The sequence below is a fragment of the Lissotriton helveticus genome, chromosome 9, assembly GCF_964261635.1.
Source record: "Lissotriton helveticus chromosome 9, aLisHel1.1, whole genome shotgun sequence".
Lineage (NCBI taxonomy): Eukaryota > Metazoa > Chordata > Amphibia > Caudata > Salamandridae > Lissotriton > Lissotriton helveticus.
The window spans coordinates 905,777,593-906,065,950 of NC_136070.1; positions in this window are offsets into that span (position 1 = coordinate 905,777,593).

Consider the following 288,358-nt stretch of genomic DNA (forward strand, 5'->3'; position numbering starts at 1 on the left):
GGGAAGACCGGGCAGAGAGAGCACAGGGACAGCGAGGGGAACAGAGGGAAGAAAAAGGGGCATGGACCACGTACAGGCAGTGGGGGAAGACAGACAACAGCAGTCACAGACACAACAATGAAAATACAGGCAATACAATAAAAGCAATAAAGCGGAGGAAGAACAAACCTGCCTTCAGCCTACCACTGGCCACCAGGGATGAGGCGCAGGTGGTAGCCTGCGGGTGGTGGAGGGCCTCGAACTTCCTCAGCAGCGGCAGCTGGGGCAGGGACACACCGGCGGTGCTGTGCGGAGGGGGAGCGGCCTACCTGGTGGGGTCAAGGATCGCCACCTACCATGCTCCCCTAAGAGAATCACACCCTGTTTGCATCTCATCTCATATCATTTCACCTGCTGGGCTGCTCTCATAATGGAACTCGCAGGCACACACACCTACAACGTCATTTACCCCTCCAACTTCACAAAAAAATCAGCCAAACAATTCAAGCACAATTTATTAAAACTGCACCCTGAAACTCTCTTTGCCGACATACAACAGGATTACAACCACTGATTTCATTCTCCACACAAAGCGAAGATCCCAATGGAGGAAAGCTTTCCTAACCTCACTCTCGATCTCTTCCTTGAGGAAAACAGCACTTGGTATTGTTTTATGTATTTCCCCCTCCCAGCTCTTCCATGCGACAGCAACTGTCACCATATACAATAACGGAATTATCCTCATTCAAGCCACCGACCGCAATCTTAATCTCTTGGACAACATCTTCAGCATCATTAAAAATCTAGTGCCTAAACCCCAATTGGTTACCCAATCTTCTCCTAGTGCCAGCACACATTTGGAAACATCTCCCGACCTGACTGGCAGCCTCGCCCTTCAACCACCCTGTCCACTACCGACATCGCAGTCCTACGATACTTCCACACCATTTACCCCTCCCCCCAATTCACCACACTTCACCTCACCAAAACTACCCAGCACGCCTGACATCCCTCTACCACCCTGTCCACTCCCGACATCGGAGCCCTACGACACTTCCACCCAATTTATCCCTCCTGCCAATGCACCACACCTCACCGCACCAAAACCACCCAGCACACCTGACATCCTCACCCCTCGTCCACCCTGTCCATTTCTGGAATCAGATTCTTACGGCACCTCCACTCAGACTATCCCTCCCAACAACACACCTCACACCACTTCAAAAATCCCACACATTCTACCTCCCAGCACGGTCGATACAGCATATGTCCCTCCAATGGATACTGAACCCCTTCAGCACAAGATCATAGCTACCCTTCCCCTAACATCATCATCTCTCCCCATAATGCTACTCCTTACAAGTATATAACCCATCACAGCCACCCCCTCGAAGGTCATTGGCTGTCACATAAACTAACACCACATTACCTCATTGATAACACATTACCCTCTGAGCACCCCCAGCTCCCAACTACCCCTCGCACACCCACACAATAACCAGCCACCCACTCAATTCAGCCATCTACATCCTCAACGCATCCACCCTCTTGCACAACACTACCGCCAACTCTATTCATACCTGCACCTGTACAGCCATCCACATACACAACACAGCCTCCAACCCCACTCATAACTGCACCCCACCTTAGACTAGAGGAAATAATGTCTGCTCTTCAACAAATCAAAAAGGAACTCCAATCTTTTAAGGAGGTGATGTCGAGACAATCATGGAGTAATATTTCCTCAAGAACTTTTAACTCGAACGAGCGCCCGTACCACATAACTCACACCCCTAAACCCAATCCACCCAGCTGGAAAACAGTTCCCCACCACAATACATTTTCTCGCCCAATGCAAAGCATCAATCCGTTCTCTGAGAGCGATCTTCTATCTCTTCTACATTCCTACGAACCCTCCCCCATGAATTGCCTAACTTCTACTCAGATGACCATACCTACTATCCCCCTCAATCCATTCAGGTCCGTGACACATAACAATATAGGGTTCATCGATAACAACCTTAGAAGAGTCCCTCTCATCCAGGACCCCTCCTTCTCCCTCATCACACCCCGTCTTAAATGCACACTACTAAATTGTAGATCTGCTCCAGACTTGCAGCGGATATAGCTGACCTCATCATCTCACAGGATCTGGACCTGCTAATTTTAAGCGAAATCTTGCTAACGGAATCCTCCACCCCACTTATTGACATTCTAGTGCCCCCTAACTACGCCATCATCAGATTGGACAGAATCGATAAGATAGGGGGAGGTATAGCCTGTATATATCGTTGCAACATCACTGTAAACAGAGCCATATCCCCGGTTTTCCCCTCTTGCGAATACATTTGCCTAGACATTAGCAGCAACAGCAAACCAGTTTGCTCACTTCACATCATCTATCATGCACCAGGTGACAACCTCATCTTCACCGAACACCTCATGGATATGATTTCAACTAACAACGGGTGGCAAAGTACCCAAATATTCCTTGGCGATTTCAATCTCCATTTGAATGACAACAACGACGCAGTGGTCAACAGTCTCAAAAACGTCCTTGATGATCTAGCCCTCACCCAAACTTGCAATAGCCCTACACATAATAAAAGCTCAACCTTGGATCTAATAATCTTCAAAAGTGAAGTCATTCAGTTGGAGTCGATACAACCCTGCGACTGGTCGGACCATCATATTATCACCTTCTTCATCAAGGAAACAGTAAAATTCAACTCGGTTCAGTCCACAAAACCAAAGATTTGGAAAAGAAACTTGAAAGGACTCAACCCCAACACATTACCTTCCTCAAACTACAACCTTCTTCGGCCACTTGCTGGCACCTCACACGTCCATGATCTCACCAACCACTACCTCAACTCAATGACCTCGATAATTAATGAGGCAGCCCCCCTTCAACTAAAGAGAGTTTCCACTAAAGATTCTAAGCCCTGGTACAATGGCCCACTTAATGAGGATAGACGGTCTCTCAGAACTTTTGAAAGCAACTGGAGATCAGTCCCGTCTTCTAATCACCTCAAGCTATTAAGGAAAAAGAGAAATGCCTATTACAAAAAGATCAAGCGCACTAAAGCAGACTTCTCCAGCCACCAACTAGACCAAGCTAGAAACCGTCCCAAAAAACTTTTCGAGTTAATCAAAACTCAATCTAAGGACGCACCTCAACGGCTGCAAGACGCAGCCTGACTGCAACCCAACTGTGAAGAATTCTCTGCCTTCTTTAATCAGAAGAATGACAAAATTGAGAAGGATCTCCTAAATTATCTATCATTATACTCTGTTCCGCATTCGCAAACCTCCCCTTCACTACCAGCCACGCCACAACAAATCCTCTCAAAGCTTGACCTTAAGAATGACGCAGCCTGGTCATCCTTTGATACCTAAACTGAAGAGGCTTTAGGCAAGATTCTCAATTCCCTGAAGCCTTCCAACCACCTCACCGATCCGCTCCCTGCAAACGCTGTTAAAGACTTAACCCCTTGGCTTCTACCTCTATGGACCAAAATCATTAACAGTTCACTGCAACAAGGCTGCATCCCTGACTCTCTCAAAGTCGGACAGGTTTCACCCATTCTAAAGAAACCAACAGCTGACCCCACGGACCTTAACAACTATTGTCCTATATCCAGTATTCCTACCTTGGCCAGTTTACTTGAAAAATGTGTACACCACCAACTGACTAAACATATTGATCACTTTGACCTTCTTAACAATCACCAATCAGGCTTCAGAGCAGGTAACAGCACAGAATCAGCTATGACACACATTATTGACGTTGCGCTACAAATCCTTGACTAGAACGGATCATCCCTACTCATCCTACTAGACCTATCTTCAGCCTTTGATACGGTCAAACACGAGAATCTGCTAGATCTTTTCAAACTTAGAATGGGTCTATCAGGATCAGTGTTAAACTGGTATACCTCTTTTCTCCATAACCGAACACAAAAATTCAAAGTCAACAACACTGTTTCCAAACCAGAACCAGTAAGGCTGGGAGTCCCGCAAGGGTCCTCATTATCCCCGACATTGTTTAACCTGTTCATGAAGCCACTCACCGGAATTCTACAGGCGTCTAATGAACAATATCATGTGTACGCTGATGATACACAACTTTATCTTAAGATCAACACCCTAGAAGACATTAAACAGCTTAACACTACACTCATGAACACCCAGACATGGATGTCAGAAAACCATCTCAAACTGAAAGCTCTGGAAACCGAATTCCTCCTTATAGCTCCACCCGCCAAAGTCCCCATTATGCAAGACTTGATCCAACATCTTACTGCACTCAACGTTCAACCTACCATTGTGGACTCTGCGAAATCTTTGGGAATAACTCTGGACAGCAATCTCACTATGCAGAAACACATTAGCAACGCTAAAAAGGGAGCAAACTTCCAGATAAACACACTGAACCTTCCTGACAGTCAATGACTTCAAGTTGGCTGTACAAGCTCTAGTTATCCCTTGTGTGCAATATATGGAAGTGCCTCTTTATGTGGCCTTTATGTGGCTACGACATCCCCCCTTAGAGCCTCAATAAACTCCGCAGCAAGTCTCACCACTGGCTCGAAAAGAAGTTCCCACATTTCTCCAGACTTAAAATCCTTGAATTGGTTCCCTCTTGAAGCAATAATTCATCTAAAAATAGCGTGCATGACGCATAAGGCCTTACATCACAATGCACCCAGATACCTCGCACAGAAACTGACAATCTCTGATGGGTCAAGGTCCTCAAGGAGAACAGACAACCTACTACTGAAACCTCAAAGAATCAACAAGAAGAAAACATATAAGGGAACCTTCTCAGGGATGGCGCCCAGGATTTGGAATACACTTCCCCCAGAAATCAGATTGAATCCTTTTACTGTCTCTTTCAAAAAGGAAGTAAAAGCGATTCTCATGGCAAAATTCACCTGATTACAGACTAAGTAAATCGTGAGATCAATACATATATCAATACTTACTAGTATTCCATTTTTTTAAGGGTCCAACTAAACATCCTAGTCACTTTATTCTGCCCTTGACTTGATTCAATCGAGATGGTCCTGTTATGTACTCTACGGTTTTACCTTTGTGCACAAACTGTTATGCCATGCTTGATCTTTCCTTCACTTAATTTTCTGTATAATTTGTTATGCTATTCTTGATTTACCCTCATTTATTGTTATGTATACTTAGCACTGCTCACTGTAAAGCGCTCTGATATCCTCAAGGATCTTGTCCGCGCTCTAGAAAACCTTCAAAATAAAATAAAATAAATAAATATATTAATTTTCTGGTTCTTTACTTGTTTGAGGAAATGCATAATGGTTTATGTTTATGCACATAGGTTTTTCTTTAGGTTGTGATTTTGAATGTTGGCTTGTGATTGGGAAAAGAAACTCTCAGGTTATTATGATTTTTTTAAGGCATAGGGTGTTATCCTTTTCTTTTCCTCAATGTGGAACTATGGTGGCTTTGGAACCTTCACTTTTTACATAAATCATTGGTATGATCTTGGTTCTACTCTCACTTTTATTTTCACAGATATCTTCCTTTTCACTACTGGGGGAGGATATAACTTGGTTTTACCCACGGGTGTTAGCCTGTGTGTTTCTATTTCTACGCTTTTGATTACTGTAGTAATTGCGCATATCTTTTTGGGTTTATAGCCCTGAAGAAGTCATTTGTGCGGAACTCAGCACGACGAAACACGTGTTGGACATTATACTTCATCAAGCTGTGGATATGTTATCAATAAAACCATCGAATTCTAGATTGAAACTACAAGAGTTTAACATAATTATTGGACTGTGAAATATTTCTTACTTGTGGTCAAGGTGGACCTTTTTGCCTTTGAAAAAGGCTCTGAAATGGGGACGCCAAAGCCCTTTCCTGCACGGCATGGACTGTGCAGTCCATACCATGAAGCAAAGGGGTGCATGCACACAGGAGGCACATCATGTGCCCTATGCCTGCACCCAAGGGTCCAGAGGCAATAGGTGGCCCTGTATAGCCCCCTCTGTTTCCTCAGCACCAGAATCTCATGGTATGAACACTGCCATGAAATCCTGGCAGTAAGGGAAAGTCGTAATATGCTTGACGGTGCAACAGCAGCACTGCCAGTAAATTGCCTGCCTCCGACCGTCGCGCCACGGCTAGGGATCGCGGTTCCTTGGCTGTTTCAGTGGTCCCATGGAGGTCCGACCACCGTAGTTGTAATACGGTGCTCGGACCACAGGTGCGGCGGTCCCTGACCGCCACCACACCTCCACCACGGGTTCGGCAGTCCCACAGACCAGCAAACTCATAATGAGGCCCTAAGACAGAAACTCTGGATAGTGTATAAAAGTTTAACTTATGTTTAGTAGAAAAATACCCAGAAATCATCAAAATATGTGAAGGCAATATGCCAGGTCATTTGGAGCAAAGCAATGCTAAAATCCATATATTTTGGTGCTGCATTCACACACCTTTTCACAATTCAAGTGAAAGGAAGAAGGAGCAAATGACATACAGAAACCAACAGATAGGCACATGTGAGCATGTGCCAGGCAACTCTCTTGGAAAAATGCAACAAGACCTCAAAAACCTGTTACAATTTTATCGAGCAAAAGCTTGATTCTACTATTTTCTGCAATCCTTGTTTTATTCTGCCAGCTTCAGAACAAGACTTCGCTTTCTAGAACTGTTAAGTTAAAATGTACACAACACAGGATAACAAAATAACAATTTTGGAAAAGCACATGTACATGTGCAACAATGCTAAAGTATAAGTTAGCTTCAAGCAGGTAGAAAAGATAAATCACAGTGGATTAATAAACAATATAAAAGCACAAATTAAGTCACATGTATGGATGTATGTTCTCACAGTGTATAAGCAATTATTAAGACATTATATTGATTCATGTTCTCAAAAGTATTCAGTAAAAGGCAGCGTGCAAAGTACAGATGACAAGAGCATACCGTAGGTCAACCTGGTGCAGCAGGAGCGCAACTTGACCCAAACTCTGGGGGCTAGTACTAAACAGTGGTGGTGGGGCTACTATTTTGCCCGCATTGACGGCTCAGACAGTATTAGAATACACAGTCGGAAGGCCAATAAGTCCTTTAGATGTGCAAACACATGGAAAGGCTTATATCCCTGCCTGTTCTTTCATGCTTTAGCACATTAAAGCCACATCTTTTATATTCTCCAGTGCAATCCCCTGATACACTGAGCACTGCGGGAGCTCTGAGTGACTGCCAGACCTGCAAGTTTCAGATGTCTGCAAGATGGTTGGTGCCAAGCGAGTCCTGTGCATGTCTGATGGACAGAAACTAAAGCACTGTAGGGTTACGGGAAAAGTGTATTTTCTGATTAAAAGTAGCAAGGACTGCATAATGACATGCTTCCAGGGAACAAGAAGATGAGGGCGGGCGAATCTCGTAATGTGCCTGAAAAAGTGCGATCATAAACACTAGGAAGTAGTCTTGAGGTATGAAAAATAAACAGGGATAAAGAATACAGTGGCGGCTGGTAGGGAACGGGCGTGACGGGGTCAGGGTGTTTGAAAAACACTTACGTTTTAAAAGCTTGCCTTCTCTTCATCGCATTGCCACTCTTCTTGGGGAGGTCTGAACCAGGAAGCACACAGGCCTCCCATAGCCAGTCTTTGTGATTGGCTTCCTATAGCCAATCACAATGCTGTAATGCAGCGTTGTGATTGGTCTGAGCACCGTGGATTACAGCCTGGTGGGGAAGATGCAAAGTGTGCATGACTGGTTGACCGGCCCAAGACGACCGGCAAAGCAGTCATGCGCACTTGGAGCGCACAAACCACTCCTACCCCTGTGACCCCAGTCCCGCCCCACCCCACCCTACCCAGCCCCGGTTCAAAGAAAGATAAAAAGATAATAACAAGGCTTTTTAAATTGAATTTTATTTTTTTTCTGCTGTGCGAGCAGTGGGGTGTCGTTCCTCCGCCTTAGAGGAGGAGACGCCCCTGAAAGAAATTCGTTGAAGGCTTCTATCTGGCTGTCACAAAATGAGGGGGGAACTCACCAACAACTCACAACCACAGCTCCTTCCTTATGTAATAGAACTTTCAAAAAAGCTCCAAATATTTGATTTTACAACTTTTTGTGAACACTCATATTCTGTTGATGTTTTAACATGGTATTGGCTGCATTCCTCAAGTTTGTCTAGTGAGTAGACCAAATGAAAATTGTTTTGTTATTTATACAATATACATGGATAGCACCTAATTGAGTTGTCTCTTGTTCAAGGGTCATGTTTATCTATTTGCATATACACAATGGTTTACAGTTAAATACATACAAAGCATGCATAATGGGTAACTGTAATCTGGTCCAACACTATCATTGAGGGGTTCTGATGATTTAGTTGGCACTGTAGTTTATAAATTTCACCAGAAGCCCGAGATGACAATGACAAGGTACCCATTATATATTTTCTATATTACAAGCTATTTTATTTAAAGTATATGGGCATTTTCATGGAATTAAAATGCTGAGGTTTTGTTATTCTATCACAAATCCATTCTTCACAGCCTCACTGGTTTTATGCTTTAATCCCCCATTAACTCACGTTTGGGTTTCCCTGCATCAACCAAGCCAGGGCAGTGAATATATAAAATTCAAACTCCTTCAGTATCTGAAGTAGTATACTTTTGTTGTTCAACGTGAAACATAATTACGAAATGGACTAGATCACCTTTTACAATTCTAAAACATAGCTGTCAAGTGGATCTGTCACATGTGCAACACCTTCACTCCAACACAGTACTTAGTTTGCTAAAAACAAATGTGCACTGGAGACCAAAATGTTTCTTTGATCATTGGTATCAGCTCCATCCACAGCCAGCACCAGCACTGCCCAGTGGCACAGTGAAAGGCAGAGCAAAAAGAATTGGTGAAATGTACTGTAAAGTTTGCTTTAGTCAATGTAGTCACCTCCTCCTGCTTCCACGCCCTCAAAATGCTCAATTAAATATTCAAATCTCTCCCAGTCAACACAAATCCTCATCATCAGCGAGCTAGAGTACATCAGCTTAGTTGCATCTGTGCTGGAGTTCAGCTCTACCTGCAGAGGAGTGAGTTCAACTCTGCATGATAATGATGTCTGTTTGTTGTCTAAGTACTCAGACCATACAAAACCTAGTGGCGAGACTCACACTTGGGCTTTTCCCCAAGTCCACATCACCCCACCCTTCAAAGGCCTCCACTGGCTCCCCATTCACCAACCCACACTCTTTAAACTGCTCACACACACAAATACAAAGTCCTAAACAACCTCTTTCACACCTACCGTAATAGCCCCCTCATCCATAACAGACTCACCGGACACCTCTGCTCAGCCAGACTCTTGCTCGCACACATCGCCCACATACAAAGAACCAGAGTTGGCTATTGTGCTTTCGCCTACCTTGTGCACAAAACATGGACCGACCTGCCACTACGAATTTGAGCTGCCTTCTCAGTACTTGAGCTCCATAAAAAACTGAAAACATGGCTCTTTGCTTGTACAAGGCCCAGTAACAGCCAGCAAAACCCCTGCCTTCTCAGCAACAGGTGGTATCTGGGGAGAGCTGTGCACTTCACAAATACCCTTAACATAACAAAGTTTGCTGTAGTATCATTGCTGTGATGTTGTTCATATGTCTCTCACTCTGGTGTCTCCTGTTTCCCACTCAGTCTCTGTTAATATCCATCTCAGTCACACTCGCCTCTCATTTCTTTCTCAACTTTCTATCCATATTCTCACACATGCTAAATTCTCTTTCACTACTATCTACCGTGTCTCTCTATCTCTCTCTCTCTTCAGTTGCTTCTGTCAATTCCTTCTCTCCCACTGTCATCCCCACTCCTATCCTCTCCTCTCCTCCTCACTCCCTATCAGAAACAGGGCATGTAGAAGATTAACCCGGGGAGAGATATGTGATACGCCCACAGAATATTAGCTGGTCCTGGTTTCTGAGGGGCATATTTACAAGGGCTAGCATTGTTGCAGCATAATTGTTTTTGATGCAGTGGTGGAACAATCAGTGCTCCACACTGCTCCATATTTAAAAACTGACACATTGGGCCCAATACGTCAGTTTGTAGAGACCTGCGTCACATTATGCCTGCGCCAGGTATAATGTATACAGGGTACGTGTTCCCATGTTAAAAGCCACGTAGAACTGACACAGTGAAATTCACAAATTTTCACTGTGTCACTCTATGACTTGACTGCATCAAAATCCCTACGCCTTCTCAAACCAGACATAAGGATTGATGCAGGGCTTTCAACATGGGACTCGCCTCTGTGTTCTGACACATTGCTGATGTTGCGTCAGTCTTACGATTAAATCCAGCAATGTGTCACTTGAGTGGCAAAAGATGCGTCAGAATTTCAGATGCATCCATGAAACCTTGCAACATGCATGGAGTACTGTATTGCAAATATAGCTCATCCATGGTGTCATTAGGGCCGTTGCAGAAGGTGCCAGAAATCTGATGCATCAATACGGACGCGTCTGTTCTTGTAAATAGGACCCTAAGGACCTACAGAACCTTCCTATGAACTTGTTCCCCTTGATCTCTGTTTGCACAGTGGCTCAGTACTGTCTGCAATGTAGCTCCGAAGCATACTTGGAAGAGCTCAACTCTGTCTGCCTAGGGTGCCGCACTATGTATGCCAGACCTCAGCTCTAGCTCAATGAAAGAAATTACCAATGGGGGTACATAGTGTCTGCTCTATCTGGGAATCGGTTCTGCACTATGTATGGATGGACTTGCTGCATCTGTGCTTGAGCTCAGCTTTAGCTGCAGAGAAGATGGTTTGGTTTTATTGTGGCAGAACTCCCCTGTCTTTGTGGGCACAAGGACCTACTCTCTCTCTGTGCAAGAACTCGTTTATCTATACTACTATAGTAAAGGAAGAACTTTCAGCCTTTGAGGCGGGTAAACTGGGGAACCACAGCGCCAATCCACACACCCGATACACCGTTGGAATTGTCAGGGTGTGTAGATGGTTATAGGCAATATAATTTTTTTTTTAAAAACGTTGTTTAAAAAATTTACAGTAAAAAAAAGTAGTCCCTCCGAAGTAGCGCCGGCCACGACGTGCGTGCTCACGTCATGAGCGCGGGGAGGAGCGCCGTCCAGGAGCGCGACGAGGAGCGACGGACATGGCGCAGGGGAGGAGCGGTGACGTGAGGAGCAGCGGACAGGCCAGCAGCGGACAGGCTGGAGGAGCGGCGGCTGAGGTAAGGGAGCGGCGGACATGGCACGGGGGAGCAGCGCTGACGTGAGGAGCAGCGGACAGGCCAGCGGCGGTGCAAGCAGCGGACAGGCGGGAGGAGCGGTGGCTGAGGTAAGGGGACCCAGGTCGGGGCAGAGGGGACCCATGTCGGGGCAGGCGGGGGTCGGGGCAGGTGGGGGTTGGGGCAGGCGGGGGATGGGCCGGGTGGGGGCCGGGCTGCTGGACAATGTCGGGGCGGGCGGGGGTCGGGGAAGCCTGTTGCTCCCGGACAACGTCGGGACGGGCTGCTAGTGTATTATAAGTCTTCAGCTTATCTCCGAAGGTACAACCCTCTTCCTCTCCTTAATAAAATATGCAACGAAATATGCTTCTTGATGCCTAACAAAATTCACCCCTTTGAATGGCACTTTGGGCTACAAAAGCTTGGGCACATGGTGCTATGTTCGACAGTTGCACTGCTGATCTCTATTTACCTTGTCATCTTGTCCCACTCAATGGCACACCCTTTCCTTTTCAGAGTATGCTTTGTTGTGAACGTCTGCTTGATGTTCATTGCTTGTCTGTCACCTTGATATGTGCCTTCCGGCTACATTTGTACTGAAGAAATTTAGAACAGCAAGGAAGAGTAGGCTGACACAAGGAAACAATGGTAAATATGAAACAAGACAAATGTGAAATGTTTGGGGTGGGAAGGGGCAGGTTGAGAAAAATTAAAAGGGTGATTAAAAAGGGAACAGGAGAAAAGGCAGGGACATTTGGAGAGACTGACAAGACAAGAGGGACATAGGGCAAAATGAACAGTGCTCATGTCCATGTGACTGCCTATGTACAATGCAATTGAAGTAAACATGTACTGTGGAAGATGGGAAGGAAAGAGTGGGCCTTAACAAAAATAATAGTTGAATTTGAACTCTTCTCTCTGAGCACCAAGTTTGAGCTTTAAAACAGATAGGCTCTGAAAAAAGGGGAGTCAGGTGGACCATGTCTCTGAAGTAGGTGTGTTGTTAATCTATAGGTCTACACTCACAGGTTTAGATCTTTTGAAATGTGATGTGTCTAGGATATGAAGAAGGCACTGTTCTACCTTTGGCTTAATGTTTTCCAAACCACCAAATACTCCTTACAGAAATGGGAAGGATGATCAAGGGATAGAATACATGAGAGCAGAGCAGGCTTGGAAACACCATGCTGCTGTGACAGAAAACTTTTCAGTGAGAAGTGGCAGGTGCTGTCTATCCACAGTGTCATACTGATCTGCATCGTCAGTCTCATATATGTGCGCCCACCATACACAAAAGGCAAGAGGCACACAAGGACCTCGCTTAGGAAACAATGGCATTGTGTGCCCCTGCTGTGGTGCACATGTCCAGCTGTGCCAACTGAGTGAAAGAGCAAGTTTGAGGCAGATGAGCACAGTGAGGTGCTGCACTGCACTGCACTGATGCATGTGTATGGCCTATTAGAGTAACTATCGGCCAGATTCATCAAAGTAAAATCGGCTCGCAAAGGGCCAGATTCTGAGAATCCGGCCCTTTGCGAGCGCTATTTTTGTATTTGGGATTCATCATCTCAAATGCAAAAATCGCAATTACAGAACTCGCTAAATTGCGAAGAATCGCATTTAAGGAATCTCAATTAGAGATTCCTTAAATGCTATTCATCAACCTTTTTAAAATTGCGAATTCGCAATATGGGGCCGCTATTTACCGCGATGTGTAACTTCGTGGTAAATAGCGAAAACTTAGAAAAATGCACTTTAGTGCATTTTTCTAAGTTGTATGTTACACACACACATGTCCTTTGGACATGTGTGTGCGCAACACCTGTGTACATTTGCATTTCAGGGGTGCTAAAGGGTGTCCTTTGGACACCCTGGCACCCTTGAAATAGCTTCCTTATTTGCGATTAGCTAATTGCTAATCGCAAATAAGGAATGACTCCCCATTCATTCCTAAAGGAATGGGGAAGCCATTCCTTATTTGCGATTAGCAATTAGCTAATCGCAAATAAGGAAGCAGTAGAAATCGCAAAATTAATTGCGATTTCTACATGCATTCCGTTTTGCGAGTCTTTAATAGCGATTCCTTAATAATCGCTATTAAGGACTCGCAAGAGAGGACAATGATGAATCTGGGGGCATGTGACATGACATCATTGTGAAACCATCACCTTGTGTCAATCAGAAGCTCCATCTTTCGGTCTTCTGCGCACAGTCCCTCCCCAGTGCATTTTTTAAAATTTGCAGCATTCATGAAAACACAAGTTTTGCATTTTCATGAACAATGCCAGTCTACACGTCAGGACTCGGGCTCCTGATTACAGAAGGGGAAGGAGGGGCCTGGGGCATGATCCAGCTACCAAGTGCTCCTTCAAAATAAAACACTCCGTAGATGGATGACTGCATTGCACATGTGAGGGGCGTAGTTCAACTACTGTCCCTTCATGCAGGCACAATGCCTGTGGCAGCACAGTATATCTGCTAAAATGGGGCTGTGAGGTTGTACATCAGTGTATTTCTGAAAGCCAATGAAAAGCCATACAGTGCAGCAGGGGCAGGATCCAAAGCACTGTGCAAGATTCATTTAGGCCTGTACTTCCAGTCATATAAAGAACCTGGGAGAGGTATTGAGGTGGGTCTTCCTCTTTTCAATCCTGTCCATCTGGCTCCTTGTTGGGAATCATGTCTTTCTGGTTCCAATGGCCAGCACTAGATTTCTGCTTTGCTGCTGCCATAGACCCACCACGTTGCCAGTTAAATAAGCCAGTTAAGTCAAACAAAAATGTTCATTCTCTATGTAATTGGGTATGTGTTTGTGGGTGATTGAACGTGAATGGGATTGAGTGAAAGTGTGTCTATGTGTTTGAGAGTGTCAATGAGAGTGAAAGTGAGAACTGGAGTTTGGGAGTGTGTATGAATAGGTGAAAGTGAATACGAGGGAGTGAGTAAAGAGTATGAGTGTGTCAGAATGAGTGATTGATTTGAGGTTGAGAGAGGGACGGGAAGCGAGTTGTGGCTGCAGCTATCGATGGTGCAGCAGGTGCAGTTGCACCAGAGCCCAAAGTTAGTGAGTGTGTGCAATTGTGTTAGTAAGTGAGCATGTGAATCAGTGAGTGAGTATGTTTGTGTGTGAGTAACAGGGAGTGAGTATGAGTGGGAATAAGCAGGTGAGAGAATGTGAGTTAGAGTGAGTGAGGAGAAAGAGACTTAGGCCCAGATTATCAAAACTTTTACGCAGAGCAGCACCCAAAATTACTGTGTCACATGAGAGAGAGAGAGCAGGATAGTGTCATATCTATAAAGTTATGGCACTATCCTACTGTCTCACTGAAAGGGCAGGACTGGGAACCCAAAGCAACCCTGGCAAATGTTGTCAGACTAGCCTCCATAGGGTGCAAATTTGGGAATAAATGGCAACAATGGTGCATTCTATAACACATTTTTTATTATATTTTCAATTGTATTTGTTTCTAAAGCATAGTAAATGATGACCTTACAGTGCACCAGGATACTGCAATCTTAATTGGAGCTCTTCAATGTTCCTTTCACCATAACCCCCTAACAGTGCCTCTCATCTCTCCAGAGCCCCTCTCTCACATGTATTTCATTTGTTTTATAGCGGCTCTCTTACCAGTGTATGGTGTTGGAGGACTTCACATCACACACACATACAAAGAAAATGAATCATATGTGTGTAAATCAGTGTATAGAAAATATTACATAAGACAAAGTGGACCACAAGGTGTAGGATTCACACGTCATCCATACTGGTAGGCATGTTTTAATAGTGCTTGGTCTCGGGAAGCATAAACTCAGGATTCAGAAAGTAACACAGTAGTTAGTGTTGACTTTACTGATACATTTATTTTTACCCAAGCAAATTTTAGCAAAATTCAGGTAATTGAACAATGAGAAAACACATAGCTTTCTTACCTGTATCATGCAGTTTTGCATGCAGCTCCTTGATGGCATTTCATAGCTCACTGTGCTGAATTATGATTGTAACTTATGAACTGCACAGTAACAAAAGGATCTCTGTGACAAAAGCAGTTTCTCACTGAGCATTCATTGCACATAATATACTGTTCTGTGACCTGCATACTCTTTGCAGCAGGCATATTAGCCCCCTGTGCTACCTAAGGTGAGTCAAAACTGCCACTTGACAAAATTCCGATTTCTCTCCAGTAGGTACTTTAATCACCGGAGTTATCTTGGCACTCATATTGTTGCCTGAAAACTGTTGGATATAAAAGGAACTCTGCAGTGCTTTTAAAGCTGCTGCACTGCTACAAAACTGGCCTCCAAGTAACAAAAGTGCCGCCTACCCCCCTTCCAGCCTCCCGGGGAAATGCCCAACGCCTGATATGGCCAGTCTGGCCCTGCTCTCTAGCGCTTATGCGCAATTAGGCTGCTGAGCACCACACACACACCCTTGTGCCATGGTGCAAAGGTGTCTGTGTGAGTCTTGCATAGGTTTTGTACTGGGCGCCCTTCGATTACAAAATACTATGCTTTGACTTATTTTTAAAAAAAATCCTACTTTGGATGTGTGCCATAGAGTGCAAAATGGGAAAAGTTAGGAGAAATAAAAGCATTTCTCCTTTTTGTCACCTGCTTTCACGTGGCGTTTATTATATTTTTGGTATAAAACACTGTCTACTATTGTTACTAGATAGGGTTTTGTGTAAAAAATCATGGGTTTTTGCATGGGAATGCCAATATACCACCCATGGAATGCCCCCTTGATGCAGAGTAACACAAAGCAGCACTTTGCGTATCTTTCAGGCAATTTTCCAGTGGAAAACAGGTTTTGCACTGGAAAGTACATCAAAAAAACATTTCACACAGGTCTGCGTCACTTTTGTGATGCAAACTCAGTGCAAAATTTGTGTTAATCTGGGTCTCAATGTGAGATGGAGTGAGTATTAATGAGGCACATTTTGAAAAAAAAATGGGGTGAACATATGAACGTATTACAGCCAACCATTTTTTAAGATCACCAGGTGCCACTGACATTAACACTAACTGACAAGGTGTGGCCTAACGGACGGAATGGCTAACTTAGGAACTGGGGAAAGATGTTTGAATCCCAGCGTCAACTCAACAGCCTGTGATCCTTGGCAAATTACTTAACGCAGTCCAGCCCTATTTTCCCAACATAATTTTCCAAGGTCTGATGTTTTTTTTATAATCAGTATTTGGCATTTTTAGAACCAGACTGCCCTCCCCCTGCAAATGAAAGATGCTATTGGCAGAAAAGTCTGAACTGCCCAATGGTCACTGCATTTAAAAAAACAAAAAACTATTTCTTCCCTTCTTACCATTTACTTAGCGCTTATTACCCCTCATGAGTAGTAAGCACTATATAAATGTAATTGCAAGTCAAGATAATTTGTGATTTCTGTATTGTTTGCTTGGAAGCATAGATGCTATATATTGTTTTTGAAGTGCATGCAGGTGCGGTCTCGCATACCAGAGTTAATGGGCAAGCATTGTCTACCTTTAAAACAATCGTAATCAGTAAAACACACTGCCTTGCACAATTAGAACTCCGCTGTGGGGTTTTTGTCCTGGATGATGTGAATCACTTGTGACACCTATCTCCTTCTTTAGGGCTCTGCAGCAGCAAGATAAGATGAAGGTGTCTGTCAGAGTGTCGGAGAAAAGAAAATGTTTATTCCTACTCTCTCTTCTCCAGCCATATTTTGCCCTGACTTCCTCTGTGACAGGCACCAACACAGCTCCAGCCTGGCTAAGGCACACGAGGGGGTTGGGGGCTGAAGCCCTTTCAGCCTAACGGGTGTTGTGCGCCTGACCTGGTGTGCAATACAAGGGCATTACGCGAGAGAAGTAGAGTTAGGAGAGGCTTATCAGAGACAAATAAAGTGTAGTGGGTTATATACAGGCTGTCAGGTCATCTCAGTGTTTTAAGTGGGCAGGGATTAAACAAGTTGTATATGTAGATATATGCTAGAGATTATTGTTTTAGACCTGTCGCAACTGAGCGAAGGATGGACCTTTCCTTATGCTAAATGTTAATGAGTTCCAAATTGCATTCACAAAGGGGGCTCATTTCAGTGTACCCGATTTCATGAATTTTGGTAGGTTTCGACGTACAGATTCTCTGCCTCTTAGAGTTTTAGATCTGTCAGTCAGAGTGAATGTTGAATATGATGCAGTCTTGTATGTGATTCACACTGTATTATGAGTACTCCAAGCCTCCACAGGCAGTGAATCTCATGAGAAGGAAATATGTATGATATGGTCAAATGTCCATTTGCCAGTGATCAGTTGGGCAGAGGCATGAAGCACAACTTTCAGAAGGAAACCTGGCTGAACCCTGCACCGGCATCTGACATCTCTACAGCCATCCCTCCTGGATGCAAAACCTCCAGGCAAGACAGACTTCACAAGCTCAAAGACGGAATCGCCACCATCCACAAGAACGCCGTCAGTTACACCACCTCCATGGACATGTCATCCTCCAGCATAGAAAACCTGTTGTTCAAGCTTAACATAGCAGTCAACGTCACCCTAAGAGGCACTCTCATCTACAGGCCACCAGGTCGCATACCAACTTCATAGGCACTATCACGAACTTCATGAAACTAATCACCCTCAAAGCTAGCAATTACACCCTACTCAAAGAACTGAACTTCCATCTAGAAGACCACACTGACCCCAACTCAAAAGCACTCATCAAAGACCCTGGAAGGCTGGGCCTCATTCAGCGAGTAAAGGGTCCTACCCCCTTCACTGAACCCTTCCTGGATTTTATTTTCACCACCTTCAACAACATCAGAGTCAACAAGCTCACACCAGTCTCCTGGACAGACAAAGCCTTCATCAAGTTCATCACCCCCGACCCAATGCACATGCACCACCACCTGACTAGCCAGCCAAACTATCAAGAATGTCAATAATTGCATCACCTTCTGTGGCAACATCCTGACCCCCTGAAACACAGCAATACAACAAGACCAAAAGACAGGATAGTTAGTACATGAAAAAACTATGGCATCCTGCATGTTGGCATTATGCAGGATTGTGTTGTCTTTCTTTTCTATTGGTGAATGATACACTACTATGGTGCATAGTTGTTGTGATCGCCTAGGCCCGGTTGTACTACAGAAGATTTGTCCTGCTCATCTACAATAAATACTTCAACCACACTATGAAACACCACTGACAATAATGGAAGCATAAATTGAGAATGAGCCAGGGCAATATAGACAGGAGCATGTTTGAATGCTCTCTGAGACGCTACCACCAAATGAAACAGACCACCAACATGCCACTCGGGTGCACCATATCGATTCCAGCACCAACAGAAGCAAAGCAAGCTTTTTGAAGGATTTCACCCCACCAGCGGCCACCTCTAACTCAATCGAAGCCTCGAAGCACCTCTGCAACAGTCTCTCTCAATTCTTCAGCAACAAAATCACCACAATTTATAGCAACTTCAACCCACAACTAGACCCAACAGACCTTGCCAAATGCCTTCCAATCATACCCAAAGGGCTAATCCCAACCCCATGCCCATCATCATCCTAGAAGACACCACTGCTACCATGAAATCCATCCACTCAGGGGCCCCTTCAAACCCCTGCCCCACCACGCCTATTCCAGAAGACTGTAACCCATCAGCGTCACGCTCACACCTATTCTGAATATTTACACCTCTTCTGAAAACTTCCCAGATGCTTGGAAACCTGCAGCTGTTCTCCCATTGCTGAAGAAACCATCCTCTAGCCAACTACAGACTGATCTCCCTTCTACCATTCTTGGCCACAGTCTTAGAGAAACTCATCCACAAACACCTCACTGAATACCTCACTGACTACCTTTTAGTCTGGTTTCAGATCCAACCACAGCAATGAAACTGCTACCAATGCCTCCATGAATGACATCTGCATGACTCTGGGCAGGGGAAACATCCTCCTGTACTTCTCCGTAGCCATTTGGCATAGTCTCCCACCCCATCCTCATCCAACACCTACACCACACCGGAATCCAAGACATGCACTCTGATGGATCTGCTTCTTCCTGACTCAGTCAGCCTGTCACTGTACATCTCGGACGCCTATGACCTCATCTTGTCATGACTCTTTGGAAACACTCAGGACTTTCCTCTCATTCCATTGATTTATGAGGCATTTAGACCTCCATAGCCAGCACCTGGAGAAGGCGATTTACAAGGTAATTGACTAGGAAAACACAGAATCAGGTCAAATACCATTCATGTGAAGAAACGCCCTGAAGTCTATATACATATTGAATAATTGTTGCCTGGGGAAGGGAGAAATGTTTAGGATCAGCCTCGGTTCAGCAGCGGAAGTCTGCTCACATCATCTACCAAGGACACACTCAGATAACCTCGCTAGAGCAGACGTCTCTGTGGCCATCGGACCAACAGCAGTATAAAAGGTAGGCCCGGGCGGCAAATTCCGTTCCGCTGGTGGTATTTGCTGATATTTGGGTAATTTCGTGTTCCGCGGAGAACGCATAATTGCCCAAAATTGTGCATTCCGTGACTTCGCGACAATTTTAGCTTTTTCGCGTTCTCGAAATGTGTGTTTGCGAGATATTTCCCCCCGAGCATGCAAACAGCTATTGCGAACAGGAAAAAAGCATTGCGAACAGGCAATTCCGCGTGTTCGCGGAATTTGTGCGTGTTCGTGGAGATTTTTTACAGTTTCGCTGAGATTTGCGTAACGCGATTACGCAAATTCCGCCCACCCCCTAATAAAAGGCCATGCCTTACTGCCCTTGGCAGAACGCATCGGCACAACTCATCCTGGACATCCCCCGACACAGCCACATCTCCTCCCACCTGAGAGACCTGCACTGGGTCCCCGTAAACAAGAGGATCACGTTCAGGCTCCTTACCCACGCACACAAAGCTCTCCACGACATGGGCCCCGAATACCTCAACAACCACCTCAAGTTCTACACACCTACCCGCCAGCTCCGCTCCGCCAGCCTCGCCCTCCCCACCGTCCCACGGATCTGCAGAACCACCACCGGAGGAAGATCCTTCTCCTACCTGGCTGCCAAGACGTGGAACTCCCTCCCCACCCACCTACGTCTGACCCAGGACCATCTCTCCTTCAGGAAGCAACTCAAGACCTGGCTATTCGAGCAGTAGCAGCACCTCCCCCCCCCCCACACACACACACAGCGCCTTGAGACCCTCACGGGTGTGTAGCGTGCTCTATAAATGTTCTTGATTGATTGATTGATTGATTGGCAATCAAAGCCTACGGGGAATAGTTCTCTGCTCAACAATCCAGCACAGCTTACTTGCAATCTGCCAGCACCCTTCAGGATCTTGAGATCTGCACAGTTTGTTGCGGTTTCCTTCAGGATTTCTCCAGACCAGGCGAAATCTGGAAGATAAAAAGAAAAGGAAAATATATAAGATAAGGAAAGAGTCCTAGCATATTGATGAAATAAGGCACCATGTTTGTGTTCGAGGTCTACAAGAGCCTCTCCACATTTAGTGAAAAGGACGGGGCAAGCACAGAAAGAACCTTTACTTGCCAGACTCGATTTGCAAGATGAAATTTAAACCAGCTCTGAAAGTACCATCAATGCCCAAACATTCTTAAAGGATGACTAATAAGGTGTTGTGATCAAATGCATCAAATCTAAGGAGAGGTCAAGTAGTACAAAGAGATAATTGTTTATCTTGATAGAAGATATGGAGGAAGTCAACCACTATCTTGAGAAGTCTGCTTTTAGCAATGTGGCCTGCCTGAAGGCTGATTGGTAGGTTCCTTTAAGATGGTGGTTGTAAACATGTTTGTTACAATGTGTGCAACTGCACATTTTTCAAGCAGTTTGATAGAAAAGGGAGTAGTAACCAGTCTAAAGTTTTCGACTTTTCATGAGGTTTGCTCCTTCCTCATTTAGGAAGGGTCCTACATATTCAGTTTTAAGAGAAGGTACATAGACCTGCTGGGTGGAGGCGTTTCTGCAGTTTAACCATATTGGTGAGAAGGCTTTCATGAGGTATTTAACCTTGCGAACAGGGATAGAGTCGAAAGTGGTCAAAGGAGATTTGAATTTTCATGGAGCAAATACTTGTGCTGGCTCATTTGTGGTAGGAGATCTGGTTTCACGTGGTCAATGATAGACCTTTTTTGTGTGTACTAAGTTTGAAGTGTTGAGTGAGTTGGTTGGCAGTGAGAACGGTTTGTTGTAGAGTAGTTATTTTTCCCCCCATTGTTCCAGGGAATGTTGAAATCACTGAGGATGATGTGATCAAGAGGAGAGAGCAACTGATCAGTAATTCGTGAATTCTATGAGGTCATTTGCAAATGTTGTTCTATTTCTTAGAGAGTGCCATAGGGGACTCTATCCCTTCAAGAATGAAACTAAACAATCAGTCTAACAGCATCAAAATAAACAGCAGGTCACATATTGCAGGTTAGAGCTAGCAGTCAAACAGTTCTAAATCTTAGCCCAACTATTCTCACCTAGAATAGTGATCTACAGTTCTCTTCATCAAGGCATGAGGAGACTCCCTTCACATAAGTAACACTTGTCTTTCCATGTACCATGTATAATTGTGTATCCCTTGGCAACCATGTGTGCCATGAGTGAATACCACATGGGGAATATTCCTGTGAATTTCACAGAGGGGATTTCCGCTCGCATGGGGCAGAGCTGTGGTGTCTCCAGATTGAGAATGAGGATTTAAGAGCAATTTGGCATAGGCATGTGTCTGTCTATTGTTGAGGTACACTCAGAAGGTCCAGTTTCTCGGCTTGGCTCCACTGCGTAAACAGGTGGCTGTTGAGTTGCTGATGCTGTGGATATAACTTCCTGAATCTGACGTAGTTGATAGTTGCTTGAGTGAGACGCAAAGCTAGATTCTTCTTCTTCTTGAGGAGGCCTCCATATTGTACAGTAAGTAGCTGATCATTGGGCATGCTACATGATTCTGGTTTGTTAAATTCGACTGGTTGTCCCATGCACGGAAGTTGGTCCCATTTAACACCTTGACGTGGTGTGGAATTTGCATAAGGGACAAATTCCATGCTGACGAAAATAAAAAATTGGAAGTCTCATTGATACCTATAGTATGGCTGGGCAGTTTTTAGATCTGCCCCTGTAGGTACCACCTGCACTTGATAAACCTGGGCTTGCCAAAGCAAACGGAAGTTTCTCAAATATAAGAAAACTTCCACTCACCTGACAGTAGATCTTTTTTTGTTGTTGATTAAAACATTTAAATTGCACTGTATATAGTCAGGATTTCTCTGGTGCCTGTCTAATGATTCTGCGCAGAGTTATCAATTACATTTAATTCATTTGGGAATATTGCTTTTTTTGGTGGTACTCTAAAGGAAGTTCAGCTTCATGAGGTCGAGAGGAAGACTATTTCAGAATCACGTGCTCAGGTTGTCCAGGCACTAATAATAATAATAATAGGGAGTCTTGTAAAGCGCTTGGTGACGCACAACGGCGTGTCCCCGCGCTAGGAGAGGTGCGAGAGTTAGCAAAGGAGAGTACTTGAGCGTGGGGCAGCTACCGGACGTACAAGAATGTCTTTAGCTTCGCTCTAAAGATGGACTCTGAGGGTTCCAGACGCAGCGTGGTGGGGAGTTTGTTCCAGCTCGATGCTGCCAGATACCTAAAAGATCTGCCGCCCATCCGAGCTTTGAACACTTTGGGAATGGACAGGCGCCCTGAGCCAGAAGATCTTAGGGAGCGGGAGGGTTCATATCGTGTCAGCAGGCCTTGCAGAGGCCGAGGTGCCCTGCCATTGACAATACGATGGCAGGTGCAAAGCGCTTTAAATTCCACCCTACTTCTCACCGGAAGCCAGTGCAGGGCTTGGAGCGCGGCTTTAGACGCTGATCTTCTGGGCAGTCTAAGAACCAGGCGGGCTGCGGCATTTTGCAAGACCTGCAGGCGACTCAGATTCTTCTCCAGAGTCCCTAGGTAGAGTAGGTTGCTGTAGTCCATTTTGGACGTTACAAGTGCATGCACTAGTGTTTGGTGGGCTTTGATGGGAAGGAGCTCCAGAACCTTCCTGAGACTCTTAAGTATCCCAAAGCAAGTGCCAACCACTCGGTTAACCTGGGGACCGAAGGTCAAGCTGGTATCAAACCAAACACCCAAATTCCTCGCCTCCTGGCAGGGAATTGGTGCCGGACCCAGGCAGGGTGGCCACCACGCCGACGTCCAGGCCGCTTGGTCTCCACCCACCACCAGCACCTCAGTCTTGCCTCCGTTGAGCTTGAGGCAGTTAGCGGACATCCAGGCAGCGAGATCTTGCATGCATGCTCTGAAGTTGTCCGCTGCAAGACTGGGTGCGCGTGATAGGGAGATGACCAACTGCGTGTCGTCGGCGTATGACACCAAGCGCAGACCGTGGCTCTCCACTATGGTGGCCACCGGGGCAACGTACAGATTAAAAAGGGTAGGACTGAGCTCCATGGATGATAGTTGGGAAGTGACATGGGTGCAGAGAAAGAGAACAGAGGAACAAAGGGAGCGCGCTGTCTTATACTGGAGTATAAGCTGGTACGGCTGTCTCTCACGATAAATAAACTCAAGGATAAGACAAATACATATAAAGGATGCTCAAGCTGAAACAGGAAGGCAGTAGAACCCATGCCATGTTGTTGTGATTTCTTTATCTCCTGAAACCTGGAGTTGAAACGAATACCCACAGATGTTTCTTTGTAATTCCTAAATATTGACAGTTAGCATAGCCTGAGTGTGGGATATCAAATGAAATCGTCACTTTGGCCCCAAATATTAGTTGGATGGAGCAGAGTTCTTGAGAGGACTCTTGTTGCACACAACTATAACCGCACAGGTGTTCCTACATCCAACTTTGCAGAAACACTGGGCCCAGTTTTCCAGCCTATAAAATGAAATGACTCAGTGGCGTAGGCGTAGCTAGACCTTCGACAGTGGCGGCCCCTGTGCGTATGAAAGAGCGGGGGAGTGCTGGGGAGTCCTGTGACGACCGCCAGGTTAGAGTCCACCGCCCCTAAAACTTGTGTCGCCCAGGACGGATCACCCCCCCTTGCTGCGCCACTGCCCTGGCCTTCATGGCATTGAGGAGCACGATCCATTCTTCGCACCAGCCTACAGCCTCTGCTGTGCCTTGACGCTCTCCCAAAACCGTGCTTCCCACCGCTAGCCCCTCACCAGCTCCCCCCTGCTTCGACTAGCAACTTCACAAGACCACATGATGGATGGAAGCACCTCTGTCCCTGGAGTGGGTATATTGCATGCTAGTAACTCCAGGTCCTCATGTTATTCTCCTTTCTCTGGACAAATAATACTCATGGTAGCCTGATTTATGTGCATAAGGTTACTGGCCGTAGACATAAATTATGGCCCTATGGTATCCCTGCATATCAATCCAGCCTACCTTATAATTGAAGGCCTAACAGTTGGAGGTTGGAAAAGATGACATTGAAACTTTAGCCTATCTAGAGACTGAAAGAAGTGTGTGAACTGTGGTTTTCTTGAATGGAGGAAGTTAAAACTTCATGAGTGAGAATGTGTAGATTTTGTTTACCTTTTGAGCAGACCATATATTCCTTATTTAACACAAATGTCCCACAACGCCTGATATCGCCAGTGACACCAAGGTAAATGTGCACAAAGAACCTGGTGTTCCTCCCACTAAGGAGTACAGAGCAAACCCAGGAGCATAATTAGTGGGAGAGTGTTAGGAATGTTTCAGGATGGCTCCATACTGGCTCCATATCAGTTTGTAGAGTCCACATCATAGCTAACAACATTATGCTGTAACAATATGTTTTTGCATCAGTTTGTGAAAGATACAGCATGGTTCTCGTCCTGTCCTGTCTTCTATCAGGTCTAGAATTCTGGATCACTTTCCTCTCAAAGGTAAGTTTGCACATGTAGATCTACTTCTACACCTAGGTGTAAATCTTCACATTTTTTGCTATTCACCATTTCCGAGTGCAGATTTACACCTAGATGAAGACGTATAGGTCTCCGTTCCCTTAAATCAGGGGGTGGAGCCTCTTACAACCCATTATACAAAAGTAGTGTTACTATCAACAACTTTCCTGCTGTTTGTGGAGCACTATGCCACCGGAGTGGAATTCTATGTATAGAAAAAAATATGAAAAATTATGAAATGTATTATTTTTAAACAAAAATTATGACAAATATTTCAGTGTAAAAAATAAATATAAATTAATTTAACATAATTAGTATTAACCTAGAACTAATAAAATGAAAAGTAACATCACAATGAAGCCTAAAATCAAATTTCCATAAATATAAATATAATATTAATAATCAATTATATTTGTAAATATTATTTTTAAGCAATAATTTAATAATGAAATAAACCATCCTATTTAACATTTTGTTTTTCGTTAATGTGTGATAAACCGGTTAAGTTTTTGATTAATTGTATACTTTTTATATTTTTAAAAATAAGTTCGAAAGTTGAAATGATAGTTTGACATTTAAGTGCATCATTGGATTTATTAAAAATAAAATAAATAAACAACTATACCCCAATTTTTATCATGAATTAATTTAAAATGAATTCCTGTGGGGATTTAGTTTAATTCCCTGCCTCGATGAATTTCCATGGGAGTGCGTTGCAGTACCTGTGTGGCGCTTACATTTAAGTCTGTTTAAATCTTATAGGGATGTGGTATACTTAAAAGTGTATGCTCTTTTGTTTGTGTGTGATTTGTGTTACCATGCCTCTTCATAAACCGCTGCTTGATGTCTAATTTTGTTGTAATTATTCCCCATTTCTCAACCTCTTCACTTAGTGCTTTTCACATTTACTAATAAAATATATGCCTATGTGTGTGAAGATCTCCACAACAGGGGCTGAGATCACATAGAAAAGAATAGGAGAGGAGGAGGTGGCGATCTCCAGCCAGCAGTAGGTTTGTGAATTGAAAGTGAATAGTACTACTTTACGTACTACTTTACGTACTACTTTACGTACTCCAGAATGCAATTTGTCAATCTGGCTCAAAATCTCTACTCCAGTCTAAATGTAATCTTGCTATCCAACCACCGTGGATAAAAACATTTCCACAGAGCCCTTTAGCTATAATAGATGCATTTTGGTCTTTGCAGGAAGGAATAGGCCTGTACATACCCTGTGAAGTGATCTGTGACGTGAAGATGTTTTAATACCTCGGCTGTCCGAGTAAAGTGACAGAAAGTTCATTCAAATTAAATCCACTGATCCAGTATCCTGAACATACGTTTTCCTACTGAATTCATCGACCAGCTCTTTCTGGCTATGGAATGTACACAGTTATACCACTGTTTCTCTTCATCTGTGGTTAGACAGGCCATGACAACCATCTTTGGATAGTTGTATTGTGCTAGCCACCATCAGGCAATGATTTCACTACCAACTCATATTGATTTGGGGCAGCACTCAATATTCGAGGGCGTGAAATGGCAGATATTAAAGGGCATATTTACAAGGGGATTGTGCCACCGCAGTGTCACTTTTCAGGACGCTTCGGTGGCGCAATGCCCTACTCCATATTTACAAAGCAGCGTTAAGCCACGTATAGCATGGTTTAACGCTGCTTTGTAAATATCTTACCTTTTCATGCAGGTATCTGTGAGAAAGGGGTGTGCCATGGGTGTTGCTGTGGGCATTCCACCGCAACAACCATTGCATTTTGAAGCTGCCCCAGAATTACAAGGATGGGCAATTCTGTGGCAGCGACAAAACCTAACGCCACTGAAAAGCAGGCGTTAGATTGGCGCAATGAGGAGAAATACCTTTGTCTCCTCGTTTTTGCTCTTTCTACGTGTGCTGCAACAATAATTCCTGTAATGGATGCACCCTTGCAACATGGTGCAAGGGTGACTGTGTTGACACTAGGCAGTCTTCAGTGACAGTACATCATAAACATTAGTGGTAAGGCCAACGACAACACCTTGTAGAGGACACTGAGGCAAGGTAACCCCATTTTGGGACACAATAGGCTAGAAATGACAACAAAGCAATTTAAAACTGAGCAGATGGACGAATGGACAACCATGCAGACAAAGCAATTGGGTAACCCCTGACTCTACACAGTAAAGCTCCTGCAGCCCTACATGACGGATGTATGACATTACAACGCATGCTTTTACATCGCATGCCTTTACAACGCTGTTTTCACAACGCATGCCTTTACAACGCATAGCGCTTTGGGGCGCTGGATAGTGAATAGTTTAATTTACTATTCCAACTCCAGTCCCCGTGGATAGTAGGGAAGGTGTTGGATAGTAAATTAAACCTATTCCTTATCCTAGAGCGCCCCCCAGCGCAATGCGTTGTAATGGTTTGCGTTGTAAAAGTTGCGTTGTAAAGGCACTGCGTGGTAAAAGTTGCGTTGTAAAGGATGTTTCCCCTACATGACATGCCATGCCGCCCGTCTCTAATTTCTGGGGTTCTTACTTGTCTTCTTGGATGGAAAATTGGTATCTAAGTTCCACCTGGTTCCCAATGATAATCAAGAATGAATTAGTAAAGTAATATAATACTTTTAAAGTGCACCACTACTACAAGAGTGTCATGGTGCTAAGGCAAAAGGAAAGGAGATATCCTCCATCTTATGAATTGAACAAATGAGTTTTGAGTTGCTTCTGGAATCATGGAACCTTCAAAGTAATTGTGTGCAGCGCTCTGTTGCAGTGAATTACTAAGAATCTACAAACTTGCCCTCATGGTCCAAGGCACACTCTGGCCTGCACTCTTGGGGGGAGGCAAGTGTGAAGCTCTGCTGCTTAACAAAACAGGCCCCCAGCACTACTGCTTTTGTTACTGGGCCGATATGCTGCAAAACCAGCCCCCAATAACAAAACTGGACCCCAGCGCTTCAAAACTGGCCCCCACCCTTTCAGCCTCCCAGGCAGACGCCCGATGCCCGCTACAGCCAGTCTGGCCATGGGGGTTAAGAATATGAGTGGCGAGTCTCTCATTTGTGGGCTCGGCAGCACGTCATTCATGTCATGCCATGCTCCTACATTGACCTCATAATTGTGCATTGATGTCCTCTGCATTAGACTTCCTGAGCTTGGATGTCTTGAGCACCTCCCTTCCTTCTTATATTCTTTTTCATTAGGACCTACAAAAATGTAAGTACATTCAAAACCATTTATCACTAATGCTGCATCCCAAGCCCAAGATATTGCTAGGCCCAGACATGCAAACAGTATTGAAACACCTATGGGCCCTTTCCTTGAGTGGTCATTAATGTAATTTCATCATAAAGTAGGCCTTGGAGATAGCTGACTTTACCACAAACCATGATATTAACATGATTACTGTAACAGTATCCTCTTTTACTTTTTATTATTTATTTATTTAGCATATTTAGCATTGTATATATCATGCTCCTGCACTTAAGAGGAAATAGAGGGATGCATTGCGTTTGAACAACAGATACACACGTTTGCACCCCAGGAACCGAGGCATGAGAAGGTTCAGATGAGGAAAAGATAACTAAAGTCAAGCTTCTCCCTCAAACGAAGTAAAACCACACAAGATGTGGCTCATAAATGTAATTTGAAGGACATGAAAGGAAGTTTGGCCCTTACAAAGGCAAAAGGTGATGCTGTAGAAATAACGGGGCATATTAGCATAGCAACAAATAGCGATAATTATCGCTAAATGCGCTTAGCGCATTTTTGTTTATCGCCGCCTATCGCCAGAATATATCACATGCTATTAGCAACGTTTATCTCTAAAGCAATAAAATATCCGGCGATAGCGGCTCAATGCGTGAATATTGCTGGAAATCCAGCGATATTCAGGCATTATCGCTAATGGGGACTTAAGCTGAATATCCACCTCCCATTGGATGTTCAGGTTAAGTCATGGTCTGAGCAGGCGTTAGGTTCTGGCGATATTCGCGCTTAGCGCGATTTTTTAATCGCTTCGCCTGCCTTGCTAATTGGCGATAGCTGTGTTAGCGACTGCTTTCAGTCGCTAACAGGTTGGGTACGCCCACTTTGCATGTCATTAGCGATAAATATTGCTGACATGCAAAGCGGGCCCCAAACCTGTAGCTATCGCCTATAAGCTGTCGCTAACTGCGGCTTTCGCGGGAAAAAATCCTGCTAAAGCGGCGATAGTGCCCTTGCTAATATGCCTCAATGTTATTATTCCCAATTGCCCACCAGAAGTGCCAATTACATTGGTCAAGTATTCAGGTTTTCACAAGTGCAGGGCCTTGTAGGTTAGTCATCAATGTTACATGTCCCTCTTGCCTCAACTGGCAACCAATGTAGGCTGTAAATGTTTAGAGTGACATGGTAGAACGTTGTTGTTGAAGAGGTGTGTATAGCTGCATAGTACTACATGTCCTTGAGTGGGGTAGCACAGCAATAAAGCTGTTGTCGACGATCTCTGGTGAAAAGAGTGTGGGCAGCCATTTTTAGAGGGGAGTCAACAGTTGCCTAAATGTTTGGGTGTAATTAAAGTGAGAATTTGAATCTTTCACACCTTAATTTATGTGTGTCACTAATGAAAGCCCCAAGTCATGTTCAAAAACCTAAAGACGGCACTTTCAGAGCGCACAGGGATTCATGAAAACAATCCTATTGCTTTAAGTTCATTAAAGAGCATTGGGTCAAATGTGTTCTTTTGTTTTGGGTAATATCAAAGAACTATGGTTTTCATCGAATTGGATATCAAAAAGATGGCAACCATCTGTGGTAGCAGCAGCAGATGAGATTGTTGTCAATAGAGAAGGTTTTCAAATAGATTTGAATGTCATCCACATATTGGTGATAAGACATCTGACCCCTGACAATATCGAAGGTACATATCCGATACTTCATATATTTTTGTCATATTTCCTGGAATGCAGTAGAATGATTACTATAAACTGCTATAAACTGTGGGTATTGATTGCTATTACTTTAGTCTTTATATCAAACTACCTGAGGGCAATTCATCAAAATGATTTATAGGCCCTTATTGAGAATAAAGAGGTATTACCTTTACTGCATTCTAATAAGAATAAGTCCCAGGGGTGTGGCTGAAGCACCCAAGGTGGCAGAACCATCTCAGCGACGCTCCTCCGAACTCCTCCGTCATCCACTGCCTTCTGGCGAGCTGGGTCCACTACAACCGGCTGCAATTGGGCCCCAGACTCCCTGGACTGCCCATACTGCCGCGGGAGGTCTACTTTCTCTGCAATCACAACCATTGTGACAGTAAGCAGCGATGCGCTGCCCGTTTTCAACTGCAAGGTGGTGGCTGCCTGTGGGCACTGAGACTGGGCTGATTTCGGCATGAGCGGCTAGCAGGGGGCACACACGGCCGGTGGTGTCAAGAAAGTGGGTACTCTTGGAGGCTTGACAGGCCATACCACTTTTCTTGAACAACTTTGTGTAACACCTGGTAGGACCTTAGACTCCTGCGTGGCCTGCTAAATGTGGGCACAACTCGCGGCCCGTGTGCTGATTCTGAGGTCGCTGGCTCGCTCTTCTCTTGTTACCGCACCTTCATCTTGACGCCTGTATAGCAGCCTGGAAACTGAACCGGGACATCTGTGGGGAGGTGGAGTCCCCGAGGACCCATGCACTCAACAGGGGTGTGAACTCCTCCCTGACCTCCCATCCAACCCGGAGGTCTGTGTGATCCGCATCTACCATCCTGAAAATACTGGAGGCCCTTTCACCTGCCTTTGTCCTTCTGCTTTACCTTAACTGATATCCGTTGAGGAGCGCTTGAGCGACCCTCTACTATCAAGCTGCTGCTACATCAGCGACCTTTGTCCTCCCCATTGGAGCTCTGCTGTAGCTACTAGACCCCCTCCAGCTGTTGCCTCCACAGGAGCCATAATGCAAGTGGGATGGGGTGCTGTTCCCTGCTGTCCCCTCCCAACTCCATTTGTCATAATCATCAACGGAGCATGGGTATGTCAGTAGGACACCAATACATCTGTCTCATTCTTGTCATCCTCACATTGCCAGAGGGACAGCCATGCACTGTTGCCAGTCTATAACTTTTATGTGAGCTGCAAAATCAGTAGGGGTCACATTTTCTTCTTGTTCTTCTTGTCCACGCATTATTATTTGTCAGTCTGTCACTATTCTTCTGTCTGCCTATCCATTTAGTTTTGGCTTTCAGGTTACCTTTCTGTGCATTTATCTATCAGTTTAGTTATCTTTTCAATTGTGCTGCTGTTGGCTACAGTTTTGCTGTCTAATTGACTAGAAATATCTGTATCCCAGTGGACTACTTGGAAAAAAACTGTAATTTGTAGAATGAGGGGCCACAGAAATGTATCTGTGTGTATGAGCCCCAGATAATTTTTGTTATGTTCACTTTTTTCCAAAGCATTGTAGAGCTTCTCATTATCAGGGCCACTGGAAGTATGCGAATCAGCGGCCTCTGTGATTTTCGCGTAATTATAGATTGGCTGCATTTGCCACATAATCCATCATATGCTGCGTAAACTATAAATTTTAACAAAATAAATGTTGTTTCTAGCTCAAACGTATCAAAAGTTACAAAACATATTGCAACTTGGGTTCCTGCATACCGGGAGGTTTTCTGCAAATGTTGACTGGTCATCTTTCTGTTGCTTATTGCTGCATTTGGGTGTTGATTTGGTAAAAATAAGGTGAACTCTTTTCCAAGACACTTTTACCAGGTGTAAAAATGACAAAATAAGGAAGTAGTACTATCACAGAATGTACCACATTATGCTGAATAATTTGCCTTTTCTTGCCACATAATTAAGTCAACCCTACTGTGTAATTTGGTCCTCTTCTGCCACATTATTCCAGTGGCCCTGCTCATAACGCAGAATTTGCTATCTTCTAATAGTGGATTTTCCAAAAGGTGGAATATTTGAGGAGGGGACATTTATTACAGATTTGCTCCCAACCCATGTGGGTGGAGTTCCTGCGTATGTGTTCACCAACACCCAGTCCTTGACCAAGCCTTTATTTCAAGTGCCTCACTTTTTCAGTAGTAACTAATTCTCTTGATGTGACAGCACTGACTTGGGGAAAAGTGGTCTCTTCCCTCAAACACATGAAGGCACGCAAGTGAAAGCCAACAGAATCCAAGATAAGAAGGGCAAGGTGCAGCTACGTAACCTGGAAGAAAGAAGAGGGGACAGCAGTTGTGGCCAGCATGGCTCGCTGGTGGGGGGGTAGTGGATCACACGAGGGGGTCCGATTAAGGGAGGGAGCTTACAAAAACAAGTTTTTAATAGCTTACCTTTCTGCTGGGTCCCGTGTCTCTGGTCCTGCTTCTGCTCTCCTGCTTCCGGCTTCAGGAACAGGAAGCAGGCAGCCAGGCTCCCTCCCCTAAGCCAATCATAACGCTGCAATACAGCGTTATGATTGGACTGATCAACGGGATACGGGTCTCAGCCAGGGGCTCCATGCAGGCTGTAATGCAGCCTGTATCAAGAAGGAGAAAGTGCGCATGACTGGTTTGGGCGGCCCGAGAGGGCCGACCAAACAGTCATTGCGCACTTAGGAGTAGGCAAACCACTCCTCCCCTGCCCTGCTCCGAGAGCAGAGCCACCCCGCTCACCCGCCCGCCTGCAAAGGAAACATAAAATGATATTAACTTAAAGTTACTATCATTTAATATTTCCTTTACTTTCCACTGCTTGAAAGCAGTAGGGCAACGCTCATCTACCCTAGCGGAGGAGCCGCCACTTTAGATGAGAGATGTCCTCGAGGGGTTTGGACACAGAGTTTAACAAGCATTTACAATGCAACGGTTTCGCCTTTGCCAAAGTTAGAGCTATTGGCATTGTAAATGACAATATTTTTATTTATGTGTTGGTTTTGAAAACAGATAAATAAATGGCATTGTCATTTACATTGCCAACAGCTTAATCTCTTGCAAATGTAAGACCTATTGTACCCTACTGGATTTCACTGAAGAAATTCAGAGTCTGGTCTGCAGGTGTCACGTGACAGATGCCCAATTGACAGCTGAGGGGGTTAAATCGTGCTGGGGTGGCACATTAAGGCAACGCTTGCTGAAAGCACTACACTACCCTACTGGAGTGTCAGTCTTTTTGGACATGGTCCACTCACTCATCTTGAAACAGGAAGCTCGCCACCAGTTCCACAAAAAATACCGTCATTAAATCTTTCCTTTTTAAGGGTTGGACATTTCAGTTGGCGTCTGCTCTCAGTCACGCTCGTCTTGTCGCCCATTGTCAATCACGCGCCTCTCTGTGCCTGGCTGTCAAGTGCCGGCGCCATCCTAGTGCGCATCTTCAGTCAGCCACGGTGTGCTAGCCAACCGAACTGCATTATGGGATGGCATGGTGGGTTAAAGAACCTGTTTTACAAACATGTGTCCGTGCTTGTGAGGAGGTAGTGCACCTGTTGAGGGAGAGAGAGTGTGTTTGCATATGTGCGTGCATGCATGTGTGTGTGTGAATAAGCACTTCCAAGATTTAGTGGGACTAGAGTTTTTATCTACAAATCATTGTTTTCAGCTGTGTTCTAATGGAATCAAAGCAACACTACACCCCCCATAATGCATAGTGTGATCACATAAAAGTACAGAACTGGAAAGAGTGTCCATAATGACCAGCAAGACCCTAAGAAGGATGTGCTTCAGTCTCCAGTGCCACGGGCGAGTGGAAACACACACTGTGCTGGTGGAGAAGTAGAAGAAGTACAAGTGCCCATAGAAGAGAAGTAGAGGGGATGCACTCTCCATTCCCTATGCACTCTCCACTCCCTATGCACTCTCCACTCTCCACTCCGTATGCACTATCCACTCCCTATGCACTCTCCACTCCCTACGCACTATCCACTCTCCACTCCCTACGCACTCTCCACTCTCCACTCCCTACGCACTCTCCACTCTCCACTCCCTACGCACTCTCCACTCTCCACTCTCCACTCCCTACGCACTCTCCACTCTCCACTCCCTACGCACTCTCCACTCTCCACTCCCTACGCACTCTCCACTCCCTATGCACTCTCCACTCCCTATGCACTCTCCACTCCCTATGCACTCTCCACTCCCTATGCACTCTCCACTCCCTAGGCACTCTCCACTCCCTAGGCACTCTCCACTCCCTATGCACTCTCCACTCCCTATGCACTCTCCACTCCCTATGCACTCTTCACTCCCTATGCACTCTCCACTCTCCACTCCCTCTGCTCTCCCTATGCACTCTCCACTCCCTATGCACTCTCCACTCCCTATGCACTCTCCACTCTCCACTCCCTCTCCACTCTCTCTGCACTCCCTATGCACTCTCCACTACCTATGCACTCTCCACTCCCTATGCACTCTCCACTCCCTATGCACTCTCCACTCTCCACTCCCTATGCACTCTCCACTCTGCACTCCCTATGCACTCTGCACTCCCTATGCACTCTCCACTCTCCACTCCCTATGCACTCTCCACTCCCTATGCACTCTCCACTCTCCACTCCCTATGCACTCTCCACTCCCTATGCACTCTCCACTCCCTATGCACTCTCCACTCTCCACTCCCTATGCACTCTCCACTCTGCACTCCCTATGCACTCTGCACTCCCTATGCACTCTCCACTCTCCACTCCCTATGCACTCTCCACTCCCTATGCACTCTCCACTCTCCACTCCCTATGCACTCTCCACTCTCCACTCCCTATGCACTATCCACTCTCCACTCCCTATGCACTCTCCACTCCCTATGCACTCTCCACTCCCTATGCACTCTCCACTCCCTATGCACTCTCCACTCCCTATGCACTCTCCACTCCCTATGCACTCTCCACTCTCCACTCCCTATGCACTCTCCACTCTCCACTCCCTATGCACTCTCCACTCTCCACTCCCTATGCACTCTCCACTCCCTATGCACTCTCCACTCCCTATGCACTCTCCACTCCCTATGCACTCTCCACTCCCTATGCACTCTGCACTCCCTATGCACTCTCCACTCTGCACTCCCTATGCACTCTCCACTCGCCACTCCCTATGCACTCTCCACTCTCCACTCCCTATGCACTCTCCACTCTCCACTCCCTATGCACTCTCCACTCCCTATGCACTCTCCACTCCCTATGCACTCTCCACTCCCTATGCACTCTCCACTCTCCACTTCCTATGCACTCTCCACTCTCCACTCCCTATGCACTCTCCACTCTGCACTCCCTATGCACTCTCCACTCCCTATGCACTCTCCACTCTGCACTCCCTATGCACTCTCCACTCCCTATGCACTCTCCACTCTGCACTCCCTATGCACTCTCCACTCTGCACTCCCTATGCACTCTCCACTCCCTATGCACTCTCCACTCTGCACTCCCTATGCACTCTCCACTCTGCACTCCCTATGCACTCTCCACTCTGCACTCCCTATGCACTCTCCACTCTGCACTCCCTATGCACTCTCCACTCCCTATGCACTCTCCACTCCCTATGCACTCTCCACTCCCTATGCACTCTCCACTCCCTATGCACTCTCCACTCCCTATGCACTCTCCACTCCCTATGCACTCTCCACTCCCTATGCACTCCCCACTCCCTATGCACTCCCCACTCCCTATGCACTCTCCACTCCCTATGCACCCTCCACTCCCTATGCACTCTCCACTCCCTATGCACTCCCTATGCACTCTCCACTCCCTATGCACTCTCCACTCCCTATGCACTCTCCACTCCCTATGCACTCTCCACTCCCTATGCACTCTCCACTCTGCACTCCCTATGCACTCTCCACTCCCTATGCACTCTCCACTCCCTATGCACTCTCCACTCTCCACTCCCTATGCACTCTCCGCTCTGCACTCCCTATGCACTCTCCACTCTGCACTCCCTATGCACTCTCCACTCCCTATGCACTCTCCACTCCCTATGCACTCTCCACTCCCTATGCACTCTCCACTCCCTATGCACTCTCCACTCCCTATGCACTCTCCACTCCCTATGCACTCCCCACTCCCTATGCACTCTCCACTCCCTATGCACTCTCCACTCCCTATGCACTCTCCACTCCCTATGCACTCCCTATGCACTCTCCACTCCCTATGCACTCTCCACTCCCTATGCACTCTGCACTCTCCACTCCCTATGAACTCTGCACTCTCCACTCCCTATGCACTCTGCACTCTCCACTCCCTATGCACTCTGCACTCTCCACTCCCTATGCACTCTGCACTCTCCACTCCCTATGCACTCTGCACTCTCCACTCCCTATGCACTCTCCACTCCCTATGCACTCTGCACTCTCCACTCCCTATGCACTCTGCACTCTCCACTCCCTATGCACTCTCCACTCCCCACTCTGCACTCCCTATGCACTCTGCAGTCCCTATGCACTCTCCACTCCCTATGCACTCTCCACTCCCTATGCACTCTCCACTCCCTATGCACTCTGCACTCTCCACTCCCTATGCACTCTGCACTCTCCACTCCCTATGCACTCTGCACTCTCCACTCCCTATGCACTCTGCACTCTCCACTCCCTATGCACTCTGCACTCCCCACTCCCTATGCACTCTGCACTCTCCACTCCCTATGCACTCTTCACTCCCTATGCACTCTTCACTCTCTATGCACTCTTCACTCCCTATGCACTCTTCACTCCCTATGCACTCTTCACTCCCTATGCACTCTTCACTCCCTATGCACTCTCCACTTCCTATGCACTCTGCACTCTCCACTCCCTATGCACTCTGCACTCTCCACTCCCTATGCACTCTGCACTCTCCACTTCCTATGCACTCTGCACTCTCCACTCCCTATGCACTCTCCACTCCGTATGCACTCTCCACTCTCCACTCCCTATGCACTCTCCACTTTCCACTCCCTATGCACTCTCCACTCTCCACTCCCTATGCACTCTCCACTCCCTATGCACTCTCCACTCCCTATGCACTCTCCACTCCCTATGCACTCTCCACTCCCTATGCAATCTCCACTCCCTATGCACTCTGCACTCTCCACTCCCTATGCACTCTCCACTCCCTATGCACTCTCCACTCCCTATGCACTCTGCACTCTCCACTCCCTATGCACTCTCCACTCCCTATGCACTCTCCACTCCCTATGCACTCTCCACTCCCTATGCACTCTCCACTCCCTATGCACTCTCCACTCCCTATGCACTCTGCACTCCCTATGCACTCTGCACTCTCCACTCCCTATGCACTCTGCACTCTCCACTCCCTATGCACTCTGCACTCTCCACTCCCTATGCACTCTCCACTCCCTATGCACTCTCCACTCCCTATGCACTCTGCACTCTCCACTCCCTATGCACTCTCCACTCCCTATGCACTCTGCACTCTCCACTCCCTATGCACTCTCCACTCCCTATGCACTCTGCACTCTCCACTCCCTATGCACTCTGCACTCTCCACTCCCTATGCACTCTGCACTCTCCACTCCCTATGCACTCTGCACTCTCCACTCTCCACTCCCTATGCACTCTCCACTCCCTATGCACTCTCCACTCCCTATGCACTCTCCACTCCCTATGCACTCTCCACTCCCTATGCACTCTCCACTCTCCACTCCACTCCCTATGCACTCTCTACTCTCCACTCCACTCCCTATGCACTCTGCACTCCCTATGCACTCTTCACTCTCCACTCCCTATGCACTCTTCACTCCCTATGCACTCTTCACTCTCTATGCACTCTTCACTCCCTATGCACTCTTCACTCCCTATGCACTCTTCACTCCCTATGCACTCTTCACTCCCTATGCACTCTGCACTCCCTATGCACTCTGCACTCTCCACCCCCTATGCACTCTCCACTCTCCACTCCCTATGCACTCTCCACTCTGCACTCCCTATGCACTCCCTATGCACTCTCCACTCTCTATGCACTCTCCACTCTGCACTCCCTATGCACTCTGCACTCCCCACTCTGCACTCCCTATGCACTCTGCACTCCCTATGCACTCTGCACTCCCTATGCACTCTCCACTCCCTATGCACTCTCCACTCCCTATTCACTCTCCACTCCCTATGCACTCTCCACTCTCCACTCCCTATGCACTCTCCACTCTGCACTCTCCATGCACTCTGCACTCCCTATGCACTCTCTATGCACTCTCCACTCTGCACTCTCCATGCACTCTGCACTCCCTATGCACTCTCTATGCACTCCCTATGCACTCTCCACTCCCTATGCACTCTCCACTCCCTATGCACTCTCCACTCTCCACTCCCTATGCACTCTCCACTCCCTATGCACTCTCCACTCCCTATCCACACTGCACTCCCTATCCACCCTGCACTCCCTATCCACCCTGCACTCCCTATCCACTCTGCACTCCCTATCCACTCTGCACTCCCTATCCACTCTGCACTCCCTACCCATTTGCTGTTAATCACCTTTGCAGCACGTACTTTATGGCCTCTTATGCTCTTCAGCGCTTTGCAGTGCGGTTAGGATATGAAGCGCTATATAAATTCAACTGTAATGCATTACGAAAAATGCCAAACCATGAAAAAACTCCCTGTTGCAAATCTTATGAGCAGTTTTACAAGTGTCTCATGAGGGGCACGAGATGCTTAGCCCATACGAGTCTATTTAGGCCGTTTGGGTACTGGACACCCGCAGTTTTAAGGACATTATTAAAACGGACTGTAAAGTCGAACTGAAAGAATGAAGTTATGCATGCTGCAACAAAGGGGATCAGCCGAGCAATTTCACATCAGACAAACCACTGCGGAGTCCTCACTACAAATAAAGGGGCAAAAACTACTTTTAGCGCCCATGCACTTGATGAACAGCCAGATCGTGGCCTGTGTCTTCATCATGTATTTTTAACCAACGTACACTTACACTGAATTCACGTGCTCCACCACTAAAAAACAAGCACTCACCTGGGCTTCCTCGCATTGAATGACCAAAACAAACACAGAAGGAAAAAAAACGAAACTCCGCCCACTGCCGCGATGACGACATCGCAGAGGCGGAGAGGGAAAAAATCGCGGGAACGCCCCCGAATCTGGTCCGGCCTTGACGGACAGATCCGGCTCCCAATGGCTAGCCTCCATTTATGGAGCTAGCTAATGGGAGGTGGGGGACGTTCCGATAGCCAATATGGTAAACAAAAGATTTCACCTGCGCGAACTGCTTGCGCAGATCGCCAGGTCGAAACCTAAAAATTAGGAGCCAGCCGCTGGGAGGCCCCTGGAATGAATAGGCAACCTTTGGGAATTGAACATCACTAGACCATTCAGGGAGACGAGGTGTTGTGGAGTACAATAAAAAAAACGCACAAGGGGAAAAGATTTAGTGACTGAGGAGGTAATGATAGGTTTAAACATAACTCTTGGAGCCCTGACACAAGCCCTGAGATAAAACGAGTGTGTGATTTGAACAGTCACACATTGTTATGGACTAGCATATCCAACGTTAACGTCATTTCCCCCGTGTTTCCTGATCAAATAGTATAAGCCGTGACGACGTGCGTGGTAACTATAAAAGGGCCTGATGGGACTCGCGCCAGGCAGACAAGTTACACTGGTGTTTGCTTTCGTGTTCATTTCATTCAGACCCGAAACTGCACGTGCCGGATCCTTGCACCATCACAGCCATCAAAGCGCGAGAGGGTTCCAGAACCTTACCCTGTAATGCATCATTCTGCTAACCCAGGATTCTCGGTTTGCAGGCTCTGATACTAAAAGGCTCTTTTTTCCCTCTTCTGCGCGTGCCGGATCCGAAGCCTCCATTACGGAGTGGGAAGAAGAATGCGTTTGGAGCCGAATCCCGGCCTAGCTGAAAGCAGCAGCTCACCGGCAGGAAAGGAGCCCCGTAGGAGACCCCACTCCATCACTGTCAGCCCCAGCTCTTTGCCCAGTAAACTGATACCTCAGCAAGCCAGGAAATTAATTCCCATTCATTTTTAATGAAAGTGCTGAGGTCGGAGAAGCCCTCCGGAGTTACCTCGCGCTCACCCCTGCTGTTTACTGGAAGAGGAGCCCCTTGGCGAAAAGGCCATTTGTATTTTGTCCATTTGTAGTACTTAGGCCTCCGGGTACCCAAGCCATGCTCAAACGGGTTGCGAGTTGTGTAGGTTTGATCAGGTACAGGGTTTTTTACAAGAAACATCGAGAAAACGTTTTTTTCTGCTGCAGTCCTAGGGGCTATGCCTCTGATCGCGATTTTGAATTTCTGTTGTTTTGTCTCAAAGGGGAGAATCAAGTTCCATAAAAAGTTATCTTTCTTAGAATAGAATATTCGAAGGCGCCTCACTGCCACATCTTATTTGTAAAATGAGCGATTATAGAGCATTTAATTTACCTCAATATTCCTAGAGGGTATTAAAAGCACGTGCTGGGTGCCATTACAAGTTCCTTTCAGTTGCTTTGTGGGTAATTGGTGACGTGAACAGAGTGAGAGTCAGAGAGGCTGGCCCTTGCTTTACACCGGAGAGTGCCAGGAGGTGGTGGCAGGTGAGGCTTTGCCATCCCCTCTTCCCACTTTGGGTGTATCAGGTTAGATGTTGAACGTTATTGATTGTTAGGTTGTGTTAAACGACAAATCCACTCCTTCAGACAGGTTGAAGCAAGGGGCTTCCATGAAGAAGATTGTACATTTTGAGAGGAAGTACTGATAACAGCATTTCATAAAGATAGGATGATGGGGAAATACTGGCACCCTCCCAGGAGCACATGAATAAAACCCACCAGACATAGCCGGTTTGCTCAGAAACAGAGTGAAATGTATTTACTAGTACCAAAAGCATGCATCATTGCTAATTAGCAAGGAAGAAGTCAGAGCTGCCACCTTAGGGGCTCTCAGACCGCTTCTTCCTAGAGTGACAAGTTTCTAGGTGTTATATACAGTTTGAAATGCCATGTCAGCGGAACTAGAATAAGGCACCAAGCCAAATATGGCTAACATGGATGTGCAATGTCTGTACCATGCGAATTATAAACAGCCATGTATGGGTAGACCAGAAAGGCTGGCTCTGCACTGTGTAAGCAACTTGCACAACCAGATTAAGAAATATCATGTAGTCAGGACAAGCAAGGTGACCTCTAAAGGGGGTACAGAATAGCTTGTTGAAGCTTGTCCAGTCAAGGTCAGATAGGAAGCCCTTTTGAGCTCCAGGCCTCATGTTAATGTGATCTATCTAAGCATGATATCTTTTGAAGTGCATACACATGAATTTGTATGGCTATTCATATATATTTTGCAACATAGGACATTATTAAAGGAGACCTCACTTCCCGTATATAAGTATATGCATGCCTACACCAAGCACGTGCCACCTTCTTTTGCATGCTGCATCAGTCCAAGCCCCTCACCTAAGCCCACCAATCCCCAGCAGCACCAGCAATCTGATCCACCGGCTCTGCTGATGGGCTGTTTCAGACCCTGACTATGGCCACCTCCAAGCTCTTGGGATGAGCCTCTTACACACACTTATTGTCCCATCCGCCCTTTCATTCTTCTAAGCTCTCATGCTCATCTTGAACCTAAACTCTGTACCACTGAGCCCACCCTCTTGACCTAGAATACCCCTAGACACGAACACGCAGGAAAAATGAGCCTGAACACACAAGCTCTTTCTAACCATCTTCTTGACAATCATGAACGTATCAAAATCGAATTCCATCTAGCTTGCTGATATGAAAACCTACTAGTTCCAATCCTCCTGTCATGCTACTGTGCACTTGCTGCTACAATTCCCCCGTCACACAAATGCCCTCATCCACATGGTCATGTCAACTCTTCAGTTTGTGTGCGTTTTCAAGTTCTATCCCACCAAGTATGTCCTGGAACTTGTCCAGGAAGATTAAGGGATTATTTTAGAGTCTGGTGGATGAGATACTCTGTCACAAATGTGAATTACAAGTGCATTATATCCTGCGTCACTTGTAATACGGTGGATGCAATATCTGACACATTTGTGATGGAGTACCCATCTCCAAAGCTCTAAATCAGTGCCCCAAGACTTGATAAACTTATGCCACTGTACCTCTTCATACTCCATTCACTTGTAGACTGGTTTGATACGTTAAATGACCCTCAAAGAGGAACTTCACACTTTCTGCCCCTTCACCCTCCTCTACTTCCCACCCACATCCCTGGATCATTTCCATTATCTGCACCTTTTAAACCATTACGCAGAACTACCACCACAGACAGATAGCTCAATCACTTCAAAATACCCGATGACTAATACCTAGTAAAACAGCACCTCTCAGTACTCATTAAAGCCACTGAACAGTTTACATCAAAGTACTGCATAGACTTCATTCTATCCCTTTATGTGCAACCTTACCTCTCTTCAGCTTTCACAATTCTTAGAAAATCCACTGTCACAACCAACAATTTCACTTCCTAATTTTCCACAAAAGCCGGATTTATCCATTACACCAATGCCACACTCCTACTACTTGAATTCCTCACACTTACTCACCAGTACTTCAGCCACCCATCTTCTCAGGCCACCTCCCCATCTTCCTGATGGAGGTATTGCCATCCTTCAGTCTGCCACCGCAACCGTTCCGCCCTAATCCTTTCACCTCCACAAATCATTAAACCCCTGTTCTCTCAAAAATGGAATTGCCTGCTTTGCTCATCTTTTTAACCAATTGTTACATTCCAACACCTACCTCAAATGTTTTCAGGCACCAGTTGTGATCTTTCCAAAAACATCATTGTAGAACCGGCCCCTCCATCCAACTAACCAGTTCCCCTCCACCCTTCCTCAACAAAACACCTAATTATCAACTAACATATTATAAGCTGTTCAACCACAACCTATCCAATTTCCTGAACATAGGGTTTTATAGAATTCACTCACACAATACTATTTTTAATGAGCATCCAAATTTTATCAACACTGATCCCTTTATGTCTTCTGTCATACTGATTGAAGTTTCAGTATCCATCGTCTTGTTACAACACACTAAACTCTTCCACCGTTTGCGCCCTAATTTCATCGGCACCTCCTCCTATTTATCGGAACACTCTGCGTGCAGCCTAGTGTGCTCCAAGCACTACCTAACCCACTTTCAGGGGGGTCTTGCCAGTTTGAGCCCTCTGCTTCTTTCTCCCCTCATACTACTCAACAACTATTGAAGAAAATATCTCAGCTTGTGGATTGTCTTTCCTCTGATCTGTAGACAACATCCAAATCATCTTCACCATCCCCACCTCTCCTTTGTGTCAATTGAGTGTGAACCAGGAGTCCTGGTGCTTATACATGCTGACTACAATGTCAGAAAGTTAAGATAGTGAAAACAAATGAGTTTTAAGTCCTCTGAATACATAAAGCAGAACATTGGTCGAGCAAAGAGTCAGCGGAAAAGCGTTCTAAGATTTAATGGTCATATGTGAGAAGGGTCTGTCCCCCCTTCTCACTTGCTGGATCTCAGGGACTAGCGGGGAGTGGACCAATGCTGAGTGCTAAGGTCCTGCAGGATGATAATGAGTGAAGAGAACCTCGATATACTGAGGAGAAGGATGGTGAATGGCCCGATGACAAAGGCACAGGAATCTATAGTCGTAACTTGTGTAAAGGCAGCCAAGGGAGGGCCTTGAAGTGACTTCAAGCACACAAACGTTTGCTCAGACCTAGAATTCTGAATGATCAGAAGGATAAAGAGTCAGAATATCGAGTAGGAAATGTCAACCTGCACTAATGTTGAGTGCAAAATATCGAGATACATAAATATCAACTGCAAGAATATCGTGGTCAAGAATATTGAGTTCCGGGTAAGAAGTATCGTTTTCTAAAATATTGAAGTCATTAATATCATTTGCAAAAATATAGTTGTAAAAAATATAGTTTTTTTGGTTAGTGTTATGTATTTTACTTTGTATTTTAAATGTATGTGCTCTATTTCTTTGTCTAAGTATTGCATTTGTTTTGTAATATGTGTTACATTTTTAAAAGTTATTACATTTATTTTAATTACATTTTGTGTTTTAGTTCCGAAGCGGGTTGTGGGTTCATGGGGCAATAGGGTGGGAAGTAATTTAATTATAATACATTTAATATTATTATTTTTTAATTATTTTTTTGGGAGATTTTATAGTGTAAATTGTGGGAATTAATATACAAATAATTAATTAATAATTGGTTGATATTTTATATTGATTAATTAATTGGTAAATATGTTAATTGTGTCTATTTTTAGGAGCGGGATGTGGGTTTATAGGGGAATAGGGTGGGAAGTAATGTAATGATAATTAACTTATTAATATTTGTTATTAATTAATATTTCTTTCATATTTTATATTGTTGATTGTGGGAATTATTTATTCGTAATTATTTATTAATTGGTTGTTAATTAATATGAATTAATTGGTAATTATGGTAATTGTGTCATTTTCTTAGGAGCGGGTTGTGGGTTGATAGGGGAGTAGGGTGGGAAGTAATTTAATTATAATTAATTTATTAATATTGTGTAATTAGTCTTTATGTAATTTGTATTTTATATTGTTAATTGTGGGGATTAATTTACTATTAATTATTATTAGTTAATTGATAATTTTGTTAATTGTGTTATTTTTTTAGGAGCATGTCGTGGGTTGTTGTGGGAGTAGGGTGAGAAGTAATTTCATTGTAATATATTTATTAATATTTTTTACATAATATTTAATTAATTTTATTTTATAGTTTTAATTGTGTGAATAATTTTGTATAATTATTACTATTTTGCTTCTTAATTGTTAATAATTAACCTATTGTTAATTATTTATGTTAATTGTGTCATGTTTTAGGAAATTGGTGGTGGCATTTATAGGGGAATATGGTGGGAGGTAATTTATTTCTAATTAATTAATTATTTGTTAATTCATCCAAATTAATTAATTAATATTTAAATGTGCTAATTGTGTAATAATTTTGATATGTGAGTTGTGGGGTTTATAGTGGCAAATGGGAAGTAATAAAACTAAATAATTATTTGTTGTTAATTGTCATTAATTTATTATTGAAAAATTAGTTATGGAAATTGTGTAAATAGTTTTATGTGTGTGTTTTGGTGTGTATTGGGGTAGAGGGTGGAAAGTAATTTTGTTTAAATTAATTAATCATTACTTGCTCATTAATTTATCATTTATTAATTGATAAATATTCTTGGTAATTGTTTAGTTTTTATTTTGTTGGGGGATTTAGGTTCAATAGCTGTAACATTTGGTTTGTACATTCATTTTTAAATTTTTAAATGTACTTAAAAATTCATAAATTTGTTTAATTGATAATTGTGTTAATTATGGAGGTACACTTTCTTGTTTAATTTAGATGTGTGTTGTAAATTGTGTGGTGTTCTAGGGTAGGAAAATAAATATTACATTTATGTCAATTTTATTTGTTGGATTAAGATTAATTTCTATTGCAAAATATTTATTTGTTTATAAATTGTTTTTTAAATTAAAAAATATATATTTTTATGTTAAATTGAGATATTTGCTCCATCAAAATATTTTTATATGTTTTGTTAATTTTTTATATTTTTATAAATGTTTTTTTTGTTTTTCATTACATTTTGTATTGTAGTTGATATTTTGTTTGTTTTTAAATTTGAATTTCGATCTGTCGGAATACTAATTTATACCCCAACGTTATCCAACACTTTCCCTACTGTTGCACTTGCTGGAGTGGGAATAGTAATTTGTACCCCTCCGCTATCCAACACTTTACATACTGTTGCACTCTCTGGAGTGGGAATAGTAATTGTATCCCCTTTGCTATCCAACATTTTCCTTACAGTGGCACTCACTGGAGTGGGAGTATTGAATTATTCCCCTCTACTATCCAACACTTTCCCTACTGTTGTACTCGCTGGAGTGGGAATAGTAATTTTTATCACTCCGCGATCCAACACTTTCCCTACTGTTGCACTTGCTGGAGAGGGAATAGTGAAGTATTTCCCTCCGCTATCCAGCACTTTCCCTATTGTTGCACTCACTGGAGTGGGAATAGTCATTTTTACTCCTATGCTATCCAACACTTTCCCTACTGTTGCACTCGCTGGAGTGGGAATAGTAATTTTTCTCTCCGCTATCCAACACTTTCCCTACTGTTGCACTTGCTGGAATGGGAATAGTAATTTTTTACCCTTCGCTATCCAACACTTTCCCTACTGTTGCATTTGTTGGAGCGGGAATAGTAAATGAATCCCCTCCGATATCCAATACTTTCCCTACTGTTGCACTTATTGGAGCAGGAATAGAAAATTAACCCCCTCCGCTATCCAATACTTTCCCTACTGTTGTATTTGCTGGAGTGGGAATAGTATTTTTTTACCCTCTGCTATCCAACACTTTCTCTACTGTTGCACTTGTTGGAGTGGGAATAGTAAACTATTCCACTGCTCTATCCAGCACTTTCCCTACTGTTGCACTCGTTGGAGTGTGAATAGTAAATTATTCTTCTCCGCTTTCCAACACTTTCCCTACTGTTGCACTTGCTGGAGTGGGAATAGTAAATGATTCCCCTCCTCTATCCAGCACTTCCCCTACTGTTGCACTCGTTGGAGTGTAAATAGTAAAATATTCTTCTGCGCTTTCCAACACTTTCCCTACTGTTGCACTCGCTGGAGTTGGAATAGTAATTTTTACCCCTCCGCTATCCAACACTTTCCCTACTGTAGCACTTGCTGGAGTGGGAATAGTAATTTTATTCCCTCCGCTATCTGACACTTTCCCTACTTTTGCATTTGCTGGAGTTAGAAAAGTAATTTTTACCGCTCCGCTCTCCAACACTTTTTCTTCTTTTGCACTCAATGAAGTGAAAATGTAGGTTTAAAAAATATTAAATATTTTAATGTATAACATTTATTTTTATGTATTGATTTTTATGTTACATGTGTATGTATATATTTATTTATTTATAATTTTTAATATATATAACATTTAAAAATTAATTAAAATTATTATTTATTAATTGTTTTAAGTAAATATATCTGTATTACTTTTTATGTTTGTATGTTTATTTTTTTATTAAATGTATTTATTATATTTGTTAACATTTACAAATACATTTAAATAATGTTTTTTAAGTTACATTTATTACTTAATATATTTTACATGATTTTTTTATATATATAAAAATAACAATATTTTCCTCATTGATATTTTTGGCAACGATATTTATTTCTCGATATTGTTGTGCTTACCATTATGAAGATAGGAAGTCGTATTATTGACAAAGATATTTATGTCCCGATATTTTTGTAAATCGATATTGCGGCCGTCGATATTCTGTCAGTGATCCAATCAGAAGATGCGGCATGACATGACAGATAAGTGCTTCAGACCATGAGTTAGAGTTGTCCAGCCGAGGTAGAATTAGGGCCTGGAGCACTGTTTCCGGAAAAACGAGGAGTAAAGCACAGCAGAACTTTTCATAGAATGTTCAACAGAAGGTGGCTGGTAGATGTCAGCTTAGTTAAATAATCCTTAAAAGAAACATGTGAATCAAAAATTATACCTTGATTGCGGGCTGATGAGACAGAGATAAGGGCAGGGCCAAGCTCACTGGGCCACTAGTCCAGGCCAGAGGCAAAATAATTGCTATAGTTATCAAACCTCTTTTAGAGATACATTGAAGTGCAGAAATGTAGCATCTAACCATGTACACAGCATGCATGGTGTCTTTAAATTGAGTTTGAAAACAGATCTTGTCTCCATCACGACTCGATACGTTCAATAGCACCTGTGTAGGACAAATAATGAATCAAAGCAGACAATGTAGCAATTTAAGGATTGAAAAGGGTGTAATTCAGGGGAGTTTCTTCAAAGTTATGTGGACATTGGTGCCAAAGTTCATAAGATTGGAAGGCAACTGGAGCATGAAACTGAAAATGTGTAGGGGATGGGGAGGTGGGAGGGGGGGCGATAGGAAGTTCAGAGACAAAGATTTGCTGAGTAAGCAAAAGTTACAACAATTTGAAATGTACAGTGGGTAAAACTTGAGGGATTTATTTGGCCTGTTATACAGAATAATGCAGCCACATCATGTACACTGAAATCGTGTAATGGCATAATAAATAGGCTTACTATGGAACACCAATGCCCATCATCTAAGACTAGAAGGAAACATTTTCTTGAAATTCTGAAGAGGGTTGAAGTCGTTTTGAAATTGACATATGGGTAGGTGGCACACTACATTTCTACGCAACCTAATTAAACCAGTATACTCTCACCAGGGTACACTAGTGCCTTGTCACATGAAAAAGACTAGCTTGCATCCTGTGCCAAGCCATTTTTCTGCTCTTTGAGATTCATGGTTGTCTCCACCAATCCATTACCATTTTGCTGTCTCTTCTAGCATCTAAGGAAGATTTGTTTTCGTCACCATGTAACTCTTAATTTGCTGCCATTTAAATGTTGTTTGTATGTCAGAATATCATAGTCAGAAATATTGTCTGATATATTTATTGTGTCCTAAATATCATTTACAACACTATCATCCCACGGGGCATAGAATTTCTATTATTAAGACCAATGGGGCATTCATTATAATAACAATGGGGCTTATTTACAAGCCCTGCTCTGTGTCACTTTTAACATGGGAAAAAGTCATGTGCTGCTGGCACAATGGGCTTGAAAACAACTCCCAATGTTTCTGACACAAAATTAATGCCAGCTGATATTATGAGTATGTACCACTGCTCCTGTTTAGCCCTACACCTGTTGCATTCTGGCCTGATCCATAACCACAACACCTTCCTTGCAATTGGAGATCTGGAATCACCATACATTTCGATATTGGTGTTGTACCAGCTCTATGCCCGTATTACTCCTCTCTAAAAAAATTCTCCAATATTAATTCCAGCTGTAGGTAGAACGTTGCAAAGAATAATAAATTAAAAGAAATGTCCGGTTGCCATGACAGCGTACATCAATGGTCCACAAGTTAAGTGCTCTATTGCAATAGAATCCCTGATCAAATATTTTTATTTTTTTTAACTAGCACCGCCACTGTACCCGAAATGTTTCACTGCCAGATGTGCCACACATATGCATCTATGCTGGAGCGATAGGTCAATGATTTGAACATTCGCCGCTCGAGCAGGCCGTGAACGGTAAGCGACAGGTCATGAGTTTGAATTCTGGCAAAAATGACCTAGCTCCTATCCTCCCGAATAGTAGTAAATGATAAATGTAACAATATGCTGTTTGCAGGAGTGCTAATGAAATGGCTCCCACAGTGTTGCCACCATACACGTGTTCTGTGTTTTCCAGCACGAGCATGTCGTTTCTCACCCATTCATCTCTCCTGTTCTGCAGGATTAGCACTGCCCAAATGGACACATGTAAATAGGCGGAACACTCTTAAGTCAATGACAAATGAAGGTGAATGTGGTGTTGGGTGACATCAGATGAAAATCAAATAGCCCAGGTGGGGGATAGGCCCAGCCGTTCTCTGCCAATCTGAGTTATGGCTGGGCCTCCCTTTGGTCTCACAGCAGTGGGATGACTGCATGCTGCAGCTATGCTCCTCCTGCCTTTAAGTGGTACAATATGTTACAGAACCTTAGCTGAAATCTATTATCTTGGGGCTGGATGGGGGTGGAGAACAGAGTTGAACATATAGTGGTAAAATTGTGTGGCAGAGCGGGATTGGAGCTTGGCTTGCCTTCATACCACATAATACCTCATTAAATACCATTAGTTGAGGCCTTGATAGATTGGTGACAAATGGCAAAGGACTGAAAAGTAGAAGCTGCTATAAAAACAGTGAACATTGTCTTAAAACAGTTTTTGGTGCCTGTGTTTCATTGGGGGCAGCAACACAAGCGAGGTCGCACAAGGTCGTAAGGAACATTAAAATTGGCGCTCGAACATTTTGCAATTTTTTAGTCTGAAAAAGCGCGGGTTAAGGTCACCAGACTCGAGGCATCACGGGCCATAAGGGCTAGTAAAAGCTGTATTTAAATGATCTGTTTACTAAGTGTGCAACCATCTGGTGTAAATATCACGTTTTCACCATTTATGACCCACAACTGGGTGCATAAAGCCCTCTCTAATGGGTTGCTCCCCTGCTGCTCCTGTGTGTGAACCCAGAACATTTACCGCCACTCTCCTTCCCCTAGGTAACTTCCTTCACGCCTGGACACTCCCTATGCCTATATATTCAATGTGGTTCAAAACATATGACACAGGTAATCCAAAAGTGGTTGATATTGACGGGCCACACAACCTCTATTTGCACACCCATTTCCCTTATACACAGGTGAAGGCACGGGAAACGTCCTTTAGAACAAAGCCGGAATGCCTGCCTTCACAGTGCTTGCAATAGAACAAACCCGTCTTTAGTATGCATTCATTCAGCACGGAAGTCGTTAGAAGGACTTGCCTTAGGGGGGCGTACTGGTGGAATGGTGTTGGATTTAACCTGTTTGGTCCATCCGACGTCACAGTGGGTGTGTGCGGAGGATGGCCGCGGGACATCCGAAACACGCCCACTCAATAAATCACCCGCACCGTGGCAAAATTTGCACCGCGGTCAACGGGTTAAAGTTTAACACCTTCCCTACTGTTGCGCAGACTGGAGTTGGAATCGTAAATTAACCTATTCCAAAATACAGCACCACCTACGGCAAGTTGTTAGAACGACTTGCGTGCTGAACGAATGTATACTAGAGACGCATTTGTTCTAAAGATGGCGCTGTGAAGGTACAGTGTGATTCCGGCTTGTGGAATGCCGTCACACTTTCGAAGGCACAGGTACACACTTGTTGCAACACAGTTTGAGCAGCCTCTGGCATACATGCAAGGCAATAACATTGCCCACTTAGGAAATACTGCACTCACACACATTCATATAATAGCATCTAACACATATGCGTCCTTTCAGTCTATTTCCCTTTAGATTCCCTCATAGGTGAAGCAACAAATCACAATAGGAGCAAAACTTTGGTCCTAACACACATCAAATCACTACCTATAAAGACAATGACAGCCACCAACTCTTCCATCCATGAACACCGAGGAGTAGTGTCCTACCTGGCAGCAATGCACTATAGTGCTTCACCTGGATTGTGAAGCGCTACATAAATGTAACCACAGTACAATATATTGCTACTTAATTCATACTGTAAATGGTTTCTGTTTGTTCATCACAGTTTTGAATTGCTTTCTTGAATGATATATGATAATAAAGCTAACCTTACAAATAGTGGCCATTGCGAATGTTTGCCATATTAAGTGGGAACCTGTCCCTGAGCCCTATCACATGTGCAGTCAGTGCAGCAATGTTCTCATTACCTAAAGCAAAGTAAGACCTTTCATTTAGTCGCCTGAAATCCTTAGAGGAAGGTGACGAGGAAAATTAACTACATTCTAGAAGTGAACAGTATATAAATAACAACCATTTAGTCACAGAGGGAAGACACTCTTTATTCCAAGGGATAATACGCCAATAAATTGAGTTCTTTGCCCATGGACTCTTAATATCAACTTAACAAAAGATGTGCTCAAAATCGTTGTTTGAAGGGACGTTTGAGGGGACAAGAAGGTTTACATTTGGAGCACATTCGCACAGAATTTAAATACAGGCTGCTATTAGAGATTAATATAATGTTAGGTATTTACTATCTGTTCACATTTGTAATCTTCCCCTGGGTTAACGTTCTATGGTATATAACTGTGGTTTTCTATCACTTCCCAGAACAAAGTGGGGGATCATTTGTATCATACCTTACCCTGCTGAGTCTCTGGGAGGTCTGAGGCAGTCATCCACCCTGACCCATCCTTTTGAACTATGCCCACAGGAGGGTTGGTCTAAGGACTACCATTGGCCTTTTCATGGTTTCATTGTCACATTCATCCAGCCCACCATCTCTTTAATGCAAGGAAGAGAAACATCTGTGTGTTCGCTGCCACGGTTCAATGGAGGTAGAAAGAGGTCACACTTGATATATTCTGCATTCTGATTGGAAGGGTTGGGGTCCAACCCAAACTAGCTCACTGGCTTACATGGCTGGAAACTCGAAATTACATGTAGGTCGACATTTTTGAAGTTGTAAGGACCCGAGGAATCTAAACACTCTGTTGCCCCCTTCCCTTCCTTTAACTCTAGCCACCCCTGGACCCTAAAACCAATTAACTCCCTTTACCTCTACCTACACCAGAACCCTAAAGAGTCTTTACCTCACTGTACTTCAACCCTCCCCTGAACTCTTAAACATCCTTACCTCCCTGTACCTATTATCTATCCCTGAACCCTAAAACTCCCTTACTTCCCTTTACATCTTCCCACCCCTGAATCCCAAAAAACACCTTACCTTTACCCATCCCAGAACCCTAAAAAAAACCTTACTGCTCTTCCCCTCTACACAATCTTTTTTTTTTCTTTCAGAATTTTTTTTTATTTAGAAGTTTTTCCAATACAGTACAGTAGTAATGCAGGGGGGGGGGGATGTTTTCAGCGGGGGGGGGGGGGTTCTTGGTATTCCCTGGTTCCATGTTTGCCCCGAGTATACACAGTTGAGCGGCTGATTTCCCCCTGGAGAGGGTGAAAGAAAAAGAAAAAAGAGAAAGGCGGAGAGGGGGGGGGGTTCACTTAGTCTAGGCCACTCTACACACTCTTTGACCATAAAAAAAAACTCCCTCCACCTCTACCTACCCCTAAACAATCCTTACTTCTCTTCACCTCTACCAACCACCGAATCCTAAAAAACAATATTTCCATTTGCCTCTACCAACCTGTAAACCATAAAAACGACTTACCTCCCTTTACCTCTACCGGCCTTAAACCATAAAAAAAAAAACTTACCTTCCTTTACCTCTGCCCAACCCACAACCCTAAAAAACTTACCTTACCTTATTCCTAGATGTATTTTTAAGGCTTGTTTTGTAAAGGTATATGCTTTGGGAAAGATTCTTGGTAAGGATAGGTCGTTGTAAAAAATATGTTGTTGGGGTGACATATCATGCAAGATACATATTTTAACAGTAAAGGTTCCCATTGGTTATACTGAGGATCACTCTGTGGCTCTTTTACATCTGAGCCCACTATGTGGGTTTTAAACTTTGTCGTTTGTGTTTTGCTGGGTGACCTTTAAGGCGTTACCCTCTTCTTTCTTACCTAACAAGCATATCAGTTGTCTAGTTCCTGGGACATTATGTAAGGTTGTGCAGAGCATCATTTTATCATCAGCTTTGCTTTACAAAGACCAAGTGGCACGCGTCAGATGGTTTATTGATGCCACAGGTAAGATCACCTGGTATGGCTCCACATCCTGGAGCAGCAAGCCCATTTCAAAAAGAAGATTGCATTTTCTGGTTTTGATTTCAGTTGAGGAAATATAGAAAAACTTCCACTGAAACTTACATACTGCCAACACAACTATGCTTATCACAGCTTTATGTTTTTCTTGTGGAATGGTCTTGGAGTTGTCTGGATGGCACTCTGTAAATAATAGATGTTACTATTGCTCACTCCTGGTTCCCAGTTTACCTACCTTCAGGAAGCTGGAAGGCTGAGTCAGCCTTGATTATCTGAATTAGTGACCTGTTGATCACTGCTTTGTTCCAGCATTGAACGTTCTGCTCATTGAGCTACTCCTCATTCTGTCTATTGTAAATGCTAGAATGTGGTTTGAGAGCTATATATCTTCTTGTGAGGTGAGTTCTTCAGATACAGAAGGCAAGCTGCTGCCCTCTTAGTAGCATTTGGAGCAGTGTCATCATGTGTAGGTTGACTTTTTGGATTATTATTAAGTTTTGTGTCTGGTCAACAAAATGTTTCTGTTTGTGCTTCTGCTGTTGAGGTGGTGCTAGTTTTCAAGCTTGTGAAGTGATTCAGGTTAGGACCCATACTGTCAACATCACACGGTGTTTACTCCAGCTTAGACCTGAAAATTCATACAGTGCTACCATTTAACATACAATTTCGGCACTCATCATACGTCGACCTGTTGAGAAGGCATGATCACATGGTGAACCGTTCCGTAAGCGGAAACCATGGCCCATAGTATATTTCTATATTTCATCGTCCTGGACGGCTTTGAGCTGTGGGAATTGATTTAGCTTTTAAAACCGTCCATGACAAAGTAAGCTGCTGCAAAAAAGTTTGATTTTGGAGAGGGAGAGGTGGAAGGTTTTGAGATTTAGGGAGGTAGGCAGCCGCGGCACATGCAGGTAAGAGTGGTGGGGCCGGGAGGGGGGATTTCGACAGACGCCAATGAGGCAAATCAAAATATTTATTTAAGTGGTCCTCCTAGTCGTCTGTCGAATCCCCCCAGCCCCACCACTCTTTCCTGCACGGGCGGCGTCTGGAGGTGGGATATCTTGGGCATTGAAAACCCCACCCCCTTTCCATAGTTCCCCAAAGACACACACCCCTTGTACTCAGTAAAATAACACTGTGAATATTATTTCACAGTTTTCAGGTGCACTGGTCGCTGAGGTTTTTTTCATACAAAAAACTCACATCGTCGTATTACGGCACAACATTCCTAATGCTTTTTCATAAAACAGCCATTCAATTGCAAAACAAAATGTAAATACATAATTTTAATTGGTTCGTTTTAAATCTTGAAACACAAAAGGTTAATACTGTAGAAATAGAAAAAAGACTATTTGAAGGAACTATGGGGGTTATATCACGTTGGAGAAATGCAGATGAGACAAATGAAGTGACTATAAAGCACAACTCTTGAAGTGTTAATTGTCGTGTTGTGATGCAGTCTAGTGGTTGGGGGGCGGAGCTGAAAAAGGCAGGAACAGGAACAGGAGGGGCAAGGACCGAGAGGTCAGTAATGAGTAGGACACAGAAGAATAAAGGTGTGTCGAATACTACTCCTGGCTCCTGTCATATTTGGGGGGGCATGACACTGGCGACGAGGGTGGGATTATTGCAAAACCCACATTGCCCGAACCCCTGCCGTGTGTGAACGGCCCGAGACGAGAGAGCCTGCAGCCTGTGTCAGCGCCACGCGTCGGAAGCGCGAAAACGAAACGCGCTACACGTTGTGCCTGAATGCTGCCCCAGTTACCTGACAAGTGGGTAAAGTGAAGCTACCCGTACGCCCGGAAGGCCGTCCAGAGCGTCAGCATTTAAAAACGAAGCGGCCGGAAGAAAAGAAACGGCGCGAAAGGCCGTGCAGAGGCTGAAGAAGCCAAGCTCGCCCCACGTGTGAGGCTCGAGCAAAAGTGCCCACCGGAGCCCACCCGGCGGCAGAAGTAGTGAAGATCGCCCCACGAAGGTCTAATGCTAAGCGCTGCTGAGCGCGCTGAAATTTGAGCCCGGGTGAGGTCCGACGTCGGAAAACCTCACCCCCGATGCGTGAGCTTTGGCACCTCACCCCCGATGCGTGAGACTTGGCAAGTCACCGCCGAGGACCCTGCAAAGTAAGGCGGGAGCCCACCCCAACCTCACCTGATTGTAGCAGTGACCAGAGGGAGCCAAATCTGGAATATGCTGACCCTGGAAGCAACTGCCGGTGAGTCCCGTGTGAAGAATCAGGTTGAATGAAGAGAGAGAAAGTGGTGCCTGCAGATAACCACGGCGGCCATCTTTGAGTCAGGCAACTCTTGGGACACCATCCCTGTGTGAACTGTAGGCGGCCATTTTAAAGTCAGGCAAGAGGCGATAAGCAAGCATTGGTTGAAACAAACAAACAAGCATTGGCAAGAAAAGATAAACAAGCATTGGCGAATGGAGATAAACAAGCACTAGCAAGAACAAATAAACAAGCATTGACGAGAGCAAAGAAACAAGCATTGGCGGAGACCAAACAGACATTAGCAAAAGCAAACAAGCATTGGTGAGTGCAAATAAACAAACATCGGTATATGCAAATGTAACAAGCATTGGCGAAGACCAAACAAATATCAGCAAAGACAAGCAAGCAAGCATTGATACATGCAAATAAACAAGCATTGGCGCATGCAATTAAACAAACATTGGTACCTGCACGTCGGCAAGCCTTGGTATGTGCAGACCGGTATTGGTAAGGCAAATGAATAAGCGTGGATAACGGCGCGTGAACAACGATGAACAAGTCTTGGCAACCAAAACAGAATAAGCAAGAGAAACCACAAAAGAGTACAAACAATAAGCATAAGCATACACGAACAAAGAAACATACCGTCAGCGGGTGAGTGACGACCAAGCTGATCTCAAGAAACCAAGCCCGTCCAACTGAAGCTTGCGCATTACACCATCATGCCAATGAGGAAAGACACGCATAGACCCAACCCCTGCATCGGAGTACCTCCTCCAGTGGCACAGACCAGAGACCACTGTTTAGGTCCCGAATGGTCAAGGTGGCTGGAGTCGTTTGACGAATTCCTCGCAACGACTGGCGAGCGAAGGGATAGCAAACGTCGACTACTATTGCTTCAGCTGGTGGGTCACGAAGGCCGACGCCTAATCAAAACATTTTCAGCAAAAGATACAGAGACATATAGGGAACTCAGAGAGACACTGCTCGCTTATTTCTACACAAAGGAAGACGTGGATCATGAACGCATTGCTTTCAACGCAGCACGGCAGGAACCATTAGAATCCTTACCAAGCTTCATTACCCGGCTGCAACGTCTAGTGAAATGTTGCCACTTCGACACTTTCACAAACGAAGATGCAATCCGATTGCGGGTGATTGAAGGCTGTTCAAAACCCGACACCAAGCGCAAGATCATCCAAGGGCGGTTCTCACTAAAAGAGATCATCAGGAGAGCCGAAGTTGGAGAGCGGGTCACAGCGAGGAAAGCATCCAAAGAATTTCAACAGGACGCAGGAAACAAAAAGAGAAGAAAGGAGACATCCTCCACGTCCGCGAGGCAAGCCCAGGAGACAAACAAAACCCGAGAGAGGGAGGGCGAAGGCGGACTAGAAGCAAGATATCAGGAGAGACGAAGTGACAGCGGACCAGAGACAAGGCATGAGATACAAAGTGACAGGGAACTCCCTGAGTCAACGATACAAAGGGCAAAGGAAAGGAAAAAGATATTCCCCATGTCCGTGATGAAAGCCCAGGAGACAATCAAAACACGAGAGAGGGAGAGAGAAGGCAGACTAGAGAAAGGACAACGTGAGAGACACTATTCTGGAGAAATATCAAGCAGTGACACAGACCACACAGAGGAGGCCGAAGACAGTCTACTCAACGGTTATGACGAAACCACCAAACACCGGCGAGGGGACAAGTCACGTTAACTCCAAAAACTAACATACTATTCTGGAGAAACATCAAGCAGAGACACAGACCACACAGAGGAGACCGACGACAGTCGACTCAATGGTTATGAGGAAAGGACCAAACACAAGCGAGGAAACAAGCCACGCCATCTCCAGAAACCGATATACACACACACTCGAACAACTCAAGACGCATACGCTCAAGCCATCCGTGATCAAGAGAAAACAGAGAAGAGTCGAATATTATCCCAAGACCAAACCAAGGAAGTAAATACGGGGCTAGCAAACAAACCCGCCACAGCAATAACACAAAAGACACTTCAAAAGATGCCCCCAGAGGAGTGTCTCCTCGATAGCATCGACTCCAAGAGTGTGTCATCGCTTCAAGAGATGCACCCAGAGGAGTATTTCCTCGACAGCATTGACTCTAGGAGTGCGTCACCGACTGATTCAGAAAGCATGTCCGGACAATCACTCAAATCAACAGAATCCTGGTGTCTCCTCGACAGCATCGACTCTAGGAGTGTGTCATCGACCGACTCAGAAAGCATGTCCGGACAATCACTCAAATCAACAGAATCCTGGTACCGACAACGGTCACGGTGTCCACCACTTGAAAACACAGAGGAAGCAAAGACCGTCGTCTCTGTCCGAAACAACACACCTCAGGCCAACAACCTGCAATGCCTGAACTCTCCACAAGACAACATGCCATGCCAGCCCCAGGAACATCATGACGTGAAGAATAGACCATCACCGCTGAAGGGGTCAGCTAGGCTTACACAAAAGGGACACAAAAGAAGCACAGATGCCGGTGACTGTACCCACTGGGTGGGAAGGGACCATCCAATCACCCTACCCAGAGGAGCCAACCCGTTGGGAAAGAGAGGTTACTATCATCAGTCAGAAGGGAAACGTGCACCTGGGTTATCTGGTATGCCTGTCCACGGACAGGAGGACAGGGAGGCCCCTGACCGAACAAGACAACGAGGAATAGAAGTGCCTGCAGGCGCTCCGAAGAAAACTAAAACAACGGACGCACATGTAAGAGATCAACTGCCACTCAAACAAGAACTACAAAAGAAAACGGACAGCCGACATCTAGCGGAGCCATCAACTGCCACATCACACTCCTGTCAAGGCAGCCGGAAAGACACAATGAAGTATCCCCAACAGACTGCACCCTGCTGACACCTGAGAAACAGACCGAGTTTGAGTTTGTAATGGAGATGGTCATGACTCAAACAGGCGGGCCGCAGCCCTGTGCAGCTGATAAAGGAACTATAGACGCCTTGAGAATCATCTTTATTTGTTAAAAAGGGGGGAGATGTCGTGTCGTGATGCAGTCTAGTGGTTGGGGGGCGGAGCTGAAAAAGGCAGGAACAGGAACAGGAGGGGCAAGGACCGAGAGGTCAGTAATGAGTAGGACACAGAAGAATAAAGGTGTGTCGAATACTACTCCTGGCTCCTGTCATATTTGGGGGGGCATGACATTAATGCTATCTAATCTCAAGTTTGAAGACCTTGATAGAGATGAAGTGACTGCCTGGTTATTGAAGATATTATGATTTATGAGTGTGTGTATATATACTCACCTACATGAAATTAAGCAATTAAACCTTGTGTCAGTATTGCTCCTGTTGTAGCATGTTTCAGGGATTTAATAAAATAGTTCAACATAAATTGAAAAGGAAACTTGAAGCATGTTGAATAATAATTGATTTACCAAATGAATAAAGATTGTGGAGATTTGTTTTCCAAAATAGTGCCCCTCTTAGAGAGACAATAGCTCCAATTTACGTCACAATTATATATTTATTTGCTAACTAGACCACTGTTGGTCGCATGAGAGGTTGGTGCTTGGTACGAAATGATCTCTTTTGAATTTGAGAGCATTGTGTTGGTGACTCCATTTTTTAAAATGTTTGTGGTGGTGGTATTGGGTGTAGGGATGTGGACATGGTGGAATCAAATGTACCAGAAACCTATAAGTCAGCATACGAGTGTCTAATATTCACTATGTTACATTATGTTGCATTTGAGTGAAATAAAACTTTATGGGGCATATTATCAACGCTGGCCGTGCTTAGCGATAATTTTATTATCGCAGACTATCTCTGTAATATATCGCCCTGGTAGCGCGTTATTAACAACACGTTACTCCAGGGTGATAAAACTTCCAGAGATAGCGAGGTTATCGCCGTTTTGCAGGGAACATCGCTGGTTTTCCAGCGGTGTTCCCTGCAAAACGGAGATAACCTTGCTGATACGACCCACACCCTATTGAAAATAGGGTGATAGTTTTATCTCTGCTTTTTTGACATTTAGCCCTTGGAAATATGCCCCCATGTTCGTATATGTAATAAGATGGTTAAACACTACTGCTAATATCGAGTGTCATAGCAGCCAGTTATGAGTTTATCTCAGCAAATTCAGCTTGGCGTTTCATCCTTCAGAGGTACATTAATGGAGTGCCATTGAAATGGGTGAAGGTAAAATATATTTTTTTCTGCGTACTGACACAGAAAACCTGTGACATTATTGCTATGTATAAAACTAGCTTCTATCCAGAAGATGCAATGCCCGGTCTCCAAGTCTTAAAACATGTTTATTTTATCTGGATTTTCCATCTTCAATACTTTTTAATTGTGGCACTTTTGTATCTGCTTGAATGTCTTTTCCCTTTTAATCTGTTCACCTTTTTCTTAACCCTGCTTCTTGGAATTGTATCTATTTTAGTAGATCATTATTTTCTTCATATTTATCTAGTGTACTTTGCGGTGCTTGTCTAGTGAGGTAAGGGTGCGAATGGGAAATGTTAACATGCACATACACAAATAAAAGGGGTGCTTGGGGACAAAATCCAATGAAAAGAATGGTCCAGATTCGCTTTTTAAAAAATTGGGATACAGAGTTAGTTTTTATGTCCTGGAATAATCAATGGGAACAACACACTATTTAATACCAGAGCCAATGATCAAAAGTCTGGATATGGCATTCTCTCGCATCCAATGCACTTCCTGTACTCTAGCACTAGTACATTCTACCAAGAGCAGGAGGGCAGATTTCCTACCTACAAGAGGCAAGTAAACAGCTGCAGGCATATGCACCATGTGTGATCTTGAGCAATTGGAGGCTCTCTCGATTTATACTTTAATCCAGGCTTGTTATAAATTGAAGTTGAAATCATAGTAAGACAAGCAGCGGTCACGCCAATAGGCCTGGCTTACCAGCCTGTAATGATCATTAATAATTTAAATTAAAAATGCAACTGTGCAAAGGTGGGCAGTAATGACCCATTGCACCATGCTTTCTGCTTCGGTGGGTAGAGGAAAATGCGGATGACACTTGAACAGATCAATGTATTTATATATCTATGAATGCATTTTTAACATTGTTTTATTATATAAGGCTGACGTTACAGCTAAAAATGTCTCTAGGTCAGACCTAAAAACGATCTCCATACAGCTACTGGCACCCTGTGTCGTGTAGATCTACTGGGGCTCATGAACCTATGCCCTTGAGAACTTTCACTGGCATTTGCCATTTTGCACCAGCCTTAAAACCATACTCTACTTTCTCGTGACCTACTCTCATTTCCTTAAAAATAGCGCTTAATTGCATTTTTTGTGTTTGCACAGGATTCTATTGTTTTCTTGTTGACTTTGAGCAGAGTACGGATAAATGGCATCTCTATGCAGGGAGACTTGTTTCCTCGACAGTAGAGAAATAGTGAAGCACCCTTTCCCATTATTGCATGACTACACGTGCAGGTACATTTGCATTTCTTGATACCTTTGCACAATCAATTTCTTGTTTTGCATAAACCATGGTGTTGGTCCTCCCCAGTTTGGCACTTTATGGCTCTTAAGGCTTTCGTGATGTAAAGGTGCTCATATGTGCAGGACTTGCACCTGACCTCAAATGTATGTGCCGCCATTCCAGGCTGAAGCGAATTGTTGTTGAGCCATTTTTCTAGTCATGTCCTCAGATACCCCTAATTTATTCTGCTGCCTTTTGGCACAGATAACAGAGATGAGCGTGTAAAATGCTGAGTGTAACATCTTTTTTTGCAAGATTTCTGAAATTGTGCATGGTATGAGAAAAAGCTTCATTGAGTTCTTTTGCGAAAAGTCCATGATCGCTGTACTTCTATGGTCTGTATATTGTACGGCACTTGTCAATGTATGAGCGTCAAAACACATCTCAATAAGTAGTGCATCCCAAAAAAATGCCACCTAACTAGGGACATTGGAATTATGCGATTCGGCGGCTGTGGTGTTAACTGCCTAATGATGGATTTGCTGCATTTAATAAAAAAATTGCTTCTAGATTAACAAGATAAAATGTTCCAAAAATATTGCAAGCAGAGGCAGCCCCCCCTTTATGTCTTTAAAAGTTTTTTTTTTTTTTTTTAAAGGCAAACTACACCCTCAGCAGCTAAGCAGAGTGTGCTTAAGAAACTGCTTAAACTGCTTTATGCTTTAAACTGTGTTTGGAAAGTGTAAGTAGCACTAGTTTTTGGCTAGAAAAAAGTGATTTGTTTAAGTGTGCGAAAAGCAGTAGTTTCAGCATTTTTAGAATAACATTTGTGCCTTACTTGTTGGCTAAAACAGGACCTGAAAAGTGTGGATTGAGCCTGTCTGTATCCAAGGAGATTCAGACTTTAGGAGAAGCTCTCCCTGCCCCCTTGCCATCAGCCTGTGCTTGAAGTCACACCCTCCTTATATAAGTTTGCTATTGAATGTAACATTTGTGCTCTGATTGGCTGCTGTACCTGGTGTTTCTAGTGGGCTTAGTGTTAGTGTTCTGATTGACTGATAGGTCTAGGGTTTTAATTGGTCCCTGGGTTAGTGATTCTATTGGTCGGAGGGCTAAGGGTTTGTGTTCTGATTGGTGGATAGGTCTAAGGTTTTTGATTGGTTTCTGGGGCTAGTGTTTCTATTGGGCTTAGGGTTTCATTTCTGATTGGCTGCTAGGACTGGGGCTGTGATTGGTTGTAAGGGACTGGTCTCCTATTGGTCTTAGGGCTAATGTTTTGCTTGGTAAGGGCTAGGGTTCTCATTGGCCAAAGGTGTCACTGATCACTTGGGCTATTTAAGCTCAGGGCATCTCAGCCCGGGTGTTCAGGTGAAGGGCGGAGAGGACAAGGGCAGTTGCCTGTTTGGGCTTGTATGAGACTGGTCGGGCCTAGGACCAGAAATGTTGCCCTTTTTCCATTCACCAGCTCCCACCTTAACCCATACACATCCACAAACATATTAACATACTCACAAAAATGAGCTCTACTCGTTTACTACAAACAAACACTACACACATTTGGGCGTCCCCACACCCACCTCAAAACACCACAAACCTTACCTATGCATCCATCTACCTCAGCTATCACACAATGACACCTTCCCTCACTCACAAAACACAACCATATCCCCTACCACTAAACAATCCACTAATCGCCAACACAACCCAAATCCATACCATATGTCACTATATCCCATCCAGACACACACTCCTCCCTGCTCTAATTACTCCTAACAGACCCTTTTCTGCCACGAATAAACCTATACTCAGCCTTCCATTTTTACATCCACCAACAGCCTCCTCTCCTTTTTCATCAAAAAAACACAATCACACATCCCTTACACTCCAGGGCACCCCTTTTAGTAATAAAATGTTACACAAACACTTAACTCTTGTTCATCCCCTCTCACGCACCACATACACTCTTTTCCAAAACACATTACCACCCCTTTATCTTGCAACTTCTACTTGCCAACAATATTTTACATACAAATACTTCTCAGAAGACAAATACATCAACTCCTCTCACTCCTCCTCAAAAACAAAACATAACACACACACCAGCACAACCAAATCTCTCACACACACCATCTCATAATACTTTCAGTCACAAAGTAGAAACATACACCCTCTCCCATCCACCTGACTACACATTTAATACACACCCTAAATTAGCTCCACTGCCGAGCTTTCTCTCTTGCCCCACACCTATCAAATATACAGCAACACAGCAACTCGCTTTCAAATGCCTCTTATCCATTGTACAATTTAGAACCTTACAACATGACCCACATGGTGCACCACCACCCCTAACTAATACACCTTCCACCCTAGACAGACACAAACAAAACAAGCAACATGCCACTCTTCACAATTTTGCATCTCCATGTCTACTGCACAACAAGGCTACTCTACAAAAACGATTCAGAAAAGGGGGTGATGATGAACAGAGTGTCTGAATTAAGCAGACCACTCTTACCCAGTCCAAAGATCAGGGCTTGATCCATCACCGTTATTTAGCTCACTGCCCCATCCCAGCTCAGAACCTGGCTATATGCAAATTAGTCTGTCCCTTGCCCAGTGCATCATGGGAACAGGGCAGACCAAACTACCAAGCCAATTCTTCACCAGAAAGGAGACAAGCTTCCGGGGACCGGTTTCTGCCATTCCAGGCATCGTCGGCCCGGCTTGCTTGAATCCTGATGGAGCAGTGAGCAAGGGACTCATGTCTGAGTATACCCTTCCACGCTTATGGTGGACAAAATGATTCAGAAAAGGGGGTGATGATGAACAGAGTGTCTGAATTAAGCAGACCACTCTTACCCAGTCCAAAGATCAGGGCTTGATCCATCACCGTTATTTAGCTCACTGCCCCATCCCAGCTCAGAACCTGGCTATATGCAAATTAGTCTGTCCCTGGCCCAGTGCATCATGGGAACAGGGCAGACCAAACTACCAAGCCAATTCTTCACCAGAAAGGAGACAAGCTTCCGGGGAACGGTTTCTGCCATTCCAGGCGTCGTCGGCCCGGCTTGCTTGAATCCTGATGGAGCAGTGAGCAAGGGACTCATGTCTGAGTATACCCTTCCACGCTTATGGTGGACAAAATGATTCAGAAAAGGGGGTGATGATGAACAGAGTGTCTGAATTAAGCAGACCACTCTTACCCAGTCCAAAGATCAGGGCTTGATCCATCACCGTTATTTAGCTCACTGCCCCATCCCAGCTCAGAACCTGGCTATATGCAAATTAGTCTGTCCCTGGCCCAGTGCATCATGGGAACAGGGCAGACCAAACTACCAAGCCAATTCTTCACCAGAAAGGAGACAAGCTTCCGGGGACCGGTTTCTGCCATTCCAGGCGTCGTCGGCCCGGCTTGCTTGAATCCTGATGAAGCAGTGAGCAAGGGACTCATGTCTGAGTATACCCTTCCACGCTTATGGTGGACAAAATGATTCAGAAAAGGGGGTGATGATGAACAGAGTGTCTGAATTAAGCAGACCACTCTTACCCAGTCCAAAGATCAGGGCTTGATCCATCACCATTATTTAGCTCACTGCCCCATCCCAGCTCAGAACCTGGATATATGCAAATTAGTCTGTCTCTGGCCCAGTGCATCATGGGAACAGGGCAGACCAAACTACCAAGCCAATTCTTCACCAGAAAGGAGACAAGCTTCCGGGGACCGGTTTCTGCCATTCCAGGCATCGTCGGCCCGGCTTGCTTGAATCCTGATGGAGCAGTGAGCAAGGGACTCATGTCTGAGTATACCCTTCCACGCTTATGGTGGACAAAATGATTCAGAAAAGGGGGTGATGATGAACAGAGTGTCTGAATTAAGCAGACCACTCTTACCCAGTCCAAAGATCAGGGCTTGATCCATCACCGTTATTTAGCTCACTGCCCCATCCCAGCTCAGAACCTGGCTATATGCAAATGAGTCTGTCCCTGGCCCAGTGCATCATGGGAACAGGGCAGACCAAAATACCAAGCCAATTCTTCACCAGAAAGGAGACAAGCTTCCGGGGACCGGTTTCTGCCATTCCAGGCGTCGTCGGCCCGGCTTGCTTGAATCCTAATGGAGCAGTGAGCAAGGGACTCATGTCTGAGTATACCCTTCCACGCTTATGGTGGACAAAATGATTCAGAAAAGGGGGTGATGATGAACAGAGTGTCTGAATTAAGCAGACCACTCTTACCCAGTCCAAAGATCAGGGCTTGATCCATCACCGTTATTTAGCTCACTGCCCCATCCCAGCTCAGAACCTGGCTATATGCAAATTAGTCTGTCCCTGGCCCAGTGCATCATGGGAACAGGGCAGACCAAACTACCAAGCCAATTCTTCACCAGAAAGGAGACAAGCTTCCGGGGACAGGTTTCTGCCATTCCAGGCGTCGTCGGCCCGGCTTGCTTGAATCCTGATGGAGCAGTGAGCAAGGGACTCATGTCTGAGTATACCCTTCCACGCTTATGGTGGACAAAATGATTCAGAAAAGGGGGTGATGATGAACAGAGTGTCTGAATTAAGCAGACCACTCTTACCCAGTCCAAAGATCAGGGCTTGATCCATCACCGTTATTTAGCTCACTGCCCCATCCCAGCTCAGAACCTGGCATATGCAAATTAGTCTGTCCCTGGCCCAGTGCATCATGGGAACAGGGCAGACCAAACTACCAAGCCAATTCTTCACCAGAAAGGAGACAAGCTTCCGGGGACCGGTTTCTGCCATTCCAGGCGTCGTCGGCCCGGCTTGCTTGAATCCTGATGGAGCAGTGAGCAAGGGACTCATGTCTGAGTATACCCTTCCACGCTTATGGTGGACAAAATGATTCAGAAAAGGGGGTGATGATGAACAGACTTTCTGAATTAAGCAGACCACTCTTACCCAGTCCAAAGATCAGGGCTTGATCCATCACCCTTATTTAACTCACTGCCCCATCCCAGCTCAGAACCTGGCTATATGCAAATTAGTCTGTCCCTGGCCCAGTGCATCATGGGAACAGGGCAGACCAAACTACCAAGCCAATTCTTCACCAGAAAGGAGACAAGCTTCCGGGGACCGGTTTCTGCCATTCCAGGCGTCGTCGGCCCGGCTTGCTTGAATCCTGATGGAGCAGTGAGTAAGGGACTCATGTCTGAGTATACCCTTCCACGCTTATGGTGGACAAAATGATTCAGAAAAGGGGGGTGATGATGAACAGAGTGTCTGAATTAAGCAGACCACTCTTACCCAGTCCAAAGATCAGGGCTTGATCCATCACCGTTATTTAGCTCACTGCCCCATCCCAGCTCAGAACCTGGCTATATGCAAATTAGTCTGTCCCTGGCCCAGTGCATCATGGGAACAGGGCAGACCAAACTACCAAGCCAATTCTTCACCAGAAAGGAGACAAGGTTCCGGGGACTGGTTTCTGCCATTCCAGGCGTCATCGGCCCGGCTTGCTTGAATCCTGATGGAGCAGTGAGCAAGGGACTCATGTCTGAGTATACCCTTCCACGCTTATGGTGGACAAAATGATTCAGAAAAGGGGGTGATGATGAACAGAGTGTCTGAATTAAGCAGACCACTCTTACCCAGTCCAAAGATCAGGGCTTGATCCATCACCGTTATTTAGCTCACTGCCCCATCCCAGCTCAGAACCTGGCTATATGCAAATTAGTCTGTCCCTGGCCCAGTGCATCATGGGAACAGGGCAGACCAAACTACCAAGCCAATTCTTCACCAGAAAAGAGACAAGCTTCCGGGGACCGGTTTCTGCCATTCCAGGCGTCATCGGCCCGGCTTGCTTGAATCCTGATGGAGCAGTGAGCAAGGGACTCATGTCTGAGTATACCCTTCCACGCTTATGGTGGACAAAATGATTCAGAAAAGGGGGTGATGATGAACAGAGTGTCTAAATTAAGCAGACCACTCTTACCCAGTCCAAAGATCAGGGCTTGATCCATCACCGTTATTTAGCTCACTGCCCCATCCCAGCTCAGAACCTGGCTATATGCAAATTAGTCTGTCCCTGGCCCAGTGCATCATGGGAACAGGGCAGACCAAACTACCAAGCCAATTCTTCACCAGAAAGGAGACAAGCTTCCGGGGACAGGTTTCTGCCATTCCAGGCGTCGTCGGCCCGGCTTGCTTGAATCCTGATGGAGCAGTGAGCAAGGGACTCATGTCTGAGTATACCCTTCCACGCTTATGGTGGACAAAATGATTCAGAAAAGGGGGTGATGATGAACAGAGTGTCTGAATTAAGCAGACCACTCTTACCCAGTCCAAAGATCAGGGCTTGATCCATCACCGTTATTTAGCTCACTGCCCCATCCCAGCTCAGAACCTGGCATATGCAAATTAGTCTGTCCCTGGCCCAGTGCATCATGGGAACAGGGCAGACCAAACTACCAAGCCAATTCTTCACCAGAAAGGAGACAAGCTTCCGGGGACCGGTTTCTGCCATTCCAGGCGTCGTCGGCCCGGCTTACTTGAATCCTGATGGAGCAGTGAGCAAGGGACTCATGTCTGAGTATACCCTTCCATGCTTATGGTGGACAAAATGATTCAGAAAAGGGGGTGATGATGAACAGAGTTTCTGAATTAAGCAGACCACTCTTACCCAGTCCAAAGATCAGGGCTTGATCCATCACCGTTATTTAGCTCACTGCCCCATCCCAGCTCAGAACCTGGCTATATGCAAATTAGTCTGTCCCTGGCCCAGTGCATCATGGGAACAGGGCAGACCAAACTACCAAGCCAATTCTTCACCAGAAAGGAGACAAGCTTCCGGGGACCGGTTTCTGCCATTCCAGGCGTCGTCGGCCCGGCTTGCTTGAATCCTGATGGAGCAGTGAGCAAGGGACTCATGTCTGAGTATACCCTTCCACGCTTATGGTGGACAAAATGATTCAGAAAAGGGGGTGATGATGAACAGAGTGTCTGAATTAAGCAGACCACTCTTACCCAGTCCAAAGATCAGGGCTTGATCCATCACCGTTATTTAGCTCACTGCCCCATCCCAGCTCAGAACCTGGCATATGCAAATTAGTCTGTCCCTGGCCCAGTGCATCATGGGAACAGGGCAGACCAAACTACCAAGCCAATTCTTCACCAGAAAGGAGACAAGCTTCCGGGGACCGGTTTCTGCCATTCCAGGCGTCGTCGGCCCGGCTTACTTGAATCCTGATGGAGCAGTGAGCAAGGGACTCATGTCTGAGTATACCCTTCCATGCTTATGGTGGACAAAATGATTCAGAAAAGGGGGTGATGATGAACAGAGTTTCTGAATTAAGCAGACCACTCTTACCCAGTCCAAAGATCAGGGCTTGATCCATCACCGTTATTTAGCTCACTGCCCCATCCCAGCTCAGAACCTGGCTATATGCAAATTAGTCTGTCCCTGGCCCAGTGCATCATGGGAACAGGGCAGACCAAACTACCAAGCCAATTCTTCACCAGAAAGGAGACAAGCTTCCGGGGACCGGTTTCTGCCATTCCAGGCGTCGTCGGCCCGGCTTGCTTGAATCCTGATGGAGCAGTGAGCAAGGGACTCATGTCTGAGTATACCCTTCCACGCTTATGGTGGACAAAATGATTCAGAAAAGGGGGTGATGATGAACAGAGTGTCTGAATTAAGCAGACCACTCTTACCCAGTCCAAAGATCAGGGCTTGATCCATCACCGTTATTTAGCTCACTGCCCCATCCCAGCTCAGAACCTGGCTATATGCAAATTAGTCTGTCCCTGGCCCAGTGCATCATGGGAACAGGGCAGACCAAACTACCAAGCCAATTCTTCACCAGAAAGGAGACAAGCTTCCGGGGACCGGTTTCTGCCATTCCAGGCGTCGTCGGCCCGGCTTGCTTGAATCCTGATGGAGCAGTGAGCAAGGGACTCATGTCTGAGTATACCCTTCCACGCTTATGGTGGACAAAATGATTCAGAAAAGGGGGTGATGATGAACAGAGTGTCTGAATTAAGCAGAGCACTCTTACCCAGTCCAAAGATCAGGGCTTGATCCATCACCGTTATTTAGCTCACTGCCCCTATCCCAGCTCAGAACCTGGCTATATGCAAATTAGTCTGTCCCTGGCCCAGTGCATCATGGCAACAGGGCAGACCAAACTACCAAGCCAATTCTTCACCAGAAAGGAGACAAGCTTCCGGGGACCGGTTTCTGCCATTCCAGGCGTCGTCGGCCCGGCTTGCTTGAATCCTGATGGAGCAGTGAGCAAGAGACTCATGTCTGAGTATACCCTTCCACGCTTATGGTGGACAAAATGATTCAGAAAAGGGGGTGATGATGAACAGAGTGTCTGAATTAAGCAGACCACTCTTACCCAGTCCAAAGATCAGGGCTTGATCCATCACCGTTATTTAGCTCACTGCCCCATCCCAGCTCAGAACCTGGCTATATGCAAATTAGTCTGTCCCTGGCCCAGTGCATCATGGGAACAGGGCAGACCAAACTACCAAGCCAATTCTTCACCAGAAAGGAGACAAGCTTCCGGGGACCGGTTTCTGCCATTCCAGGCGTCGTCGGCCCGGCTTGCTTGAATCCTAATGGAGCAGTGAGCAAGGGACTCATGTTTGAGTATACCCTTCCACGCTTATGGTGGACAAAATGATTCAGAAAAGTGGGTGATGATGAACCACCCCCTTTTCTGAATCATTTTGTCCACCATAAGCGTGGAAGGGTATACTCAGATGTGAGTCCCTTGCTCATTGCACCATCAGGATTCAAGCAAGCCGGGCCGACGACGCCTGAAATGGCAGAAACCGGTCCCCGGAAGCTTGTTTCCTTCCCAGTATAAGAATTGGCTTGGTAGTTTGGTTTGCCCTGTTCCCATCATGCACTGGGACAGGAACAGACTAATTTGCATATAGCCAAGTTCTGAGCTGGGATGGTGCAGTGAGCTAAAAAACGGTGATGGATCAAGCCCTGATCTTTGGACTGGGTAAGAGTGGTCTGCTTAATTCAGGCACTCTGTTCATCACCACCCCTTTTTCTGAATCATTTTGTCCACCATAAGCGTGGAAGGGTATACTCAGATGTGAGTCCCTTGCTCATTGCACCATCAGTATTCAAGCAAGCCGGGCCGACGACGCCTGAAATGGCAGAAACCGGTCCCCGGAAGCTTGTTTCCTTCCCAGTATAAGAATTGGCTTGGTAGTTTGGTTTGCCATGTTCCCATCATGCACTGGGACAGGAACAGACTAATTTGCATATAGCCAAGTTCTGAGCTGGGATGGTGCAGTGAGCTAAAAAACGGTGATGGATCAAGCCCTGATCTTTGGACTGGGTAAGAGTGGTCTGCTTAATTCAGGCACTCTGTTCATCACCACCCCCTTTTCTGAATCATTTTGTCCACCATAAGCGTGGAAGGGTATACTCAGATGTGAGTCCCTTGCTCATTGCACCATCAGGATTCAAGCAAGCCGGGCCGACGACGCCTGAAATGGCGGAAACCGGTCACCGGAAGCTTGTTTCCTTCCCAGTATAAGAATTGGCTTGGTAGTTTGGTTTGCCCTGTTCCCATTATGCACTGGGACAGGAACAGACTAATTTGCATATAGCCAAGTTCTGAGCTGGGATGGTGCAGTGAGCTAAAAAACGGTGATGGATCAAGCCCTGATCTTTGGACTGGGTAAGAGTGGTCTGCTTAATTCAGGCACTCTGTTCATCACCACCCCCTTTTCTGAATCATTTTGTCCACCATAAGCGTGGAAGGGTATACTCAGATGTGAGTCCCTTGCTCATTGCACCATCAGGATTGAAGCAAGCCGGGCCGACGACGCCTGAAATAGCAGAAACCGGTCCCCGGAAGCTTGTTTCCTTCCCAGTATAAGAATTGGCTTGGTAGTTTGGTTTGCCCTGTTCCCATCATGCACTGGGACAGGAACAGACTAATTTGCATATAGCCAAGTTCTGAGCTGGGATGGTGCAGTGAGCTAAAAAACGGTGATGGATCAAGCCCTGATCTTTGGACTGGGTAAGAGTGGTCTGCTTAATTCAGGCACTCTGTTCATCACCACCCCCTTTTCTGAATCATTTTGTCCACCATAAGCGTGGAAGGGTATACTCAGATGTGAGTCCCTTGCTCATTGCACCATCAGGATTCAAGCAAGCCGGGCAGACGACGCCTGAAATGGCAGAAACCGGTCCCCGGAAGCTTGTTTCCTTCCCAGTATAAGAATTGGCTTGGTAGTTTGGTTTGCCCTGTTCCCATCATGCACTGGGACAGGAACAGACTAATTTGCATATAGCCAAGTTCTGAGCTGGGATGGTGCAGTGAGCTAAAAAACGGTGATGGATCAAGCCCTGATCTTTGGACTGGGTAAGAGTGGTCTGCTTAATTCAGGCACTCTGTTCATCACCACCCCCTTTTCTGAATCATTTTGTCCACCATAAGCGTGGAAGGGTATACTCAGATGTGAGTCCCTTGCTCATTGCACCATCAGGATTCAAGCAAGCCGGGCCGATGATGCCTGAAATGGCAGAAACCGGTCCCCGGAAGCTTGTTTCCTTCCCAGTATAAGAATTGGCTTGGTAGTTTGGTTTGCCCTGTTCCCATCATGCACTGGGACAGGAACAGACTAATTTGCATATAGCCAAGTTCTGAGCTGGGATGGTTCAGTGAGCTAAAAAACGGTGATGGATCAAGCCCTGATCTTTGGACTGGGTAAGAGTGGTCTGCTTAATTCAGGCACTCTGTTCATCACCACCCCCTTTTCTGAATCATTTTGTCCACCATAAGCGTGGAAGGGTATACTCAGATGTGAGTCCCTTGCTCATTGCACCATCAGGATTCAAGCAAGCCGGGCCGACCACGCCTGAAATGGCAGAAACCGGTCCCCGGAAGCTTGTTTCCTTCCCAGTATAAGAATTGGCTTGGTAGTTTGGTTTGCCCTGTTCCCATCATGCACTGGGACAGGAACAGACTAATTTGCATATAGCCAAGTTCTGAGCTGGGATGGTGCAGTGAGCTAAAAAACGGTGATGGATCAAGCCCTGATCTTTAGACTGGGTAAGAGTGGTCTGCTTAATTCAGGCACTCTGTTCATCACCACCCCCTTTTCTGAATTACTCTACAAAAACAACACAGCTCACCAACTCACTCTTAACCACCATCTCCACCATCTATACAAGCAGACCCATCAAAATGCCTTCTTAACCTGCTGAACGAGGAAAACGATACAGAACAGCAACACTTTTGATATCTTCATATAGCCAGCTACCAGCACTAAGGACACAAAAGACACAAGTGCTACAAGTGTACAAAACACTGCTCGCTGTTCTACAAAACAAAGTAACACCATCACAAAGACACATTCTCTAAACTGCCTACTAATAAATGTTTGATCACTCTAAAAAAATAAATATCATATCTACGACTGTCTCACTAACACCCAACCGAACTTATTCTTCATAGCTGAATCATGATTGGGAGATGACATGGCTCCAGTGCTGCATGAAGCCATTCCTTTAGGCTATCAAACTATCACTCAAAATCACATACGCAAAAGAGGAGGTGGCCTAGCTGTTGTATTCAAGTAAACATTAGATATCACTAAAGGTGACAACGGCTCCCTACAGGGTTGTGAGGCCCTCTTCACCAGATGCAACCCTACACCATCTTCCTACTGTAACTTCCTACTTCTTTACAGACCTCCACTTAGCAATGCAACATTCCCAGACACACTTTTAGACACAGTCTCAAACCTTATAACACTACACTCCAACCTATGCATCCTTGGTGACCTAAACATTTTGTTTGACAAACCCAATATGCCCCATCCAGAAACAATCATCACTGGCCTTGATGCACTGGACCTATATCAGATCGTCCACAAACCCACACACATTGCTGGACACATCCTATATGTCGTATTTGCAATTTCAGAACCAGTTACCTTTCAAACAGTTTCTCTAGTCACATGGTCAGACCACCATTTGCTTACATTTCAACATAAAACAACACAAACTAACATACCTAAAATGACCTTATATGCATCCACCTATCGACCGTGAAACAAACCCAATTTGGAACACTTAGAAACATAAGTAGCATCCAGGACAGACCTAGGCACAATAAACTTAATTAAAAAACTATATGAGTGTCTACAGGAAGATTTTGATATCCTAATACCACTAAGAACAACACAACAGACCAAAAGAAAATGAATACCTTCGAGAAATACAGAGCTAAAATAGATAAAAGAGCAAGTTAGAAAGCTGCAACGCATCTGGCTCAAAACAAACACAAATCAAGACAAACTTCACCCACAGAAACTTAACAGCGTATACAAGTCAGCAACAAAACAAGCTAAAAAATGCTATTCAGATAGAATTCAAAATGCTAAATGTGCAAATTAAGAATTCTATAAAATTCTCACTGAATTTGGTAATAGTTGCCTAGAAGGACCTCATCCCATTACTCACAATTTCACAGACAAACTGGCAAATCATTAGATGACCAAAGTGGATATGTTGGATTACTATTTAAAACAAAAAAAAAGAAACAGCACCAACCTTATTTTTTTTAAAAAACTTGCAAAAGTAGGTTAACCGTGCCTTTTTATTCCTTCCAACAAATATCACACAATGAATTTATGGACTTGGTCAAAGCAATCATGCCTGCTGGCAGCCTTCTGACCCATGTCCACCACAAACCTTTACGAAAATTCTTCTAACTTCCTCTGCTGCCACACCAGCAAGAAGAATCATCAACAATTCCTTAATTAAGGGGATATTTCCAGAAGATCAAAAAAAGCCATACATATGCCCTTTACTAACCCTTTACTAAAGAAAACTACAGAGCAATTACAAATGGACCTTTCCTTGGCAAACTGATAGAAAGAGCAGCAGTCACCCAGATGTCACAATTTATTGAAGACAATTTTATACTTTCAGAATTCCAAACAGGATTCTATCAAGGATGAGGCACATAATCTGTTGTCATTGCCATGTGGGATGACCTTAAGAATATAGTTCACCGGAACAGGGTTGCTGCACTACTTCTCTTTGACCTCTCAGCTGCCTGTGACATGGTTGACACTCTAATACAAAGACTCTACAAAATCAGCATAGAGGGGACTGCTCTAGACTGGGTCACATTCTACCTTCAAAACGTAACTAATACCATCCATACGGCCCCTTTGTCAACCAAATCGTGCTTCACAAAAGCTCCATCATCTCACCCATGCTTTTCAACATGTACATGAAGTCATTACCGGCCCTGATCAATGAAATTCAACTCACATGCTGTAACTATGCAGATTACACATAAATACCCCTTAAACTGGAAAGCCCCAAAGATATTGGAAACTCACAACTTTTCAGTTGCCTCAGAGCTGTTGATCAGTGGATAACATGGAGCCATCTCAAATGTAATGTTTCTAAAATGGAAATACTCATTCAAATTCAAATTATGAAGCACTCGCCGCCTGGCCTGACAATATGGGAACACTGCTTAAAGTATCCAAGGAAGTAAGAAACCTCGGAATTACCATGGACGCCAAGCTATCAATAATGCCCAAGTGGACAAACTAGCAAGATCAAGCTTCATTACTATAAAAACTCTGCACCACATCTTCCCCCATCTGGGATTTCCACACAAGGTCCAAGCTACTATCTCTCTTGTTCTGTCTAAACTTGATTACACCAATAGCCTCTACCACGGATCACCTTTAATAACTATGAAAAGACTACAACAGATTCAGAACTCTACTATCAGACTATTCTTACATATAAAGCCACCAGCCCACATTTCTCCTGCCTTGAATGCCTTACATTGAATGCCTTACAATGGTTACCGGTTGCCAGAAGATTCACATTGAAGCTGCTTTGTATCAACCACAAAGTGATACATGGAACAGGAATGCTCTTCATCAGGAATAACATCAACAAATACATTCAGCAAAGGAACCTCCAATCAAGATTGGCACCTCGCCTCAAAATCCCACCATACAAGACGAAAACATAGGTGTCACATCCTTGTCTGTTCAAGTAGCCAAACTATGGAACTCTTACCCCCAAACATAAGATCCACAGATAACTGCCTTATTTTTAGAAGACTACTCAAGAGTTGGCTCTTCCCCACTAAACCACCATACTCAAACTAACATATATAGCATATCCCTGTGTATATAAGGATTTATTTGGACTATATATTCACCCCTCTCCCTCCCCCTTGTACCCTCAACCCCCTTCCCTCTACTCTCATACTCCTCCTCCCCTTCCCTCCTTCCTCTCAACAAGCCACCCAGCTGACCAATCTCGCCTCCAATCCCCCTTCTCCCAATCATGGTTTCCTCCCACATATCCGTCCCTAACTCCTACCTCACTTACAGCTCTGCCCAGAATCCTGTTCCCACCGCTATATATATAAATGTATCTGCTTTTGCTGTATATCTATTTATTAGTCTTCAGTTGGAGTGTTTGTATTTTACTTATCGTTATATCGTACCCTAGAACTTTTTCTGTAATTCTTGTCTTTGAACATTGAATTGGAGTGTTGTTTTTTTATCACTGTTATACTGTGCACTTGAACAACTTCTGTAATTGTGTCTTTGCACATGTAAAGCGCTCTGATACCCCAGAGTCTAGCCAGCCCTATATAAAACCTTTCCAATAAAAAATTAAAATATATGTGTACCTAGATATGTGTACTCCTTTGTAAAATGTGTATAATAATTATGTTCATAAATATATAGATATTTGTTAACTAAACCAATATACATATTACTTATGGTTATATTATTCTATGTTTAACATGGATATAGATCACTGCATAAATAAGTATATTTTTATCATAACTATTTATCTACCTCTACCTGCACTCTCTGATTCATCCCAACCCCCATTCTACTACTAGAATCCCCAAAATACCCCTTTCTAAACTCTTCCCTCTTCTACCCCATTGCATCATCTCAAACCTCTTTTCTATCCAGATCTCCCAAACAAACCTTTCAAAACCCTTCCCTCTGACTCTCCCCCTCCACCTCCACTTTACTCATCCCAAACCTCCCCCTACTGCTATGATCTCCCCCAAAAACTTTCTAGACCCTTCCCTCTTTTATCCCCCCACTATCCTTTTCAAACCAACTAAAAGACTCACATGTCCACCACCCAAATTAATTTCATATTTCCCTATACTAATTTCCCACTAATCCTCTTTGGGTTCCGGAGCAGCATGATACCTGTTGAAAAGCACTTCAACATCTCATCAGGGGTAGCAAGCGCTATATAAATATAAACCCTTCGATCTTCTATCCCTTCAGTATCCTTTCTCAATCCAAATAACAAAGTCACATTTCCACTACTCAAATTAATTTCATATCTCCCTATACCAATTCACCACTATTAACCCTTTTGGGTTTCAGAGTATCGTGCTACTTGCCGTAAAGCACTTCAATGCCTCTTCAGGGAGAGTAAGTGCTATATAAATGCAATTACAATTACAATATGTTCCTGCGCAGCAGAAGGCCCTTCTCAAAGGTTGACTTGTCATGTTTGATACATAGTGCTGTATTTAGGGGCTAAACTGATACTAATAAGGTGAAAACTTTCCCCAGACAGTGTTACCATGTGTAATAAAAATGGGAAAACAATGAAGTAATAACATTTAAATAATATGCTGCATTACCCAGCATTATTTGCCTTTTCTTGACGCATAATTTAGCCATCCCTGATGCTTAATTTGGTCATCTCCTGCCACAAAATTCCAGTGGCCCTGAATAGCATACATTCACCTACAAGATCTTAGGGTTCTTTGTTCTGCTTTTGCATTGATTCTCTCAAAAATACTGCCATGTAGAGATGTGGGGTAGTCTACAGTGAGTGGGTTTGCATGTGTGTGTGTGTATTAATCCAACTATATCTTAAGTATACTGTGTTACAACAGGTGGGTTTGCATGTTTTTTCTCATTTTGATATAGTCACTATGGCAAAACTATTGTGGTGGTATTAGATGAGGGAGACCTGATGCTTTCCATTGTGCCCCTACATTTAAAGAGCAAAAGACACACTGATGATACACTGAATGCAGAGCAAATCAAACATTTACCCCCAGTCAAGAGATCTGGGTTACATCCATTGTTCTTTTTCTCACCATTCCAACCCAGTTTAGGCCCACCCTTCTGCAAATCAGTTTTGGCCCTGTGCCTCATTGAAACAGTCCAGCCTGAACTGCCAAGCCAGGTCCTACCTGGACCGGAAACACGCATCATGGAATTATGTGATTTTTCAGCAGCGCTGTTTTTTTGCATAATCATGGATTTGTCGCATATGCCACATAATCCAGGACCTGCTGCAAAATGTACAGATTTCACCAAAATAGTTACAAGTTTAAATAGAGCAAAATGAACTAAATAAAAAGAGCCACTCAACTCTGCACATTGGCAGACCCTCTGCAAAGGTTAACTGAACAACTTTCAGTTGCTTGTCGCTATATTCTTATGTTAAACTATTACTAATGAGGTACAACTTTTCCCAGACACGATTTATAATTGCTAAAGTGGCAAAATACTGAATACTGCTACATATTCTACCACATTTTGTCCCACAATTGTTTTTTTTTCTTGCTGCATAATTTTCTCGGACCTATTGCATAATGTGGCCTTCTCCTGTTGCAAAATTCCACTTGCCCTGCCTAAGTGTTCAAACATGGCACGTGAAACTTTTAGAAGGCAAAGCCTTGCTGCATTCCGGTGAGTGGAAAGTTTATTTCTCTGGTTAAGTAGCAATTTCTATTTCTCCTGTTTAAGTAACCATCTTGAAATGACGACTGTCATTAGAAGCAATGTAAAGTTCAACATTCTTGCAAGGTGTCAGAAAATCTACTACTTGTCATGATTTGTATGAACAATAGCATTGCAATTATATTAGTATTTTAAATAACGTAGTTCTTTTCCGCTTTAACAAAACTCTAACATTTCTATCAAACTTTTAAAACTGCTGGAAGATGTTGAGACAGTAATTAAATTAAAAAAAGTTAGCAGATCCTTTGTTCACTGTTAAGAAAAAGCTCTCTTTCTAAGAATCACACAGACATACCAAGGAGTTTCTCGTAAGGCAAGCAGAGAAAGCGCTTCAGAAATAAAATTATAACTGAGGCATTAAAACAGAACAAGCCCCACACCAGGCGTGGGGGGAGCGAAGGGCATTTGTACCCACTTCTCCCCATCCCTGGGGCATTTTGGTATTACAGAAGGTGCCCCTTTCCAATATGTTTGCTTGCTCACTTTTGTACTAAGTATTGTGCCTGTGCAAAATATGAACCAGTGCAAATATGCAGAAACATGTTCATGAGGAGAGACAATCTCTCATTTGCTTAGGGAGTGGCCTCATACAAATGAGTGAAGCCTTTGCCTTAGCGCAAATATAGCATGTATATGTATATTATACAGTATAGCAATGGCAAAAAAGAGGTTAGGAGGCACATTGATTGCGCACCCCACAGAGGTAGCAGACAGGCAGTGCACCTCCTGACACCACCAATTGGAAAGAGGAAAAGGGTCCCAGGGTTGGGTGACCAGATTTTCATGACAAAAAATGAGGACGGTAATTGACAAAGAAATGGGACTATATTTCGGCAGTGCTGTGACCAGTACCAACAGTTAGTCTTGTGTGTGTGTGTGTGTGTGTGTGTGTATATATGTGTATCTATCTATCTATCTATCTATCTATCTATCTATCTATCTATCTATCTATCTATCTATCTATCTATCTATATATATATATATATATATATATATATATTACCTACTGGCGGTCTCCAGTAGGTAGTTATAGTTAGGACCTAGTTTCCATAGGAAATCCACAACATTCTATTTGGAATAACTTTGGCGCCGGTGGATGAATCTTCGCGAATTTCTCCAAGAAAATGGCCTGCTCCGCTCCTTCCCTGAAAGTTTGGGGTTGATCCGTCAAGCGGGGGCCGAGAAAAAAGGGGGTCCCAAAACATGTTTTCCCCATGCAATTTTCCATAGGACCTTTAGCCAGGGCTACAGCCCGAACGGCTGAACGGAATTACACCAAATTTGGCAAAAAGGTAGAGTTCGGTTCGCAGATGACCCTTTTTGTTGAATGGTGTAAATCCGTTCCGTAGTTCCTGAGAAAATCATAAGTATATCTAGAGGAGCTTACTGTACTCTGTACAGTAAGCGTACCTTCCTGAGCACGAGCTGCATGCTGATTGGATGTCAACTGTCTTTCAACACTACAAACCAGGAAGTGTTGGCAGCCATCTTGTGCCTTGGTAGAACCAAGGCACAAGAAAGCAGAAAACAAACGCAAAGGGGTCAGGGTAGACACACCATGACCCCATAGGCCTGCTCAGGGGGTGCCATAAGGACCCCCAAGGCCCCCCCAAAAAAATATATTTTTTTTAAATCGCGGGGTACGCGTACGTATGCGTACCGCGTGAAAAAAAAACAAAAAAACGGTCTGCTTTTTTTTAAAATTAGCCCCCGGGGGGACCAAATCCAGGGGGCATATTTTAAAAAAAAGTGTGGGGGGGCCCTATCCCCCCACACACTGCCCCGGGGACCACCACCCCAGGGCAAAGTCATTATGCTAGCAGGGGGCACACGGCCCCCCGCAGCCCTGGGGACCGCCACCCCCCGGGGCAAAGACATTCATGATGGGGGGCCTCTAAGGCCCCCCGAGCCCCGGGGACCGCCACCCCCTGGGGCTTTGTTAGTAAGAATGCGGGGGGCTCATGGCCTCCCACAGCCCCGGGGACCACCACCCCACTGGGCTTCGTTTAAAAAAAAAACCTGTTTGGGGGGGCTTGATTGCTTTTCTGTATGGGGAGCAGCATGTTAGCTGCTCCCCATGCAGAAAAGCAATGCCGGCTCCCACAAGATGGGGGGCTTGGGGATCCCCCCACGGCCCCCAACAAGGAAGGCCAGGCCCCAGGGAATAGGGTCCCCGGGGCCAGAAGTGGCCCGGGAGGGGGCCACGCGGCCCCACTCCCCCAAAAAATTAATATTTTTTTTAAAAGGTGGGCCCCGGGTGATGAGGTCCCCGGGGCCTTAAGGGGGGCATAGGAGGGGGCCACGCAGCCCCCTTCCCGATTTAAAAAAAAAAAAAATTGGGGGCAGGCCCTGGGGGATAGGGTTCCCAGGGCCAAAAAAAAAAGAAAAAGAAGGGGGGCTGCACAGCCCCCCTTCTTAAAAATTTTCTTTTTTTTAAAAAAACGGGCTCGGGAGGAGGCCACGCCCCCTCCCTGCACCTCTCTGCAAATGCCCCCCCTGGTGCGTTTGCAGAGGGGGAAGTAATTCCCCTCGCATACTGGGGGTCCCTGGAGGCCAACTAGCCCACCAGGAGCCTCCAGTGTGGGCCAGGGGACTCCCTTGCAGAGACGTATAAAGAGGCCACGCCCCTTTTTACACCTCTCTGCAACGGAACCCCCTGGCGCATACTGGACGTTGCTGATGGGCTAGTTGGCCCCCAGGGACCCCAAGTATGCATGGGGAATTAGTGCCCCCTCTGAAAAAGCACCAGGGGGCAGCGTTGCAGAGAGGTGTAAAAAGGGGCGTGGCCTCAGAACACCTCTCTACAACGCAGCCCCCTGGCGCATACTGGAGGTTCCTGGTGGGCTAGTTGGCCTCCATGGACCCCCAGTATACAAGGGGACTTAATCCCCCAACTTAATGTATAACACCTGCTCATTTTATTCAAAACTCTCCGCCTTGTGGGCGTGTGCTTTTGCCTTAGTGGGCGTATGCAGTGTTGCATCTTGGTATTAGCAGGTGTTATACATTTTTTGTTGCCGTTTTCCAGTCTGTTGGGCATGTGAGCAAGAACGAAAGTTTGAAATGCGTAAAGCCATACCGTGACTGATTGAAACGTTGAAGACTGGTTTGGTGCTCGAGCCCACATCCAGGGAGGACAATTTTCGTGTGGGCATCCTCATAGGGGCATCCCTTGTTGTTTTGCATGTTTGGCGGCTGGCCCAGCCGCGAGAATGAACCGCTGCGCGCTGTGCGGACCTGCAACGCCTTAAAACTGAGACGCTGTACAGGACGAAAAGCTCCAGCTTGTGGACTGCATTAAGGGAGCATCCTCCAGCACACCTGTTTTAATCTACCCACTTGGGATTGATATTTTACAACAATTTTGACCAACGGCACAGCCCACCGAGGTAATACTAAACTGTATAAACTGCTAATACCAAGATGCAACACTTCATACGCCCACTAAGGCAAAAGCACACGCCCACACGGCGGGGAGTTTTGAATAAAATGAGCAGGTGTTATACATTTTTTGTTGCCGTTTTCCAGTCTGTTGGGCTTGTGAGCAAGAACGAAAGTTTGAAACGCGTAAAGCCATACCTTAACTGATTGAAAAGTTGGAGACTGGTTTGGTGCTCGCGCCCGCATCCAGGGAGGACACTTTTCGTGTGGGCATCCTCATAGGGGCATCCCTTGTTGTTATATGTTATACATAGACCCAGGCAAAGATTGATGAACTCAATGCTGAAATTGAAGGTTTGGGCAATGAGGAAACAGCTGAATGTATCAAACTGAGAAACGATATGATGGTACGCTTACAAAAAGAGGAGGATAAAATCCGCAAAAGGAAAACCTTTAAGTTCCAAAGGGATAAAATGGACTATGCTGAGGGACGAATCTTTACTTTTGCCAAAAAGTACGACGCTATAAAAGCTGGTAAAACCTTCAAGCCCGTTCCCCCCTCTCAACCATCTACTTCCAATCTAACAAAGGGTTCAATGATAGTTGACAGCACTTCTGAATCCAATCTCAGTTCCAGTATTAACAGTGATACAGATTCCAGCAGTTCACATAATGAATCTAGTTTGGGGTTTACCAAACTGACACTGGCCCAGGAACTGGAATGTCTACGAAAAGACAGGCGCGACACTCTACGCCCCAGGACCACTTCGTCTGCAAAAGCAAAATCCGCAACGCCAAACGCTACCAACGCCGAAGGGCCAACTCAAGGAACAAAAGCAACAAAAAAGAAAAATTACAACAGGCGATGGAACAAGAAGTAAGTGATATATTAGAGATGGCCCCCTCTGTTCTCAATCTCACTGATACTGTGTTTTCAACATCTGAACTAAATATCCTATCGAAGGGTCTGACGTTCTGTCCTCCTAGCGATTTCAATTATGCAAGCACTAGAATAGACCTATATAAGTTTGTTCGCAAATTGAAATTGCAAAAACAGTTTGCAGGCAATAAAATCAAGGCAAATTGTACACGTCCTTCACCCCACAGTCAAGGGCTCCTGGCAAGAGATGCTCCTTTACTGAATGATATGGAAGCACTTGATTCAGATTATGAAGGATCACAGAGTTCTTCTGCTCAATCAAACAGAAATGTGGGGGGCCTCACTAACTTCAAAGCATGTTCTACTTATACTCCTGTGTTGTTGTATGACAATATAGACATTTTCCATGAGCAGGCTACTAAAGAGATCAAGACGCTTTACTCCAAAGCATTAAAAACTAAACAACACCAATACCAACAGAACGACCAATACCAAAAACTTATAAGCAAGATTCAGCAAAATGATAACATTATTGTCAGGCAGGCCGATAAGGGAGGCAATATAGTACTATGGCCAAGAAAACTATATTTGGAAGAAGCCCTCTCACAACTAAAGAACTCAGACTGCTATAGACACTGTGACATTGATGCAATAGAGAAATCCCAAGCTGATTTCTATTCTTTACTGATGGGATGGCGGTCATTTGGACTCATCAGTATGGATGAATTGAAATTTTTGAAAAATGACCACCCCATTATGCCAGTTCTATACCTGATTCCCAAGATCCATAAAAACACAGTCAAGCCCCCGGGAAGACCTATTATTGCAGCATGTGGTGGGTTACTGGAAAAAACAACTGTCTATATTGATTCATTCTTGCAAGAACATGTGCAAAATCTACCATCCTTTGTGCAGGACTCGAATGATTTCCTCCGTAAAATTGAAGATATAGACTGGGATCCAAGCTGGTGGCTAATTACACTGGATGTCACATCCTTATACACCAGCATCATTCATTTAGATGGTATCAGAGCTGTGGATTTTTATTTGGGTCAGAGACCTTTATTGATGGCTGAACACAACACAACACAACAGACTTAGTCGGGTCCGCCATCTTGGGTTGGGTAGTGAGGCGAGGCACTCCGCGGCCATCTTGCGTAAGGCAAGATGCTAGTAGGCGGTCCTCCGCTCAGCGTAATAGTACTTTAGGATGGATAGACCGACGCGCAGCGGTCGCGCGCAGCGGGCGCGTCGTAGGCGCGCCGGAGGTGCGCCAGAGGTAAGCCCGTTTGCGCCCGTTCGCGCAACGGACGCGCTTAGGGCCGCTACCTCTGGCCCCTCTGGGCCACGTCGCATCGCCTACTCTCGGGCTGAGCTACTCAGGCTCAGACCTAGTCAGAATCCGGCTAGACAACCAACCTGCAGGCAAATTTCCTGTGGGTTGCTTAATGTCAGATCCCTCTGCAAGCACTACACGGAAATTGCCTTCTTAATCGAATCAGAACAACTCGATGTCCTGTTTCTAACAGAAACGTGGACTCGGGAGGACTGTGAGGTTGAGCTGGGCTTAGCCTGCCCAATAGGCTATAAAATCAGCCACACACCTCGCCTACTCCATCGAGGAGGGGGAATCGGGTTTATTTATAAAGACTCTCTGACCCTCTCCCAATTAAAGATCCGAGAGGTACCGGGATTCGAACTGATGGGTTTTACAGTCAAACAGCAGGAGTCGATGCTCTGTTCAGGGGTCTTGTGTTACCGCCCCCCGGGACCGGCTCATTCTATATCGCTCCTGATTGATTTGATCTACGAACTCTCTAGCTCCCATTCCAAATTATTGATTCTTGGTGATTTTAATTTATGGGCAGGTGGCTCACTGGACAACGCATTTCTCTCCCTTAGTCAAGCCTGCTTGGACATCAAGCTGGAACAGTTGGTGAACGCCACCACGCATCGGAAAGGTCATATCCTGGACTTAGTATTTGCGGACCCACAATGGGTATCAATGGAGGATATTAAGTGCCAGTTCTGGACAGACCATTTTCTGATTTTGTTTTCTCTTTGCCCAGAGGATCACACCTTGCGTGAGGCAGGATTACCCCAAGCTAAGCTAGAGAGACCTTGGTCCCGTATCCTTAAAACCTCTCCACTACCAAATATCTTAGGCAGGGACTTTAAGCTTGGCAATACCGCTGAAGAGAGTTATACTCTCTTCTGCCAGTCTATTTCGAGCTCGCTGGATCAGCTGGCACCCCTCCGGAAGTCACGAGGGAGGGTGAATCGAGCTAGCCCCTGGTATACGAGCGAACTACGCCAGCTTAAACTCGACTGCAAACGTGCAGAAAGGGTGTGGAGGAAACAGTATTTGGATTCGGAGAAAACTGTGTTCCGGACCGCCATACAAAAATACAAGGCTCAGATCAAGTTGGCGAAAGCGTCCTTTTTGTAAGCCACCTTGAATCAGGCCCCAAATAAGGCACAGGCCCTTTTTAAAATTGTCAGGGACCTTGCCCACCCTATGTGTGTGGCCAGTTCCGTTCCTTCGTCGCAAGCTCTCTGTGACTCACTTGCTGACGCCTTTGAGGAGAAAATCTGCAGAATCCTGGAGGGTCTGCAGGACCCAGCTATTGCCCCCCCTGGTTTGGGAGCTCCGGAAGCGATGGCCAGTCGACCCCCGCAGAGGGCTATTCACCTCTGTCTGGGAGCTCCGGCCGCGTTTTCCAGTCGACCCCAGCCAGAGAATCGGGCCCTCAGCTTGGGAGTTCCGGTGACTGAGGCCAGTCGACCCCAGCTGAGTGGTTCCTCCCCTCCTGTTTCGGACCAGGTCTTCAGTCTGGGAGCTCCGGTAACTGAGGCCAGTCGACCCCAGCTGAGTGGCTCCTTCCTTCCTGTTTCGGACCAGGTCCTCAGTCTGGGAGCTCCGGCGAATGATGCCAGTCGACCCCAGCTGAGTAGCTCTTCCTTTTCCTCCTCGGACCAGGCCCTCAGTGCGGGAGCTCCGGCAATTGAAGCCAGTCGACCCCAGCTGAGTAGCTCTCCCTTTCCCTCCTCGGACCAGGCCCTCAGCTTGGGAGCTCCAGCGATTGTGGCCAGTCGACCCCAGCTGAGGAGCTTTCCCCTTCCTTCCTTGGAGGAGTTTGGCAGCCTAGCCCTTACGATCTCGTCTGGCTCGCCTCTTGATCCTTTCCCTCCAAAATTTTGGCGGTTGTTTCAGGAGGAACTGTTTCAGCCTTTGCACTCCATCTGCTGCCAGTCGTTCGAAGCAGGAATTGTACCGGCTTGTTGGAAGAAAGCAGTGGTATCTCCGCTCTTAAAAAAATCCACGCTTGACCCTGCTTGTCTTTCTAACTACCGGCCGATCTCTCTGCTTCCTTTTCCAGTTAAAATCATGGAAAAATTGGTCACCCGCACTCTGTCCGACTTCTTAGAAGGGAACGCCTGGTTGGATGAGACGCAATTCGGCTTCCGCCCGGCTCATGGGACGGAATCCGCGTTAGTGACCGTGCTAGACAATCTGCGGGCGCGAGTCGACAGTGGTCGAGCAGCCTTTTTGGTGCTGCTCGACATGTCGGCCGCGTTCGACACGGTCAGCCATCCTATCTTAATATCAAGGCTAGAAGAGTGCGGGGTCAAAGACAAGGCTAGGGATTGGCTAATTTCCTACTTGGACGACCGTCAGCAACGGGTCTCGCTCCCTCCCTTTAGTTCAGAGGAGCGGAGGGTGGGACAAGGAGTACCTCAGGGCTCAGCCATCAGCCCTATACTCTTTAATCTCTACCTCCGCCCCTTAGTCCAGCTCATTAAATCTTTCGGGATCTCCGCATTTAATTATGCGGATGATACCCAGCTGGTCTTTTCACTCGAGGGACAGGATGCAGTCCCGCTGGAGACTTTCCACCGGTGCATGCAGGCTACAGCGGAATGGCTCCGCTTGAACTCGTTACAGTTCAATGGAACTAAGACGGAGGTCCTGCATTGCTCTAGCGATCGAGTTCCTAAGGATCTCCCCAACGACTTCTGGCCCCAGTCATTCTCAGACACAGTGTCAGCCGCACAATCTGCGCGTAACTTGGGCGTCATTTTTGGGCCCAACTTGCAGTTGGATCTGCACGTAAACAAGACTACTTCAACGTGCATGATGCTTATTCGCATGCTGCGCAAGGTCTTACCCCTCCTCCCTGAGCAAGCTAGACCTGAAGTAGTGCGGAGCACTATTTTAAGTCGACTCGACTACTGCAACGCACTGCTTCTGGAAGCCCCGGTAACACTTCTGGGCAAGCTCCAAAGGGTTCAAAATCTTGCAGCCAAACTTGCTCTATCCCGCCCCTACCACAGCTCCTCGACATCTGCGCTACAGGCACTCCATTGGCTCCCGGTTCATCTACGTGTTCGCTATAAAGCGGCATGCATTGTGTTTAGAGCCATTCATGGTCTGGGTCCGATCCCTTTGCAAAGAATGTTTGCCTGGTACCTTCCATCTCGAGCCCTTCGGTCCTCCTCATCCAGGCTACTAGTAGTCCCGCGGTTCCAGAGAGTGAGGATGGGCGGCCGCTCCTTCAGAGTGGCGGCGTCCAAACTCTGGAACTCCTTGCCAATATCCTTAAGGAGTCTTGAAGATCTCTCAGCCTTCAGGAAGGCGCTGAAAACTTACCTCTTCCCCAGGACAGGCTAGTTGCCGAATCCGCTGGATCATGGTTCAAAGCGCCAGGATGCCCTTGGTGGTGACAGGTCGCGCTATACAAATATACTACAATACAATACAATACAATATCTATGATTACTTTTTGTTTGAACCATAACTTTTTCATGTTCAACAACAGGTATTACCAGCAAGTCAGGGGTGTTGCCATGGGGGCCTGTTTCTCTCCCAGTTATGCCTGTTTGCATATGGGCTACTGGGAGAGGCAGGTCCTCTATGGTGAACACTCTGACATTGCGACCAGGTCGATTGTACGTTGGTATCGTTATATCGACGATGTGTTTCTGATTTGGAGTGGCACTCGTCTTGAGGCTGAGCAATTTATTAACACTCTCAATTGCAACTACTTCAATCTGGCATTTACATCAGACATTAGCCAAGACCAGGTACATTTCTTGGACATCACTATTGAATCTTGCCAGGGGAAATTACAGACTAAGCTCTTTAGAAAGTCCACAGCGGGTAACACTGTGCTCCATGCCCAGAGTCACCATCCTGCCCACCTCATTCGCAGCATACCTTATGGAGAGATGCTGCGGATGAGGAGGCTGTGTAGCACTGATGTTCAGTGCAACCGAGCACATGAGGCGAGCAAGACCAGGTTCCTGGCTAGGGGATATAAGAGAACCGAGATTGACAGAGCAATCTGTAAGGCCAATGCTTTGCCCCGGAATCAGATACTGGAACGTAAGCAAAAATCCACCTCATTGGAAATCAAAACACAGCCAGTGAGACTGATCTGGGCCTACAATAGGCAGCATGGCGTGCTCAGGAAAATTGTTACCAAATATTGGGACCTCATTAAATGCGATCCCATTATTGGAGAGAAAATGCCGGCCAAACCGCTTATCACCTTTAGAAAAGCATATTCTATGCAGGACGCTTTGGTAAAGTCAAGTCCTGAGGTGGTAACTCGTAACAACTGGCTAGACAAAAGTAAAGGCATCAGAAAATGTTCCAGCTGTAAAGCCTGCCTCCATGGCGTCAATAAAACGGAATATATGGTTCCTTTTTGAACTATTCCACGTAAGATCAGTAAACAATTAACCTGTAAAAATGATCATGTGGTATATGTGCTGGAGTGTCCTTGTGGCCTGCGCTATGTTGGTAGTACCAAACTACAGGTGCACAAAAGGATACTCCAGCACATACAAGCCATCAATACCAATGACGCTGCATATCCAGTAGCACGCCATTTTAAAGAGAGTCACAACAACAACAGTGCTCTCTTGAAATACTATGCCATCGACTCGGTTGGTCCCCTGCGAAGAGGAGGAGACAGAGAGGGATTGTTAAGAAAATTAGAAACCAGATATATTTTGGAATTAGACAGCAAAGCCCCAGGGGGTCTTAATTCCACCGAAGATCTTTATACTTGCCTGTAAAATCCATCTACATGGCACAATGGTTGTCTGCTCCCTGTCTTTGACATATCCATTCCTTCTTCCTTTTAATAACTTTTCTCGTGGCAGATAACGTACTGGTTTGGATTTGTTAACCTGTAAACTTGAATCAAAAATGGCTATACTTATTAATCATCTTAGCAAGCTGAAGACACATTCTATTTTATCCTAGTCTAGGATTAGGCTATGGTTTGTACATATATAAATAGAAAAAATATTGAATCAGGTTATATATAAAAAAATACACAAAAAAACTTAATGATATATAATCAAACACTTTGTTCCACTGTCATGGTTGGTTGCACCATCGCATGTTTGACGTATAGGTCTGCTAGGCAACTTTGGACTGAACCGTGTTTAAAGTTTGGGGGCTGCGATAAGGTATTTTACCAGCTATTATCTCCTCCAAACAAACATCAGAATCACGATTTTAAGTGCAAATGAGATTGTACTCATGGCACCTTATGGTGTTTCCCACATTTTTTGGCACAATTATATACATACTTTTTAAACTTAGTATGTTCAATTCATTTAACTTGTACATATTTATGACTTTCATTTACTGTATATTTATTTTGGATTGAATGTATTGCACTTGCCTTAATACTCATTCCTTCACAGAACAAAAATTAATTCTGTGTGCATATACACTATTAATTTTGAGTTTGTAAATATATGTACATAGGTAACTAACTTTTATCAAGATTTGCCAATTTGCACAAATAATGATGGTTTTGCACATGAAGATTCTTTTATGATGATACATATATATCATATATTGTTGATGGGGATTATCCCGATATGCACTTTACAGCCTAGAAATGTGATTTTTATGACCTTTATGTCTACTATTCTACCTCGCAAACCATGTGATATAGGTAACCAATCATGGGTTCAGGCACATTGCACTTGCCTTCCCTCCCCCAAGCGTCATGTGATCAAGGCCTCTGTGTAGGCCGAAACGTTATGTCGAGGTGGGCCCTTCACGTTACTGAATAAGTCTACTGCTCACCTGCACCTTGGGTCGCCTCTCTTTGTCTGCGCATGGTATCCAGCGATTGGGCTCCTGGCGAGAGATTTGGAGATTGTTCTTATATATATATATATATATATATATATATATATATATATATATATATATATATTTTACCTACTGGTGGTCACCAGTAGGTAGTTAGGACCTATTTTCCATAGGTAATCCGCAACATTCTATTCCCAATAACTTTGGCACCGGTTGACGAATCTTCGTGAAATTTTCAAAACTTTTGTCCAGCTCTGGTCCGCTCCTATCCTGAAAGTCTCGGGGTGATTCGTCAAGAGGAGGCCGAGAAAAAAGGGGGTCCCACAATGTGTTTTCTCCATGCAATTTTCCATAGGAACCTTTAGTCGCAGCTACAGCCCGAACTTCTGAATGGAATTACACCAAATTTAGCAAAAAGGTGGCCCTTGAATCAGAGTCATGCCTTTTAGTTAAATGGTGTAAATCCGTTCAGTAGTTGCTGAGAAAATCAAAATTAAAATCACGTATATATCTATGGCCACGGTGGATCCGCGTACCCTAAGGAACCCTGCTGAGCACGAGCTGTATGCTAATTTGCTGACAGCACTCCAAACCAGGAAGTGTTGCAGCCATCTTGTGCCTCGGTAGAACCGAGGCACAAGAAAGCAGAAAACAAAACTAGCAAAACGCAAAAAGGGGGCAGGGTAGCAACACCCTGACCCCCTAGGCCTGCTCATGGGGTCCCACAAGGACCCCCAAGGTCCCAAAAATTATAATTGTTTTTTAAAACGGCAAAATCCACTCAGGGTGTGCGGATCTTGCCGATAAAAAAAAACGAAGCTCGGGCTCCCGTGCTTCGTTGGTAATTAGCCCCCAGGGGAGCCAAATCCCGGGGCATGATCAAAAACAAAGTGTGGGGGGGCTCAATCCCCCCCACACTGTCCTGGGGACTGCCACCCCCCGGGGCAAAGCATTAACAGTTGCGGGGGTACATGGCCCCCCCTGCAGCCCCAGGGACTGCCATCCCCCGGGGCTTGTTAATGTTATGATGTTAGGGGGGCCTATAAGGCCCCCCAAGCCCCGGAGACCGCCTCCCCCTGGGGTTCAACTTATTTTTGATTGCATGGGGGCACACTTATTATTTTTTAAATACCCTGTGTGGGGGGGCTCAAGCCCCCCCACACGCCCCAGGGACCGCCACCTCCCGGGGCTCTAAATAATAAAATTGGGAGGGTCCGTGATGGACCCCCCAGCCCCGGGGACCACCACCCGCCAGGGCTTTGGAAATAGTGGAGGGGGCCGTGCAGCCCCCCTCATGGAGCCTTTTCATGGCCCTGGGGTCTGCCACCCCCCAGGGCCGGCTCCTGTAGTGTCCCGGGATATCCACCCCCGGAACACTGTAGTGTGCTATGGCAGGGCGGGAGCCGCGAGGCTCCCGCCCTGCCATAGCAAACTTGGTTTGAATTTTGAAAGAGAGAGCAGGAAACCTGGCGTTTCCCTTTAATCCCTACCATTGAAATCAACCCACCGGGTTTTTTGGCTCACGTGTATTTTTACGACTCTACGCTCCTCAGATCCCTGCACGAGCGAGGTTTTGCCTGATCCATACGGACCCATTTCCAAGCCGTACGCTTTTACACGACGGCATTCGGGTAAGTGTCCTTCCACCCTTCATGCTTGCCTTAGTCTTTACTCATCAGTCCCACTAGTTTATTTCAACTTGCGCTGCTTTAATTTTCCAGATTCGACCATTGCGGGTATTTTTTACCCGGACCCACACCGTCACGGACTAATCTCCCAGCCGGACGTCCTTTCACGACGGCAACCGGGTGAGTGCATGTCCCTCCGTTTTGCTCGTGCAACTCTCACTCCCTCTAGCTTACTTCAATGCATCTCTATTCCATTTTTGTAGAGTCGACTTTCCAGGGTATTTTTAACCCGGATCCTCACCAACAACGCACTTACAACCAGCCGTGGCCCCCCTTCCCAAAAAAGTAATAAAAAAATAAAATAAAAGTAGAAAGGCCGGGCCCGGGGGATGGGGTCCCTGGGGCCATAAGCGGCCAGAGGAGGGGGGCAACGCAGCCCCCCTCCAAAAATATTTTAATAAATATACAAATGCTATGCCCCGGGGGATGGGGTCCCTGGGCCGATTAAAGCTTCAGGAGGGGGCCCCCTTCCCAATTTTTTAAAAAAATAAAAATTTTGGGGCAGGCCCTAAGGGATGGGGTCCCCAGGGCCAAGAATATTAGGAAAAGAAGGGGGGCCACACAGCCCCCCTTCTTAAAAATAAATGTAAAAAAGACCGGCATCGCACCGGAGGCCACGCCCCCTCCTTTGAGCACTCTGCAAGCGCGCCCCCTGACGCATTTGCAGAGGGGAAACAAATTCCCCTTGAATATTGGGGGTTCCTGGGGGCCAGCTAGCCCACCAGGAACATTCAGTATGTGCCAGGGGGCTGCATTGCAGAGAGGTGTTCTGAGGCCACGCCACTTTTTACACCTCTCTGCAACGCAGCTCTGTGACGCTTAATGGAGACAGCTGGTGGGCTAGTTGCACCCCAGGGACCCTCAGCATTCAAGGGGAGTTAATTCCCCAACTTAAAATGCACCACAGGGTGCGTTTGCACATTGGTGAATGGAGGGGGCGGGGCCTGAGTTGACATGTGTCCCACAGGGGGTCCTTGTGGGACCCCCTGAGCAGGCCTTGGGTGACAGGGTGTTTCTACCCTGCCCCATTTTCTTGGTTTGTAACCTTTTTTTTACTATTTTCTTGCGACTCAGGTCTACCGAGCTGCATTCTGATTGGCTGCCAACACTCTAAACCAGTAAGTGTTGGCAGCCAATCAGAATGAAGCTCGTGCTCAGGAGGGTTCGTGAACCAACCGCGCCCATAGATATCGAAACTTTTTCTTTTTCTAATTTCTCAGCAACTACTGAACGGATCTACACCATTCAAAAAAAAGGTCTCTTTAAAAAAAAGGTCTCTTTCTGAACCAAGACCAACCTTTTCCCCAAATTTGGTGTAATTCCAATCCGCAGTTCGAGCTGTAGCTTTGTCTAAAGTTTCCTATGGAAATTAACATGCGTTTTAGGACCGCCCTTTTTGTCTCAGCCCCGCTTGTCGTATCACCCCGAAACTTTAAAGACAGGAGCTGACTGGAGCACCCCACTAGTTTCGAAAATCTCGCGAAGGTTCATCAAACAGCACTAAAGTTATTGGCAAATCAATAAAAGATTTCCCTATGGAAACTAGGTTCTAACTATAACTACCTACTGGCGACTGCCAGTAGGTAAAAAAAAAAAATATATATATAGATATATATATATATAAAAAAAAATAATATATATATATATTTATAAAATAAAGAAAATCCTAGCCCACCAGGGGGTAAGCGCACAAACAGGAGTGTATTTTCTTTGCTTATATGCCAGCGGTGGTTAACCATGCAACAGTATCTGAGATTGCATACAATTCATATAAAAATAAATTTAAAAAAAGAATAAAAAAATGTTAAAAGGAGAAGAACATTAATTCAGAAGTAAGAGCATTAAGAGTGGTGTAACATAAAAGGGACATTGAGGCATATGATCTAATAGTGCTCCAGTGTGCCATTGTCGTAACGTATACCCACATTCAAACCAACCTCTCATTCAAGACATAAGCAAGACAGTTCATTTTTTTATTTTATATATACACTGTGATGCTGAAACCTCGAAAACGTATTTACCACGTCCATTTCAAGTGATATTGTCTAAAAACATAGCGGTCATGAATTCACTATTTTCCATTTAGTGTGTTGTGAAATATCAGACGTAGTTTTGAAAATAAAAAATCTTTGAACTTTAAAAATAATTTTTTTATCACGGCACATGATGTCGTTCCGGCAAGTGCCTGCCATATATATGTGTGTGTGTATATATATATATATATATATATATATATATATATATATTCACTGAAAAAACCATAGGTTATAGACCATATATAGTTAGGAATTAGCATTTACAAAACCTTGAAAATTCACTGAAAAAAACATAGGTTATAGACCATATATAGTTAGGAATTAGCATTTAAAAAACCTTATTTTACTCACACAAAACCATTGAAATTCCATATATCGTTAGTTGTACTAACTATATATCGCGCACCCGCAATCCACTGCTGATCATGTCACATATTACATCATTCATGACATGGTCAGTGACATCACTGATGACATCACTGATGACATCACTGATGACATCTCAAATGACATCACTGATGACATCACTGATGACATCTCAAATGACATCACTGATGACATCACTGATGACAACATCCATTGACTGTATTTTTCTGTAAAGTTAAAATATGTCTTACATATTGAAGAATGAGTGGATGTATAAGTGTCTTGATGAAGGATTTAGTAGGGGCATGACTGACTGTATGAGTGACTGATTAAATGTGTCTCACTGAGTGCATGGGTTAGTGACTAAACTGTCTTAATTTGTGCATCATTATGTCTGTTGTTCTGTAAACTGCTGCATGTGTTGATCAGTAGCTATATGATTAACTATATGGGTTATTGATTGGTTGCCCAAGCATTTGTATGGGAGACTGAGTGTGTGTGTGGGTGGCTGGGAGGTGTATGACTCTCTGCATAGATGTGTGAGCAGTTGATTCACTAGATGTATGGGTTCAAAAGTGCATGTGGAAACAGCTGTATGGGCGGTTGACTGTGTGCATGAGTGTATTGGTGAGTGAATGGATATCTCAGTGCTACATGTCAAAGTAAGTACATATGTAAAATACAGTACATGTGAGAGTTGACATATATAAATAACTGTGCATAAGAGCCAGTGAATGTGTGAGTGGCTGTATGTATCATTGTGAACTTGTATCCAGGATTGTATAAGTGAGTAAATATGTTTTAGTATATGTTTGAATAAGTAAGGTGTGTATAACTGTATAGTTGAGGAAATGGAGGTGTGATTGATTCTTTGCATGACTGACTAGGTGTGTGAGTAACTCCATGGATGAGTGACAGTCTGTGAGTGTATGTTTATACTGAGTGTATCTAAGATTATATAAGAGTCTGAAGAGGTTCATCATAATATCACATGAATGATGTCATCAGTGATGTGATCAGTAATGTCAAATGAGATGTCATCAGTGATGTCATCAGTGATGTCATTTGAGATGTCATCAGTGATGTCATTTGAGATGTCATAAGTGATGTCATCAGTGATGTCATTTGAGATGTCATCAGTGATGTCATCAGTGATGTCATTTGAGATGTCATCAGTGATGTCATCAGTGATGTCACTGACCATGTCATGAATGATGTAATATGTGACATGATCAGCAGTGGATTGCGGGTGCGCGATATATAGTTAGTACAACTAACTATATATGGAATTTCAATGGTTTTGTGTGAGTAAAATAAGGTTTTTTAAATGCTAATTCCTAACTATATATGGTCTATAACCTATGGTTTTTTCAGTGAATTTTCAAGGTTTTGTAAATGCTAATTCCTAACTATATATGGTCTATAACCTATGGTTTTTTCAGTGAATTTCATTGGTTTTTTAAAAGCTAATATCTGTAGCTGTAAAATGTATTCTTCTTTAAATCCAAAAAGATATTTTATATGTTTATTAATAAAAAAAAAATTTAATATTTTTTTTTGTTCGCTCCCGGTTCGCGAACCGGGAGGCTTCCCGTTAGCTCATCTTGATGCCGCGACCCAGTCCGCGAACCGGTAAACGTTCCGTTTGCGCAACTGCCGCGTTAGAAATCAACATCGTGACGCATCGCGGAAGCGCGACGTATCACGTTGTCGCGTAATGCGTCTTATGACGCGCCGCGTTAGCGCACCCGGAAGTGCTCCAGTACGCGAACTGAGACGCGAAGCGCAGCTCCCCGGAAGCGATCCGCGGCGCGTCACGAAAGCAGGACGTATCGCGTTGCCGCGTAATGCGTCTTATGACGCGCCGCGTTAGCGCACCCGGAAGTGCTCCGGAGCGCGAACCGAGGCGCGAAGCGCAGCGACCCGGAAGCGATCCGGGGCGCGTTCCGCAGCGCGTAACTTAAGCGTAAGAGGTCATGTGACTTGTTAATAAAACTTTTCATTGGTTCATTTCACTTTTGGTTTCATAATGATGTAAGGCTAGGTCAGGTGACCTAAAAATAACACTTTTCATTGGTTTAGAACTATTGTTTTTCCCAAATGATGAAAACCCCTCCTTCTTTCCTCACTCTGACTTTCATCTTTGTGAGTGGAAGACCTTTTTTTGATAGTTGAGCAATGGCTTCATTAGTTGCTTCAGCTGGTGCACCCCCACCATCACCTCCACCTCCTCATGGGAAGGGAGGACCACCTCCCCAGTTCATCAGCAACACAGAGGAGGAAGAGGATGAACTAGAGGAAGAGGAGACAGAAGGACCACAGTTCTTACAAGAGGTGCCCCGGGTTTCCCATCGGAAAGCCAGTTTTATTTGGCAGTTTTTTTCACTCCCTCGAGGGCAGAAGAAAGTAAATGCTAGGTATGTCACCTGCCTCATTTGTAAAGACCGGTTATCTAGAGGCACTGATAAAAAGTATAGCTTCGGTAACTATACAATGCATCGTCACATGAACAGGTGGCATCCATTGAACTACAGCCAGGCAGAGATACGTGACAAGCAGGATAACCCAACAACAACTCCTGTGGCCAGGTCAACATCACAGATATCGTTGACAGGAGCAGAGGCACGGGAAACCGTGCCAAACATTCAGGAGAACTTTGCTCATATCAAATTTACCTGTTTGTATTGCGGTGCATTGCTGTCATGTGGTAACATGAGCATTACGTTAATCAACCTAGCTTATGTAAATCACAATTGCCCTAACCGCCCCAGACAGTAATTTTTTTTTTTGCTCCTGTTGAGCCCTTTTCAATGCCTGTTTTTTGTTGTTTCCCCTCCATCAAAAACAAAAAAGAAACATAAAACTGTTCAAAAAATACAAAAAAACCAAAAAAAATTCAAAAAGGAATGAAAAATATAAAACAACAAAAACATAAAAAAAAGTTCTTTTCAGAACTACCTCCCCTTTCAAAAAATAATTGCTAGAATGTTTAGCACTCTGGCAAGCTCTATTTCTTTTAGTTCGCTTCCCCGTTCGCTTCCCGGTTCGCGAACCGGGAGCGAACCAAAAAATTAAAAAAAAAAAAGAAGAGTAAGTATAAGGGAAGTAAACAAAGAGTAATGTTAAAAGAAAGACAGCTATAGGGAGTAAACCAGAGATACTGTTTAATAGATTTATTTACCGAAGAAAAGAGGGAAGAGGATATAATTGTGAAAAACAAAATAGATAAGGAAGTGAAAGAAAAAAAGGAGAGTAGAAGAATAAAAAAGAAGAGTTTCTTAGAGAATATGAGTGAATGTTCAAAATAAGATTAAAACAAGTGGAATAACAGAGAGAAAAAACAGAAAGCAGAAAAGAAGAAGTAACAGAAAAAGAAACAGCAAAGAAATGTAAATAACATAGAGCCATATCATCAACATAGGCAATAAAAGTTTTGCAGCTTTTATCGGCAGAAATGTGTCGCTAAAGCCTCTTTTGCGGCGGAAAACTGCTGCTAAAACCACTTTTGCAACAGTTTTCTGCCAATAAAAACAGCAATAATTTTATTGGCTGTGTTCATAATATGCCCCTTAGTGTGCTTCAACTACACAGAAAAAGCATAATGAACAAGTAGTGAAAGAGTGATCAGTCAAAGACACTAAGAGTAATAGAGACGGAGTGAGTGAACAAGAGTGAGGAACTATGAGAAGAGAGGGACTGAGAAAATGAGTGGAAGGAGTAGAGTAAGTAGGTAATAGAGAAAGGAATGAGGGAAGTAGCAAAGGCAGGAAACTGAGGGTTAAAGAAATGAAGCTGTCAAACTACTAGTAGGTGAATGTGATAGAAATGTAACGAAAAGAGTACAAAACATTTACCTTATAATTGTCGTTAACTTACTCACTTTTTGTTTTTATACTTTCAATCTGTGAAAGAGAGAACAAACATTTGAAAAATATTAAAACATGTATTTAAAAATTAGAAAAGACAAGGGAAAAGATTGAAGGACAAACAGTTTTTCAACAACTTTGACACTTACAGAAGCTTCTGCTTCTCCAGGCCCCCTACACAGTCCTAAAGATATACATTTTAAACTAACAGTATCTTGATGCAGATGAAGTGAGGCCTATCTTAAAACATGGTGCATCTTTTGCACTGCTGTTGTCTCACAAAAGTGTCGCAAGACACTAACATTTTAAATGATTGTTTCAGGATGCCAATAAGATGTGTCCTATCCAGAGGTTTGTTTGAGGTGAGGCCTACTCAGGGTTCCAAATGAAATTTCGAGTTGTTGAAGAGAACAGAGGACATAATACATGTGAAGGCCTACCAATGAAGTAAGTCATGTCCACTTCACTCTTGAACAAAGGCCAGACCTCTTCTGTGTCCGTGGACAGACCTAAACTTCATCTGCACAATGTCATTCTTAAACTTAGGAAACACAGGTGATGTAATTGAAAAATGTGGAGTTTCTTTTCCTCATTTCACAATCACATCACCTGTGTTGCCTTTGGTTAGGTATCTCATAGTGCAGATGGAGTCTAGCATATCAAAGAGTACATAGAAGTTGAGCAGTATATACAACAATTTTGACATTTACAGAAGACTTAGCTTCTTATCTTGTTGGAGATGAAGTCAGGCCTGTCTTGCAACATGGTGCATCTTTTGCATCACTGCTGCATCGGTTTCATGTGGCACGGGTTTTTTACAGCATGACACATCTGCCTAGATGCATCAATTTGTAATTTTGTCGCCTCATAGCAAATCTTTTGCACCGCCGCTGCATCACAAAAGTGACGCACAGTGGCGCAAAAGAGGCATACACCTATCATAAATCTGTCCCTAACATTTGAAATGATTGATTCAGGATGACGATAAGGTGTGGCCTATCCAGAGGTTTGTTTAAGGTGAGGCCTACTCAGGGTTGCAGATCAAAGTTACGCTTGTTGAAGAATACAGAGGAGATAATACATGTGAAGGCCTACCAATGAAGTAAGTCATGTCCACTTCACTCTTGAACAAAGGCCAGACCTCTTCTGTGTCCGTGGACAGACCTAAACTTCATCTGCACAATGTCATTCGTAAACTTAGGAAACACAGGTGATGTAATTGAAAAATGTGGAGTTTCTTTTCCTCATTTCACAATCAAATCACCTGTGTTGCCTAGGCTTAGGTATCTCATAGTGCAGATGTAGTGCAGCATATTAAACAGTACCCAGAAGTGCAGCACTGCATGCAACAACTTTGACACTTACAAAAGCTTCAGCTTCTGCATGCCCCATACACAGTGCTAATTATATACATTTTAAACTGATGGTATCTTGCTGGAGATGAACTGAAACCTATCTTGCAACATGGTGCATCTTTTACACAAAAGTGACCCACAATGGAGCAAAAGAGGCGCACGGCCACCATAAATCTGACCCTAACATTTTAAATGATTGTTTCAAGATGCCAATAAGGTGTAACCTATCCACGGATTTGTTTCAGGTAAGTCCTACTCAGGGTTGCAGACGGAATTTAGGTTTGTTGAAGAATACAGAGGAGATAATACATGTGGAGGCCTACCAACGAAGTGAGTCATGTCCACTGCACTCTTGAACAAATGTCAGACCTCCTCTGTCTCCAGGAACAGGCCTAAACCTCATCTACACAATGTGATGTGTAATGTTAGGAAACACAGGTAATATAATTGAAAAACGTGCAATTTTTTTTTCTCATTCCACAATCATATCACCTGTGTTTCCTTTGCTTAGGTATCTCATTGTGGAAATGTAGTCTATCATATGAAAGACTACGTAGAATATGAGCACTGTATGCAACAACTTTGACACTTACAGAAGCCTCTCCTTCTCCATGCCTCCTACACAGTTCTAAATGTACATCATAAATGCAAACAGTACAGAATTAATTATACATGTTAAATGGTTTATTTTTGCTGTTCTCAGAATGTATCAAATTTCACTAAAAACAGTGACTTGAAGGTATTCATCATATAACAGCGGGGAACAAAAAAAACACAATCAAAATGATTGTGTTTAAAAAACCCATACAACATAACAAATCAGAATTCAGAACTCCTTAAAGTTAACTTACTTTCCATGACGTCGAAGGATGTCCTATGAACAGCTTACACTCTGTTGTGCTGTTATTACTTTCAGACCGCCACTTTCTGAAAGAAAACCTCCATCGTTTTGAAAAACATGTTACATACAATAAATGACTTCTTGCTCTCTACCACATGTTTCCACAAGGCCAAATCATGTCAGAGCCATTTATAACTCTTAGAATTCTTGTAAGCCAATCCCGTCATGTTGTATTTCCGCAACTTTCACAATTAAAATGTTGAAGATCATTTTCACAATCCTAGACTAGTAATATCTTCCCCTTCTTGCTCAGTCATGTTCTACATTTCCTATGACACTGATACTGCTTACTATGAAGCAGACTTACACTATCTCTATGACTACTACAATTATTTAATTCTCGACATCACTTTTAATCACAAAGCAATATAAAACAGTAGACAGCATTGCAGACTTACATTCCCTCTACTCCATGTTTTGATTGGCTGCTTCAATTTGCTTATAAAAAGAAACAGTTTTTCTGAATTCATTCAAAGTGCAGTTATTTCTCCATGACGTCCAGTGTTATGGTAAGAAGTTATGTCTCTGTACTACACTTATCCTCAAGGCCAAATCGTGTAGGAGCCATTAGAACTTCTTGAAATTCCTCAGAGCACATCCCGAGATTCTTTCCCTAAAATTTTGGTTTTAAAAACACCAGGTAAGAGTTTTTAAGGTCATACGGCAATTTTTTTTGGAAAATTAAAACAGAATCATTGCAGAATGACCAGCCATTTCTAGACTTTAAATAAGCTGTGTAATGTCCTGATGTTATTGAAGGACCGTCATGATATATAATTGCTGCAGTTACAAAAGTCCTTCCTGATATTGACAACTGTGAAGCCACAAAATTTTTAATTAAAGTTGTCAATTTTGTTCCATCAGGCCTACATCGTTGGAACATTAAAATAACATACTGGCCATATGTTCGTATAAATAATGTGGACATCATTTCAGATTTACATTGGCTACACTCCATGTTGTGATCAGCTGCTTTTACTAGTTTATTAAAAGAGACTGATTTACTGTCTGGCAAAGTTAAATATATAAATCTTTCTGAGTCTACACTAGTACTACTTGATACCCTACAGTTCTCGCAGTCATGCTGCCATTGATAAGAAAGCCCAAACAGGTGATCTACATCTACACCTTCAGCATGCAATACATCAAGCATATACATTAAAAACTCCTGACAATCTTGCTGAATATTTTGAGAGAATTGTGTTTGGCCTGAACATCTGTCTAACAGATTTCGAATTTCAGACACACTTTCTATTTTTGTTCTATCAGTGCTACATTTCTCTTACACAGAATTTAACAAACTGCAAAATCTTTGATCAGAATTGACCACAATCTCTTCTTTTACATTTTCTAGAGAAAACAAAACATTAACCACTACATTAGCATAGCAGTTGACACCAGAACTGTTTTCAAATTGAAAACCAACAACATCTTCAACAGAATCCTTTTTGTTTCTGCTTATAATTTCAGGTTCATCGACTTTTCGTCTTTTTGCTACAACCTCCCCAGTATTGGTCACATTTCTTCGTTTCCGGCCTACCACACGTTTCTCAAACAAAGGATATTGAGGCAAATGTGGCGCATACTCTCTTCTTAACCTATTGTATTCCTTAACACAATCTAGATCCGCACAAATGTTTGTGACATCACACTCAATCAAGTACAATCCCGATAAAGTTCTAACTCGTGACAATGCCACATATGCCATACCCTCCTTGAACACAGAACTGCCAATATTCACCAATGCACTGTCTACACTTAAACCTTGCGATTTATGGATTGTCACCGCATATGCCAAGCAAACAGGAAACTGCTTACGGCGAACATATAAGTCTTTTACAAGCAAAAATCTAGCAGAACAACGACCAATTAGCTGTACTTCCTCAATGCCATCAAATTTAATTTTTAAAAATTCAATTCCATCTCTATTTCTGTATTTTACAAAATCAACAACATTACCCATTGATCCATTTACCAGACCTCTTTCAGCATGTCCAATCCAATTTTGTCTTCAAATTCTCAGACAAAATAATTGTTGATCCCATATGCTCTACTCTGTCAATAGCTTCCAGTTTCACAATCTCTTAATTTTCTAAATGCAACATTTTGTTGTTGAATTTGGCACATTCTGCAAGAGTTGGCATCAAACATATTCCAGATTTCTTCTCAGTAATTTTCTGAAAAATATTCTCAGGCACAACATCTTGTTCTGGATATAAATTTGACAGTAATCGTGCATGTAAAGCTTCTTTCCCATGCTCGGTCACTTTTCCAATTCTAACATCTTGTAGAATAGTCTTGTAAACTTCATCATTCGCCTGATGCATATTTTCATGCAGTTCAGCATAATTGAAGTTTAACCATATATTGACGTTGCCAATGCTGCCTAGGCACTTCCTGGTATCTTCATGCGTGAGCATTTTGAACACAGGTTGCCCTTTCACTGGTGTCAGCTGCAGAAGATCTCCGAAAACAATGATGTGTTTGCCACCAAATAACACATCATACTCTGTTTTGAGAACTTCTTGCATTCTCAAATGCACAAAGGCAAGCATGACATTGGAAACCATGCTTACTTCGTCAATGATAAGAAGTTTCATTTTCCTCAAGATTCTTGAAACTTCAAAACAAGCATCTCCAGATAGCTTGTGATATTGTAATTTGTTGTCATGCTCCACTGGCAGCATCAGTAAACGATGTAAAGTAATCCCTTTAATGTTATGTGCTGCCAGTCCAGTTGGAGCGGTGACAACACAAGACAGCGATGACTCTGTCCTTTCCTGCAAATAACATGAAATTGCTTTAATAAGGAAACTTTTTCCAGTTCCCGCTTCTCCACTCACGTACAGTCGGACAGGCTTCAACGACGTACATGAGCACTCTTTCTTCTCATGACTTAATCCATGATCAATTTGCATGGTAACTTCGTCATATATTTTCCTCTGCTCAACGTTGAGTTGTCTTTCCAACTCTTCTAAGTTAACCGCATCCTCCTGAGCATGTGCCATGGCTCTTTCCACTTCATTCATAGCAGTGGCAGCTTCATTTTCGATAACAGGTCCTCCTAGTGGATCCTGACTCAATGAAGCAGAACTCTGACTGTCCTGAAAACTGTCTCTGGCAATCTCAGCTGCAATCGTTGCTTCCTGCTCAATTTCCGCATTCAACACTTCTACATATTTGGGAAAAGCAGGACATTCTATGGTCTCCTTGGCAGCATTGAAAGAGTCTTCGTAACAGAGGAAATCTCCAAGCAGTTCCTCTTCTGCACGCCAAGGCTTGAAAAGTTGCAAAAGTGCTAAATAGAAAAACTCCTTTTTTTCAGGAGATTCGCCACTCAATTTTCGATGGTTTACCAAGTGGCATTTTCTTTGCTTGACCAGACATCCCTCACTTCCTATTACAGCATACACTCCTTTCTCAGTATCTTCTTTGATGTTCCTCTTGAATATGTAATTTTGAAGAACCTCATACAGACAAACATTCTCGAGGTGACTGCTTCGATTTGGATAATATGTATCCAACATGTTGGTCTTCAAAATGTCGGTACTGTTTGGCTCCTTTTCCGCCAAATACTCAATTTCCCGCACAGGTTTCAGAACTCGATTACGCGTTGCAGCAAGACCAAGACTCGCCCAAACGATACTCCTGGACTTGGCATAGAGACTTGCTGAAGACAACCGGTCAGAACATTCGTAAGCTCCGATTTCTCGATGCGACAACATCTTCAGACTGAAACTGTACAACTTCTTACTGAGGCTCTTTTCATGGGAAATGTCCTCCCACATATCCTTCAATTCTGTCTTCTCTTTTTTGGTGATGTAAGATGTCACATACCGAGCCACAGCCATACAGTTATCAGCCACAAACTGTATATCCATGTTAGCATTCCACATGGACAAAATCACCGGGTTGTAGTCGTTGATGTACTTGGACTCTTCGTTCCTCTTCAAATTGTATGTGTTTTTAGGTGATTTCTTCATCACATTATGTCGCAGCGAAGACATCAAACTGTTTACTCTTCCTTTAGAAATCACCGGTCGTGGAAAGCCGAAACGACATTTGGTGTAGAACTTGTCCTTGTTTCGGAATTTACGACGACAGTACTTTCCACATCGATGGCTTTGGAAACGTAGAACTTTTTCTCTTAGGCTTTTCTTCTCCTTTGCGTTTGGAACAGCACACGTAGAATACTGTTGTATGAAACTCATCACTGAGTCTTCTGGATCCGTTCCAAATTTAGGTGCATCCTTGATCCACAGCAGCATATGTATATGAGGAGCACCTCTTGCTTGGTACTCCTTTCTCCAGAATAAATCCAACACCTCTCCAAGAGGTGGATTCTTCTTATTCATGATGAAAGACATCATAGCTTCAAATCTATGATTGAAGTACCTGCATACATTGACTGGATCCAAAGAGCACAGTTCTCCGGGTGTCTTGAATTCGATGTTTTCGATGTTTCCATTTGCCTCTCGTAGAAATTCAAGTAAGTCTTCCCAGCCATACTCGGCACAGCTCAGAGTGAGGAACCATGTGGGAGTTCCTAAGTTCCTCAGCATACATTTTAAATCACCATGACGACGGTACCAGTACTCATTAGTACCACCCTGACACGCCATGAGATTAATCAGGTGAGAATCCAAAATACTGTCTTGGACATTGACTTTATCCATAAAGTCACTTGCCGAGATGTTTTGCATGTGTATACCACTTTTCAAGATGTGGTTCACTGCATATGACAGTCCAGACAGATCGCTTTCAAACAGGAGATGAAACAAATAGGGAATGCATTGTCGAAACCTAGCATCTCCTGCATACAATCGCAAAGTCCGGTATTCAGAAGCAGGAATTTGATGAGGTCGCTCATCATATCTTCCTCCCTGACCTGTTGGAAAAAGCTGTGGGAAACACCGAGCTTCCAAACTTTCCTCCCAAACACTAATGGGACTCCCTTTGGCTTGTTTCATTTGAAACAACTCAATAGCATTCCCCATGACTTCCTTGGAATGCAAAGGATGAACACTATAATGTTCATATATTTCTTCACTAGTACAGGGTTCTACTTTCTCAATTTGACCAGCACACAAATCGCTATCCTCTTCCTCACTTACTTCCTCTTCTGCAACATATACATTCTTATAGTATTTATTATTTTTTTTCAAATACAATGTTGCCTTTTTAACTTTCCTAACATCCACTAAATCTTGCCATATTTTCTTATTCTTTGTCGGAACCCCATTAACTAAGATAACCAGAGGTTCCTCTTCCACTTTTTCTACTCCAATTGTGTTAATGTTTTTCTTCAAATCTAGAGGCAAATAAACAACTCTTCCCTTTAATCCTCTCTGTAAATCTGATGGAGGCAATTTCCCTGTCTTTGGCTCCATTCTTACAATAGCCTGAAAGGGATGGATACTTTGAATCAAAATAGATTCATAAGTATTTAAATCCTTCAATTCAGAAGGAATCTCAACCAATTCCAGATTATTATGAACTGCTCTAGCAGGCATCTGGTTTTGATTTAATTTGTTACAACAATAAGTACACACACGTTGATCCAATCCCAAATCAAAACAATTTTCTACCATCAAGTATGTTGTGAAATCCTTCCATTCACTATTATTTTCCCTTTCACTTTTTGCATATAAATCCACTAACTTAGTCTGATTCTTATAATAAGTGCGTCGACAACACACACAAGTGAAATTTGGCCTCTCACTTGATTTCACCTCAAACGTCGCAATTTCCCTCTGGAAATTATCTGTACTGGAAACCTGTACACTATCTTCCACATTACCCTCTTCTTCTTGGTCAATTTCAACATTCTCCTCTTTACTTCCAAAGTAACAAAACTCAATTTCTTCACATATATTCTTCACATCTATTTCAGAACCATGCAAAAGAGCAGCGCATAATTGTTTAAGCATAATTGCTGGACTCTTAGCATAATACAACATTCTAACTAATTTCCTCACTTTATTATGATGCACTGCTAGCATCCTGAAATGATGAAAAACACTCTGGCATACTCTCCTGGAAAGACAAGCCAGTGAATGACCATGCAAACCTGTCACTTCTCTCACTCTGCAAGGATCTAATTCTTGCAACAACTTCATTTTCTGCTTCAAACTTTTCTTATTAAATGACCGTACAAAATCACAAAGCAAATTGATGGAATCCTGTCGCACACTGCAAATACTACTATACTTCCAGGTGTACACAGGACCCTTAGGACGTCTTCCTAAAACCTCATTACCTAACACCTCTTCTATCTCTGTTGTCACAAGTTTTTCTTTTTCAACTGGACAACCATCTTTCACTTCATAAGCTCGACCACTGGTGTCAACTGCATGCACCAAATCATTATCCTGGAAATAACTCTCCTCATTAAAAAATGCCTCACAGCTTGAACTATGCATCCATTCTCCAGAAAAAACTTCACAAAAATTACTACGATTAACTATTCTCTTCCATCTACTATTTCTTTTGAAATCATAAATTGCCTTGTTTAGCTTCCTAATTCTATTGATTATCAAAATAAATAACTTACGTTTAATTTCAAATGCCTGATCAATAACTTTCTCAACTATTTTTTTTCTCTTATAAAAAACCACTTTCTGTTGACCTTTCTTAATATTTTTTAACAAATTGCCAATTATCCTGTTGCGGAACATTCGTTTACGAATGTCCCTAAACTGTTGTTTCCTTCTACTATCATGCACAGAGTTATCTCTTGCTCTAGCAGTAACATTTTTCATTGGCCTTTCCTTTCCGTTTGAATTGCTTCTCTTTTTCTGGACTGAAACATTTTCTGTAGTAATATTTTTTTTACTACAGATATTTCTTATGAATGTTTTTGTACTCTTACCCGGTGCTTTCTTGGTGACTTGACAAATCTTTTTGTTAGAGGACTGCTGCTTTTTTTCATTGACCTGCTGTCTTTGACGTTTTGCAGCCTTTCTCAGTCTTTCTTTGGTTGGCATGCTGAAATCTTGAAATGATCTGCAGTTGATCTCTGTGGTAAAATATAATAAAAAATGTTATTAACCACTATTACCCAACAGTAAATCAATAACAGTCATCAAAAACTTAACACACTACTTGACATTTTTACATAGAAGATTTTTTAGTGCTTGGCAAATTTAGAATACAGAAATAGCAGAAAAGAAATGGAATTTATATTCATTTTACCTGTGCTGTTTTATATGTGAATCTGATCTAATTTTATGAGCATATTTTAATATTTTATTGAAGACACTACACATAACCTGTTTTTGAAGGTGTCTTTATTTTTAAATGAAACGGTTTACATTTTTACTCTTTATTTATTATAAATTTTTAAAATAAATGTTTATAGTTCCATAGGCTCAAGCACGTCAGCTTCCCATCCTATGTCATACAATTCTGACAAATCTGCATCCTCATCACGTTCTTCTTCATCCTCAGGATTTAAATCATCCAAGGGATCAACATCCACTGATGTTTCAATTACGAGTTCAATGATGAGGTCGAAATCAACTGATTGCTGATTGTCGCTCATGTTGATGTTGTCTTTATCTTTAAAGAAAGATAACAACAATGAGATGTTGCAGAGTAAGAGACAAATCTCAGAGATTATAATAGTAAAATTGTTTAACAAGAGTAACATTTTGCAGCTATTATTTAGCCATGTCCAGCGATGCTGAGGAGGTGAAGCCTATGTCCAATTTTTCAGTGAACAGGACTCATCTCTTCTTAACCTTGGATAAGCCTCACCGACTTTGTGTCCCCTGCACATACTTAAATGTAAAGGGGCAGATTTATGTTAACTGGCACATCCCCAGGGATGCACCAGTTAACGTGCACCGCTGCTCTGCCACCCATGGTGTGCCGCATTTACAATCAGATAGGACAAAGCTGCGTCAAAACCCTGCGCCTGCTTGAAGCAGGCATAGATCTTGACGCAGCATTGTGGAGATGGGGCACCCCTGAGCCTTGCTGGAGCTGCATCGCACTTGCGATACAACTCCAGCAATGCGCCACCTTTACGGCACAGATGCGTCACGCATCTGTGCCGTTTTTGCCCCATGGTGCGCCGCATTGTAAATGCAGCACACCATGGGTGGCGGAACAGCGGCGCAGGATGACTGGCACATCCCTGGTGATGCGCAAGTCATCATAAATCTATCCCTAAGCTTCTTATCTTGTTAGAGATGAACCGCCATATGTATCATCAAACTATTTTGCATTTCCTAAATAGCGAATTTTAAGGAATAAATAGCGATTCTTTACCATTCCTAATTTGCGATGAGCAAATTGCTAATTGCAAATTACCCATTCATTTCCATGGGCCAGGAGGCCCATAGGAATGAAGGTGCAATTTGCGATTAGCAATTAGCTCATCGCAACTTAGGAATTTTTCCAAGGGTGCAGGGGTGTCTCAAGAACACCCTGCTGCACTCCTGAAAAAGAAATTTGGGGGCATATGGCGCACATACATGCCCTAAGGGCATGTATGGGCGTCATATGGCACCTTTTGTTTTTTGGAAAAAAAGCTTTTTGAAAAGAATTTGCAAATTACCACCAACTAGAAGTTGGTGGTAATTTGCAAATCCTTAATGGCATTTTTTGCATATTTTTTGTTTGATACATTGCATTTAAGGAATCGCAAAATTTGCAAATCCTTAAGTGCAATCACAAAATAAGGAATAGCAAATTTTGCTATTCCTTATTTTGCATCAAACTTGTTTGATACATACCATTTGTCTAATTAGCATTCGCAAAGGCCGAAATTCGCAGAATTTCGGCCTTTGCGAATGCTAATTAGCTTGATACATATGGCCCCAAGTGAGGCCTGTCTTGCAACATGGTGCATCTTTTGCATCACTGCTGCATCGGTTTCATGTGGCATGGTTTTTTTACAGCATGACACATCTGCCTAAATGCATCAATTTGTAATTTTGTCGCCTCATAGCAAATCTTTTGCACCGCCGCTGCATCACAAAAGTGACGCACAGTGGCGCAAAAGAGGCATACACCTATCATAAATCTGTCCCTAGCATTTTAAATGATTAATTCAGGATGACGATAAGGTGTGGCCTATCCAGAGGTTTGTTTAAGGTGAGGCCTACTCAGGGTTGCAGATCAAAGTTACGCTTGTTGAAGAATACAGAGGAGATAATACATGTAAAGGCCTACCAATGAAGTAAGTGATGTCCACTTCATTGCACCAGTCATCATAAATCTATCCCTAAGCTTCTTATCTTGTTAGAGATGAACCGCCATATATATCATCAAACTATTTAGCATTTCCTAAATAGCGAATTTTAAGGAATAAATAGCGATTCTTTACCATTCCTAATTTGCGATGAGCAAATTGCTAATTGCAAATTACCCATTCATTTCCATGGGCCAGGAGGCCCATAGGAATGAAGGTGCAATTTGCGATTAGCAATTAGCTCATCGCAAATTAGGAATTTTTCCAAGGGTGCAGGGGTGTCTCAAGAACACCCTGCTGCACCCCTGAAAAAGAAATTTGGGGGCATATGGCGCACATACATTTTAAAAACATTCCTTTACCTCAAAAACGATTTTCAAGTCATAATTTGAAAACACTGCCCACGGGGAAATGACTTAAAATGTCCTTAAGACACATGAAAGTGTTTTTTTAAATATAAAACACACCAAAGAGCAGAACAGGTCTGGAAATAATGTATGACCATAAAAGTGACTCTGAAACAGTAGGATGTGTATGTGAACAAAAGTTGTTGAGAGTTGTAGGTAACCCAAAGCTAGAATGATTCCCATCAGACCACCTTCACGATGGAGTTAACGTCACGTGGGAATTACTGTACAGTCCATACCTCATCCGACCAAATAGTGCCGGCGTGGAGAGTGGATGTCAGAAATCTAGCCATGATGTTTACCATGAAGTGGACTAGAGTATGTGCAGTGCTCAAGTGGTGGTGATAATTAAAATTGACTACGCTGATTCTATGAGGACATACATGGAGGAATCTGTGTGTCAAGAGTAAAAACACGCCAGTATGGTGACTGCCCACTGGCGCTGTGTAGAACGGTCGACATGTTTCAGCCAACGGGGATTTGCCCCGGCTTTCTTCAGGACCTTGAGTATCAACTAGCTACTGCAACCATTACTACAGGTAATGTGTGACAAAAAATATTTGTAAAAAATAATAATAGTAAGTTTACTAATAGACAGTTAAATATCTACCAGGAACTTCAACGCTTTAAACGTCCACTGGCGTGGGAGAAGCTTGTCTTCTTCCTGTCAACAAATAAAGATTTATTGTACCACAACACTAATTTACACAACCACAACCATCTGTATACAGAGAGACTATATAGGAAATACTCATGCATGAAAAATTTACATTCAGCATATAAAGAACAGCATAATAGCTAAACCACCAAGAGGCATTTCCTCCAAGTGATACTCACCCAGCCTTGTGTGGGTGAAGGCCTCACCTCACCCGGCAACCGCTCGGGAGTATGGCTAGATTTCTGACATCCACTCTCCACGCCGGCACTACTTGGTCGGATGAGGTATGGACTGTACAGTAATTCCCACGTGACGTTAACTCCATCGTGAAGGTGGTCTGATGGGAATCATTCTAGCTTTGGGTTACCTACAACTCTCAACAACTTTTGTTCACATACACATCCTACTGTTTCAGAGTCACTTTTATGGTCATACATTATTTCCAGACCTGTTCTGCTCTTTGGTGTGTTTTATGTTGACAATAGGGGAGCAAGCAGTCAGGTCGTAAAATATTCCCCTTGACCCCCCCACACATGTTTTGTATTTAGTGTTTTTTTAAAGCCTTTGCAACTTTTTTGGGTCACTTTTAACTTGGCTATGTAACTCAAACAATCAAAATCTAAATTTACCATGCACAGGTGGGAGCATATTTACAAGGAATTTGCTCCACGGGGAAAGGTCTTTTAATTTAATATGGGAAAAATAACATCAGAGACACTGAAATGCCTTATAAAGAAGCATACACCATATGTCCTTGTCATAAATTTTAAAACTATTCCTTTTCCCCAAAAACGATTTTCAAGTCATAATTTGAAAACACTCCACATGGGGAAATGACTTAAAATGTCCTTAAGACACATGAAAGTGTTTTTTGATTGCCTTTGCAGCATGTTTGGGTCACTTTTAACATGGCTATGTAACGCAAACATTCAAAATCTAAATTTGCCATGCACAGGTGGGAGCATATTTACAAGCAATTTGCTCCACAGGGAAAGGTCTTACATTAAAATGGGAAAAATAACATCAGAGACACTCAAATGCCTTATAAAGAAGCATACACCATTATGTCCTTGTCATAAATTTTAAAACCATTCCTTTTCCTCAAAAACGATTTTCAAGTCATAATTTGAAAACACTCCACAGCTCCTATGCACAAAAACACCCTGTCAGTACTAATACTTCACATTTTCTCCAATTACAATTTCTCAAAGAAACAAAATCTATTTGTAAAACACTTGAGACAAAGCAACATTTGAAAAACACAACTTTCTTCATAATTTTCTCCTTAAAGCACACTATTCTCTATCTAAATTAAAGAAATCTTTTCTCACCTTAGCAAATACTTTATGAGTTTCAAAACAGTCTCAGAAACACACCAATTTGTCTTCAGCAGAGCAAAAGGTATGCACTCCAGAGTCTGCAGCTATCAAAAGCACAGAAATGCTGTAATTCTTCACACATATCTCTCATGTCACCCAATCAAAACTCTTCCCTCACTTTTTTCAAATCAAAACCCTTCCCCCCTCTGCCCTCTCTGCCTTTTTTGCATAGCAACCACCTCTTGGAAGACCTCTGGTGTTTGCAAGTTCACACAACAATGTTTCAATTGAACTCTGAACTCTCAGTGCACCTGCATATCCAGTGCAATCTTTCATTTAATGATTTTTTCTTGACCACTCAAAATACATCTTTCAAAGAACTCATCCATGCACCCTAACTTTCTGTTTGCAGCAATCATAATCCACCAATCACTGTTACTGCTTCATTAACACAGAAACTCCACAGTTTTTTTCATTTTAAACTCTTATTTTTTCAACTGCCATTTCATTGCCACACTTCATCTGACTGCAGCAGAACCTTCTCTCACCATGTTTTCTGTCTGGATTGTTGGACATAGTTACATCTATTGGGCTCAGAGGTATGCTGAGAACAGAAATTTACCTAACCTCAATTTACAAGATGTGGAAATTAAGTGGTTTGGCCACAGAGGATTAAAATGTCACCAATTGATACCATTGGTGAAAACCTTTATGCATTTGCCAAAACCTGACCTGTTAATTGTGCACTGTGGAGGTAATGATTTGGGCACTTTGACTGGGGTAGGTCTGGAAATGCTTTTAAAGGACACCTTTGAGCAATTGATGGCACTTTTTCCTCAAACTGCCTTGGTATATTCAAATATATGCCAAAGACAGAAATGGAGGTGGTCAAACCAATTTTGTCCACAAATTGAGAAGTCGAGGAAGCATGTAAACAAATCTGTTTCAGCTTACATGAGAGACCATGGAATGGGCTCCATGTACAACAATAACTTGCGTTACTACATGCAAGATATCTACAGAGGAGATGGAGTTCACTTCTCAGATGAGGGCAACAGAATTTTCATTCTGAATTTAAGACTGTGCATTGGTACCTACTTATAAGTACCTAAATGTACCATAAACCCAAAAGCTCTTCTCAGAGCTACCCTACATCTGATCACTAACAATTATTATTTTTCTCTAACTTTTTTCACTAATTTTCAACAAAGTACGCTCCCCGGGGCGCTACCCGGTACGCGAACCGGAAGCTAACCTCGCGAAATTTTTAAAAAAAATGTTTTTTTTCGCACATATAAGCCTCCTCAGCCACCCTCAGAAAACCTAGGGGGTCAAGATAAGTCTACCGTGCCCCCTTCTACCCATTCTGAACATTATTTGCCCTCCATCTTGTATCTTAAGTCGACCGAAACACAAAATGGTGGACTCCCGTAACGCTTCAGGTTCGCGTACCGGGGCGCTCGCCAGTTCGCGTACCGGGTCGCTCCCTGGGAAGCGCACCATCAAAAAAGGTGGGAAAGTAATTTACAGAAAAACGACTGGAGACACTCTCACCAAATATAGATTAGCTCATACTACATACCAATCCCTATCATTTTCACAAATTTGATTGAAATTCCATTTAGCCATTTAGCCTGTAGACCTCTCTAAATACCGTGAGGTAAATTACTTCTCAAAACACATCTGAAGTGTTGGAATTGACAACCAATGAAAATGTTACTTTCATTTTCTACTTTTATTACCTGACATTTGATTGGTTATATACCTGAATATATATAAAGGAAGAGAAGGAAACACAGCCATTTTGACTACTACTTCTTGTTGTACATTTCAATTGGATTTTCACTAATCACTTCAACTTCTTTGTAAAGGTAAGTTGTTATTTTTAAAACTGAAGTATATTGTGCACTATAAGTTAATATGGTAAACTTTTTCTGATAGTTATATACTATCCCTCTGCAGTAAAGTGGTTTGGCCAAAGAGGATTAAAATGTCACCAATTGATACCATTGGTGAAAACCTTTATGCATTTGCCAAAACCTGACCTGTTAATTGTGCACTGTGGAGGTAATGATTTGGGCACTTTGACTGGGGTAGGTCTGGAAATGCTTTTAAAGGACACCTTTGAGCAATTGATGGCACTTTTTCCTCAAACTGCCTTGGTATATTCAAATATATGCCAAAGACAGAAATGGAGGTGGTCAAACCAATTTTGTCCACAAATTGAGAAGTCGAGGAAGCATGTAAACAAATCTGTTTCAGCTTACATGAGAGACCATGGAATGGGCTCCATGTACAACAATAACTTGCGTTACTACATGCAAGATATCTACAGAGGAGATGGAGTTCACTTCTCAGATGAGGGCAACAGAATTTTCATTCTGAATTTAAGACTGTGCATTGGTACCTACTTATAAGTACCTAAATGTACCATAAACCCAAAAGCTCTTCTCAGAGCTACCCTACATCTGATCACTCACAATTATTATTTTTCTCTAACTTTTTTCACTAATTTTCAACAAAGTACGCTCCCCGGGGCGCTACCCGGTACGCGAACCGGAAGCTAACCTCGCGAAAGTTTTTAAAAAAATGTTTTTTTTCGCACATATAAGCCTCCTCAGCCACCCTCAGAAAACCTAGGGGGTCAAGATAAGTCTACCGTGCCCCCTTCTACCCATTCTGAACATTATTTGCCCTCCATCTTGTATCTTAAGTCGACCGAAACACAAAATGGTGGACTCCCGTAACGCTTCAGGTTCGCGTACCGGGGCGCTCGCCAGTTCGCGTACCGGGTCGCTCCCTGGGAAGCGCACCATCAAAAAAGGTGGGAAAGTAATTTACAGAAAAACGACTGGAGACACTCTCACCAAATATAGATTAGCTCATACTACATACCAATCCCTATCATTTTCACAAATTTGATTGAAATTCCATTTAGCCATTTAGCCTGTAGACCTCTCTAAATACCGTGAGGTAAATAACTTCTCAAAACACATCTGAAGTGTTGGAATTGACAACCAATGAAAATGTTACTTTCATTTTCTACTTTTATTACCTGACATTTGATTGGTTATATACCTGAATATATATAAAGGAAGAGAAGGAAACACAGCCATTTTGACTACTACTTCTTGTTGTACATTTCAATTGGATTTTCACTAATCACTTCAACTTCTTTGTAAAGGTAAGTTGTTATTTTTAAAACTGAAGTATATTGTGCACTATAAGTTAATATGGTACACTTTTTCTGATAGTTATATACTATCCCTCTGTAGTAGTTATAGATTTAGATAGACTTCTCTGTTATAGTTATGGATGGAGTTAGGTTTCTCTTGTATAATTATGAAATTACTTACGTTAAATCACATACACTTTTTTATATTCCTACTTCCACTCTGATACTATACACTGCCCAAAGATAAATTCACTGATAAAAACTGCCTATCTAAAATTAATCCCAACAGTGCCCTATCTCTACTAATATATATTTTTTTTATCCAAATTTCAGGCAAAATGGAAGGCGAACACAAAGTTTCATTTCAAATTGTCCTGCAAGAGAGCAGCCAAGAAATAATTGATCCAAATTATATAGAATTTATGGATGAAACTTGGGACCAAGAACTACTGCAATGTGTGCAAGCAGTAGATGACCTCCTTCAAAATGAGGACATTTTACACCCTCAGAGATTACAAACTATGTTCAATGAAAATAATGACATTTCAGACAGTGAAATGTTAGAAAGTGTATTAAATTTTGAAACACAATCACAATAATAAATAATTGCTTAAAAAATAAAGAAATTAAAAAATAATCAACAAAACCAACAATCAATTAACATACAGTATTTGAAAAGTCTATCATTCTTTTTTCCTTATAGTACGCTCCCCAGAGTGCTTCCCGGTTCGCGAACCGGGCGCTCCCCACGCAAAAAAAAAAAAATTTTTTTTTTTTTTTGCCCTGCGGGGCCCTTTTAAAGCCTCCACATCAAACCTAGGGGGTCAGGGAGGATCTACTATGCCCCCTTATGGTCATTTCCCCCTTTGTTTTGGCCTCCGCTTGTCTCTCGATCCTACCGAGAGACAAGATGGCGGCCGCTCCGGACTGTTTAGAATGTTGACAGACACCGGAGAGCCAATCAGCTTCGCTTCGCGAAGTTCCGTTACGCGTCAAGTACGCGAACCGGAGCGCTGCCCAGAGCGCGCTTACAGATATATATCTTTTTTTGAACGTTAATTTCTCAAAATCCACTGGAGCACATATATTGAGACCCAGCAAAGGCACATCGGGCTAACAGTCCCTACAATTTTGCCAAGTTTCGTGCAAATCCATTCAGCCGTTCGGGCTAAAAGTGAGGCCAACCGCCCTATGGAAATGAACATTGGAAAAACATGTTTTGGGACCCCCCTTTTTTCTCGGCCCCCCCTTCATGAACCCCCCCCAAATTTTCAGGGGCTGCTCAGAAACAAAATGTTCCATTTTCCTGAAAATTTCAGCCAATTCCGTCCACAAACGCCAAAGTTATTAGACATAGAATTTTCAAAAATCCCATAGGGAAAAAATCCTAACTATATATACCTACTGGCGACCGCCAGTAGGTAATATATATATATATATATATATATATATATATATATATATATATATATACATGTATGTATATATATATGTATATATATGTATATAAAAGTGAACAATCAATTAAGTAAAGTGAATCATTTGAAACAACACAAAAGCACCGCCCACTGGAGTGAAATATTAAGGAGCTGCCGTCTTGCAACCACATACCCCAGAATGCAATATAAAAAGGAGCCACCGGAGGCTATAATTATAAATTGTAGACATTTGGTTGTGGACACAAGCGATACGTTCAGGTGCAGGCTTACCTTTGAGAAAGGTCTATGTTAGACTGAAACACGTCAGGACTGCCATGTTGTTCAAACAAGCATTAAATCAAGATCAAAAGAATGCAGCAAGTTACGTGTGCGGCTCACATTCTTTCCATGCGGCGAGAGCTGTGTTGATATTTTGTCCGCGTGGTCCTGCCGAGGAGCGATGCACCACCGACAAGAGCGCCACCATTGCCCGCCGTGGACCGAAGTTGTTGCCCGTGAAAACGTACTAGGGCAATGAGGTGCCGTCGAAGACTGGCCTCGGTATTGGACCCGTACCAACCTTGAAAATGGTTTTGGACGCGGGGTAACAAACGCTGCCAAAAGTGAACAATCAATTAAGTAAAGTGAATCATTTGAAACAACACAAAAGCACCGCCCACTGGAGGGAAATATTAAGGAACTGCCGTCTTGGAACCACATACCCCAGAATGCAATATAAAAAGGAGCCACCGAAGGCTATAATTATAAATTGTGGACATTTGGCTGTGGACACAAGCGGTACGTTCAGGTGCAGGCTTACCTTTGAGAAAGGTCTATGTTAGACTGAAACGCGTCAGGACTGCCATGTTGTTCAAACAAGCATTAAATCAAGATCAAAAGAATGCAGCAAGTTACGTGTGCGGCTCACTTACTTTCCATGCGTGGAGAGCTGTGTTGATATATATATATATATATATATATTTCAGGTTACAGGGACGTTATAGTTAGGCTTAGATTTCACATGCACAGAGCCATAGAAATTTAGCACTGATAGTTACCTGAGCTAACTGTAACTGATGCTTCGGCAATGCACTTCTTTTGACCTCACACATGACATCACTCATGACATCTCAAATAACATTACTGATGGTGATAGTGAATGGTGCAGCAAGTGCAGTGATACAGTGGTCCAAAAGTATAAAAAGTACACCAGATCTGAATTACAACAATATTTTTTAACTACCAAACCAGAGAATGGAACTTTTTTGGGTTGTTTAAATGTGTTTTCATGACATTCTTGCTACACCTCTGTGTGTGGAAAGATGATAATACACCAGTGGCAACATGTATTTGGAAACATGCTCAGGTGAACAAACAGAAACAAATATAAGGTAACATGCCCAGAAACATACATGGTACACAGTGTAACCAATAATTTCTGTCAAGGGCATAAGCTTTCTTCTTCCTGGCTCACTTTTGTACCCCCCACCCCTTAATACTGTGTGTGGTCTGTCTCCAGCTTTACTCATGTGATCCTAGACCCGTTGTAGGTATAGACAGCATACATAAACTCTAGGTAGCACTAGGCAGGGCTGCATCTACGCTACTTGAAAAAAAGAAATTTGCAAATTCTTTACGAACTGTCCTAATACATACATTCCGGTACCACAAACATCCATGGAATTGGTGTGATTTATAAGAACACCTAAAAACATATACACACTGTATCAAATTTGTGTTTGAGATCAGTGCTTTACTAAAATTGCATAAACATTTACAACTTATGTTACAAAACTGTTTTGTTGGATTTTTCCAATTTCGTAATCACGTTGGTGACCCCGAATCCCACGTGGCTACTAAATAAAGGGATTTGACTGTATAAAATGCTTTTCATGGTTCTGAAAAGGAAGTTCTACCCGGTTGTGATCTCTTTTAACTGTGCTTGCTGAAATTACAGATTATACATGCTGGAACTCTAGTTTTCTCAATAGAAGTAGTCTGTTTTGGTTTTTGACAATTTTCTACAAAAAGGGCATCTGGGGTAATTCTGAGGAACACCAGGAGGAGAGAGATACCAGCTCTTCAGAGAAGGAACATGCTGCAAAAAGCAGTCCTTCATATGGGATTTGTTAGTATCCGGTCTGGAGAGAAGAAAGTGGTGGCATAAAAAATCTATTGTAACCTTTGTGATAAGGTGTTGTCCAAAGGAACACCCCAAAAATATTCTCACTGCACGAACAGCATGCTTAAGCCACTAAAAACAACACACCCTAAGCACCTTGCAAGGACGGACACACAGCGTTGTGCATCACAACCTTCTACTTCATATGTGATTACAATTGCACCTGGTGATATTCTTCCAGCAGAAGTACAAGAACTTCTCCCAAAAAGAGCCCCTGAACTTGAAAAAATTGGTACGTTTGCACTTTTTGCAAAAAGGTTTTCACTGTTGGTGAACAGTATGTTGCCGCTGTTCATGAGGCTGCTAGAAATCACAAGTTTTCTTTTTTTTTAAATCACACCTGTTGCACAAGTTTTGTGCATTTTCTTTCAAAAGTTCATTTTTTCCAGTTGCCATTTTCAATGAAAAAAGCCACACAAAAAGTTACAAAATCACAAAAAAGCCAAAGTTCCGATAAGTAAAAATAAATAAAAGCAAAAGTATTTGTTAGAACCATCTTTCTTTTTATTTAAATTTGTACGTATCTGGGTGTGGGCATATGAGTGGTCATTTGAGTCTGTGAGTGGCTGTGTCAGGAGCTATATAGGTGAGTAAGTGGTGTGTGAGTGATTTTATGGGTGTGTGAGTCCCTGTGTGACTGGCTGTATAGGAGAGTGATTGGGTGCGTCAGTGGCTGTAAGGGTGAGTAAGTGAGAGTGTCAGAGGCTGTAAGAGTAAGTTCATGGGTGTGTGATTATATGTATGAGGGAGTGAGAGGGTGTGTCCAGTGCACTAGCCTATTTCTCACCCTTTTTCTCACCCTATACCTCTATCAATATATCCACTACCTCCACTGTCTCACTCATCCCAAACCCCATACCACTACTATGACCCCCAAAATAGCCCTTTATAGTCTCTCCCCCACACTACCCCTCCTTGCATCACCTGACACCTCTTTTACTATACTGATCCCCCAAAAAAGCCTTTCTAAACTCTTCCCTCTGACTCTTCCCCTCCACTTCCCTATTTACTCATCCCAACTCTCCCACTACTGCTAAGACCTCCAAAAAATCCCCCCAAAACACTCTAAAGCCTTCACTCTTCTATCCCTCCACTATCCTTTTCAATCAAAATAAAAAACTAACATGTCCACTTCTCAAATTTCATATTTCACTATACTAATTCACCACTATTCCTTTATGGGTTCCGGAGTAGCGTGCTACTCACTGAAAAAGCGCTTCAACACCCCATTAGGGGTAGTAAGTGCTATATATATATATATATATGCAAACCTTTGTCCCTCTTCTATCCCTCTGCTACCCTTGTCAATCCAAATAACTGACTAACATCCACCACTCAAATTACTTTTATATTTCACTATACTAATTCAACACTAATCCTTTAATGGGATCTGGAGTATCGTGCTACTCAGAAAAAAAAAGAAGCGCTTCAACGCCCCACCAGGGATAACGAGCGCTATATAAATGCAAACTTTTTCCCTCTTCTATCCCTCCGCTATCCTTCTTAATCTAAATACCTGATTAATATACACCATTCAAATTACTTTCATATTTCACTATACTAATTCACCACTAATCCTTATGGGTTCCGGAGTAGAGTGCTACTCGCCAAGAAAGTGCTTCAACACCCCATTAGTGGTAACAACCGCAACGTAAATGCAAACCTTTTTTCCCTCTTCTGTCCCTCTGCTATCCTTCTCAATCCAAATAGGGGTATGTAATTCTCTTTTCAAGCAGCTTAGTTACTGCTGGTCACATAAGTGGTATATGGGTGTATGAGTAAAAAATGTTAAGTGCCTCTGTCGCTTTATGACTAGCTGTGTGGGTGGCTTTATGCCTTTGTACATAGTATATGAGTTGCATTATGGAGGGGAGACTGGATGTATAACTGGGCATATGGGTCTGTAAGGCTACATGTAATTCACTGAAAATTCAAAGTACATGTTAATTCAACAATGCAGTGTACACTGCGCACACAGGCTCTGTAGTAGCAGGCATAACATGTTGAAAGGGCTACTTCTCTGTGTAGCGCAATCAGTGCTACAACCCCACTAGTACTATTTAATTAACAGATCCTGGGCACCAGTAGAGCACTGTACTATGGGCTTACAAATAAATTAAATATACCAGTTGAGGATCAGTCAATGAAACCATATTTAGGGGAGAACATGCATGTTAACACTATCTACCACTAGTAAACTCTTCACTATCCTAATGCCAACTAAAGGACTTATGTCACTACATCCGTTAGTTACTGTTTACTTTTCCAAATGGGTATGTAATTGGCTGTATTGATGCATATATCAGTTACTTTATAAATGGGTGACTACTTATGTCAGTACTTCAGTACATATACAAATGAATATGTCAGTGCCTCTTTGGGTATGTGAATGGATATGTAAGTAACCTTCACACGTTCTGTTAATTTACATATACTCATAGCTCAGTATATACATATACATTTTTAAAGTACACCATTATTAACATACCTGTGAGATCTCTTAGCTGTTATTCAATTTTTAACGCAGTATTAATTGAAATCTTTTGTCAGGCAAATTGTCAAGTCTAAAGTACAAGAATGGTATACCACTCTCAGTACAAAAGAACCAATAACAGCAACCTTTCCCACTCTGCTTTCAGTGGTACTGGTGTACTTAGCAAATCATGACTTTCCTTTCAATTTTCTTTTTTTGTTATACCACTTACTTTGAAAAATAGAACTAAATAGAAAATAACCACTTCATAATAGAGAAATGTGTCTAAACCACTCTCCTTCTAAATTTCACAAAACAGTCTATTTAGTACCAATGTATGATGTTACAACGCATACATTTACAATGCATGCCTTTACAAGGCAGTTTTTACATTGTAACATCCTTTGCAATGCATTCTTTTACATAGCATGCCAATACATCGCATTTTCAGAAACAACCTTTACAACACATTCCATTACTTCGCATTTTACCTTTACAAAACATACCATTAAAATGCATACCATTACATTGCGTTTAAGGTAAGTGTTGGATAGTATAGGGGTAATAATTACTATTCTAACTCCAGTGAGTGCAACAGTAGGGTAAGTGTTGGATAGTGTAGGGGTACAAATTACTATTCTAACTCCAGTGAGTGCAACAGTAGGGTAAGTGTTGGATAGTGTAGGGGTCAAAATTACTATTCTAACTCCAGTGAGTGCAACATTAGGGTATTTGTTGGATAATGTAAGGGTACTATGTGTTGTAATGATATGCGCTGTATTGACTTGCGATGTAATGCCTGCGTTGTAGTGACATGCACTGTAATGACATGCGTTGTAGTGACATGCAATGTAATGGCTGCGTTGTAATGACATGCAATGCAAAGAATGTTGCGATGTAATGACTGCTATGTAAAGTTAGGGCGATGTAATGACTGCGTTGTAAAGGTTGTTTCCCATTTAGTACCCTTCCCCCACACCATTTTAGCTCAGTTTCCATAGCAACCCTCTTTGGAACACTTTGTATGTCAAAATTTCAGAACACTTTCTGTGAGCAGCTTACTGGCTTCAAATTAAATTGTAGCAGGTGTTGTTGACTGTTTAGAAATATCAGCATATCCAAAGTAGCATAACTTTTTTAAAAATGTCCACAGACAATCACAGATCTACTTACTTGATGCGGAAAAACACTACCTAATTTTACCTACCTGCATATTTACACCATCCACTGAAATATGTTCTTTTTTAAATTAGATACTGCCCTCCATTTTAACTGCCTTTCATTTTGAAAACTGCCTCATTCAGCTCCAGTTTTCTACTATGTGCTACTCCTCCTTGCCTTCAAAATAGTTTGAGTGTGGATTGTGGTTCATAGCTCTGTTTCTTGGGCCAGAGAGTGTGCTAGAAAGAGTGGCATTGACAGGGGCTTTGGTATGCCTTATGTGGAAATTACTTGGGTTGGTCAAAGAAAGTTAAAATGGCATCAATGGCTGCCTTTGGTTGAAAGCATTGTGGATTGCCAACATCCAGATCTCATGATTGTGCACTGTGGTGGCAATGCCCTAGGCACACTTATTGGGTAGGCCTGGAAACCCTAATGAAAGATACCTTTGGTCAATTAATGGCACTTTTCCCTCACACTGCCTTGGTCTTCTCCAACATTTGCCAAAGGCATACATGGAAGTGGTCCAATTAATTCTGTCCACAGATGCACAAATCCACAAAACATGTCAATAAAACTGTTTCTGCTTTCCGCAGAGACCATTCATGGGCTTTATATACCACAACAATTTACGCTTTGACATGGACGGTATGTATAGTAGTTATGGAGTTAATTTCAAAGAGAAAGGCAACAGGGTGTTCCTCAACAACTTGAAAGACTGCATTCTGTTTTAATTGTGGTTATAATGTACACACAATAAACACAAAGGCTCTTCTCAGAGCTACCCCTTTTCCCAACACTGGTTAATTTTCTTTTAAATCCCTTTGTTTAACACCTTATTCGAATTCCTGAATCAGTCACATATCCACAAACTAAAAGCGCACATTCAATATACAGCAACACATTTAGGACTCACAACTGTGTGAGTGACTCTGTGTGGGTCAATGGCTGTGTGAGTGGGTTTCGAGAGTATAACTCTCTATGAGTGAGTGCATGAGAGTGTGTGAGTGGATCTGTGAGTGGGTGTGAGAGTGCCTAAGTGGGTCTGTGAATGGGTGTCTGAGTGGGTCTTTGAGTGGGCGTATGACTGTGTGGGTCTGTGAGTGAGAATGTGAGTGGGTAAGTGAGTGGGTCTGTGAGTGGGTGTGAGGGTGTCTAAGTGCGTCTATGGGTGTGTGTCTGAGTTGGTCTTTGAGTGTGTGTATAACTGTCTGTGTGGGTCTTTGAATGAGAATGTGAGTAGGTAAGTGAGTGGGTCCGTGAGTGGGTGCATGAGTGTCTAAGTGGGTCTGTGAGTGTGTGTTGGTGTCTAGTGGGTCTGTGAGTGGGTGTGTGAGTGCATGAATGGGTCTATGAGTGGGTGCATGGGCGGGTCTCTGAGTGGGTGTGTGATTGGGTCTGTGAGTGTGTGAGTGGACCTGTGAGTGAGTGCATGAATGTGTGAGTAGTTCTGTGAGTGGGTGTCTGAATGGTCCATGAGTGGGTGTGTGGGTGTTTGAGTGTCTGAGTATGTCGATGAGTGGGGGTAAGAGTGTCTGAGTGGGTCTGTGATTTGGTGTATGAGTGTTTGAGTGTACATATATTTTTTTCAGCAGAATTCAGGAGACCACCACAGTGGTTCATTGGAGTGGCACTGAGTGTCATGGCAGATTCACAAATCCTCGCATGTGGAAACAAATATTTTAGGGGCATTTTCTGGCCATCAGGGATCCTTCATAGACCCCTCTATTGCACCCATGGGGTCAGGATCCCTCTGCCCTGATCCCTTCTACAACGTTTCATCTCACTTTTTGCAGCCAGAGACAGATCCTTGATATCTAAAATAGCAGGTGCAACTTCTACTCAGATTGCTGCCAGCCAAACACAGCATTGCTGTTTGCTCATAGATTCACGAGGCACTGTGATGGTTCGCAAAGGATTCGCCCCTCTAGATATGCAAATTGTTTTCCCTTTAATATCTCAAAAACTACTGAATGGATTTAGATCAAATCACAAAAAGCAAGCTTTCCGGGACAAGATCTAGCTTACTGCTAAATTTTATGTAATTCGATTCAGTGGTTCAGCCTTTAGTTGTGTCTAAAATCTCCATGGGAATGAACATGGGAAATGCACTTTTTGACCCCCCCCCTTTTTTCTCTACCCCCGCTTGATGAATCACCCCAAAACTTTCCATGTACAAAAAGACACAGCAGGGTTCTTTTTAGGAAAATTTCATGAAGATTTGTCAAATGACGTCAAAGTTGTAAGCAGGTCAATAAACGCTTTTCCTATGGTAACTAGGCCCTAACTGTAACTACCTACTGAGAAGCGCCAGTATGTAATACATACTCCAGGGAGACTAATTTAACCCTCATTAAATCCTGCTGTGTTGGTGACTGAGGCCAGGCAGCACAGCAGGAGAACAGAAAACAAACCGTAAGGAAGGGTCGAAGGGGAAAATTTTAAAGACCTGCTTGCATCCTTTCCCCCAATCTAACTATCAAAAACACACAGGGGATGCTAAGGGTCTAGAAAGAGCTACAAGTATCTGTACACTCAGATGTAGTGTAGAGGGGTAGCCAATGTGAGGAGAGAGAAACAGCAAAAAGTATGTGAAAGGTATGAGAAAGATACCCATCAGCCCACCCATTGGCGGAGTCTCATCATCTGGGTTTTTTGTTGTAAACTGGTATCTACTAGGTACCTCACTGGACGTATATTGAGGAATACTAGTATTAGATCCACCAGTAAGAGAGAGCCAACAGGATATGGTGGTGTGCTGAAGGGGAGGCAGTTGCAGCGCTCAAAAGGTGTATAATAGTGAAAAAGTGGTGTTTAATATTGCCTGTTATGGTGCCAAAGGTAAGACTTTATTGAGGGGGGTCATCATAACGGCAAGATTAAAAGCAGAGTGATGATAGTGTGTTCAAACAAATACTACTATCAGTTGTTGGAACTATATGGTCAACATGTTTCAGCCTAGCACGGCTTTCTTCAGGACCTGTAAATATTACACTACTGCAACAGCATGTACTCGACCACAACCATCCGTATTACCACCAAACGGTGTTGTGGAAGAGATACATTGATGACGTACTAGTAGTATGGCGTGGAGACATTGCTTCTATATTTGCTTTTCAAAATTGGTTGAACACTCAGAACCAATTTCTCAGATTTACGGTGGAATACAGTGAGACAGAACTCCCTTTTCTGGATCTACTTATTATCCCCAAAGATGGCCACCTAGCAAGCAAATTGTATCGGAAGCCTATGTCTAGGAATTCCCTGCTCGATTTGATAGCTACCACCCACACTCCCTAAGGGAAAATTTGCCTTTCGGACTATTTTTAAGGGTCCGAAGAAATTGTTCCGAAAAATCTGATTTTGAGGCTCAGTCCAGGGATTTATCCTCAAAACTAAAGCAACAACTATACCCTGGTGCTCTGGTAAGAAAACAATGTAAGAGGGCCTCAAATAACCATAGAGAGGCATTACTAGCTCCACCAGTTGTAAAACCCCCCTTGGAGAAACTGACTTTTGTCACCACTTTTAGTACAGTTTCCACACAGGTACAGAAAATAATTCGAAATAGATACTTGTAGCTCTTTCTAGACCCTTAGCATCCCCTGTGTGTTTTTGATAGCACAGCAGGAGACTCTTACATCAAGTAAACTCTGTCTCTGTTGTAAAGATAGGCTGGTATGAACATGAGCCTTCACAGCACAGTGATAAATGTGCATGCTCACCTGACCCTGTATCAAAATCGTGACATGTATTTCTTTTTGAGAAAATTGTCAGGATGTCCTTGAAAAGCTTGGACTGTCAAGAAAAATCCAGGATGCCTGGTCACCCTATCTCAGTGGCCCATAGGAATCCCCTGAAGGAGCGTCCAGTCACACTCTACACTCACCTACAAGGGGATCTCAGCCCCCATTAAACTGCTCCAGAGTGCCCAACTACAAGTGAAAGGCAGACCAACTGCCTCAGACAGCAATTACTCTTTTCATCAATGTGCTGTTCAGCATGCCAGATACATGTAGTAAAAGATTTCCCCATGATGATTTTACCACCCTATAATACTATGACACTCAGAATGAGAGCCATTTGTATTCAAGTGACGCCCCAATCCTTGTTGGCTTGTGAACCCCACTCCTGCGCAGTTACCTTGCGGAGTATGAGTCAGTTTGAGGCGGGGCCACGCGTTGTAGAAAATACTTCAAGGTTGAAGTATTCTCTTCAACGCGTGCCCCCCCCCCGGTGCTTTGCATTTTCAACAGGTTATTGGCGCATGGGGAGAGAGGAGGCAGGATTTAACTGCCTGAAAAGGGAGACTCAAACTGACTCATACTCAGCAAGGTAACTGCGCAGGAGTGGGATTCACCAGCCAACAAGGATTAGGGCGTCACTTGATGTCTGAGAGGCCCTTCACTGTATGGGCACTCATGGAGGACTTTAACTCAGCATGCAGCGGCTTGGGGAGTGGAGCGCGAGATGTCCTGCAACCTCAGAAGCAGAGGAGGGGCAAGTAATCATCTGACTGGGTGTGGCCATAGTAACAGCTATATTTCACCAGACCCCCAGGACATTGTTTTTAACTTTGAAACGGGCACTGATGAAGCTAATTAAGCAAAACGCGTTCAAGGTTGTTGCACACAGAGCGCCTAAAATCATTAAAGCCAGTTTGAAGCCCATCCCGGAGCTGTCTCGTACTTTGTCCTTACCTGGAGGAAACCTGGTGGATGTTTTTGCCAGCTTGCAGGTGCTGGCCTCACGAGACGCCCTGTTGGTCTGGAGCTGCGCGGGACACCTGCAACCTTGGTTGAAGTAATATATATATATATCTATATATATATATATATATATCTATATATATATATATATATATATATATATATATATATATATATATATATATATATATATATATATATATATATATATATGTATATATATTCTTTTAACACTAAAATGCATGAGGCATCCAATTGCAAGTGTACCTTAACTGGCTGAATAAATGTGGACACATACTAGCTTCAGTTTCATTTGTTCACGAAACACAAAATAGATACAGATATAAAGTTATGAAAATATCAAAAATATAAAATTGAAAATTTCAGATGGAAATGGCTAAAAAGAAATACCATAAAACTGAGATTCCTGCTTATATTTCGATGAGGTGAGATAGCAAAGAAATAGTGATACGCGCCACAGGGTCAGACAACTGTTGCACGACCTCCTTTCTGTTCAGAAGTCCTTTTAGACAATAACATGATGTGGTTTATACTCTCATATACTGCACCAATCCTCTCGCAGTGCATTATGGTACTTGCAGTTTGCTATGAGAGATCAAAGGTTTGATAGAGGTTCTCGCATCTTCCTGGAATGTTGTATATTTTACATTTTAAGGTGGCTTTCTCATCTATGGGAATAGTTGTGCTTCTACAGGAAACGGCAAGTGTGGTTGTCTCATTCGAGCAGCAACCTTTCCTCATACAACCTGCAGTATATGTACATGCAGTTAAGCTTTTGGTTGTACATTTGAGTTGTATTTGGTGGCAAATTCTTGCTCAGTCATAGTGATAATCTGCTGACACGACTCATATTGTTTTTCACATGTTTTCTAGGAGAATATCTACTTGGGGTGCTTACATGCTGCTTGTATATCACTAGAGTGAAATACTAAACATAGTGTGATGCATGCTGTTGGCTTACGCAGCTTATATAGCCAGCAGAGGAGGACAGCTCTCAAACTTCTACTTGAATGCCTCCAGAGGGAAGGTGCAATGTGTTCAGTGTTCAGTGTGCACCATATAACCGTGATATATTTAAAGGCCTCCTTCAAAGCGAGAAAGAGGCTAATGCCAGTGGGACACATCTATGTCAGCCGCGGCCTGTGCATATGAGAGTGGTGGGGCAGTGGGGCCGGTGGGGATTGATTTCCACAGACGTTGATGCGGTCAAATTAATAATTTATTTAATTTTCCCTCATGGTCTTCTGTCGAACCTCCCCCCCAACTCAGCCCTGCCGCTCTTACCTGCATGGGCCACAGCTGATCTGCGCTTTTATTGGTATTTCACAACAGAGACATGAAACAGCATATAAGTGCCCCAAATGACAAGAATAGTTTTCTCTAGTGAGCAGCAGGAACCAAAATATACATCAGGAGGTTTCCATCATTGGCTGTGTAACTTCCTAAATGATAAATCTATTTAAGTGTGAGTAAGAAGAACTGATTTACTGCATTTACCATAATGCAAAGTTAGCACCAGTAATAGAAAATGGAAACGGAGGAACCACATTGGAGGAAACAAGATCATGGAGAAACAATTTTAAGGAAAGGCAATTTTAGGGAGATACAAAAAAATCCAAACTTAAAGGTAACATTTAAAAAAAAACATAATTTTAACAAAACATTCTAAGTTACATTCAGTGATGGGTGATGCTTAGGACTGATGCAGGGTTTGTAGGGGTCAGGGATGTCTTAGTTCTCTCTAGAAAGAGGTTTTAGGGTTCAGGGATTAGTGGAGTTCAAGGGTGGTGAAGGTTTTTAAGAACTCGGAATTGGTGTAGTTCAGGGGTCATGAGTGGTTTTAAGTTCCTGGATGAATGGAGAATAGACGTGGTGAGGGGTTTATAGGTGTAATGATGTATAATGACTGTGATGTCATTTAGAAGTGTGTCATGATGGAAGTTCTAAAGAGAAGTTAGAAGGGTTTTCAAACAAGAACAACAGTTCAGTCAGGGTATGAATGGTGTTGGAAGCTAATGTAAGGAGCTCCAATAAATATATATATAACCAACTTGAACCGTGTTCAGAAGATTCTTCACAATGGCGACGATTTGGAAGAAACACGTGTTAAGATTCAACAGTGTTTAGTATGCTGTGAGAGCCTCTGAAATAACCCGTTGTGAGGAAACTCAGCGAAATTGCTGCAAGCTGTCTCTGAGTGAGCAGCTGGCCATCTACAAGGCTGTGGTGAGGCTGCATGATGATACTGGTGAATTTTAATAAAAAATGTAAGTAACAGCGAGTGAGCGCCGCACTGAAAAGAAAGCAACCGTGTGCGTGCGCAGGTGCGAGAAAAACAAATAAAGTGAGCGCGAGCGCCCGTTGAAGGAGAGCATACGCACACACGAGAGAGGCACGAGGATCACAATTAAAGTGACTGTGAGCCGCATTGAAGGAGAGCGTGCGCATGCGCGAGAGAGAAACAAATGCAAATCTCTCTGAAGACATAGTGCGCACGCATCAAATAGAAAGACTGCAACACGCATGGTTATAACAATGGAAAGTTAAATTTAAGGAGAGATACTGCCCTGTAATGCACGTGCAGGATACATACTGCGTTACTGTCTTACAATACATGTGCATGTAAAGAAACAAATTAAAAAGTTAAAAATAGTCTCATTTTGTAGAGGACAAACCTTGTTTTTCAAGAAACTAACATATAGAATTTAAAAATAAACACATATTGTCATATTAAAAAGAAGTTCACAGCATTAAAAAAAATATGACTACAGAGGGCACAAGCAATGAAATTGCAGTAAATATGAATTCAGACATGTATAATGAGGAAAATACTGAGAATATTTCAAGTACGATATTTAGAAGACCATTACATTTTAATTTGTCTGAACAAGAAAATGTTGCACAAAGATGGGAAAAGTGGATAAGGTGGTTTGAACATTTTCTAAATGCAACATGTAAAAAACACACTGATGAACAAGCAAAAGACCTTTTACTCAATCTTGTAGGAGACGATGTTAAAGATTTAATAATTACATTCCCAGAGCATGAAAGAAGTACTTATCAAGGACTATGAAATGTCTGAATGCAAAATTTGACCCTCAAAGAAATCTAGACTTTGAAAGATATAATTTTAATATAACATGTCAACGAGAAAATGAAACAATTGATAACTATGTTACAAGACTAAAAAAGTTTGTCACATTTTGTGAATTTGATCAATTTAGCAACGAAGAAGCTATATACGACTAAGAGTAATACAAGGATGTAACTTAATAAAATTTAGAAAGAAATTATTAGAAAAGACATATGACTTACAAGAAATACTGCACATGGCAAAAACAGAAATGCAAGCTCAGAAACATGCTACAAATATGGAAGAAGGGAGAGTAAAAGCAATTGAACAAAGTAGAGAGATGTAAAAAAAAAATGAATGTAGTAAAAAAAACTGAAACACAATTCAGAGAAAAAAGATTATGCTACAGGTGTGGATTTCGGTTCCCACATCAAAAAACATGCCCTGCAATAGGACAACAATGTAAAGAATGTGGAAGATACAATCATTTTGCAAGCATGTGCAGATTTAAAAAAGAGAAGAAATATTTTGGAACAAGGAAAGAAAATTGGAAGCAAATCACCCCAAATACAAAAAAAACTGGAAATGCAAAGTATGTAAGACATATGGAAGAAATCGAAGAAGAATCTGATGAAGAATTTGAACAATCGGAAACGCTCTACATGATGCAAGAAAACACTGATTTCTAACAACTCAATTTGATTAAAAGAGAAAATATTTTAAAAACCACACCCGTGGAATTAATGGTTGGATCACAAATAGTTCCATTTGTTTTAGACAGTGGAGCAACATGCAACATAATGTGTATAACGGAATTCGAGAAAATAAAAGAACAACTCACATTGAGCCCGTCAAATGTCAGTGTTTTTCAGTGGGGTGCCAAGCGTCCATTTCTATGCTTAGGAAGGTTTGAAAGACACTACAATATGTAAATATAACAAATAAAGAAGAGATACATATATTAAAAGGTGAAGTACCAGGCCCCTATCTACTAAGCAATGTAACTGCTCAACTCATGGGTTTGTTAGCAATGAATTGCAATATCCCGACAGATCACCCAGTTCTAAAAAAATATCCTTAACTATTTGAAGGGTTGGGTAAATTAAAAGAAAAGAAAATTACTCTACACATAAATGAAACAATAAAACCAGTGGCACAAATACATAGAAGAGTTCCGGTTCATATGCAAGAAAAAGTGGAGAAAGAAATCAAGCTACTACTTGAGCAAGATATAATTGTGGCAGTAACAGGTCCAACACCCTGGGTAAGTCCTATTGTTATTGTTCCAAAAAAAGATACTGATGATATCAGGATATGTGTGGACATGAGGATCCCTAATACTGCTATTGAAAGCGAAATATACCCAGCCCCTCATTTGAATGATATGCTAAGCACAATAAATGGGGCGACAGTATTTTTAAAAACTCGATTTATGCAAAGGGTATCATCAGTTAGAAATTAATAATCAATCCAGGTACATAAATACATTTCCAACGCATTTGGCATTATTTAGGTAAAAACTATTACATTTTGGGATCTGTTCAGCAGCTGAAATATTACAGGAAACTATAAAGAATGTCATAAGGCCAGTACAAAACTGTATGAATTACAGTGATGATATTTTGGTCTTTGAAGAGACACAAGAAGAACATGGTGGAACAAGAAGAACATGATCAAGCGTTGGATAGAGTATGTCAACAACTTCAAGAAGCTGGTTTGATCCTAAATTTTAAAAAAAGTGAAATAAATAAGAATGAACTAACATTTTTTGGACACATATTCTCGGGGAAAGGGATGAAACCAGATCCTATTAAAATAACAGCTTTAAATGCAATGCAAAGACCAAAAGATATAACAGAACTACGATCTTTTCTTGGAATGGCAAGTTATTGTGCACAATATGTAAAAAACTTTACAACTTTAAGTTCACCTCTGACAGAACTAACAAAGAAAGGACAAAAATTTCAATGGAGCAATGAATGTGAGCAAGCATTTGAAGAAATAAAGTTGGAAATAACTAATGCGGCAAACTTAATACATTTTGACCCACATTTGTGTACAGAACTTATAGTGGATGCTAGTCCTGTGGGTTTAGGTGCAATTTTAGTGCAGCATAAACCTGGAAGAGAAACCCCAATGTATGTAATCTCACATGCTAGCAAAAGTTTATCTGAGGTGGAATGGAGGTATTCTTAACCTAAGAAGGACATTTTAGCTATTGTTTGGGCATGCAAACATTTTAATGATTTGATTTATGGAAAATCATTTGTAATCATCACTGATCATCAAGCTCTAGTTTCCATTTTTGGAAATCCAAAAACGAAAATGCCACCAAGAATTGAACGATGGGGAATGAGACTCGTGGATGATGACTTTAGAATCATCCACAAGCCCGGGAAAGACTATAATCCAGCAGATTATTTATTTTAGCATCCATCTAAGACAAATTATGAGCAACAATTAGAGGTATACATATGCTTCATAGTTAGATCAGCAATTCCAGGAATTGTAAAAGAAAAAGAGCTAATTGAAGAAACACGAAAAGATAATATGTTATGAGAAGTTAAAGAAATCATACTTTAAAACAAATGGAGGTTAATAACCAAGGTAAGTCAATTTCAACCAAGTGTTAACAAAAGTGATACATTGGCATTTAAAAACATAAGTTCAGAATTGTCTGTGACCTCTTCAGGAATATTACTTAGAGGAAATGAAATAGTAATACCAAAAAGTCTTCAACGTTGTGTAGTTGATATAGCTCATGACAGTCATCGAGGCATCTCAGCAAAAAAAATTCTGAGAAAAAAATTGTGGTTCCCAAGGCTGGACGAACAAGTAGAAGAAGTTGTTCAATCTTGCTATGTATGTCAATGTACTGCAAAAGAAAAAGGAATTGAAGAACTACACATGTCTGAGTTACCGGATGCTGTGTGGTCCAATGAAGCAGCAGAATTTTATGGACCATTAAATTCTGGACATTACTTATTAGCAATAATAGATGAGTATTCTTGTTTTCCCATTGTAAAGCTAATATCGTCCACATCTACATCAACAGTACTTCCGGTGTTAGATGAAATATTTTCAACTTGGGGAATTCTAAATATATTAAAAACAGACAATGGACCACCATTTAATGGAGATGAATTTAAAAAATGAATGAACTATTTAGGAATATTAGATAGGACAATAACTCCAATGTGGCCTAGAGCTAATGGAATGGTAGAAAGACTGATGGCTACAATTAGAAAAAGCTGTACAAAGAGCAAAACGTTCAAAAATGTCAATAAACCAAGAGCTTTGCCAAGTTTTAAGAGATTATAGAAATACTCCATATGTGTCAACTGGAAAATGCCCTTCAGATCTGATGTTTGGACAATCAAGACAAACTCGTCTACCACATTTGCCACTAATTCCACCAAAAGTTCATAGAGAAGTGGTAGAAAAAGATAAAGAGGCAAAAGAAAAAAATGAAATATTATGCTGAAAAAGGAAAAAAATATTAAATTCAAGACTATCATGTTGGTGATCTTGTATTAGTACGACAACAACAAGTGAGGAAATCTCAGACCATATTTCACCCTTTACCTTTAGAAGTAACAAGAATTCAAGGTAAGGCAATGACGGCAGAACGTGACAACAAAATAATAACAAGAAGCAAATCCTTTTTCAGAAAAGTCACACCACATATTGAACAAAAACTTCACTCAAATGACCAGCAGAATGAATGGATACAAAGAAGATCTGAAAGAACTTCAAGAAGACCTGAGAGATTAATTGAACACTGTTGATTTATTTGTTGATTTACTTATTCTTTTTTTATTTTATTTTTTATTTTACTCATTTTAGGGGGGAAGGGGGAGAATGTAATGATGTAGAATGACTGTGATGTCATTTAGAAGTGTGTCATGATGGAAGTTATAAAGAGAAGTTAGAAGGGTTTTCAAAGAAGATCAACAGTTCAGTTCAAGGCATGAATGGCGTTGGAAGCTAATGTAAGGAGCTCCAATAAATATATATATAACCAACTTGTACCGTGTTCAGAAGATTTTTCACAATAGAGTTCACGGAAAGGTGGAGGTATGGCTGTGGGGGGTTTACGGTTCAGTGATGGGTAGAGTTTAGGGGCTGTGAAGGGCTTTTACAGTTCATAAATGAGTGGCGTTTATAGACAGTGAGAGGTTTTGGGGGTCAGGATAAGTGATGTTTATGACCAGAAAGAGTTTTAGGGTTCAGGAGTGGATGGAGGTTAGGGTGTTGAGTGGGGTTAAGGGTTGGTTGAGTTAAGATGTGGAAAGAGTTTTTAGAGTTCAGGGATGGATGGAGTTGGGTTGAAAAAGGCTTTTCAGGGATCAGTTGAGATTAGGGGTGATGAGGGTTTTAGGGGTCTGGATGAATGGTGCTTGTGGGTGGTAAGGGGGTTTTAGAGATCTGGGTTGTATGCTGTTTAGGGCTAGTGAGGGTTTTTTAGGGGTCAGGGATGGGTGGTGTTTAAGAGTGGTGGGGGGTTTGCAGAGCTCTGGGTTGGGCAGGGTTTTAGGAATAGAAAGGAGTTTTTAGAATTCAGAGTGGGTGAAGTTTAGGAGTACCGAATAGTTTTCGACCATCTATCCACAGATAGGTCGAGCTTTGGGGTACAAAGGTCTTTTAAAGTTAGGGACCAGTAGAGTTTAATGGTCAGGAATGGGTGGAATATATGGGTGGTGAGGGTTTTTTAGTGGTTGTAAGATGTTCAATGATGATAGTGTTTAGAGATGGTGAGGGCAAAGCAAATTAAAAGCATCCAAAGAAAATTATTTGATCATGTAAAAGATGTAACGATGAAGTAATGTCCCCTAAATAAAGCACTGAAAGAAATTCCTTTGACAAAAATGTTGCTGAAAGTAAGACCTGTAGCCATTGCATCTATACCTTAAAATATAAGCTTGCAAAACGCAATTTAGAAAAAAATAAATGTTGATGAATTGGTTTCTATGAAATGGTAAATGCCATTCATCCTACAAGTTTCCATTAAACAGTTTAGGTGAAATGATTTCTTGGTAATGGTATTCCAGGAAATCGCTTTTCAATGAAATCACATACAACCCACCACAGCTACTTAATGCAGGATGTAGTAAGTGGCGAAAACTATTTCTCCCATAATGCCTTGGGAGGAGGGGTGCATATTCAGTGTGTGAACCACTCAATCAATCGATCAGTTATTCGGTACTTGTAAAGCGCAACTAATCACCTGTGAGGGTGTCCAGGTATTGGGATGCTGGGCTAGTTAAAGAGCCACGTCTTAAGACTCTCCCTCAAGCCCATCAGAGAGGGGGTTGTTCTGAGGTGGAGGGAGAGGGCGTTCCAGGACTTGCTGGCAAGGTGGGAGAAGGAGCATCCTCCGTTGTGGCTACAGCAGATGCACAGTGTCCATGTCAGAGCAAATCCGACGGATCAAAGGTTTCTGAAAGATTTGGTGGAAGCTCAGGTGGTGGTTCATGTATGCTGGTCCTTGGTCGTGGAGGGCTTTGGTGGTGTGTGTCAGCAGTTTGAATTGCCATCTTCTCTGGATTGGGAGCCAGTGGAGGCCTTTCAGGTGCTGGGTGATGTGGGCCCTTTTGGGCAGACTGAGGATCAGTCTGGCTGCTGAGTTCTGTATCACCAGTGTGAACTGGTGCCAGTATCTTTCAACCAGCTTTTGTCACAAAGAGAGGACATCCAGCAGCCTTAGAGCAACAGTCAGAATTGAAAGAGACACACACTAGCTAGTGCCTGCAGAAGGATGTATTGTTTGGAAAGGGGCAACAATGCCATCTTTCACCTCTAGTAGATTAATGTCTGCATGAGATGAAGCAATCACTATTACACACATTAGTGACGAAATGTACACCTATATTTTTCAGAATGCTTTTGGTTTCTCTTAATCTTTCAACCTTCTTGCGTGCAGTCCAGATATAATGGTTTTTGCCCATTTAACCATTCGAGTAAATAATCAAACGCATGTGGAGCGTCTTACTGCTCCTATCGAACGCACAGCTTCCATCCTTAAAGAAAGGGTAACTTCATTTATCTGTTTTGGTTAATTTCTTTTATTGTCCAGTTAATCCATAGATCAAAATAACTTCAATCCAGTTTTTCACGTTCACATGTGTGACAGTTCATGTATTTTAACACTTCAAATGCTGCAGATTGCCCATCCAGGCCTTTCTACTGCAACACTGTGAATACATTTAAAAACATCCTCGTTGTTAATCCAATGCATTTCGGGCTATACCCTCGCCCTTCATCAGGGATTCACTACAAATTTTAAAAAACACAGTGTTAATACAATTGCTCCATATCTTAATCTCAACATTAATAGCCAAAACGACATTTCTCGATTTTGCTTACATGCCATGTTATGTTCTCGCTCATATTTAACGTGTTCCCTCTAGTCATTTAATACTGCATCAATATCTAAATCACAACTAGTTATTTGTGCTGCACAAAACTTTCCCTTCTGATACCGCTATGACTATTGCCCCTCTTTCCCTCCCTTTGACCTAACGGCTTTCTCACGACTTACTTCAAACAACTTGCTCTCGCGCTTCCCGCCTTCACTGCAATGATGTACTCAGCGATATATCAAACCTCCCACTGGTTGCCTCCCACTTTTATCTCGGTATCCGCCTTATCTCCACCCCTTCAAACTACTCAGTACTTCGTTACGATGTTAAAACTACTAGTCCCAGAACACCTTGCTTTTAGTTTGATGCATGAATCTTATCGACATATGTTCACTTTATTGAAGTTGAAATGACTCGCATTCCCCACCCGCCCTAGAGTGTTACACAGCACATTAAATATGACATTTTAGCACAGAGTTTACTCGCGAACTCGTCAATATTCAAAAAGATATGTTTTCTCGAATCTGGGAAACAAGGCTCCACTGTGGCTCTTAAAACTTGTCGAATGGATGTCCGAGTCTCACATGTGTAAATCAAATTGCTTTCTTGATACCATGGTGGGTGCAACATGTCATGCGGGCAAACATCAATATAATTACACACATTAGTGATGAAATGCACACCTATATTTTTCAGAATGCTTTTGGTTTCTCTTAATCTTTCAACCTTCTTGCGTGCAGTCCAGATATAATGGTTTTTGCCCATTTAACCATTCGAGAAAATAATCAAACGCATGTGGAGCGTCTTACTGCTCCTATCGAACCCACAGCTTCCGTCCTTAAAGAAAGGGTAACTTCATTTATCTGTTTTGGTTCATTTCTTTTATTGTCCAGTTAATCCATAGATCAAAATAACTTCAATCCAGTTTTTCACATTCACATGTGTGACAGTTCATGTATTTTAAATATGACATGTTAGCACAGAGTTTACTCGCAAACTCGCCAATATTCAAAAAGATATGTTTTCTCGAATCTGGGAAACAAGGCTCCACTGTGGCTCTACCCTCGCCCTTCATCAGGGATTCACTACAAATTTTAAAAAACACAGTGTTAATACAATTGCTCCATATCTTAATCTCAGTGTTTTGTAGTGAATCCCTGATGAAGGGTGAGGGTATAGCCCGAAATGCATTGGATTAACAACGAGGATGTTTTTAAATGTATTCACCGTGTTGAAGTAGAAAGGCCTGGATGGGCAATCTGCAGCATTTGAAGTGTTAAAATACATGAACTGTCACACATGTGAACGTGAAAAACTGGATTGAAGTTATTTTGATCTATGGATTAACTGGACAATAAAAGAAATGAACCAAAACAGATAAATGAAGTTACCCTTTCTTTAAGGACGGAAGATGTGCGTTCAATAGGAGCAGTAAGGCAATCACTATTACCCCACCAATCAGAAGAGAATATATAACTTGGATGGAATAACTATTCTAGCCCTAGCCTGTAGGAAGTGAGCGTGTTGCTTGAAAGAGACAATTATAATGGCATGTGCTTGTAGAAAAATAGTGCGTTGCTTGGCAGAGGAAGCCACTGAAATAATCAGCTCAATTTAATTCAAATCTTTATTCAATCTTTAAAAAAAAAGCATTAGATTATAAAAGTACATCAAATTTCATTGGTTAAAAATGGTTCAATAAAATAAATGATCCCAAATAATATATCGTACCAGCTATTTCATCAATATATACATCATCTTTGGCACCAAGTTAAAACAATTAATAAAGATAAAATTAAGTAGGCAAGCCCGTCAGCTAGTTACGGGTCCACTTGTCTCCTTTTTTTCATGCATGCCCACAAGAAAGATGCCACAGAGAAGCATACGAAAGAGTTTGGAAGTGATTTAAAAAAGTACAATGCTACACGACAAGATCTAAAATGATGAGCTTTACAAATCGGAACAATAAAATTCTGCTTTTCCTGACGATATGACCCACAGAAAAATAGAACATGAAGATCACTTTGGGGTGAACGGCTATCACAGCTGTAGGAAGTAAGTATGTTGCTTGAAATAGGCAATCATAATGGCATGTGCTTGTAGAAAAATAGTGTGTTGCTTGACAGAGGAAGCCACTGAAATAATCAACTATAGGAGGCCACCTAGTCACTGGGACTAGACAACCATTTTAAATTTCATCTGTGGGAAGAAAATATATCACTGAAAAAAAGAAGTCCCTTTAGCTGTTCCTTTACACGGACAGGGAACCACTTGGAGGCGACAATTCCAAGAACCCACAGTTTTATGCAGGCAGTGTGTTCCTTGAATGAGGCAGCGACTCTTGCCCTTTCTTGTAGAAGCACAACTCCTTTCATAGATGAGAAAGCCTATACCACTCTAAACTGTAGAAGGACAACATCCCAGGAAGATAAGAGAACCTCTATCAAGCCTTCGATCTCTCATGCTACAACTACGCAGATAAAACTCAAATCATCCTGAAAATAGATAGCCCAGAAGACCTGCAGGAATCTGGACTGTTTGCTGTCTTTATGCCATAGATAAATGGTTAATAAAGAATCAAGAGAAGCAACAACAAAAAATGAGAAATAATGACCTGCTGACAATGACAAAAACATCAACTTATGGACTTATGGCCACAGTAACTTGATGCTCCTCTTGTCACCTCAAGTGAGGTGAGGAGCTTAGGAGCCATTATGACTAAAGCCTATCACAGACACCACATGTTACATGTTAATAAACTCACAAGAACCATGAAAATCTGATGCTGGAACTTCCCATAAACTGGCTAATAACAAAAGCTGTAGGACATGCTCACATTCATGATATCCAGGCTTGAGTATGCCAACTGCATTTGCCTTGGCACCCTGGGATTCATTAAATGTAAGATAGAAAGGATATGGAATGCTGCAGCAAGACCACTCCTCTGTATACAACTTGGGGCGCACATGTCACCTGTTCTACGAGGGCTGCACTAGCTACTGGTAGCAAGAAGATCAATGTTCAAATCACTATTCATCGTAGTAAACAGAACCTACCAAGAAAAAGGACCACAACACCTTCAAATACAATTTTACTATATAATCAGAACTGGAAACTTCACTCCAGACTAGCCCCTCAGATCATTGATTGAATCCAAGCAGCAAAACGTTTGGGCTCTGTACTAGTCATGATCCGCTGCATCCAAGAACACTTTAAGTGTAAAAGAGAGGTAAACATCTGGTTGCTCCCAACATAGACACTTATTTATTTATTTATTTATTTATTGTATTTGCAGAGTTTTATATAGTGCTGGCTAGACCCGGAGGTATCAGAGCGCTTTACATCAGGATCAGCGAGTTACAAAAGATGAGACGAACACTAGGCCCTGCGGCCGCAGGTGAGGGTGGGGGCTTACGGCCTGCTGCACAAACTGCCCTCCCCCCACCAAGAGGAGGCCTAATGCAGGGCAGTGGCAGTGGGTCAGCCTTCTGCTGGGAGTGGGGCACAAGCCATTCTTGACGGTAACGGGTGCAGCTGCGGCTCACTGTCAACAATCCCAATACCATGGAACATCATAATCAAGTGGATAATAATTGGTGCTGGCTGCAGACGTCAGCCAACCTTGTCCCAAAATTGAATGGCAGCCCTAGGACATCTACTCCTTTATGTCCTGCTTACCTGGTAAACAGGCAGGGGTCTAATACGCACTTATAACCAAGACATGCTTTATGAAAAACACTCACCCCTTTTTGGCACAGATAAATAGACATGAGATAGAATGGCCTCAGAATGTATCCCTTTCCATCCAGGCTGATCTTTGGCACTCTTTTGCCTCCTCCTACCTGTCCAGCCCCCTAACACTGTAGCATGATAAATCTTAGTGCAGCAACCAATAAAGACACAGGGCTAAAATTGCTCCTATAATAACTCCGACTACCACAACGTAACTTGCACAGCTAACTAGAACTGCCAATATATCTCAAAATACAAGACATAGGTCTATCCCTAACACTCCTTTTGTTCACCGTACTGCTAAGCGCTGTGTGGAATAACATGATCCCATTGTCCGGGTGGTCTTCACACATAAGATGGAAACACTTTCCACATATGCTCACTATCAAGACAACACTCTTCCAACCACACATCCTACAAGATAGCCAGTCAGTCAAAAAACGTTATTTCGATTTAAAAGAAATCATGAAAGTTATAGCAACATACATAGGAATAAAAACAGAGGCTATCCATATACATATTTAACTACATTTAAAACAGTCACCCTGTAATTTCATGATATCAATAAATACCTTTAAAAGACTTGGGGCTAGATGTAGGTAAATAGGTTTTACCGATTCTAAAATACCGAATTTTACCAATTCGGTATTTTAGAATCGGTAAATCCTATGTAGATAATTATTCTGTAAAAATTACCGAATCATTAAGATTTGGTAATTACCGAATCGGTATTTACTGATTCGGTAATTGCCATTCATTCCTATGGGCCTGGAGGCCCACAGGAATGAATGTCAATTACCGAATCAGTAAATAGCGATTCGGTAAAAGGGGGAATACATTGAAGGGTGGCAGGGTGTCACTTTGACACCCTGTTGCACCTCTCAATTGTGTATGGGTGCACATGTTGCAGATATACATGCCCTAAGGGCATGTATGTCTGCAACATGGCGCTGAAGCAATTTGAATAAAATTGCTTTTTTTTTTTTCGTTATTTACCACCAACTTGTAGTTGGTGGTAAATAACGAATCCCAAAAAGGGGAAAGCACTCATTTGAGTGCTCCCTACATTGCAAATTCGGTAATTTACCAATTCGGTATTTTAAGGAATCTGTAATTCACAGATTCCTTAAAATACCGAATCGATAAATTACCAAATTTGCAATTTAGGAAACATAAGCGCGGACTTTTACCCAGTCATTCTTCTTTTCCAACGGATCACCCATACCCATCCCAAAATCTTTGCAACAGCGATAACTATGGGCCCTTCCAAAGATTTTTTTAAGATCCTAAATGCCTCGCTGCTGGAACTGGTCCCCATGTTTGGACAAATAGGTTTCAACCATCTGGACCTAGGTCTGTGGTACAATGGGCAGGCAAAGAAGATGTGTGCCACAGATTCCCTCTTATCATCACAGAAGGGACAGTTACTATTAATAGAACTGCACCATTTGTTGGTAAAAACATTTGTGGGAATCAAGCCCACCCTAAACTGATGATACAGTTTTCTGTCTCTTGGAGAGGTAATTAAGCCCCAATAGCTGTCATAGGAAGCCTCATGCTTGTTGTCAAGAAATACTTTAGACAAAGAGGGATTAATGTAAGCAGAGAACCGCCTTGTGACTATCATATTCCAGTACACATCCTTTAACTTGGTTTTAGATGGAAATATACTTTCGGCAGGTGCTGTCCAGAGGCGGCTCATCCCCATCTCACTAAGTATATTTTTAACACAGCGTAGCCATAGGATTTTCCTAGAAACATCCAGAGCTCTAAATTCTAAAAGGGCCAGTGCATATTGTGATAGTTCGGGTGTAACCCAAAGCCTCCTCCAATAGGCGACTGGCCTATATTGTGCCACATCTCTAACCGATTGGCAACCGAGATCCAAATATAGGGGTAATAGCGGGGTAGACTGCGGAAGACCAATTATGGACCTCAGAAATTTGTTCTGCGCCACAACCAAATAATCCAGGTTGGCATAGGCCCACAACTCTGCCCCATAGAGGATCGAGGTGCCAATTTGAGAGGTATAAATGTGTAGAATAGGAGCAATTGGTTTGGTGTGTGATACACAAGATTGAAAGGTCCCAATGAAAAGATACTATAAAGTCAAGCTAAACATAAATATAGAAACTCAGATAAAAATGCTAGTGCCACATTTGCCACGTATCTCTATAGACCCACGTCTATTATAAACAAACAAAATAAGTGTATCTTAAAAAGTCCCATTCATTTTATTAAGTGCAGTTATACAAATAAACATATATAAAATTCATAAAAAACAATACTTGAAATCATATATTTACAATAACATGTTTTTTAAACATTCGAGAAGTAGTTGTCAACACAGCATTTCATTTTTTTTTTTAAAAAACACCTTCTTCAGGACAATTCTCAATAACAAGAGACACATAATTACACACATATCTATAGAAATTCATACATGTTATCACAATTAGCAAATGGCACTATTTACATTTCAAAGACTCTTTTTTATAAAAAAACATCTTATTATCTGAGCTTCATTATCACAGCACATATTCTCAAACACGACAAGTGCTAATTCACTGTTCGATAATCATATTTCAATTCAGAAACATTCTCTTTACAACTCCTATATGTCTTTTACTCTAATTTCATGCATCAAGCTGGAGCTTTACAAAGGTACCAAAGAAGAATCATTGCTTTCATTCTCAATTCTTTAGTACATCACTACCCAACTTGTGGTGTATGCGTGCTGATCTTCTGTACTCAACAAACATTAAGCTTCCTAGAAGACCGCAATCCAACCTACTAGATAAGTTTGAATTAAATTACGTACCTCAAATTTAAACTTTCAGGAGGTACCAAAAAACTGATCAATGTTTAAGTTTTCGGTTCCTAAATTCATCAGGTCCCAACTGGAAATATATGGGAGTTGATCATCACTTCTAAATAGGTGTCCTTTATGAAACATTATAATAAACGATAGGGACAAAATTACTAACAATTGCATTAGAAATGCAAAATATCTATATAGTGAACAGAAAATATCTCACTCATGTACCTCAGATCCTGATTGTCAAGATTCGATAGTATACAGCGGAGCCACCGTTACTTTATTTGGGTCTATATGAAGACTCTAGGGATTTTTTTTTTGTTTTTTTTTAAACCAATGAAGAAAATGAAGAAAATATTTTTAGGTTCAAAATCTTTATACTACTCTGAGTCTGATTATGCCCAAAGGTCACAAAACGGAGCTTATCGTATTAAAAAACTGTCGCAGTCGCAGTGTGGTGTGCCTATATCGACAGCATATGATATACAGGGGGGTGTCCTCCCGTGGTAAGGCAGTAAATTAGCCACTCTGTAAGAGTAAATATTACAATCTTAAAAGTTTTTCTTAGATATTTAATTTCAACTGTCTCCACATTATGTAATAAGAAGCTAGTCTTGCTTGGTAACAATGTATCCAAGATTAAATCGTCTGGGTTAGAAAGATTATTTTTATCGGAAGTTATGCAATTCGAGAGTAGCGCTGCCGACTACTTTCAGAGATATAATTTTTATATATAAGAAGGGGACATTCTAAGGCAAATTATGTATATCACTGACAAAAGCAGCCGCACACAAGTGTTATAGGGTTACACAGTTATTGCTGCTGGTGTTTCTAATTATTCCTCCCTTAACCGATACTTATTTTCAGGTAAGGAAATACGAAACGGGTACATTATACTTAATGTTAAACGATGCAGATGGATAAATACTACATAATGCCAGTTCTATCTATAGAGCTGGTGTCATGTTTCCTAACATTTTATCTAAAACGCCGTCATTAAAGTTCGATCTAGAACTATACTATTATTGTGCCCGTTCGATAAAGGGCTACAGGCTCGCTGGTCAGTTTAAGCCACAAACGGGAGGGCTCCTAAAGTGTCAATCTAAGTCTTACAGTTAAAATTGAGTTTGGCCTCCCTGCTCCGCTGTCCCCAATCGTGTTTTCGAAGAAAATAGAAAACCAGAACAGACAAAGCCGGAACTTATATATTTTTCGGTAACCTATCGGTAGCTTGCAGCAGTGTCACGTGATTGTAATTACGTACGGACGTACTGCGGCTGTTCTTTCTTTTTTCCGCATTCTACCAAGCATTATTGCTAAACTTGCATTGCACACGTGAACATTATAATTAAAACGCTATTTATTTATTTAACACCGGAGCATCGAAGTATTAAATAAACAGGTATCTAGGCTGCAAGTACTATTTAGTGTGAGACAATTAGACCTCTTGGCCGTTAAATCGGCCATTACGGCAGCGATATTTTCGCAGTGTGGTAAATTTAGACAATAGACTAGTGTACCTTTGTGGTTCACTGTCTCCATTATCATAGCCTTTTATAATTGGTGTATATCGTCTATGTTGCAAATTATTTATTTAACACCGGATTGTCGATATATTGGATAAAAAAGAACCTTATCTAGGCTGCAAGAACGTCAATGCATGACAATACAACCTCTTAACCAATACATCGACTATTTCAGCAGCAGAATTTTCGCATTATGTTAAATTTTGACAATAGTCAAGTATACCCTACTGTTCATTGTCACGGCCTTTTATCCTTGATGTACATCGTCTATGCTACAATTATTGCAGAACGAGACAAATACCTCACAATGTCTCCACATATTGGAAAAGGACGAGGAGCATGACGTTTTTACACTACTAACAATCATACAATACACGATGGTTTGAGGAGCTCCAGTCATTTCAGTTTGAAACTTTAATTGCAAATTGGTGTGTGATAACCTTTGCTCCTTCAACAGAGCACATGACAAATGTGCATGCTTAACCGTAAGCAGGTATATTTGGGGCTTCCAACTGATTTTTTTTATCAATGGTAACTCCTAGATATGAGAAAGTCTCTGTTTGCTCTAAAATTGCCCCCTTCATTCTGACAGCACCCACAGTAATCTTATTGTTTTGTAAGACCATATATTTAGTTTTATACATGTTTACAATGAGATCATGATCCTCACAAAACTCCTCAAACCTCGTGAGGGCGCTTTGAAGGCCATGCCTTTTCTTAGAGAGAATAAGGGTGTCGTCGGCAACCATTAAGAGGGGATCTTAGTTCCAGCCAGGGATGGTGCATCCGTGGGAAAGTTCTCAAAGTACTGCACAACCCCATTGATGTAAATTGAAAAGGGGGTTGGTGCTAACACACACCCTTGTCTCACCCCCTTCTCAACTGGAAACTTATCAGTGGTATTGCCCTGTGCATCCCATCTCACATGGGCAAAATTATCGGTGTGTAACTTGATCAATAAAGCCAAAATATCCGCCGGCATACCAATCTTCATAAAGCTACACCACATCTTGGTGCGATGGACGAGGTCGAAAGCCGACTTGAGGTCAACGAATGCTGCATAGATAGTACCTCTCCCTAGTACTACGGTACGGTGCCCATTCTAAATATCGAGTTTGAAATATCGACCTACAAAAATATCAAGTTGGAAATATCTAAGGTACAGAATATCGAGGTCAAGAATATCATTGGACAGAATATCGACCCTAAGGTAAGTAATATCGATTTTTTATATATCTATGTAAGTAATATTGAAGTTACTAATATCGATATTTGTATTATTGTTATGTATTTTATTATGTAAGTAAAATATTTTTTTTGTTAAATATTTTACTTGTTTTAAATTATACGTGTATTATTTTTATATATTAATAATGCAATTTTTAAGTAAATGTTATGTTTTAGTACCGGAGCGGGTTGTGGGTTTATAGGGGAATAGGGGGGAAGTAATTTAAATATACTAAATTAATTATTAATTTTAAGGAATTATAAATTAATTTTAATTCATTTTTGTGTTTATTTCTGTAGCGGGTTGTGGGTTTATAGGGGAATTGGGTGGGAAGTAACTTAATTGTAATTAAATAATGATTTATTTTTATTTATTGGTATGGATAATTACTTTCTTTTTAATTAATTATTAATTGGCAATTAATTATTTTAATTGATAATTAAATTTTTAATGGGTAAGTAATGTTTTTAATTGGCAAACACATTTTTTAATTGGTAATTATTTTTTTAATTGGTAAATAATTTTGTTAATTGGCAATTACTATTCTTAATTGGTAATTAATTTGTATTCATTGGAAAATATTTTTAATTCATTGGTAATCAATGTTTCATAAAAAGTATTATTTGGTATGAAAAATAATTTTATTGTTTAATATTTTGTAATTGTGAATTAATTTTAAATAATTAATATTTTTTTGTAATGAAAAATATTTTATTGTTCAATATTTATTATTTGGTGACTAATATTTAATAATTAATACTTATTGGTATTTATTGTTAATGTATTGTTCATTTATTGTTAATTAATTATTCAATGTTAATTATGTTTTTAATATTTATTAATGGGTATTTGTAAATGATGTAGTTATTAAAAAATTAAATTATTTATTATTTTAAATATAAAAATTATGTATAATTATGTTATATTTAAATTCTACGCTATCCAACGCTTTCCCTACTGTAGCACCCTCTGGAGTTGGAATATTAATTTTTACCCCTACGCTATCCAATGCTTTTTTCTACTGTTGCCCCCTCTGGAGTTGGAATAGTAATTTTTACCCCTACGCTATCCAACGCTTTCCCTACTGTTGCCCTCTCTGGAGTTGAAATGGTAATTCTAACCCCTACGCTATCCAACGCTTTCCCTACTGTAGCACCCTCTGGAGCTGGAATAGTAATTTTTACCCCCACGCTAGCCAACATTTTCCCTACTGTTGTACCCTCTGGAGTTGGAATAGTAATTTATACCCCTACACTATCCAACGCTTTCCCTACTGTTGCCCTCTCTGGAGTTGGAATAATAATTTTTTCCCCTATGCTATCCAACGCTTTCCCTACTGTAGCACCCTCTGGAGTTGGAATATTAATTTTTACCCCTACGCTATCCAACACTTTCCCTACTGTTGCACCCTTTCGAGTTGGAATAGTAATTTTTACCCCTATGCTATGCAATGCTTTCCCAACTGTTGCCCCCTCTGGAGTTGGAATAGTAATTTTTACCCCTACGCTATCCAACGCTTTCCCTACTGTTGCATTTTCTGAAGTTGGAATAGTAATTTTAAGTGTTACGCTAACCAATGTTATCATTACTGTAGTTTTTTGGGAACTTTGAATAGTAGTTTTATTTATTTAGCTATTTAATATTTTTATTAATATTTTTGATAATATAGTATATTATTAATTCTAAAAATATTGAAAGTATATTTAATTTTTTTATTTATTAAATATAATTATTTACTTTTTATTTATGTTATTGTTGTATGTGTGCAGATGTATTTGTAATTTATAATACTTTTTAATAATTTATAAGTTTTTAAAATAATTATTAAAACATATTATTAAGTAAGTATATATATATATTATAATGTTTATGTATATGTTTAATTAATGGTATATTATTGTATTTGTATTATTTATTAATTTTAAACAATATTACATATTTTTAACTATGTTTATTTGGTTTATAACTATTATTTACTTTATTTTACACTTTTTTTTTTAAACGATATTTTTAATTACGATATTTTTAACATCTATATTTTGGTTTCGATATTTTTGTACTTCCCATGTTGTAGATAGGCTGTCGATATTATTGTCTACGATATTCCAACGTCGTTTTTTTTTGTAGGTCGATATTTTTACCGTCGATATTGTGTCAGTGATCCCTACGGTATGCCAGTTTATAAGGATAAGCCTTAGCACCTGATCTACGGTGCTAGTGCACGGCCGGAACCCCGCCTGAAGGTGGGATAGGATTGCACATTCTTCCAACCATGCCTGGATTCTACCCAATACCAGCCTTGCTGTCACCTTTTGGATACAATCTATAAGTCTTATTGGCCTATAGTTCCCAGGTCGGGAGTAATCCCCCTTGTTGTGGATGGAAAGGATTATTGCACCTGCCCAGGTCGCAGGGATGGGTGCTCCATTAGTGATGGCATTCGCTATAAAATTGGATATAGGACGCCCACGTATCTACGTCATGGAGGAACAAGTCTGCAGGAATGCAGTCAGGCCCCGGCGCCCTGCCTCTTGGAAATAAAAGTAAAGCATTTTCCACTTCTTTCTTGCTAAAGTGTAAAGTGGAAGTGGAATTAGGCAATTCAAAATGGTCTTGTATTACTCCAACACTTGCAAACTTTTCTTTAAAATAAGAAACCCACTGGTTTGGCTCTACGTGCTTCATGGGCACCTTACTAGGTGAACCTCTACCCCACTTGACCAAGTACCAAAAAGCAGTCATGTTTCTTTCCGAACATGCATTGAGCAGTTCTGCCCAATGTTGTTCATCCCAATCCTTTTTGGCACAATGTCGAGCAGCCTTATATGACGTCCTGGCCTTACAGATTTCCTCCCCATCCTTTGACCTGACTGCCACTGCTAGGCTCTAGTAGGCATTACGACAGGAAGAATTATACCAGGTGGCAGCTTTATAGCCTGAATTAATCATGGGTTTCTTACTTTTTGTAATAAAATAGCCTTTAAGCTTTGTAAAACCTGGACAGCTGTAAAACTGAGCTCTTCCTGGGTAGCAAAACTCTCTAGGGTACCTAGGGCTTTAACGACCAAATTACTCATTTGTTCCATGTGCTCTACCTTTGTCCTCACATTCGCCCATTTTACTCGCCTGGAGTCGTTGGTCAATTGGGCCTCAACATGATCTGCGGATTGTACTAACCTTACTCCATGCGATGAGGACAATAAACGCATGTACAGTAATAGTGGATTGGGATCACTTTCGGGTCGTTCACAAACCACCATATCTTTTAGGTTAGACAAGAACTCCATATTTATTAGAAAAAAATCTATTTGGCTGGTACGCTGTCCAAAACTAAAGGTAGGCGTACCATGTTTGTTGGAGACTTTTCTCCCGTTGGCTGCCCTAACCCTTTGTTCCAGACAAAAAACTTTCAGCTGAAGTGCCGCACTCGTCCATCTTTTTATTACAGGAAGATCGAGCAGTGGAATGGACCACTTGGCATCCTCCTCTTCATTAAAATTTATATCATGAATGTCCAGGGGTTCAAAAGTACACTTAAAATCACCTGCTATTATTACATGTTTATCTCCTCTGTATTCTATTAAAAAAGAATCTAAAAGTGCCCCAGTAGGGGAAGCTTTACCACCTTGCATACCCCTTGAGTAGACATTAATTAATAACAAATCTATGGTATGTGCCCGCTGCAACCTAATTATGAGAATGTCCTCTGAATCAATGATAATCTCTTCCAACTTGAACTGTTCACATTGTCTTATCCAAGTGGTCAGTCCCACTTTCGGTCTGCCACGCTGCCCCTGTATCGCTGCTTTGAAAAAATGTAGGCATTCATGACGGAATACTTGGTCCAAGGTCAGGTCTCTTGAAAGAACAATATGTCTTGCTCTTCAATAAACGTGGACCAATCTACAGAGGCTATTTTCTGTGAAAGCCCCGCAATGTTCCATGACACTAATTTAGTATCCACTGTGTCACACAGATTAGAGCTAGGACCTGACTGCTGACTTGAGCCACTCTTCACCCGTGAAGAATGGACGACTACTATTTCTGAATAGCAGTCCCTCCCCATCCCACTCACAGGTGGACCAGAAGGCATTACATGCTTCTGTCCATTATATATGGATAGGGTGTGACTGTCCACATTATTGAAGGTTCTTGGCTCATTGCCCTCATCCGACTTGACTATTAAAGGCAAAGGCAGAGGAGAAACTAATGAACTACATAGTCAATCTATTTCCTCCAAATTGGAGAAGAGCTCAAATCTATTATGAGTTGGTACAATATGGTCATAGGGGCCTTGTGCCAGATCTATCTCCCGCAATCCTTCCCTTCGTGTTGTCTGCATTACAGTGTTGCGGTAAAAGAACCCCAGGGGCAGAATGCTAATGGAGTCCCTACTCTGATACCTGGCCCCCGCCCTATCCAGGATCGTTTTGACTATCAGTGATGATCCAAAATTCAACACAACGCAGTCACCTCTAGAGGATTTCAGTGATTTCTCTACCCATGGAACCCTGCGTATCATCTTGAATTCCCAAAAAAAGATGATTAACTAGCCCAGTTCTTAAATTCAACAGATAAAGTGCCTTATTTCTAAGGGAGGTCCAGTGCTCCCCATCCCCTGATGGAAGGACTGGCACGTTGGAGAGTAAAATTGTATAGGGCGTAGCTTCAGGCGGTAAATTAAGGGAGTCACCATGGCTCACCCACCCCCCCTGCGGCATACCCTGATTTTGTTGCCCTTCAATTTCCCTCCTCGGGCCAGAGTTGGGTGTAATAATCGGCACATTACATGCATTAACAGAAGGAGCTGGTGCTACAGTTTGTATGCAGCGGCCAGACTCTGTAGTTGACAAACTTGATGTGGGCTTCTTTACTGGTACTGATTCGAGTATAGTACCAGAGTTTCGATCAGGCAAGGGGGGCTTTAGGGTAAAAAGGTGCTGCTCTATCTTAGACAGTCTTAAATCGATGCCAGACAACTTAGTAATTAAGGGATTAAGCAAAACAACAAGTTTCTCTTCAAATTGTGCTATGATGGAGTCCTCAAAGTCATTAGGCATTAGTTGGGGATTGCCAATGTCACTACCACCTACCTGACATGGATTACTTGGCACCATAGAAACATGGGGGCTGTCCTTATTACCCTGTGTTGTCCCTCTGGTTTTAGCTACTTTACTGGCCTGATGAGTGGTTTGGGGCAAAGCACACGCTTTCCTTTTTTTGTTAGGATGAATGCCCTCCCTGACCTTTGTTTGCACAGATTTTTGTTGGCGCGTGAGAATCTTATGACAGGGCGGGGATAAAGGAGGTGGTATACTAGCAAGCCCGACCTTTCCCGTCTTTAGGCGCCTCCTGGCGCTTCCTGTGTGACGCGGTGTTAGGCGCCACAGGGAAGACGCTGGGAGTTTGAGTCCTGACCCCCGGACCTGGCTGTGCGATGCGGCGAGTGGCGTTGCAGTCCCATTGGACTGTTAAAATCCTGGGCAGAGCAGGGCAACAGGAACGGCAAAGGCTTGAGGGATCCGCGCTGCGGGAGCCCTTTTGCGTCTTTAAGCACCTCCTGGCGCTTCCTGTGTGATGAGGTGTCAGGCGCCACAGGGAGGATGCTGGGAGTTTGAGTCCTGACCCCCGGACTTGGCGGTGTGATGCGGCGAGTGGCGTTGCAGTCCCCTTGGACTGTTAAACTCCTGGGCCGAGCAGGGCAACAGGAATGGCAAAAGCTTGAGGGACCCGCGCTCCCGGAGCCCTTTCGCATCTTTAAGCGCCTCCTGGTGATTCCTGTGTGATGCGGTGTCAGGCGCCACTGGGAGGACGCTAGGAGTTTGAGTCCTGACCCCCGGACTTGGTGGTGCGATGCGGCGAGTGGCGTTGCAGTCCCCTTGGACTGTTAAACTCCTGGGCAGAGCAGGGCAACAGGAACGGCAAAGGCTTGAGGGACCCGCAGTGCGGGAGCCCTTTCGCGTCTTTAAGCACCTCCTGGTGTTTCCTGTGTGACACAGTGTCAGACGCCACAGGGAGGACGCTGAGAGTTTGAGTCCTGACCCCCGGACTTGGCGGTGCGATGCGGCGAGTGGCGTTGCAGTCCCTTTGGACTCTTAAACTCCTGGGCAGAGCAGGGCAACAGGAATGGCAAAGGCTTGAGGGATCCGTGCTGTGGGAGCCCTTTCGCATCTTTAAGCGCCTCCTGGCGCTTCCTGTGTGACGCGGTGTCAGGCGCCACAGGGAGGACGCTGGGAGTTTGAGTCCTGACCCCCGGACTTGACGGTGCCATGCGGCGAGTGGCGTTGCAGTCCCCTTGGACTGTTAAACTCCTGGGCAGAGCAGGGCAACAGGAACGGTAAAGGCTTGAGGGACTACAAGATAGCATGCTACCTGCGTCAACAAGTGCTTCAACACCCTACCTAGAGGGAGTAAGCGCTTTATTAGTGCTACAGTACAACTACTCCAGCCCTTAAATGTAGAAAGACAAACAATAGCGAGACGAACGTCGCAAATATAGAAGAAAAAATCTTCAATATTTTAACGGATTCCCTTCACTCACCAAACATGGTGACATGCTTCATCATCTGGGTCTCCTCTAAAGTTTTGGTCTGTCACAACTCAATTTTAATTTTCACTTTCACCCATGCACTGCAATTAGCTGCCATTTAACCTACCCCTCTCATCTGGTAATAACATTTACAACAATACTAAAATATCCTCGGGCTCCCTACCACTTTGATATGGTTGTAGCCATTAGAGTCACTAGTGTGACTAAAAAAAGAGGAGACCCAGATGATGAAGCATGTCACCATGTTTGGTGAGTGATGGGAATCCGTTAAAATATTGAAGATTTTTTCTTCTATATTTGCGACGTTCGTCTCGCTATTGTTCCTCTTGTAGAATAAGACAGGGTACAGAATTATTAGTATAGACCCTTGGATACTCCAGGTATGTGATTATGTTATTTTGGGGCAAGGTATCCAGCTTGGTCTTTAAATATTGCCTCCGACCCTATCCTAAAGGTATTGTGTTTTTTGAAAGACAAACGATGACAAAGCTACTCCAGACCGTACTTATAGAAGGCCAATACCCCACTGAGGCAAGTCAACCACTATAACCTGTAGAAGAACATTAAATTGTCTGGAAGAGACAATCACTCAGTTCTTAGCTGTATGTGTATACCATGTAACTAGTTGCAGTCACCAATTTGAGACTTGGCCCATAAAAGGGCTTTAAGTGGGCCAGGTCCTGGCGGGACGCAGAGCCGGCAGTTCTAACAAGCATTTGCAATACAATAGGTCTCGCATTAGGAAAGTTTGAGCTATTGATCTTGTAAATGACAATTTTTTTATTTATGTGTTGGTTTTGAAAATAGCTAAATTAATAGCTTTGTCATTTATAATGCCAATAGTTATAACTTTCACAAATGTGACACCTATAGCATTTGTAATGCAACATGTTTTATATTTACGTGACTTAGATGTATTGATATTACAAATCACTATGGCTTTTAATTTTTTTAAATAATTAATACTTAAATAAAAGTGATTGTAATTTATAATGGCAATAGCTTAAACTTTTGTAAATAACTTTTGTACAGATTATGTTCAGTGTATTTTATTGTGACGAAAATGCAAGAACAGAAGTGAAATATTAACATCTTTTTGTGACATTTGTAATAAAGCTTGAAACATTGAGAGAACATATTTGAACCAGTTGTTGATGAATGGTTGCACAGATTGATGCTGTGATGGTGCGGAGTGATGTTATGGTGGCGACGGGTGATGCTGAGGCATTCAGTGATGCTGTGGTAGAGCATAGTGATGTTGTGGTGCCCGAGTGATGCTGTAGTGGCCCTGAGTGATGCTGTGGAGGCCGTGAGTGATGCTGTGGAGGCCGTGAGTGATGTTGTGGAGGCTGTGAGTGATACTGTGGAGGCCGTGAGTGATGCTGTGGAGGCCGTGAGTGATGCTGTGGAGGCTCTGAGTGATGCTGTGGAGGCCCTGAGTGATGCTGTGGAGAACCTGAGTGATGCTGTGGAGGCCCTGAGTGATGCTGTGGAGGCCCTGAGTGATGCTGTGGAGGCCCTGAGTGATGCTGTGGAGGCCCTGAGTGATGCTGTGGTAGCGCATAGTGATGCTGTGGTGTTCCAGAGTGATGCTGTAGTGTTCCAGAGTGATGCTGTAGTGTTCCAGAGTGATGCTGTGGTGGTGCTGAGTGATGCTGTGGTGGTGCTGAGTGATGCTGTGGTGGTGCTGAGTGATGCTGTGGTGGTGCTGAGTGGTGCTGCTGAGTGATAATGTGGTGGTGCTGCGTGATAATGTGGTGGTGCTGAGTGATGCTGTGGTGGTGCTGAGTGATGCTGTGGAGGCCCTGAGTGATGCTGTGGTGGCGCATAATAATGCTGTGGTAGCGCATAGTGATGCTGTGGTGTTCCAGAGTGATGCTGTAGTGTTCAAGAGTGATGCTGTAGTGTTCCAGTGTGATGTTGGGGTGGCGCTGAGTGATGCTGGGGTGGCGCTGAGTGATGCTGTGGTGGTGCTGAGTGGTGCTGAGTGGTGCTGTGGTGGGGCTGAGTGATGCTGGGGTGGCGCTGAGTGATGCTGTGGTGGTGCTGAGTGGTGCTGTGGTGGTGCTGAGTGATGCTGTGGTGGTGCTGAGTGGTGCTGTGGTGGTGCTGAGTGATGCTGTGGTGGTGCTGAGTGGTGCTGTGGTGGTGCTGAGTGATATTGTGGTGGTGCTGAGTGACAATGTGGTGGTGCTGAGTGATGATGTGGTGGTGCTGAGTGATAATGTGGTGGTGCTGAGTGATAATGTGGTGGTGCTGAGTGATGCTGTGGTGGTGCTGAATGATAATGTGGTGGTGCTGAGTGATAATGTGGTGGTGCTGAGTGATAATGTGGTGGTGCTGAGTGATGCTGTGGTGGTGCTGAGTGGTGCTGTGGTGGTGCTGAGTGATAATGTGGTGGTGCTGAGTGATGCTGTGGTGGTGCTGAGTGGTGCTGGGGTGGTGCTGAGTGGTGCTGTGGTGGTGCTGAGTGGTGCTGAGTGATGCTAGGGTAGCGCTGAGTGATGATGTGGTGATGCTGAGTGGTGCTGTGGTGGTGCTGAGTGATGCTGGGGTGGCGCAGAGTGTTGCTGAGTGGTGCTGTGGTGGTGCTGAGTGATGCTGTGGTGGTGATGAGTGATGCTGTGGTGGTGCTGAGTGATAATGTGGTGGTGCTGAGGGATGCTGTGGTGGTGCTGAGTGATGCTGGAGTGGCGCTGAGTGATGCTGGGGTGGCGCTGAGTGGTGCTGTGGTGGCACTGAGTGGTGCTGTGGTGGTGCTGAGTGGTGCTGTGGTGGTGCTGAGTGGTGCTGTGGTGGTGCTGAGTGGTGCTGTGGTGGTGCTGAGTGGTGCTATGGTGGTGCTGAGTGATGCTGTGGTGGTGCTGAGTGATGCTGTGGTGGTGCTGAGTGATAATGTGGTGGTGCTGAGTGATAATGTGGTGGTGCTGAGTGATGCTGTGGTTGCGCTGAGTGGTGCTGTGGTGGCCCTTGCCCATTCAATAGAAGGTATCTCTGCCAAGACCGTACATGATAAGTCTTTACGAAAAAGATTGGCAAGTGAAAGCCGAATACATTTATCATAATCCACTACATTTCTTGGCACCAGCACGCATGGCATGGACTCAAAAAAATGTTGAGGGAGCAGAAGCATACTGAACTGACCGCACCAGTCGCATAGGGCATTACTACCAGCCGGTCAAAAAACAGGAATAAAAACATGCGTGCAAGCAGCTTTTCTCAGAGGTCGATCGCTCGTGTTACAGCCACAAAGTAAGTGTAAACAAAGGGAGGAGGATCAGCAGCGCCACAAGGGCTGGACTGGAGGGGAGAAAAAAGGCCAACACACCGGAGGAGGCAGCATCAGCTGCGGCCTGAGGAGTGGGAACATGGGCTTGCTTGTGTTACGGACACAAAACAATAATCAGTATTAACAAGGGGAGTGGGATGAGCAGCGCTGCGTGGGCTGGGCTGCAGGGGAGAACAAGCACGCACATGAACGCTTTGGGGGCGGGGCAGGAGCGCATTAGCGGGGGGCAGCAGCCTTTGATGTGCGAGCGAGTGGGAGGGAACGACCATATGGGGTGATTGAGAAGTGAGACCGAGCACGTGTATGCGATATTGCTTCGGATTGCCAAACTGCCAGTGCTAACGCCGAAAAAGAATGTTGCTGAACTCAAATAGGGCGCCAATTTACAGTGGTGAAGATATAACACAAGTACTGCTACATTTGTATGAAATTAGCTGAAATTCATTTACCTGTCAAGAGTTTTACGTTACTTTGCTACTTTAAACCCTATTTGTTCCAGAACAATGTACCCAAGCTCTGCACTCTAGCCGTAATACAATTATACAAATGCGTTTAAAACGGCTATATTCCTGCATAAACTACGTGTTTGTCTTCAATTGCAACACGAAAAGGCCCTCGGTGAAACACGACAATGTGATAGACTTGCTCTTCAGCTCTTTAAGCACCAGTCATTTTATTACAGGACTTACCGGAGGGGGAAACGAAGACAGCAATTCGGAATCAGGTCCTTAGAGATTCACAAGCATTTCAAAGCATGTGTGAAAGAGTAAAATGTACTCCTTGCTGGGCGCAACCCTAACGGTCTGCCAGCAGTGCGGCTTTCCCTCAGCCGGGGACTTCAGAGGACGCCCCCATTACTTTATACAATGGAGGTTCAAAAACAGAATCAAGACATGACAGGGAGTGTAGGCCTGAAGGCGCCAGCTCAAACCTAAAGCGTGGCACTTGGGGGGCGGGACGGGGATGAGGAGTTGCAATCCACGTCATCATTTTCTAGTGCCTGAAAGCTGTAGTTTTGGATAACCAGTTGAAGTTTGCAGACATCAGTGCCTGTGTTGTTATTCTGAAAGCAGGCACCAGTGGTGTTGAAAGCGTATGCTGGGGGTGGAGAGGCGGAGAGGGAGGCAGAGCATATTTACCGTATGAAATGGGCTCAAAGTAACCCAATATTTTTGTGCAAAAATGTTAATGTATTCCATAAAATAATAAATACCTAATATGCATGCAAAACTCTTCCATGTGTGCATTTTTTTGTTTAATCACGTTTTGACCCGCGCCTCGGAGTGGTTCATGGGTCCTTCCACTTCTTCCGACCCCTCGTCCATAGCCGGGATGCGAGCCTGAAAGTGGTGAAGGCGGGTGTTGGGCAGCTGCAGGAGCACTGACTGCAACCAGAGGAAAGGTAGCGCCATGTGTGATGCAGAGGTGGAGGCCAATGAGCGCTGCCCCAATATGGAGGAAACAGAGGCCCAAACTGTTCAATTAATTGAACACTTTCGCTTGCATAAAGCCAGCACTGCAGGGGCCGGCAGACAATTAAGTATGCACAGAAAATAACGAATAAGTAAGGCATTCACCCTTATTACAAAACTAAACAACCTCAAGAGACTGCGGGCCTGGCCGACAATTTTAAGTGCTGGAGGGAATGAATAAAGCGAGAGCATGAGGCATTTGCGTGCATTAACACATGGCAGCGGGAGGGGGTGATTCAAGGGATTGAATAAAGTGAGCATGCAAGGCGTTTGCGTTAGTAGACGGGGTGATAAAAGGGATTTAATAAAGCAAGCGTGCAAGGTGATAACGTTAGTAGACATATGGCAGTGTATGTTAACACATATCAGCGGGACATACTGTCCGTAGGAGCAGGACGGGTGGATGTTTTGTTTGCCTTAAGCGGCTGGAACACGTATCAATAGCAGTAACGGCGTGTGTCTGTGCAGCTCAGTGCCGCCTGGAAAATGCTTGAGGGGGTGAAAGACCGACAGCAGAGAGCTGTTAAGTGAAACAAGCATGGTAGTTGCAAAAAAAGCCAACAGAACGGCCCCGGCTCTACCTTACAACCTCCAGCAAATCCTGCTCTGTTTGTGGCCTGCCTGCTTGCAATGGGATATGTGGTAGTAGAGGGCTTGTGGTGGTGGGGAGAGGTGGAACAGGCAGCGAGTGGCGGGTGAGATATGTGGCACTGGGGAGAGGTGAAAGAGGCTGCAGGTGGCATGCTGGGGATTTGTGGCGGTGGGTAGCGGTGAAAGAGGATGCGAGTGGCATGCTCAGATGCTTTTTTCAGCTATTTACAGCTCAGAGTTTGATGTTGATCAAAGTGTGGATGAGAGTGGTGGAACGGAGTTCACAACATAGATGAGGGGAGCTTGCAGTGTCTGTGGTTGGCGGGGTGGGAGGAAGAATAACATCGACCAAGGAGCAACATGGAGCTGGGATACAAGCACACGGGTGAGGAAGCAACACAGGAGAAGAGCAAATGCGGGAGGGCAAAACATGGAGAGGGGCGAGGAGAAGCAAAGAAGACGGAGATCAATACTACACAGGTAAGAAGAGAAATACACAAGGGAAATAGCAGGAAACATTAATGACTAATGCGTGATTTACTAAAAGAAAAATGTAGTGCCAGAATATTAAGCAGTGGAATGACAATTAATGAGGCCATGCTCCGGGGAACACAAAAAGAGGAAGGAGAGCCCACACAAGCCAAAATAACAAGCTCTTGGCATTGCTGTGGGGAGGGGGGGAGGAGAAATGCAAGACACGGCCTTGCGGCCGTGAAAAGTGTGAAGCAGGGGGCGGAAGAGCGGATCCCTTTGAAGCACGGCCTCGCGGCTGTGAAAGTGAAACAGCCTGAGGCCGAGCGCACGCTGGGGGATGCCTGTGGGAGGGAGGCTGATGGCTTTCATGTGGACGCGCTTTCCGCTTCAGTAAGCCACACGAACTGTGCGAAATCCGCTGGTTTCAGAGCTTGGTTTGCCCTCAATACTCTTGTCTATTTATCACTTACGTGATAGAATAGTCGGGACCTAAAAAGCGGGTGCTGATTCGGATCCCTATCGGACTCTAGATTTTGGCCCTCAACACCAGGTTGAAAACAAAATATCTTAACTCTGCAGCAGTACTGTAATGTCTTGGGTTAAATGATGACAGACACTAACTTCATTTATCAAGAGCTTTATTAACATGCTCCTTACTGGTCCCTGTCCCTACTCTAACTAACTTCTTTCCTGTGCTGGCCCCTCCTCTTCCTACAACCCCTTAACTCCTCCCATCCCAACAACTAGACTGTTCACATTATCACATCTCCCCCTTTGTTAACAAAATAAACAAGCTGACTTGATTATAGTTCCTCAATCAGTCTTTTGTGCTTGTGTATGTCTCTTCTAGGTCGGAGACTCATTCCAGTGTCTGCAGGCGCAGCAGCTGTCTGATGATCATGTCTCTGTGGTGTGCTAATTTGGCTAGATCTGTCTGTCTCTGGTTGGTCCGTGAATCTGCCAAGGACCTCTTTCATGGCCGGTGTACATTTTTGGAAATGAGACACATTTCGGGTGATCCGCCTGTTCTCAGACTCGGCGGTAATCATGGTACCCTTCTGTTGAGTGATAGTCAAGGGTTCATCTTTGAATCTACAGTCTGTCTTCTTTGACTGCTCTTGTTTGACCACCACACAGTCTCCGGTATGAAGGGATGGAGATTTGGCTCTCCTGTGAGTGTCCGCATATGATTTCATTTTGCTCTTGCCAGCGTGATCAGCCACCGCCAGCTCTCGATGGACATGTGTCGGAGACACCGGTTGTAGAGCTCCTTCCCATGTCGGGATGCGTGTTCTGATAGATCGCCCTAGCATGAGGGTAGCAGGACACTTTCCGGTCGTGGCATGTGGGGTTGTTCTATAAGCTCTTAGGACTTCATTGAGAGCCACTTGCAGGTCTCGTTTTTCCAAGGTGGCTTGTTGAAATGTCTTCTTCAAGGTGGCCATGAATCGTTCAATGGTGCCATTCGCTTGAGGCCACAAAGGCATGACCTTACGATGTCGAAAGTTGAGATGCTTTGCGAAATCACTGAACTCATGTCCATTGAAGGGGGGACCATTGTATGTTTTAAGTTCTTTGGGGACACCCCAGGCAGCAAACACTTCATCAAGTATGGCGATCGTGCTGGAGACATTGGTTGAGGACACAAACTGTGCTATAGGGAATCTCGAGTATTCATCCATGATAGCCAATACGTACTTGCCTGACTGTAGGGGTCCATAAAAGTCCATGGCCGGTTCTTGCCATACCCCACTGGGTAGTTTGGTCATTTGAAGGGAGCTGGGGGATCGCCAGGCTTCACCAGTTGACACTGGGGGCAGTCCTTGAGGGTGAGCTCCACCATTTGGTCAAGTAGCGGGAACCATACTCGCTCCCGAAGAGCTCTCTTTGTTGCGATAACTCCCCGATAACCCTCATGGGCAAGGTTAATCACACCTTGACGAAGCTGCCTCGGGATGACGATCCGATGATCTCTCAGCAGGAACCCCTCTGAGGTGGCAGACAACTCATCAATGACATGTCGGAAGGTTTGCATTTCTTGACGGATTTGAGGATCATTCCCTTCCTCCTCACTGTCGTGTCTCCAGCGGTGTGTGCGCAGTCGGCGCACTACTTTCTGGAGAACGTTGTCTTGCGCAGTGGCTTCCTGTATCGCTTCCAAGGGGACTGCCGGTGGACGGGCTAAGCTTACCACAAAGTGTACGTACTCTTCGGCTATTGAAGGAGGTGAGGCCTGAGACGCTTGAGGGTGTCGGGACATGTAGTCCACAGGGTTCTCCGCCTTTCCGGGTTTATGTATGATTGTGTACGTGTACTCTTGTAAACGTAGACCCCATCTTTCAATGCGAGGTGGCATCTTGGCCTTGGGATTACCAAAGATGGTGACAAGCGCTTGGTGGTCTGTAATCATGGTGAAGTGTTTGCCATAAATGAATACGTGAAAGTGCTCACAAGCCCATACAACCGCGAGACTCTCCTTCTCGGGCTGAGAGTAAGCCTTCTCGGTATCTTATAGGCTGCGACTGGCATAAGCCACAATGTGACGTCGATCAGTGTCATTATCATATTGAGCTAGGATGGCACCTAACCCCACTGGACTGGCATCCACCGTTATCTCGGTCTTCCTCTTGGGGTTAAAGTAGGCTAAATTGTCCGCTGACTCTATCGCCTGTTTGATTTCTTGGAATGCTCTCTCACATTGAGGGCTTCACACAAAGGGTTGTCCTTGTTTAGTGAGGACGCAGAGGGGGTGGCTTATGGTGGCATAGTATTTTATATACCTTGCGCAATAGCTCGCCATGCCCAGGAACGATCGGATGTCACTCACATCTTGAGGGCTCTTGGTTGTATTGAGCGCTTTCACTTTCTCCGGATCAGGCTTCATCCCTGCCCCTGAGAACACATGTCCGAAAAATTTGAGAGTGGATTGATGAAACTCACACTTGTCCTTATTGAGAGTTAGGCTAGCTTCGAGGAGAGCATGGCACACTCGATCCAAAGCTTTGTCATGTTCCTGGGTGTTCGCTCCGTACACTAGAATTTCATCACTATAGTTTAGTGAGTTTGGCATGTGCCTGATGGTCGTATGACCTCTCGGAATATTTCCACCGCAGAGGAGATACCGAAACTCAGCCGTTTGTATCGAAACAAACCCAGATGAGTGGCAAATGTCGTTATGTACCTTGATTTTTCGTGAAGTTCCAGCTGATGGTATCCCTTATTTAGATCGAGTTTGGAAAATACCCTGGCTCCATTCAATGCTGATATCATATCGCTCAGGTGCGGTCCTGGGTGACACTCTCTTTCTATGGCTGTATTGGGAAGCCGCATGTCCACACACAAGTGTACCTTTTCTGGGGTGCCCTTCTTTTGAACAATGACAACTGGTGACACCCATGGTGTGGGACCATCCGTTTTTTCGATAATGTCAGCATGTAATAGTTCCTGGATTTCATCCTCTACTGTCTGCTGAAGATGAAAAGGCACTCGCCTGGGATGTTGAGCTACAGGGCGCACTTGATCATTGATGTGCAGACGAATCAGACATTTGTTCATCTTTCCGAGCCCAGTGAACAATTTGGGAAACTTACGAACAATGTCTGGATTGTCACTGACCCGGTACAGAATCTCAACTAGTCGGAGGCGCTCCGCTGTAGGCAGACTAAGGAGACAATCAGCCTCCGGACCCTCAATGAGGTGGATATATGCTGACACAGAGTTATTTTCATGTTTCAGGGTTGTTGCGGATTTGCCTAGGCATGGTAGTGGTTTTCTCGCCATCCAGGTGAACACCCTGACATGTGCTGGACTCAAAGGGGGTGGTGGCTTCATCTTGTTATATTCGGTCACGGGCATGTAGTTCAATGATGCCCCACTATCTAGCACAAATTTGGCCGCATGCGCTCCCACTTTGATATCCAACGGCGGATACTTCTTTAGCTGGTCCGGGTCTGCTACCATGCAGATATATTCATCTGTATATACTGACTCCTGAGATGTCGATCTCGATTCCCTGGACGATGACCGTCTCGAGGACCTTCTTGTCCACTGGGATTTGCGTCACTCCCTGCTGGAGTGCGACGAACCAGAAGAAGATATTGCTCTGTCCTGTACAGCCTTGACATGATGTCGCTTGGCATATGGGCGAAACGACTTTCTTGTTTCACTCCTTCTTTCTTTGCTGTCGATTCCGCACATTGCCTCAAAATGATTTTTCTGTCCACATTTTCGGCATTGCTGCCCTATTGCGGGACACACGTCTGTATGGGGAAAGTCATATCCGCATCGATAGCATTTCCGTGAACGCTCCGACTTTCTGACATGGTCTGGTTTCTTGTCTTATCTCCTCGAGTCATAGCGTCGGCGACCTTTATGTTGGTGATGGGACGCTGGTCTGGACCTTCTCTGTCACTCACTTGATTTTCTGTGAGTGCTGTTTGTTTGCATCCAGTATGCTTGCTCTCTTCTCTCACTACGCCCGGTCTCCATGCTCTTGGCATGCTCCTCCGCTTGGTCATACACTCTGGTCATTTCCTCTATTTCGTCGAGGTCATGACTTTTCCTTAGTAATCGCCTTCGGAGCGTTTCGGAATGACAGCCCTCAATGACTCTTAGCCGGATGGCATCCTCCGTCGAGAATGTGTCAAAATTGCAATACTGAGACAACCGGCGAGGTCTGGATATGAATGTGCTCATCATTTATTCCTTGTCTTGACGGGCTTGATTAAATACATATCTCTCATAGTCCACATTCCTTTTATGCACAAACTTTCTGTTCAACGCATCTCGCACTTTGTCGTAGGTTCCTTTCTCATCGGTCGGCAGTTCTTTGATCAACTTGCAAATCTCTTTGCCTACCAGATTGCGCAGTGCAATTAATTTGTCTCTATCCCCCGTGACTTTCGAGCCTTCAATGTAGTCTTCAAAATCCTCGAGCCACTCCTGCCATCTGGGGCCCATGCTTCCGCCCGCCACCAGGGTCAGTGATTCTGGTGGGCGCAGGTGCGATACTCCGGTTGCAGCTGGGACCGCTGCCGCTGCCGCTGTACTTGCTGTCGCTGCACCTCCACCATTTCGGCTCGGTGAGTTTGACATACCTGGACTGGCGTGCAAGAGTTACCTTTCACTTGCGAGTGCTCGATTGCTTTTATCGGTACTTGTTTTGTACTTGTCAACGCTTGTCTTTGCACTTATCAATGCTTGTTTTGCAATTTCCACTGCTTGTTGTTGCAACTATCAATGCTTGTTTTGCAATTATCAATGCTTGTTTTGCAATTTCCAAACCTTGTTTTTGCAACTGTCAATGCTTGTTTTTACAATTTCCAATGCTTGTTTTTGCAACTGTCAATGCTTATTTTTACAATTATCAATGCTTATTTGCTTAGGCCTTGTGCTGCCTGACTTAAAAATGGCAGCCAGTAATTTGCACATGGAGGTTGTCCTGAAGGTTGCCTGACTTTAAGATGGCCGCCGTTCTTGAACTCTCAGTTCACACGAGACTTCATTCTCAATCATTCCTTCGAGGCATACTCGTTCTCCAGGACTCACCGGCAGTTACTTTCAGCATGCAGTCGAGTTTCTTTAATATCTCAACGTGTCTGGACCCTCAAAAGCATCCAGGTACGATCAGGGAAACTCCTCGCTGCAGCTCGTCACTGGCATGCCATTCCTCACGCATCGGGGGTGAGCTGGTTACTTTCGCGCGCACCGGCGCTCCTCGTCAGGACACTTCCACTCGTCCTGGGCAGCACCACAGACGCTCCTTGGGCACTGGAGCAGTGGGGCAGGATCGGGGTGGGCACCCGACTTTTCCTCATTCAGCGCGTGCCCATTTGCACGCATCGGGGGTGAGCCGCGATATGGCGAGAACCGGCGCCCGGCTTTAAAACACCGACGGCGTCTTCTTCCTCTGGGCTCTACGCGACTAGCATGTTGCGGAGCAGGGGTAGCTACCGCTGGCCTCTTGATCTGGGCGGTGGACTTACTTCAGACACACGTGTGTCGACAGCGTTTTCTTCTTTCACGCTGTAAGGGACAGGGATGCTTCTTTGTGGGTTTCTGTGGGTGGCAGACTGCATAATCCCACCCTCGTCGCCAGCTGTAATGTCTTGGGTTAAATGATGACAGACACTTATCAAGAGCTTTATTAGCATGCTCCTTACTGGTCCCTGTCCCTACTCTAACTAACTTCTTTCCTGTGCTGGCCCCTCCTCTTCCTCCAACCCCATAACTCCTCCCATCCCAACAACTAGACTGTTCACATTATCACAAGTACCACCCTTCACTGCCTTTGATGTAACTTCAAACAGACTGGTTATAGTTCTTTTACAGTCTCATCGTTTTAGAACTGAAGCATGTTCAATATTATATGCAACGGACCCAGAGTTGTTGCTTTTTTTTATCTTATGCAACTAACAGCCATTGACAAAGCCAATAGTTCTGGCTTGTTGTAGGTGTAATGTTATTTGTATTAGAAATCTGGATGCAATGACTGGAGCAGCAAAATACCAGTCGGGAAGCACACTATGATAAGTACATATGGTTAGCTTAAGTGTTTTTAAGCCACTCCCTTAATTACATCGGCCGTGCCCCTTTGAGAGACCCCCCTCCGGTTTTTTCAACCCACTTAAAGTCCTGAGCAGGACCATAGCTCTTTTTGGACAAAGACATCGATTCTAGCCTTGTTCTGGGTGAGGGCACCTTCCTAGATGGAGGCAATCACAATAATTTCCACGTAGATACTACCCTATTTATTATCCAGGCAGCAACAGTGGAAACGTAGTGACAGCAGATTCAGAGTGAAGCAATGTTGGCAAAGGCAACAGGTTATGGCTTGCATTTTGAGTCCTGACTTAACATATATTTTTTTAAGGCCTGCTGCAGTGAAAAAACTAAACAATAAAACGATTATTTACTACATGCACTGCACTTATGAGACGAGGATTATACGTCGATGCATTTATTCTTTTGTGTTGTAAAACAGTCCTCGTGCATTTTAATTCCAGCACGCTAAAGGAGGCGGAATGACTCCCCAACAGGCTAATAGCATGTGTGGCGAGAAAAGGTATATTTTTCTCTTTTCGTAGCGAACGACCCCGTTACATAGATTTGAAAGGACTGGAAGCAGCGCTTTCCAGGCAGATCTAACTAAGCACGTGCACTCACAGTTCACGATCACGACAACGTCTACTTTGCCCACGCGGGCTTCCACTGACGTCAGCTTTAAACGTATTCCATTGGGTGCCCAGCGGGGCTGTGTGTTGGGCTAGAGAACTGTCAGTCTGAAACAACAGGAGTGCTGGAGAAAGTCCAGACGCTACCGAAGACCGTTATTAATTTCCACCCCGCCGCATGTGTCACGAGCTACCGGACAGCGCAGATGCCAGCCGCTTGGCACAGGACGCGCAAGCTGGCACGCCGTGTCCCTGGGCCTGCGAAATTGTTCTTTTCCCGCCCTGCCTTTTCACCACCCCAGGCACAGTTCACAAATGTTAAAAAGTCTTGTTAAAGCCACTGTTTTCATATCACGGCTTTTGTGTTTCATGTTTCAAATGATTTTTTTTTCATGTGCGCGGTCCGCGAAACAAGGGCTCCTGATGCGAGGCTGCGCCATAAATTACGGAGAGCCAGGCCGTAAAATCAGCGGGACCTCTGGTGTTTATTTTGTGGTATAAACCGACCCCTTCTTTATAGACAAGAAACCATTTCAGGAATGCCCCCTTTGAAACGCTGAGCCGCAGCCAAAAAAATATATTTATGGCAAGGCAGCTGAGCACTTAAAGAGGCAGTGTGCGCATGTATATGACCTCCGCTTGCAAACACTGTTCAGATTACGAGCTCTCTTTCTGCTCTCCTTCCAGCCTCACAGACAGACCCGAGTGAATAATTGGCCGAGGTGACGAACTGGGCCTGCTGTGCCTTTAAACAGTCACCGTAGGCCCCAATAATGCAATCGCAGGCGAATTCACTGGGGTTCCATGATTTTGTAAGTCGAAACTGAAGTATTTAAGTGCCTTGCGCCGTCAGTTTGGTGAGTCAAATACCAGTATTTTTTTTGTTTCTTGGCCATGCCCGGAGAAAATTCCAGTCGATCCCAGCTCCCTCTTGGAAATTATGTCTAATGCCTTTAATTGTGTGTGTTTTTTAATTGGTGTTTATTAGTTTCTGTTGTTACTATTTAGGGAGTAGAAATCCCCCTTTTCCACTGGTCATATGTAGTAAACGTTCCAAAATCCAGATGCTGCAAATAGACTAAATTGAAATCACCTGTGTCTGCAATCTCCACCAGGGACCTGGCTCACTGTACGTGTAGCTACCATAGGTAAAGCATGTGCAGTGGCACCAGGGACATTTTCTCAACAAATAAAAAGTGTGCGGCACAGACTGGTTAGAAGAGAGCTCACTCAACTAATACAAACAAAAACGTTTACTCCTCATACCTTATCTTTCATTTAAATTCAGGAACGATTTCATCAAAGCTCTTTACAGTCTTTAAATAGGAACATGAACAGTAATTATTCACAAGTAAAATATAACAAAACACTTTAATCAAAATTCGCCTGTGTAATAAATTAACAAAATCTATCTAGATATCATGAAATTAATCTCCCAATCAAAGAAGACATCATCATAGAATGTCCAAGAAGTCCATTATTCATTAAAAACAACTCCCTGTTGGGCAGAAAGAGTCATAGCCACATCCAAGGTGTCAATCAAAATGTATTTGTTTCAGAGGCTGCCAACAGTGGACATTTAAAAACTTCAACGCACATTACAGAGGAACATCCCAAATGTTCTATCTTTCTTCAGGACTGGCTGATACATTTGTTCACTATAATCAGATGTAATCTTGAATTTGATCACATAATGTAAGGGTTTTGTATGTTCTAACGCTTTATCAATCTCAGTAATTCTAGAAAATTACAGATTATGAATAGACACATTTGCACAACTTAAATCACCAGGAATTGAACGTCACTTACCAAAACCCCAAATGTGATATGGCTTCATTAGATAACAACTAGTTATGCTTTAGAATTAATTGCAAAAAGATTACAAGAAACATTAAAATGGACAATTTGGTATTGGCAAAAACAACAGTATAATAAGACCATCATCCTACAATTAAATGCTATAGAAATCAATGTGACCCTCATTTTGAATGGGCTGATAGTTATAAGTTTCATCATTTTAAACACACCTGATACTATATACCAAGAGTGATAAAAAAAGGTAGCACCAGTTACATTTTGGTATTGTCTATTAACACTTCTAGATGGAAGGGAACCATCTTCTGAGAGACATTCCTAGGCAAGATGATTGAATGGTCAGAATGGACCTAAAAGATGCCCACATCACCATTCCAGAATTTCTTCTTTCATTTGGATACTTGAAATTCTTTTGGAAGGGACTGGCTTACAAGTTCATGGCCTATTCTCGACCACTGGGTGAGTTGCTACGGTCATGTGCCTAGATACAGAACATTTGAGAACCCTAGGATTGAGACTGATTCTTTATATAGACTGTTTTATCTTGATGTTGGTTTAATATCGGAGTGCTGGGAGGTGGAATGTGGTATGGGTTCCAGATGAGTCAGTTCATGGTGACAGGGGAAGCTGTTGGAAGTTGGATTTGACTGTGAATAAGGAAGATCCATTTCAACCTCACATCGTTTGAGCAGTCTTATGAGTGGTAACAAGCATTACAACCAACAGCTTACCCAGATTCTACGACGGGCCATCTCAGACTTCGATAATTCATGCATTGCAGGCCCATTAATTGAGTTCCGCATGGCTGTCTTTGGAGTTTTGAGGATTTCCTCAGCAGCGTGGCTACCTTGCTGGTATGATTTCATCATTTTTTTAAAAGAGGGCCTCACTGGCAACTGAGCGTTTTGCCTGACCTATGCAAAGGCCAGGCAATGCTGTGTCACTATGCTGTTCTAGGAAAGTAAACAGTGATGCTGAGAGTGGAACAGTAAATGGATTATGAGAAAATGTACTGAAGATGAACACATTGGTTAAAGTATTTTGGCATTGATAAATACTGAATATGTAAACATTTTGTTGCAAACGTAGCAAATGTTGCAGCATGTGTGTGACTCAGTACTGTATACTGAATGTCTTGGGCATGATGCTTCACACGTTAAATCCCCAAAGAACATTCAATGGCACTGTTTTAACAGCAACTCCATACCCTCCCAACAGTTGTTTGAGAACAGTGACTACATTAATTATTATTTAAAATTACAAGGCCAAGATAAATGCGGCTGTGGAGTGTCATAAGTTGTTTTCTCCTTAGCAACTACCTAGGGAATCTATTGAACAGTATATACCTGTGTTGCATTCCTTAGTCCCTCCCTGTAAGTTTCAGGATTTACATGATGAATTATTCAGAGATCAATTGATCAACAGAATGACTGATATGAAAATATAGGAGAAACTCTTGAGTGTGATGAACCTACCCTTAACAAAGGAATGCAAAATGCAAACATTATTTAAAGTACCTCTAGATATATGAAGGTTATAGACCAAAAAGATAAAAGAGATACAGCATCAGTGTAGTTCAACCTAGTAAGAGCCAGGAAGGTACAATAGAAACGTCTAGGTTTAATACTTAAGTTGAAGCCAAGCCTTGTAACTAGAAACGTAATAGTTTTTTGCAAGCCAAGTTTTATATATGTGATCGTACAGGGCACTCTCTGTGCTATGGAGAGTTGCACAGGTCAGAGGCAAAACCATTGAATTGTATGAAAGTGAAGTTTGGAATGCACTGAAACTTTCACATTTCAATTGTGATTGTTTGCTGTGCATATATAGTTGCACACTGTGTACATTTGATCTATTGTAGAATGTAATTTTATAGTTCTTGGTCCTATTGCTCGTTGTTTATTTGTTTTCCTTAAAGAGTCATTTTACAGTATGTGTGGGTTCAATACTATTGTCAAGGAAAGGGAATGTGTTATATCCTGATGTTGGTTCCATATCAGAATGCTGGGATATGAAATGTGGTATGGGGTTCCAAGGAAGCCAGTTGTGGCTGACTGGAGAGGCTGCTGGAGGTTTTATCTGGCTGTGAATAAAGAAGATCCTTTCTGACCTTACATAAGGGGAGCAGTCTTAGCTTAGACAATGTAATATTCATATCTCCGGATCCCTCCCTACCTATTTAGATCTCACGGGGGCCAGTCCACAAGTATCCTACAAGGTCTAGGTAATTGATCAACAGATTCAAGTCACAATTGCCTGACTTCCTGGGATTCAGGATCCGCTCAGGTTTGGCTGCCCTCATGTTGATTGTGTGGAACATCAGATCAGTTAAGAAAGGGGTCCTTTCTGCCTCAAACAAGATTCCAATTTTTAGATTTCGCCTAGACAGTACTTGCGCTGTCTCTTCGAGATATGCTGTATTCAGGATATGTGCATAAAGCTCAACTCACTTTCCGCCCATCTTTCTAATTGGCTCCTGTCTGTTGTAAATGGTAACTTTTCATTGGTCAATATGCTTAGGACCCCCTCCTTAGTACCGCCTTGTTATGTTATGTTATGTTATGTTAAAATGTATTTATATAGCGCACGGCTACTCCGACAGAGTGTCCCGGCGCTTTCCACAAACAACTCAGTGTGTAATAACATAACACGAAACAATACAGAAAAGAAAGACCCACCCAAAGAGCAACTAAACATTAAAAAGCCATGTCTTCAAGCTCTTCCTAAATTGAAGCAGATTAGGAGTACTGCGTAGCGCCAGTGGTAGGGAGTTCCACAACTGAGGTGCCTTAAAGCCAAAGGAGCGGCCCCCAGTGCGGGCCTTCCGCACGCGAGGAACCACGGCAGTAAAGAGAGCCGCAGAACGCAGTAGGCGAGCAGGGCGGTAAAAGATCAGCCTGCGCCGTAAATACCCGGGCCCGGAGCCAAACAGTGCCTTGTGCATCAACGTAAGGGATTTGAACATAATCCGCTTACGGATAGGCAGCCAATGGAGCTTCTGTAGCAGCCCCGAAGCTCGCGATCGCCTATGCAGGCCAAAAATCGCACGGGCAGCAGAATTTTGCGCCACCTGTAAACGCTGGACCAGGTAGTCTGGAAGGCCAAGGAAGAGGGCATTGGCATAATCCAGCCTGGACCCAATGAGCGCCTGCACGGTAATCCGCCTATGCTCCGCAGAAAGCAATGGAAGAAACTTGCGGAGCATCTTCAGAATACCGAAGCAGGCGCCCACCAGACCAAGTACGTGGGCTCTCCATGACAACTTATTGTCAAGTTTAACCCCGAGATTTTTGGCAACCAGAGATGACTGTGCCGGAGGGCTCATTTCAACCGGCCACCATTGCCGCCACTCAGGGTCAGTGGCACATCCAAAAAAAAGAACCTCCGATTTGCTGGAGTTGGCCTTCAAGTTGTTATGCTGGAACCAATCGAATACCATGGCCAAACAGGCCCGAATACCCTCTCCATCAAATGGCTGATCTTTGCCACATGTGAAGAGGAGTTGCGTATCATCGGCGTAGGACACGATCTGGGCCCCGTACGCCTCCACCGCCGCCGCCAAAGGGGACATAAAGATGTTAAACAATGATGGGCTCAACACAGAGTTCTGTGGAACCCCGACCCCCAGAGGCGGCATCTCGGCGGAGCGCTGCGAGACCCAGATCGTCTGGCGGCGGCCTTCCAAAAAAGATGTAAACCATTTGAACACCGTCCCTCTAATGCCGATGTCATGAAGCCTTGTATCTTCTTGTAACCGACCATGAGGAAACCACTGTTACATGTGTTGTTACTCCTTAGGTTTTAATTACAGCCTCAAAGCACTATTTTCCTAAAGGGCTTCAGGCAAGACACACACTTGGTCCTAAGCTAGGCTGGCAGTTGTAACTTCGCTCACTAGAACATCTCAAATTTATATGAAACCTTCTATACATTTCCCTTCAACAGCTCCACACAGAGTGCAACCTAATCCGAAATTCATGTAATAATTATTTTCTCACATTTCAAAGCTACTAATTGTATATATGGATATAGCTATTTGAATGTACTCACAGTACTGTCTTGCATGCAATGCATTAAGGGTAGGGTGGATTTACCATATCTTCTGCCGGATCCAGTACCATATGTGACCAAAAGAGGTCCGCAAAGCTGGTGCCTTACTCACAAGGGACCTCTAGGAGCAGCTTGCGGCACTGCACCGAGACATGCAGTGCTGGTGCCTTGCCTTACTAGGGACCTCTAGGAGCAGCTTGCGGTACTGCACCGAGATATGTAGTGCTGGTGCCTTGCTCACTAGGAACCTCTTGGACCAGCTTGCGGTACTGCACCTAGACATGAACTGCTGGTGCCTTGCTCTCTAGGGACCTCTAGTTTTAGCTTGCAGTACTGCATCAAGACATGCAGTGCCGGTGCCTTGCTCACTAGGGACCTCTAGGAGCAGCTTGCGGTACTGCACCGAGACATACAATGCTGGTGCCTTTCTCACTAGGGACCTCTAGGAGCAGCTTGCGGTACTTCACTGAGACATACAATGCAGGTTCCTGGCTTACTATGCAAGCATTTGCACTGCACTAGGTCTTCCATTACTGAAAGTATGAGCTATTGGTGTTGCGTTATTATTTGCAACGCCAATACCTCAAACTATCAGTAATGTGAGACCTATTGCATTGCAAATGATTGTTCTCACACAGTTGTCGAGAATAGTAGAGCTCCTAAATTCTTTGATCAAGGCCATTTTTCGAGGTACATTTCATTACTGTGTCCTTCATTGGTTAAACACTGCCCATATACAAAGAAGCCTATGATACTCTTACCTAATTCCCTCTTTATATCAGGAGGTTACGAAGGAGGTGCAATGGGGATAACAGCTTATAGTCTTGTGAATCAGCAGAGTTATCTTTGGATCATCTGCAGATCTAATTATATAATCAGATGCAAGCAGAATAAGCTGGGGTGTGGGGGTCAGTTGTCAGGTGAGGCTCTCTACCTAATGGAGCACCTGGCCTGTAGAGTAATTGTGTCTCCACATAAGCTGCAAGGAACTATTAATAGGTTCCTACACCTCTCAGAACTATTAGCAGATTCATATGGAATCAGTTGTTGAACAACAGGCAGGATCAAGTGTTGTGTTCTTCTGAAGATAGGCAACATGTCTGTAGTTTTCTAGATAAACAAATAAGGAGGAAAGATGTTGAAAATATTGACACATCTGGCTAAGAATGTCTGGCACGAGTGCTTGACCACGAGAGTGTCAGTAATTGCAGAGTAGCTACTGAACGAAAACAACACTATAGAAGCTAGCACTTCCATTATATGGACTATACCTGCAAATGGATGTTGAATCCTAAGATTTTTCTGAGGCTGACATGGGTTTTTGGACCAGGTGTTATAGACCTATTTGCCTCCTGGAAGAACCACCAACTGTTAGCATTCGACAGTTGGAGGCTGGACCACTAAGTAGAAGCAACATATTAATTCCTTCAGGATTAGAGTGGCAACTGAGCTCATGCATTTACCCCATTTGTTATCATTATGTGTTTGATAGCCCAGTTAATTCCGGCAGGACCGGAGAGACAGATAAGGAAACTACGCGCCGTGACTGGACAAGCGGTAACTATTCATGGATGTTTCACAGAAGTTAAGCTTTGCGACATCTCCCTTCATCTAACCACCCAACTGTGGATACTGAAAACCATAAGTCTAACAGAATATTGGAGGCGCGTCCTATTCTTGCTGTCTGGTCTGCGCACATCCAGGCCGTTTAATGCTGCAGGCCGGGCCCTTTGACTTTAGCTCCCAGTTCATTAGTTATATCCAAATTCTGGACCAAGTGAGCCCTACTATCTACAGTTAGCCGCTTAGGAATCAGTCTTGACTCCAGACTTATTTTGACTCCCATGTGGATGTCATTTGGACACTTCTGATTCTTTCCTTATTTATCGGGCAGTAGGCATCCTGCTTCCCTCAAATTCACGACTTGTGAGCTTGCGATACCACATATCAGGTGGTTGCTCCAGTTACACAAATGGCTCATGAAAATTCAACTTCTAGGTTTTCGCCCTGAAGAAGGAACTGCTGCATATGTTTGTTTTTGTGTTCCGAAACGCGCGTAGACGTCTGTTTATTGTCTAGTTTCTGCTTTTTCATTTCTGTATATTATATTTTCACATATGGTGTTTGTGTGTTAGGTGATTATTATTGTTTTCGTCTTTATGATGTTTATGTCAAAGAAGTCATGCTTTGTATGTTATTATGTATTTCTTCAATGGGCCACTGTTTATGTATAGTTCATGTGAATTTTAACATGTTTTTAAGTGTTCATCTTTATTTAGCCTTTTGATATCAATAAAATGTGAAATGACACTATGTTGTAATGTTCTATAATCTGCGGGACAACTAATTATTGTGTGGAGTAGTTACCCATTATAATTTATCCATTGGAAGAAGATTTTGTTCTCTGACCTGATAGCCCAGTTAAGCCATGAACTAGCTTACTTAATCGTGGTGACTGGAGAGCACAGGTTTGGTTTCAGTGTAATTTTAACTGTCTGTCTGTAGCATCTCGTTGATTCTTCTCCCTAAACTAACTGATCTGAAGAATCCTCAGAGCACTTTCACCCCTTGATAACCTCAGGTCAATCCTGGAAAAAGCTGGATCTACCAAATCAGCTGCTTTCTACATACATAGTGCTAGGCCAACAGGAACTCAAACGAGCATTTTTAATGCAATAGGTCTCACATTAGGAACGTTGGAGCTATTGGTCTTGTAAATGACAATTTTTTTATGTATGTGTTGGTTTTGAAAATAGCTCAATTAATAGCTTTGTCATTTACAATGCCAATAGTAATAACTTTCGCAAATGTGACACATATAACCTGTGGTTGCGCTGAGTGATGCTGTGGTGGTGCTGAGTGATGATGTGGTGGTGCTGTGGTGGTGCTGAGTGGTGCTGTGGTGGTGCTGAGTGGTGCTCTATTGGTGCTGAGTGGTGCTGTGGTGGTGCAGAGTGGTGCTGAGTGATAATGTGGTGGTGCTGAGTGATAATGTGGTGGTGCTGAGTGACGCTGGGGTAGTGCTGAGTGATGATGTGGTGATGCTGAGTGGTGCTGTGTTGGTGCTGAGTGGTGCTGTGTTGGTGCTGAGTGGTGCTGTGGTGGTGCTGAGTGGTGCTGTGGTGGTGCTGAGTGGTGCTGAGTTATAATGTGGTGGTGCTGAGTGGTGCTGTGGTGGTGCTGAGTGGTGCTGTGGTGGTGCTGAGTGGTGCTGTGGTGGTGCTGTGGTGGTGCTGAGTGGTGCTATGGTGGTGCTGAGTGGTGCTGTGGTGGTGCTGAGTGGTGCTGTGGTGGTGCTGTGGTGGTGCTGAGGTGGTGCTGAGTGGTGCTGTGGTGGTGCTGAGTGGTGCTGAGTGATAATGTGGTGGTGCTGAGTGATGCTGTGGTGGTGCTGAGTGATGCTGTGGTGATGCTGTGGTGGTGCTAAGTGATGCTGTGGTGTCGCTGAGTGATGCTGGGGTGGCGCGGAGTGATGCTGAGTGAGAATGTGGTGGTGCTGAGTGATGCTGTGGTGGTACTGAGTGGTGCTGTGGTGGTGCTGATTGGTGCTGTGGTGGTGCAGAGTGATGCTGAGTGATAATGTGGTGGTGCCGAGTGATAATGTGGTGGTGCTGAGTGATGCTGGGGTAGTGCTGAGTGATGATGTGGTGGTGCTAAGTGATGCTGTGGTGGTGCTGAGTGATGCTGAGTGAGAATGTGGTGGTGCTGAGTGATGCTGCGGTGGTGCTGAGCGGTGCTGTGGTGGTGCTGATTGGTGCTGTGGTGGTGCAGAGTGATGCTGAGTGATAATGTGGTGGTGCCGAGTGATAATGTGGTGGTGCTGAGTGATGCTGGGTAGTGCTGAGTGATGATGTGGTGATGCTGAGTGGTGCTGTAGTGGTGCTGAGTGGTGCTGTGTTGGTGCTGTGGTGGTGCTGAGTGGTGCTGTGGTGGTGCTGAGTGGTGCTGAGTGATAATGTGGTGGTGCTGAGTGATAATGTGGTGGCGCTGAGTGATGCTGTGGTGGTGCTGAGTGGTGCTGTGGTGGTGCTGAGTGATGCTGTGGTGGTGCTGAGTGGTGCTGTGGTGGTGCTGAGTGGTGCTGTGGTGGTTCTACAAATCAAAAGGTCCCACGCAGTGCATTGACCTAGGGGCATGCATAAGTTAATGTACGTTCATAGCTCGTCATTCCTACAACATCCTCGGATTTAAAAAAAACGAACTGGCTGCTTAACAGGGATATAAACATACGAGGAAAAAAAGGAGTAACATCTGAACATGGTGTTTTACTGAGGAGATTTTAGCCAACCATCCGTCTGTAAATGCTTTCAGCCCTCTAGGAATCCCAATAGCTACAGTGCGGCAGGGGCTAAGCAGAAAGGAAAGGAGCGGGGAACAGGGGTGGGGGCGTGCCACGGAGAGAAAGGGAGTGGGAAAGGGTGGGAGAGAGGAAGGGAGAGAAATGAAGTAAAGAGGTGGGGTAAAAATGAATATGGCGATGTGAGAAGGAGGAGGGGTGTATCCGAAGAAAGAGGAGAGAATGAAAAGCGAGAGAGCTGGGGAAAATGTGAGTGTAGTGAACTGGGGGCCATGGGGGGAGGGGGGGTGTACAATGAGAGACAGAATGGGGCTGGGAGAGTGTTGACAGGGAGGAGAGTGGGGCAGGGGTCAGGGACCAAAACCAATGCTAATGGAAAGTTGGAATGCAGATGGGATTCTAACTGTATACCTATTGAGGAAGAAAAAACAAAATGGCATTCTGTGAAAAGGCCGAAAGCGCTGTTTTGACATCTGACAAAGGTAATGAGAGCTGCATGGCACGTAGGTAGTGGCAGAGGTGACGGGCGGCTGGGGTGCTGAAGCAAATGGGTGCGTGAATGGGAAGAGCAGCCGTGGGAGGTGGGAGGGGAAGTAGGAGAGTACAATGTGCAGGCGGGGGGCGGGGAGCGGAGCCTTTGAAGTGTGATGTGAGGCACTGACAGACAAATGGTGCTTTCTGACGTAGCTGGTTTGTGCAGGTCCATCTTTAAAAGCTATGCACTGCAGTACACTCGCACAGGTAAATAGTACACCTTAAATTACAGGTGGGAAACAGTTAGTGGAATGTACTTGTTAAAAGTATAGCATGCCATTTCTAAACGGTCATTCAATTAGGTCTATAGTATGACAGAATATGTATGCCATGTAATTTTTTTATTTTATGGAGTTTTATATAGCGCGAACTTGACCCGACAATTGTAAATTGTTCCTAAACTATAGATCTACAAAAGTAGACATTATGCAGCCTAAACCAGAACAGAATATCCAATGAATTGCAGTATGCAGCCAAGATTCCATAATGGACGTTTGACCAAGTCACTTTGTTTGATGTACACATAAAATGTGGAGAGGAGAGAAAAAATGTGAGCGAACGGCGATATCTCGTGGTACCTAATAGTTTAAGTGTAGTTTGATCGTGACCAACGCCTGACAAGATGGTTTAAGTACTGTGTTCATAATTTAAGATGTTTGTTTTTTAGCTTTAATAATATATTTTAAAAAAGGCCCGTTTGATAGGACACAAAAGAAGCACGTAAATTGATACGGGACAGCAGTCGAGCGTTGTAGTCCACTAGATGCATCTAAATTCATAAATAAATTGCACCCTAATCCAAAAGGAGAAGATTAACAAGGCTATGAAGTTTGGGACTGCGGGGCATGTCAAAAGTGAATCTATTCGATAGCTTGAAGAGGGTACAAGGAGGCGCTTGATGAACCGAAAACGGCCTGGGATTGCGACGGGCAGAAATAAAAGTACACTGGGAGGGGGGAGGAGAAATGCGAGACACGGCCTGGCGACCGTGAATTATCTGTGGATGGAGGTAGCGGGATGTAGCGACATGGAATCAGGGGTAACCCGGGAGCAGCAGTTTTAAAATGAAACGTGAAGGGACCTCAGAAGCACTTGCAAGGCTATGAAGTTTGGGACTGCGGGGTATGTCAAAAGTGAATGTAATCGATAGCTTGGTACAAGGAGGCGCTTGATGAACTGAAAACGGCCTGGGATTGTGACGGGCAGAAATAAAAGTACACTGGGAGGGGGGAGGAGAAATGCGAGACACGGCCTGGCGGCCGTGAATTATCTGTGAATGGAGGTAGCGGGATGTAGCGACATGGAATCAGGGGTAACCCGGGAGCAGCAGTTTTAAAATGAAACGTGAAGGGACCTCAGAAGCACTTGCAAGGCTATGATGTTTGGGACTGCGGGGCATGTCAAAAGTGAATGTATTCGATAGCTTGAAGAGGGTACAAGGAGGCGCTTGATGAACCGAAAACGGCCTGGGATTGCGACGGGCAGAAATAAAAGTACATTGGGAGGGGGGAGGAGAAATGCGAGACACCGTGAAAGTGAAAGTACGGCCGGCCGTGGGCAGCAACAGCAGGGGTGAATAATTAGTGGGGGAGGAGAAATGCCTGAGGCCGAGCGCAGCACGGGGGAAGCTTCAGTTGCCTGTGGGAGGGAGGCTGATGGCTTTGATGTGGACACGCTTTCCGCTCCAGTGCTCCACACGAACTGTAAGAAATCCGCATGGTTTCAAACCTTGGTTTAGCCTCTAAATCTCTCGCCAGCAATGCGCAAGCGCATTGGCAGGCGAGACCTAAAAAGAGACACATTAGCCTGAAGAAGATGGTCCTGTTGGTGTTTGGAACAACATCTGAATACAGAGGTGACACATTTATTTAATATTGTCTCTTTCCAATCAGAGATTGCACTGGAAGGCTTATCCTAGAGAGCTGTAAACTCTTATAAAACAGTGCTTAATTTGAGCTGGTGGTTTCAGGTGCTTAGAACCGGCAATTCATCGTCAACACTGGTGCTTGTGAGAGCCTGCCACAATGTGGTGCTGTCTGACGAATTTAGACAGAACCACAACAACAGTTAATTATAAATTCAATCTACATTAAAATTACTGTTGTCTACTGCTCATGCCATTCTCATAGCTTTGAAGGCCTGAAATAGTCTAAATTGGCACACTTGGAGAAGTGTGATGGTTAGTAGTTGTGTTGTTACTGTCATTGACAGTGCTGGCACAGGCAGTGTGTGTGGTGCAAGCTGCAGTAAACCTCCTGACGAGAGCCCTGGAGCTTATTTTTTTAGAAATTAAACACTGTATATAAATCTACTATGTCAACATGTCCTCAGATGATATCCAATACCCAGATGAGAGTTCATCCTTCGGTTAAGAAACTAGAGTAAGGCATTCTTTTATGAATTCATCTGTGCCTTTGATATCCCACTCCTTCGTATGTCAACATTGTATCAAAAGTTCTACAGCGATATGCTAAATACTGTGCTTTAGAACCAACTACCCCTGCCACTGCCCATTCTTGAATGACTGTTTTTTTGTTTGAATTTGTTTATTGGGTTTTTTGGTTACAGTCACAAAGACAATACTGCAGTGATCAATCAAGGTGAACAAGCGTTACAAAAAATTAAAGTCATTGAGATACAACTGGAAACTCGATTTTTGTTGGGTAATTCACAGTTCGGGGCCGTTGTCTGTCTATCGTCCCTTTCTGTGTGCACTGGAAGCACATATCACACGGCATCCCATCCTTACATCCGCACTTCCCATGGGTGGATCCGTCTCAAACATGTCAGTCTGTCAACTGCACTCATGGGAGGGTGAACTCATATTGTGTCAGGTACCTCGGGGAGGCGTCTCGGGCATCAGCCATGTGGGTGCGTTCCGTCATTATATGTGGCATTGTGATGTCTCTACGTGCTAAATCAAATCGTAAGTGGTACATACGGGTTACACTCTGTCTAAATCGATCTTGTCGCCATACCCAGGAACAATGGGGGTGAACTGGTTAACTCGGGAGATGGATGGGAATGGGGGAAAGGCGGGAGGGGGGGTTTCTAGGTCACCGTGTCCAAGCGTAGATTACATATTCTCAGGTCGTTGGGTGTAAGCCTGTAGCGAGCGTCAGTGCGTTGTGTCTGGGTATCGGGGGGTCGCTGAGTGCGGTCGTCCACAACATGTGCGTAAAATCCGTGATATGTATTATGTAAACGTGGGGGTTGGTGTCGTCAGTCGTACCTGGGATTGCGAGGGTGCAGGTGACTCCTGAGGGCGTGTCGCCTGTGTGTAGGTGTGAAGTAGTTGCGCCCACTCCAGGGATATTGGATGTTTGCGATGTCCCCGTACTTCCTCCTCCCGGAGTAACTCTTCCTCCGCCTTACCCCATTTATGCACCGCGCCGATCCATGCTGCCATTGGTGGTCCCGTCGGGGACCTCCAGTGCATGGCAATACTGCGTTTCGCTAGGAGGATTGCTAGTGATAGGAATCGGCATTGTGTTTTCTCAGTTTTCCGTTTGCGGAAAATTCCGAGTGCGCATGCCTCCCATGTGGTCATGGTGGCAATGCCCGTGACCTCTTCCAGCACTCGATGGATCATGTCCCAATACTGGCGGAGAGAGGGGCAATCCCAGAACATGTGTCTGAAGTTTGCACCCGGGGTTTGACACCGGGGACACTCAAAGTGGGTATTCGGGAAGAATCGGTGGAGGCGGTTCGGTGTGAGATAGGCCCTGTGTAGGACGTTAAATTGTATGTTACGGAATCTAGCATTCCTGGAAACCTTTTTGGGAAATTCCAGGGCTGATCTCCATTCCCCATCATGGATCACTCTGCCGAAGTCTGTCTCCCACTTCTGGCGTAAAGACTGGAGGGATGGGAGGAGTAGCGATCGTATCGCTCTATAGAGCCATGTCACTAAGTGTCTTCCTACTCCCATGTGCATGATCGCGTGTATCACCGGATGTGTCTCAGGTTCGCCGGACTCCGAGTTCCAGTGTGCACCGCTGCTATCCAACAATTGCCTATGGAGCAAAAACTGTCCCGGGGGCAGATCATAACGATCCATCATTTGCTCGAATGTCTGCAACTGTCCGTCTTCGAACAGAGATCCGATTTCCGTGACCGACAGTTCCGTCCAGACTCGTAGCGTGCCCGGGGCATAATATGAATCCCTCCTGGGGAAGCCCACCAATGGCAACAGAGGCGAATATGGTGGCTGTGTTTTGGACATGCGGTGTATCCGCATCATGCATGTGCGGGCAATGGACACCTGCAGTGGACGAGTCCGCATGGGTTTAGTGCCTGGCAACAGAAGTCTGACGATCGCGGCCTGCGAGATAGGACCAGTAGCTGCGATAGTCTCTCCCGTGTGTCGACTCGCCGTCCAGTAGGACAGCCACTGGAGCTGGGCCGCCAGAAAGTATGCCTCAAAGGCCGGCGCTCCCAGTCCTCCCTCCGTGGTAGGTAGGTAAAGCGTAGTGAGTGCCACTCGCTTTCGACCCCCTCCCCATATCAGGTCTATCAGGAGAGTGTTCAGTTCTCCGAAGAATGAACGAGGTGGGATCACAGGGAGATTCGCGAAACTATACAGCAGGCGGGGGACCATGATCATTTTTGCCAATGCCACTCGGCCTATTGGCGCCAGCGGGAGTGTCCTCCAGAAGTTGACCGCTGATCGGAGACCAGCTAGTGTCCTACGGTGATTCCCTGTGTATAAGTCCTCCGGGGTGTGGTACAACCGCACTCCCAGGTATCGGGGGCGCCGGCATTCCAGGACAGAGATTGGGTACCCATTCTAATTTCGAAGGGGGCCATATGGGGGCTCAGCGGGTATATGGATGATTTCCCCCAATTGACCCTTAGGCCCGACACTGTCGCAAACTCCTCTAGTGTCCTCCAGATGCACGTCAGGTCGCTCGTGGCATCCCTAACATATATCAGGAGGTCATCTGCGTACAGGGACACGCAGTGTCGCGTGTGCGCCAGGGGAATACCCCAGGCTTCACCCTCGTGTCTCAGACGTATCGCCAGGGGTTCGACCGCCAAGGCAAACAAAAGGGGAGACAGCGGGCATCCTTGTCTAGTCCCTCTGTCCACGGTGAATTCCGGGGAGATATAGGTGCCGATCCTGACCCTGGACTTGAGTTGTGTGTACAGGAGCTTGGTATAAGCGATTAGGCGGGGGCCAAAGCTATTCCTGGCGATAACTTCGAACAAATATGACCATAGGAGGGTGTCGAATGCCTTCTCAAGGTCTAATATGAGGCAAGCTGCATTCGGGAACTGGGTTCGAGTTACGTCTTGGACATGGAAGAGCCTACGGAGATTTTGTGAAGTGTTGCGGTTTGGCACAAATCCGTTCTGGTCGGGATGGACCAACTGGGGTACGACCTGGGCGTATCTTGTTGCTAACAGTTTGCCTAGGATTTTACAGTCTGAGTTAAGTAATGTGATCGGCCTGTAGGATGAGGGGAGTCGGGGGTCCCTATGTGGTTTTAGGAACGATACTATGAATGACTCTCTGAGGGAGCGTGGGAGGACTCCCGCCTCGAGTGCGGCCTCGAACATGGTCGTCAGACGTGGGGCAAGGCTAGCTAAGAAGGTCTGGTAATACTCGAGGGGGAAGCCGTCCATGCCTGGCAAGCATTCCTATCGCTGCCTTGATCTCGGCCTGTGTTAATCGCTTGTCTAGGTCCTTCCGGAGCGCCGGTGAGACTTGGGGGATAGGCAACGGGAGGAGGAAGTTGAACGCCGCAAGGGTGTCGCCCTGGCTAGGAGTTCGGTATATACGCGAGTAATATGTGTAAAAAACCTGCATGATCGCTATCTGAGATGTTTGAAGGTGGCCGGCTTGGTCTGTGACTTCCGTGATTGGTTTTATGTCGGGGTCCTGTCGAGCTACCCATGCTAAGAGTGTGCCACCCCTGTTGCCCTCCCTGTGCATCCTGCAGGCGTACTTCCTGAAATTGTATTTGCGCAGGTCCCGTAGTGTCTCAACATATTTTGTCTTGGCTTCTGCTATTTGCAGCTGGGTCACCTCGCCGCGGTCGTCCGCACGTAGCATGGTCGCCAGCTTCTGTTCTGTGTCGTGTAATGCGCGTTCTAGCACCTGTCGTACCCCTAGTATTTGCTGGATGCAGTGTCCCCTCGCTACCACTTTGTGTGCATCCCACTCCACTAGACTAGAGGACGCTGAGCCCGCATTAAGTCTGAAGTGTTCCTGTAGGTGCTCCCCGTGGTCATGTGTGAATGTCTGGTCCGTGAGGCACTCCCGAGGGAGCTTCCAGGTCGGCACTGGGGGGTGTGGCGTTCTCCATCGGAGGGTCAGGGCATGGGCGTCATGATCCGACAGCACTCTGCCTAGGTAGTCTGTATGTGACGTTTTGGCGTGTATATCAGGTGAGCAGAGGAATCGGTCAAGTCGCACGCGAAGGTCGTGTGGAATGGAGTGAAATGAGTATAGTTTCGTCGTGGGGTTCAACGCTCTCCATGTGTCCGTCAGTGTCCAGTGTCGAACCCACTCATTGAAGAGTTCCGTCTGTCTGTATATCGGTGAACGTGGTGGTGGGGGGCGGGATCGGTCGAGGGTCGTGTCTAAGACACTGTTATAGTCCCCTCCTAGAAGCCAAGGGGTGTGGGTGTATTGAGCCAGCGTGTTTGTGAGGCGAGACCAAAAGACATTCTGTTCTACATTAGGGGCATAGATGCTGCCTATCAGGATAGATTGCCCATCCAATTGTCCTTCCAGTAATACATAACGTCCCTCCTTATCTATCGCCCTGGATTGTTCACGGAAGGGGACTCCCGGTCTGATCCAGATTAGTGTGCCCCTGGCATATGCGGAGTACCCTGTGGCACATATCACACCCCTCCATTTCCTCTGTAACTTGCCGACTTCCGCCGTCGTCAGGTGAGTCTCTTGTAAGAGAGCTATATGTGCCTGTTGTCTCTTCAGATAGGCATAGACTGCATACCGTTTGCTTGCCGTGTGTAACCCCCTGACGTTTAGTGTGATAAAGGTAAAGTCCGTGTTTGGGGGTTTCGTCATGTGAGTGCGTCTGTGGTATCGGGCAGCGCCCCCGCTATCTCTTGGCTACAACCAGACTCACTCTCGCATGCAACACCTCCCTCCATACTTGAGTTCACCGTGACCCAGTCATCTCCTCCCGCGTAGGTATCAGGGTTAGAGGGGAAGGGACTTAACATGGTAACAACATATGGGAAACAGTCCCAACTGAAGGGGCCCATTGCAGGGCACGATGAGCCCAAACTGTACATCTCGTACTGTCTCTAGTTCGTTTGGTGTGAGGGGGTGGTAGGGCGGTGGGGCCCTATTCTCGGATCAAGGTCACCCGCCGTAATGTGTCTCTGTGTGTATGTATGCTACCACCCATACCTTAGGCGTATCTTCTCATCGTCCACCGTCGGCCGGATGCTCCGCCATCGCAATCTTACCACTGGGCGTGCCATTCGTCGTCAGATGAGCGTATCCGCCGTCTGTGGGGTCACCAGCGGTGGGGAGGTGGAACCATCTCTGGAAGTGCGGACATCACTCTGACCTTCATCTTCGGACGTAAAGATGTGGGGGCCTCGATCCATCTCCTGTTCGGCGTCCCGTTGCCCGACCCTTGCCGCTGCTTGAAGTGCTTTCCGTCGGTCTGCTATGAGTTGCTCCAAGTCCGGGACGCGTTTGACGCCTGGCGACGCTGGTCGGTTCATTTGTGAGAGGGTGACCTTTTTAGCACGGAGTCGCCGCCGTCTGCTGGACGCTGTGCTTGACGGTGTGTCCTCGTGGTCTGAGCGAGGCTGGCTGCGATGGTCCAACCAGTGTCTCGCTTCCGCGGGATCCGTGAAGAAGTGTGTGGTATCTTCAAAGATGATCTTGAGGCGGGCCGGAAATAGCAGGGCATACGGTATCTTAAGTTGGCGTAAGGCTTGCTTTACCGTTAGGAATGTGGCGCGTTGGCGCTGTACTGCTTGTGAATAGTCCGGGAACACCATCACATTTTTGTCTTCCACCCTGAGGACTTTCGCTTGCCTGGCCGCTCGTAGAATCGCGTCCCTGTCCTGATAATGCAGAAGTTTCAGAAGGAACGGTCTGGGTGGGAGGCCAGCTTGAGGTCGTCCAGTCGGGACCCTGTGTGCCCTTTCTACTGAGAAGAACGGCGTTAGATCTTGGGCCCGGGTGAACGTTTTTATCCACGTTTCGATATAGCGAATAGGGTCTTCTTTCTCCACTCCCTCCGGCAGATTGATTAGACGTATGTTGCTCCGACGGGAGCGTCCCTCCAAATCGTCCGCTTTGCGTTCCAGGAAGTTGACTTTCTCCTGTAGGTCCTTGATGGCTTTTTGATTGAGCTGGACCTGAGGTTTTAGTTCATGGAGCGTGTGGCTCTCCTGCTTCACCTTATCTGCCAGCTTCCTGTGGTCGTCGCGTAATAGGGTGATGTCCGATGCCAGTTCCCCAAATTTGGTTTCCATGGAGACTCGTGAGTGCTCGATGGCCGCCAGGACTTTGTCTAGCTTCGTGGACATGTCCAATTCCTGCAGAGGCCCCCCGGTTTTCGCTCCACGTGAGGGGCCCGGGGAGGGTGATCTTCTCTGTGCTGGTGCCGGTGTCACGGGCACCGCTCGATGTGTGCGCCCCATGGGTGGTGTGGGTGATCTATCTGTGCCAACTGGATCCCCCGGAGTGAGTCGATCCCTTGTATATGGCGGCGCCGTGCAGATCGGGCTTCCGAGGTCCTACGGCTATCGCGGCTCTTCTGGACAGGTCCCCTGACGCTCGTGGCACGCTCTCGATATAGAAGGCGGAAGGCTTTCCGTGTGGTCACACCCCGGTCTGTCTGGCCCTCTGTCGTGTCGCCGGGGTGGTCGGGGCACTCTCTCACCGCTGCCCGCCACTCCCGGCCCCTCCGCCAAGTGCAGACACAGCTGGTCGGTGCACCCCAGAAGGTCCTGGGCTGGGGGCACGAGAAGGGAAGCGGAGGTCACCTCGGGGGTACACGTGGTGCAGCTTCCTGGCGCCCCCTGTCGTGTGGTGCTTATGTGGCTCTCTATGATGCAGGCGGTTGGGCGCCAGCCGCAAGGGACCCCTGCTGGTCGCTAGAGCCGTTCCGCACCTCTCGGTCCCCGGCTCATTCCGACGGCGCCATCTTGGATTGGGATAGCGCCGGGGTTACCCACTGACGGTCCCTCTAATCTCCAGTGCTAAGCGGTTGGAGTCTCACCGGCCTCAGCGTTCTCTCGTCGCGTCGGGTCCCCAGGGGCCTCCCCTGCACAAGTCGTCCGCGGTGGTGGGGCGTCGCGCCGTCTTCAGTGCGCCAAGAGTCCTCGGCAGGGTCAGGTGGCACAGCTCCTCCCCTGATAGCGTCGCGCCTGACCCGTGACAGCACTCCTCACATGCAGTGGATGGTCGGCGAGGTGTGTGGTGCGCCTCGGGTCTTAGCAGCAAGAAAGGGTCGCACCGGTCACTCGGGACCTTCCCTGTCAGTTCCCGGGCGCCGCCATTTTGGGGGGGAGGTGCGGTCAAGGTCGTCCGGGGCCGCTGCGAGTACGCCTCGGACCCACCGTCTCTCTTCGAGGCTCCCCAGGCGGTCCCTGCAATTTACTGCGGCAGCTGGCGGTGACGTGGGCATGCGGTGGCAGCTATCATCGTCGGCTTGGCGAGCGACCGACCGGAGCTCTAAGGGAGTCCGCCCGCCATCTTGGCCGGCTTAGCCACGCCCATTCTTGAATGACTGTTGCAGCAAATCCAAACATCCATCTGGAGCCATAGACAGATTTCTTGAGCCATAGGTGGATTCATGCCAATTCTCTAATGCTACTCTGAGTAGCATGTTCTGAAGACGCTACATATCTAGCAGAATATTCTATATTATATAATCCCTTGACCAATAGCTCAGTGTATTGTTGAGAAACCCATGTCAGATCGGCCTTATTAACGGGAGAATTTTAGACCTCAACCCTCTAGCAGCCCTCGACCAGGGAAGTATAACCATCACCAAAGTAGAGTGTGCTCATAGAATGGGTGAATGTGGTATGGTTGCAATTCTGCCTGACCTCCTCCATCAGTCACAATGGCAAAGGAACACCTTGCCAGTGTCACTCGTCTTGCTTCCACTTCCATCTTTTGCTGACCACCTCTGGTGCTTCTGGGTGTAGTAAGCATCTGGAAGTGTCTCGCTCTTTGTTTCTTGATTCTTGCCTGGTCTGCCATCTGAAGAAAAACTTAGAAAGATCGCCTGTACTCGGGTGGAACTGAACGCTATCACTGAAGGAGAAGACTTTTTGAGAAGCAGGCGGTGGCGTGATACCAATATTTTGGATGTGAATCGGCAGATTATTGAACGATTAGGAATAACTTGTAGTTTGTAATCGGAATCTACGGCAGCAGCCCTAAGTTGTGTACCGCACGCCTAGCATTAAGTACAAAGAACGAACACGGATGCTTTTATATCGGTTGAGGAAACCTTCAGTGGGGAATATAAACAGAGAAGGAAACTTATTTGACCAAGGAGGTACAAAGAAATAACGTAAAGTTGAGCCCTGAGGAAGCCGATTGGTTACCTTCAACCATGGTGAAACGCGTTGGCATGACATAAGGGATTGGAGTTGAAAAAATAATTAAAAAGAAAGAAGAAATCTTCAAAAGCCCAATGGATTGTCCTATGTTTTTTTGAAAAAAATGAAAAAAGTATTATTGTTGTGATAAGTGGTGTGCTTCGATGATTGTTGTAAATTGTGTTCAATCTTAGTTTTGTGTAGCGATAAGTAGGGTGTTCTCTTCTCCCCTTTATATTGCAAGCACCCAAGTGAATGGTATTCGGAATAGACTAACTAGTGTATTTCTACATGAGTGCTACAAATCTCCCATAGACCCAACGGTTAAAAACTTAGAAAGCACTGGGTACTTTACCACATAGCTTCCAATTAAACGTACATCCGTGCCTAGTGAGTCTCCAGTCAGGTAGCAGGTAAATAGTTGGGTTAGCGACAGACATATGAAGTAGGACTAAGTCGGGCCAGAACCGCTTCTATGAACTCCATGGAAACAGGAATGCTGTATGGGGGGTGCTACTGTTGGCTTAGACTAAAGGAAGGATATTGAAGGTGTATATTGTTGATATGTTCCAGTTTATTTAGGCAATTTGGTGGAGCAAGAATATGGGACAAATAAAGATCAAAGAATAATAAGCTCTGAGTGGAGGAGATTCTGATGAAATACTTACTAGGTTTCTGTCGACTGCTTTGGACAAGGCACTTGGGCTCGTCATTCAATTAGTGTGTTGTTTGATCAAGAATGTGAAAGCTCATTGATGATTTCAGAGGAAAGGTTTAGTCTGAGAACGATAACGTTTTTTAAATGACGGAGGCTGATAATCCAGATTTTAGCTTAGAAAAGAAAGTGGGTACTGTTTCAGTAGACTAAATAACTCTAATGAGTGGTTTTGGCTGACTAGGTGTTGTAGCATCGTGGCAGATAGAGAGCCATGTACGCTAGGACCTGGGGACGGGAACCTTGGAGGAGGTAAAGGGAAAGGGAGGAGTCGGATGGAGGGGAGTCAGTTTAAGGTAGAGTGGGCAAGAGAAAGGAGGTATGTTAAGAGCAGTGAATAAAGAGCTCTACCTACCTAGCCACGTGTCCTTGTTGTATGTCCTGGGCAAGGGATACTACAACTGGCGACCAAGGTGGACCCTGCCTGCCGATCGAGCCATACGTCACAACGGAGTTAGACGGGTATCTCCCCACATGTTCTGTCGTCTGCCTGACGCGGCCTCGGGAGCCCACCCCGGGCACGCCTTTTCCATCTATAGCTACCTCCTGATGCGGCCTCGGGAGCCCATCCTGGGTGCGCCTCCTCCATCTACTGCTGCCTCCTGACGCAGCCTCGAGAGCCCACCCCGGGCGCACCTTCTCCGTTTCCTGCTGCCTCCTGGCGCGGCCTTGGGAGCCCACCCCAGGCGTGCCTTCTCCGTTTACTGCTGCCTCCTTATGCGGCCTTAGGATCCCACCCCGGGTGCGCCTTCTACGTCTGCTGATACTTCTGGCGCAACCTCAGGAGCCCACCCCGGGCACGCCTTACTGTGACTGATCCACCCTACTACAACGTGTAATTGCAACATCGGGTGCCTAACCTGGTCGCACATTGCTAGCTGGTGCGCGCCTCTGCTTTGCCATGCTGTCAGGGGCCTACCCTGAGCGCGTATTTGTCCTGCCTGCCTGCTGTCTGCCAACTGGGTTCTGGCCTGGTCTCTTTGCAAGCCTTCACTTACATATAGCTAGTGCACCTCTGCCTCCGGCTTGCATGCCCTGCTCTCGACTTGATTCTCAGCATGGTTAGCCCCGCCCAGTGGCCATCTTAAAGTCAGGCAGGCTCACCAATCAGATGCTATTGCCTACTGACATGCACTTGTATCCCTGGGGGTAATCTTCTTCTCTCACTGCGGACGTCTACGTCTATCACTCATCCTCATGTGGCCGTGCCCAACCATGTCTCGGTCACCACCTGCCAGCCAATGCTCCTCACCTCAGGACAGGGGAGCCATGGCCCAATCACCCACCTTATCGTCACAGGTGGCAGACCCCATGCTTGCCATGCTGGTATTTCCTTTTTCTGCGCCCCCCGGAACCGTTGCATCTCATACCTGGCGGAGGTATGGGTCTTCACTGGCAGGAATGGCTGGAAGACTTTGAGGATTTCATGAAAGGATCACAAGTGTAGGATCCCGGTCAACACCTCACTGCACTGCGCAATCTCATGGGGAAAGAAGTTGGTCAAATAATCAAGGAGTTGCCTGCTGATGTTGCATTGTCATATCCAAATGTGCATGAAGCGCTCAACAGAATATTTCTTCACAAACAAAACATTGCCAATGAACGGTATACTTTCAATCGAGCCTCCCACGAAAAGGATGAATCGATGGGAGAATTCATATCACGCCTTAAACGGCTAGTTCGCTATTGTGCATTCGACTCCTTCACGACTGAAGATGCTCTTCGCCGCCGCATAATCAAAGGGTGTCAATCTGAGTCCTTACGCAGACGCCTTCTAAAGAAGAGTTATTATGTGGATGAAATTGAGGAAATGACGAGTGTCAATGACCAGGCGGAGGAACATGCCAAATGAATGGAAGCTGGAAAAGGGTAAAAACAGGAACAAGCCCACCTAATTCAATCTCGTCGCACAGAGCGTCCCTCCTCTGCAGGTCGAAGACCGTCCAAGCCCAAGGAATATTCTCACAGGACAAGTCGTCGTCGCAGCCCTGACCGGACTGACAAGGGTAGGTTGCGGCAGCTCAAATGTTATCACTGCAGTCAAGACTTCCCTCACACAGAGACTTTCTCAGCATTAGGCCAGAAGTGTCGGCGATGTGGCAAAGAAAACCATTTTGGAATGATATGCAGAACAACTCGCAGAGACACTCACAGGAACTCCAAACAATACAGCTCTCGTCACCATGTCAAAGCAGTACGAGATTGCAGAGATACATCCTCCAGCTCGTCACGCTCCAGTCTCTATTCTCACGTCTCCTGTAGATCGCAACAATCAGAATCTCGGGAATCAAGGTACTCACGTCGATATCGCAAGACAGTGAGGAATATGTCTGCATGGTCGTGGATCCGACAGGCTCAAGAAATATCCAGGACTGCACCTGCAAATGGGTGAGCACCTAGCCAAGTTTGTACTGGACAGTGGGGCATCTCTCAATTATATCTCAGTTGCTGAATACAACAAAATGGATCCATGACCGCTCCTGCACAAAGCTGCGGTGCGCATATACACATGGATGTCGAAGGAACCCCTTCCATGCCTGGGACAATTTCAGACCTCTCTCACTTACAAGGATAGAACCATTCTAGCCCGCATTCAAGTCATTGAAGGACCCGAAGCTGACTGTCTTCTCAGTTTGCCCACAGCGGAACGACTTCAACTGGTGGAGATATTATACAGAGTGATGAACCTGACATGGTTCACAAGTTTCCGAAATTGTTTACAGGACTTGGAAAAATTACCAATTTTCATGTTCATCTGCATACCAATGAACGGGTGATGCCTGTAGCTCAGCACCACAGGAGAATACCATTTCATCTTCAACAGTTGGTGGAAGAAGAGCTGCAGGATCTTCTGCAGGCAGAATTCATTGAACAAACCTCTGGTCCCACTCCCTTGGTGTCTCCAGTATTTATTGTACCAAAGAAAGGATCAGAAGGGAAAGCCCACCTCTGTGTTGACTTGAGAGTGCCTAATACTGCCATTGAACGAGAAAGACACCCTGGACCTCATATCAGTGATATGATCGCAACTTTGAATGGGGCACAGATATTTTCTAAACAAGATCTCAACAAGGGCTATCACCAGCTTGAATTACATGAAAGGTCACAATACATTACCACATTTTCGACCCATGAAGGTCTATTCAGGTACAACTGACTCAGTTTCGGAGTCTCTTTGGCAGCTGAGATATTTCAGGAAGCAATTCCCAACACTCTTAATTATAGTGACTACATCCTTGTGTTTGGAGCAACTGTACAGGTCCACATTAAAGCACTGGATAGAGTATGTTACACACTACTGGAAGCCAATCCAACTCTTAACAAATACAAATGTGAATTGCACAAATTCACCTTGAAATTCTATGGACCCATCTTCTCGGGCGCAGGAATGAGACCAGATCCTGAAAAAATTGCAGCGCTGAATGACACCCCTTGCTCTCGAGACGCTAGAGATGTGCGGTCATTTCTAGGAATGGCCAGCTACTGTGAACGGTATATCAAGGACTATGCCACCATCACCTATCCCCTATGGAAACTGACCAAACAAGGCCAGCCATTTCAATGGAGCACCCTCTGTCATCAAGCATTACATGCAATTAAAGCAGCTGTTGAATCAGCAAAAAACTTGGCATACTTTAATCCTCGTTGGAAGACGGAGATCACGGTAGATTCCAGTCCAACGGGACTGGGAGCCATACTGGCTCAGTATGACAAGGAAAGTGACCAATGCCACATAGTGGCATATGCCAGCCACAGCCTGACAGACACCGAACAAGCTTACTCCCAGCCGGAGAAAGAAAGCCTTGCAGTAGCCTGGGCATGTGAGCACTTTCGCATCTTCATCTATGGCAAACACTTCACACTCATCATGGATCACCAAGCCCTAATAACCATCTTTGTTAATCCCCATGTTAAAATGCCACCAAAAATTGAATGTTGGGAAATTTGTCTTCAAGAATATACCTATACCATCATCCAAAAGCCCGGCAAAGCAGCTAATCCGGCAGATTGCATGTCACGACATACCAAGACGTCATCAAGCTCAAATCCGTCGCTGGCGGAGGAATACATACACTTTGTTGTAGCTCAAGCAAGACTGCCTGCAGTCCCTCTAGAAACCATTATTGAAGCCACAGTCAGTGATGCCATGTTACAGGACAGGTGTAGCAGGAAGGGGACTCACTGAGTTTTCAAAAAGAAGTCCCTTGAAGAGGGATCAGCACAGCACACATTTAGGCTTGAAGCTCCTTTAGTGGTCATGCATCATACACCAAATTTAAAAGTATCAAAACATCGAAGGCTAATGACTCCCAGAAGTAAGTAGGTGGGAGGCTCTTTGAATTTTCACTTTTTTCACGTTTTTGTTTCCCTAATGGTAGGCTCGCACTAAAGTTGTCTTTTGGTTTTATAGAGGGGTTTAGGATTGCCAGGAGTGATACTTTGGAGGGAAATATCCCCAAGAATCAGGTATTTTTGCTAGCTCCGAGATGCATTATCACCCTTGTATCCTTCGTACATTTCGAAATTCTATAGGTTACTCCTGGGAGATCATGCCCAGAAACAGCATAGGAAATTTAGGCTTAATAATACCATATCGTCACTTAAACTATTTTTGGATAACAATACTGTTGCTGCAAGTATGCTATCTTTGAACATACGTAGAAAACTGAGATCCTTAGGGAAGAGAGTATATATTTTTGCAGATTTTACACAGGGTCTTGCTTTCATGTATTCCATGTTCATTATAATGACAAGGATTATTACAATTTACTTCCCAGATCAATTGTTTGGGAAATGTCTGCCTACATTCTGTAGAGTTGCCCATATCTAATAATGTTTCACCTTGTTCCTAAACTGTGTCTTCACGGATATGCACGAGTTCTTTGATGACATCCATTTAAGTATATTTGCTGCTTCATGAAAGACACGGGCTTGCCCTTTTACCTTTTGCAGAAGGACAGACAAGGTCACCTTATCCACCTTATCCTTCTTCTGGATTGAAGCTGATTCAGTAAGAGGCTTTTTGTTTTCTTCTTGGTAAAGTGGATGTGTTTTGTGAGTCAAAAAATAGTGTTTCAGGTAAAAGAATATAGCCTCTGAAAGTCATATTGTGCATTCTCTCTACATAGCACGAGTTCTCAGATCAGTTTCATTACCAGTTGCAAATGTGTGCATAAACCATCGCATAGTACAGTTGTCTAACAAGGTGAGAGAGAACCTGCAAAACCACATTGGTCTCCTGTATGATTTAAATGTTGCAGTGATTTGCCTGTTGCTGGGCCTGTGTACAGATTCTCCTCCTAATCATGGCTTTGGTGCTATTTTGGGCAGCTACTGAACTATTTAATGATGGTCAAATGACTGATAAATTTTGAACATTCTGAGCAATGTTATATTTTTAAAAGAACTTCATTTAGCTGTAGCAGCCTAAAGCAGCACATTTTAGGTTGGACATCATGTCGGTTCTTCATGCTGTTAGTGATCAAAAGGCTGCATGGTTTTGAGGCTGCGTAAGGAACTGGCTCTATTATGCCCGCAGGGTATTTTATTCAGCACAAGGCATGTCCCGAGTGTTATGTATGAGTCATGTGGTGATGCCAACCTCTGTTTTAAGAAGCAAAGCTTCAGAACATATGGTACGCGGGCGGCAAAGGACATGATGATTTTTTTGTGCAAAAATGGGAGGTCTTGGTGCCCAGTCCAAGTATCAGGCATCGTCTCAGCTGTGCTTGTTCCCAAAAAGATAGAAATCTTAAAAAGGCAAGTGTGTGGTTTATTTACGGGTTCCAAGAAATCCACAAAGCTGTGCGCACTTTCACACGTTAGCCGCCTCAGTGGCTTATGGCATACATGTGCAACAGGGTTCACGCGTTTGCTGATGCATCATGACAGTTGTCTGCAGTTGCTAGTTTGGCAAGTACTAGCCATCATTGCACAAATTGCCTAGTCCAGAAAGCCATGCAAGTTAGGGGGTACGTAGACGGTGCTAAGTCAGACCTCAGGAGGCTCAACAGCGTAAATGTACACAATACCAATATATAAGAAGACCATTGGCTGGCTCTGGTATACTCAATCAAATTACATCATTTGCAAACACGTTATACTTTTGTTGTAACTAGACCATAACTGTCAAACTTATTCAATAAAAGAGAATATCAAGCAGAAACGTATAAGAAAATCAATTGATATATTTTTATCAGCGTTCTTTTTTAGAATTTGTGCAAAAGGCACTTAGGCCTTCATTACAAGTCTGACGGTCTGGTGACCGCAGGGGCGCATCGGTGGTGGTCTACCCACCGCCACTTTGGTTCTGACCGCCCAATTACAAGTTGGACTGTCAGACCGCCATTGCAACTCCGTAGCCACCAGGGAACTGCAGTTCAGGGCCTCAGTAATATGCGGGTAGTGCCGCTGCGACACGCCATGCATATTACGAGATTCAGGACCACCATTAGTGTCATGGAGGTCTTTTCTCCATGAAAAGGCTGACAGTCCTGCAACAAAGGGGGCCCTACAGGGCCCCCTGTTAGCCATGTGCTGGGGATGCATGCAGGGGTGCAAAGCACGTTCCCCCTCTGTGCATGCACCTCAGTCCCTGCGCAGCATGGACTTTGCAGTCCATTCTGCGCAGAAACTATTTCTGGCATTCCCCTTGCAGTGCCCATTTTCATAGGCACTGCCGCGGGTCCGCCAAAAAGAGCCTGCCAGACACGATGAAACTTGTAATCTGGCGGGCAGTGCAACCACGGGTTTGGTGATGCAGAAGCGGTCCACTGGCGTGGCGGTGCGCTCCCACACCTCCAAACTCGTGATCGGCCCCTTAGTGTTCATGTGCTCTCCCAGTGACAAAACGATGTGGATAAAAACAAATGTGTATATAGGTCAGACCATTGCAAAAGATCACCATTAAGGTCAGCAATAATGTTGGTGCAAAATTATCTACATCCAACTCACTTAATTTAGACAATAATTATTAAATCTTGCCTGTTATGTCAATGACGATCAACCAATATTTGTTTATATGGTCGTCATCAGGGCAAGAGGGAGAATATTGATGTCTAATCCTTTTAGTTGTTTAAATATGTGATTTTTTGATTGCTGATTGTTTTACCTCAGACAGCCTTGGGGTTAATGGCGTTCTTGCATCTGATTTTCTGATATAGATCCTTGAAGTCTAAGAGGTATGGGTCAAAGCACAAAGCAGGTAGGTTGCCAAGAAGCGCTTGCCAAATGGGTGTTTGAGAATAACAAATATTTTTAATGTAGTATTAATTTTTAGGTCTCGCTGAGTCAGCGCGCATGCGCTGGTCGGAGAGACATTTAGGAGCGGCTTTGAGAAGTGCTCCCAAAATGGCCTTCAGATTGCCAGAACGCACACAGGCGAGCGCGACGTGCACAGCACTTTTTCACATCGCGCGCGCACGCGCGGACCACTGGCTTTACCACTCGCGTTTTTTTAAAATCAATTTTTGCGCGCGACACAACTCCTGGTCGGGTCGCGCTGCTAATGCTTGTTCTTGTGGCAGGGATACTTGCAAAGGCTGCACTGTGAGGAGCAGTCCTCAAGTGTAGCAAGTGTGGCCATCGCATGATCCTTACCAGTGACATTGCACTTGTAACTGGCACGTTGCTGGGGTGAGAAAAACACTGTGTACAGCATATGTTTTGGGGACTTGAGTAGCATAACATTTATTCTCTGGGTTCAATGAAAAGAACTGCATGTAGGTCATGTGCTAACTCTAATGTGTGTGGCGATGCAATGAGCGTATGGTGCCGTTCTAGGGCCAGGCCTCTCTGAGCGCGATTGGGACGCCCCAACACATTTTCAGATATTGTCACTGTCGTTCATGAATGGCAGTATAGCCACAAGCTGTCTCCACCAAAACACTATTTCTGCATCATTGGGTCTGTGATAATAGAATGCATTTTACTGTGCCTATGTGCAGGATTCCCGAACACGTCCACATCAAAATCATTTTGAGAAATGAATGAAAGAAGCAGCATTTCCCTTTTCAGGAGACAACTATAAAAGCGTACATTATGTGCTCTCCTGTTTTTGGGGTACTTGCCCCTCAGAGCAGAAAAACCTCTGGACATAGCTCTACATTCTATGACTGTGGCTTCTGAAAACTTCCTGAAATGGACATGCTTTTTTATAAGCCCTTTTCGTGCACTATTTTCTTTTTTGTGTGCCATTTTTCAGGTAAATACGTTACACTACAGCATTTCTAATTGTCTCATGTAACATTTATTTGAATTGCACTTTTCTTGTAAATATGTTGTGGTGCTGCACTTCTAATTGTCTCTCATATAACACTTATACAGGGTCTGGCCCGCAGTGAGGCAAACCAGTTTGTTTTCATAAGAGCCTCAGTTTTCCATGGGCTTTAAATCCTCTTCCAATAGTCCTCCAACCCTATGGAATTATTGGATTCACGGATCGGGGCGAGTTCCTGGGGCAATGAGGTGGCGCAGGTTTCCATGATTTATGAACCAAGCAGTTGAGTTTAAGCCTACGGGTGACACCACTTACCAATTCCATCTACTCCCTGGGCTGGACTGGAAGAAAACTAGATGTACCTGCAAGAAGGTGAGCAGTCACGGACCACATACGAAAGGGAGATTCTGTGGACAAGTGCAGTTCTGGCTGTCCTTAGGATAGACATCATCGGGGGAGGTTGGGATGTGGTACATCAAGAGAGGCAGCACTAAGCACCGTGCAAGTACAAATCAGTATCAAGAAAACAGCAGGGTGTGGTGTACGGGGGGAGTATTGTGGGAGAAGATGAACTAAGACAGTCTGACACAGTGGGGCTGCTATCTTAACCACAGGAAACTACAACCATTCGTGGGTATAGCAAGCCCCAGTGACATTGAAAACAAAGCCACAACGAATTACAATAGGAAGATAGCTTTACACAATTTTATGGAAAAGCTTACGAAAACGGGCATTGTCACACATAGCTGAGGGAACCATCAATGGAGGAGACATCAAATGTTAAAATATACAAGCATTGGCATAGCCAATAGGTCTTGCTTTTGGGAACTTATAAGTATTTAGTTATGCAGTACAATATCCTTGGTGCATCAACATCAACTGTTGCATGGCTAAACACTTATAAGGTCCCAAAGGCGAGACTTAATGGCTATGCCAATGCTTGTTTGAGAAGATGATTGAGGATTATATCACATGCCTATGCTAAACTAGTGTAACTTTTTTATTGGGTTTTTAAGTTCTGTCCATTTATCTTTCTGCTGTTTTTCAAGTAGCAAGAACAGCCCCAAATTGTTTTTTGCAAGAAGTATTTTTCAGGAGGTTACTTTTCAGGGCATGGGAGGCCTTAGTATGTGATAAGCCTGTGTGATTGGGGATTGAGACATTTAGCAGTATCATATTCAGTGCTTTAATGGGCCGGTACTCACCGGTACTGAGTACCAGCACTTCTTTTTTTTTATCCATTCAAGTACCGGCACTTCTCCCCACGCAAAGGAGAGTACTGGTACTTTTGTCTGATATATTGTTCATTGCTAATTCTGCGGAGGCAGAGTGAGCCTGCCTCTATGATACTCTGGCAGCCAAAGTGCCCCTGTAGCCATGTGCTGAGCCCCTGAGGAACCAGAACCGTCCAACAGCAGCTATGCTGCATTATGTCTTTCATGTGTAGGTGTAAAAAAATTCACCTTCACGCTGAGCTTGACAGAGCAGTGTGCATATCATTCAGACACTGCTCTATCAATCACATTTACACTATGGTGTGCATTGTGCACACCCTGGAATCCAGGAGACCCACTGAGAGCGGCAATTAAGGAAGCCACGGGAGGTAAAGAGGTAAAAATGTCCTTTACTCTGTGTGAGCCTTTTGTGTGAATGTTTGACTGCTTGTGAGTGTTTAACGGCTTGTGTGTGCGTTTATGTGTAAGGGAAAGAAGAAGATATAGAATCTGGATAGTCTAACTAGGTGTTTTAAAGAAAGTGTGCGGACCGCTTTGTATGTGCATGTATGCTCGGACCTGTGGGAGTGTGTCCGCACACAAGAATTTGAGTATTTAAGCCCAATACAAATAAATAATAATCAGAGCCACTGTAATTATGCGTTAGGGTTGATTAAATTATGTAGCAAGTAAAGGCAACTTATGCTGCGTAATGCAGAATAGTTCCTGATTATATTATTTCATTGTTTTGTAATTTGTGTACTTGTTAACACTGTCTGGGCATAGGTTGCCCTTCAGTTAAAACATAGCAATAAGCAACAGGAAGGTGAGAAGTCAACCTTTGGAAAGGGCCTTCCACTGCACATCAGCACACATTGGTACGATTTTACTAACTTTTGAACTGTTTGAGGTAGAAACACATTTTTTGGGTAAAATCTGAAGATTATGCATCAGATGATGTGGCAAATGCGACAGATCCAACATTTTTGTGAAAAGGAATCGCATAATTCCACTTTCCTGATAATACCAGTGTGGCATCAAGAAGCTGCACCAGATAAACAAGTATTGGCAAAGCCATTAGGTGTGGTGTTGGTAACGCTAGTGCAATTGTTATTTCAAAAAAGATGATTGCACTAATATGCCACAAAAAGGAAAACATGCCTTCCTATATGTGTTAAGTAGGATAAGTAGAAGCAGGACCCTAGAAGTTCCTAGATGGTCGGTGGCTTCAAGCCGAGGGTGGCAGATTCTGAAGTGTGGTGGCAGTAATGCATGAATTGTAATACAGTTCAAAGAGTGTAATGTCATCTTGAGGGATAACTGAGCTAAAATAATGAGATGTGCATAGTGTTACAAACAATCTACTTTAGAATATTTAGCTACTCACCTTCTGACCCCAACTAACGACGATGTAAGAAGACCAGGTGTGAGGGAGACACGATTACTCATCTGCCTTCATGCTTGGCTGTGCCACGCCTGGGCTGGGGGATTCATGACACATAAAGAGGGATAGTTGAGATGTTTGACATCCCCCGTCCAGACGCTAAAAATGTTTGTCATTCATTTGTTGCCATAGCGCTTAAAAACCATGAACCAACGCAGGTCCCACCCATCCCTGCCTCTTCTCTGCTCCGCACACCCGCTGCAGACCTAGTATTAGAGTGCCCAAATTAACATACTAAATACCAACATCCAGTACCCCACAGTGCTGAGATCTCATTGCATATAAGAGGAAATGAGAATGAGCCCTTTAAATGAGGATCTCTTGAAAACTATGGTGCTAAAGGAGGGACGATGCCCAGGACTGTACAAATACAGTTTGGTGTTGCCTGGTTTAAAAAGAAAAAAATAGTAAAGCAGTAGTCTAGGATAGTGCATGTTGAATCTGCTCTGCCAGGGTTTTCCCCTGCAATCTCCTTTCATGTAGTAAAGATAGGTGGAAGTGCCATGGCCACTTACATTACAGACCCCCAATGTATACATGTCAACATATTGGGAATACATAAGTTATTAGAGAGATACATTTCAATTGTATTTTCTGTTAGCTTTCTTGAGAATGAAGGAAAAAGGATGAAAAAGTTAAAATATAATTTAAAGCTAAAAGTCTCCCCTCTGTTTCACACGTTTTTGCATGCATGCCATTATGAACTAAGTGCTATTCTTTGTGAGCTCATCCTGATCTTTTCGTGGTCTGTGTTCTCTGTGATAAACAAGGTACTGAGCAAAGATCTGAAATTCCAGAGGAAAGGCTTGATAGGGATGAACCAGGACCCCACATCACTGGCAGAAGAATCTACATAGGTGGCCTAACATCACTCAGTGCTGGCCTAAATCACAGCAATGGTTCATGATCAGACAATGAAGGTTTAAAAATCACACAGTGTTGAGCAGTGTGAAATCATTTCTAGCCAAAGACCGCACAGAATATGTCAAGATCACTTTAAGTGCAATGGGCTGCATACATATTTTTGTGGTTCATAACAGCAAAATGGCTATTAATTACTAAGCATGTGCTATGTCACATGTGCAGAGGGAATCTGCACATATGGGGAATTTGAGATTACTAACAAGGACAATACAAATACAAAATGAATACACATCAGATGGAAGAAATGCCATTGTATCATATACCACCCCTAGCCCCGCCCACTAGCCACACCCCTAACTGAATTTGATGAGTACCTGCACTTATTTTTTTCCATTTAAAGCACTGATCATATTCGACTTTTGCAGTGAATCTTCTCACCCCTGTTTGGGTCATATGTGCTCTAATACTGCCCGGGTACTTTTTTCAATTTATTTGATAGAAATTCAAGTAAAGTTAGGTCTGAAATGAGTGCGAGGAATGTGTGACGAGTATGTATGGTAAGGTCAGGTTATTGCAACTGGTGTGAGTTTCATCTGGGGTGCCAGCTGATATCCGTTTTGACCTCTGGCTAGAATTTCCTTTTCCATTCCCATGATAAGAACACTGTAACTTGAGAATTATTCTCTATTTAGGAAAGCCTCCATAGATCAGTAATTTATTTTAAAAAAGCTGGTAGGGTGAACGCCTGACTAGATTGTGCGAAATCCACGTAATTAAGCAAAATATCTAACAAAATATGCAAATTTATGTGTAATTCCATGAAATGCGGCTCTGGGACTCGCACACAAAATGACTCAAAAATGCACTCAATGCATACAATGAAAAGGCATAACGTCTGGGGCACAGGCATGGCCATTTTGAATGGGAAGAGACTCTGATTATAGCCTGCTCCTTTCTAGCTGTGTTTCCTAACTAATCCATCCATCGCATTCCTGACCATCGCTCCCACTTTTTCAACTTTTATTTTCACTTTTTTGTCTCTTTTCTGCACCAATGTGTTTTTATTTTAAAACTTTACACCTTCTGCCTGCTTTGCTTTCTATTTGTTATCTCTCTTCCCCTCACACTAATGGCAGAGACAGGCAGTGCGCTAGTGACATCGAGGAGGGAGGACCGCAATATTTTTTTTCTGATGAGCTGGTGGGTGTAGGAGAGTAGGGTTTTGTTCCTATGGTTAGCCCCACTTTTTGCTGTGATTCACTGGTTTTTCGAGTTTAGTCTGGCTGTGGTCCTGCTAATCAGGACCACAGCCTAGCTGTTCTCTCTCCAAATTGATACCATGTACTTTAGACACATATCAGATTGGTTACTGGGTCACCCTTGTGAGCCCCTGTATATGGTACCTTAGGTACCCAGGGCATAGGTGCACCTGAGGCCTATCAGGGGCTGCAGCATGTATTGCGCCACCCCTGGTTGGCCTTCCAAACTGACACCACATGTCTGTAATTGCAGTCTGTGTAAGGTGGTGTAATCATCCCTTATTTAGATATAGTATACCTATATATATATATATATCTATATATATATATATATGTAGACACATATTAACCTATAAGTGACGCCTATGGCAGGCCTTGACAATCCGGGAGGCAGAGTACTTGGTTTTGTGTGAGAGGGTGGCCTAGCATGAGCTGAGCCCCTCTGCAGCTTTTGGAACCATCTCCTTATAGCTGTTCTATGATATAGCCATACCATATACTCTTAAGTGCATTATAATCCTCACGGTTAATGCTAATTTTGGTTTGGCTTTATCAAAACATGTTGTGTAACGTGTCAAACACTTTGGAATACTACCCCCCGCCAATTCTGGTGGAAGGGTTAGCATTAGCATTCCACCCTTCTGGAGGGAGAAGACATGTAGTTACTGGTAAACCCGGTTAAAGTTAAACAGAGCCTCAGCATCACAAAATGGATGCTGCTGCCACAGACACGAGTCTGCCCTCCTGCTGTTGGATGAAACTCCGACAGGGCAGGCCTGGACCAAAAATTTCCAGTTCAGGGAGGTGCTAGCACCTCCCCAGACAGGATGTAGTGTTTTGGAGGCAGGGTAGGTTGCATTCAGTGAATGCTTTTCAGACACTGTCTGGGGCACACAAAGTGCTCCATGCATTTCCCAGTTCAAACCGGTTGCTGGGGCACTCTGCCCAGCTCTGGAGTGAAACTGGACAAAGGGGAAGGGGTGTAACCACCCCTCCCCAGGTACTGCCATAAGTGGGACCCTAGAGTTAGTCCAACCCGTAAACTTACTATAAGAATGGGATCCCAGTCCCTAGGACTTTAGATTACCCTGGACAAAACTCTGATACATAAATCTTGAACCTCCGACATTCCACATCGACTGGAAGACGGAAGAAATCTCCCTTGTGGTCAAGGATTGACCACCCTGTTCAAACAGGCAACAAAAGCATCTTTGCCGGTCTCCATTTTTTAGGCTCCCACCGGATCCTGAAGAATCTGCGACACAGGACATAGACTTCCAGACATCTCTGACGCTGACCTGCGCTCCCAGCAAAGCTGAGACCTGTATCGGACACAAGAGACGTGGGACCGGAACTCCTGGACATCCTGCATTTTTGCAACTGCACCTACTTCCCGAGGTATCCCAAAGTTGTGCATTGGGGTATTTGAAGCCTCTGCCCGAGCACCTTTTGCACTGAAGCTCAGAGGCCTAGACTCCACGAGTGTCCCGTCGGCTCGCTTTGTGAATTTCTGCTCGAGGTCCCTTCGAAGTTCCTAGTCCATTACCTAGTGAGCCCCCACGAAGGGCCATCTTTGATTTCTTAAGCTTTTCTGGTTGCTCCAGACGTGCTCTCACTCCTCTCCAAAGGAGGAGTCCCTCAAATCTTGCTGGTCTGCAGCGAAGCCAATCTCGAGATCTTGCGTGGGTTGCTGTTGCCAAGGCTTGTTAGATCGAATCCGGATTTTGATGCTGCAGCACTCGACATCCTTTGTGGGACAGCTTGAATCCAGCTCCTGGTCATTGTCGACACCTCCTGGTCCTCGTGGCTGAAGAGTCACGCTTCACCTCTTTCACCTGAAATCACCCAACATCGGCTGGCATCTTCTCCTCACCATCCTGGTGACTGGCTAGTGACCCAGACTCTGTCCCCTCTGCTTTCAGGTTCTTCACATCTCCGATCCACCCTTGGATCCACCCAGACACTTTTCCTCTGGTCGCCTGCAGCATTTCTTTGCAGCTCTCAATTGGAAACAACGACGAGACCCGACATCAAAAGACATCTATTCACCCGGCTTCCGTGGGTGAGGTAACTCGAGTACTCTGGTGCTCCCGTGGGTATTGACTCTCGAAGTGTCTAAGTCTAAAAGGGTTCCATCGTAGTACACCTCTAGGTGCCCTTAATCTTTAAAACTGTAACTTGTTGTTTCTCCATAGAAAGTCAAGGGTGATCCGCGGCTGTGTTTAGACACTCCACGCGTCCCCCGTTGGTCTCCTGCATCTGAACCTTTAGTGATTCTAGGTAGCCCCAGAGGTTCTACAGGGCCTAGGCCTGCTTTCTAACTCTCACATGGTTCTTATACCACTATTTTAGTATATGGTTTGTGTGGCCCCTAGGGCATAACATATACTGTGCAACTTATCGTATGCTGATTAAGTTCCTTGTATTGTACTTTTACCTCTGACCAGAGGGGTTGTGTTTAGATTAAATACATATATATATTTGATATATACCTTGTGCGGTGTGCTTTCATTTGGTCATTCAAGAGATTATAATTGGTAAAACAACTTGCTTAACTCGCCTCTAAGTCTTAGCCTGAAGGCTGCTCTCCACAGCTACCACTAGGATAGCTTTCTATAAGGTTGACTTTACCATCAATAAGGGCCGTTTGGACTGGTGCAAGGTGCCCACTAGAATAGTGGACATAATATACCAGGCCAACTTCTCACAGTGGCAAAACTTGTTTTTTAGTGCAGCACCACCTCACCCTCCTGCTGGTGGCAGGAGGCAGGCCTGGCAGGGGCTACTTCTTTGCTGAAACAAAGACTACAATGATATAGTAACATAGTCAGACAGACATGTCAAACAACACACCTTTGTATTTTTAGCCAATACAGGTAGTTAAAAAAATGTTTTTTCTCTGTTTAAACTTTTTGTTGTTGTTGAGGTTTCTAATGGTTTTAAGGCCTTCAATTTAAAACAAGCATTTGCAATGCAATAGGTCTCGCATTAGGAAAGTTTGAGCTATTGGTATTGTAAATGACAAATTTTGTATTTATGTGTTGGTTTTGAAAATAGCTAAATTAATAGCTCTGTCATTTACAATTCCAATAGTTTTAACTTTCACAAAAGTGACACCTATAGCATTTGTAATGCAATATGTGTTGTATTTACGTGACTTAGATGTCTTGATATTACAATTAACAATGTCTTTTAATTTTTTTAAATAATTAATACTTAAATAAAAGTTATTGTGATTTATAATGGCAATAACTTAAATTTTTGTAAATAACTTTTGTGAAGATTATTTTCAGTGTATTTTATTGTGACGAAAATCCAAGAATAGATGTCAAATATTAACATCTTTTTGTGACATTTGTAATAAAGCTTGAAACATTGAGAGATCATATTTGAACCAGTTGTTGTTGAATGGTTGCACAGATTGATGCTGTGGTGGATCTGAGTGATGTTGTGGTGGCGACGAGTGATGCTGTGGTGTTCAGTGATGCTGTGGTAGCGCATAGTGATGTTGTTGTGCCCCTGAGTGATGCTGTGGGGGTGCTGAGAGTTGCTGTGGTGATGCGATAGATAGAGTGAGTGCGATAGATAGATAGAGGGAGGGCGATAGATAGAGGGAGGGCGATAGATAGATAGAGGGAGGGCGATAGATAGGGTAAGGGAGGGCGATAGATAGATAGAGGGAGGTCGATAGAGTGAGGGAGGGAGGGAGATAGATAGATAGAGTGAGGGAGGGCGATAGATAGATACATAGAGTGATGGAGGCCGATAGATAGATAGATAGATAGATAGATAGATAGATAGATAGATAGATAGATAGATAGATAGATAGATAGATAGATAGATAGATAGATAGATAGATAGATAGATAGATAGATAGATAGATAGATAGATAGATAGATAGATAGATAGATAGATAGATAGATAGATAGATAGATAGATAGATAGATAGATAGAGTGAGGGCGATGGATAGAGTGAGGGTGATAGAGTGAGTGAGGGCGATAGAGTGAGTGAGGGTGATAGAGAGAGTGACGGCGGTAGAGTGAGGGCGGTAGAGTGAGGGCAGTAGAGTGAGGGCGGTAGACCATAAAAGGTCTACTGTGAGACTGTCCAGCTCGCGCAAGTATTGTCAGGGATCTAATATAATGAACTCTGCATAGCATATAGGCGGTGTGGTAGAAGCACCATTTCGACTAGGGCTGACCTCTCCATCAGTGTTAGTGGAAGTTCTTTCCAGAGTTGAACCGAAGCACGGAACCCCGTCAGGACTTTTCCTATATTCAAATACAGGAATCTATGCCTTTCCGCGATTATCCTGATAGTCAGGTAGGGGACGTCTTCCAAGCATCAGGGCAGCAGAGAGTTGCGGGAGCAGTGCGGGGTAAAAATTGGCCAGAGTCCCAAGAGGCATATTATGTGATTTTTGGGTGTACACATAGAGACCAGAGGCTGCAGCAAATTCCGATAGTGCTGTCTGTAATATCAACCGTGCCCTGTATGATTCTCACTGGTCCACCATGGCAGCATAGTGAGATAACGTGGACGGATCCCCCAACCGTGATTCCCCATTGCATTAGCTTGTTTCGTAGCAGCACCGTCAGCGGTTCCATTGCCACAGCGAACAGTAAGGGAGATAGAGGACATTCCTGCCTCGTGCCCTGGCATAGTGGGAAAGGTTCCGACACATGACCACTTGTGCGAACCCCGGCAGTCAGTGCGGTATATAAGATTTTTACCCTTCTGATAAATTTGGGCCTGAACCCCATTTTTCACATGATGTGCCCTAAGTATTTCCATCCTACAGAGTTAAAAGCTTGTTCGGTGGTTAGGAATGTGAGTGCAAAAGGCCCTTTACGAATTCCATGGGCTTGAGGATATGGAAAAGTCAACGGAGGTTTAACATCGTGCTCCTCTTAGGGTAACAGTTCCCCTGTCTTATCCCCTGCGCATGCAGTCTTTGTCTTTGAGCTGTTTAGGTATGCTTTTCGAGCCTATGCCAATCGTAAAGTACTGTGCTGCGCAAGTGGTGCCATTCTTCTAATCTAACGGGTTGCTCTGGGAGCGTCTTGTCTATCTCTAGTAGTTTACATTCATCATGTTCCAGATCACACTCCAATTGCTTCCAGACCCCATAGATGGATTCATACACACTCCCCTGAGAACAACCTTCATCACCTCCCAGTCATGAGCTCTAGTCATGGAGGTTCCCCAGTTTTCAAGAAAATAGTGGCCTAGTGCTGTTTGAACCATTGCAAATTGAACCATTGCAAAACCGGTGGATCTGTCAGTGCCTCTGCACACAAATGCCATTGGGGTGCCGCCGTGCGTGGTTGATCCCACGCTACTGATTTCAAAAGTGGGGAGTGGTCCGAAAGAAACCTAGCTAGATACGTTGCCTCACATGCTAAAGTAGTAAGGTTTGAGGTGATGAAAAAGTAGTCCAATCTACTGTAAGTGCCTGCTGTCACTGTGTAGCAAGAGAATGGCCTGGTATTTGGGGGCCTTTCCCTCCATACATTTTTAAGGTCTAATTCTCGCAGTAATGTCAGTAAATGTGCCGTCATGTATGACTTCATGTGCGTCTTGGGGGATCGCGGTCTAAGACAGGATCTAATATGCAGTTACAGTCACCAGCGAGCATTATGTCAATAGTTAGAAGTAGGTTCGCTGCAGCTATTATTTCAGTACAGAAATGCGGATGGTCTGCGTTCAAGGTATAGACTTAAAATAAACAGATATCTTGCTTATCCAACATTCCCGATAGGATCACATATTGACCGTCGGGATCAATCACATGATCTGAATGCCGGAATGGTACACCTGGAGCTATCCATATTAGTGTGCCCCTTGCAAATCCTGAGACCGATGTTGCCCCCGCCATTGTTTTCGCAATGCTGGGAGTCAGTCCCCCCAGACCTGCATCTCCTGAGGAAAGGCTACCGCTATATGATATCTTTCAAGATATGCATGTACTCTCTGCCGATTTATGGGCTGCGCTAGTCCTCTGACATTCCATGTCATGAATTTGAATGTCTTATCCAATTTGTTGATTGTACCTATTGGGGATTGTCCATATTTGGACAAAGTCTGATCCTATCCTACGTTTTCCCCTTCCACCTGTGTGATCCACCCACCAATTGTGTTGTAATGAAATAGTTACCCCTTTTACCCACAACTCTCCTCACCCTCTGGGCAGTACCATCAACCCATCCCGCTCTGCAAAAAGCGACACTGAAAGCCACCGATCCTGCCTCATACCCAATTTTATTCTTACACGTGTATCAAATCAAGAATGTGAAGTAACTAGTATGCCATGCTAGGGGTCAGTGCACCATGACTGGTACCGGAGGCTGTAAGGAGCAAAGAAGGCCACTCTCCCCTCCCGCTGTCATGACATAACCATACTATCCTTGTCCTCAGGCTTAGATACTGTGAACTCTAAAACAACACCTTCAAGGAGTAATTTTGATCATTCCTCTTGCGATATTCAAAAGCAACTGTCTTCCCATTGCAAATGTCAAAATAAGTATTAAACTGTAATAGTCACAGTTCCAGAAAGTTTCTCCTTTCCCGGTCCCACAGTTGCCAGGGCCCAATTGCAGATATCTCAAGACCAATGTGTACCATTGGCAACGTTGTGTGTGGCAATTACGTAAGAGTTCCCATCTGTGCCCTTGATCTATACAGCCTGCAATCCATACAAACCAGTTATGACCAACAAGAGAAGTCTATATATTGCCATCATCTGTGCTGTCGAAAAATATTCAAGGCCGCTTTGTCTGTCCAAGTGGGAGGCCAGTTTTAACAGCTGGGCATTGGCTTCATGTAATGTCCAATCAGAACAGACCTCTAGACGCCCCTGGGCAGTCTGTGATCTTAGATGTGCAGATTTCTGAGTTCAGCATCTCTGCCATGATGATCTATGTTTAGTCATTGTGACGGATGATGCTTTCAGTTGTCCCTGAAGGATGAGAGGGGGGACCCAGGATTGCGTCATCCCAGTCCAAAGCATCTACTGCCGAGGTAAAGAACTGTACCTTGAACTGGTGTAACCCCCTGAGTTTGGCCGGGAACAACAGGCTATAGCGCAGGTTACGCTCACAAAAATTGGGTGTGCCTTTCACCCAGACATTTTGCAGTATTGCATCCCTGTCCCAATAATTAAACATCCGGGCAATAATGGCCCTCGGCGGTGCTCCAGGAAGGGGGAGCGGCAGTGCCAGAGTCCTCTGTTTACCCTCCACCGTGAAGAATTTGGATAGTGGTTGTTAGTGCATAATCTTACCGATCCACTCTTCAAGGAACAGTTCTGCTGATTGTCCCTCTGATGTTTCAGGGAACCCGCCAAAGCGGAGGTTGTATCTCCGGAAATGTCTCTCTGCGACTTCCACTCGGTCCTCCAGGCGGATGGTTAGTTTTTGTAGTGAGGATAGTGTTTCACGGAGGGTCACCACCTCTGGCTGTAGGTCCGCCACCACCTTCTCAGCATTAGTCACTCGGTCCGCAACTCCCCGCAGGTCCGCCCGCAGGAGGGTAACTGTTGTAATCTCCTTCTTTTGTCACATAGTCCTCCTTGGTACCTTCCGACCTCCCCTCCCTCACCTTCCCTCTTGGTACGTTCCACAGAGAAGCTTACCTTAGAATGTTCACTCCTCATGTTGACTGCTCAGTGTTTGTGGAGACTGGATGATTGGAATAAAGAAGAGTTCTTACCTACACTGCTTCTTCTCTTCTTATTTGGAAATTGCAACAGTAACATCTGTGGCCACCGAGTCTATCTTAGTGACTTATTCTGTACGCATAGTTTGCATGGCTGCCAAGAGGTCAGATAGTCTGTGTTCCTTGGGTAGGACTCTGTCAGGTGAGCATTCAACTGCTTCAGTGTGCAGCTCTCCAGCACTTATCACCGGTGTAATCACTTCAGTATAATTATCTATTTTGTTGGATTGGGCGGTTTAGGCAATCTTGGTGGCACCGTCACCTAGTAGGGGGGCCAGGCCAACTCCCAACCAATTGTTGTGCAGTTCACCCTTTGGGTATAGTTCAGCGGTTGAGCTTCTATATGTAGCAATATTGTTGTCACTTCCGGGCGTATAGTATGTGTGTGACAAGGATATAGCATTAATGGGTGCTCATGTTAGACCGGTTAACTGGGGCCCAGTGAGTGTAGTTTAACGATATATAGGTGTGCATCCCCAAAGCATCGGTGACTGAGGTTCCTGTAGCAGGATCCTCCTGAATGGGCCACAGCCCGTTCAACTTCCCAGTTGAACCGAGATAATTTCAGTAGTAGGAGGCCATCTATGCCCCCCTTGGCCTGTCAGGATTCTCAGGCGGGGAACAGCTGCATCAGACCGTCGTAGAGTGGAGACTTCCTCCAGGTTGCAGTGCAGGGGCTTTGCTTCTAATACCTGCAGTTCTCCAGGCAAATGGGGCTTTCGATGAATGTAGGGCCTGGGGGGTGAGGGAGAGGTTCAACCCCTCCCGGTTTCATGGGATAACCAACGGCCCCCACGACGAGTCACCAAGATGCCAACTCCACTGTCCACTCCAGGCCTATCACAGTGCAGAGTCAACCCTGTGGGCCCCTCTGCTCACTTCGTATCATGCCAAGCTTGCCCCGGATTTCTCACGCCACCGGCGGTCAGCTGCCAACGCACTCTGTGGATCCACAGGGACAGGCCCACAAGTACGTGGAGTCAGTGCCTGTAACTCTCACTACTCATCCACCGGCACACAAGACTCCATCTGAGGTCTGGTCCTCACCGAAGGGTCTGCTCCGGTCAAGCTCCACAGGTCCCCAGGGACTGGCCGGGGGCCTGTGTCCATCTGGTGCCACCACAGCAGTCGCCTCCCAGCCTGGGGCTAAGATCAAACGCCCTGTCTCTTCCCAAGGCGGCCGTCAGTGGTTTTTGCTGCAAGGTCTAAAGGCAGGGCACCTTTTGTTTTGGCTTCAAAGATCCGTCAAGGCCTGGTCCTGTGTTCTAGCCGGCACAATCTCACAGACCCAGGCGCACCAGCGAGCCACCCAGCAGCTTTCTTCTGTGCTCCTCCGGGAGCTTCACCCCCGAGAGTTGCCGTCCGAGCAGTGCACGCCCAGATATCCTGGTAGGCCCAACCTCCGCTCCATATTACTTTGCCGTCGCTCCAGGGTCACAGCCGCATTTTGGGCCTGGCAGAACCACCACAGCTGCGCACTAAGTTCAGGGAGGAGAAGCAATCATTCCAGTGATGTGGTTCACAGCAGAATAATAACAGATTGTTGGGGGTCAGTCGGAGCTCTCTCAAGCTGCCTTCGCCATCTTGCCGTCATGGAAGACAATTATTCCAATCAATCTCATGTTTACTTTTTAGGTCTCGGCCTGTGTAGGCTGCGCTTGCGCAGTCTCGCTGCAGAGATATTATGTTTTCTAGTATGGATGGTAAACGAGCTAGCTCTTCTCCATTGGCTGGCTTCCTAAACGGCGGCCAGCCATTGGAGAAGAGCTTTGTCCCTCACTTTAAGCCCTGTCCGTTTCGGATTGAGGGGCGTGTTTTTTGCTGTCCTTTCTATCCGTGACATCTTCCGTCACTCAACAAAAAACACGCCCCCAATCTGAAATGGACGGGGCTTACAGACTCCTGCTGCCCGTCTGCTCGATGCTTGTTTTTATTTTAATATACCGCAAACGCGGCCCGAAAGGCATTGGAGCACTCTCCAGGGGAGAGGGCAGTTCGTCCACAACGTCCACCATGCGGGGGGCCTCGGCGGCAGGAGCGCTCTCCAGCTTGCCTTGCGTTTCCGCCATGCGGGCCTGCACATGCCGCAGCTCTCCCTCACCGTTAGTCTCCTGCCTCCTCGTGGCCAGATGCTCCCGGGGCCCACAGTGCCTGCGAGTCCGCTGTCCCCACTCCTCACTTGGTGGACGTTCCAGTCCGTGCAGAGGGAGAGCGGCGTCCGTCGCGCTGTAGCGGGGACCTCCCAGACGTCAGGGCATCAGTCCGACTCATTGCTTCAGGCTCATCGGGGGGTTGATAGGCCGCCGCCGCCATTTTGCAGATGCGCCGCAGGCTCCTCGCTCTTCGGAGTCCCCTTGTAGCACCGGGGGTCAGAGGGCGCCTGATCTTGCTCTCAGCAGTCCTCAACACCTACGGGCACAATCCTCAGTTGGGCACAGATCGGTGTCTCGCCGTTCCCGCCATCCCGAACAGCAGCATCCTGGGCCTGCATATGCTCCTGGTGTCGCGGCCTGAGTCTACACGGGCGGCGCCGTCTCCGGGGGCCCAGCTTGCAGTGCGGTGCCCGAGTGAGGACGCGCAGGGCTCGAGTGTGGGGCTCCCGGGATTAAAGACATACCCCTGGTGAGGCGAGCGTGCTTGTTTTTGTCTTGCCTCTGTTCCCTGCTTGTCATCATTTTTTGCGTTCCTCTGTTCCCTGCTTGTCATCGTTTTTTGCGTGCCTCTGTTCCCTGCTTGTCATCGTTTTTTTCTTGCCTCTGTTCCCTGCTTGTCATCGTTTTTGGCGTGCCTCTGTTCCCTGCTTGTCATCCTTTTTGGCGTGCCTCTGTTCCCTGCTTGTCATCGTTTTTTGCGTTCCTCTGTTCCCTTCTTGTCATCGTTTTTTGCGTGCTCTGTTCCCAGCTTGTCATCGTTTTTTGCGTGCCTCTGTTCCCTACTTGTCATAGTTTTTTTCTTGTCATCGTTTTTTACTTGCCTCTGTTCCCTGCTTGTCATCGTTTTTTTCTTGCTTTTGTTCCCTGCTTGTCATCGTTTTTGGCGTGCCTCTGTTCCCTGCTTGTCATCGTTTTTGCCGTGCCTCTGTTCCCTGCTTGTCATTATTTTTGGCGTGCCTATGTTCTCTGCTTGTCATCATTTTTGGCCTGCCTCTGTTCCCTGCTTGCCATCGTTTTCGGTTTGCCTCTGTTCCCTGCTTGTCATCGTTTTTTGCTTGCCTCTGTTTCCTGCTTGTCATTGTTTTTTCCGTGCCTCTGTTCCCTGCTTGTCATCGTTTTTTGCGTGCCTCTGTTCCCTGCTTGTCATTGTTTTTTGCGTGCCTCTGTTCCCTACTTGTCATAGTTTTTTGCTTGCCTCTGTTCTCCGGGGCGTTACTGGGCAGAGAGCTCTCTGTGAGTGTGGCTCTGTGTGTGTGTATGTGTATGTGTGTGTGGCTCTCTCTGTCTGTGTGTGTGTGTGTGTGTGTGGCTCTGTGTGTGTGTGTGTGTGTATGTGGCTCTGTGTGTGTATGTGTGTGTGTTGGGCTGTGTGTGTGTTGGGCTCTGTGTGTGTGTGTTGGGCTTTGTGTGTGTTGGGCTGTTTGTGTGTGTGTGTGTGTGTGTTGGGCTGTGTGTGTGTGTGTGTTGGGCTGTGTGTGTGTTGGGGTCTGTGTGTGTGTTGGGCTCTGTGTGTGTGTGTTGGGCTGTGTGTGTGTTGAACTGTGTGTGTGTTGGGATGTGTGTGTTGGGATGAGTGTGTTGGGCTCTGTGTGTGTGTGTTTTGGGCTCTGTGTGTGTGTGTTGGGCTGTGTGTGTGTGTGTTGGGCTGTGTGTGTGTGTGTGTTGGGCTCTGTGTGTGTGTGTGTGTTGGGCTCTGTGTGTGTGTTGGGCTATGTGTGTGTGTGTTGGGCTGTGTGTGTGTGTGTGTCGCTGTGTGTGTGTCTCTGTGTGTGTCTGTGTGTGTGTGGCTCTGTGTGTGTTGGGCTCTGTGTGTGTGTTAGGCTTTGTGTGTGTGTGTTGGGCTGTGTGTGTGTGTGTCGCTGTGTGTGTGTGTGTGTCTCTGTGTGTGTGTGTCTGTGTGTGTGTGTGTCTGTGTGTGTGTGGCTCTGTGTGTGTGTGGCTGTGTGTGTGTGTTGGGCTGTGTGTGTGTGTTGGGCTGTGTGTGTGTGTGTTGGGCTGTGTGTGTGTGTGTTGGGCTGTGTGTGTTGGGCTCTGTGCATGTGTTGGGGGTCTGTGTGTGTGAGGCTCTGTGCTTGTGTGTGTGGCTCTGTGTGTGTGGCTCTGTGTGTGTGTTGGGCTGTGTGTGTGTTGGGCTCTGTGTGTGTGTTGGGCTCTGTGTCTGTGTGTGTGTTGGGCTCTGTGTTTGTGTGTGTCTCTGTGTGTGTGTGGCTGTGTGTGTGTGTGTGTGTGTGAGTGGCTCTGTGTGTGTGTGTGGGTGTGTGTGTGTGTTGGGCTCTGTGTGTGTGTGTGTGTGTTGGGCTCTGTGTGTGTGTGTTGGGCTCTGTGTCTGTGTGTGTTGGGCTCTGTGTGTGTGTGTGTTGGGCTGTTTGTGTGTGTGTGTTGGGCTGTGTGTGTGTGTGTTGGGCTGTGTGTGTGTTGGGCTCTGTGTGTGTGTTGGGCTCTGTGTGTGTGTGTTGGGCTGTGTGTGTGTTGAACTGTCTGTGTTGGGATGTGTGTGTGTTGGGCTCTGTGTGTGTGTTTTGGGCTCTGTGTGTGTGTGTTGGGCTGTGTGTGTGTGTGTGTTGGGCTCTGTGTATGCGTGTGTGTTGGGCTCTGTGTGTGTGTGTGTGTGTGTGTGTGTGTTGGGCTCTGTGTGTGTGTGTTGGGCTCTGTGTGTGTGTTGGGCTCTGTGTGTGTGTGTTGGGCTGTGTGTGTGTGTGTGTGTCGCTGTGTGTGTGTCTCTGTGTGTGTGTCTGTGTGTGTGGCTCTGTGTGTGTTGGGCTCTGCGTGTGTGTTAGGCTCTGTGTGTGTGTGTTGGGCTGTGTATGTGTGTGTCTCTGTGTGTGTGTGTCTGTGTGTGTGTGTGTGTCTGTGTGTGTTTGTGGCTCTGTGTGTGTGTGGCTCTGTGTGTGTGTTGGGCTGTGTGTGTGTGTTGGGCTGTGTGTGTGTGTGTTGGGCTGTGTGTGTTGGGCTTTGTGTGTGTGTGTGTGTTGGGCTCTGTGCATGTGTTGGGGGTCTGTGTGTGTGTGGCTCTGTGCATGTGTGTGTGGCTCTGTGTGCGTGGCTCTGTGTGTGTGTGTTGGGCTGTGTGTGTGTTGGGCTCTGTGTGTGTGTTGGGCTCTGTGTCTGTGTGTGTCTGTGTGTGTGTGTGGCTGTGTGTGTGTGTGTGTGTGTGTGTGTGGCTATGTGTGTGTGTGGATGTGTGTGTGTGTTGGGCTCTGTGTGTGTGTTGGGCTCTGTGTGTGTGTTGGGCTCTGTGTCTGTGTGTGTTGGGCTCTGTGTGTGTGTATGTTGGGTTGTGTGTGTTTGTGTGTTGGGCTGTGTGTGTGTTGGGCTGTGTGTGTGTGTGTGTGTGTGTTGGGCTGTGTGTGTGTGTGTGTCTGGCTCTGTGTGTGTGGCTCTGTGTGTGTGTGGGTGCAAATGCAATAGGTCTCGCATTTGCGAGAGATGAAGCTATTGACATTGTAAATCACAATGCCATTTATTTATATGTTTTAAAAACAAAATAATGTCACGAGCAATGCCAATAGTTCTAACTTTAACAAAGACGAGACCATTGCATTGTAAATGGTTGTTGTTATAGCTACCGTGCTACCATTTTTAGGTTCCGCAGTATTGTCACTCACAAAAATGCAGCAAAAAACAAGGCATCTTCATTAATTGTGCCTATGTGAAAAGCTCTAGGCTCAAAGTTAAATTAAGATCACTCTTACACACCAAACACAAGTTTTGAATATTTTTTATGGCTGGAACTGCATTTTCGCAGGACCTGCAACAGGAAGTAAACCCTACATGGCATACTAGCAGGACCCTTACATTTGTTTTTTGTGTCCTGCAGGAGTACTGCGGAACCTTGTGGGTGGTAAAAAAAAGAATTATACCAGCCATTAATTTGAGAATTTGCAAGTCACTATTGAACATTCTCTGGAAAAACTAAACATAAAAGGACATTACACTATAGCACATTATTAAGATCTTATTTTAAGTTAAATAAAAAACCTTGAAATTAACAAAAAATAAAGTTTAAAGTGAAATTATAGTTAGGTATGGCAATAACATGTATTTATCTAGGACAAACACTGAAATTCAATGAAAAAACAAAGATTAAAGTGGTGTTATTGTTAGGCAGAGAAAATAGACCTTAAATTATGTTTAAAAAAGCCTAGCAAGTCACTGTAAAAATACAAAGGTTAAAGGGACAATAAAGAGGTCGATTACGATGGCGGACGGAAGGACGACCGCCGGCCTGTGGTATGCGGAAAATGCATTTAACAGTCCGCAATCCGCGGATAGTCCGTCCGCCATAATAGCATGGGAAGCACTGCCAAATTTCGTTACGCCGCGGAAATACGTGTACCGCCGCGGAAACGCACCCGACCCCGCAGCGGACGTAACCAATCCAGAGACACCGCTGTACGGAATGACGTCTCTACCGTCCTCACAATCACCATGGCGGAAAACACACAGCAAATCGCTGCGGAAAAACCACCAGCCCGAACACGGCAGAACCACCACAGCTGAGAGGCAAAACATTGCAGAGAGACCCACCACAGGCAGACCACCGTCATGGACCCAGCCCTACACGCATTCCCGGTACTCTTCGTGCTCCACCACCAGCAAGTCATGGACCGTCGCCGACTACTACGCAGGTACGCAAACACACAACACACACACCACGCACGTGTCCAAGCCCCTGCCCACAACAGAACCCCAGGTCTGGACAGGAACACACATACATGCACCCCCAGCAAAACCTCCTGGCTACAACTGACCCCACGCACCCTGAACACGCACTGCGAACAAACAGCCACACCACAGACAACGCAACATAGCGGATCAGACGACGGATATCATACCCACAATCAACTAGGCAGACAGGCAGGAATGGCTACACCACACAGCTCCCAGGCTCACATACACACAACAACACACAAAGGCATAGCACACATTAGGAGACATGCTGGCCCACCCTCAGGCCAACACCACACCTACCCCACTAACAGACAGGGGCCCATACGGGAAACAACCTTTACAACGCAACTTTTACAACGAAATACCATTACAACGAATTTTTTACAACGCAAAAACTTTTACAACGCATACCATTACAACGCAGGATTTTACAACGCAAGTACTTTTACAACGCATACCATTACAACGTAAGTATTGGTAAGTATATAATTATTTTTAAAATATTATATGTTTGGGTTTTTGGGTAAAGGGGTATTTTTAGGATTCAGGGTCAGTTTTCAGTTTTTGGGTAAAGGGGTATTTTTAGGGTTCAGGGTCAGTTTTCAGTTTTTGGGTAAAGGGGTATTTTTAGGGTTCAGGGTCAGTTTTCAGTTTTTGGGTAAAGGGGTATTTTTAGGGTTCAGGGTCAGTTTTCAGTTTTTGGGTAAAGGGGTATTTTTAGGGTTCAGGGTCAGTTTTCAGTTTTTGGGTAAAGGGGTATTTTTAGGGTTCAGGGTCAGTTTTCAGTTTTTGAGTAAAGGGGTATTTTTAGGGTTCAGGGTCAGTTTTCAGTTTTTGGGTAAAGGGGTATTTTTAGGGTTCATGGTCAGTTTTCAGTTTTTGGGTAAAGGGGTATTTTTAGGGTTCAGGGTCAGTTTTCAGTTTTTGGGTAAAGGGGTATTTTTAGGGTTCAGGGTCAGTTTTCAGTTTTTGGGTAAAGGGGTATTTTTAGGGTTCAGGGACAGTTTGGGGTTTTTGGGGTACAGGGTTAATTTGTAAAAATAAAATAAAATTATATTTAAATTAAATTAATTAAATGTAATTAAATATAAATTAATTATATTTTAATAATTTAAATTAATTTAAATTAAAAAAAATATTTTTAGGGTTCAGGGTCAGTTTTGGGTTTTTGGGGTACGGGGTTAATTTGTAAAAATAAATTAAAATTATATTTAAATTATATTTAAATTAAATTAATTAAATAAAATTAAATAAAATTTAATTATATTTTAATAATTTAAAATAATTTATATAAAAAAAATATTATATACTTACCAATATTTACGTTGTAATGGTATGCGTTGTAAAGGTACTTGCGTTGTAAAATCTTGCGTTGTAATGGTATGCGTTGTAAAAGTTTTTGCGTTGTAAAAAATTCGTTGTAATGGTAGGCGTTGTAAAAGTATGCGTTGTAACGTCATACATCCGCCCATACACCACACACCACAAAAATCAACCCTGCTGCACACACATCAAGAACCAACACACACACGATGAGCCCTGACATGTTGACTGTCAAAGTCGAGACTGAACATCCTCTTGGGTAGCCACAAATCATGACTGTGACACCTGCACCATATGGAAAACATCCACATAACCTGCAGTGTATGGGAAGCCACTGTTGTCCCAACATAAGCCTCAGAGAGCCCCCCCCACCCCTACACAGTCCACAGCCATATTGTAATGACTGTCACCCCTGCCAAACGAAAGTAAACAGTGCTGGGCAATGGTCATGTCAAAGTGGCAGACACAGCATGTACGACAGCAGCAATATATCAACAATGCAAGGAGACAGCCAGGAATGACACAGATAAACCACAACACATGATTAACTTACTTTATTGCACAGCACAGAGGTTGACTTTGTGAGTAGGCAGGAGCATGCACACTGAATAGAACAGAGCAGGTCCATCTGAGGCAGCACATGAGAGGGCACAATGCAGCATCCTAACAGCAACAGGGCAGTGTTCATAACAGAGCAGGTACATCTGAGGCAGCACATGAGAGGGCACAATGCAGCATCCTAACAGCAACAGGGCAGTGTTCACAACAGAGCAGGTACATCTGAGGCAGCACATGAGAGGGGCAAATAGCATCAACAGTCCATGGCACAGAACAGAGCAGGTCCATCTGAGGCAGCACATGAGAGGGCACAATGCAGCATCCTAACAGCAACAGGGCAGTGTTCATAACAGAGCAGGTACATCTGAGGCAGCACATGAGAGGGGCAAAGAGCATCAACAGTCCATGGCACAGAACAGAGCAGGTCCATCTGAGGCAGCACATGAGAGGACACAATGCAGCATCCTAACAGCAACAGGGCAGTGTTCACAACAGAGCAGGTACATCTGAGGCAGCACATGAGAGGGGCAAAGAGCATCAACAGTCCATGGCACAGAACAGAGCAGGTCCATCTGAGGCAGCACATGAGAGGGGCAAAGAGCATCAACAGTCCATGGCACAGAACAGAGCAGGTCCATCTGAGGCATCACATGAGAGGACACAATGCAGCATCCTAACAGCAACAGGGCAGTGTTCATAACAGAGCAGGTACATCTGAGGCAGCACATGAGAGGGCACAATGCAGCATCCTAACAGCAACAGGGCAGTGTCCCCAACAGAGCAGGTACATCTGAGGCAGCACATGAACGTGTGTCATGTGGACAGTCCCATGGACAATAATAATGCAAGGGTGGGTACAATGGACATTCCAGACATCGAGTACAATGAGATTTTAGTGATGGTAACTGCACCTTACAGCACAGAATCAGGTGGACTGTGGGACCTCGTAGTTTCGGACACAGAAGCAGGATCTGATACAGGAGTGTGAGACACAGCCACAGCACTAGTGACTGACACATGAGTCATAGACCCAGACACACTGGCAGGCCCGGATACAGGAGTGTGAGACACAGCCACAGCGCTAGTGACTGACACATGAGCCATAGACCCAGACACACTGGCAGGACCGGATACAGGATTGTAAGACACAGCCACAGCACTAGTGACTGACACATGAGCCATAGACCCAGACACACTGGCAGGACCGGATGCAGGAGTGTGAGACACAGCCACAGCTCTAGTGACTGACACATGAGCCATAGACCCAGACACACTGGCAGGACTGGATACAGGAGTGTGAGACACAGCCACAGCTCTAGTGACTGACACATGAGCCATAGACCCATACACACTGGCAGGACCGGATACAGGAGTGTGAGACACAGCCACAGCTCTAGTGACTGACACATGAGCCATAGACCCAGACACACTGGCAGGACTGGATACAGGAGTGTGAGACACAGCCACAGCTCTAGTGACTGACACATGAGCCATAGACCCAGACACACTGGCAGGACAGGATACAGGAGTGTGAGACACAGCCACAGCTCTAGTGACTGACACATGAGCCATAGACCCTGACACACTGGCAGGACCGGATACAGGAGTGTGAGACACAGCCACAGCTCTAGTGACTGACACATGAGCCATAGACCCAGACACACTGGCAGGACGAGATACAGGAATGTGAGACACAGCCACAGCTCTAGTGACTGACACATGAGCCATAGACCCAGACACACTGGCAGGACCGGATACAGGAGTGTGAGACACAGCCACAGCTCTAGTGACTGACACATGAGCCATAAACCCAGACACACTGGCAGGACCGGATACAGGAGTGTGAGACAGAGCCACAGCTCTAGTGACTGACACATGAGCCATAGACCCAGACACACTGGCAGGACCGGATACAGGAGTGTGAGACACAGCCACAGCTCTAGTGACTGACACATGAGCCATAGACCCAGACACACTGGCAGGACCGGATACAGGAGTGTGAGACACAGCCACAGCTCTAGTGACTGACACATGAGCCATAGACCCAGACACACTGGCAGGACCGGATACAGGAGTGTGAGACACAGCCACAGCTCTAGTGACTGACACATGAGCCATAGACCCAGACACACTGGCAGGACCGGATACAGGAGTGTGAGACACAGCCACAGCTCTAGTGACTGACACATGAGCCATAGACCCAGACACACTGGCAGGACTGGATACAGGAGTGTGAGACACAGCCACAGCTCTAGTGACTGACACATGAGCCATAGACCCAGACACACTGGCAGGACCGGATACAGGAGTGTGAGACACAGCCACAGCTCTAGTGACTGACACATGAGCCATAGACCCAGACACACTGGCAGGACCGGATACAGGAGTGTGAGACACAGCCACAGCTCTAGTGACTGACACATGAGCCATAGACCCAAACACACTGGCAGGACCGGATACAGGAGTGTGAGACACAGCCACAGCTCTAGTGACTGACACATGAGCCATAGACCCAGACACACTGGCTTGACTGGATACAGGAGTGTGAGACACAGCCACAGCTCTAGTGACTGACACATAAGCCAGAGACCCAGACACACTGGCAGGACATGTCCCTGGACAGTGACCAACAAATACCATGCCAGCATCGGAGACATGAGAGTGGCGGACACATACAGTGGCAGTACCTGAAACAGGAGAGGGCACAACTGACACAGTGCTACTACATGAGGCATGACAACGAACAACAGACACAGTGCCACTATCTGACACATGAGAGTGAACTGCAGCTGAGCCACTAGGACAACTGAAATGATGAGCCACAGGGCTGTATGGGTCAGGAGGCAGGTGGCTCTGGGAGCTGGGGACAGCTGTACTGGAGCGACATTGTGGTTGTCAGGTTTCACCGGTGTGTGTTTCCGTTTCTTTGGGATATGTAAGGGCACCATGGACATTACTGGACTGGTAAGTGGTGCGGGCTCATCTGAAACATCACACATCAAAGGTGGATCATGTGCTGGTGGGGGTCTGCCCTCTGGGGATGTGCTGGACCCTGCTTGACGCTTGCTCTGGCCCTGCCTTCTGCCCTCTGCATCATGTGTAATGGGGGATGCAACAACAGTGCACTCCTTCCTCTGCATCACCGGGGTGTGGATGGGAGTAGAGCTATGGGGCGACTCCACCTCTGACACATGTGCTTTACGTTCCTTCACTAACACCAGCTTCAGGAGACGCAGGGGTGATAGCTGCCTGTCCTAGGTGGATGTCCTGTCCATGGGAGAAGCCTTGGCCCTGGGATCTGCCTGCTCCCTGGGAGGTGCCTTGTCCGTGGGAGTGTCCCTGTCCTTGGGAGGTGCCCTGTCCTTGGTAGTGCCCCTGTCATTGGGAGGTGCCCTGTCCTTGGGAGGTGCCTGTCCTTAGTAGTGTCCCTGTCCTTGGGAGGTGCCCTGTCCTTGGAAGGTGCCCTGTCCTTAGTAGTGTCCCTGTCCTTGTGAGGTGCCCTGTCCTTAGTATTGTCCCTGTCCTTGGGAGGTGCCCTGTCCTTTGCAGTGTCCCTGTCCTTTGCAGTCTCCCTGTCCTTTGCAGTGTCCCTGTCCTTGGGAGGTGCCCTGTCCTTGGGAAGTGCCCTGTCCTTGGGAGGTGCCCTGTCCTTAGTAGTGTCTCTGTCCTTGGGAGGTGCCCTGTCCTTGGGAGGTGCCCTGTCCTTAGTAGTATCCCTGTCCTTGGGAGGTGCCCTGTCCTTTGCAGTGTCCCTGTCCTTGGGAGGTGCCCTGTCCTTTGAAGTGTCCCTGTCCTTGGGAGGAGCCTGGCCGTGGGTGGTGTCCTGTCCTTGGTGTGTGCCTTGTCCATGAGATGTGACTTTGCCTTGGGAGTACTTTTTGAGGGGTATGCCTGTGTGCCCTGTGAATCTGTGTCTCCCAACACCCCTCGAGGATCCTGTGTGTCAACTCCAGGGTAGCTGATGTCGTCTTCTGTGAAAGATTTCACTTTCCTAGGGGATGGTGTCTGTGGCCTCCGTTGCCTGCCTTGCTGCCTGTGCCTGCTTCTAGCGCAATACCCAGAAAATGAGGCCTGTTCAGAAATGTCACTCTCCCCTGAGACAGTAAGTGGTGTGGATGGGGGAACTGAAGTAGAACCTTGTCCATGTGACTGTTGAATGGCTGCAGATACTGTGTTGGATAAGGACTGTACTGTTCTGTGGAGACCAGCAACATCACCATGCATCTCCTCCATGAATGCTACCACCTGCCCCAACTTCCTATCGTGGTCCAGGAATGCATTAATCATGTTTGTCTGCCCTACACACAGCTGGCGCAGCAGATCAACCACCTCACCACTAAGGGCAGTTTGTGTCACAGGGGCAGGAGCAGCGGTGCCTGCACCAAAGGCCACTCTGCTCCCCCTACTCTGGCGAGCACGAGCAGTACTTGTTGCAGTTGGTGGCAGTGTGGGCCCAGTGTGCTGTGTACCTATTGAAGTTGTAGATTGTCCACTCCCTGTGTCTAACAACAGTGCTGACTCACCACCGCTGTCTCAAGATGAGGACGATGGGGTCTCCACATGTGAGTCCTCAGGGATAGTTTTGTTCCCCTCTCTCCGGGGCTGCTCTCTTTAGTCTCAGTTTGCGTGTGTGTGATCTCAGATCCAGATGCATTGCCACCACTAAGCTCCGTCGTATGTGGGTCAGTACCCTCGTCCAAAGCTGAAAGAGAGAGAAAAGAGGTATATCTAAGTACCACACCCACGTAATGCAAATTACAAAATACAAACTTCCTTACCTGCTGACCAACATGTAGCACCCATCCTGCACATGAACCACCCCTACCAGACATCCTCATGTCAGAGAATTAGTGGGCCCTGTGACACATGTACATGAAAGAAACATGGCAAGTGCATGCAGCCCACCACACATGTGATGGCATGGGACCACAGACCTGAATGGCATGTCCTGGGCCCCTGCACTACAATGCAATTGGTATGTGCAGCTGGCTGACATGGATGCTAACTCTCCCTCCGCTAATGCCACCAACATGCAATAACAGCACACCATATACACCACGGATGTCACTACTTTGTCTGACCAGCAATACATGCATGCAGTCCCAAGTCACAGACCCATTCAGTGTGCTTACTGCTAGTTTGCTGCTGCTCCCCTCTCAACCGTGCAGAAAGGTCAGGATGGGTCACATCCATGATACGTAGCATCAGAGGGGTCATGGTACGTCGTGCAAGACGGCCTGATCTTGGAATCACCCCCAGTGTCATCTCCGCCACAGTCTTGCTGAGCCTGGAGATATCGTCCCACCGCTTGTGGCAGTGTGTGTGTCGCCTGTTGCACACCCCCACTGCCCGTACATCACGTGCTATGGCACTCCACACGGCCTTGTGATTGTGCAGCTTGACCTACCATAATGGGAGACAAGAGGGGGCAAGTCAGTGAACAGTTGGCCGTTCACACAGATAGAAGTTACAGGTATCTGCAGCCAAGCACAGTACAACGTATGGGACGGACAGGTCGATATGGCATTGTTCCATCATGCAAAGCAGGTGAGGTACACACCCACAAGATATATGTGATCGGTTGTGACCCAGCACAGCCGCAAGACTACACATGTCATGTTTGTGACTCCCCAAAGATAACAATTTGCAGCATAAAGGTCAATCAGTCAGTGACAGAACCAGGAACACATCACAACATGCCTGGGGTGCTGGGGCATACCCACACTGACTCCCACAGAACACCTCCCAGATTTTAGAGGCCAGAAGTCAGAGACCACCTCCTGCACACCAACATGTTCCCCACTGCACTTACCACCTGTCCTGGGGCACCGTAGAGCCGTTCAGAGTGGTGGAGCATACCGTCCACAAGGACCTCCAGCTCCTCTGCACTGAATGGACGGGACCGGATCTGTCCAACTCTCGCCCTGGCAAGGTCCAGGACACTGGCACAACAGCAGCAGTTGGTGGAGTGGGCAGCAGCAGCAGGTAGAGGTGATGGGTGCCGGCAGCAGTTGGTGGAGTGGGCAGCAGCAGGAGGTCGAGGTGATGGGTGCAGGCAGCAGTGGCTGGAGCAGTGGATGTGTGGTGCTCAAACTCACATATTTATAGGGCCCTGAGCTGATTTCAGTGGCACACGTCAGCAGCAATTGGTGTTCTCGGGTTGCCTCATTCAAAATGAGCCAATGACTGGCCCAGATGTGGCGGTGCACGGCTTCCGCTTTTTTAGAAATCGCTTACGCGTCCCGCTGTCCCTCTTTCCATTGGCTGCATGTGCAAGGACCATCACGGTCACTTACCGCCAACCGCATGTGCGCGCTACCGCGATGGTGAATCATTTGAAAATCAACACTCACTAGCATCGAAATGGCTGAGCACGCATTCCGCGGGGGCGGGCCAGGCTAACAGATACATTTGACTGTGCAAGTGGAAATGGCAGTTGGTATCCCTCATTCTCTCACATAGCGGCACCCACCGCCGGGTCCGTGCGGTTACCTACCACCATCCATGCCACGGTGACATCAATACACATATTGGCACCCAATGCCCGGACCCGGCGGTAGGTAACCGGTCATGGCCATCCATGCCACGGTGACATCAATACACATATTGGCACCCACCGCCCGGACCCACCGGTAGGTAACCGCACGGACCCGGCGGTCGGAGCCGCTATGTGAGTGAATGGGGGGATACCAACTGCCATTTCCACTTGCACGGTCAAATGTATCTGTTAGCCTGCCCCGCCCCCGCGGAATGCGTGCTCTGCCATTTCGATGCCAGTGAGTGTTGATTTTCAAATGATGCACCATCGCGGTAGCGCGCACAGGCGGTTGGTGGTTTGTGACCGTGATGGACCTTCCCCATGCAGACAAAGATACACACGATTGCAGTAGTAAGGACCATTTTCTGTGATGTCGGTTGGCGTGCCATGACGCAGTGTGTAGACACACTGCATGGCTCCGCACTCATCTAATGATAATAGTTGTCCATGTGGGTCAGGGGATGTCCGGAATGCATCAACACTCAGCATGTCATGTAAATGGGCCGTGTCCATGTGCCTCATCGATGTCCATTTGTTGCATGTGTAATCATACTATTCACATTGCCAGTGGTCGTCAAAGGACAGTGATGTGACCTCAAATTGCGTCACATGTGCAACAGCAATGTGGTGACATCTTGGTTTTGGGATTACACGTTTGAAAGTGTACACATCGACACAGTCCATTAAGGCTGTGCACCCACAGTTTGATCCAGTCGTGAGTGTGTGTTTTGTGTGTGCAAGGAGTAATAATGGGGGATACATGGATTCAGTGTATGCGTCTGTGTGTCGTATGTTGAATGTCAATGCCTCTCATGTGAGCATGCACAGCATTGTTGGTGGTTTCATGGGTGCAAGAAGACAAGGAGGGTGTGTTCCAGGTTCTTCTTGTGAGTGCACATCCATGTGTGTCTGTGGTGATGCTTGTCCACACATGGGCACTTCGTCATGTGATGTCGGCTGTGCTCGAAACATGTGTGAACGTACCATTGTACACATTTGCTCACAGGATGTTGTTTGTGGGTGAACATTGTGTCTGTAGTTGTCTGTAGTGCCTTATATTTCTGTCACGTCACACATACAACCAGTGTCTGCAACATGGATTATTTGTGGTGTGTTGGTCAAGATGTGCTAGTGTGGTTCAGCTGTGCTGTGTTGTACAATTGACATCTGAACACATCTACTCCCACACAGGAGGGCTCCTAATGTGCATCGGCCATACACTGTGCTGGAGGACCTGGTAGGAGAGGAGGTGATCCGCAAATTACGGCTTGACCGACCAACATTGCTGGACCTTGTAGCACAATTGGCACCGCACCTGCAGCCACGCAGGGCATATCCTGGAGCAATTACACCCACAGCAAAGGTGATGGCGGCACTTCACTTCTTCTCCACGGGCACATTCCAGTACACAGTTGGTCATGCCGGGGGGATGTCCCAATCCACGTTTAGCATGGTACTGCGGGATGTGCTTGAAGCCATGATGCTTTACAAGGATGATTACATCCATTTCCCATGTCCAGCAGATTTGGCAGCAGTGAAAGGGGACTTCTATGCCCTGGGCCAGAATCCACACGTAGTGGGTACCATTGATGGCACACATATTGGTCTAGTCCCACACCAGGCACGTGAACCCATCTATCGCAATCGGAAGCACTACCATTCAATCAACGTGCAAGTGGTGTGCCTGGCTGACAACATCATCTCTCATGTGTGTGCCAGATTTCCGGGATCCGCACATGACTCCCACATCCTGCGGAGCAGCATTGTCCCCCAACTGATGGCTAATCTGCGTCAAGATTGTGCGTGGCTTGTAGGTGAGTGTGCTGTGATGACTACTGTGTTGTATGTGTGCCATGCTGTTCCCACCAGTACTGGTACTGTTGTATGTGTCTGTCATCCCCCCACCTAGGCGACTCTGCGTACCCAAACCGGCCGTGGCTGCTGAGCCCCCTACGGAATCCAACTGCCCCAGGGGAAATGCGCTATAATGAGGCCCATGGAAAGACACGTCGGGTGGTGGAACGTACATTTGGTCTTCTGAAGTCTAGTTTTCGCTGCCTGGATAAAACCGGAGGGGCCCTGCAATACTCACCCGGCAAAGTATGCAAAATCGTGGTTGCCTGCTGCATGCTCCACAACCTGGCCTTGCGCAAGAACATTGAAATCATCATGGACCCTGCAGACCAACAGGTTGCTCCGCCTCCCATCCCACCCATGTCCAGTGATGACGATAGTGGGGAGGAAGAAGGTGTGGACCAGAGACGTCAGCTGATTGACCGCTACTTTCCTTGAATGTGAGTAAGTACGTCTTGTGCTGGTGTTCAATGCGTGATGTATGTTTGGTTGTGTTGTGTGGATGTGGTGTGTGAATGCTGCCTGTTCTGGTATGTTCTGTTCGCAAATGGGTGTGGGAGATGGTGTACATGCAATGCTCCCTGATGTGTGTCCTGTGATCCGCTTAATTTGTGATGAGTGGGGTTTGTGGGATGTTGCAGTACGGTGTGGTGTGATGGGTGTAATTCAGTTTCCTGACCTGTGCTTGTTGTTCTCTCATTATCCCTAGGTCACTCCCACAGAGCCATGATTCTGAAGAACATTGATCCCTGCACCTGGTAATGACAACTATTAAGACACACCTGTGTTTAAAACATGGAGGTCACATAGCCTTGAGTGTTTCTGTGGTGTTTATTTACAGGGGGGATTTGTGTCAGTACCTATTTACAAAATGGTGGTGGTGGGGAAGAGTGAGTTGAAGGTCTTGTCAGATGATCCCACCGTGTAGACACCACATTGTGTGGTGTTAACCTAGTCCAACAGTTGTGTGCCAATGCATGGCATTGTGGGGCAAAATAGTTCACAGAGTGAATGCCAGGCTCAAGGTATGTTGAAGTCAGTGCCGGCCCCTCTTCTGGCGGGTGGCTGGTGCATTGTCATTGCTCTGTCCTGGATCCAGCCTCAGACAACCCCTCCGTCTTCGAGCCGGAGTGGACCCAACTGTGGGGGCAGGTTGTTCGGGGGACACCTCCCTGTCAGTGGCCTCAGGTGATGGTGGTGGTGTCCTGTCCCGCTGCCCACTTGGGTGAGGGGGAGGTGGTGTGTTGCTGGATAACCACTCCCTCCAAACAGATGTTTGCTGGCCCATGAGGTCCACTATTTGTCCCATACGGTTGTCCATGGACCTCAACAGCTGGCGGGTCTCAAGTGAGTCTTGGCGCGCATGATCCGCCTGTGCCTGGGGCGCTCGTACGATGCATGCACTCTTAAAATGAGATGCAGGGTCTCGGTCCTAGGATTGGGTGGGTCTTGTCCCCCACCAGGCCTTGCACCTGCCCTCCTGTCCGGAACCTCACCTCACCTGTGTCCTCACCCGTCCACTCTCCCTGCTAGCCTGCGATGTTGATGGTCTGGCATCGTCCAATGGGTCAGGGAGGGTGGTGGTGGTGGTGGTGGTGGTGTTAGCTGCACAGGTCACAATGGCAGAAGTTGCTGTGGTTCCACTGGCCAAGGTGGTGAGGGCAGGGCTGTCCGGGGAGCCTGATGGCCCAGGGAGTTTATGCGGACCGGCATCGCCCTACGCATCCGAGGTGTCCAGGGAATCATCACCAGAGTGTCCATGCTGGGATGGGGGCGACTGGTGCTTGCGGTTGCTGGCTTCTCCTGCCAGTTCTCGGTCACCTGAGGGACAAAAATTGTAAAATCAATGCTGTGGACATGACAGGATTGTTGTTGTTACATTACAATTTCTTAGGGATTCAGGACATGGCTGTTGATGTCATCACATTGGTGTGGCACACGGTACTGGGCATTATGGTGGTGTGGAGGTGGGGAGACAATACTTGGATATGTGTAGTGCTGTTCTGCTATTGGTTGGTACCCCTGGACTCTGTGTAGCATTGGAGTCATTTTGACATGGTTGGTGTTGTTCAGCAATGTGGACTAGGGCATGTTCACCAGGGCTGTGGACAACCTACCTTGCTACTGTACCTGGTCTAGTCACTGTCATAAGAGGCATGTGTTGGTCTTTCATGTGGATGGTCTACCTTGTGTTAGTGACAAGCTTTGGACATTGCATCCATGTTAAGAAAAAACCAACAGGACAACCTGACCAAGGTTTAGCACAACCAAGACAGTAATGTAACAAATATTATTGCGGTGCTGCACACTTCCAGTGACTGTCGTCCCAAGGCTCAATTCCCGATCAAACAAACTTTTAACAAATGACGGAAGGCGCACTCAATAGAATATCTCAGAGATGGTGCCTTGAGTCCAAATAGTTATCTTCTTTATTATGGTAATTATACCAGATAAAACAGACAGCCAACGCGTTTCGTTCCTATGGCGGAACTTCGTCAGGGCGTGAACTTTGCTGTATGAGTTCAAATCAGAGAAATGGTAGGTGTATCAGAAATCGCGGGGGAGCATCATCAAGTGTGGGCCATGCAAATATACTTGCCCCAGATTCGGTTCAATTGAGCAAGGAGTAAATGAATAGAGAGAAGATGTATATTTTCTTCTTGCCCCTTAATAGATAGTTATTTCCAATATGTCGAAGAGATGAGTTTCAAAGAGTGCCAAATTTGGCTCCTGCACGATCAAAAAGTCATACAACCTAGTCGGTCTTGAGCGGTACGAAGGGGCCCAGAGGATGCTTAGTTCACCTCTTGAGTGGCGGTATGGGCTCAGTCAGCAACGCGCATAGTCCCCGCATGTTAACAGGGAAATACGAGTCTGAACTAAGCGTCCTCTGGGCCCCTTCGTACCGCTCAAGACCGACTAGGTTGTATGACTTTTGATCGTGCAGGAGCCGAATTTGGCACTCTTTGAATCTCATCTCTTCGACATATTGGAAATAACTATCTATTAAGGGGCAAGAAGAAAATATACATCTTCTCTCTATTCATTTACTCCTCGCTCAATTGAACCGATTCTGGTGCAAGTATATTTGCATGGCCCACACTTGATGATGCTCCCCGCGATTTTTGATACACCTACCATTTCTCTGATTTGAACCCATACAGCAAAGTTCATGCTGTGACGAAGTTCCGTCATAGGAACGAAACACGTTGGCTGTCTGTTTTATCTGGTATAATTACCATAATAAAGAAGATAACTATTTGGACTCAAAGCACCGTCTCTGAGATATTCTATTGAGTGCGCCTTCCGACATTGCATCCATGTGCCTTGTGTCAGGACACACATTGTACTTGCTGTTGTGGCTATGTCAAGTCTCACATCTTACACAGACTGCCTACTACATGGATTGTGGGGACTGCCACCATGTCTAAGTTTCCCCTTGCAAGTTCTTTGATGTGTGCAGATGTGACGCTTCTCTTCCATGTGTCCAAGGGTCTGTTATTTGTGGGTCCTTATGTGGATATATGGTACTTGTTTGTTGTTCGACAAATGCAGAATGTAGGCACTGCGTGCTCACCTGTCCCATGTTTTATGTCACATTTTCACCATGGAGTTACTACGTAGCCATGTGTTGTGTTGCTCCTAGCTGCAATCATGAGGGTGGAGGGTGCACATTTGTATTTGGAGTACAGACTTCCCCCTCACACCCACCCCTCCCTGTGAAGATGGCAACCTACCTGTAAGTGTGAAGAGGGAGATGCACTGGACAGCACATGGTGGGGGGACTCCATTTAGCTCTGGGGTCGGACATGGGGGCCTGATGGGAGATGTAGTGCTGGACTCTCACCCACCCTCTCTCCCTGTGGACATGGGGGCCTGTTGGGAGTTGTAGTGCTGGCCTCTCACCCACCCTCCCTCCCTCCCTGTGGACATGGGGGCCTGTTGGGAGTTGTAGTGCTGGCCTCCCACCCACCCTCCCTCCCTGTGGACATGGGGGCCTGTTGGGAGTTGTAGTGCTGGCCTCTCACCCACCCTCCCTCCCTGTGGACATGGGGGCTGTTGGGAGTTGTAGTGCTGGCCTCTCACCCACCCTCCCTCCCTGTGGACATGGGGGCCTGTTGAGAGTTGTAGTGCTGGCCTCTCACCCACCCTCCCTCCCTGTGGACATGGGGGCATGTTGGGAGTTGTAGTGCTGGCCTCTCACCCACCCTCCCTCCCTGTGGACATGGGGGCCTGTTGGGAGTTGTAGTGCTGGCCTCTCACCCACCTTCCCTCCCTGTGGACATGGGGGCCTGTTGGGAGTTGTAGTGCTGGCCTCTCACCCACCCTCCCTCCCTGTGGACATGGGGGCCTGTTGGGAGTTGTAGTGCTGGCCTCTCACCCACCGTCCCTCCCTGTGGACATGGGGGCCTGTTGGGAGTTGTAGTGCTGGCCTCTCACCCACCCACCCTCCCTGTGGACATGGGGGCCTGTTGGGAGTTGTAGTGCTGGCCTCTCACCCACCCTCCCTCCCTGTGGACATGGGGGCCTGTTGGGAGTTTGTAGTGTTAGCTACTTTACCACATGCATGCCTGGGAACGTAGGAGGCTACATTTGTGGTTGATCATGGTGGGTGCATTTGAGCCCTAGGGGTTCACAATTGGGTGACTGTGTGGTCCACATGCATGGATTGGAGACTGGGAGATGTGTCTTAGCAGTTGTACGAGGCAGGACATTACAGTGTGATGGTGGTCATTGGTTTGTACTTACCAGCTTCCACTCCCTCGTCTATTCCTTCCAGGCTCTCAGGGTGCATTGTGGCTAGCACCTTCTCCTCCCATTGGGTGTATGGTATTGGATCCATGGGAGGGTCACCGCCAGTTTGGTGCGCCCACAGGTGGTTCTTGGCCCTGATTCCTTTCACCCTTGCCTTGAGGTCGTGCCACCGCCTCTGGATATCGTGTTTGGTGCGTGTGAAGCATTCACTCTGGTCACTATCCTGTCCCACATTGTGATCTTGTTTGCCAAGGTGGTCTGCTGGACTAGGCTACCGAACAGATGTGGTTCTACACGGATAATTTCATCCATCATGACCTTCAACTTACTCTCTGTCAACTTTGGGTTTTTCTTCGGGGCCTAGGTGTGTGATGTGCAAGGTGTTGGCGGTGTTGGGTGTGCAGGTGTGTGGTATGTAGGGATTGTGGTGTTGGGGTTGGTGTGGTGGGTGTGTTGGGGTGCAGGTTGTATGTGTGTTTGTGTGTGTCAGTTGTGTGTAATGTGTGCCTCTTTCTTGCAGCTGTGCTGTGATGCAAAGGATTGTGGTGATGGGAGGGATTCCTTTTATAATCTGTGTGGTGGTTGTGTCCCAATGGTTTTTTGCAGTCAGGTGTTCTGTGGGTGTGGAGACTTGGATGCTCTTGTTTGTGCTGGGGGTGTGTCATTGGGGCGTGGAGTTGTTGGGGGTGGGTTTTCCAGGTAGGTGTGTGTCCTTTTTTTTGGTTTACTATTTCCTTCCGTCCGCCATTTTTGTTTCGGTTTGACGGCAGAGGTGATGTTCGTTTGGTTCTTCCGCAGTCAAGTTCCGTTTGTCGATGATTTTTTTCCGCGGCGGTCGTGGACGGTGGTGAGTTCCGTTGGGTTTGCGGGGTTATCCTAATCGTGCGGCCGGTCCCTCCACAGGCCTTGCGGAGGTTGGGTCTGTTTCCGCGGGCGTTGCGTCCGCGGCGGACGTTTTTTCTGTGGTACCGTCCACTTGCGGCGGTCTTTGGCGTGATCCGTCTATCGCGGTCGGTGTGTGCTGGGGGAAAAATCCTAATCGCACCAGCAGTTTGTCCGCGATGCGGTCAGGAGTATTTTTCGCACAAACATGGCAGTCGGACACATTTCCGTCCGCCATCGTAATCGGCCCCATAGTTAGGTGACAATGTCAGTTGTAACTTACCATTTTAAATCAGTTTGATTTCAGTGAGATAACTTTAACTTATGCCTCCACCATGCACGGCTTATGACCTTAAATGTTACATCACTCATAACATGTTCAATCACATAACTGATTACATCTCAAATGACATCATTGATGACATCACTGACAACATCAATGATGACATCATCCAACCTACTGATGTTCAATGTACTCTATAAATCAGAGCATCATTTCAGATAATAAAGTGAGTAGTGAATGGCACAGAATCTAGCAAAACATAAATTACCGGAACGTACATATACAAAAAAAGTAGGGGGCATATTATTAAGGGCATTATCGCCGCTTTAGCGGCCCTTTTTGCTGATAAAGCAGCAATATTTTTGTCTCCCTATTAGCAAGCCTGCGCTAACATGCGTTAGCACAAGCTTTCCGGTGTTAACTGACGATTTTTCTGTCACCTTGCATGCCAGCGATATTTATCGCAAATGACATGCAAGGTGGGTGTTGGCCTAAATTTCACTGTAAAAGTTGCTAAAAGTACATTGCAGTATTATCAAAAATGACCTGCGCTAAAAAAAATCACGCTAGGCACCAAACAACGCAGGATTTTAACACCTGCTAAAAACCAGACTAAAGATGGTGATGCATGGAGGTACATAGGGGAGACTAGCCAAGATCCCCATCTGAGGATCCAGAGACACCAAAGAGGTAGCGGTCATGCTGTATTATTAGCCCCTTACTATGTACAGTGGTGTTGTTATGTTGTAAGGGGGTACATAGCAGTAAAACATTATATCTAACCCTGGGTGAAGCACTACGCTACGCTCGCGTAGTTTGCGCAACTTCGTACTACGCGAGCTGCACGTAGCACAGTGCAAACACGCGTAGCACAGCGTAGAGCAGCGGTCATTTTTTGCTTGTTCATGGTCCTCAACGTCATGTTCGCGACCGCGAGCAAGCAAAATGACATCCTGGCGAGATTCTCAACGCAGGGAGGTCAGGTTTCTCATTGCGAGTGGTCGCGCATGCTAGCGACTGCTCGCGATGAGAAACTACCAGTCAGCGTTGAGAAAGCTGCCGCTCGAGTAAAAATCTACTCGAGCGGCAGAAAACTACAGCTTGCACTGTGCAAGATGCCGATTTCAATGATTGCACAGTGCCAAATGCTTGTCCGCACTGTGCAATCATTGAAAACGCATCTTGCACAGTGCGAACATGCTACTACGCAGCTCGCGTAGCGCTACGTGAAGTTTGCGTAGTGCGAAGTGCACTTCGCGTAGCTTCGCGTTAATTATATCACACCATCCGCCATTTGTCATTACATTAATGTTAACATTACTGTTAAACATACATTTTTAACTGTTTTTTGCCTGCTATGTTTGTTGTGCCACTAATCATGTCATACATGATGTTTTAAGGGGGTATAAAGGCATGAATACTCGTAGGTGTAAATATTATCGCCGCTAATGCAGCGCTTACTCACGTCTCCCAAGCTATCGCATGAATATGTACCGCATGTTAGCGGGAGATTTCGCGGCCTTTCCACCATAGCATGTTATCGACTCCTTAATAATAGGTCGATAAACATGCAAAATGTGTCCAGGAAAGGAAGCGATAAAAAAAAATTGTATGACCTTGTTAGGCGATCATTATCGCCTGTTCTAGATAATATGCCCCTCGTAGTGATGTGATGGCCTGAAAACAAGTCTTATTGGCTGTGGTAAACGGTGCACATTTTAACTACCAGAAAGTCTTTCAACCAAAACGATACGTCATATAACTGAGGTAAAGACTGGGCACGTATAGTAAGAGATACGTTTCAGACAGGTTGTTGCTTAAATCACAGGCCTGTTCTCAAAAATGTAAGACGAAAAGTAAAACTTCTCTTTTCAATACATTAGTTACCTAAACATTTCTGTGAACAAGTGGTGTGGTAGAGTAGTCATGTAGTGTTTAAAACAAATGGAGTATACACTGCAGTTTTATGAACTACGCATTATTCTGTACAGACGTACTGTGAAAATTATGACACAGACATTGTCAAAGAATATATAATGTGTGACTAATTCACTTCCAAAGAGTACAAGTCACAGTGTGATTCTATGATGTTTTAAAGTTATACGCCCTTCTCATTATTTCAGCAATATGTCAAACATATTTTCAAACAAAATGGACAGTTTTGTCTAGGAGTTGCTTGTCATGCTCGTTAGTGCCTTTAGGCTAGATGTAAACTTGTTGACGTTTAGTTTTATGTCAGATGAGGTGCTTAGCAGATTCATTTCATTAAAATATGGACCGAACATTATTCTAAACAGTATTGGCAGTTCAACACATTTTTTAATGACAAAAGTATCTACAAAGTCATTCTTTTTCTTCCACATCTGAATACAAATAAAAAATATATCTATAAAATATGGGTGAATCACAAATGTGCATTAGCAGTGCAGAGGCTATGGGAATTTGGTTCTAGTTGTGCCTTGCTAAATACCTTCCAGTATGAAAAATGTATAGCAAACTATTACATTCTTTGGATGATGTCATAAGTGATTACACCAGTGATGTCATCAATGATGTCATTGAACATGTCATGAATGATGTAATATGTGAAGTTATAAGCAGTGTATGGTACCGACAAAAGTTATAGTTAGCTCACTGAACTATAACTGGCAAATTCTACATCTAATTTTCTATAAACTCTTTACAGCTAATGGATGTAAACTTTTGCAACATGCTTGGCCTTCTAATGTGTCTAGGGTGTGTGAAGGGAATGAGCTCTCAGTGAATGCTCATGCACAGTGAGGGTCGATCTCGCCTATAGTGCAATCAGGCAGTGCCCGATGGGCTGGTCTGATAGCTCACTGTTCTGACTTGTTTTTTTAGGAGTTTGTGGGCTAGTTTTATAGACAGGTGGGCTGGGTTTTACTGTTGATTTCCCTGAGCATTACCTGCAGCAAACACACAAGCCTGCAGTCTCCTATACCTTGTAAAATACCCATACGGCATTTCTTTACAAGTTCAGAACTAGCCTGATTTGCAAATATGGGTCCCTTTTTTAGATATGTGGTTTGCTAATTGAGGACACTTTTGTTTTGGTACCTGGGTCTATTTTTTATACTTGTCTGACCCTGTTCACAGGACAAACACAATGCACAGCAGAAACTTACCTACTTGTGTCTTGTTGAATGCCCATAAGAGGTCAGCTATTTGTAAAAGCTGTGTTACAGGGTGAAGCTTGTATGCAGTAGGCTCTTTCTCTCTTAAGGGCCTTCAGTATCTGAGGGACTGGGCTATGCATGAGAAGTTGTGCATAGGAATACTTGACCAACCATGTGTGCTTGATTGGCCACAAGAAGGCAGCTATCTCCACAGTACTTGGTGCAGGGTGATGGTTGTGCCTAGTAAAGCCTTCCTCGCCTAAGGCAGTGGGCTCACAGTGGAGGGGTTATAACAGGGAAAAGACTGTTTGCAATAGGTACTTTCCTACCCATGTCTGGTGAATTGCTCAGAAGATATTGGCTATCCGAAAGGGTTCGGTACCGGGCAAAGGCTGTGTAAAGTAAGGGCTTTTCCATCTTATCAGGCTTGGGTGTCTGGGGGTAGTGGTTTTCCATGAAAAGATGCTCACAGAGAGAAAAACGTGTGCAGCGAGGACTTGCCCACCTGTGTCTGGTTGATTGCCCACATGAGGTCACCTATCCATAAAATATTCGGTACAGGGCGACTGATGACACCATCCAATGAATTTGATGCTGTGCTATACGCTTTTCATACTGCTTGGTATTCAACAACACCTAGTCCCAATTTTCAATCAGCCTTCTGGTACAAATGCACGTAACTTTTTGAAACATGTAGGACTTAAATCATATCTGTGGGAACAGCCAAAGTTAGTATATAGTATGCTCTTTTTTACTGGTATTCAGGTGCGTAAGAACTGTAATGTCTTTGTAGACTCAAAAGAGTGTTTGGTCATTATTTATGTAATGAGATCTACCAGTTAAATACCTCATTTGACGTAGAATTTTAAGCCAACTGCTTCACATCTATGCATTAGCAACTTATATGACATGCGCAACCACGTCCTAGCCAAAATACTCCTTCTATATATATAAAAAACAAATGTATGAATGTATGTCTGTCTGTCTGTCTGTTTGTCCTTCATGCATTACTACACCATTCATCCGATGGCCATGAAACTTTGGGAAGTTGTTGAGTACACTCCCGCGAAGGTTTCTGGCATAAATTTGTTTTAAATATCGGCCCCCCAGGGCCCTCATAATCTTTCGAATACTGATGTACGCACCAGACGGAAAAACAACAAATCGTGTATCCACAAGCACTCAAATAAATGAATAGAATTAAAACACCATTCATCCGATCGCCATGAAACTTTGGGAAGTTGTTGAGTACACTCCCGCAAAGGTTTCTGTCATAATTTCTTTTTAAATATCGGCCCCCCCCAAAGCCCTCATATTCTTTCGAATACTGATATACGCACAAGACGGAAAAAAAAAAATCTGTATCCACAAGGACTCGAATAAATAAATAGAATTAAAACAGCATTCATCCGATCGCCAGGAAACTTTGGGAAGTTGTTGAGTACACTCCCGCGAAGGTTTCTGGCATAAACATTTTTAAAATATCGTACCCCTAGGGCCCTCATAATCTTTCGAATACTGATTTATGCACCAGACGGAAAAACAAAAAATCATGTATTCACAATTACTCGAAAAAATAAATAGAATTAAAACAACACTTTGAAATGTTTTCCATATTAAAATGAATAACTTTCAATAAAAATGACACAATGTAAATTGAATGTTATCATAACGAGTTTCCTTGAATTTCCTTTCTTCGGAGATCGCAGCAACGCGCGAAAGGTAAGCTAGTAGTTTATAAAAATACCTTACACATTATCCTGAAACCATTAGAATGGCATGCACCATTAGAAAAATTCTTACAATCATACTGCAACATGAATCATTTTTGTGTCAACCATACATTCTACATTCTTCAACAATGTATAATGTCTCAGAAATTTCACTGAAGTTCTGGGAATAAAAATCTGCTCTTTGTCAACAGCACTAAATGACTATTATTTAATGTTAGTATGTGCATAGAAATCCATTGTTTTGTCTGATACATTTTGGCAATAGGACATTAAGTTAAGCCTAAACCTATTTATAAATTATGTTCACAACTGTCACTAGTTGTGCTCAGTCTCTACCTTGTTCAAATTAATTACTGTTTGTATTTAAAACTTTACTGGTAGTTAAACTGTGCACCATAAAACATTTACAACAGTGATTCAAACATTTCTCCAAGACTACCCTAGATCTTTCTTTTCTTTTTATTGTAAACCTATATTTTCATTTTATAAAATCATGACTGTAACAAAAAAAACAACCAACAGCAGTATAGCAGGGCAGATGTCACACCCACAGCTGGGCTAGAAAAAGCCCACATCAATTGACATGTATCACAATCAGATACTGGGAAGGTAGGAACCACATATTATTATAACAGGAGTAACATCCCAAAATGTAGACAGCCAACTCAATACCACCCAACTCACTGTCTCATAGCCCTACCATGCTTGCTACCTGATGAAACACGCTCTTCCCCCTTGTTCCCCATATCCAATAATTTTTGGCAGAGTGCACCCCACTCCTCCAAGTCTATTAGAAGTATATCATCCGTCCTAACTCAATGCATATATGTCTCCTCGGCCACCACCCATTCCGAAACATCTCTAATCCACAACTACTCCATTGGAACCCGAGCCCCCATCCAAGTAATGCCAACTCGCCTTCTCAACAGTATAAGTGCCAATTGCATAAAGCAGTGTGTCATTTTATGTTTCATAGGGAACACTAGGAGAGCCAGCAGGCATAGCTATGGCAAAACGCATATGTCAAGCAACCAGCCTGATTTAAATGTACCATGCCCTCTCCCAGAAGTCTCTCACAATCCCGCAGCCCTACACAAGACACAGAAAATCAGTCCCTCCACAGCACACCTGAAGCAAGATGAATCACGCTTCATTTATTTTATGCAAGCTCACTGGCATCACATAAGTGCAACACTGTCCTCAGCAATTCACACTTGCCAGCCAAGTATACATCTGAGATAGGTATGTCCAAATCTGCTTTTCAAACGCTCTTCACTTTCAATGGTCCCAAAATAGTGTCTGCCTGCAGCGCCTTATAGAGTAAAGAAATGAGATGCCACCCTGACCCCAGAGACAACAACGCCCACAGAGTGGCTGAGGCCAACAGAGCTGCAGGACACAATGGCCAAATCACTTGCAGCGTGTCCAATACACCAGCATAATGAAGAAAATGCCCCCAACAGAGTGCAAACTGATCCCTAGCCTTTTCAAAGGACATGAAAACCTCAGACAGATACAAATCCACTATCATTTCACATCCACCCTCCTGCCAAGAACAAAAAGGAATTGGGCCTGATTTAGATCTTGGGGAATCTGGTCTCGCTGCCACTATTTTCCGTCTGTTTCTCCGTCCGACCACTAGGCGGTCTGCCCACACTATTCAGATGTTGTGGGTCAAAGGTGGATAGTCTGCCTGAGTCCCGCCGAATCTGCCAGAATTTTCCTCCCGCTTTGATGGCATCATAGACAAAAGCAGCTGTCGGAGGGAGTTCAGCCAGTGTTTCCGCCGGGCCAATCACGATGTGCCTTCCTGTCAACATAACTGTGGCAGGTAAACCTCCACACCTGAGTTGGAGGTTTCAAAGGTATATAAGGTACAAGCTTACCTTTTTTTCAATTTACGTAATGAACTCGGTTGTCCAAGTGCTTCCTTTGCTGCTGCTACTTGACCATGAAGCAAATCATCCCTGTTGTGATCGGAATCAAAGCTTCTTTTTTACTTGTTTTCTTTTGAATTGTCTGTTTACACTTGCTCTGGACTCATGCATTTTTAAGTCTCTCTTACAAGCAATATTTTTCTAATGTGTAATGCATATGTGTGTAAAGTTGTTGTTTAAGAAATTTAAGGAAACACACCTGTATTATTTTATTTTTTTATCTTCAAATTCTTGTGCAAGCTGCCTTCTTGATCATTGACACTGACATCACAATTGATATTAATCAAAATTCGTAATGTGTTCATACAGGTGTTTTTAATTATTCTTTGCAAACTATCTAATTATAAACATATGTATTTCACAAATTTAGAAAATGTTTAATTTAATATAAGTTAGTAATTGCACTAGGCAAGGTAAAATGCTTTTTTGAAAAATAAATTTAAAATCAATGTTAGTTCAAAATAAATCATTTTATACAATTTTGTATGTAACATTCCCCCTTGCCTTCTGCATTTTCTATATTTTATGAAATGTTAACTTTTTTTTTGTAATGCATATGCGTTTATTTATTTACACTTATTAAGTTAAAATAAACACACCAGTATTAACACTTTGAAAAAGTGTCCATTGTCATGATGAATACTTGCACCAGAATTTTAATGCCCATTACATTTTTTATCACTAATGTTTGGGTAAAAATATGTCATATAAAAAAACTTTTGTATTTTCTGTCTTAAATGTGTTTATTTAAAAATGTTATTGTTAACATGTTTAATAATGAATGAATTATAAATAAATAATGTGTTAGGACTGTAAAATGAAAATATTCTTATTTATAAATGAGATACTTCTGTCATAATGTTTTTTTAAAAAAAAAATACAAAAGGAGAACAAAAGGGCTTCACAGTAGAACAGGCTGTGGCTTTGTTACCCATAACATGCCTCCTAAACAGACTCCAAAGGGTAACCTCGTCAGGTAGGGGCATTTATTGGGCACAGAGCTAAATCACAAGGTTTTTTCTTGGGAGGGCTGAGTTTAGGTTTGGAAGGGGTCGAGGACAGATAAGACAAAAAATCAGAAGGAAGAGAAAGGGTAGGAGGGGTGGTAGAGGATTGGGTTTTCAAGTTAGAGGGAGCTGGAGTGGATGACATGCTTGTGTTTGTATGTTTAGCAGTTGCATGTGGGTTTGGTGTTTGTTGTGTATGTTTGGATGTGGGTTTTTTGGCTGGTGTTTGATATTCTGGTGAGTGTGTGCATTTGTTTGGTTTTTTTTGTGTGTAGGTGTGCTTTTGTTTTAGTGTGTTAGTTTTGATGAGTGTGCTGTTATGGTGGTTGGTGCACTTGTGACGCTTGTGGGTGTGGCAAGGGTTGTGGTGCTCGTGGGTGTGCTAGTGGTTGTGGTGGTGGTTATGGGTGTACTAGAGGTTGTGGTAGTGGTTGTGAGTGTGCTGGTGCATGTGGGTGTGGTGATTATGGTGGTGGTTGTGGGTGTGTTGTTGTTGGTTGTGGTCGTCGTGGGTGTAGTGCTTGTTGTGCCTGTGGGTGTAGTTTCAATAGTGTGTGCATGTTGTTTGTGTATCTCTGTGTGTTTCTGTTTATGTGTGTGTGTGTGTGTGTGTGATTGTGCTGCTTGTGTCTGTTGTAGTGGGTGACTGCAAAGAAGTGAGAGTAGTTGGGATTGGGGTGGGATTTTGGAATGGGGTTGCGGAAGGGATCCTAGTTGGGGCGGAAGGTGGGGCTGGTTGGTAGGTTGGGGTTAGTGAGGATGCTGCTATTTGGCAAGCAATATCTGTATAACAGACATTGAACAGTGAAAGGCATCCAGAAATGCAACCATTTGATGCTTTTGGCAGGTAAGGCCCTGGATACCATTCACTATCGCGGTATGGCCTACAGAGTTGCTGCATAAGAGGTAGATAGCCTCCCCTCTGTGCAGCTGGAGCAACAGGTACAGGGGACGAGGTGCCTGTGACAAAGGAGAACTCAGCCCTATTGGGGCATCAGGTTTGACCAACTGGGGGGAGAGCAAGAGACTCACATCTTGCTTGAATCCTGATGGTGCAATGAGCAAGGGACTCACAGCTTGCTTGAATCCTGAGGGGAGAGCAAGAGGCAGGATGGAAATGTGTCTCTGTATGGTGGAAAAGGATGATGTTGGTACAGTTCTGGTATGATCCACCACCACTAAAGACTGGGCACTTGTGGAGGCCTCCAAAGAAGATGACAGGATAGGGACCTCTGTTCCAGTCCCCTCACCATCTGTGCCACGGTGTCCATCGGTGTCAGATGTTTTAACACCTGAATAACAATGGCTAGCTGCTTCCTCGCCTTCTTGGCCAATGTCTCCTTCACCTGATCTTAAAGATGCTTTAAAGACATATACAATAGTTTATTGTATCTGTGTAAACATAACTGATCATGAAGTTTTTTTCTCAAAACATTTTCAAAATGTTCATATTTCACCTGCTTCAAGGCTTTTAAACATTGATGAATTTTTATATTTATCTCCTGCATGTAGGGAAAATCCTCAGAAATCATTTGGTTACAGTTTTGTAATTTACGTTTATAGCTCATATCTTATTTTTGATATTTTTCTTAACCGTTTTCAATTCTCTCCAGGAACTGTTTTACACCTAGGAATGGTTCTGATTTGTTCTTTTGAATAGTGATCTATTGTGCTGCTTAAACTACTGTAACGATATGTGGTAGGTAACCAAAAGCACACAAACCTCTCTTCACATTGGAAAAAATCCTCATTTTGTGTTAAGTGTATGAAGCTGTTGATGTGTCTCATCATTAAATAAAGAACTTCTTGTAGCACACCACTGAAAGTTGGTTGGGACAGTCCACCAGATACTGCAACAATGTATTTGAGTGATCCTGTGGCCACAAAATGGATTACTGCCATTATTTTCACTATTGGTGTTATTGATGTGGGATTACAATTGTGAGGCAGAAGATCTGGCTTCAGCTGATGACCTAAATCAATCATAGTTTGCCTATTAAATATGAATTGTATGATTATATTCAGTTCTTCTACGGTTGCGAGGTCTGGAACTGTAAACTAAACTATGGCATGAAGTATTTGGATTATGCATGGGCTCTAATGTATTTAAAAAATACGAAAAGCTATTCTTTATTCCAATTAATGAAATTATACTTCTTCATTTGTCGTTTTTGTTATTATTTGTCTATTTTTTTAAATGTGCAAAGCATTAGCACTGTGTACATTATTTATAGGAAAACTGTTTTATACATTTTAACTTTTTAATTTTACAAAAAATGTGTGGTGAATCAAAAACAATTGGACAAATATGGGCAAGAAATAAAACACCTGTCTTTGAATTAATAATTTTTGATTTTATTCAACAAAACAAAATTGAAAGAAACAAGACGAAAAAGCAAAAAACATCAATAATGGTGAATGAAACTATCATTGAAGTGCAAAAATTGATTGAAATCCAATGTATAAAAAAAACTGGCATCAAAAAGGTAAATATGTCCAGAAAATAGTCCACAGATTGAATGCTAGTCACACACTGGAGGAAATTGGGTTCTGCGTATATTGTTGGTGGTGGTGGAGGTCTTGCCATCCTTTCCTGCTGGTCTGCCTGAATGTTCCCTCCTGAGGGGGACTAGTGGATCCACAGTTGCAAGGACTGAGGTGGGTGCATGTGTTTCCTTTTGTGATAGGGCTTCCCTTTCTATGACTGATGCAGATGTAGTAGGCCCAGATGTTCTTGGCCCACAGAAAGGGGAAGATGTCAGTGGAAAAACCATGCACATATGGGTGAAACAATCATGCAGCACCCCAGTCAGGGAGCCCAAATTTGAGTTGAAATTTTCCATCTGAACATTGTGCTCCATCTGTAACTGCTTCATCTCTCGGAGCTATGTAACGGCCTGGCCCATCACGTTTGGGACTAATTGAGGGATCCCAAGACTTGGTTGATCGTGGCCTAGGTGACAGTGAACACAGTGGCATCATTTTGCTAGTCCCCATATTTCCCTCCCACAAACCCCACCCCACTACCCTATGCCCTTTACCCAGTGTGCCCCATCCCACTGGGTCCTGGCTGAACTGGAGGTGGCGGTGGTGTTGTGTCAAAAGCAGACAGGGATGGGAGGCACAAGATTGGCGTGATGTTCCTTTGGACACAAGAAGTGGAGGTATCCAGGGGCTGAGGTGTGATAATAACTGGGATGGAAGGGGTAGGTGTGGGCCGAGAGAGCCTCACTGTAGATGTATCCCCAGGCAGACCAGTTGGAACAGCCTACTTCTCATCATACTGACTTGCAGGAGTGGATTCTTCACTGAAGGGTTGTTCCTGGTCTGGAGTGGAAGTATCATCCGTAGCAGTGGCAAATGGCTGTCCACATACTCTGGGTGTTGGACCTATTATACATTTAAAAATAAATACATTTGTCAAATGAGTTTGAAGCAAAATATGAAGCAACTTTAAAGGGAAAAGATACATAATATAATGATTATACCTTTCAGTAGTATTATTATGAGTTACAAAAACACTTTAAATTACACAAAATTCTTCTTTCAAAAAGCAGGTAAAATGATATCCTGCAATGACATTTATTTTAGAAAGTATACATAAAAAATACCAAACATTTAACCCAAGACAGTAGAGAGGAGAAATGAGAAATAACCCATTCCAAAACTTACCAAGCTAAAATTCTAAAAATTATACAACTTAGAAGGATAAATATCATTAGTCATCAAATTCACATTGCAAAGTACATTTATAAAAAAACACTTATATTCAGCATACAAAATAACATACATTCATATTTTTAAGTCAACAAACTTTGATTTGTGAAACAAATATCAATTAAAAAAACAATAACAAGAAAATTTATTATATACAAAATTGAACAAAAAACCTTTCAAAACATAGCATAAATTAGAGATTGATAAATACATACCTATTTACCATATGTGAAAATATTATAAAAAAGAGAGAATGGCCAAATTAACATTGCAATATTACTTTAACAAAAGCTAAAGCAAGGCATCATGGTAGTTGTGAGCATTTCAATGAAACATTACCAACACTTGCAAAATTGTAAGTTAAACATACCTAGTAAAAACTATGTATCCAAAAAAAACAGCCATTTACAATATAAAACACATATATGAAATGTATTATTAGGTGAAAAAAACATTTGCACGCACCATAGCATCATGTGAAATGAAATGGAGATTGAAACCTGTAATCATAAATACAAAAAAATACATTTAAACAAACAAGGCATAAACAAACAAAAATTGAGGAAAAACACACATATCGACTACACATATTAACAATTAGTAAAACTAGAGTAACAAGAATAATGCTTCAAAAGTACCCAAGAAATTACAAATATTAATAAATATATAAGTTTAAAAAAGGTGCAAAACAAATTAACATCAGCTAAATAAAAAGCAAAAATGACATTTAGGTTTAGTGACACATTTAAAAGTATAACTTACCAGTATCCACTCCACCAGGGATTCCTTTCAGAGCTTTCAGGATGCAGGATTTGCAAGACCCTTTTCTGCCAGGAAAATAGTTGCAAGGTGGGGTGGGCAGCAGAAAAGCCACCACCAGTCCTCTAGGCCACCTGGTGACGCTTTGAGGCCAGGGAATGCATGCTCCCCTTCAAGTTGTTCTACCTCTTCCTAATTTCCTCCTGTGTGCACTAGTTCCTTGCTACAGCTTTCACTCTGTCAGCTATTGTGGCCCACATTTGCCTTTTCTGAGCTATAGTCGTATTTATTACTAGGGCTCAAAACGATTGTGGTTCTACTCTAATAATTTCATCCACCGTGACTGACAGTCCTGAGTAAAATGTGGGTTTCTCCTCCCTGCCACTATCAAATAATTCATTTTAATTAATTTATTGACCCACAAGAAAATCAATGAAAAAAGAAAAAATGAACAAGCAGCAGACAAAGCCCAAAAAAGAGTGCTAAGAAACAATGTTCTGTTACAGTGAAATGGCAGAGGATCATGGTGTGAAATGGAGTGTGTTTTATAGCATTGTATGCAGGTGAAAACAATCATCCAAATACATCAAGTATGTGATGCTAGCATCCATCCAAAAGACACAAGACTAGTACAATGTTGAATGCGTCCCGTGAAGGAATTCCTCCATCGACAATCAACCACTAGGACAATCTGTGATATCTAAATTGACTTGGCGCAATCCCACCTGGAGTCTGCCACGTCAACAGCGGTGACCCACGTACGCAGCGGAAAACATTCTGTCAATACGGACAGAGTATCAGCCAGCCCACATCTAAATTAGGCGGGCAAGAATCCATCAGCTTGATGGAGCACTTGTAAACGCTGCTACAGAGAGATGACAGGAGTTCAGCCACCATGTAAATCAAACCCATTGTCTCCTCCATCTGACGAAACAGGGCCAAAATCCATTTCGGGAGCTCCCTATGAAAAAGAGACCTCCAAAGTGCACCTAAACCACCATGTGCCAAATGGCTGCTATCTGATGCACCACATAAGGCACCTCCCGAGGAGCACCTGCACCCACCATCAAACACACAGGAAGCTCTTCCCTTTCCACTAGACCCTCAAGAAGGTCTTTCTCTCAATGATCACCCTCATCTAACCATTTGGTGCGTGCTGCAAGTGAGAGGCATAATAATAATACTTCAGGTTCAGCACCTCAAGACCCCCATCTTCATACCTTCTCATCAGAGTCAACTTCACCACTCTAGAATACTTTCCTACCCACAGTAGCACGGTGATAAGGGAATTCAACCAGCGAAAAACCCCAGCAGGTAGGCAGCCAAGGAACTTTGGACCACGTAGAGGCTGTGAGGGAAGCACGGCATCTTAGAAAGCACAGTCAAACAAACCTTAGGCACACACTACATACAAATTATATATCAACGGTTTTCACAGTTTAGTGTTCATCAAGCATGTATTCTTACGTAATTCCAATTTCCACACAAGAGTTATAGTCATCCAAATCTTGGACTCCAGAGATCTTTTATTGTAAATCATTTTCAGTGTTCAAGTAGCCAACACGTGTTTCGTCAGATTCAACAACTTCATCAGGGCTACAATAATTAAGAGATTATCAGGGATAATATTCCCAGTATATGCCAAACATGTTAGGCAACTACATTTCCACCACCAGCTCCAGTGGGTTTGTTGTTCATGCGTCCTCATTACATATACATACATTAGTCCATGTGAGCATGAGTGCAACAAAATGGGTGTTCTATGTTCTAAAACTCTATCTACTCAGTAGCATGTATTTGTTAATTATATAGGCGTGGACAGAAACAGAGATTTACTTAAGTAAAGGTTTAGAATGATATCATAAAGCTTGTCCTTAACAATTGACAGTGCGTCATTAGGTATTTAAACAATGTTTGAAAGCGATCATTGTGTCTAATATAGCTTGTACATAAATATGATGCAAGTAGAAGTAATAGAAAAGCGCACCACGCAAGGTCACAGTAATTTGAGGTGACATCCGTAAGGGAAATCAAGAGTTATACCTTATAACCCCATGCAATAGTAGACATGGGATGGCTAGTCGCCCTATACCTGTAGTTGTCTTTAAGGATCAATAGTAAGCACAGCTGTGCTTAAATGAGGCAGGCCAGTATGTCAACTAAATATCCAAAAGAAAGGGCCATGTCAATTTATGTCAAGCGGGATCCCAATAATAGTCTTTCCGTAGAAAGCTATCATTCACCCCGATAGATTTATTTGCCGTGCTAGTATATCACCAATGCAGAAAATCATTAACAGTAATTCAGGTAAGAATCAGTAGAAAGCCCAGATATGTATAAACATTAGTTCAATTGTGGCAGGCAGCCCTACATTTGCCCTATAGTCCTATATCTCATTGTGGCAGTACTAGCGAATAATATTTGACTCATCCAGTGTATTTTATTGCAGTGTTAAACCCCCAGTAAGTAAAGTATTAAGTTCGTAAACAATAGATGACAGGTCCATGTACGGCCCTTGTAAGGTGTAAAGTTAAAGTATATCACTAAAAACGAATTGTTAGAAGTGTAGGAAAGACAGAGTATAAGAGCATTTCTCGTCCTTACCTCTATGGAGTTTCTTGTGGCATAATCCATGGCGTTCTGCGTACATGCCATGTTGAATCTTGGCTATGAATGCCAAAGAAAAGGAGAATGGACTAATGCGGGGAAAGCCACCTGAGAAGGCTTCCCGCAAGAAGGCCACTGTCCATAACTTCTTAGTAAGCAAGAAAGGACACTTTATTAAGACAGGTGTGAAAACAACACATCAAACAACCTGTTTATTTATTTAATTATTAACTCAAAAAGCTCTCAGTCTAACAGATTAGTCTTACCAAAGGATAAACCCCCCCACCAAGTTAACCCTAACCAAACCAGAAGCCCCTAATTCTTGTGTATACCCCCTCCTTTCCTTGAACTGCCTTTTGAGGATGGACCAACCCACTCCAGGCTGCCCACCCCCCACTAAAACCCGCCTACAAAGAAAACAATCTGTCTTAGCGTGGAAAACATAAAGAAAAACTAAACCAGCACTAAAAGCACTGGAGGACAAAAATAAAAAAGGCCTAAATCTAAAAAAGAGGGAAGGGTGGGTGGGACAAAAACGAACCCTGCAGTCCGCCTCCCAACGCACAATGTTCTCTCGCCCTGCGCTAGCCCTGATTAGACCCACCTGGCCCTCGCTGATTAGCCCCCACCTGTCCGTGGCCAGTACCCCCGCGCGAACATACCCGGGGAGAGACCGGCTCGCGCACGGCTCTCCCCGGGTCCCCCCTACGTAAAGGAATACACCATATTGGCATGGCTAGTAGTGTCTGGGCATAAAGATATATCAGCAATCCAAGCTCGCAGTTAAATCTAAAATTCACTGTGTTTTTGCTAAAATTGTAAAATGTGTGCTTATGTAAATGTAAAGCATATCGGATTGGTGATCAGACCTAAGTGGTAGCGGGTATATTTACTGTACTATAATAAATAGAAACAACTTGGTAACGTGTACGTAACATCGCTCCTGGAGTTAAAAGTGGTGAGTGAGAGTTATGATACGGCATGGATAACATCATATCAGAGCCTGATAGCAGCTGAAATCCGCTCTAATTCTAACTATACTAATACTGCCACTAGTATTGACCCTTTTTGTCCGTGTCTCTATAACTATCACCCGCATATAATAAGTAGTAACGGTATTCGTATTTGGCATGCCAAGGTGAGGAATAGAATCAGTTAGGTATATTTGTTAAGGGAAAGTTAACACTACATATATTCATGTGACTAGTAAGTTCCAGATTCTGACGTAAAGGAGTATAGAATTCAGATTCAATATAGTAGGTTACAAATTCAAAGGATAATAAATTCTAAGATAGTATATGTGTAGAGTATTCACTGTGCACATGCATCCAAGAACTAGTGACCTCGCAACAGGTAACACCATCCTAGTAGGTGCAGATACAATGTTTATCACTTAGATATGTTATGAAGGTAACAGATAATAACATACAGTTAGACTTCATATATTTACACATATTGACATATCAATTGCCTAGAAAGTATTGACGTTCATGATCGATATTGAGCCTGTTTTCCACGGACCTTAATTGCAATATTCACATAGCCTCTCTATGTCTTAAGTTGAGTTCCATATTCCCCCCTCAGCGATCTCGGATAATGTGATCTATTCCTCAGAATTTGAAGCTCCTGTGTTTCTTTTGTGCAGGGCATTCCATGGCATGGGTTGCGATGGGATATTGTGCATTATTAGATTTGACCGCTCTCATATGCTCACCCACCCTGTCTTTAAGGCACCTATTCGTGCTGCCCACATATGTTCTGTCACACTTGCAAAAAATGAAGTACACAACACATTTTGTGTTGCATGTAATGTTTTGTAGTATATCAAATGTCCCCACATCCTTAATAGCCAATTTGTTTGGTCTTATGCATTGCCCATCTGCACATTCCGCAATTTCCACATTTGTAGAAACCGGGCATATGTACTGTCAGCCAGTTTTCTTTGTGATTGTGGTTACTAGGGCAGAGGAGATTTCTAAGTGTCCACCTCCTCCGAAAAGTAATGTCTGGTCTCTCAGAGACGTGGCCTCTAAGAAGCCGGTCAGTAGTTAGTAAATGCCAGTGTTTTTGTAGGTACTTCCTAATTTGAGAGGAGAGTCTACCGTAATCTGTAATCAGTCTAACCTTATTAGGTCCTACCCTTCCTCACTGTTTCATAATAAGTGTCCCTGGTCTGCTCGCCTTGGCAATTTTCTTTCTGGCAGCACTGACTACCTGATGGTTGTAGCCTCTTTGTAGGAACCTCATTTCGATATTATTAGGTGCTATCTCACATTCCTGGTCATCACTGCAATTACGTCTTGCCCTTATCATCTCCCCACATGGGATAGCTTTTATTTGGCATTTAGGATGAGCACTCAAGGCGTGTAGTACAGAGTTTCAGGATGTAGCTTTGCGAAAAAGTCTACTCTGAATTTTATTATTGGCAATGTACAACTCAACGTCGAGGAAGATAATACTATCTCTGCTGTGTTGGTGTGTAAACCTGATGTTGTACTCATTACTGTTGAGATACGTGCAAAAGTCTTCTAATCGTTCCACACTACCAGTCCAAATCAGTAGACAGTTGTCTATGTAACGACCCCAATAGAAGATGTGGTTATTCCAAGGTGTACCCTTAGGACCCCAGATCAGCTCTCTCTCCAGCCCCCCATGAAGAGGCAGGCATACGAGTGAGTGGATCTGGAACCCATCGCGGCCCCCTTCAGTTGACGTTCCACAATAACACATTGTTAGGTCTCGCCTATTCGATCCCGAAGGGATGATAGGCGAGATTTATAGTAAGCAGACCTAAAAAGTCTACCCACTGCGGATCACATACAGTTCATGTGAGCCAGGCGTGTGTACAGCAATTCACTGCCCCTACCCCTCCCACAAAGCAAGACAGGCTAAGAACATCAAAGCGACCGCGGCCGCTCTGATTCCCCGCCCCCCTTCAGACTTCAAAGGAATGCACTCCCCGGCCCCTGCCACAGCAATGCCGAGAGCTTGTTGCTTTATTGCTCTCACTTGTTTATTTAGCTTTCTAACAGCTACTAGGTCAACAGTGGACTCTTCCCTCCTGCGCTCCTCCTCAGTTTTGTGGCCGTAACACAAGCGAGCCCGCCAGAGAGGCTGACCCCAATAAAAGCTGCTTAATGGCCTCTGCTGCCACATACCACCACTGATAGCCACTCCCTTTCTCCCGACCGGAACAAGCTGGTTTAATTGCTTAAAGTGCTGTACACAAATTGGGACGGTGAACTGCCCGCCGCATTGATCGACTTCTCGCAGGACGCCTGGTGACTTCTTTTTCTGGGCTTGCACGTTTAGTTCACGCTCAGCAGAATAAACTAAACGTACACCCAGCACACGCGCTGGCTAGGATAGATCATACACAACCCGTGCAGACACACGTGCAAAATCACCCGCTCACGTCTGACACTGATATATCACGCTCAGCCACAGGCCCGCAGGAACACCGGTACAAACTCACCGGCTCGTGCACTGGCCCTTATATGTCACACTCAACCATACCTCGCAAGCACATGCATGCAAACCAACCCGCTCACACGCTAGAACTGAAATATCACACCCAGCTACACTCGAGCTCGAACACACATAGACGGCAACAAGCACCCAGCACAACGATATACTCAACACACACACACAGGGCCCAAGCACTCGCTTAATCTCAGCTCCGGGCCCTTACTACTCTGTTTCACACTCTCCCTTCTGTTTCTGTGCCCTCATTATTGTTTTTTCACCTCTCGCAGGCTGCCTATCCCATTTTTGCGATCGCATTTACGTTTATTCTGCCTTTCATTCATCTCATGCTCTTTTTTTATTCAATCTTTCAAAAAAATATCCTCTCCTGTCTCCCATCTATCGCTTCTCTACCCCTCTAATGACACATCTCTATCGCTCCCAGTGCCAACTCTCCTTCCCTCATCCCTCTAGATCAAGTTCTCATTCTTCTCCACGATTCATCATCTCTTTCACCCTCACCCCTCTATTTCTCCCACACTCCCTTTCTCCGTCCCCTATTCCCTTATCTCATCCTCCCTGTCTTGTTCCCTATACTGCTCCATCTTCTAACCCCGTCCTCGAAACTTCTCACTCCAAGTAAAACTATTTCTGCCATTTGCAGCTGTTGGAAGTGTTTCTTGGCAGCATTCCTGTTCTGCGGTGTTTTCCCGAATGTCGCAGTGGGTCTTAAACAGGGCTGTACTGGCCGTAGTGGGCACCGGGCAATTCCCCACACACACAACCCCCACACATACACACGCAACGCCCCACACACACAACCCCCCACACACACAACCATCTATCTATCTATCTATCTATCTATCTATGGCCCTCACTCTATCTCTCTATCGCCCTCACTCTATCTATCGCCCTCACTCTAGCTGTCTATCTATGGTACCTCTGTCTATCTATCACCCTCTATCTATCTATTGCCCTCACTCTATCGCCCTCACTCTATCTATCTATCGCACTCACTCTATCAATCTATCTATCTAATGCCCCCACTCTATCTATCGCCCTCACTCTATCTATCGCCCTCTGTGGAGTGGTGTGGCTCACTGGTTAGAGGCGGCAGACCCGGAAGCAAAGAACGGCCCGGGACCAGGGTTCAATTCCTGATGCGGCAGGGTCGTGGACCAGGGTCAGCGGACTCGATAATTCTCGCCTCGGTGCCTACTCTAACCAGGGATCACACTCGGCAACTCTGGGCATTAGCTTGCCTCATCTCTACAACGGCCCCCCACATTCGCCGGGGATGCCTGGTTTCACCTTGGAGATACCCAGTAGGGACCATCTCACAGGGATAGCCAGGACGGATTCCCCAGCGGTCTACAGCGCCTCGACGCCTCAGGGCAGCAGTGCGCTTTACAAGACACATACATACATACACACATACTCTATCTATCGCCCTCACTCTATCTATCGCCCTCACTCTATCTATTTATCGCCCTCACTCTATCTATCTATCGCCCTCCCTATCTGTCGCCCTCACTCTATCTGTCGCCCTCACTCTATCGCCCTCACTCTATCTATTGCTGTTCTTTTCTCCGGTGCTGATCTGCTGCTCTCTTCCACCCCGTCCCTTCTCTAACTCCCTGTTCTCTACTCTTCTCCTGTGCTGATCTGCTGCTCTCTTCCACCGCCTCCTTCTTTAACTTCCTGTTCTCTTCTCCTGTACTAGTCTGCTGCTCTCTTCCACCCACCGCCTCCTTTAACTCCCTGTTCTGTTCTCCCATGCTGATCTGCTCCTCTCTTCCACCCGCCCCCACCTCGCCTCCTTCTATAACTCCCTGTTCTATTCTCTTCTCCTGTGCTGATATGCTGCTCTCTTCCACCCCACCTCCTTCTTTAACTCCCTATTCTCTTCTGCTGTGCTGATCTGATCCTCTATTCCACCCACCTCCTTCTCTAACTCCCTGTTCTCTTCTCCTGTACTGATCTGCTGCTCTCTTGCACCCCGCTTCCTTCTTTAACTCCCTGTTTTCTTCTCCTGTGCTAATCTGCTGTTCTCTTCCACCCGCCTCTTTCTCTAACTCCCTGTTCTCTTCTCCTGTGCCGATCTGCTGTTCTCTTCCACCCGCCTCCTTTTCAACTCCCTGTTCTCCTCTCCAGAGCTGATCTGCTGCTGTCTTCTACCCGCCTCCTTCTCTACCTCCCTGTTCTCTTCTCCCGTGCTGTTCTGCTGCTCTCTTCCACCCCACCTCCTTCTTTAACTCCCTGTTCTCTTCTTTTTTCCCTCTGCTGATCTGCTGCTCTCTTCCACCCGCCTCCTTCTTTAACTCCCTGTTCTCTTCTGCTGATCTGCTGCTCTCTTCCACCTCGCCTCCTTCTCTAACTCCCTGTTCTCTTCTCCTGTGCTAATCTGCTGCTCTCTTCCACCCCACCTCCTTCTTTAACTCCCTGGTCTCTTCTGCTCTGCTGATCTGCTCCTCTCTTCCACCCATTTCCTTCTTGAACTCCCTGTTCTCTTCTCCTGTGCCGATCTGCTGTTCTCTTCCACCCGCCTCCTTTTCAACTCCCTGTTCTCTTCTCCTGTGCTGATCTGCTGCTCTCTTCCACCCACCTCCTTCTTTAACTCCCTGTTCTCTTCTCCTGTGCTGATCTGCTGCTCTCTTCCACCCGACTCCTTCTTTAACTCCATGTTCTCTTCTGCTGTGCTGCTATGCTGCTCTCTTCCACCCACCTCATTCTCTAACTCCCTGTTCTCCTCTCTTCTCCAGAGCTTATCTGCTGCTCTCTTCTACCCGCCTCCTTCTCTACCTCCCTGTTCTCTTCTCCCGTGCTGTTCTGCTGCTCTCTTCCACCCCACCTCCTTCTTTAACTCCCTGTTCTCTTCTTTTCTCCCTCTGCTGATCTGCTGCTCTCTTCCACCGCCTCCTTCTTTAACTCCCTGTTCTCTTCTGCTGATCTGCTGCTCTCTTCCACCTCGCCTCCTTCTCTAACTCCCTGTTCTCTTCTCCTGTGCTAATCTGCTGCTCTCTTCCACCCCACCTCCTTCTTTAACTCCCTGTTCTCTTCTGCTCTGCTGATCTGCTCCTCTCTTCCACCCATTTCCTTCTTTAACTCCCTGTTCTCTTTTCCTGTGCTGATCTGCTGCTCTCTTCCACCCGCCTCCTTCTTTAATTCCCTATTCTTTTCTCCAGTGCTGATCTGCTGTTCTCTTCCATCCGCTTCCTTCTTTAACTCCCTGTTCTGTTCTCCTGTTGTGATCTGCTACTCTCTTCCACCCCACCTCCTTCTCTGGCTCTCTGTTATCTTCTCTTCTCTTGTGCTGATCTGCTGCTCTCTTCCACCTGCCTCCTTCTTTAACTCCCTGTTCTGTTCTCCCATGCTGATCTGCTGCTCTCTTTCACCCTGCTCCCTTCTCCAACTCCTTGTTCTCTTCTCCCGTGCTGATCTGCTGTTCCCTGCCACCGCCTCCTACTCTAACCCCCTGTTTTCTTCTCCTGTGCTAATCTGCTGTTCTCTTCCACCCGCCTCCTTTTTAACTCCCTGTTCTCTTCTCCTGTGCTGATCTGCTGCTCTCTTCCACCCCACCTTCTTCTTTAACTCCCTGTTCTCTTCTTTTCTCCCTCTGCTGATCTGCTGCTCTCTTCCACCCGCCTCCTTCTTTAACTCCCTGTTCTCTTCTGCTGATCTGCTGCTCTCTTCCACCTCGCCTCCTTCTCTAACTCCCTGTTCTCTTCTCCTGTGCTAATCTGCTGCTGTCTTCCACCCCACCTCCTTCTTTAACTCCCTGTTCTCTTCTGCTCTGCTGATCTGCTCCTCTCTTCCACCCATCTCCTTCTTTAACTCCCTGTTCTCTTCTCCTGTGCTGATCTGCTGCTCTCTTCCACCCGCCTCCTTCTTTAATTCCCTATTCTTTTTTCCTGTGCTGATCTGCTGTTCTCTTCCACCCGCTTCCTTCTTTAACTCCCTGTTCTCTTCTCCTGTGCTGATCTGCTACTCTCTTCCACCCCACCTCCTTCTCTGGCTCTCTGTTATCTTCTCTTCTCTTGTGCTGATCTGCTGCTCTCTTCCACCTGCCTCCTTCTTTAACTCCCTGTTCTGTTCTCCCATGCTGATCTGCTGCTCTCTTCCACCCTGCTCCCTTCTCCAACTCCTTGTTCTCTTCTCCCGTGCTGATCTGCTGTTCCCTGCCACCGCCTCCTTCTCTAACACCCTGTTTTCTTCTCCCCTGCTAATCTGTTATTCTCTTCCACCCACCTCTTTCTCTAACCCCCTGTTTTCTTCTCCTGTGCTAATCTGCTGTTCTCTTCCACCCGCCTCCTTTTTAACTCCCTGTTCTCTTCTCCTGTGCTGATCTGCTGCTCTCTTCCACCCCACCTTCTTCTTTAACTCCCTGTTCTCTTCTTTTCTCCCTCTGCTGATCTGCTGCTCTCTTCCACCCGCCTCCTTCTTTAACTCCCTGTTCTCTTCTGCTGATCTGCTGCTCTCTTCCACCTCGCCTCCTTCTCTAACTCCCTGTTCTCTTCTCCTGTGCTAATCTGCTGCTGTCTTCCACCCCACCTCCTTCTTTAACTCCCTGTTCTCTTCTGCTCTGCTGATCTGCTCCTCTCTTCCACCCATCTCCTTCTTTAACTCCCTGTTCTCTTCTCCTGTGCTGATCTGCTGCTCTCTTCCACCCGCCTCCTTCTTTAATTCCCTATTCTTTTTTCCTGTGCTGATCTGCTGTTCTCTTCCACCCGCTTCCTTCTTTAACTCCCTGTTCTCTTCTCCTGTGCTGATCTGCTACTCTCTTCCACCCCACCTCCTTCTCTGGCTCTCTGTTATCTTCTCTTCTCTTGTGCTGATCTGCTGCTCTCTTCCACCTGCCTCCTTCTTTAACTCCCTGTTCTGTTCTCCCATGCTGATCTGCTGCTCTCTTCCACCCTGCTCCCTTCTCCAACTCCTTGTTCTCTTCTCCCGTGCTGATCTGCTGTTCCCTGCCACCGCCTCCTTCTCTAACTCCCTGTTTTCTTCTCCCTTGCTAATCTGTTGTTCTCTTCTACCCACCTCTTTCTCTAACTCCCTGTTCTCTTCTCCTGTGCTGATCTGCTGCTCTCTTCCACATACATCCTTCTCTAACCGCACACACATACATACAACCATGCACTCACACACATACAACCACACACACAACCACACAAACACACACAACCACACCACACACACAATCTCACACGCAACCACACACACAACCACACATACAACCACACACAACCACACACACACAACCACACACACAACCACACATGCACAACCACACACACAACCACACACACAACCACAAACACACAACCACATCCAACCACACACACAACCACACACTCAACCACACATAAAACCATACACAACCACACACACATACAACCACACACAACCACACACACACAACCACACACACACACAACCACACACACGACCACACACATCTATCTATCACCCTCACCCTATCCATCTATCACCCTCACTCTATCTATCTGTCACCATCACTCTATCTATCTATCTGTCACCCCCCCTCTATCTATCTATCGCCCTCATTCTATCTATCTATCTATTGCCCTCACTCTTTCTATTGCCCTCACTCTATCTATCTATCTATCTATCTATCTATCTATCTATCTATCTATCTATCTATCTATCTATCTATCTATCTATCTATCTATCTATCTATCTATCTATCTATCTATCTATCTATCTATCTATCTATCGCCCGCCCTCTATCTATCGCCCTCTATCTATCTATCGCCCTCTATCTATCGCCCTCACTCTATCTATCTATCGCCCTCACTCTATCTATCTATCGCCCTCACTCTATCTATCCATCTAGCTATCTACCGCCCTCAGTCACTCTATCTATCTGTCTATCTATCTATCACCCTCACTCTATCTATCGCCCTCTATCTATCTATCACCCTCTATCTATCTATCACCCTCTAGATATCTATCTGTCGCTCTCACTCTATATATCTATCACCCTCACTCTATCTTTCTATCTATCTATCGCCCTCACTCTACCTATCACCCTCACTCTATCTATCTGTCTATCTATCTCCCTCACTCTATCTGTCTGTCTATTGCACTCACTCTATCTATCGCCAGCGCTCTATCTATCTATTGATCGCCCTCACTCTGTCTATCTATCTATCGCCCTCACTCTATCGATCGCCCTCCCTCTATCTATCTATCGCCCTCCCTCTATCTATCTATCGCACTACCACAGCATCACACAGGGGCACCACAGCATCACTCAGGGGCACCACAACATCACTATGCGCTACCGCAGCATCACTGAACGACACAGCATCACTCGTCGCCACCACAACATCACTCAGCACCACCACAGCATCAATCTGTGCAACCATTCAACAACAATTGGTTCAAATATGTTCTCTCAATGTTTCAAGCTTTATTACAAATGTCACAAAAAGATGTTAATATTTCACTTCTGTTCTTGGATTTTCGTCACAATAAAATACACTGAACATAATCTTCACAAACGTTATTTTCCAAAGTTTAAGCTATTGCCATTAGAAATTACAATAACTTTTATTTAAGTATTAATTATTTAAAAAAATGTAAAAGCCATTGTTATTTGGAATATCAATACATTTAAGTCACGTAAATACAAAACATGTTGCATTACAAATGCTATAGGTGTCACATTTGCAAAAGTTAAAAGTATTGGCATTGTAAATGACAAAGCTATTAATTTTGCTATTTTCAAAACCAACACATAAATAAAAAAATTATCATTTACAATACCAATACCTCAAACTTTCCTAATGCGAGACCTATTGCATTGCAAATGCTTGTTTTTAAGGATGAGCTCCGTCATCTGTAATATCATGTTTATATGTTCCCTAAGGCTGGCTGATCCTAGGTTAATTATCTGCTGCAAGGCTATCAGTCCATGATCATGTTCAATACTGGTGTAAAGTGATACAATAGCTAGGGTCACTAATGTCATGCCTGGTTCCCAAGTTATGTCCGCTAATAGGCTGAGTATGTGCTTAGTATTTTCTAAGGTTTTTTAATTGCTAATTTCCAACTATAATGTCTCTGAAACCTATGGTTTTTTCAGTGAATTTCAAAGCTTTTTTAAATGCTAATTTCTAACTATAACATCTCTGAAACCTGTGATTTTTTTCAGTGAATTTCAAAGCTTTTTTAAACGCTCATTTTTAAGTGTAATAGTAGTTATACCTATTTTTTTGTACTGATTTTCTACAGTTTTGTAACTGTTTATTTATAAATATTTTATTCATTAAATAACAATATATATTTTTCTGGAAATTGCAAAAAAATCAAATCTTTTTTACATTCAAACAGAAATATTGTTTAATTGTTTTGTTTTATTTTTAAATGTTAATATATTTATATTATTTTCTTTCTTTAATTTTTTTCCCCAATTTTTTGGGGAGTAGCGCACCCGAAGCGTACACATCACGGTGGGTGCGCGGATTCTAGCTGCCATTTTAGAAAAGTCATGAAGGATCTGTGTACGGTGTGCGACGGCTGCGTGTTTTTCAGGTACATCATATACATTTAATATTACGTGATTTGCACGATTGGTATGTGACCAGTCCGCGACTCCTGCTCCTGCGCATTCGCGGCACATGCGCATTACGGTACGCGACGCTCGCGCAGTGGCGGGTCCCGCGTGACGTCATATACGTACTGGGGCACGCTGGGTGCGTGACACCCAAAAAATAAATGATGTTCTAAAATGATATGTATGTGCCTTTAATATACATATCTAAGATATTCATACAAATAATATACTTGTACTTATAATAAACCTATATTATTTTTAAATATATTTTCGCAAAGTTGTGTCGGGTGCGTGCTTTGTGAGTGCAGAGTGAGCGGATCCCATGTGACCTAAAAAAAAAAGATTTCCTTGGTTCATAACATTTCCCACTGTAACTATTGAAGGACCCCACCCATTTTTATCATTCTTGTTGGAGCATCTTTAGAGAGACATCTCTTTCCTACAAGAACCCTTTTTGCTTGTTTTTTTTGGTGTTTAAAAAGAATATCAAACAAATGGCATCTGGACTGCAGCAGCAGCAGGAGGAAGTATCTTCTGAAGAAGAATTCTTGCATGAGGCACCACGTCCAGAGAGGCCGGAATCTGTTGTGTGGAAATCCTTCACTTTCCCACCTGGAGAGAAGAAAGTAAATGCAAGAATGTTGACGTGCAAAATTTGTGACTGAGTCCTGTCAAGAGGCAGTGAAAAAAAATACTCTTGTGGCACTGCTTCTATGTATAGCATCTCCGGACCCCACAACCTCTCAATCTTGCTCGGGAGGAAATGAGGTGAGCTGCTTTGAACCCCTCACCTGCTGTCCTACTATCTTGTATTACCTGATTAGCTTAACGGGAGCATGTCCATTTTTTTTAATAGTTGCTGAGTACAAAGATTTACTTTGATTTTAAAGACTCTGAATGGTTTTGAGTAACCACACAAATAAAATGCATTCATTTATTCCTTCAGATCATTCATTCATTCATTCAGACCCTCACCTGCTGTGGCAGGTACGTCTGGAGCGTACTCTGGAACACCTGCAATGGACATTAGGCCAGAATTTGCCTTTCTCAAGCAACACTGCGTGAAATGTAAGAAACATATGCTTCGGTGAGCAGTCGGTGGATGCAGTTTGTGCTGCGCAACGCAACCATCGTTGTTCATTTTATTTTTTGTTTGTTTTTGGAATGATAAGTAATTCCAAACGTTTCCTGTTTTATTCGTTCTTTTTTTGTTCATTTTTTTAAAAACACCCAAAAAAATACAAAATTGTTACATTTTTTAAAAAAGAAAATACAAAAGAAAAAAGTTCTTATCAGTTCTACCTTATCTGGTTAAAGAAAGAACTATAATTGCAAGGTAATGTGTGAAAGTTTGGTTGAATATATTTATACAGCATGATTGACTGAAAGAATACATTAGTAGTGTATGGTGAATTTATAGTAAGTATGGGCGGAAAATTCGTTCCGCTCACGGAATTTGAGGATTTTCCGCCATTTCACGAATCGCGCGAAATCGCAGCAAAATCCGTGAATCCGCGAGCGGGACGAATTTTGCTCAGGAAGCACTTACAGGCTTAAAGCAGGTGCCCAAATTGAAACTAATTTCTTTGTAAAATGGTTACAAAGAAATTAACTTCAACTTGGGCACCTGCTGTAACCCTGTAAGTGCTTCCTGAGCGGCGCCTCGTTGCCTACTTGCAACTATTCTCTGACCCTCGAAGCAGGGTCAGAGAATAGTTACAATTAGGCAACGAGGCACTTACAGATAAAAAATAGCAGGTGCCCGGGTTGAAGCTAAAATTCAGTAACGCATTATAATCAGCCCAAGAATCTAGTGAGCACGGTCGATGCTAGGCAGGTGTGCTTTCTCCCCAGATCTACCATCTACAATTAGCTGTAATCTGTGATGGAGGTCTAGACATCCACGGGTTTCTCGAGCGCAATCCCCCTGTACTTCCAGTGACCAGGAGGCTGCTTTCTCCTCATCTGCTGCGCTGATCGGCCTCTGACCCTTTATAAACTTGAGGCATGTGAACTCGCACAGAAGCCCGGCCCCAGCCCACACACACTAGGCTATGCAACCTCTTCCCGCCCTTTCCCCCACTGTGATGGACAGCTCACTCAAGGGACCTTTGCGCCTATGGGCGCGGTGGCAAAGTTACAGACACGCGGGGTCACTGGAGACAACTCTTCTGGGCCTTTACGCAGCTGTAGTGCAGGAAAGGCACAATACATTTACCCAACGAGGTAGCACTTACTGCTTTCTCCTCATCTGCTGCGCTGATCGGCCTCTGACCCTTTATAAACTTGAGGCATGTGAACTCGCACAAAAGCCCGGCCCCAGCCCACACACACTAGGCTATGCAACCTCTTCCCGCCCTTTCCCCCACTGTGATGGACAGCTCACTCAAGGGACCTTGGCGCCTATGGGCGCGGTGGCAAAGTTACAGACACAAGGGGTCACTGGAGACAACTCTTCTGGGCCTTTACGCAGCTGTAGTGCAGGAAAAGCACAATACATTTACCCAACGAGTTAGCACTTACTGCATTCTCCTCATCTGCTGCGCTGATCGGCCTCTGACCCTTTAAAAACTTGAGGCATGTGAACTCGCACAGAAGCCCGGCCGCAGCCCACACACACTAGGCTATGCAACCTCTTCCTGCCCTTTCCCCCACTGTGATGGACATCTCACTCGAGGGACCTCGGCGCCTATGGGCGCGGTGGCAAAGTTACAGACACATGGGGTCACTGAAGACAACTCTTCCGGGCCTTTACGCTGCTGTAGCGCAGGAAAAGCACAATACATTGACCCAACGATGTAGCACTTACTGCTTTCTCCTCATTTGCTGTGCTGATCGGCCTCTAACCCTTTATAAATTTGAGGCATGTGAACTCGCACAGAAGCCCGGCCCCAGCCCACACACACTAGGCTATGCAACATCTTCCGGCCCTTTCTCCCACTGTGATGGACAGCTCACTCGAGGGACCTCGGCGCCTATGGGCGCGGTGGCAAAGTAACAGACACACGGGGTCACTAGAGACAACTCTTCCGGGCCTTTACGCAGCTGTAGTGCAGGAAAAGTACAATACATTTACCCAACAAAGTAGCACTTACTGCTTTCTCCTCATTTGCTGCGCTGATCGGCCTCTGACCCTTTATAAACTTGAGGCATGTGAACACGCACAGAAGCCCGGCCCCTGCCCACACACACTAGGCTATGAAACCTCTTCCCGCCCTTTCCCCCACTGTGATGGACAGCTCACTCGAGGGACCTCGGCGCCTATGGGCGCGGTGGCAAAGTTACAGACACACGGGGTCACTGGAGACAACTCTTCTTGGCCTTTACGCAGCTGTAGTGTAGGAAAAGCATGATACAGATTTACCCAACGAGGTAGCACTTACTGATTAGCCAGTAGAAAGTACTCCAGTTAAGTAGGGTGCAAATTGCAAAAAAATCTGCGATTTTGCGGATTTTTATGCGATTTCGCGCGAATTTGCGAACCGCTGATTCGCAAAGTTCGCCCATACTTAATTTATAGGTGAAGATTTATGAGGAAGTACAGCAGCGTGACACTGCAAGTTCTTTAGCTGCACTGCACTGTGGCACTTCTGAAGCACAGGGATGTGACATATGTACATGAATATGTTGCAACTCTGTGCTTCCCTCTGCACTGTTGCACAAACTGCAGCCATGCGGTGACACAGGCACCCTTGCACCATGTTGCAAGAATGTCTGTGTCATGCGGAGATTGTTTTTGTGCAGGAAGGGACTTCTTCCTGCACAAAAACAATCAGTAAAGGCATTTTCCTCTTTCAATGTATGCTGGGAAATGCAGCATGCATTGACAGAGGAAAAAATGAGAGGAAATAAAAACAATTCTCCTTGTTGCGCCTTGCTACACCAACTCTAGGATAGCTCGGCATTCATACACATCTCCAGATTTACGATTTCTCATAAATGTGGAGATGTGTCTTGTTCTATGGGTGTTGCGTGGGAACACCCACAGCAACACCTATGTAATGCCCCTTCAACGCAAGGTTCTGTGTATGAGGGGGTCGTATTTACAAGGAGAGGAAAAACCACGAAGGGTGGGTTGTCCTCTCCTTATACATAAGAAGGAGTGCCTGGCACCATAACTATGTTAAAAAAAGTGATGTACTGGTGGTGCAGGGTGCTTGTAAATCTGCCCCATAAGTGCTTAGGTTGTGGCAAACTGATACAATAAGAACATAGTGCTGGATGGGTGATTGAATAATTGCATGGGACTGACAAGAGGTATCCTACGCTGCATGGGTACTACTTCAGTATTTAATGGAGTGGACCAATAGTATGTATCTGCTTAGACATTTGTAGGGATTATGCACAGAATATCTTATGTGTACTTGTGTTGGTGCCTAGGTCATTTTATAAGAATACCATTAGTAATTGGAATGATGACAGTGCTGCAAACAGAGTGAACACTTAAGCGCCCTCTGACATTGTGGTTATTTGTGGGGGCCCTTGTCTACCTACCCTTGCACACTGACTTGGTTGCTGCTCGCTTAGTCTTCCTCCTGCCGCCGCAGTTCTTCTGCCTTTGCAGATGCGGAGTGGAGGAGGACTGCATCCCCCAGTCTACCTTGCGGCAGATGCCGTCACCGCCATTTCCGCGCCCGAGGCGCTTTAAATCTGAGGGCAGCCCCGGTGGAGCGGGCGCCCTCTGACATTGTGGTTATTTGTGGGGGCCCTTGTCTACCTACCCTTGCACACTGACTTGGTTGCTGCTCGCTTAGTCTTCCTCCCGCCGCCGCAGTTCTTCAGCATTTGTGGCAGCGGAGCGGAGGAGGACTGCATCCACCAGGCTCCCTTGCAGCGGAAGCCGCCACCGCCATTTTCGCACCCGGAGGCCCTTTAAATCTGAGGGCAGCCCCGGGGGAGCGGGCGCCCTCTGACATTGTGCTTATTCGTGGGGGCCCTTGTCTACATACCCTTGCACACTGACTTGGTTGCTGCTCGCTTAGTCTTCCTCCTGCCGCCGCAGTTCTTCAGCCTTTGCGGCCACGGAGCGGAGGAGGACTGCATCCCCCAGGCTCCCTTGCAGCGGAAGCCGCCACCGCCATTTCAGCGCCCGGAGGCGCTTTAAAACTGAGGGCAGCCCCCGTGACGCGGGACCGCGCACGGGCCATGCCGGGCTAAGCCCGGGCAAAGGGCAGACCGTCCTAGGCCGTCAAAGGCAGGATAAGGCTGGGCTGGGCAATCCCTTGAACACTCGGAGAATTGTAAGGCACATCATCATCTTCGATTTCCTAGACTGTTAACTGGAACTGTTGTTTTGAGTATTGTTGTATTGTGTTGAGGTCAAGCTCCAATGCCAAAAGGGAAGAAAACAGGGGTGGGAGGGTCGGTGAGTGGTACGTTGGACCAGTTCATTACCAGGGCTGCGTCAGTTCTTGAACGTGAAATTGCCATCACCGAACTTCGTCTTTCAGTAGAGCCAATGTACATTAGACGCTCATCTCTGGGGCCCCTAATGCAAGCCCCCTCCCCATATGTGGTTGAAGGTCCTACCACCCTAATTAGTGAGAACAATAGCCAAATAAGCTTAGATGAAACCTCTTTAGTACAGCGGGCCCCTGTAAGTGATGATCCATGTAATATTGTAACAGCTTACCCACAGACATGGGCTAACAATGGAGCAAATATAAAGAGGAAAAGATTGGAGGCCACACACAAGGGGAGAAATCCTAAAATATCAAAATGTAGTAATAAAACAAACTCGAATATAGGGCCAACTGTGAGCACGACCCCATTACCACTAAGTGTTGACCCACTGACTGATAGTGGAACCATTCCAAATGACAGTGGGGCAATTAATCCTATTTCTACCTCTCAGCAAGCTGGATGATCAATTGCGCATATAGAGCAAGTTGTAAGATCACTGATTCTCCCACTCCTCGAAAGGATAAAAGTGGTCAACGAAAGGCTAGAGAGATTAGAACAAACGACTCTACATAATTTCTTCTCTCTAACAAACCTGATAAAATCTGAAGCAAAAGAAAGATTGAAAAATAGTGTGGCTCCTCTAAGGGAAACTGTAATGGTACCAGTGGCTGTGACCAGAGAAGCTGCCGCGCAATTTTTAGACACCGCAACACAAAATGGTTCTACTACTAATAAACAGGCAAACATAGCTCCTATGAAAGGCATACAAGGATCTAGTAGCAATACAAGTAGATGTGAGTTGGGGAAGGGAACCAGCCCTAAATGTATTGACAAAGTGAAAGATAATAACGAGAGCAACTTGAAATCACCACTGGCTACTGTTGATCTCCTGCCAGAGTCACTACCTTATGTCGTTGTACTCACAGGCGTACCCGAATTGAAGAGTGGAAAAGTTGAATCCCACCAAGATCTAAAAAATAAAGTGACATTCTGGCTAAACAAGAATAGGCCGCTTCCAAGAGACATGAATGGGGAAGCCCTACTTGTCAGAAGAGTCAACTGGGTAGGCAGAAGACCTAAGGATATACCCGGGGATTCAATCATCGTAAATTTTAGGGATAGGCATGTAGTGAGGTTCATTTGCAACGAACGACACTTTACGGACTGGAGTGGAATTGGTACGCAAGATCTTAGCTATTTTCATAACCTGACAGTTGTGCCATCTTTGGTCCACTTAATGAGTAAAGTGGGTGAGAGATGCACACATCTTTTTACAAATTTCATCCGGTTTACTCCATTCCAAACTTTATTGGCGTGCAAACTTGTTCCGCGCTTCGTCCCTTTGCGCTGCAATAATCCAAACCACGGGGGGAACCAACTCGGTTCCACCAAGCTGCACAGCCATCCAGGCTTATATGAATCCAATGTATTACATTCCATTAATGTTTGTCCACTTTTTTCCTTATTTTGAACCATATCATTTTCAACCTTCACTGCTATTAACAACTGACTTTTTTCCTTGAATGTGACCCTCCCCCTTTCTTTTGATTTTCGTCAATATAACTACATGTCCCATGGTGCAGTATGCCCCGTCCCTCGGATCACGGTCTCTATTGCAGTCCCCAAATCCAATATTCCCATCAATTTGATGTTTCTAAGTGATAGAAAAAACGACCTCAACAACATTTTGTGGCTGCATATACAAAAGTCTCATATTGAATTAAAACAGTTCATTGTTGAAGCAACGCTACATATTTCTCCTGTAATGAATTCCTTGTTAGTTTCACTTATCCATAAGGGTTTGTTGTGACAGGAAATCCGGCCGCTATGCCACTCATTTTACGTTGGCTTTCCCTTCGTTCTTTACTTGTCATTTATCTTGTTTTTCAAACTGACATTCTTCTTTTCGTTTTTATCATGGGTGCAACCTCTCAGCTTTGAGACGAACAATTCATTTAATGAGTAAAGTGGGGGTGAGAGATGTACACCGCTTTTTACAAATTTCATCCAGTTTACTCCATTCCAAACTTTATTGGCGGGCAAACTTGTTCCGTGCTTCGTCCCTTTGCGCTGCAATAATCCAAACCACGGGGGGAACCAACTCGGTTCCACCAAGCTGCACAGCCATGCAAGGCTTATATGAATCAAATGTATTAAATTCCATTAATGTTTGTCCACTTTTTTCCTTATTTTGAACCATATCATTTTCAACCTTTATGCTTAAACTCTGTATTCAATTCATTATATTCATATCCCTGATTTGCGTTGAGATTCACAAAGGCTCAGGAGCAATAGTAGGTTCCATGTCATGATTTTATTACAAAAGCCCAATGCATTTTGGGAAAAATTCCCTTCGTCAGGGGCATCTAGAAAATACAAACACATATGTTTTACCCATCTTTATCAACATAATTATTACACCAAAAAATCCATTTGTTATACTAAAAGTAATGTTATCAATGAACTGTGACGCGACGCGACAATCTGGCCTGTTCTCCAAGAGTTTGCATCAACATACTGCCACAAATCCCTTCCTTAACATTAACATACTGCCTATAATCCCTTCTATAATGCCCGTGTTGTTTCTTAAGTGTTAAATAAAGCGCAGTTACACAGATTGAATCCAACCCCTTCAACTTCAAGTTTAGTATCACCTATTCATTAGCCCAGCTGCTATTCTAAGAGCGCTCACGCTTACCATGAGATTCAGTTCATCCTGCTGTTAGAATAAAGTTTCCAAAGGTTCCAACTCATTCTTTAAAAGTGGATTGGGTTTTGAACGCCTCCTTTGCACTTTGATCATAGTCCTGCAGAACTGAGATATCTGGGGGGGGCGCTCGGTGCACTTGTGTGTGTGTGTGTGTGTGTGTGTGCGCGCATGTGTGTGTATGCAACGGCGGAGGTGAGTTCTCTGTATGTGTGGGTGCGTGCGTGCATAGCCGATCGTGTGTGTGTGCGTGTGTGTCAATTGAGCACTCGTACTTGTGCGCGTGCCAGTTTGAAATCGCCTCCAAGGAGATGCGCGCGGCCAGGATTGTCTCCTGGAAAGCAGACACGGCGACAAAAGGTTCTCGGCGAGAACGCGCTTCCGCGCGCTTAGCCGAGACCTAAACAAACTACCTCAACAACATTTTGTTGATGTATATGCAGCCACAAAATGTTGTTGAGGTCGTTTTTTCTATCACTTAGAAACATCAAATTGATGGGAATATTGGATTTGGGGACTGCAATAGAGACCGTGATCCGAGGGACGGGGCATACTGCACCATGGGACATGAAGTTATATTGACGAAAATCAAAAGAAAGGGGGAGGGTCACATTCAAGGAAAAAAGTCCGTTGTTAATAGCAGTGAAGCTCTTGGTATACGTCACCTACCACCTGCCAATAGTTAACGAGGGCGGAGATGTATAAAATAGCCATTTTTAATTGGGTGATTCAGTTAACATCTGACCGGGACACGAATGCTTTGGCAAGCCAGGAAATGGAAAAATGACGTGATGAGACTTGGTTCTCTGTCTGTTTTTTTAAAGAATGAGTTGGAACCTTTGGAAACTTTATTCTAACAACAGGATTAACTGAATGTCATGGTAAGCGTGAGCGCTCTTAGAATAGCAGCTGGGCTAATGAATAGGTGATACTAAACTTGAAGTTTAAGGGGTTGGATTCAATCTGTGTAACTGCACTTTATTTAACACTTAAGAAAGAACACGGGCGTTATAGAAGGGATTATAGGCAGTATGTTGATGTTAAGGAAGGGATTTGTGGCAGTATGTTGATGCAAACTCTTGGAGAACAGGCCAGATTGTCACGTCGCGTCACAGTTCATTGATAACATTACTTTTAGTATAACAAATGGATTTTTTGGTGTAATAATTATGTTGATAAAGATGGGTAAAACATATGTGTTTGTATTTTCTAGATGCCTCTGACGAAGGGAATTTTTCCCGAAATGCATTGGGTTTTTGTAAAAAAATCATGACATGGAACCTACTATTGCTCCTGAGCCTTTGTGAATCTCAACGCAAATCAGGGATATGAATATAATAAATTGAATACAGAGTTTAAGCATAAAGGTTGAAAATGATATGGTTCAAAATAAGGAAAAAAGTGGACAAACATCTTGAGATTTAATTTGCCACATTCTCTTTTAACTTGTTTCGATTTCATGTACATCCATATATATAATTGGATTTTTCTTTTTTAATGATGTTTTGTATTTTCATTTTATTGTGTCATATTTGTTAATTGCAAATAGTGAATTTGTAACTTGAAATTATGTGTTTTGATAAACTCTGAATAAAATTGTACTCTTTTTTAACAAAAACCAATGTTGTAGCTCAGTCCCTTCCTACTTATGCTTGTTGCCTAGATTGATACATGTCATTCAATTGTTTTTCCCTGGTCTAGGAACTGTATTTCCACATACTCAGGGGGTCCTTGTTAAATATTTACTCATTAAATCGGGGAGAGCACCAGGTCCGGATAAGGTACCAGGGGACCTCTGGAAACACAAGAATATGCTGTGGGCCCCGTACATTAATCTTCTCAGTAACGAAATTGCAAGAGGCGCCCCAATTCCTGATACATGGAGGGGCGCTGAAATTGTGACCATTTTTAAAAAGGGGGACAGACTCAACCCAGCACACCACAGACCTATCAGTCTGATTGATGTTCTTCAGAAGGTTTTTGCTCGTCAAGTACTAAGCAAGTTAAATGCTTGGATTCAAGAAAATTCTATTTTAACTAAGTACCAGGCTGGTTTTAGAAAGAAAATTAGCACTGTCGATCAAGTTTTTAGATTTTTATGTTTAATTTGGAAATATATTAATATTAGGAACTCCCACCTTTACGTGGCTTTCGTTGACCTCAGAGTGGCCTTCGATCTTGTCCCCAGGGGCAACCTGTGGATAAGACTAAGGGACCAGGGTGTCCCTGGGGAAATACTCGAACAAATTATTAGGTTGCATGAGGGCAATTATGCCAAGGTAAGGTGGGGTCCTAATGGAGAACTATCGGAGTGCATAAATAGAAAGAGAGGCATCAGGCAAGGCTGTGTGCTGGCGACAACTCTTTTCTCCTTGTACGTAAATGACATACCGGACTCCCTCTTGGGTTGCGAGCATGACTCTCCCAAGTTGGGTGGTGAAGCAGTGCCGGCACTGTTATTTGCAGATGACACTATTTTAATCTCCCAGACCCCAAGAGGATTACAGAATTTGCTTAATAATTTCCAATCCTATTGTGTGGATAAGAAGCTGGAGATTAATTCGTCTAAAACAAAGTACATGACAATTAGTTCCCATAAGAGTTTTAAAAAAATATTTATTGTTAACAATGAAACGATCGAGCATGTGCATAGTTTTAGTTATTTGGGCATTACACTTGATGCAAAAATGAACTGGAAGTCACAAATTGATAAATCCAAAGCAATTCTGACACAAAACCTAGCACCCATAGCCAGAAGGCATAAGCATAGTTATTCTAGAGCATTATCCCCCGCAATCGAGTTGTTTAAGCATAAAGCCCAATCTGCCACACTTTATGGGGCGGAATTATGGGGCCATGCTGCGAAACGTGTTTTCTCAGTACATGAAAATATCTTTTTTAGACAACTATTATCAGTACCACGTCGCACCCCCTTAGCCCCTCTTTTTTTGGATTTGAATATACATCGCTCCGACATTCTTGCTATTTTACGTCCATTACTATACTGGATACGGCTGTGGTCAACAGATGATCTTGTTGACTACAGAGAAGCATTAAAGGAAATTATGGAAATAAGGAACACGACTCGGTTGGTGTGGTTGGCCCATATCGAGAATTGGTTTTTAAAGTTAGGGTTATATCATTACTGGACAGACCCCGGTTCTCTGACCCTAACCTGTAAAAAGTTACTGCGGGAAAGGTTCTGGGAATCTGTTGTAAACTCCACAATACACAACCCAAAAATTGAAGTATTGACCCATAACTTCCTTGACGTGAAAATAGAAAGTACATTTGAATGTTTCATGGACGAAATTTTACCAACCTTAGCTAAATCATTGTATCTAAAGTTTTGTTATGGCATTCTCCAAATCAAAGCCAATACAGCAAAATTGGGCATGTAATGAGGGGTCTATGGGGAGTGTTATGCCACAAAACTGCGAACTTTGTGACATTGGCACAAGGGAGGATGAGGCTCATGTTTTTTTCTCTTGTCCGGCATACTATCATATTAGGAAGAAGTGGCTAAAACCCATTTGTCGCCTTTTAGGTCTCAGACACATTAAGGAATCAGAAAGAGTGTTTAAAGGTGATACAACACAGACTATTGTATTAAGCTTAAGTCGATATCTCCTTGCTGTGGCAATAGTACGAAGAAGACAAGGTCTGAAACTGTAATAGTCTATGGGGCAGGACAAGACACTAGCCACCAAAATAACATTGATGAAAAGAGGCTCTGTGTTTAGTGGCATACACGGTATCGAATTGTGGGCACATTTTAGTGTTGCTATATGAATTGGATGCTACACCCTCTAAATTTTATGTGTTTTTATTATGTCTTTTTAATATTGCTAGTAACATTAATTGATGACAGTACCTGGTACTTATTACAATTTATTCTTTTTAACTCTTAATATCGCATTTTTTCTTGCACTGTGCGAACTAGGATGGACTGATTATAATAGTGAATTTGTAATTGATATTGTCTTGTACTGTTGGTTTCTCTCAGAGAAGATATTGTATTGATGATCTCTTATGGCCATTTTTAACTTGGAAATCGATATTGTTTGGCACTGATGGTTTTCTTTAGCGATTGTATTGTTTCATGTCTATGTCTCTTTTATGGTTTATTTTAACTGAAATAAAGATTTTGAATGAATGAAGTGCTTACTTATTGGTGGAGTAATAGGATGAGTAGATAGTGGTAGATAAGGGATTAAAGAAGTGCATGGGACAGTCTGGACGATTCCTACACTGTATGAGTACTAACTGGGTATTTAGAAGAGTGTATCAATAGTGTGTAGCTAGTTAGAGGTCTGCTTGGATAGTGCACAAAATAGTATAGCTGTACTTGTGTTAGTAGCTAGGCCATTCCATAAGTTCATGACTAGTAACTAGAATAATTACAGTATTACAGCAGAGTGTATAGTGAATTTATAATGGCTTAGTTATTGGTGGACTAATAGGATAAGTAGATAGTGGTAGATAAGGGATTGAAGAAGTGCATGGGACAGACTGGACGATTCCTACACTGCATAGGTACTAACTGGGTAGTTACAAGAGTGTATCAATAGTTTGTAGCTGGTTAGAGGTGTGCATGCATAGTGTAAAAAATATTGTACCTGCACTTGTGTTAGTGACTGCGCCATTCCTTAAGTATACTACTAATAACTGGAGTAATTTCAGTGTTGCAAAGAAAGTGCGTGCTGAATTTATAAGTGCTTAGGTATTGGTGGAGTGATAGGATACGTAGATAGTGCTGGATGGGTAAATGAAGAAGTGCATTTGACAGACAGAAGGATTCCTAGACTGCATAGGTACTAACTGGGTATTTAGAAGAGCGTATCAATAGTATGTAGCTGGTTAGAGGTCTGCATGCATAGTGCACAGAATATTGTAGCTGTACTAGTATTGGTGTGTATGGGTTTGAGAATGGTAGTCTGTATTTTAGGGTGTGAGGAGGTGCAACAGATGATCATGAGGATGATGTCATCAATGATGTCTTTTGAGATGTCATCAGTGATGTCATCAGTGATGTCACTGACCATGTCATGAGTGATGTAATATGTGACGTCATCAGCAGTGCATTGCGGGGGCGCGAGTTATAGTTAGCACAACTAACTATAACGGCCAAATTTCTCTTGTTTTGTATGAGTGAAATGTCCAACTAACTATGACGTCCATGAAACCTGTGGTTTTTTCAGTGAATTTCTGAGGTTTCTTAAATGCTAATTTCTAACTATAATGTCCCTGAAACTTGTATTTTTTTGAGTGAATTTTATATATATGTATTTAATCTCCTCTCACTCTTACATGGAAGGAATCAGCACTCAGTTTGTAGTCTGGAAGTATTTAATCTGCAAAGGACGTGATCCACGTGTTTCGGTTCGTCCGAACCTTGATAACGATACAAGACATTATTGTAGCATCCTTATTTAAATGTACAATTGACTCCAGTTGCCAACATTAACAAAGGACTACATATTACTTTAATCCAAAAAGCTGGAGGCTATATTGGCCTTGTCACGATGTGAAAATTCAGGAATTGATACAATTAAGAAAAGAAAACAAGTGCTAATATGCACACAATGTCATTTCAGCATATCTTGCCCCGTGACCGCCATACCTGTATGTTCGTCAACGAGAATTATTCATAATTATCATACTTAGGATTGCAAACATAAACAATGGACTACACATTACTTTAAAGTGAAATGCTATCTGCCATATTAATCTGAGGACGTTGCATATTATAATGGTTCTTACATCAAAGAAAAGAAAAAAAAGGGGGTGTTAATATACACACACTATCCCTAAATAAAGTTCTAGCGATTATAGTTCCATTCTATTCACAGCTCACTTGAGATGTCATGAGTGATGTCATGAGTGATGTAACTGACCATGTCATGAATGATGTAATGTCTGAGGTCATTAGCAGTACATTGCGGGGCGTAGGTTATAGTTAGCTCAGGTAACTATAACTGCTGAATTTCACTGCTTGTGTATGAGTGAAATCTGAGTATAACTATACCCTCCCTGTAATCTTTGTTTTTTCAGCAAATTTCTAGTTAAGTAAGATGCATATCACAATGGATGGTGGGGGGTTGGAAGCAGGGCCTGGCATTGTGCTGCCCCCACCCAAGCTTGCTGTTCCTGCCTTCCCTCCTACTAGCCATCCATTGTCCAAGTCCATGTCCCTGCTCCCTTATTACAACCCGGTGTGGCAGTTGGTCTGCCACTGGCCTGCCAGCCTTCTCTGAACAGTTAGCTTGCTGCCCCATCTACCTCCTCCATATCCTCTGTTGTCTGAATCCATGGACTAGCCTCCTCCTTCCTGCCATGCATGGTCTGATGTGCTGCCACTGCCCTCCATTTAGCATGACAAGTCCACTCCTCCTGCCCTCTATTGCCCAATTCTATGCCCCATTATTGACCTCCTGCTTAGCCTCTGTGCTTAGCTTGCTGCCCCTATTCTCCTTCCCGCTGCCCTCCGATGTCTGTGTGCATGTCCCTGCTCCATCCTTTTTGCCCACCATGTTCCATGGACCTGCCACTTCTATCTACTCTGAGTGTTCTATTGCGCTGCCACTCCCCTTCCATCTGCCTAGCATTGTCAGATGACTGTAACCTGTCCCTGCCACCTCTACCCTGCCTGTCCACATTCCATGCCCCTATCCTCTTCCTCCTGTCCTTCATGGTCCATTTTACTGCCACACTCTTCTTCCCTCCCTGGTCTGTTGTGCTACAACTGCTCCCCCTGCCTGCCCCGCATGGTCTGTTGTGAGGCCCCTTCCCCATAACTCTCTTGTCTGTGCCCAGGTCCTGACCCTCCCTTCTAAGCTCCATGGTCCTTTGTGCATCCCCCTGCACCCTCCTTCTTGCCCATCATAGCCATTGTGCTGCCACTAACCCTCCCACTTGCCATGCATGGTCTTCTGTGCTGCCACACCCCCTCCCACCTTCCCTGTGTGGTCAGCTAGCTGCCCCCGACCCCCTCCCACCTTCCCTCCATGGTCATTATATTCTCACTGTTGCTCTCCCTGGTGTATCTTGCTTCTAGTGCCCATCCTGCCTGACCTCCATGGTCATCTTGCTGCTCCTGCCCTGCCCCCTTGCCTGCAGCCCTCTGTTTCCATGTGCACACCCCTATTCCCTCCCTCCTGGCTTGTCTGTTCCATTGTAATGCCCCATATCCGTTCCTCCTGCCCTTTATAGTCCGTTATGCTGCAGCTTTCTCTCTTGTCTGTCCATTATGGTCAGCTAGCTACCACTTCCTCTTTCCCGACTGTTCTCTGTTGTCAATGTGCATGGTCGTGTCCCCTCCTTATTGCTTTCTATGGATTGTTGTGCTGCACTCCCATCCTGCATGCCCTGTGTGGTGTATGGTGCTGCTGCAAACCCTGATGACTGCCATAGGATCAGTTTGGTGCACCTCTCCATGTCCCTCCTATCCTCTGTTATTCGAGTCCATGTCCCTACCCCCAATTCCCCCTGCCTTGCACGATCCAATGTACCATACTTGCTAACATTTTGAACTTGGTAAGAGGGAGGTTTTGAAAAAAAACTGGGGTATTGATTTTCCCCTTTGACTTACATTGAAAAAGAGGAGATTGTAGACAGGAGACAGATCAAATAAAGCCCATTTGCGCTTAAAAACATTGGACGTTTCCTGGCTGAATCATGTCTGTTGGCATGTATGGTTGTTCTACCACTGCCTCTTCCTTCTGCCCAAAATGGTCTATAATATTGCCACAGCCTCTCTTGCCAGTCATGTATTGTTGGTTTGTTGCCCCTGCCCCCCTCCCTCTGCCCTCCATAGTCTGTTGTGCTGCCACTGCCCTTCCTGCTTGCCCAGTGTGGTCAAACTGTTGCCTCTGCACCATCCTACCTCCCTTCAATTTTCCGTGCCCCTGACCTCTGCCTCTCAACAGTATCCTAATGAACAACTAGATTGCTAACATTTTATATTTATTAAAAAAGTGTGGAAACGCCTGACGTCATCTTCATGTAATCAAAACTGTAATACCTAGAGCATTTCCTTTAGAAATTACATATATGAGAGGGTCTTATTTGCATCAAAATTATGGTTAGTGCTCTAAAAAACTAAAATGAGGACATATGTTCTGAGTTTTCAATTAGCGACAAAGCACTTTTAAATTAATTGTTATCTTTACGTTTTTTTATCCAGTTGACCACTTGATTACATTTTGCACTTAGGGGAGAGGATGTGGTGTTACTTCCAGAGCTGCAGACTGCAACTGGGGAACAAGATTGGAGTTTCTGCTTCAGCTTGACATTCTGTGATTCTGGTCAAATCACTTAATCTCCCCATGTCTGCAACCAAAATGAATTTGTTCTTGTGTGATGCAACCAATGCTCATGTAAGCACTCCAATACCTGACTAGTCTGCACTATATAAAACTGCAAAAACACAAAAAATAAAAAGTGTTTTCCACACTTCTGTCATTTGGCTAAATGTGGGCTACATCTGGGTGATATTTGTGCTACGTTTGGGCTCTTTTGTCACTGCTGGCCATCTTGGGAGATTTATTTGTTATGAAGTTTCATAATTTCCTCATTTACTGCAGTCTCCTCAGTAGGAAATGCTTTCAGTTTTTTACTTTGATTCCATCAAGAAGGTATTCAGATATGTCACACATTTGCCATAAATTCTGAATGTTAGCACTCTAGTTGGTCATTAGATCACTATAGTAAAGCTACTGTTCACCGCGGAAGTCTGCTGCTGGTAGTAAAAGTGCATGTTTCAGCCTGCTTGTCAGAATTTTTGAATGAAATAGAAGAGGGTTTGAGAAGTCAAAATGTGCCCTAATTTTTCTTTCTTCAGCACTAATCATAATTTCTATAGCAAAATGAACCCCCTCATTGTGTTCCTTATGAAATTAAATGTTTTAAGTGTTACCAGTTTATTCCAATCAAGATGGCTTCAGGTGTGCAATACGTTTGTCATAAGTAGGACTGTTAGTGCTCTAGTTGTTCTTTAGAACACTCTGGGAAGCTGTGGTAGAAGACAAAGGAATCAACTGACAGTCTCTGCCCTTGTTGGATGTACATGTTTTACTTAGAATGTCAGACTTCATTCTCACATGACTGAGAAAGATAATGTGAATTTACAGAAAGTATGCTCTCAGTTTAGCTTATAGATTACCTTCCAAACCTCTGTGGGAAAAGCATGAGAAAATAGTTTTCTCTCAAACATGATTCATGATATCCCAGAAGAAGACTTTTTAACATTGTAAAATCACCTAAGAACACATGACAATTCCTACAATGAGTATGGTACCATCAACAAATGATTTATAATGTAACTAAAGTTTTAAAATCTTCTATTAACTGCAATGCTTTTTTTTTTTTTTTTTTTTTTTTTTAAAAACCTTTATTGTGCATTTAAAAGAAAAACAAATACGGGCCTACAACCAGCAGGCCGGCCACGATACTGTAGGCACAAAATGTAAGCAATGCAATTCCTCAGCGGCATCAAACAATATAGCATCAATCAGTAGCAGTCACAATATACAAGAACACGTCGCCAAGGGTAGGAGCAATGAGGTTCAAGTTTTAAATTTAATCTAAAGAAAATCAATGAAGAATAGATGCAAGAAGAGCTGAGTCCATACAATAACATCACAACCTGGGTAGGTAGCATAATAAAGATCAACAGTAGAGATAAACATTCCACGGTATTGCAATATAATGCCGAACAGCAGGAGTATCAGTACACATTTACGCACCACCCACAGTGCCACCCACTCCCCACTAATCCCTTGTCAGACCCAGAGCAGAAAAAGGAACAAGAAAGCGCAGAAACGATAGAAAAAACAAGGCCCATAGAAACCAAAAAGAAAAACTAAATCCACCCCCCCACCCTACAACAATCCGGAGGCTACGGCCTACCCCCCCCCGGTAAAGTGCCTGTCGCCCTTTAAAGAACCCGAAATATAGAGAAGAAAAGAAAAGAAAAGAAAAGAAATAAGATTCTCACTCATGAAGAGGAGAAAAGGTAAAGAAAAAACTTTCACAAGAGATAAAGGGAGCAAGGAAAGACATTCCCGGATCCCCATTAAAGAAGAAGGTGGGGAGGAGCCAATAAAATAACATATCTCCCGGACATCCAGCCAAAAAGGATATAGACGTCATTAGAGTCTAGAAGGACACAGGCCGAAAAACAAGGGGGTCACAAATACGGTACACAAGAGCGCAAACCGGACCCATAAAACACCCCCCCATGTGTAAAATAGACAACCGGATATGAGCAGTCCCAAATCACAATCGAAGGTGTCAGGAGAAACAAGAAGGAAAACAGATGTGAAGAACTGAAGCGTAGATACGCGCCAAAAAGGCGCCATAGGTATAAATCACAGAAAATAGGCCAATGCAAGTGAAAACCCGGGACCCCCTAGTGTCATATAAGTTGCAAACGATCACTACATCATGGTACCTGCCCGAAACCCGCCCCAACCAGAGCAAAGACTAAGATGGCCGCCCCAGGCAGTGCAGAGACAAAGAGAAATAAAATGGACGCCACCCTTCACAGGCAAACCCCCGTCCCATTAGACAGTACATAACCCTCCATAAGTGTCGATCCCCTCCACAACATAGGAATAATACGGAAACAAATATAGGCTCAATAGCCATCAACCGCATCTTCCGTCCCCGAGCAACCCGCCCGCAAAACAACAGACGCCCCACAGAGAGGAACCAAAAATGATAGAACACAATACTTGCGACTTGAAATGAAGGGAGAGGCCAGCGCACAGAACAGGAGAGACAGTACGGAATAGGTAGAAGTCTCACAGAATGCATAATCAACACATCGAGCAATGTGTCAGTCCGGGGTCACAACCAAGCGGACAGTCAGTGTCAATAGGGAAAAAGTCATCAACCCTGTCCCGAGCGTCGGAATCCCACCAGGCAGAGCCACAGCGAAGCAGAGAAACAATATGGCAACAGAGAGAGTGTGAGCGTCGCAGGAACACAAAATGGCCGTCGAGATCCAACAGTAACTCCATCAGCTGTAGTAGTGAGTTCCCTAGGAACCTGCAGAGCAGACGAGTTCTTTGAATGCAAAGTTGGAGGGCACAATCCAGGGGCCCGTGATGAGGTCGACAACGGTGTAGAAATGCCCCAAGGCACTCGCGACGAGCAGTCCAACAATGTTACACTCTCCGGTGAAAGGAGAAACAAAGTATCTCTGGTAAAGGCAGCAGACAAACAATCTCGGGCACCGGTCAAGTCGGGAGCGAGCACCTCTGTCCCGCAGGCTGAAGGAAGCACTGTATCGCAACGAAGCGCAAGCGGAGACGAGGGTAGACGTGGCGGGGTCAGTATATTGCAGTCCCATCGCAGCGACGACGCCATGTCGTCCAGCTTCTTCCACAGCACTTGGCAGCCTAGGCGCATATCAGCGCGGAGGACATGCAGGGCAGTCAGGAGGGTTGTGAGAGAAATTGCAGGCTGAAGCCCCGGGCTCTCACTTCCCAAGGGGGGTATTTGAGAATCTGACCCCGTTGCAGGCGGGGTAACACAGGCCAGTGACAGGGACGGGCGCCCTCCCCCATACCTCGGTGCCTCCAACAAAGCCATCACGGCGAAAGTCCGGGGAAATCACAGGATAGTCGTGGCCCAGGCGAGCGTCATTGCGGGGCTAAAGCATTTATAAAGTACAGCACCAGTAAGGCACACAGCGCGGAGAGGCGCCACGTATCATAGGGGGTAGCGAGGCGCGGGGCCTGGCAAGCACAGGCTATCAAACACGGCCGTGCAACACTCTCCGTCCGTATCTGCCCCAAACAAAGGATGTGCTGCGATAGGGTGCCTCAGCTCCATGAGTGCTCGTTCCTGGCCTCCTTCTGCAATCGCCGCACGCGTCGCAGCACAGATAGTGCTCCGTGAGGTCCCCACCAGAGCCCAGGTCTTCAGTGCTGATAAGGTATCCTGGCCGCCATCAGGTCTCCGGGGAACGGCAAAGAGCCCCTGTGCAGACGGGCTCCTGGGCTGCGGGCATCACCGCGGCTATCTCCGGCCGCCGGGCAGGTCGAGAGACCAGGATCACACCTCTGGAATCAGCGCCGCGCCGCTCTCCATCCGGTAGTGAAATGCATCAGGATATATGCCAGGATCACGGAGCGACGGTAAAAGGCTGAAGGAGCCGGGAGCCTACAGGTCTGCTCCGGACGCCATCTTGGCTCCTCCCAACTGCAATGCTTTTTAATGAGGTGATATCATGTATATTGGTTCCAAGATGGCTGCCAACACTTCTTGGATGATGTACTGACAGCCAATCAGATCTCACGATGAGATGTATGGTTAGGCCTCGCCCACATATATATATTTCTTTTTCCATTAATATTTTTAAAACTACAAAAAGGGCTCTTTCTGAACCAAAGGCTACTTCTGATTTGAAAACAGAAAGAAGTGAGAGAAGTATAGAAAGAAGCAAGAGAGGTGCAGAAGTAGGCAAGAGAACTGCAGAAAAAGACTTTGTCTACCTGCTGGTCAACGGAGGTCTGGTTTGCTGCTTCTGCCCGGGTGTTGCCTCTGAAGGAACCCACATCTCGCCGGACCCGCTTCGCGGGTCCCGCTTCGCGGCACCCTCCTTGAGCTGTGACTAAGGAGGAGGGGCTGAGTCTCCGTACATTGCTGCTTTGGGCTGTGTGGCTGGAGGAGCAGGGCTGCGAGCGGTGTGGTCAGGGACTCCATCTCCCAGGAGCCCCTGACAGCCTGACCCGAAACACCTGGGCCGCTCTCCCTGCTTGCCACGCCCCCGCATATTCACCTTCAAAAACCTTCCCCTCCAAGCGCTTCCTGGGAATCTTACTTTGTCTACCTGCTGGTCAACGGAGGTCTGGTTTGCTGCTTCTGCCCGGGTGTTGCCTCTGAAGGAACCCACATCTCGCCGGACGCGCTTCGCGGGTCCCGCTTCGCGGCACCCTCCTTGAGCTGTGACTAAGGAGGAGGGGCTGAGTCTCCGTACATTGCTGCTTTGGGCTGTGTGGCTGGAGGAGCAGGGCTGCGAGCGGTGTGGTCAGGGACTCCATCTCCCAGGAGCCCCTGACAGCCTGACCCGAAACACCTGGGCCGCTCTCCCTGCTTGCCACGCACCCGCATATTCACCTTCAAAAACCTTCCCCTCCAAGCGCTTCCTGGGAATCTTATTTTGTCTACCTGCTGGTCAACGGAGGTCTGGTTTGCTGCTTCTGCCCGGGTGTTGCCTCTGAAGGAACCCACATCTCGCCAGACCCGCTTCGCGGGTCCCGATTCGCGGCACCCTCTGTGAGCTGTGACTAAGGAGGAGGGGCTGAGTCTCCGTACATTGCTGCTTTGGGCTGTGTGGCTGGAGGAGCAGGGCTGCGAGCGGTGTGGTCAGGGACTCCATCTCCCAGGAGCCCCTGACAGCCTGATCCGAAACACCTGGACCGCTCTCCCTGCTTGCCACACCCCCGCATATTTACCTTCATAAACCTTCCCCTCCAAGCGCTTCCTGGGAATCTTACTTTGTCTACCTGCTGGTCAACGGAGGTCTGGTTTGCTGCTTCTGCCCGGGTGTTGCCTCTGAAGGAACCCACATCTTGCCGGACCCGCTTCGCGGGTCCCGCTTCGCGGCACCCTCCGTGAGCTGTGACTAAGGAGGAGGGGCTGAGTCTCCGTACATTGCTGCTTTGGACTGTGTGGCTGTAGGAGCAGGGCTGCGAGTGGTGTGGTCAGGGACTCCATCTCCCAGGAGCCCCTGACAGCCTGACCCGAATCACCTGGGCCGCTCTCCCTGCTTGCCACGCCCCCCACCCTCGACCTACCCTTCATAACTGCTCCAGCTTTTCACTGCGCGGGAGCGTCCCGGGAGAAGCCCGGGACAAGGGCGGGACTGTCTGTGGCCGTCTGTGGCCGTCCGTGGTCGGACGAGGTTGGGTTGGGCCATCCCCCCTGATCTGGCATAATAATTAATTTATTATACCCCCTAACTATTATTATTGGTTTAAATCATGCCTTTACGCTCTGGTAAAGAACGGTCTGTTCAGCTGCAGACATCTAAGGGGGTGGTTTCAGGCCCCTTGGACGCATTCATCACTAGGGCAACAGGTATCTTGGAAAAAGAGATAGCTATGGCCGAAAAACGGCTCTCAATTGATTTAGTCAGTGGGAAACGCTCCTCGCTGGGAAAAATTCCCACAATACCTAGCCCAGATGCACTGGTATCGAGTGATAGCCCCCTTCGGGTTGTCGCACCGGTGGACGTGTATCGAGAGGCGGAGGGTGAGGTTTCGTCTCTGGCCTCCTCTGACAGTGAGATCAACCCTGGTAATTTACAAGTCAGTGGGGCTGAGGGTAGTATGCTTGTGGCTAGTCAATCCCAGCCGGACTCTTCCTCAGACGAGGACTTCACGAGAAACCTATCTCGTAAGAGGAAGAGACGCAAGGGCCATCAGAGGTAACCAAGATTTTTAAAAACTAATGGCCTACCTCACCTAACCACCACACCTGATGCGATCCCTACTGCACCCCCTGCCCTGGTCTTAGATGATCCCCCGTACTCCCCCAAGTATCCCTTTGGGCTTTCAGATCCTTGTCCTACGTGTTATAGTAGCGACAACGGCTTGTTGGGTAAAATGGAAGCTTTATTTAAAACTCTTTTACTGCCCGTTTTGGAAAGAACAAGATTGATGACCGCAAAAATGGATGCACTTGAGAACCTTGTCAACACCAACACAGGTCTTTTAAAAAAACTAGTTTATCCACAAAGTGCTATGGCGAATTCCATTCCCCCTAGTAATTCCATTTTACAGGGAGTAGTGGCCGTGGGTAAGTTGCCTTCCTTAGTACCCGCTAAGCCAGCATCCATAAGACCTGCTTCAAACAAACCCGAGGGGACGAGGGTAGGGGGTCGAATCGTGAATAGCGTAAACCCACCCTCATCGGCCAAAACTACACAGGTCTTAAAGAAGGCTAGCTCTAAACCCAATCCCCTGGGTCAGCCAAGTACCCTGAAGCCCGCTGTGGCTATGCAGGCCCAAGCCTCTGCGAGGGGTGATCCTAACTTACTTACACAGCCCAATAGAGCTAATGGAGCACTGGGGAGTAGATCCTTCAATCTTCCCATTCCCTCTCTAAAGGTAAAAATCTGGGGCCCCCCGAGTATAGACCTTCCTGTTGAAGCCACCCCATAAACGATCGTCCTAACAGGAGTTGCACCCCTTAGGGAGGACCAAACTGAATACTTTGGGGATCTCAAAAACAAAGTTGTATTTTGGTTAAATAAACATCGTCCTCTCCCCCCTTCCTCATCCACAGACATATTGAACGTGCGAAGAGTTGATTGGGTGGGTCACTGTACTAAAGACTTAGAAGGGGATTGTATTATGTATTATGTATTATCATATCCTTCAAGGACCCTTGGGTGGTGGACTTCATACGCAGGGAAGCTAGGTTTGGCAGACAGGGTGACGTGCAGACATTGGGTCTTGGGTATTTTTTTCCCCATCGATCTTGTGAGCTCCCCCCCAACTGCATGATCCCAAGAAGACCCATTAGGAGACACCATGCAGATAGAATTCCCCCTACTCCGTATCTTCCCACATTGTTCAACCGCTTTGAATCCCTTTCTGGCCTAGAGGGTATCGATTGACTTTATTCTGCTACTAGGTGTAGGAATGATCCCAGCAGCTATGTAGGTGGGCCAGAAGTAGTCTGTACTATGGCACCGAGTCCGGGGGGAGGCACCTTGGAGATAGAGAATAGGACAACCCCAACACATAACAATGGATGCTAATCTGGAGGAGGGCCCCCACCTCTTTAAGTGTGAGAACATGGGAGTGGACCATTGCGTTCAGAACGCCACGACATCTCCTAGCCAAGAGGCGTCGCTAAAAATAGCCTCATGGAATATAGCGGGGTTAAAGGGCGTCTGGGCTCAGAGGATTGGGTAGAGTTCATTGACACCTATGACATCCTATTATTCCAAGAGAGCTGGGCACTTGGTCCAATCCATAGGATAGGGTTTCTGAACTTTTTCAAACCAGCGGTGAAGGGACACAGAGGTAGAGCTTCAAGGGGCCTAGTTATCTGGGTCAAACAGTCTACTGGCTATCGGCCAGTGGAAAATGCTGTGGACAACCCGGACATGCTGGGAATTAAACTACGTAAAGAAAACTGCCACGATGTTGTAGTCATTAACATCTATGCTCGAGGCCGCCCAGGAGGGCGTAGTCCCATCATACTGAACATACTTGAATCGTACCTTGAGGGGTTTGGGAGAGACAAGTTTCTTATTTTAGCGGGTGACCTCAACTGCACCTTTGAACCCCTGCTCAGTGCGGGGGAGGACCTGGGGTTGGAGGACGACACCGTGTGGAATATCCTGATGTTGTCCTTGAACAATATTAAAAGAGGCACTGAGGCGGCACTACACTGGGCGGGATTGTGTCTGGACTGGAGTCTGAGAGCCGTCAATGGTCGTACGGCCTCTGATAAATCCGGCAAACCCACCTTTGACAACGGGGTTAGTAAAAGCAGAATAGACTATATTCTCCTAAAAATAGAATATTGGCCATTTCTGGACGACATGGAAGTCATGGTTCGCCCCGAAAGTGACCACAACCCTCTGTCACTTAGTCTAAGACTTCCTGGTGTCCCCGGCAGGCCTTCCTCCGCTGTATATATAACGGGTGATGGCATCTTGAGCAATGACAGAAGAAGGCTTAAATGGACAAGGGTTGTAGAGAATCCCTCCCTCCTAGATGGCATTACAGAGGTAGTATCATCGACTCTGGGTGAAATCTTGAAAGTATCGCCTGCTGCGGCAGCCTTAGATCGAATCTGTGTCCTACACGAACAGTGCTTTGACAAACTTAAGGCCCTCTTAACCCTCCCATTAACACGAGGCAAAGCGAGGGCACAGGGTTGTCAAGAAAAATGGTATAATAAGAATTGCAGGGTCGCTCATAGCGAATTAATCAAAGCTGTCAAATCTAGGATCACCAGCGACATAAAAGAGGCACGTCTAAGGTATAAAAAAGCTCAGTGGGAGGCGAAAAAAGAGTGGGATGAACTCCATTGGCTAGATCTCCTAGAGGCCTGCAGTTCCTCCAATCAGGTCAAATTCTGGGAACTAGTGAAGTGGGGTAGGAACCCCGATTCAAAAATTCCTGCTAACCATGTGCCTGTGGAAGCATGGGTTGAATTCTATTCCAGCCAGTTTTTGGATCCTGACTTAGAATCTAGTACCAGACCAGCCATGTGGGAAAGTTCTCCCCACACTCATAACCAAGTGTTAATGTTTACGCCCCTAGATACTGAGTCAGCAATCAGCTTGGTCCAGCGTGGGAAAGCGCCAGGGATGGATTCCATCCCGGCCGATTTATTTAAAACCAATCTCCAAATCTGGGCCCCTTACATAACATCAGTAACGAATGCCATCTCAAAGGGGGCACGGATTCCAGCTTCCTGGAATGGGGCGGAAATCCTTCCCATCTTTAAAAAAGGGGACCGATCGGTCCCGGGTAATTATCGCCCCATAAGTTTAATAGACTCCCTTCAAAAAATCATCGCTAGGATGGTCCTTGCTAGGGTCCAGGGCTGGATGGAGATGCAAAGCATTCTTTCTCCCATGCAGGCCGGCTTCAGATCAGGCACCAGCACCATCGACCAAGTATTCAGATTTACTCTGATATACTGGAAGGTGGTGCTGCTAGGCGGCGGATCCATCTATGCCGCCTTTGTAGATCTGCAGTCGGCCTTCGACCTCGTGCCTAGGGCTAAACTGTGGGCTGTCCTAAAAAACCTGGGACTGCCGATGGAATTGCTTGACCTGGTAGTAAGATTACATGAGGGCAACTTCGCTAGGGTGAGGTGGGGAGGTCAAGGGCAGGTGACGGATTGCTTCCCCGTAACACGAGGCGTCCGCCAGGGGTGTGTATTGGCACCCACGCTCTTTTTGTTGTTCATCGACCAAGTAGTGAAGTTTTTTGCCGATACCCCCACTGATGCCCCCTCACTGGGTGGGAGTAAGTTCCCCATGCTCCTCTTTGCAGATGACACTTTGCTCCTCTCAAAGACCCGCAGTGGCCTGCAAACTGCATTAAATAGATTTGAGGAGTTCTGCTTGGCTAACGACTTGAAAATCAATGTTAGTAAGACCAAATTCATGGTCCTAAATAAAAGTCGTTCAATTAAAAGTCATGTGAGGATGAACCGAGTAAGCCTAGAACAAGTAGAGGTCATGACCTATCTAGGAGTAACCCTGGATCACCGCCTCAGCTGGAAACCACAGGTTGACACACTTTTTCTAAGATTTGCACGTCTTACTGGCTGTCTTTTGCAGGAGCAAAAAAGGTCCCTAACCAAACGGGTTAAGCCCGCCCTCAGGATTTATGAAGCCAAGATCACCTCCGTAATCTTATACGGGGCCGATCTTTGGGGGTTCATGGACCTTTCAACTCTGGTTACAGCTCAAAATAAATTTTTGCGAAAGTTGGTTGGACTTCCCCAATCCACTCCGACAAAACCACTCTGTTTGGATATGGGCTGTGCACCAATCAACGAGTTGGCCAGATATCGGCTAGTAGCCCTGTGGAGACGCATTTGGACATCTCCAGATTTAAGCCTCTTTGCTAGGGAATTAGAGGAAGTGAGATCGCTTCGGGGTCCAATACCATACCCTGGCTGCGTGAAGTTAAAACAATTTTAGAAGACATGGGCTGCAACCAGCTGTGGGTCTCCCCGCAGTCTACTTCCTTTTCCTCCAAGAAAGACTGTAAAGCACTATTCTGGGCCTGTGTTCGACAGGAGTCTGTTATAAGCTCAGATGCTACCAGTTTAACTGGGAGATTCCTGTCCCATAACATAGACCCCTCCTTTGAGAACTACTGGGACCTCATAACCAAGCCACTAGACAAAAAACTGTACCATCAGTTCCGAGTCGGGTCCCTGCCTCTAAGGTCTTTCACTAAGAAATGGTCCGCCCTTTCGAATGACCGTTGCCCTTGGTGTATCGACCATAAGGAGAGTATTGGCCATTTTCTATTTGCTTGCCCCGCCTATTATGCACCGAGAAACAAATGGATTAGGCCCATCTGCCTCCTCCTCAAAGTACGAGGGAGTGCCGAGGCGCTGTGGGCGCTACGTACCACCACCTCCGAGGCGGTGGTTGTAGGTGTTGCAAAATTCCTGGGATGGGCATGGGTTATTAGAGCAAAACAGTTATAGGCATCTTGATTCTTAATGGGTTTTTGTAAAAATGGTCTTTATTACATTGTTTAATTCCTTTTTAATGATGATTTGTATTATGTAATAATGATGTTCTTAAACTCAGAACTGTATCCCTTTTTTTATCTTTTTAATTGTCTTTTGTGATGTAAAAATCGAAATAAAGACTTTAAAACCTGAAAACCTGACAAGAGAGTTGAAGAAACAGGCAAGGGAGGTACAGAAAATGAGAATAGTGATGCAGAAAGAGGAAAGAGAGGTGCAGAAAAAGGGAAGAAGAGTGCAGAAAGAAGCAAATGGGGTGCAAAAAAAAGCAAGAGCGGTGCAAAAAAAGCAAGAGAGCTGCAGAAAGAAGCAACATAGGTGCAGAAAGAGGCAAGAGGTGTGCAGAAAAATGCAAGGGAAGTGCAGAAAGAAGCAACAGAGGTGCAGAAATAGACAAGAGGGTGCACAAAGAGACAAGAGAAGTGCAGAAAGAACCAACAGTGGTGCAGAAGGAGGCAAGAGGGGTGCAGAAAAAGGCTAGGGGGTGAAGAAATTTGCAAGAGACATGCAGAAAGAAGCAAGAGCAGTGCAGAAAGAAGTAAGAGAGGTGCAGAAAGAAGCAAAAGAAATGCAGAAAGAAACAACAAAGGAGCAGAAAGAGGCAAGAGAACTTCAGAAAGAGGCAGGAGTACACAAAGAAGCAAGAGGGGTACCGAAAGAGATAAGAGAAGTGCAGAAAGAAGCAAAAGAGGTACAGAAGGGAGCAAGAGAAGTGCAGAAAGAGGTAAGAGAGATGCAGAAACAGTCAAAAGAGCAAAATAGGTGCAGAAAGATGCAAGAACAATGCAGAAAGAACCAACAGAGGTGCAGATGGAGGCAAGAAGGATGCTGAAAGAGGCCAGAGGGTTACAGAAATTTGCAAGTGAGGTCCAAAAAGACGCAAGAGCAGTGCAGAAAGTACCAACAGAGGTGCAGAAATAGACAAGAGGGTGCAGAGAGAGGCAAGAAAAGTGCAGAAAGAAGCAACAGAGGTACAGAAGGAGGCAAGAGGGGTGCAGAAAAAGGCAAGAAGGGTGCAGAAATTTGCAAGAGAGGTACAGAAAAAGGGAACAAGGCGCAGAAAGAGGCAAGAGAGTTGCAGAAAAAGAGAAGAAGGGTGCAGAAAGAGGCAAGAGGGGTACAGAAAGAAGCAAGAGAGGTACAGAAAGAAGCAGGAGGTTTGCAGAAAGAAGCAATAGAGGTACATAAGGAGGCAAGAGGGGTGCAGAAACAGGCAAGAGAAGTACAGAAAGAAGCAAAAGAGGTACAGAAAGAGGCAAGAAAGATACATAAAGAGGAAAGAAGGGTGCATAAAGAACCAACAGAGATACAGAAAGAGGCAAGAGGTGTGCAGAAACAAGCAACAGAGGCGTAGAAAGAAGCAAGAGGGGTGGAGAAAGAGGTAAGAGAAGTACAGAAGAAGCAACAGATGTGCAGAAAGAGGCAAGAGAAATACAAAAAGAAGCAATAGATGTGCAGAAAGAGGCAATAGATATGCAGAAAGAAGCAAGAGAGGTGCATAAAGAGGAAATAAAGGTGCAGAAAAATGCAAGAGGGGTGCAGAAAGAAGCAAGAGAGGTGCTGAAAGAAGCAAGCGAAATGCAGAAACAAGCAACACAGGTGCAGAAAAAAGCAAGAGGGGTGCAGAAAGAGGCAAGGGAAGTATAGAAAGAAGCAACAGATGTGCAGAAAGGCAAAAACAAGTACAGAAAGAAGCAAGAGAGTTACAGAAACAGGCAAAAGATGTGCAGAAAGAGAGAACATGGATGCAGACAGAGGCAGCAAAAGAAGTGCAGAAAGAGGGAATAAGAGTGCAGAAAGAGGCAAGAGGGGTGTAGAAATTTGCAGGAGATAAGCAGAAGAAGCAAGAGCAGTGCGGAAAGAACCAACACAGGCGCCGAAAGAGGCAAGGTGGTGCAGAAAGAGGTAAGAGAAGTACAGAAAGAAGCAAAAGAGGTAGAGAAAGATGCAAAATTTACTGAAAGAGGCAAGAGAGGTACAGTAAGAGGCAGTAGAGGAGCAGAAATTTACAAGAGAGGTACAGAAAGACGCAAGAGAGGTGCAGAAAGTAGAAAGGGAAATGCAGAAAGAAGAAACAGAGGTACATAAAGAAGCAAAAGGAGTGCAGAAAGAATCAACAGAGGTGCAGAAGGGTAGTGCAGAAAGGCAAGAGAGTTGCAGAAACAGCCAAAAGAGGTGCATAAAGAAGCAAGCGCAGTTCAGAAAGACAGAACAGAGGTGTAGAAGGAGGCAAGCAGGGTGTAGAAAGAGGCAAGAGAAATGCAGAAAGAAGCAATAGAGGTGAAAAGAAGCAAGATAGGTACAGAAAGAAGCAAAAGATGTGCAAAAAGAAGCAAGAGAAGTGCAGAAAGGAGCAACAAAGGGGCAGAAAGAGGAAAGAGAACTGCAGAAAGAGGCTACAGTGTAAAAAGAAGCAAGAGGGGTACAGAAAGAGGTAAGAGAAGTACAGAAAGATGCTAAAGAGGTGCAGAAAGAAGCAATAGAAATGCAGAAACAAGGAACAGAGGTGCGGAAAGAGACAAGAGGGGTGCAGAAAGAGGCTAGAGAGGTACACAAAGAGGGAAGAAGGGTACAGAAATAACTAACAGAGGTGCAAAAAGAGGCATGTGGTGTACAGAAAAAAGCAACAGAGGTGCAGATAGAAGCAAGAGGGTGCAGAAAGAGGCAAGAGAAGTACAGAAAGAAGCAACAGATATGCAGACAGAGGCTATAGAAATACAGAAAAGCAATAAATGTGCAGAAAGAGGCAAGAGAAGTACAGAAAGAGGCAAGAGAGATGCAGAAAGAGGCAAGAGAGGTGCACAAAGAGGGAATAAAGGTACAGAAAAAGGCAAGAGTGGTGCTACAAGAAGCAAGAGAGGTGCAGAATGAAGCAAGCAAAGTACAGAGACAAGCAACAGAGGTACAGAAAGAAGCAAGAGGGGTGCAGAAAGAGGCAAGATAAATACCAAAAGAAGCTATAGATGTGCAGAAAGAGGCAAGAGAGATGCACAAAGAGGGAATAAAGGTGCAGAAAAAGGCAAGAGCGGTGCTAAAAGAAGCAAGAGAGTTGCAGAACGAAGCAAGAGAAGTGCAGAAACAAGCAACAGAGGTGCAGAAAGAAGCAAGAGGGTGCAGAAAGAGGCAAGAGAATTACAGAAAGAAGCAACAGATGTGCAGAAAGGGCAAGAGAAGTACAAAAGGAGGCAGGAGAGTTACAGAAACAGGCAACAGCGGTGAAGAAATAGAGAACAGGGGTGCAGACAGAGGCAAGTGAAGTGTAGAAAGAGGCAAGAGAAATACAAAAAGAAGCAATAGATGTGCAGAAAGAGGCAATAGAGGTGCAGAAAGAAGCAAGAGAGGTGCATAAAGAGGAAATAAAGGTGCAGAAAAATGCAAGAGGGGTGCAGAAAGAAGCAAGAGAGGTGCTGAAAGAAGCAAGAGAAATGCAGAAACAAGCAACAGAGGTGTAGAAAAAAGCAAGAGGGGTGCAGAAAGAGGCAATGGAAGTATAGAAAGAAGCAACAGATGTACAGAAAGAGGCAAAAGAAGTACAGAAAGAAGCAAGAGAGTTACAGAAACAGGCAAAAGAGGTGCTGAAAGAGAGAACAGGGATGCAGACAGAGGCGGCAAGAGAAGTGCAGAAAGAGGGAATTAGAGTGCAGAAAGAGGCAAGAGGGGTGCAGAAATTTGCTGGAGATAAGCAGAAGAAGCAAGAGCAGTGCGGAAAGAACCAACACAGGCGCAGAAAGAGGCAAGGTGGTGCAGAAAGAGGTAAGAGAAGTACACAAAGAAGCAAAAGAGGTAGAAAAAGATGCAAAATTTACTGAAAGAGGCAAGAGAGGTACAGAAAGAGGCAATAGAGGTGCAGAAATTTACAAGAGAGGTACAGAAAGACACAAGAGAGGTGCAGAAAGAAGAAAGGGAAATGCAGAAAGAAGAAACAGAGGTACATAAAGAAGCAAAAGGAGTGCAGAAAGAATCAACAGAGGTGCAGAAGGAGGCAAGGGTAGTGCAGAAAGGCAAGAGAGTTGCAGCAACAGCCAAAAGAGGTGCATAAAGAAGCAAGAGCAGTTCAGAAAGACAGAACAGAGGTGCAGAAGGAGGCAAGCAGGGTGTAGAAAGAGGCAAGAGAAATGCAAAAAGAAGCAATAGAGGTGAAAAGAAGCAAGATAGGTACAGAAAGAAGCAAAATATGTGCAAAAAGAAGCAAGAGAAGTGCAGAAAGAAGCAACAAAGGGGTAGAAAGAGGCAAGAGAACTGCAGAAAGAGGCTAGAGTGTAAAAAGAAACAAGAGGGGTACAGAAAGATGTAAGAGAGGTACAGAAAGAAGCTAAAGAGGTGCAGAAAGAAGCAAGAGAAATGCAGAAACAAGCAACAGAGGTGCAGAAAGAGACGAGAGGGGTACAGAAAGAGACAAGAGGGGTGCAGAAAGAGGATAGAGAGGTACACAAAGAGGGAAGAAGGGTACAGAAATAACTAACAGAGGTGCAGAAAGAGGCATGTGGTGTACAGAAACAAGCAACAGAGGTGCAGATAGAAGCAAGAGGGGTGCAGAAAGAGGCAATAAAAGTACAGAAAGAAGCAACAGATATGCAGACAGAGGCTATAGAAATACAGAAAAGCAATAAATGTGCAGAAAGAGGCAAGAGAAGTACAGAAAGAGGCAAGAGAGACGCAGAAAGAGGCAAGAGAGGTGCACAAAGAGGGAATAAAGGTGCAGAAAAAGGCAAGAGTGGTGCTAAAAGAAGCAAGAGAGGTGCAGAATGAAGCAAGCGAAGTACAAAGACAAGCAACAGAAGTGCAGAAAGAAGCAAGAGGGGTGCAGAAAGAGGCAAGATAAATACCAAAAGAAGCTATAGATGTGCAGAAAGAGGCAAGAGAGATGCACAAAGAGGGAATAAAGGTGCAGAAAAAGGTAAGAGCGG